Source organism: Panthera leo, chromosome D4 (genome assembly GCF_018350215.1).
Source record: "Panthera leo isolate Ple1 chromosome D4, P.leo_Ple1_pat1.1, whole genome shotgun sequence".
NCBI lineage: Eukaryota > Metazoa > Chordata > Mammalia > Carnivora > Felidae > Panthera > Panthera leo.
This window is the reverse complement of record NC_056691.1, coordinates 11035001-11285667: the sequence shown is the minus strand read 5'-3', so window position 1 is coordinate 11285667 and position 250667 is coordinate 11035001. Positions and strand designations below refer to the sequence as shown.

The window sequence follows — 250667 nt, the reverse complement described above, 5'->3', positions numbered from 1 at the left end:
AACCATGAATCTGCTGTCTGTATGGATTTGCCCGTTCTGAGGGACCCTCAGGTCGTAGCAAGTATCAGGACTTCATTCCTGTCTATTATTCCAGCAACTTTTTACAAACATACATTCCTTGCCGCACTTGGGCCGAGTGAATCAGAAAACTGTGCGTGTGGAGCCCAGCCACATGTGTCTCTTTTTTTTGTTTTTTTGTTTTTTGGTTTTTTTGGACTCATCCCAGAGAGTAAGAGCCGCTGAGCTAGGAGATGTCAGCCTCTGTTGCCTCACTCAGAAGGAAGATGCCGGGTTCCTAAATTCAGGATTGTGTTATTCTGCCAAAAACCCACAGTCAGTATAGACATCTTTAAAGCTAATTTTTTTCCCCTTTTCCTTGAGTTGTAGGAGAGGGCTGTCGGGATCTGTCAAACTCCTTTCTTGCCTTAGAAAACACCGAAAAACTAGAGCACGTTGGTTCAGAATCATCGCAGACTATTTTTAGTATCTCTATATTAACTTCAACCTTCTCCATTCTGTTTCCATCCTATTTATAGCAGGGCTAATTGCTTCTCAGACAAATCCAGATGTGCCTTCCATCACCCAAGCTGTGCATTGTAGGTGACGGCACACAGGACTGTCCCAGAGGACTCCTTGCTTCCCTCCCCCGTCACGCATTACAGATTTGTACGTGCACATGCCTCGACACAAGAGCCTGCTTAGAAGGCTGTCAGTTGCCATGAGCCTAAAGGAACTTCCATAATTTGACACCCAAATTCCAAATTTCTTCTCTGCTATTTCCCCCTCCTAGTGGCTTGGGGCAACCCACCTGGCTCTCCGCTAGTAATCTGAAGATTTAGGAAGAAATTTCTAGGATGGCATGGAAACCTATAGGGGAGGCTATGCAAGCAACCAGGGGCCAGATGACTTGGGTGTTCCAGAGCTGACTTGATTCATGCTTTATTCAACAAATGCGATATTCATTCAACACCATGTAAACTATCTACTAGGTGAGAAGACAGCGGTAAACGAGATAGACACTGTCCCCTCCATCACCGTTTTGGGGGGCTGAAAGTCTAGTGGGAGGTCAAAATGAGAGGTGATTTCAGCATTGTGCGAGGATGTCACATCGGGGAAACTCCTGTAAAATATGCTACATTGTACACTGGAAAGGCACATGCTCTAGAAGGGGGAAGAGACGGGGACGGACTAGCGGCTCTGAGGAGGAAGAGTTGGGGAAGTTTGAGTAGAATTAGCCAAAGTGGGAGGTGGGTGGAGCAGGTGTGGTTTTACCGGAGAGAACATTCCAGAGAGGAAATGGCGTGTGCAGATGTTGGGGGGAGAGAAGAGGCAGGTCTTGCGTGAGGAACTAAAAACATCATGAAGTTGCTGGATTGTAGTGTGAGGGACGGGTCTGGTATGACACAGGGGTAAGAAGAGGCTGCAGAGCTAAGTTAGGGCCAGGGAAGCCGTGTGATCTTGTCGGGAAGCGCAGTGAAAATCCACTGGAGGGTTTGGAGCAGACTCGTGGCTTGATCTGCTGTGGTGTTAGGGGTTGCTTGGACTATGTAGGGGGGACGAGTTGTAAGGATTCAGAGAGGCGACTGGGAACCCAGTCAAGGCTTTCTTGCACTGGGACCTCGCAAACAGTACTAGTGGGATGAATCAGACAAACACTTTGGAGACCAATTTGGGAATGTCTAGTAAAGTGGAAGATGTGTCTGCCCCAGGATCCAGAAATTCTGATCCCAGGAAGGTACGAATAAGATGCTCGTAACTGTATTGTCTGAAATTAAACAAACAAAAAACAAAAAAACAAAAACTAGAAGCAATCTAAAGGCCCATCAACAGGAGAATGGGTAAAATGGACATATAGAACATGCCATACTTACACAAGGGAACTTTATAGAGCAGTTAAGATGAATGAATGGAGGCTACGTTTATCAAACTGAAAAATCTCAGAAGCCTAATGTTGAGCAAACAATCTGGTTAGCAGAAATACAGGTTCAACTGGACACCCTGTAGCTAAAGTTTCTAAGAGATGCCATTGTTTTGTGCACCGTTAAGACAAAAAAAATGCCGAAAATGAAACGGACAAAAAATGCTTTCTTATCTCTTGTGATTTCATTATATCTGAGGGTTTTGGTTTTTTTTTTACCAGATATTTTTTTTTGCATGCGTTAAGAAAGGAAAATGTAAGTGGACTCAATTTAAGGGATTCCTGAAACTTTTCCATATTTAAAGTCTGACCCTTCTGCATCTTCTTAAAAAAACTGTTTTCATTAAGTAGACTCCATGCCCAATGTCGGGTCCAAACTCACGACCCCGAGATCAAGTGTCAGATGCCCCAGCCAGGCGTCCCCTCTTCTGCGTCTTTTTGACTGTTACTGACATCTGTGTTTCTGCCGTGCAATAAATCCTCTGTCCGGCACGAGGATTGGGGATACAACATTTCTGAAAAGAATCCATAGAAGAACGAACAGTCATTGGCACGGAGTTCTTGAACTATCTTTGCAGCTACGTATAGCTAACCTTCAGATTCCTGCTCCTGGAACATGGCTCAACATTTCTGACTCGCCACCTCCCGCACCCTCTCCTCACGACCATTTTGTTCCTAAGGGTAAACTAAGTGCCCTCTTACTGTCTCCAGAATTTTCTGCAAGCACTTTCCTGACACCTTGGATGTTGGAGAATGTGCAGGCAGTATGGCCGTGTTGCAGCGGTCACCTGGCCGACAGAACGTCGTTAATTATAAGAGCATCCTGCTGTCAGAGATATTAAAATGTGAAAAAAAGTGTGCCTCAGAACCACTGAAAAATAGTAGCTACTATTTCTGAATAAAAGATGTATTTATAAAGTGCGCAGGAACGATAAACACCAAATTCAAGATGGACGCCATCCCAGAGAGCGGTTATGTAGAAATGGAGGGGACCGGGCTGGGCTGTGAGGCACAGGGGGCTTCAAAGGACTATCTGCCATCCTGGTCTTCAAGCTAGGTAGTCGTTACACGGGTGGGTGTTTTCATCATTCTCCACACTTTGCGTGTGATAAATATTTCATAATAAGAAAAGTTACCAGTCGGGGCACCTGGGTGGCTCAGTCAGTTGGGTGTCCGACGGTTGATTTCTGCTCAGGCCATGATCTCACAGTGTGTGAGACTGAGCCCCCATCAGGCTCTGCACTGGCAGCGTGGAGCCTCCTTGGGATTCTGTCTGTCCCTTTCTCTCGGCCCCTCCCCTGTGCATGCACACTCTCTATCACAAAATAAATAAATAAAGCATTTTTTTAAAAAAAGGCAAGAGTCATATTAGTGCAGTTCTGTTAATAACCGGCTACGGGAGTTGGGGGAACCTGTACAACTACGTCTTCCCAGTCCATGTCATAAAGACGGTAATACCTCTTTTTCCTGCCTCGCAGGAAGTTTGCATGGCTGTGAACGTCAAAACAGCAAATGCTTGCAAATATCTTTGTTGGGTTGTAAAGCCCAACAAAGAAAGGTTATCGAGGTTGTCATCTCACAAGCTCACCAAACTCTTCCTAGGGACGTGAGGTCGAGGGCCATCGCACTGGCCTCCAACGGATCAGGCTTCTCTGTGTCTACGCCTCTGTGGCAAAATGGCTCTGTCACTCTTCCCGTCAAGTGGTGGAGGCTATTTCTGGGACTTGCTCTGATCGACCGAAGAGGACAAAAGTAAGCCTACAAGTTGCAGAGCCCAGACCTTGAGTCTGAGGTAGCTTTGACTGTAACATTCTTGGATTCCTGGGACCTCCTACTTGCCGTGAGGAAGTCCTGTCTGACCTCCTGGAGGATCCAAAAGCATGTTTAGAAAAACCAAGAAGCTTAGCCAACAGCCGGCACCAACTGGGAGGCATGAGTGAGGCCATCTTGCACCTTCAACCACGGTGCCCCTCCAGCCCAATTCTCTAGGCAAGCAGAACCCTCAGAAATGATGAATCGTTATTTTTAGGCCGCCATATTGTAGGACAGTTGGTTGTGCACCAAAGCCTATCGGAAACAGGTTGCCTTTGAAAGTGAGGCACACTGACCCACGACTTGCAGATGGGTATGATCTATTTTGCAGACCATAAGACCCGGCCGTTGCCGATTCATATCCTGTGTCAAACAGTAAGTAATTACAAACCACCGACTGCGTGTGCATTACTGGCAGGCTTCTAGAAAGACCACAAAAAGGCACAGCAGACAGACAGCTCACCTAATCTCCTCAAGGAGATGTAGACCATAGAAAGTTAAATGAAAAGAGACTAAATGGAAACATACGAGCTATCCGGAGAACGCTGAACCTTTAGGAAGTTCTTCCTGCGTAGCAGGAACGAGGGCCTAATGCATCCGATCCTCGCAAGCACCCGATGAGGTAAGTGTGACAACTGTTTGCATTTCATAGGTTGAGTCCGCAGCTTAGAGTTGTGCAGCCTGCAGGTGGTCAAGGCACGCCCGGGACCCAGGAGCCTGGCTGTAAAGCCCATGTGCCCCGGACGACGTGAATGCTGGTGACACCCAGCACTGTAACCCGGATGCTCTGGGCATGAGGATGGTCGAGAAGGGAGAGGGAGATCTTGGCCGGGGTTGGCATGGAATTAAGGCAGGGGGCTCCAGGCGGGGGTCATGATGCACAAACGGGGGGAAAGAGAGGGCAAGCCTGGGGAGCGCTGGACACGGTGTGAGCGGCTGAGCCCGGCTGGATCAGGAGCTCCAAATCGGGAGTGTTCGTGACCATCCTCACCAGTCGCCTACATCCCAGGGAGACCCCCGCAGCCTGACTGAGGGGAGGCCCAGGGGAAGGTGGGCTGGGAGGAGTGTGGAGAGCGAACGCAATGGCATTGTCACTGGTCAGGTGGTGGGACAGAACCAGAAAACAGGGACAGGAAGTCTCCAGGGGCCACTTGAAATTCTGTCGGCTGGTCTGGGGAGGACTCAGGGGAAGCCGTCTTCCAAGTGCCCTGCGGAGCCCCACGTCCATCAGGCAGGACAGCAGAGAGCCTGGGGCAGGGCACGTGTGCCAGGCCCCAGGGCACCCCATTTCCACCAGGGGCCTGCAGAGTGGACCGGCTCCTCGCGGCCCCGCATGTGCCGTGCCCAGACCACCCTGTCCTGCTCTCCTGCATCAGCAGTGACGTCAGGAGCCAAGAGCCATTTCCGGGCAAGCCTTGCCTGTGCTTCTAGAGGGAAAGGTATGCTCAGATATACTTTTAAAACTCTCATTCCTGGGGCGCCTGGGTGGCTCAGTCGGTTGAGCGTCTGACTCTTGACTTCGGCTCAGGTCACGATCTCAAGGTTCATGAGATCGAGCCCTGTGTTGGGCTCTGTGTTAACAGCATGGAGCCTGCCAGGGATCCTCTCTGTCTCTCTCCCCCTCTCCCTGTGCCCCTCCCCCACTTGTGCTCACTCACTCTCAAAATAAGTTAAAAAAAAAAAAAAAAAGAATACAGTTCTGGAAGGAGAATAAATTGGAAAGGTAAGGTGACCGGGGTGGTGTTTAGGAGCGAGAGCCTTGAGCAGGGACACTTCAGAGACATAGCACTGCTTTCTGAAAGCAAGAGACAGCCAGTATAACATTATGGGAAAACAGTAATTCTGCCTGGCCCACTCTTAATTCAGCCTGGTGATTTAGGAGAAGGACAGAGGGATGAAAATTACACGATTATGAGAATATCTAGGGTAAAAAGATCAGACAATCCCTTGAAACACTATCATGCATTAGGGTAAACTTAAAACTCTTAGATATATAAATACATGGTGAGGTAGAAAAATCCCAAAACACAGCTAAGCAAAAAGGAGAAAAATATAAAGGAAATATCACTTATCAGTCTCCCATACAGAGATAATCAGTACAACATCCAGACTTTTTCAATGTACGTATATAAATATACATTCCATAAACAGGCTCAGAGTGTTTTAGAACTTACAAAGCCTAAGACATCGTGGCTACCTTTCCCTGTCAATAAATCTACTCCTCGGCATCATTTAAAACGGCTGCTTATTATTCCACATTGAAGAACATCTTGAACCTTCTCCAATCTCCCACTGCTATTTGTGTAAAAACCTTAAGTGTCTCCATTCAAGCGATGTGTTCTGAGCCACATGCACCAAGAGGGTAGTCGAAAAATAAACGCCAGAGGAATCATTGTCATTACGTTAATAACTACAGAGCTCTTTTCAAAGCACACCCCAATGGAGCATTCTGCTGTCTTCCAAAAGAGTCTTTAGGTGGTGCTGTTAGACGGTACGGTTCCTTCAGAACACAGGTGACTCACGTGACGCATCTGGGGAGTGTGTGGGCGACTTCTGTCCACACTTGGCCCCTCCTGTTGCCTCTATTCTGGGCTAACCACAACTCCCTCAACAAAGAAATGACAAGAATCAGACATGTTGTAATCAACATGAACTGGGGCTAACGTTAATGGATTGAATATATCCTGCAAAACTCGGGTAGAAGAAAATGCCTTTTCTACCAAGTAGGCTGGACCTGGGGTGGCCCTCGAAGTTACCTGCCGAGATCAGACCGAGCCTGTTGACATGCACATGGTGAACCCCGACGGTGTGCAGAGCACATTTTTCTTTGACGCCAATCACACACGAGAAAGTATGTGTCTTGGATGAAACGGTCTTTAAAATGAGGACGTTATCAACACCCACAAAGACGGCTCCCTCAGAAAAATGAAGCATAAGGGCCTCACTGCTTCCCTCTAGTGGTCATGTCCTGCCTCATCGTGTCTCTGGGCTCTCGTTGGGACCGGTCCCGGGAAACCCAGCGCTCTCTGGTGGAGGGCAGGAGGCAGAGACTGAGGCTGTACGGAAGAATCTAGAAGACTGACAAAGACAGAGTCTCCTCCGCTGGAGTTTGTGGCTTTTACCCCCTTCAGAGATTGCTTCAACGCACAACCGAATCACTTTGCATTCCTTGGGGCTGATTTTTACGTGTTTTTTGATGAAATACCTTCTGTTGTTGTTCTATTTATCCTGTTACCTAGGAACATCCTCTTGAAATTAGCCAGCTTAACGAACACAACGCTGCCCCACTTTTCAGACGTGGTGTGTGGTGAGAGGGAACGCCCCAGAGAGCTCACAAGGTAAGCCTTGGGCCACTAAACCGCTCGTGAGGTTTCCCGGATGGAAAAAAAGAGATTAAAGGTGCGGGCTGTGATCAGACAGAACTGCTTCCGGAATGGTTGTGCCACATGCTATGCAGACACTGGGCTTACCTTCTCAAAACCTCACTTTCCCTCCTGTAACATTTGGATGATCGGCGTTCCGACTTTGCAGAGTCATTTTCACAATTAAAGGAGAATATAATAATTAGCATAATCCTGAGCTCACAGGATTAGCAAACGTTAATGACTACTATTTAACCAGGAAGATAAACAGTTTTTAAAGGTTCAATACACTCTTCACTGCCGCCTTTTTTTTTTTTTTTATTTAATGTTTATTAACTTTTGAGAGAGCACAAGCAGGGGAGGGGCAGAGAGAGAGAGGGAGACGCAGAACCCGAAGCAGGCTCCAGGCTCTGAGCTGTCAGCACAGAGCCCCACGCGGGGCTCGAACCCACAAACCATGAGATCGTGACCTGAGCCGGAGTCAGACGCCCAGCCGACTGAGCCACTCAGGGGCCCCCCTTCACTGCCTTCTTAAACAGGGTACAGCGGCCTACATTAACCATTTTCTCTGGGTCTCAGATTTTTCCCCCTAAAAATCATCTCTGTGCCAGTAAGAGCAACCGAGTGCTGCAGAGTGGCTGAGGTCTGAGTACGGTTCTACTTTTCTCCGCTGCGGAGCAGGTGGTCCGGACGCAATCTGCCTGCAGCCTGCACCCCCTCCAGAGTTCTTTCTACCCCATTTCACCTGTCGGCTGCCTATTATGCCGCCCGTCCCTAATACCATGGCACGCCCACCTTCTTTCTCATCTGCTGTGGAATCAGCAATGAGATACCATAGCTTGTTAGAATTCACCTTTATGCAAGAAATTGAAGAGATTCCAAAGACCTGACCTGTTCCCCTCTCTGCAAAAGACCTAGATAACTTGGACGGAGGCGGTGGGAAGGGGGTATATCTGAAACAGGGAAATTCCACAGACAAAAAGATGCTGTGATTCTTAAGGTGTTATTTTCCAACAGCACTCTCCTATAGTATCTCCCAAATGCATCCCACAAGCCACCAGGAGTTCCATGAGCTGTCATCAGATGGTCCCTAAAAGTGGTTTCCTATATTTAAGTAGTTTTTGACAATTACACACCATGAGCACTGAAAAGCTTATTAACCTATCCTGAGTCCCCACTCTGGACTCCTGATGTGGTCCCGTGGTCTGGTTCTGTCCCTTGACCAAAGGCCACAACTCGGGTCAGGCAGACTTTTCTCGTAGGAGGGAGTAATGCTAGCCTATTGTTATCTGCTCTGGGACGGTGTCCTGTTCCTTGTGATAGCCCTACGTCCTGCCCACACTCAGTCCTTCAACACAACTGTCATTAAATTACCCAAATTGGGTAGGCCATCTCTTTCCTTTCAGACCCCTGACTGGCACGTCATTTATTCTGTTAGAGATCCAGGATGTCCGGTAACATTCAAAAACCTGTTTAGCTTATAATTTCTTCATGGCAGCGCCTTCCACTAGAAATCACAGTGTCTGGAACACACACAAAAATGCTGGTCTTAGATGGGGTTTTCTTAGAAGCGGACCCTGAAGCAAAAATGCAAATGCCCGTAATTTATTAAGGACCAGTTCCCAGCAGAAACTGCTAAGAGAGCGGGGAGGCCCCAGAGAGCAGAGGAAGAAGCCATGTCAAGTGGAAAAGTCCCAGTCTTCGCTGGGTCCCTTGGGGAGCCTGAGAGCCCAAACCGTACCGCAGAGTTTGTTTCTTCTTGAGGCACGGAAGTTGGTGTTTTCAATGTTCCCTCCCACAGCACAGTCAGTCACTGAGTGGCGGAGATCAGGGAGGGGACCGTGGGTCATAAACTCCCAGGCGCTTCAACGCTCTAAATGGGCAAGGTAACGTCAGCAGTCACGGCCAAAGCTCAGGGGAAAGGCAAAGCTGGAACGGGAAGGGAAGCTCACAAAAGCTGGGTATGGCACACAGAGCCAAGGATGTGTGGGGATCAGGGGAGGGCATCCGGGGTGTCCCCTAGAGTTCTCGTTAAGTATGTGACAAGTCCATCGATGAAAGAGTAAAGGCCCCCCAAAGTCCCTGAGTATAGACACAGAGCATCATTTTTCTTATCATAGATATTCACATTTCAATTACCTCATGTTCTGCGGATTAGATTACGGTAAAGAAACAGTGCTCAAAGAGAGAGCTAATTTTCTTGATCCAGGACAAGGGGGGTTAGGGCAACAAACTTTCTCGTGGCTGAGACAGCAGGGCTGAGTCACTGCCAGCATCAGCCGTCCAAAGAGCTGGAGTCGTCAGTGCATGACAAGCGTGGCCTGAGAAAAAGGTGTGACCAATGAGGTCACGAACCTCGCATAAACGTGGACAGTATGGGATCTAACCTGGAACCAAGCATATCGCTAACAAGGAGATGACCAAAGAGGCGAGGGGACCCTTGAAGTCCACACAAAGGGCGGCATGAGAAGGTGATGTCAGTACAGCATGGAGGGGGAGGGGGAGGGGGGAGGGGAGAGAGAGAAATGATCAATATAAACATCCTGTGGGGAGAAGTAGGCATGTCAGCAGCAGTCATAAAAATAATCTTTATGGCAATAATTTTATGAATTTGTATGGCAATCAAACATTTGCGTGACGATGGAGAGAGCACAGGGACGGAGGAAAACCCCCAAACTCAAATAAGATAGTGGACCTGTCCTCGCTGCTCAGGAACAGGGAAAGACGTCATTCCTTGCGATGCCAGAGGAAGGAGTAAAGGTGAAAGCCAGCATGATTCCCCATTCACGATCTTTATTTTAGGTGAAATGTATAAAGTTATTTAGGAGAAATTTCATGTTTGCCTACAGTGAGGCAGTTATGTCCAAATCAAGATATACTTCTTTCTTCTCTGTTAAAGGACCCCCCAGCACGGACGGTGCTGTGGTGGGAATGCGTGCCTCGGAGGGATGGGCACGTATCACCCCCGTGTTGTCCAGTCCAGAACGCTGGGCATAAATTGCTGTAGATATCATCACCCACATGAGATTCTTGGGACTCTGGTCTTATTTGTTTTAGACCCTTTAAAACAAACAAGGAGACGCGAGATAGCGCCTCCTCATTCTCTGCCCAGTCTCCAGTACTTGAGGGCACAGGGTGAGTGGCTCCGGAAGCTTGAGGTACTACAGTGCCTGAAGCTCCAGCAAGAAACCGAGGCCATTCCCTCTCCGCCATATTTGAATTACGAGGTGTTTCATGTGCTCTTTCACTGTGGACAGGGGCACGCTGATTTACAGGATTAGGACAAAAACTGAGGGGTGCCTGGGTGGCTCCGTCGGTTGAGCATCCTCTTGATTTCGGCTCAGCTCGTGATGCCAGGGTCACCGGATCGAGCCCCTCGTCGGGCTCTGGACTGACAGCACAGAGCCTGCTTGGGCTTCTCTCTTCGCGCCTCCCGGCTCATGCACATGCTCTTTCTCCCTCAAAATAAAGAAATAAACTTAAAAAAAAAGACAACTGATCGGATCCTTGTAACAGCATTTTAAAGGAAGCAGAAATAGCAGCGCTGATCGTGCACTTGGGCTGGTTTTCGCAGTTTGCAAATGTACAACCAGGGGCGCCTGGGTGGCTCAGTCGGTTAAGCGTCCGACTTCGGCTCAGGTCATGATCTCACGGTCTGTGAGTTCGAGCCCCGCATCGGGCTTTGTGCTGACAGCCTGGAGCCTGTTTCAGATTCTGTGTCTCCCTCTCTCTGACCACCCTCCCCCGCCACCGTTCATGCTCTGTCTCTCTCTGTCTCAAAAATAAATAAACATTAAAAAAAAAAAGAAAATGTACAACCAGTCCACACTATTCTTCCTCCTGAGCTTTAACCACTAGTACAAATGTGCTAACGCCAAGGGAATTTTGAGATTTCCTGGCCCCGCCCATAAGTGCGAAGAAGAATAGAACTGCAAATGAGCCAGGCCCATCAACCACTCCTTGCCACCCGAGGCATCACTGCTCTGCATCTGGAAGAGCGCTCTTTGGGGGGGTGGGGGGGCAGCGGGCTGCATGATAGAACCTCTCTGTTCCCGGGAAAATCAAAGCAAGCATCTGCGGCAGAAAACTGGGGCTAGAAATGGATTGGTGCCCTGTGTTGAAAGGTTGTGACAAAAGGTGTTAGCCGTTTTCCAGAGAGAGATTTTTGACATAGTCACAAACGCCGCAGCGGGTTGGAAATCCTCAAGCATTTTGAGTCCACCCATGCTTTCTGATTTTCTGCAACAAAGCGAGGTCCCTGCACCTGACCTTGGGGGATAGTTCTCACTGCTAACCAAAGCCGCTCAAGGAAGCCTGTAGCAATGACCTTTTGGAAGGCCTTGCTCAGATCCGACTCGGTGTCGGATCTGGTTCAATTAATGTCCTTAAAATTGATCCATCCCATGAGAACTCCTCCTCCTTGGGGGTAGCCTGTCATGGAGTTGGGGTGTGGCTGGATGGTAGGAACTGGAGGGAAGGGGGAGTCATCATTTGGGGTAGATTGCAGGTTTCTGATTACCCTCTTATCACCCTCCTCCTCTTCCTCTCCTTCACCCCTCCACTCCCCCACCCTGCCACCAGCACCCCCAGGGCCAGTATCAGAGGCAAACAACTGGCCGTATGTATATTGGTCTCAGCAGCCGAGCAGCTGCAGAAGCAAATGCCTGCAAAAGTCACACAAAGAACAACAATTCTAAGAAGCCCGCTGAATGAATGTCAGGCCGCCTGAAAAGGCATCCGAATTCAGGAATTTCATTTGCTCGCGTGCTTTTTGTTTTAACCCTGGGCTGGCCAAACAAAACACATCAGCAGTCCCAGTTCTAACCCCCGGCCACCGGTGTCTACCCCAGGACGTAGACCAGCTTTTCCCGGACAGCTTTTAAATTAGTAATGTGGTGTTAAGGTCCTAGAGGGGTGATTCTCAATCTTGTGCATTTGAATCACCTGGGGGAGTTTCAAAAATATACCCATCAATGAATTCTCGATTTCCTACCCCCTGACCGATGAATCCAGAATCTCTGGGGGGTAGGGACTGGGCATCAGTATTCCTCAAAAGCTTCCCTAAAGGGTCTATTGTGCAGCAGGGTTGAGGACGACCACCTTCAGGCCGCCTCCCTGCTGCTCTCCCGAACCCAAAGAAGCCCTGAGGAACGAGCCTATAGGATGTGCCCCCCAAATACGCTTTGCGGGAGGCCCAGTTTGGAGAAGACACATCCACAGGCATCGCAGTTCCTTCAGACTCCTCCGAACCTTCCTCATTCCCCGGGACCAGGCTGGAGCCAATGTTAGCCACTGCCTTGAGAACTCTATCTAGACCTTTCTTTCTCTGTAACCTTTTGCCTCATCTAACCACCCACCTTCCAACAGTTGTATCTACCACCAAACCCAAATGATAAGAATTAGACCTTGACCTCCAGCAAGGCAGGACTCCAGCCCCCTCGTGACTCCAGGGGACGAGGTGAAAATGAAGGCGGTTAAGTAGAGCAAACAAAGGAACAGAGCCAGAGGGAAGGACATATAAGGAAAGAGTAGACAGATGAGAAGCTTGGCCAAGTGGCAGCGGGGAAGGCCCTAGCCCATCCACAACCTCCACTCAGGCCATAAACATCCCACGTATTTGTGCCCAAACATGGTCACAATGAACTGCCTCTGACTGTCAAATTATTAATGCCACTTTATCAAAATAGAATGTACTATCAGACTAAGGCTTAACGTGACTTGCTTCTTCTTAAAATGGAATATCCAGGGTCCTTTTCTACTGGACTGTACAAGATGTTACTTAGAAATGAATTCGTCCTAGAAAAAGTACTCTCTGCATTGTAAAAATTTTTAAGGCAGGCTGAAAGAAATAACCCAGCCTCCACTTTTTTTTTTAAATTTTTTTTATGTTTGTTTATTTTTGAGAGAGAGAGAGACAGAGTGCGAGTTGGGGGAGGGACAGAGAGAGAGGGAGACGCAGAATCGGAAGCAGGCTCCAGGCTCTGAGCTGGCAGCTCAGAGCCCGACACGGGGCTCGAACTCATGAACTGCGAGATCATGACCTGAGCTGAAGTCGGACGCCCAATCGACGGAGCCACCCAGGCACCCCTCCATTTTTATTTTATTTTTTTAGTTGTGAAGACATTGAGATCCTGGAAAACGAAAGGACTTGTTGAAGATCACATAGCCATCTTGTGGCAAGGCAAGAAGGGGTAACAGGGTCCCCAATGAACGCGCACTGCTTATCAATCAAGGCAGGCATCTGTGTTAAGTCTGGATACAGCCTTAGAAGACTTCTCTGAGGCCCACTAGTCGAGAGGCCAGAGTTAGTGCTTAAAACCTGTTTTCATCTCTCTTCTAGGGGTCTGAAGATAGGCAAGGGTAGGCCTTACAGATATATTTCACTATCCCCCATATTTGCATATGCAGAGTGCATTTCTGTCACTGGTGTCTTACACTCTGGGGGTGACTCAGAGTGGCCCCCTTGGGAGAGGGAGTATAGACACTACATATCTGGAAGCAAATGGCAAATTTCAATCATCCAAACTTTCAAATGTAGCCAAATAATCACTTAATTGACTTTGGCTTAACAACAACAACTACAACAAAAACAAAGGATCCATAAATGAACGCTCTATCCGCTGACTGCTGTGCGTAAAAGATAAAAATCCATTCTTATCACAGCTTACCGTTAACAATCGAGATAAAAAGGTAGAAGACGCTTTGGGGTGCCTGTGTGGCTCAGTCGGTGAAGCGTTCGACTTTGGCTCAGGTCGGGATCTCACGGTTTGTGGGTTCGAGCCCCTTGTCGGGCTCTGAGCTGACAGCTCAGAATCTGGAGCCTGCTTCGGATACTGGGTCTCTTTCTCTCTCTCTGCCCCTCCCCTGCTTGCGTGAGTGCGTTCTCTCTCTCTCTCTTTCAAAAATAAAGTTAAAAAAAATTGTTTTTAAAGTAGAAGACATTTTAATTTCCTCTTCGCATTTCCGGACGCTCAGTTCCCATCCCTAACCTGTTTATTACCCAGCTAGTGGTTTCGCCCTCCACCATAAACTTCTCTTCTCTCCCTCTCCCCCTCTCTCAAGCGTGGACACCACCCTGGCCACTTTTGGCAGGTGTTCTGTAGATTCTCTCTGGTCCATGTGAAGAGAACCCCTAGGGCTTTAGATAGGATCTCAGTCCCCAGGAGAATAGTCTCTGCTCCTTCCTCCTCTGCCCAGTCTTTACTTGACTAACCCACGCAACCCCACTGCCATGATTATTTCCTCACCTTTCTGGTCTCCCTCCCGTGGGTCAATGCCTCATTGTCTCAAAACCATCCCCCCCCCCCCCCGCCAGATAAATTTATCACATACTTTAGTAATTATTTTTCCATCTGTATTACCCAGCCAAATATGTACTTCCTGTGGACAGATACTATGTTTCTGTGCCATCCAGCATCCAGCAAATGGTGTGCTGACTCATTCCACAGATGGATGAAAGAAGGAAATAAAAGCAAAAATGAAAAAAAAAAAAAAAGCAGCGTTACTATCTTGGTTTATGTGGATGGTTCTTTCCCTAAGAGAACTAGACGTTTTGTCCAACTGTGTGCATAAAAGCACAATTAGAAAAGAAACATTTCAAAGCACAATTTTTCAAAGGTTTCACCTTGCCTCTTAAGCCCCAAACAAGAACCCAGTGAACCTAAAGTTAACATTGGTTTTAGACAGCATTTCGCTGCTGGAGGTAGAATTAACGTAGACTTGCCCCTCAGGAGAACAGTGGTAAAAGAAAGTCCAAAAGGCCCCCAAATATCTCCTCTGCTGGTTTGTTACAGAGCCCTAAAGCTGTTGGCATTAGCAGCCATTATTGAAATTTTGGAAAACGGTGATAATTCAACAGTCGCATATTAAATTCCCAGGAGTCATTAGGTTTGGGCATTTTACCCAGGACGGTTCTCACTTACAGACATAGAACACTGACTGGTGAACTCAATAGTGTGGGGTTGTTGACTTGATTAATCAAAACGAACCCCCATCTCTTGGCAAAGATCAGGGGTCTGGGGCAATGGGCAGGTAAGTTTCATTGGCCAGGATACTTCAATTGGAAGCATTTACTCCGACACTGTCTTTTTTTTTTTTTTTTTTTTGGTGACGCCTGTTGTCAGGCACGATTTGCAGAAGATTTTAACTTTCTTTAAATGAATGGTATGTTTTCATAAAGGAACAAGTCAGCCTTGCTTTTTGATGCTTATGCAGTCAACGTCCTGAACCATGGAGCTTACACATGGCTGTTAGGACTCTCAGGAAGGTGAGGTCATCTGCACAGTCCTCGAGGCTCATTTCCAACTTCTTAAATGACTGCAGGTTTTTAAAGGCTTAATACAGAGTGTACATTTTTCTCGTTCTGTCTAAAAGACTGCTTATGGGTAACTTCTACCTTTCCCGCTGTGGAACCTTTGGCTTCTTCTCAAACTCCAGAAGAGCCTTATGAAAAATTTCTTCCCTGGGATGCCTGGGGGGCTCAGCTGGTTAAGCGGCTGACTTGGGCTCAGGTCATGATCCCTCAGTTCAAGGGTTTGAGCCCTGCATCGGGCTATGGGCTGACAACTCAGAGCCTGGAATCTGCTTTTGGATTCTGTGCCTCCCTCACTCTCTGCCCCCTACCCCCTCCACTCCTGCTGTCTCTGTCTCTCAAAATTAAACATTAAAAAAAATTTTTTTTAAAGCTGAAGAAAAATCTCTCCCCTTTCGATTCCACTACGAGACCATTTATCCCTTAAGCAAGTTACGTATCTCTTCCGTGTCAGTTTTCTCACTGTCTAAAATGGTTGTAGAACCTGGCCCTACTTTCTCAACTATCTCTAAGTAATATATGTATAGAAATATATACTCACAAACTCACATATGCTAACCACTCAAAGTCGTCTTCTGTTAATTACAAATATATAGACTCAAACCTCTTTGATCTAAAACCCAAGTACTTTAATTTTTTTTTAATGTTTATTTATTTTTAAGAGAGACAGAGACAGAGACAGAGTGTGAGCAGGGGAGGGGCAGAGAGAGAGGGAGACAGAATCCGAAGCAGGCTCCAGACCCTGAGCTGTCAGCACAGAGCCCGATGCGGGGCTCGAACTCACAGACTGTGAGATCATGACCTGAGCTGAAGTCAGACGCTCAACTGACTGAGCCACCCAGGCGCCCCAAAACCCAAGTACTTTAAATGATAGATTTGTCACTTTAAACCCATGAAATAGTAAGAAATGATTTACCCCCTCTGGAATTCCCTTTTCCTTCTATAAAATGGAAATACAACCAAAACATGTCGCACATTTGTTGTAAAGATTACATTAGATGATCCACAGGAAATAGACTCAGCACACTTTCTGGTACACTGGGTTTTAAAATGTTGATTTCCCTTTCAAGTCCTATTTGTTAGTTTTTAAATTGACATTTGCAGCTCCTGGGACATAATGTGACAAGGCTATCGTAGAAACATACACCTTACCAAGACTGAATCAGGAAGGCGTAGGAAATTTAAATATAGCGATTACTAGTACAGAGGTTGAATCTGTTGCCAAAAATCTCCCAGCAGAGAAGAGGTCTGGGGAAGATGGTTTCACAGGTGAATTTTGCAAAACATCTAAAGAAGAATTAATATCAAATACTTATCAGATTCTTCGCAAAGAAGAGAAGGAAACACGCTCAAACTCGTTTTGTAAGGCCAGCATTATCCTGTTACCAAAGTCAGGAAAGGACACTACAAGACAACTATAGGTCAATATCCCTCATGATGTAGATTAAAAATTCTCAATAAAATACTAGCAAACCAAATACAGCAGCACAATACAAGGATCGTTTACCCTGATCTAGTGGGATTTATCCCTAGGACATGAGGTTGGTTGAACACACCCAAAAATATCTGCTACATCCCATTAATAACGTGAAGGAAAATAATTATATGACAGTCTCCACAGATGCAGAGAATGTATTTGGCAAAATTCAGCAACTGTTCATGATCAAAATTCTTAACAGATTGAGTACAGAAGAAATGTACCTCAATATAATAAAGCCCATCTATGATAAGCCCACAGCTAACATCATTCTCAGTGGTCAAAGGTTGAAAGCTTTTCCCCTAATATCAAAAACAAGACAGAGGTGCTCCCTGACACCACTCCTATTCAATATAGTACTAGAAGTTCTAGAAACAATGAGGCAAGAAATAAAGGCCATCAGGATTTAAAAAGAAGTAAAATTGTCTTTATTAGCAGATGACATCATTATATATGTAGAAAAACCTAAAGACTCTACAAAACGCCTGTTAGATCTAATTAACAATTCAGCAACGTTGCAGAATACAAAATGAACATACAAAAATCAGTACCACTTCTACACATGCACAGTGAACTATCTGACAAATGAAGAAAATGATCCCACTTACAATGCCATTAAAAACAACAATACTCAGGAATAAATCTAACTAAGGAGGTAAAAGATCTCTACACTAAAAACTACAAGACATCGATCAAAGAAATCTAAGACAAAGAAATGGAAAGGGGGGCGCCTGGGTGGCTCAGTTGGTTAAGCACCCAACTTCGGCTGAGATCATGATCTCACAGTATGTGGGTTCAAGCCCTGCATCGGGCTCCGTGCTGACAGCTTGGAGCCTGGAGTCTGCTTTGGATTCTGTGTCTCCCTCTCTCTCTGCCCCTCCCATGCTCACACTGTGTCTCTCTCAGTCTCTCAAAAATAAACGATAAAAAATTTTTTTAAAAAGAAATGGAAAGGTATCCCATGTTAATGTGTTTGAAGAATTCATATTGTTAAAATGTCCATATTACCCAAAGCAATCTATAGCTTCAATGCAATCCCTATCAAAGTTCCAGTTTCATTTATTACAGAAGTAAAAAAAAAAAAAAAATCCTATAATTTATATGGAATTACAAAAAACCCCAAATGGCTAAAGCAATCATGAAAAAGAAGAAGAAAGCTGGAGGCATCATACTTGCTGACTTCAAGCTATATTACACAGCTATCATAATCCAAACAGAAGGGTACAGGAATAAAAATAGACACACAGACCAACAGGACAGAATCAAGAGCCCAGAAGTAACCCGCACATAGACATTCAACTAAGACTTGAAAGGGAGCCAAGAATACTCAACAGGGAAAGCACAGTCTCTTCAATAAATGGTGCTGGGGAAAATGGGATATTCACGTGAAAAAGAATGAAACTAGCCCCATATCTTAACACCACTTGCAAAAATTAACTTGAAATGGATTAAAGGTTTAAATGCAAGACCATAAACCATGAAATTCCCAGAAGAAAACAAAGGAAGAAAGGTCCCTGATATGGTCTTGGGCATGATTTTTTGGATATGACATCTGAAATAGAGCAACAGAATAAAAAATAAATGGGACCAGATCAAATTAAAAAGCTTCTGCAGAGCAAAAGGAATGATCAACAAAGTGGAAACCAACCTATGGAATGGGAAAAAACATTTGCTAACCCTCTATGTCATAAAGGTTAATACACAAAATATAAAGAACTCACATAACTCAATAACAAAAGAAATAAATAATCCAGTTTTAAAAATGGGCAAAGGGACCTAAATAGACATTTCTCCAAAGAAGATATATGAATGGCCAAGAGACACATGAAAAGTTGCTCTAATTAGGGAAGTGCAAATCAAAACCACAAGGAGATACCACCTTATGCCTGTTAGAATGGCCCCCATCAAAAAGACAAAAAGTAACAAATGCTGGTGAGGATGTAGAGATAAGCAAACCCTTGCACACTGTTGGCAGGAATGTAAACTCAGAGAACCACTTGGAAAAGAGTATGGAGGTTCTTCAAAAACATTTAAAATAAAACTGTTAGGTGGTCCAACAATCCCATTTCTGGGAATATATCCAAAGGAAATGAAAACACTGTATCAAAGAGATTTATGCACCCTTATGTTCTAAGAAGCATGATCTTCCCTCACCAAGTCAAAAAAATAACCTGAATGGATAAAGAAGGTATGGCAGACATACACAATGGAATATTATTCAGCCATAAAAAAGAAGAAGTCCCGCCATTTGTGACAACATGAATGAATGCCCTTGAGGGCATTATGGTAAGCGAAAGGTGTCAGGGAAAGACCAATACTGTCTGATCAGGTTTACATGTAGAATCTCAAGAAAAAGAAAAAAGGAAGAAAACAAACTCACAGGAAAGGAGATTAAACTTGTGGTTGCAGCAGGCAGAGGGGACGAGAAAGGGAATTGGAAGAAGGTGGTCAAAAGGTACCAACTTCCAGTTAGAAGATAACTAAGTCCTAGGGATGTAATGTACACCATGACCACTTACAGCTGACTCAGCTGTATCATTTATTTGGAAATTGTTGAAAGAGTAGCTCCTCAAAGTACTTCCACGAGGAAAAAAAAAATTTTTTTTATCTATAGGAGATGATAGAGGTTAACAAAACTTATTGTAGCAATCACTTCACAACACAGGGAAGTCATTATACATCCACCTTAGATTTACACAGTTAGATGTCAATTATAATCTCAATAAACCAGGAGAAGAAAGAGATCATAGAAGTAGTCAAGGATGTTTTCTAGGTCACCTACTCCAATCTCCGCATTTTACAGGTGTGGATAATGAGCTTTAGCACCGACCCAAAGGTTACAAACTAATGAGTAGCCAAACCCAAACTCAAATTCAGATTTCTAGATCCCAAGTTCAAAGCCCTTGTGATTACGTTGCCATAAAAGCTATATTGATAAATTCTCATGGATCACTTATCAGAAATGTGATACGATGAGCTGCAGGACTTCCTATGTTGGATTTGAGGCCTGAAGTTAGGGAGAAAGTCTTTGCCAAATGTTAAAGGGGTGAGAGCTTCAAGCGGTAGTAGGAGGGGAGGTTGCAAGAATTCAACCATGACTGATGGCTAGGACTCTTGAGAGGAGACATAGTATCAAAATTATAAGATTTTTGAGATTCGTCAGTTTCCAAAAAGGTTACCTTGTGGGTCAGGGAGGAGTAAAAATCCCAAAATACATCGTGTCCTTTGCTCATTTGTTGTCTCATCTTTGGTGCCTGAAATGTTGTTGAGACAGAGCTCTTTGAAGTTTTCAGAATAAACATAAACATCGTCAAAATACCATAGCTTTTAAGTCCCAGGAAATGAATATTAAACTCCCTTCCCCCTCCCTACACACAAATTCTAAACACAGGGTCAGATTTCATTTTAAACCCATCTGGGAAACTGCCCCCAATTCTGCCTTCTCCTCCCTCTTCCCCCCATCCTCCCCCCGCTCTGCTTCTTTACTGAAATGGATCCTCATCTGGACTTTGAAATTTAAGCTATTTATTATCATTTCAGTTCATGTCACATTAACAAAGAAGAAACCTTCCTAAAAAGGACTACTTCACAGAGATCTATACAAACTTTAATAGCCCAAAGATATGTTTCCTAGGGTTCCTTCTATGGAAATTTATCCCTTACTCTGTATACATAGTCACCATCAGCCTGTTTTCTGATGACCGGTAACTGACCCTGACGACAGAAATAAATAATTGTTGGTAATCATACTAACCAATTCTAAAACTCAAGCTCTGGCTGAAAATACACACACTTTGAAGCTGGAAATATCCGCTTTGCAGGTTGTAAACCCTCAATCATTTAGAGAGAAATGTGACTTTTCCGTGGTTGATTTCACTGTCAGTTCAAAGTTGGACAGCCTTATTTAACTGCTCTCTAGAAAGAGGATATTCTAAAAATTGTAATAAACCACTTTGGTAAACATATTTGTATTTAAGATTTTTTTTTTGTAGAAGTATGAGCAGCAAAATTAGAACAGTTTCAGAGAGATTAAGTACACAGAAATGAACCCATTCCAGGCAATAATTTGTAAAGTTCTATTTGAATCTTTATTAGAACAGGAAGTCCTAGAACTAACCTCAGCGTATAGAATCCCCTATATGTGAATCAAGACAGTGGGCTGGAGAATAATTCAACCTTTTTTTAAATGTCATCATCAACCCTCAAAACACTAAGCTCTGCCTCCCAACTTTTCCCAACTTCTTTCCTTTTATGAGAAAAAGAGTAAGTACTTGGGAACAATCCCCCACTAAGTGTTCTTCCATAGGACAGTGATTCTTGAACTTGGGTGAACTTCAGAATCCCCTGGAGGGCTATTAAGGTTGCCACCCCCAGGATTTCTGGTGTAGCCTTTCTGGGGTAACATCCAGGAATTTGTATTTCTTTCTCTTCTTTCTCTTGTACGTTTATTTATTTTGAAAGAGAGAGAGCAAATGAGTTCAGGAGGGTGGGGCAGAGAGAGAGAGAGAGAGAGATAATCCCAAGCAGGCTCCTTGGGGTCAATGCGAGCCTAACACGGGACTTGATCTTATGAACGGAGATCATAACCTGAGTGAGTTTATGACCTGAGCCAAAATCAAGAGTTGGACGCTTAACCAACTGAGCCACCCAGGCATCCAGGAATTTTTATTTGTAACCAATACTCAGGTGATTTGGATTCCCAGAGACCACACTCTAAGGACAACTAAAATGTATATGTATATAATTATATATGATATATGTGTGATATTATACACATATACACAGAGGATGCCAGAGAAGCATATGTGACAAAATGTGGATAATTATTGAATCTGAATTAAAGAATTATTTGGGAATTCTTTACTCTTCATGCAACTTCTAAGTTTGAAATTATACCAAAATAAAAATTAAAAAATTTTATCATGAAACTAAAACTATTTGATATTGGGGGTAAAAAAAAAACAACCAGAATGAATAAAATTTCCTTGAGAATTTGTCTTGGGTCACACCCACTATTTAATAGCCAGCTTCCTTCCTTCTTGACTCATAATTATCAACAAATTATCAACAGCAATAATTGTCAATTGCAGGACTCAGGGTCTGAGGACACGTAGGATTTCTGAAGCAGATGCTTGTAGAAGTGGCTAGTAGATGGGCTTAGGATCCTGGCGTGATTCCTGAATCTGCCATTTACCAGCTCTGTGAGGCTGGGAGTCACCATCCATAGAAAACAAAGTGAATCAGTCCCCTGTAGTTGTGCAGCACTGTGGCACTGATTCCACCACGGTGAATCTCAGTTTCCAAACCTGAAGAATGGGGACAATCAGGATATCCAGAGTGATTACAGAGATTAAATGGCAGTGCTGGTCAAGAGCTTAGCACGGTTGCCACAGTAAGTGCTCAGAGAATGGCAGCAGTGGTGAAGTGGAGGACTGAGAGTGGAAACCACAGATTCCCTGAAGGAGAAACGACCTCCATGGTCTCTTCCAATACCAATGCTATCAGCTGGAGCCTGTTGCACTTAACAAAGACATGATAGGCTTTTCTCCTTTATTATCTTTTTCTCCTGGGAGACATGATGAATGTAGCTACTTAACTTTTTTTTTTTTTAACGTTTATTTATTTTTTGGAGAGAGAGAGAGACAGAGCATAGCAGGGGAGGGGCACAGAGAGAGAGAGGGAGATGCTGCATCTGAAGCAGGCTCCAGGCTCCGAGCTGTCAGTCCAGAGCCCGACATGGGGCTCGAACTCACGGACCGCAAGATTATGACCCGACCCGAAGTCGGATGCTCAACTGACTGAGCCACCCAGGCACCCCCCCAGCGATTTAACTTCTGTCAAAGAGAGAAGTTTATGATTTTTCCCACCCCATGAATAAAAACAGTGTCTTCTTTGAAGTGGGTCACATATTTCTTGGAGATATTAAAGCCCAGAACTTTGCGGATATGCCTCGGCAGGCTTTATTTCTCCCAGGGCACAGTGCACCGGCAGTTCTCAGGAAATCAACACCTATTTACTTATCTACCTGAAGAGCCAATAGGATGCTGTTTGAGAAATCTATACTAGGCAGCAAGGACAACTGGCCAGTTGAAAATACATCAGAGAAGCAAAAAGTTAGTAGACCGAGAGAATGAATTCCAGAAAGGGGATTGAGAACAATGGTTCAGAACTCGATCTCTGACTGGCAGGTGTGTGCTGAGGTCATAGTTCCAGCCAGAATGACCAGCAAGAGAGGATCCGATCTGGGACTCCAACCACTGTTCTGGTCTCAGCTATAGCTGAGGATCTCTGAGGTCTTAGCAGATCACTTACCTTTCTGGCTTTCTGTGGCCTCAAGTCTAAAAAGAAGGAGCTGGACGACATCAAGCGTTTCTCAGACTATTTGCTAAAATCCGTTTTATGAGAATCCTCGGGTGGAAACCAAACAAATGCAGAGGTGTTCTGGGAAAGTTGGGCAGGTGAGTCTAGGGATAAATGCGCTCACCTCTTTCCTCTGGCAACTCCAGAGGGAAATCGGAGGGAACTCAGGGTTCCCTCAGAGCACAGAATGAGAACCACCCAACTGAATGAAGTATGAAGCCTAGTCAAACACTTCAGCCTCCGGCTTTGCTCTATTTCCTCAGAGGAACGAGCATATTTGACAATCACGTGAAGTTTCATTCCCGAACAATCCTTCACAGGCTCCTTTATCTTCTGACAGTTCTGCATTATTAGCTAGCTTTGTTCTTGGGCAAATTTCACAGTTCTTGGGCCAAGGCTTTTGAGGGAGAGGAAGTCAGGGCCAAGATTTAAAAGCAGCAAACCTCGCCTCCAATACGCAGACTGAAATAATTTTAACATCCGTGCCAACTCTCAGTGCTGTGATCCATGCTGATTTCCCTGGATTCATAGTTTTTCCTGCTATTCCAAATAACTGGGTTTCTAGAGCCACTAGCCACGTAGGGTGAATCAGCCATGAAAAATTTCATACGATTTATTAGCTGCAGAGAAGTTGCTGGAAAGCCCAGAGGGAAAGCAGATGGTTTAAAAATATATACACTTTTCCTGGTGAATTTGGGGCTCTTTCCTATGAGAAATTACAGATTATTTTCCTTCCTTTACATTTAGTCAAAAGATGGCACACGACAGAGAACACGAGTCCCAGAGAGTTTCCATGGCAATTGGTGAAGAGTCTGGGCCCATTTCTAATGAGGTGTAGGGCAGTATTTAGGGGGAAGGGGACATTGCAAGAATTCAGTCTGCAACATCCACTGAGTGTAAGCTATTTAAATGGCATTTGTTGACCCCCACTGTCTAAAAAGCCATCTCCTAGTTACTGGGGACAGGGGAGAGGGATGTCATAGACAACAAAGTTTTAGCTTTTCCTTCCAGAAGTTGACAGTATTGGGTGAATATGTGTGGATAATCGAAGAGCTCTAATAAAGCCACTGCCTGGGTCTTGAAGATAGGGTTTCCTTTAAACAAATGCTGCCCGCTTAAGCAGCGGCAAGAATACAACCCTGGGCGCTGGGTTAATCATCAGCTTTTTTACTTGTACACGTAGAAGAAGCATGACAGCCCCATGAGAGTACCTTTTCTGAGCCAGCCAGCTGGCGTTCAAGTCCAAGCACAGCCATCTCAGTTCATTTTGCGTGACTTAGTGAAGTGCGCGGGTCCACGGCTTCCTCATCCATAAAAACGCGAGTAACGATGGTCACAACCTCACAGAGGCTGGGAGAAGACACTGTGAGTTAATGTGCAGAAAGTGCTGGAGACAGGTAGGTGTTAAATATTAGCAAGAGGTCCGAGCCCTCCGTGAAACTTTGTCGACTAATTCTCCAAAGATAAGACCCACCTGACCTGAAGGGGGAAAAGAACGGACTGGTTAAGACACTATTATCTGGTTCTATAACCTTTGGTGAGGAATTTCATCTTGGAGGCTCAGTTTCTTCATCTGCACGACAGAGAATGTTGTATCTGCCTGTTGCGGTCACCTGTCAGAGGTGAGAGGGACCCCTCACTCAAAATCTGGTTTCGATGTTCAGACTGATGATGCTCCACAGACACCATGAGGCTCTGAAAAGGTTCCTGAATCACAGGATTTCTAGGGCTTTCTGGGGAGAGTAAGGTGGGTAGTCAAGCAGGTACAGGAATGATTTAGGGGAGCAGGGAAAGGACGCTGGCTTTGGAGTTTGGGGAGGGGGGAGGATGCCCCTTTGCAAGTAGCGTTTGCTGAGGATGAGGGCTGGGGAGGATTTCCCCTTGCAAATTGAGTTTGCATGATTTAACCTTCTGGTCAGCGCCAAAGGAGGGAACACCAGGGCTGTTTTAGAAGCTTGTCAGGATGTGGGGCAGAAGGGTAAGGAACCCGGTGGGGTTTGAAAGCGACCAGCCCCTAAGCATCAAAAATGGGCTTAGATGTTTAGGATACATCTCAAAGGATTATTGTCAAGATTGAGTAAAATGCTACACACAGAGACTTTAATTCGGTGGCCTGTAAACAGTAAACGATGTGATCTTTTGAAATCAACATTGTTTCTTAAAAAAAATGCATGAAGCCACACCTGCCTTTTCCTCGTTCTGTTTATTCTAGATGCAATTTTTAAAAACTTCAATGTAATCTCTACACGTGAACAGTTACCAGCAAGCCTCCAGCAATGAAAAGGCTGTGATCTAAGAATTCTGTTTTAAACGGATTGTCACTTGGAACACTCTTTCTTTCCCCCCCATAGAAACGATGTTATAAATAGAGTTAAATTCCCAGAAGAAGGCTCCACGTCTTCTGCAAGTGCGGTGTAGCTAAAATAGTCCTAGAGAGAACAAGGAATTCTGAATCCTCGAAAAGCAGCTGGGCCTCTTGGACCCCAACCTCTCCTGGCTTAAGGGGACCCCAGATGAGACTGGACCCTAAGGTTTTTGTAAAATTTGGGGAGAAAGATGGCGGAGTAGAAGCTGAAGGGGGGTGGTGTCCCCGGTGGGAACCGGTGTGCAATTAGGACCACGCTTCCCATGACAGTCTCCACATCAGACACATTAACGTCTCGTCAGACCTTACGGATATCCCACATCCCTGTGGTTGGAGTGGGGCTTGTCCTTTTGGGATTTTTTTTTTTTTTTTGAGACCAAGAGAAGAGAGAGAAAATCTCAAGCAGACTCCATGCTCAGTGTGGAGCCTGATGTCGGGCTCAATCCCACAACACTGGGATCATGACCTGAGCCAGAATTGAGAGTCAGACGCTCAACCAACTGACTCGCACAGGCACCCCGGGGGCTTATCTTTTCCAATGGAAGGGATGCTTCAACTCTCATCCACCCCAGGGAGGGGTCAATCCAGAGGCAGGACTTGAACACTCCAGGTGGACCTTAGCCTAGGGGGAGAGAAAAGCGTGGTCTTATTTTCTGGAGCCGGATTCTGAGATGTGGGGACACCTGGAGAGGGTGGTTGGGCACAGCTGTCTCTGGTCACATGGAAAAGGCCAGGACCAAGCCAGGAGCCTACTCAGAAGTCAACCCTAAGATGGGCGCCTACCTACGCCAGAGGGGGAAGGTACCCTCTGCATTCTCTCTCTTGTCTAGGCTTCCAAGTGTAAGGACAGGACTTGGCTCTCCTGGGCTGCGGGGAATCACAGGGGGGCAACCGGGGGGAAGAGGTGCCAGCAGCCACGTGAAGGAAGACGATCGGGGATCGAAGATGCAGGCCTTGAGCAGGGAAGGCAGTCTAGAGCTTGCTGAGGGGGCCAAGGACAGCCTGTGGTTAATGTGCAGGAGAGCGCACCATCGGTCTCCTATGGAACACCTGCTATGCATCAGAGACTATGCTAAGCACCTCATTAATACATTCAAACCTCATCAGCCTATGACGAACTATTATTACTACCCCATTTTACCGACAGGGAAAGTGAGACATGCTCAAGTTAAATAACTTGCTCAATAGTCGACAGCTAGTAAGTGACAGGGCCAGAAATTGAACCCAAGCAGCTTGGCCACAAAGCCTGAGCCCTTCACCCCCATGCTTTATTCTCTCTTGCACAGAAGCGTTCGCCAGGCGTAGCCCTGGAAAGACAGGGAAACGTGAACGTGGCAAGAAGCCAGATCCCCTGTTAGGAAGCAGAATAGGGGCTGGGACAATGGGGAGTCCAAGTGGCTTTCTGTTCTCACGTGAGGACAGACAGGCCAAACACCTTGCTCACATCCCCAACTATTTATCCCTTTAGCACAGATGCATCAGATGCTGTAATGGACGCCAGAGAGAAGGAAACAAGATTGGGTCCCTGCCTTCAAGAGGTTCTGAGTCTCGTAAGGGAAACAAAGAAGCAACCGGAAGAGTCTGCGCATTGAGGACGTCTTTGACTCCCCATGAACTCAAAAATGCCCCCTCAATAGGCTAATTTTCTCCCAGCCACATGCTGACTGCCTGTCTGGTGGACTTGGCACCATCCCGGACAAAAGCCCCCTTCCTCCGAGAGCCACGCCTGACTCTCCTGACTCAAGTCTGTGATAGTATCGTGGGTTTCCTTCCTGTAACGCTGAATGCGTGAGGTATACTTGTCGGGGTTCTGTCTCTCCACTGGACGGTAGTGGCCTTGTCCCGTTTCCTGCTCTGTCCCCAGCACCAAGGACAGTGTAGATACTTCATTATCATTTGCCAGGCGAATGAATAAATTGAGTTTAGCATAGCCAACTCTAGGTGTAGGGGTATGAAAACAGTAAGAACAAGTTGAAAACTGTTGATACAAGTTCAACTGTTGATACAAGTTGAAAATTTCTGAAAAACTTGGTATTTAGGAATACTGTTGTCACATACGCACTTGAGGCTGGCCTATCTATGTGTATACATTTCTTTATGGAAATTTTTACACAAGAAAGTGTACGTATGTTTAACTATAAGGGTTTTTGTTTGTTGCTGGTTTGTGTTTAGTAATCACCATCTGGCTGGAATTTTCAACCAAACCCCTGTCAGTTGGGCAGTATTATTTAAAAAAAAAATTTTTTTTTTTAAACATTTATTTATTATTGAGAGACAGAGTGCAAGCAGGCGCAGGGCAGAGAGGGGGAGACACAGAATCCGAAGCAGGCTCCAGGCTCTGAGCTGTCAGCACAGAGCCCAAAGCGGGACTCGAACTTACAAACCCCAAGATCATGACCTGAGCCGAAGTCAGACGATTAACCTACTGAGCCAGCCCGGCACCCCAAGGCAGTGTTATTTTTCATAAAGTTTTATTGAGAGAATTTATAGCATACTTCACTGTTCATGTTCTCCTGGTGACACATCACGAAATAAAAACATGTGATGTTCATCCTTTTAAAACCATTTTTTTAAACCTATTAGTTATACCAACACAGCACCCAAACCTATTATTCCATTATGTGCAGCCACATTGTTCAGTTTCTGATAAGCAGTGCTCAGTAAGGAAGGGATTCACCAGCGTATCAGCAGCCACGTTGAAATACAGTATCCCAGACCACTTGTTCTGATGGTACGTACTCCTAAGGCTTGTGCCCCCCAAAGTCATGGTCTAACCAATGACCCTGGGAAAAGCGAGAGCTGGCGTAACAATAGAAGCATACCAACTACGTCCTCGCCAGCTGGCAGTGTGTCGAAGTGAGCTAATGGTGACACTACCTGGCAAGTGGTAAGCAATCATTAATGGTATTGAATCATTAATGACTTATTAATTATTAATATTCCCTGTGACGCCAGTTGCTACCTACATGCTTCGTGATTATAGGGATTTTTGTCTGTTTTGATTACTACAAAACCCCAAGTGTCTGTTGGAAGAGTGCCTGGCACATTACTGGGACTTAATACTTGTTGAGTAGGAGTTAACGGAACTTTAAGCCAACCTGATGTACTCGTAACACAATGAGTGGACCCCAGGACTATCCTCACCTCATTTTCTTCCCTTGATCCCATTCAAGTTCAGTTCTGCCCAACTCCTGACCCCTGACTGCCAACTTTTACACTTACTCTGATTTCTTGGATTGACCAATACCTTCTACAGGGAGTATCAGCCTCTGGTTCCTTCCCGCACGGCTAAGGGAAAAAAATCCTGCCCCGCTTTTCACTTTTTTAACAAGTGAAAAGGGCCATCAAGGGCGAAAACCATGGCTCAACGGAGTAGGCGCCCAGCCCTAGTCTCTTTGCAACACCCCTGCCAAAGCAAGGGACCCCTCCACCCAACCCCCTGCTGGTCCCCACCCCTCATCACCACCACCATATACGCTCTGCTTGCCTTCCAGCATGCCCTCTGTTTCACATCCCAGGGCCTCCGCTGTGGGGTGTCTAGGAGAGCATCAGGGACCATCATATTTAGAGGCAATCCTCTTCTGTGTCAGATCCTACATCGTGAGGTACTAAAATAACCATCAGAATATTCTTAGTCTTTGCTGTCTGTGAGTCGAGCCCTGGGCTCCAAAACACTGTGGCTGCCCTAGAGAACTGAGTCACTGTGGCAAAGCTGTCCTCCTTTAATCTAGAAGATGACTGTATTTATTTTCCTCGGGATGCAAAGCCAAGAAATATAAAGGACCTAATGCCCAGTCTGTGTTTACGTACGTCTATGACCGGCCTATGGCGCAACTATTTCAAGACAGGTGTAGTGCGTAAAATACAAACTGCCTTTCCTCTGAACTGGTGTTTCTCCATTGAAGTATGCATCAGAATCACCTGAAGGCTTGTTAAAACACAAATCTCCGGGACCTTTCCCAGCGTTCCTGATTCAGTAGTTCTGGGGTGGGGCCCGACTCTCTTCCCGGGTAAAGCTGCCTATACTGGTCAGGAGACCATGCTGTCCGAAGTAACTCTACTGTCTCCAATCATTACCTAATAGAAATACTATGAGGTCTCTGTACGCTTGTCTTTATGGAATGCCTGTCTGTGAAATATCATGCAAGATGCTCCTTTACTTGCTAGCTGAGGACTTAACTGTTGCTTTGACTACCAAAGGTTCACACCTGAGAGCCCAGATAAGCTTTGTTTCAATCTCCTGTGACCCACGCACCACACCAGCCTTTCATCTCCAAAATGACACGGCGGGCTGTTGAAAGTTAACTCCTAGGGGCGCCTGGGTGGCGCCGTCGGTTAAGCGTCCGACTTCAGCCAGGTCACGATCTCGCGGTCCGTGAGTTCGAGCCCCGCGTCAGGCTCTGGGCTGATGGCTCGGAGCCTGTTTCCGATTCTGTGTCTCCCTCTCTCTCTGCCCCTCCCCCGTTCATGCTCTGTCTCTCTCTGTCCCAAAAATAAATAAAAAAGGTTGAAAAAAAAAATTAAAAAAAAAAAAAAAAAAAAAAAGAAAGTTAACTCCTGTTGAAACTCCTTAGCACTAAAATACGTCCCAGAAGCTCTTTTAAATTTTTTTTTTTTTTCAACGTTTTTTATTTATTTTTAGGACAGAGAGAGACAGAGCATGAACGGGGGAGGGGCAGAGAGAGAGGGAGACACAGAATCGGAAACAGGCTCCAGGCTCCGAGCCATCAGCCCAGAGCCTGACGCGGGGCTCGAACTCACGGACCGCGAGATCGTGACCTGGCTGAAGTCGGACGCTTAACCGACTGCGCCACCCAGGCGCCCCCAGAAGCTCTTTTAAAAGGTTCACCTCTCCCCATAGATTTTACTTTGTATTTCCAGACATTTGGGTGTTCTAGAAGACACTCAGGTCTTCCCTCATCATTATCATGCCCCCTGTGAGTAAAATACGTGCTCTCCAAGTCCCCGGACTTTTCTTAATGAGCTTTGTACTTGGTAAATGATTACTGAAGCCGTCTCCAACATTTGACTACTGTTCTCGATGTCCTGTGGGTGTATGGAGACCGCAGCAGCCCGGGATGGGTGTTAAAAATAAAGTACTTCAAAGGCTGTAGGCTCCTGATAGTAATAAACACAAAATTTGAATATTAGAGAAGAAAAATAGCATGCTAATAACCATAAGTGCCAGGAAAATTTCCCCCCAACTCCGCAAGTTTACAGAACGGTGGGAAACGGGGCACAGCTTTTACCAGTAAATATCTATTTGGAAGTGAGGCGCCCCTGCCGGTCATGCCTTTCCCAGCGTGCTTTGCGCCAGGAGCCACACAAGTAGCAAATGGCCATCTTCTCTACACGTCGGGCACGTGTAGCTCTTCAGTCGTGCCCACTGTGGCTCAGGTACTGCCTTAAGCCCTCGACATGGGTTGTGATTCCTCACAGCTGCCTTGGCAACCGGGTCCCGTTCTCATTCTGGGAGAACAGAGGCCCTGAGACGTTCAGAAAGGTCCAAGGTCATGCCCTCGTGACACTTGCTACAACCAAGTACCACCTCAGTCATCAAGTACTGAATCATTTTTTAAACTGAAGGCAGATTTTTTTTTTTTAACTTAGGTCTATTCGGAAAGGAAACCAGGTCTCTAACCATAAGTGGAAGATCAGCATCACTTACCATAAATAGGAAGTAACTATGAAAATATAGACAATTGGAAGACAACGTCATGAGCTTCCAGCCTAATTCTCTTGCCTGCCAACGTCAAAGCTTTCCTCTTTGGGAAGAGGAAGTGGGGAGAGAAAAGAAGCAGGTGTGACAGGTGTTAAAAAATAGGTCAAAACCAAAACATCACGACAAAACAAAACAAAAAAATCAAACTTCAAACATGGAGTGGGGCCAGAGTGAGACATTCTCCTCAACGTAATCCTCGCGAATGAAAGACCTTGAAATGTAACTTTATTATGTGCTCTCGAGTCCGACTCCAGACTGGAGTCTGGTCCCTTCCTTGACCTGGGTCACCCGACCACCCTGAGCCTCCGTTTTGTATCTGAAAATAGGAACAACCTCAGAGATGTAGACATAACGTACGTGAAATCTGGCACATAGTAGGCGCTCCCATCATGAGGGTCAATGGTCACGTCTTGGGAAGCAGAAAAAGTCAGGTCCTAACAGACCTTAGGCCTGTGCTTGATACAAAGCACGCACAGAGAGGGTCTCTTGTGTTCTTGCTTCAGCTGAACTGAGGCAGGCTGGGGGTGGGGTGACAATTCCCATTCGGCAGTGACAAAGTAAGGACACGTGGAGGGCTGCCAGGAGGAACGTGCTCACCCAGTGGGAGTCCTAAGTAGGTGTGAAGGAGCGAGGAAACTTCACAGGTGAGTATCTGAAAACTGGAGGCAAATAAGGGACCACGGAATCCACTCCCGCTCGGGTCACACAGGTCAGGACTCTGAGCCTCCATGACCCGTGAGCAGCGACAGGCAGCCCGACGCGGGTCCCTCCGGCCCCACTGGGGGAACCAGCCGTTCCAGGCTCTTCAAGTTGCCAGGCGCTGAAAACCTACAACGCTTATTCCCAGGCTCTGGGCTCCAGGACCTTCATTTGGAAAACAAGTATTGGCTTCGGGGCTATGTACTCATTTGCTAGCAAAGTTGTAGCCTTTTTTTTTTTTTTTTTTTTTTGCCAAGCCCTGATTACATCATTTCTCACCAAAATAAATCCACACCAAGGGCAAATAGTTGCAGCGGAAACTTTGGTCCCCAGGGAATCATAATTCCCTCAATTCCAGAGGTAGAAGACGGCCTGGCCTTTATAGCCCCCTCCCCAAAGGAAAAAGACGCTGAGAACGAACCAGGAGCAGGAGTGACAGGTTCAAAGGACTAAGTGATGCAATGGGTTCCAGAAAAACCAGGACCGGGAAGCCCACACCCCTCTCCCATCAAGAGGGGCTGGGTGAGGGTGCCTGGGGGCTGGGCAGGGAGACAGAGGAGAAATCTGGTCCCAGGACCAACAACACCATCAAGGGGTACAGGAGGCGGTTAAAGCTTTCAGCATTCAATCTCACGCTCCTTCTTGGATCCCTCCTCAAAAAAGGCTTTGGATCTTTCAGAGCTGGGGTAACAGTTTTCTCATACAAGGATGGCTAACAGATGCCCACCGGGACCTGCCTGGGAAGGCCAGTGAGCAACACCCTGGCCAGTGGGAATGGAGGTACCCGTCCCTTTTTAAGAAGGGGATGCAGGTGCACCTCCTCGGTTGGTACCGCGCTGGACCGGGGATGCCCAATTGCCAGATGTGGTGGTTAGGAACTTATTACCTATTCTTCTGCACCATGCTGAATGGTGCTGGGGGCCGAGCTCCATTGTCAACCGCCTTCCTGTTAGATGCTGCCAGTAGGGGGCACCAGAGGGAGCCAGGCGGCAGGAGGTGGGCACCAGGCTCTCTCAGCCTCCAGCTGGCTCCTTGGAACACCTGTCTCACCCCAACAGTGGCCTTCACCCCAGCAGCAGTGGGTGTCAGAAGCCAGCTCTCCTTCCCACTGCAGACCCAGCCTGGCTGTCCCCCCCACCCTGCCCCTGCCAGGTACCGACAGCTGCCAGACCTCCTACTTTGAACCCCTGGGTTTATACCCCCTCATTATGCCCCTCATTCCCCCAACTCCAGGAGCGGAGGCTCCTTCTTGCAGCCAATGCATATGGGTCATCTCAGGGTCCCCTTGTCCTCCCTTGATCGTCCTCCTATTAAATCGCTGTTGCAACACACAGTGTGGATTTTCTTTTCCTGACTGGATTCTGACTGGTCCACTCGTTATTCTCATTTTTCAAGAGAAACCGAGGGTCTGGACTCCTCTGTGAAATTTACTTCTTCTCCCAAGTTTTTTGTGGGGGAAAAAAACCAACACACGTGTCAGAAGGCCAGATTGAGCCTTATAGCAGGCAGGCACCAAGGTCACCGATGGGCAGTTCCCCATGGCACCTGTGCCCCAGAAGCCCCGTCTCCAATGAAGGCAACATCCTGGGGCACGAATAGTCCCCTTCCCAACCTGGCTTCTGGCTCCCATGTAGGCACCTCCAAAGGGCTGTTCAGCTCCAGGGCTCCCTAGGAGCTTGGCTAAAGCCTCTGGGTTGCAGTCCTGCGTACCACCCCCCCCTCCACACCCTCCCTACCCTCCTGCTGTGGGTCAGCTTCTCCCCTGCCGAACGCTGCCTTCTGCGTTCCCTTCCAGGGTACTTTCCAGAAACCTGCTGCGTGCAGCTGTCTCAACGTCTGGCCCTAGGGACCTGGACCTAAGTAAGTCAAGACTGCTTTAGTCTGACATATAGAGCACAGCACTCCTACAGGAAGCTTGCGGAAATAATGGAAACCATTCCTCTCACCAAGAAACACACAACTGGAAGGAACGAGAGTCAGGGATCAAGGACAAAGACAGGGGCAGTAAGAGACTATGTGAAATATTAAGTGGAGGTCAATTACGTAGTCCCCTGAAACCAAATGGTCATTAAGAGTCAAAGGACCCTCCTGGAGTTTCGTCACAAACCGTAGGCAGGATCGTTCGTCAAAGCCAAAATGACGCAGCAGCCACCTCAGCCTTTTCTGTCTCCCCAAAGCTGACATGGACGGAGCACGGAACACACTGCTAAGGCCTCGATTTGCAAACAACTTGAACTTCTCCACCAGCCGAGACCTCCCCATGGCTTACGCAGGAATGAGGGCCGGTTTCACATCCCCCTCAGGCTGGCAGCACAGAATGGCAGCCAGATGGCCCCGTGCTCCCTCTTCTCGAGCACGACTGGGGCGTCCAGTGCTGGAGATGCGGCCGCAGTCTGAGCTCGTGGTTGGGGGAGTGAGGGGATGCCAGACTTGACCCCTCCCTGACACCCTAACTCTGCACCTGCACGGGGCAGGGTCTCCACTTCCTCTGACTGCTGCATTGGTTGCTGAAAACAAGATGGGCCCGTGGGAGTTTTGGCCTTTGTAGTTTCCGCAAGACGCGGTACGTGAACCTCCAGGGCCCGTCCCCAGTCTTCTGGGAACATGACATTGCTTTTTTATTAAAGTGTAACAGGTCCCTTTTCCCCCCGCCAGCTCCTTCTTCAGCTCAACCATGTTTTTCTGGTCAGCAGGCCGGTCAGCACAAGTTGGAATCACGTCAAAGGGAGTTGTGGGGAGGCAGGGGTCAACCACACTGTAATATTTAACTATATTACTTAAAAGCAACCGGAGAAAACGCGTTTTAATTTTCAACTTCAAAGCAAGGCCAAGGTGATTACTGGAGTATCCCCTGGGGACATGTGGAGGCAGAATGTATTGAACGGCATGAAAAATAGTTGAGGCTGATCAGAAGTCAGGGGCCTGACTTGTTTGTAGGCCTGGCATTGACAGGAGGGTGCAAGGGACAGAAAAATGACCCGTGGCAGTGTAAGCGAGAGAGAATCACACTCCTTTAGGTGTCACTAAGTCACATCTTTGCATGGGAGTTCTGATTAATACAGACAGGTCAACGTGGGAGCCAGCCATCATAGATATCGGGTTAACCAGGATCTTCCCGTCTGGCAAGCAGCAAAAAATCACACTCGCAGTGACTATATAGGCTTCTGTTACACACCTGACCTTCAGCTGGCATAAATGCCCTTATTTGGAATATTAAATAGAGGCGCCTGGGTGGCTAGGTCGGTTAAGTGTCCGACTCTTGATTTCGGCTCAGGTCATCATCTCATGGTTGGAGCCCTGCATTGGGCTATGTGCTGACAGTACGGAGCCTGCTTAGGATTTTCTCTCTCCCTGTCTCTCTGCCCTTCCCCTGCTCATGTTCTTGCTCTCTCTCAAGATAAACTAAAGACACAAAAAAACCAAGTGTAAACCTCCCAGGATGTTTCAACTGGCCACATCCCACTTTCAGGCCATTGGCTGCTCTGTAAAAATGATTCACAACTGGTCGTCATAATTAATCCAAGAAAGGTCTTAAACACTTTTATCTATTTAAAAAGGAAAGAACCACTACCATGTATCAGCCCCTGGGCTTTGTGCTATGGTTCCAGGGCAGAGACACAGCAGATGCGGTCCTTGCCTGGATCAAGTGTATATAGTCTTATAGGGAAAAAGACTTCACGATGAGTAAATAATTCCAATTATGCTGTGCTTTATGCTGAAATGACCCAATCTTATTCAGGAGCCAAGGAAGGCTTTCCTGAAGAGTTTATAGCCATCTGAGATTTCAACAAGCAAGGAAGGTTTGATGCATTAAGAGGTGATGGCAAAAGAGAGCTCCTGGGAGGAAGAGAACCTCCGGGGGTCCAAACGTGAGGCAATACAGAACATTCGAAAGGCTGCGAGAGCCCCAGATGGCACGTGTGAGGACCAGACAGAGGAGATGGTGAGAAACCAGTTATGGACTTCCTTCCCAGCCAGTTTATTGATTGGTGGCTTCACCCTTCGATTTCATAGGGAGGTGCCACGGTTAGTTGGTCCCTCTGGCCGCAGCATGAGAATGGATTGCCAAGGGGTGAGAGAAGACGTGGAGAGGTTGAGTTAGGAAGCAAGAAGACAGTGCTTGGGATCAGAAGGGTGGCACTCATGGGGAGAGGCAAAAGGTATCTGAAAGAGACCTTGTTGAAAGAGGCACGGGAGTGAAATAAACCAAGTTCGTAAAGGGAGTATGTTGGGTGTGAAGGGCCAAGAAGGACTCCCAGGATTCAGTTGGACGAGGCGGGGGTGATGGCAGTGCCCTTTCCTAACACACGAGCAGCGAGGAGGAGGGGTGGAGTGGGTGGTGAGGGAGCACAGTGCAGGCCTGAAAGGGATAATGCTGAGCTGAGCTCGCGATGTGGATTGCTGAGCTTTCCGAGTGCACATGGTGAACGGGTGGGTAAAGACAGAGGTTTGGAACCGAGAAAGACATGCAGGTAGAAACGGAAGTAGAGATAGAGGCTTGAGAATCCTAGCAATGAACGAGAGTGCAAAAACCTGTATTTCTCAACGTTCGAGGAGGCCCTAGAATAAGAAATACGTTTTCTATCCCGCATACGTCACCAACGACAATGAACCTGACCAAATCTTACCTCTACCACGGGGAACGTTCAGGGATCCTCTGTTCTTTCTCCCGGTGCTGGGCACAACCTGCTGTGGGTGATTTCATGACCTGCCGGTGAGTTGCTACCCACAGTTTGAAAACTCTAACGCGGAGAATGAGAGATGAAAAGAGGGTCCAAAATAGCTCCCCATGGGATTCTATTGTTGAAGACTCAACGAGGGTAGGTGCGGACAAAGACAGGATCTAACGGAGAGGTAGGGGGAAGGGGCCAGGGAGATATCTCCTTAAACTTGTAGACTAAGCACAGAAGCTCCAAGAATCCCATCCTCACCGGGGAAGCTCCAAAACCAGGAAGTGGCAAACCGCCATCCTGGGAAGCTGAGAAGAGAAGAGAAGAGAAGAGAAGAGAAGAGAAGAGAAGAGAAGAGAAGAGAAGAGAAGAGAAGAGAAGAGAAGAGAAGAGAAGAGAAGAGAAGAGAAGAGAAGAGAAGAGAAGAGAAAGAGAAGAGAGAAGAGAAGAGAAGAGAAGAGAAGAGAAGAGAAGAGAAGAGAAAAAAAAAAAGGCCTTTCAAAACATGGCTTTCTCCCCACCCCCGACGGTTTTCCTTTTATCTCCTTGACCAAGATGGGTCACATGGCCCGTCCCAAGCCAATCACTGGCAAAGGGAGTAGAATTACCATGATGGGCTTGGGCTGATTAACATGCTCGCCCTGTGGGACCGAGAGGGAGTTACTCTCGCTGAACCCCGTGCAGGTAAGCACCTGACCTTTAGGGCTCGACCAAGGAAGAGGATAGGTGAAGCAGTTACCCTGACTCCTTGATACTTAAAGTGTGGTTCAGGGGCCAGCAACATTGGCGTCACCTGGGAGCTTGTTAGAGATGAAGAATTGCAAGCCCCGCCCCAGACCTGCCTTATCAGAACGTGCACGTTCTGGAGAATTCAGGTGGCTTGCCCGGACCAGCAGTTTGGGAAGCGCTGAGACACCCGGAGACGCTCATAGTGTCTACCACATTGCATCCCGTGGCCTGGCTCTGTCTCCCTTCCTTCTCCCACTGGCTTGTTCTTCTGCCGCAAATCCCAGACGGCCACGCGTGCTTTGCAAGGTTTTGCTTAAACGACTCAACAGAGCCTCTGTCTTCCGCATAAGGAAGCAGAGCAGCGTTTTGGTATAAACACAGCGAGCTTCCATCTGGGACCAACTCAAGCCATTAATATTATTCCCTCAGATCCCCGCACCTCCCCCCCCCCCATCCCCATTCTGTTCCTACGAGGTGTAAAATCCTAGCCCACCGCTGACAATGCCACTTGGCTGCTGGAACGTTCTGTATTCTTTAACAGCCCTAGGCAGGGTTGGCGGGGGTTGTTTGTTTTTTAAATTTGGTTAATTTCTTAGAGCTCCTTTCGCCCAATCTACAGGGGGCAGCGTCTCGTGTAGCAAGTTGCATCCAGAGTTGGAGGCTCTGAGATTCTGAGATGCCCAGAGAGCCTAGAAAAATTTCAGAGAAAAGACAAATTTGGTTACAGAATTGGAGGATCGAACCTAAAAGGTAACGTTAAGAATTAACATAACCTGCGGCTGAAGAAAGGAAGACAGGGAACGCATTAAACGTGCAGAAATGGAGGACATCTTACGGAGGCTTCACGCAAGTGGCTCTATTCAGGAATTTTTGTTCTTTCTTTCAAAAAAAAACAAAATTAAGTGCGGACACTCAGTAGTTGACCAGCTCTCAAAGGATGCACGCAGAATGTCTTTCTCAGGTTTCTTCCTACTCATTCCTCCGTCCAGTTATTGGGCACCTGTCACGTACCAGGGGCTCTGCTCTGATGATCTTGTGATTTGACTGAAACGGGCACGAGAACGTACCCTTCTAAGAATGGTGACTGTGTCACGATAGTAATGCATGTGAGACAACGTGGATTCGTCCGAAATGTCCTCGACAGAGTTCTGATAAGATACAGCAGCTTCAATGCAAAGGCACTCTTTCCTTACATGGCACGGACACTTCCGAGATCTGCCTCCAAATGGCTTTTCCTTTCTTTGATTTCATCGCTTGTCTTACCCACCGGCCTCGCTTTCCCGCCGGTATACCCATCTTTGCTTGAACACGCCCACCCCTTTCCCGAGGTTCCCTTGGTGGCGGTAGTTTTCTCCCTAAAATCCTGCAATCCTTCAAACTATGAAACTCATCTGTATTCTTCTCTACAAAGGCTTCTGGGCCCTTGCCATTTAAAATTAACGGTGAAATTAAATCGATGAAAAATGAACTCTTTCCTCTGTATTCCTCTAACATGATGCTCCAACTACTCTGGCCCTTATGCTTCTCTGCATTACGGTTCCTTTCCCCCCATCCCCCCACCCCCAATGCGTCAACGGTAAGCTCTCTAAGAACAAAGACCACATCTTATGTTTTGTGTTCCCCCCAGCACCTAGCTGCATGCCCGGTGAGACACAGTTAGTGTTGCTCACCAAATATTTCTGCCGATTAGAATCTTCTGGGCCTGACCGGTTTGCACTTCTTGGACCCCTGTGGTTGATTAGGGACATGTAGCCAATCACCACCAATGAATCGTACATAAAATGGTACGTGACGCTTCTGGGCCAAAATTCTAATCACAATCAGTGTGGTCTTTTCTCTTGGCCATTGTGACTATTAATGTTCTGGACAATAGCTCCTCCCTCGGCTGGGGTAATGTCAACTTAGAGCCCCAGCTGACCCATGATGGATGTGTTGAGTGAACGAAGAAATGCACTTTTGTTATTTAAACTCACTGACATCTAGGGTTGGTTGCTCTGAAGCAAAGCCTAGCCCGTCCCGAGTGAGATATTTGTAAATGGTAGGTGATCAAGAAATACTGCAAGTCTATAATTTTGTTACATCCACTGGAAACAGCAATTAGTAATTTTATCTGTTGTAAGCTAATCAAGTAAAATTGCCAGCCTTAAGGTCAGCTGTCAAGGGAGGCACCGCGAGGTCAGATGAAGACTGGATAGTTAGCCGTCAGTTTGCCAACTGGCTGTAAGTGACCTCGGTCGCTGGTCCTCCTAGAACTACAGCATCCTCCAGTCCCAGTTGGAGCTTATATTTATCTCGCAGTGTTGTGAGAATTAAAGAAAGCAAACCAATGGTACCTGGCACACGGAACTCAATACGTGATAATGACAGTTTTTTTAGATAAGTTTTTCAAGTCAGGCCATGTGAAAAGTGAGAAATGTGAGAAATCATACAGATTTCAATTTCACCTGAATTATTCCCGTCCTGCAGGTCAGTGGCAAAATGTCCCTTCCGGCCTTCTTCCATACATCTTTCAAAATATGAACAAATTTGGGCCCTTATTGAGTGTTTTTAAAAGCCTGTGAGACTACTCTGTTTTGAGATAGTAATTTATGTCTAAATCTCAGCTTCTCATTGGAAAATAGGACTATTTTTAAGGAATTATTCATTTTTCCCCTGTGCTACACACCAGTGACTCATTTTAAAGAAACAGAGGCACTGACAAAAAGAAAGAGGAAAAAAAATAAGACCCTGGATTTGTTTTCCAGGTTGTGTGTGTGTGTGTGTTTGTGTGTGTATGTGCATGTGGATAGGAAATGGGAGTCATCTGCTTTTAAGAATCTCAGTTATATTTATAAAATTTGAAAAATCATCCTGGGTTTGATGATGAACCCAGAGTAATTGTTGCCTTTTGCTTTTTAATCTTGATTTCCAACACTTGGTCAAGCGTACTGAACTATTCATCCCAATACACTGAAATAAAGGTTTCTAACACTGTGCATGTCACAATCCCAGGATAGCTTACAGTCACTCTCATGGCATCTTCACGACTTGGTTATACTGCTCGCTGCAAACAGACATAACTTCAGTCCCTCAGTGTAAACAGAGAATGACTCATCCTTCTGAGGCAGTAAATAGCAACCTGGGTAGATGAACACCATCTTTAGACTTTTTAATACACCTGTAATGTAGAAACACATCCCCTCTGAATACTTTATATGTATTTTGACGTGTGCCGAAAGAAACATGGTGTGCCAAGGGCACCTTCCTATTTCTAGGGCTTTAATAAGAGGAAGGAAAATCTGAACATCCGTATTTCCCAGCCCGACTAAGGATCCACTTCTGCAATAGCACCAAAAAGTAGAAGAGGGGAAATCAAGTCAGAAGACAGGAATGCCTATATTGGTCTTCTCGGCTCCCAAATGAACCTTCTTTCCTGCGTGCTTCTCCATCTCCTATCCCAAGTCTTTGCCTTGATTCTGATTACTCAGCTGAAAAAAAAAAATCAGAGTGAGTCAGGAGAACTTATCAAGCTGCCACATGGCACACATTTTAGTCTTCAGGATAACATATTTCTCTGTCCTCAAGGACCTTATTATTCAGTGCTGAAGAAATAAAAGAAAATTAGTAATTATACTCCAACTGGATGGTCCGTAAAGGCTCATCCTTGAGTGTGCAATCATAAAAATAACGTTTTCAAAAAGCACATGTTGTTCTAGTGAAGACAGTGAAATACAAAATCACATATATGGTTTTATCCTAATTGTGTAAATAATGCCCACTCGTGTCACCGTATACTCCAAAAAACGTTAGGGGCAGATTGGCAGGCTGAGAACATCTGTATGCTTTTTGTCCCTCCCCAAATTCTACTGAAACGTCACACAAGAAAAGTTAGAATGGAAGATCAGAAAATGTGAGGATTTCCTAGAAAATGAAATGAAGAAAATTGGATTGACAGAGCAATAAAAACTTTTTTAAAAGCCAGTCAAAGGATACTGCAAAGGTAAGAGCTATTTGTACACTAACTGGAGGAACTTCAAGATCAAGGTTAACCTGTAGCATGTAGGGCTGGTCTTTGTCAATCATAATCTGGTCAGTAAATTAAAAGATTGCATTATGAACTCAGGAGCCGGTCATGATCTGCCCATGTCCTTCATATGCTGACGTTCTGACAACAGGGATGTTTGCTTCCACGTTAAAGCCTTGTAACTGTTTTAGACAGTGAGCCTGGGGGTGCCTGGGTGGTTCAGTTGGTTGAGTGACTCTCGATTTTAGCTCAGTTCACCATCCCAGGATCATGGGGTCGAGCTCCATGTTAGGTTTCAAGCTGAGTGTGGAGCCTGCTTGGGATTCTCTCTCTCTCTCTTTCTCTCTCTCTCTTTCTCGTTCTCTCCTCTCTCTCCCTCTGCCCTTCTCCCCTGCCTGTGCATTCTCTCTCTAAAAAAGTAAGGAAATGGGGCACCTGGGTGGCTCAGTCGGTTAAGCGTCCGACTTCGGCTCAGGTCATGACCTCACGGTTTGTGAGTTCGAGCCCCATGCCGGGCTCTGTGCTGACAGCTTGGAGCCTGGAGCCTGCTTCAGATTCTGTGTCTCCTTCTCTCCGTGCCCCTCCCCAACTTGTGCTCTGTCTCTCTATGTCTCTCAAAAAATAAATAAATGGAAAAAAAAATTTTTAAAGAAAGGAAAGGAAGAAAAGGAAGGAAAGGAAGGAAGGAAGAGAACCTGGGGGCTAGCCTATCAGAAGGGCTGACTCTGGACATAGAATTAGAGTAGAACTTGATAAATCTACATATACAACAATAGGAACAGGGTGGGAAGAGGTGACAAGAAGAGGAAAGCACCAAATGCTTCTGATATGAGAGGTTTCCAGATCTCATATGCTGTAGAGAAGAACCTCCCACACCAAGATCATCTACCTGCACACCCTAAAAGCTGGTCCCGATCATCAGCACTTTATTCGCTGGGATGATTATTGCAGCCATAAAACAGAAAAGCAGCCATGTGAAAGAGATAATCAGACTTCTGGATTATTAAAAATATAATCACCATTCCTTAAAAATTGAGCTGAGTATCTAAATGGGCACAGATGAATATTAAATTAATGAGCTGGAACATTTGGCTAAGGGACGCTTCCAGAACACAAGGCAGGGATAAAGAAATTTCCAGAAGCTCCCACATCTATCTAAAGAGTTTGTAAGGGAAGGAACAAAGAGAATAGATAGGACGACATAACAAAAATCAGAGATGATTGTTGTTTAGTACTGAAGAGATATTATAAACTTGTGGATTTTTATGTATTGTGTTTCTATTTACTTCCATTTCTGAAATTTTGGTGCTCAGATCGTCCCATCTTGGGCTAGTGCAATCGTTCTCAGCCAGGGGCAGTTTTGATCCCCAGGGGACATTTAGCAGTGTCTGTAGATATTGCTGATTTCCGTGACTGGATATCTAGTGGATAGGGTTACCACTAAACACTGCACGATGCACAGAAGAGTCCCTGTTGCAGAGGATTTTTTGGCTCCAAATGTAAATAGTGCTGAGGATAAGAAACCCTGAGCTAGCGGAGACCTCTTCAGGGGGGCTCCCATACCCATTAGGCATAACTCTTGGAGTGTTCGTTCACTTCCTTGCTTTCCACTTTAATATTACATCTCCTGGAGCTTCTGCCTGAGCCCCAGAATCAGCCACTTCTCCCAAGATAGTTGGGTTATTTGGTGGGATGGTACATAGAGACAATAATCAGAGTACCGTGGATGCTCATGGCTGCTGGGTTGTCACTGTTTGCAAAAGAAGATCACGGGGCATCTGGGTGGCTCAGTCGGTTAAGCGTCCGACTTCGGCTCAGGTCGTGATCTCGCGGTTCGTGAGTTTGAGCCCCGCACAGGGCTCTGTGCTGACAGCTCAGAGCCTGGAGCCTGCTCCGGATTCTGTGTCTCCCTCTCTCTCTGCCCCTCCCCTGCTCACGCTCTGTCTCTTCTCTCTCTCTCTCTCTCAAAATAAATAGACATTAAAAAATTTTCAAGAGAAGATCAACATGAAAGAGAATTTCGTAAGGTGGCACACAGAACCCACGTTATATTTACAAGTAATTGACCATCATGCCAACTGGTGTAAAAGCAGGCCGTCCAATTCTGCCCTGCCTTCGCCTTCTGCTCTGATTCAAAATGGTCACAGAAGTAGGGTCTCTTTTCAGTTTTCCACAGATCCTCAAAGAAAATAAATCTTTTCTGGCTTATTTCAGGATTAAGTTGGAAGCTGAGCTCTTTCTAGAACAGAATTTGTCTTCTTCCTTGGTCCATAGACATGACTCAATTTCCTCACCAAAACTTCATTCAGAGAAACAGGCGGCCAGCTCATGGGTCACAGTTTGTCAATTTGAGTTTTTAAAATACTGTTCAAGAATACGATTTATCTTGATTCCTAAGTGTTTTGGCACCCCAGAAGTTTTGTACCCTAAACGAATAACTCACAGGTCTCACCGGTCCTGGCCTTGCTGGGCACTGTCTGTCCTTTGTGCTCACTAGGTCCATCCCAAGGTGAATGCGAGCCTTGTGCCTTGGTCTAATACCACCTTACCGCACGGTGCCACACATTTCCTGAGAAGCTGTCGTTTCCTGCCAACCTAAAAATGTCTGCATGTAAATCTTCCTGAGTGAGTGAGGGGAAAAAGAGAGGTGGGGCAAAAGTTTCAAAAGCAAAGAAAACAAGGAGAAGGAAGTGGCCAGTGCTCAATGAACCTGCACGTGTGAAAGGCTAATCCAGAAATCACTCAGTAATCACCACCATGAAATCGGACCGGGCTGACATGGCTGGCTACGCATATGCTCACCTTTCCCCCCTCCCACAAAGCTTCACTTCCTAAACCAAAGTGACCTTCTGAAATCTGGCCACTCTCCCCCAGCTCTTGACCCCTCCTGTGCAACAGCTCCTACACACCATTAGCTAGCTTCCTTCCAAAGTCCCCATTAGCCTCTCATCCAAAACAATACAATTTTCCCGTTTTTGAGAGAAGGGCGCTGGCCCATGTGCACGATAAACAGAGGCCGGAGTGCAGAGAGCTGTTAGAAGCTGCACAAAATCTACATATTACACAGGAGAGTCCGAAAGAAGGGTGAGGGTTCAGGGGGCTCTGACACGGGAGGCAAAACAGCGCTTGGACGTCAGCTGCACTCAATGTTCAGAAGTGCTCATGGGTCAGTCATGCTCAAAGGAACAGTGTTGAAAGAGTGATTATGTTTTAAGATGGTTTGGCTGGGGGCCAAATAACATCTTACTGTCTATTGCCAAGTCAGGAGCTTTTGCTGCCGAGTGAATTTTTAAGAATTATAATAATGAATAAATAAACTGGTTTAAAAGCAAGACATTTTCTAGATGGATCTCCTTTTTGAGAGAGAGAGAGATAGAGAGAGAGAGAGGGAGAGAATCTTAAGCAGGCTCTATGCTCAGCGTGGAGCCTGACACAGGGCTCGATCCCACAACCGTGAGATCATGACCTGAGCCGAAATCAAGAGTCAGACGCGTAACTGGCTGAGCCACCCAGGCGCTCCCTGGATGGATCTCTTGAAGGGGACTCGGGACAGGAGGACTATGGCTTGGCTTCTACTGGGTCCTAGAACATCTCCCTAACAGAGATGGGCTTCTACCCATATTCCTCTGGTGTATTCTTCTTCCCATCAGTCCCAAATCGTCTGTATCCACTCGGGTGACTCAGAAATCTGTGTCTCAGTCTCTCTCCCTTTAAATGGAGTCGATATTTTTGGCCCCTCCTTCTCACACTTAGTGCTGGGTGATTGGCGAGGTGGACAAGATCAGGAACATTGGCCTGGGCGGTCAAAGCAGACCTAGGAGACAGGACAGAGCATAAGGAAGCCAGCCAGAGGCTCAGAGAGCTCCTGAAACTGAATCTTTCAGGTGATGTTTTGGTATTGGGCTCTTTATTGGATTTTTAAAAATTCTCTCCAGCCCTGAGGATTCGGCCTGTGTTTTCTCTTCTGTCATCACAACCTCCCTTCTGCTTGAGGTTCTGCATCTTCCAGACTGACGGAGACCAGGGTGCTTTCTCTCAATGTCTGTGCTATTTCACCGTCACCATTTTTGAGGCATTAAAGGAGAATAATGCTCAGAGAGCAGTCATGCATGTGGTTCAGAACTGAAGCAGAATCACAGTTTTTTTATATATATATAAATATATATATTACTGTGATTCTATATATATATATATATATAATTTAGTAATTTATATCTTTAATAATAGTAAACACAAAGAGACAAAAATAACTTCCACCTAAAGCTTACGGGAGGACGTCTCAACCGCCGTGAGGGAGACACATGGTTCCCAGCCATGCTTCATGTTTCCATATTGACTTTTTTCTCTTTCTCTCTACTTTCTTCACAAACTACAGATACTCCTGGTCTTTCTTCTTGATGCCCCACCTCCCCGCAGAGAAACTCCTCAACTCTTCTGAGCCCAAGATCGTGCCCTTTATTTTCGATCAAGTAAGTGACTCCTTTCCTCCTCCTGCTGTCTCCTGAATCTTGCCCCTTCCTACCCAATTTTACCACCAATAATTACATTATTGATGATGTTAACAAAAACGGTGAGCGTGATCATAGCCTACCTTCACGGGGTGGGTTCTGTGTGCAGACACCATGTAAACACTTAACCCCGCTTGTCCCCTTTGAGACAAAGGGCTGTCCCCAAAGAGCTGTCTTAGTTATATATTGCTGCCTAACAAATTGCCACAAAACTCAGCAACTTAAAACAACACACGTTTATCATCTCACAGTTTCTGTGGGGCAGGAAGCTGGGTGTGACAAAGCTGGGTCCTTAGCTTTGCGGTCTCTCAAACTAGGTTTTACTTAGGATATAGTCATCTCAAGGCTCAGCTGGGCAAGGATTTGATTTCAAGTTCCCATGATCGTCGGCAGGATGCAGTTTCTCCCTGACTGTTGGCCACAAGCTGCCCTCAGTTCCTTGTCATACGGGCCTCTCCAATAGAGCCATGCCCTTCTTCAAAGGGTATAAGCCATGAGGACAATAGAAAGTCTGCTAGAAAGACAAAGCTAGTGGGGAGCCTTGGTGGCTCAGTCGGTTGGGTGACTGACTTCAGCTCAGGTCATGATCTCACGGCTCGTGAGTTTGAGCCCCACATCAGGCCCTGTGCTGACAGCTCAGAGCCCTGAGCCTGCTTCGGATTCTGTGTCTCCCTCTCTCTCTGCCCCTCCCCCGCTCCTGCTCTGTCTCCCTCTGCCTCAGAAATAAATAAACATTAAAAAAAAAACCTAATTTTACAACCTAATTTCAGAAGTGACAGCCAGCCATGTTCTATTTTTTAAAACAATTTTAATGCCTTTATTTATTTTTGAGAGAAAGAGACAGAGCGCCATCAGGGGAGAGGCAGAGGGGGGGGGGACACAGAATCTGACGCAGACTGCAGGCTCTGAGCTGGCAGCACAGAGCCCGACGTGGGGTTCGAACCCAGGAACCGCGAGGTCGTGATCTGAGCCGAAGTCGGGTGCTTAACCGACTGAGCCACCCAGGCGCCCCAACCATATTCTACTGGTTAGAATCAAGTCACTGTGTCCAGCCTACCCTCAATATGTCCAGCCCACACTCAAGGGGACACAGATAACAGAAGGCGGGGATCAGCAGGGGCCATCCTGGAAATCTGAAAACCTCAAGACCAATTGGGGAAGAAGGGAGAACAAAAGGGTTGTTTTCAGACTGTAAGGATAACAGCAACACTAGAAGAAGAAAGTAGATCGGGGCAAATATTAAAGCTAATAAGGGTAGAGGTTAGGAGGCAGAATAGGGAAGCGTCTTATATCATTTTTGATCCCGTGTCTTTCTCTCTTTTAGCCCATAACATGAGATGATGGGTATACGGCGAAAGGATGTGCATGGAACTACTGGGGCACAGCACAAAGAATTCCTTTTCCCATTGGGAAAGTAAATGGAAAATCATCGTAACAGAGGAGCAGGGTAGAGGAGCAGCGGGGAGGGACTGAAGACAATCCCTCTGCACAATGTGACCCAGAGTCCCCGTGGGCAGGAGACTCTCGGCAGGGACATGCCAAACCATCAAATAAAATTGGAAGGAATCGGAGCACGCGCCAGATCTAGAACAGGGTGTCCGTGACCAAAGACGGTCAAGACGGAAGAAGCGAGCCCCAGACAGAAAACAGAAGGCTGGTTCCGTCAACCTTTTTTGAGGCGAAGCTACCTAGAGCAAGGTAGAGGGGAGAGGACGGGGAACATTTTTTGCACGGCAGCTACCAAAACAAATTTCATTTCATATGTGTCTTCAGAGGGGAAGAAAGACTGCAGGACTTTTCAGAGGCTTTACTATGCTTTGTGACACCCTAAGGTGTACGTGAGGGAGGGTGTGGATTGAACAGACACCGCTTCTCACACGTGTCTGTCTGTTTGGTGCGGTGGCGGAGACATGCTACACATTTTAGGGCATACTCTTTTATTAAATACCTGTGGCCTCTTGCAAGAGCAGAAAAGTTAAGCCAAGCATGGTTGCCAACAGTTGAGCAAAAGCAAACATTTTTTCTCAAACACCTGTGTGTTAACCAGCAGTGACCCCACGATCTCAACGTTTGGGTCCGACAGTGGGAAAGATACAAAACCAGAATCAGAGAAGTCACCAGATCATCACCTTTTCCAACCATCCCCGGAAATTCCCCCCCAAACTCCCAAAGCTCCGCCGATTACAATCCTTCTGTCCAGAATTCCCTTTCCTCCCCCTGTGGATGCTCATTTTCTTATCCACAGAGAAGGAATCAGGGAGTTCATCCCCACGGGATTTTCTCTTGGAATTTTTCCCAGTAACATAGGGCGAAGGCAATAAAGGGAGTTCCATTGAGAGAGGCAAGACATACTTGTTAAGAGCTTTAAAAATGTCTTTTCAGTACAGAGAGAGAGAGAAGAAATCAGGGAAGGATCCCCTGCCAAACCACAAAGAAGATAGTTCATCAAGGAATGCTAATTTCTCGAGCATTGGTGGAGAATTACCCACCAGGGGGATTAAGAGATCCGTGCCCTTTCAATCAAAGGAGACCTTCCCTCAAACAACTGGGGTTGGCCGAGGGTCCAGCTCAGAAGAGCAACACAGCAGTGAGAAGCCACGCCTTCCTGCATTACACAATGCTGTGTTTTTAGGTTAATCCTCCAAGGATATTACGGTTACTTTCAATGGTTAATGAATAGCTTCTAAGTGCCTACTTCACTTAATTGTCCAAAGGCCACTTGGTCCCAGAGCATATAAAGCTTCGAGCTGGCTAATGAAAGCATTCTCGAGGAGCAAGGGAAGCAGGGGAGAGGAAGGGCTACGGAGGGGCAGGGATGCGGAACAGAACCGGTCTAGTGCTCTGTGCCCTTGTCCTCCTGACGGGCTTCCTGATGATCTGCCTGGGAGCCTTCCTCATTTCCTCAGGATCGATGTTCAACTGTCGAGGGAACCTGATCCTGGCCTATATGCTTCTGCCCCTGGGGTTTGTGATCCTTCTGAGTGGAATTTTCTGGAGTACCTACCGCCAGGCCAGGGAAAGCAAAGGGGTGTTCACGCACGTGCTCAGACGACACCTTGCTCACGGGGCACTGCCCCTGGCCACAGTCGACAGGTACGTGCTGAAAAGCCAGGGGACAGAGGGGAGCTGCAATGGGGCTGAGTTCTGGAAAAGTGGAATGACCCTAATCCCACAGTGGGATAATATCCACGTCCTGCCAGGCCGTATGTCTAGAAATGGAGCTTTCTTGTTGGGAAATTACTTGGGGTTAATCCTTAGGAAGAATGGGGCTGCTTCTGGGGAAATCCTTCAAGCAGAGGGAACTTATATCAGAGAAACCACCTCTCCCCCGTTGAAGAGCTACGTCAGCCAACTTAAGAGGCCCAACTCTTAGGTTCTTTTGTTGTAACATGGGAGCTGTCCTTAGGAGCAGGGGGTGGTTAAGTTACCCCCACAGCCTGGCTACCGGGTTATAATGAAAGCAAGTTCCAGGCCCAATTCTGCCACACAACAAATGAACAGACAGGCATAGAATTAGTCCTGCCACCTCTTCACGAACTCTGTGTGGTCCCAGCTAACGGACCTTTTGGGTGTTCTGATCACACCTTGCATGAAAGATTGATTCAAGGCCAGATAATAACATTCCAGAGGTAGTTGAGTTAATCTTACCACCTCACACCCATTATGATGGCTATTGTTTAAAACACACACACACACACACACACACACACACACACACGGAAAACAAGTGTTAGCAATCCAAAACCTTATACACTGCGGGTGGGAATGTGAAATGGTGCAATCATTTTATGAAGAATAGTACAGAGGTTAAATATAGAATTACCGCTTGATCCAGAAATTCTACTTCTGGGTATACAGACAAAAGAATTAAAAGCAGGAACCTGAAGCGATATTTGTAGACCACTGTTCCCAGCAGCCTTATTCACAAGAGCAAAAAGGTGGAAACAGCCCATATGTCCACCAGTGGATGAAGGAACAAAAAAGTGTGGTCTACACCCACAGCGGAATATTATTCAGCCATAAAGAGAAGGAAATTCTGACATATGCTACAGTGTCGATGAACCTTGAAGACATTATGCTAAGTAAAAAAAGCCAGACGCAAACAGACAAATGCTGTATGATTCCACTTATATGAGATGCAGCGAAATTCACAGACAGAAAGAACAGGGGTGACCAGGGCTGGCGGTGGGGGAGGAGGGACTTACCATTTACTGAGTACAGAGTTTCAACTTGGGACGATGGAAAAGTTCTGGAGATGCCTGCGTAACGGTGTGGCTGTACTGAATGCCGCTCGTCGGTACGCTTAAAATGGATAAGTGGTAAATTTCAGGTTATATATATGTTGCCACAGTATAGCCAAATGCAGTTCACCTGAGGGTTGGTATCAGACAACCAAAACCCTCCTCACTCTTGGCCCACCCAACACAGGACCATTCAGGGATAAAACCTCAAGCATCATCCTTAAGACACAGGCTGCAAGACTCCTTAAAAAAATTCTTTTGCCTTCTTGATCTAAAGTATCTTAGCTACTCAACATGGATGGAACTGGAGAGTGTGATGCTAAGTGAAATAAGCCATACAGAGAAAGACAGATACCATATGGTTTCACTCTTATGTGGATCCTGAGAAACTTAACAGAAACCCATGGTGGAGGGGAAGCAAAAAAAAAAAAAAAAAAAAAAAAAAGGTTAGAGTGGGAGAGAGCCAAAGCATAAGAGACTCTTAAAAACTGAGAACAAACTGAGGGTTGATGGGGGGTGGGAGGGAGGGGAGGGTGGGGGATGGGTATTGAGGAGGGCACCTTTTGGGATGAGCACTGGGTGTTGTATGGAAACCAACTTGACAATAAACTTCATATATTGAAAATAAATAAATAAATAGTATAAACCATTGAAAAAAAATAAAATATCCTAGCTACTGCATGTATCCTTTTTTCCCCCTAAATGTTTGTTTATATTTGAGAGAGAGAGAGACAGAGACAGAGACAGAGCACCAGCAGGGGAGGGGCAGAGAGAGAGGGAGACAAAGAATCCAAAGCAGGTTCCAGTCCCCGAGCTGTCGGCACAGAGCCCAACATGGGGCTCGAACTCACCAACCGTGAGATCGTGACCTGAGCTGAACTCGGACGCTTCACGGACTGAGCCGCCCGGGTGCCCCATATGTATCTTGATTATAAGCAATTTTACCCATGATGGTTGATTTTTGGCATTATGCTAATTAATAAGATACTAATTATAATAACCAACCCCCATTTCCAATGTTTATTATGCTAACTAGCAAGGTCTCTGGGTTTGATAAAAGATTAAGATAACTGAAATGATCATAGATGATGCTTCTCGAGGGATGATTTTTTTTTCTTGTATAAATGTTAGATGATTGCCTCGAGAGTGTGAATCCCTGATAAGAGTAACTGATTGCCTGTAGGAGGCAGCTCGAATTTACTAACACACGCATAACATCCCAGCGTGCTGAATTATTTTAGTGATCTATGATGCGGCTATCATGACACCACATTGACCTGCCTCTTCCCACGGCACCTAATAGGTACCCAGCCTACTCAGAGCGGCCAGTAAGTCAGTTAAGGAAACGTTGCATTACTGAGAAGCATTTGCATTCAAAATGGGAACCCACACCGAAGCATCAGAGCAGAGGAGTCTGCAGTGGTGGAATGTGGGGTTCCGAGAATGAGAACTGGTGTGGGCGGACGGGTTTGGGAGACGTGGATGGGATTTGGGGGCGGGTGGCCGTGATCCGGAAGCTTCTCAAATCACTCCAGGCAAAAGCTCACCTCTCTGTCTTCAGTGTCTTTATGCGTGTGCCCTGTGACACCTCTGAGATTTATGCCATACAGTAGACAGCGTCTTTAGCCATCTGGCTTTGGGCCTGGTGATATTTGGAATGGAGCTGTGGCCACAAATGGCAGTCTCTGTTCTGTTGTGGTTACATACCACAAACACTCCCCGTAGGCACCGAGGGATTCGCGCTATAAATAAACCCATCAAGCTCACCCTCTCTCTTCCTCACCTCGCACCAACCCCCACCCCGTCCCATTCATGATGGAGAAGCCAGAAGGATTCAGCAATTAGCAACGTTGGGCAAGATTACCGATGAATACATCGCCTTTGGCGGGAATGGCTCCTTTCGCCATTGGCCTCTTGGCATAGAAAGGGCTGCAAGTGAAATCTACATGAAGTTGTCAGTGGAGATAGTTTGAGAAACGCGTATGTTTTTTGGAAACGTGCTTGCTGAGACTTGAAAAAGGGAGAAGAAAGAGGGGAGCATCTGTCAGAGCTGAGGAGACTGCACCGAGCTGGGGTTTTTTGTGTTTTGCTGTGTTAATGTTTTACGTGAGTGTAGTTGACACACAACGTTACATTAGTTTCAGGGGTATAACATAGCGATCTGACCAGTTTATACGTGGGTTTTCATCCATTAGTTTATGGGCTCTGAGGATCTGAGACAGTGAGTGCAACCACATAGAGAAGGAGAAGCGTATGCACGAGGACAAGGATACGATGAGTTAAATAACTGGGTGGAAGGCAGCTCCAGCATTGAGGCCCCCTCCTCCTGCCCTCTAGAAGAACCCCCAGCTGAAAGCCCCTGGTTCCCGTGAGCAAGAGAGAGGGAATAACTTGGAATAACCCACTGGGAAAAATATGACTGTAGAGTCACACATCCCATGGCTGATGAGGAGGGTTTTGCTGGAAAAAAAACCCACATTTTTTAGAAAACTGGTGATGCCAGGGAAGAAGTACATCTGTTTCAAAATCAATGTTTCTTAACAGTTTTGCTTCACACAGTGTGATTTGAGAGAGTCAGGCATATGCCTCTTTGGCGTTAACCACTTAAATAACATGTGTACGTGTGTGGCATTTTGATCCCCAGGCCAGATTTCTACCCCCCTGCGTATGAAGAGAGTCCTGATGTGGAGAAGCAACCCTGTCCGGCAGAGGGAGAGGCCTCGGATGTCCCTCCACCTGTGTACACAGAGATGGGCCTTGGATTCGAGGATGCACCTGACGCCCGCCCAGAGGCCCCACCTTCCTATGAGGAGTCCGTGGCAGGCGGGGTGGCGACAGCCACACCATTTGAAGGATGCTCAGGATGCTGAAGCAGGAGATACTCTCTAGTGCTTGGGATGCACCCTCAAGGGATACGGCTGCTGGTAGTAAACGCGGGCACTGGACGACGGGAGGGAAAGGGTCTTCGGGGACCCTCACGAGCGCACGCCGAGGAGATGCGGGAAACGACAGCATTACGGTTTCCTGGACGTGCTTTGGTCTGCAAGGGCAGCGTGGGGTCCCGGAAGGGTGTGGTGGACAGCAAGCCACATTTCAAAGGATCCACACTAATCTCAGCCCAGTTGGGCTTTTGGACAGCCGTTTGGAGCTGTGCCCCAAGAGGCTTTTAGCTCTCACTCAACCCCCTCCAGCACCCCAGCCCCCAATGGGGAGAACAGGTGCTGCTCATGGACAGCCATGGGCTTTCAGGTACATTACCCAACAACTGCAAGAAGAAAGTGTGCTGGAGACGAAGGGTCATCATCCTGTTTAATTTGCAGGTTTTGGTGGCTGGCTTTGCAGCTCCCCCCATTTACCCTATTAACTAGAGTGACAGCATCGTAATTCACCTTACGGGAGGTTTCCTCTTGGAAGACACGAATGTTACTTTGTATGACTTTCTTTTAATTGTGTGTGTGTGTGTGGTTTCTATGTGGACAGCAACTGTAATATTTGCTTTCAAAATGGCTGGAACACAGAATTTTGAAGGAAGATCTTAAAAACGGGATGGTTGTACAAGCAGAGAGGACAAGATTTCTCAGACACTCAAGTGGAACAGACTTAAAAATTCATAAGGCACAGAATTTAGGGGAAGAAACTGTATTAGCCATAGGTTGTATGAATCTAGATTTTGATGTAAATCTTGAAAAGCATTAAAATATACGTGTATATTTCAACAAATCGCCCTGTGAATCTCTAGACTTTGAAAGAAAGGAGACTATGGTGGAATGCTTTGATCCTTAACAGAAAGTTCTTTGTGTCCCAAGATATGGATCCATGCATTTTTGACTCGGGACATTTCTTTTAAAACCCCCTGATTCCTCCTCAGCTTTATTATATTTTATTATATGTTTTAATATAAGAGGACAAGTCGGGTGGCAGGGTGGAGGGGAGAGATGCAGCTTAATGTCTTAGCGCTTGGACAAGAATCTTCTTCTCTCCGGGCCTCAGTTTCTTCCTCCATCAAGTGAGGAATTTATGCTGGGATCAATATCTAACAATTACAGAGTGTCTTTTATAGGATGGGCTCTGCACCATGAACTTTGTGTGCTTTGGATTTAGCCCTCAATAGACCCTTCGGTAACAGGCGCAGTGGCTATTCCCCTTTTACAGACACATAAACTGAGACTTCGAGCCATTAAGCAACTTTCCAGATAACCTACAGTTGTTTCCGGGAGGGTGAAGCAGGGTCCACAGAGGGGCGTGAGAGGATTTTTCGCTTCAAACATTTGTGCTGGGTTAACCCTGTCTTACTTTCCTCCTCCCACGGAGCAGTCTGGACTTCAGTCCTGCTTCGGAAAGTGGGTCCTAATAGGAGCGGAGCCCCCGGGCAGGTGCACTACCTTAAAGCCCTTGGGGAAGCAGCCAAGCTTGCTTTAGCGTTTGCTTTTTTTTTTTTTAATTTAAAAAAGATTTAAATTTTTTTCATTGTCATTGACATATAACAGGGTTCACTTTTAAAATGTAAATAAGCCCCCCACGTTTTCTGCCCAGGAGCTTGGCCCTCACCTCATGGTGCAGTTTCCTTGCCTCTGATCATTCTGTTGATGACGAAAGATGGTTTGGACAGTGGTGGGAAGGGTGAAGATCTTTCAAGGAGGAAGAGAGTTGTAGAGATGGAATGGGGCCTCCATGGCCTCCTCTTCTCCTTTTTTGCTGAGTGCACAGATTATGTGTGTCCTGACAAATACACAGGAAGCCACATGAAAGGAAATCCTGGTCCCTTTACATGAAACATGAATTTGGGCATCCGTGATTTGAATCCTTGACATCAAGGGCATACCTGGATGTGAAGGCCAGTCATGGTTGTCCAACAGGAAGGTGATTGTTTATCTGCAACGCAATTTATCATTTCTCTCTTGTCATGTCTTTCCATTGCTCTACTGAGATTGTTCTCCTGGAATATTCTCTGGGGTCTGAGCGCATCCACTGACCTGAACAAACTCTGTCATTGGGCTTTCTTCCAGAGTTTGCATTTGTAGCGGATGGTTATTCCCACTTCTGATAGTCACATGAAACACACTCACTCGGGTTTACCTAAGAGAATCGTTTTGATCTCTTTACTGCAATAAATTTTGTACTTAAATAAGGACCCCTAATAGAGATTCATTGCTTTCTTAAAAACATATGTCCTCTGAAGCAAGCTTGCCTCAAGGACATGGGGATTACCCCCAACAAATCCCACCTTTGAGAGGCCCAACGATTAAGCCCCACTGCAACTCAGAACAAAAGTGTTCCGTGGTGCTTCGTAAGATTCACCGGCCACCCCTGGGAGATTTACTCAAGGAGGCATACACTGCATCCCCTCTTCCTTAAGTATGTGGTGAAATGAATGGTGATGGGTGGAGAACCACGATTCCCTGGATGGCGAGGGAGACCTGTAGGCTATAAGAGTGTGGGGAAGAGGCAAACTCCCACTACAGTCTTCCCTCCTTCCCTCCTCCCAAATGGGAAGGGTAGACTCACCCGTCGAGGAAGGGGAATCCTCAGAGGTGCTGGCTCTTCAGTATTTTAATCTTGTAACATCCCTCTTGAGTAGCAACTTTAAGTACTCCCCCATCCCCCCCCCACCGAAGATGTGCATCACGAGGTCGGTTATAGTCACTATGCTGCATCTTATGCATATCCAAGATGCAGCAGGTGTATATTTGAACTCTCCACTCCAAAACTCCTTTTACTGGTAAGTCTACCCATACCTTAAGTATTCTACATAAACACACGGTCTTTGGTGAGGTATCTCCCCAGCTTCCCTATATTGCAGGGCACGTCCTAGGCATGAAAAGACATGAAAAGACGATAAGGATGTGGGTATATAATGCATACACCATGTTCTGTAATTTTCCATGACAGGTTAGGCTGATTCACATACCAGATGGGCTGTCAACTGCATGAGCCACGTCCACCGATAAAGACTGTGGCCAGTTGAGGCGGAAAAGGCATCTGCTAAGCTCTGCTGCCTCTGGCAATCTCTTGCTGTTTGTAACTGCTGAAGGGCCAGGAACTGATTTACGGGCAGTTACGTCATTTCGAAAGGTGCACGATTTTCTCAGGCCCTTCTCCACTCGGGAAAGGAAATGTCCTCCAGGCAGGTGTCTGAGATGTCAGTGTCCGTGTGCTCCAAGAGCACCCAGTGCACGATCAAATAATAAAACGGAGTCACCTGTTTTGTCGCTACCAGATCCCCCAGGTGCTTCTCAGATTCCACGCACCTGCCATGGCGGATGGATATGGCTGTCAAAGTAAATCCCATGCCTTACACTGACCCACAGTTGGCCAGTCAGAAGTCAGCACACCATTGGCCCCGTCATTGCCTGTATTATCTGCGGAGACCGCTGGCTCAGAACAGCCAACTGTCAGCCCAATGTGCCACCATGGGGCCAACCATCAATCTGAGACTTCCCGTGTAGAAAGCCTTCAGGTCATGTCCAAGGCCTTCAGTCTGAAACGTCACACAAAACGATCTGTTCCGTGAGTACTTTGGATATAGGCTGTACCTTGGATCAGTAAGATTTCATACATGATCTCATTTTAATAATGGCTGCCTGCCATTCGCAAGGTCAGCTAATAAACCCAAGAATCACGAATGAGGCAAAACAATTTTTTTTGTTCTAAGGGACTGGCTGACACCTGGCAGGATATTTAGAATCGTGGTCTCCTCCCTGTAAATGCCTCCTTGGCGTGTATCCACACACATTTCCAAACACCCCGTGGGTAAGTAGTGGCAATGCCCTGGTTGGGAACCACTGGATCATCCACACTGTTGCTCATCATTGTTCTGGAGGCACATGGTGTAGCGAGTAAGCCCCTCAATATTAGCCGAGTAGAAGAGGGGGCCCTCATAGTTGCCACACTCCATCCACAGCATCTTCTATGACTGCCTCCTGGGGTCCCCACCAAATTCTTGGACCTCTCCAGTCATTCATTCTTCCGAAAGACTGGTGGCTGGAGATTCACCTTTAAGACAGAGAGACCAGGGATTTCCTGTCTTTAACGTCTCCTAAGGGTAAGGCAAGAGCAGATGCATATATAGCTCTGCAAGAGAAGCTTGGATTCTATGCAGAGTGGAAAGAACATCCCGGCAATGTGAAACTGAGCAGGTTTCCAGAGGGAAAGGCTGTGTCCTAGGGTCACTACACGACCTCCTCCTTGGCAACCTAGCTGAGAAAAAGCTCTGTAAAAACAGGTGGCCGTGCAGTTGCTTCTTTCCATAGCTGGGCCCAGACCCACGCCCCGCCTGGTATTTATAACGCGGTGTCTCCCTCGACCTCACTCGTCCATGCCATCCTCCCACCGGACCCAAGGCCAGCCTCCCCTCCAGCCACCCTACCTCTCCACTCTTAGTCTTTGTTCCGCTACACCGACCCCTGGTGAAATTACATACATGGTTATAAGTCCCGGGAAGCCCCACTCTTTGGGAAACCCCTCAAGTGCCGCGGGTCTTGTCATCTCAGAGTCCACCTTGCCCGTTTCCCAAAGCGTGTTGCTTGTACCTCTACCCTAACATTCACATCCTCCTGTTCCCAAGTTACAAAGTCCCGGGAGCGGGAATCATGTTTTGTACATCTCGCTGCACCAAAAACAGGACTCTGTATAAAGTAGTTGTTCAATCAGTGTTTGCTGAATGAATGAATGAATGAATGAATGAATGAATACCTGGGCTGTGCCAGAGAGATATGCTAGAAATAAAAAAAACCCCAGAATTTGTAAATGAGGATTTACATTTGAACCTCGAAGTTAGAGATGGTCAAAAATTCAGCAACTTGAGAAAAATTACCTATTTTCTGACCTAGGAGGTAACCTAATAAGACATCCAAGGTGTGTTGACCCACACAGAGCCGCGCAGTGAATACATGGCCGACACAGGCATCCGCTTAAAGCCAGTGAGAAGCGAAGCTTTAAGGCAAATTGCACTCGTCGCTGACAAATATCATAACTTTAGAATCTCTGCTCCAAGCCACCCTCCATTATTACAGAATGAAGATACTTAACGATGAAATGCCAGTTGCCAATTTATTTTTCTGCTGACTCCCGAGGGCAGTTTTGAGCAATTTGCCCTTTCTGGTTCCATCTATGTAATTTAATGAAAGCCAGCCCTTGGGAGTGTTCTGAAAGACAGACTTAGCAAAGTGTGACCAATATGGTGAAACAAACAAGCAAAAATCCACAATCCGTGCAAAAGGTTGAAATAAGGAATTTCTTTTTTATTGGCTACTAAGTGTCCTAGCGACTTTCTGACAGAAGCAGAGATAGAAAGTGGAAACAAATCCCTTACTGGGAACATCTCCCTGCTTGCACGAGTCTTGACTACAGCAACAACACATTGCTTAACAGTCAAAGCGCATCACGTCATCTGTGCTGACGACGGGGTAAGTGACAGTGCTGTTCCCAAGGAAGCAAAACATATGCAAACAGGTCCCACGCACCACACCGAGTGTCCTAGCTGAGTACAGACGGAGGCTGCTAGGGCCGCAATATCCTGCTCCTGGGCAAAGAAAGCCAGTTGTGACCTTCTGGTTTCCATCAGGGGCCCCCCACCCCTCATCAGGCCCATAACCACCACCCAGTAAGTACTCTATTCCCTACTTTTACACCATCACATTGTCTCCTTCTATAGCCGCTGTAAGATGTGAACTATGTCCAAACGATTGCATTAAAATAGACCCTTATAAGATAACAGAGAGAGAGAGAGAAAGTCAGAGAGACAGCGGACATGGTGGTATTCTGTCTTCCCAGGAGGAATTCATGTGAACCCCCGTGTCACCGTACATGATGGCGTCAAGGGAGCGCTGGTGGGACCGTAGGCACTCATTTGCAGAGTCCTGCCAAGAAACGGCTCTCCACCTGCACGAGGATTGGCTGAGTTGGAAAGAACGCAGCCAGCTTAATAGCGAAAATAATATTTACAAAATAAGAGAGGAAAACACCCTTTTGATATGCTTCGCTGGAAGTGTGCCATTGTGATCTGCAGAATGCTCTGGAAGGCGTGAGAGAACTCGGCTTGGGGACTCCGGGGGGATGGGAGGGTGGGGGAAGGGGCCATACGGTGGCTTGTGGGCATGAGGTGCGCTATGAGGGGCCCAACCTTCCCCTCACGGGAGACCTGACCCAGGATGAAGAGCCAAGCCCTCCACCACGCCGAGGAGAGTCTTCTGAGCTCCGCCCAGGGGCACCTGTGCCTTCGGGTCACTTTAGTTCTGGCACTGCGCTCTGACCATGATTTCAGCACCTTTCCACACCGGACAGCAACGGCGCACAGATGCCAGGATGGACACCTTCCCAGCCCGCTAACTCTTTTCTCAAAAGGTGAGGTTCCTTTGCATGCTAAAATATGGATACCAAATGATAGTGCAGCTTTAACAGACAACGGAAGCCCCTGTTGCATTTGGAGGAACTGAGCCAAACCCAAACAAAACAGATTTTTTTCTCCTCCCCACCGCCCCTCCCCCCATAAACATATTATCTTTTTTTTTTTTTCCCCAAAGTCGTAAAAGGCACAAACAGGTAGCAAGAAGGCGTGGGTGAAGTATGTCCCGCCAAGCGCTCTCTTTTGGCCCTCGTCACTGATCTTTCCTCCACTCAGGTGATGACTGTGGGGCCCCTCCGGCCGGTTCTCTCATGAATCTGGGAGATTTTCAGCGCAATGGCTATGAGAGGGCTCAGCACTGCCTGGAAAAGGAGGAAAAACAGTCTGTGAACAACTCACATCAGTCACAGGAGGGCTGCTGTGATTGGTTTCTGTCGCAAGCGTCTGGATTCAAGTATGATTTGCAGCTTATAGGCAGAGTCAATAGCTGGCACGACACCTGTTTGCCAGACCCTGGTTCCTCTTCCATAAAAGGAGAGTGGAGGGAGTAGGGCGGGGACCCTGGGGAGGAGACGGTCTCCAGAGTCTTGTCCCGGCCCCCCCAAAATGCTGATCTCAGACGCGAACCTACCAGCCCAGCTCCCAGAGCATTGGGGCATTTCATGAACAGAACTCTGTGAATTAAGGAAGTTTAGAAAACGCCACAGTCTTCCTCTGCTACACTCCCCGCCCCTGACACCATGTACACCCCCAAAACACGTACGTGCACCAGAACTTGAGGAAAAACATTCATTCTCCAGCCTGTGACCCCAGGCCTGAAAAGCCTACTATCTTGATGTTCCAAGAGAAGAAGACCGACCCATCGGCCAGTGTCGCAGAAAGAACTGTTCATTTCTTCCCATCAAATAACACGGTGGCTCACAAGGCTCCTCAAGGTCCCCCAGAAGGAGGGTGGTTTAGAGACCTAAGCAATAGGTCCCCAGAAAGGCAAAGGACACGGAGAAGAGAATCATTTCTTGCCCTCTAGCTGCTTATCAGGTCACAGGAGTAAGGCATCGTTTCCCAGAGTGTGGGACACGTACACATACACATAGATGACACGGGAAGTTATTTTAGATGGTTCACGGACATGGCGTTACCTACAGAACGCGAGAAAGTTACCCTGTTTTCCATTCTTCTTCAATCCTCCTAATGCATCAAGGAGAAACTCTTTAATACATTAACCAAAACAGAGCGTGCCTCAGACAAGCATTACCTAGCTAGAAGGCAGTATCATTGCAGGTTTTATTGGATTCATTTTTGTGCTGAGCTTTTATTTATCAAGGGATACTGGTTTTTTTTTTTTTTTTTTTTTTCATGTAGATGAAAGCTTTCTATAATAAATACTGAAGTGAAAGAAAAGTAAGACCATTTCAGGACAAATACCACTGCAGGGATACCAATAAAAGACACATTTGGGAAATACTGGCATAAGGGAAGAAACAAAGATACCATGTTGAGGAGAATAAAGCCTGTCATTTTCAGAGGGGAGAGGAGAATTCTGTTACTTGCAACCCTCACCTCTTCCTGACAGAGACAGGGATGAAGGGAGCATATGTGTTCTAACTGGACAACAAGAGCACAAGCAAATGCCCAGGGCCCGAGAACAAGCACAATAGCCCAGTGTGTCCTCAGTGGAGTGTAGACACAGGGTAGTCCTGAGTGACAAGTGAATAAGACTTGTCTGATTTTTTTTTAAATGTTTTTAATGTTTTATTTTTGAGAGAGACAGAGCACAAGCAGGGGAGGGGCAAAGAGAGAGGGAGACACAGAATCCGAAGCAGGCTCCGGGCTCTGAGCTGTCAGCACAGAGCCCGACGCGGGGCTCGAACTCACAGACTGTGAGATCGTGACCTGAGCTGAAGTCGGACACAGACGCTTAACCGACTGTGCCACCCAGGCGCGCCGTCATAAGCACACTCCTTAATCCCCACTGCCCATTTCACCCACCCCCTACCCACCTCCCCTCTGGATCATCACTTTGTTCTCTAGTTAAGAGTCTGTTTCTTGGTTTGTCTCTCTCTCTCTCTCTCTTTTTTAAATTCTGCTTTCTCCTTTGTTTCTTAAATTCCACATATAAGTGAAACCATACAGTCTTTCTCCGACTTATTTCGCTTAGCGTAATACTCTCCAGTTCCATCCGTGTTGTTGGAAATGGCAAGATTTCATTCTTTTCTATGCTGAGTAATATTCTCTTGTGTATATATGCCATACCTTTTTTTCTCCCTCAGATCTAGGGCTAGGATTAGGGCCAACATCCCGTCTATTTAAGAAAACGCAGTGAAATTGAACTTGACACTTCAAGAACTGAAAAAGTAAGACGTACTTGAGTTCACATCGTTGCGAGGGTCGAGATCAAAAACTTTGAACTCCGCATCTTTAAGTGATGGCATCTACTGGCAAGGTGATAGGGAAGCACAGTTTTAACCAATGCTATAAACACTGCCACATTCTCTTAACTGATTTCCACCGAACTGGGAGACAAACAAACCTAAGCTTTCTGTTTCTGTAAAACATCCTGAATGAGGTCACCAGCACAGGAGCTGTGACTGTACATCACTTTCTAATCTGCTCACCTACTTGAGCCTCTAACGAGTGGATTATGTGCTTATCAGGAATCAGTTAAGTTTGTTCCTAAATAAGTTAATACCTGTTATGCTTGTTGTTCAGAATATGCAATTATTAAACTGTATGTAAGCCAGTGAGATGTGAGTATACACAGGAAGAGTTCTTTCTATGAAAATTAAGTTGAATGTTTTGGAAAGAGTTCGGTAATGGCAATGAGCTAATCCTGCGAAATTAATGTGAGGGAGATACAGCGAAACACTAGGGAAGAATAGAAAGTGTGCAGAATGGTAAGACAGGGTCTTATGCTAAGAGGAAAATGATTTCACTCACGTGTGGAATTTGAGAAACACACAGATAACATAGGGGAAGGGAAGGAAAAATAAAATTAAAAAAAAAAGAGGGAGGCAAACCATAAGAGACGCTTTAATTCAGAGAACAAACAGGGCTGCTGGAGGGGAGGTGAATGGAGGGATGGGTTAAATGGGTGATGGGAATTCAGGAAGGCACTTTTGGGAATGAGGACTGGGTGTCATATGTACAAGGTGAATCATTGGGTTCTACTCTCCTGAAGCCAAGATTACACTGGATGTTAATTAACTTGAATTTAAATTTAAAAAAACGTACAAAACACTTTCTTCAGATTGCTCCCCAAGTGTGTTTAAATTCCCGCTAGCTATAAACAAATTAAAGGCAAACATTACTGATGAATAATGAGTAGGAATCTTCTTAAGAAAGATAATCACACCAGCACACAGTGTGCTCATGTTCAAAGAAAAGGTCTGAGATCACTATTAAAATATTGAACAACATGGGGCGCCTGGGTGGCTCAGTCAGTTAAGCGTCCGGCTTTGGCTCAGGTCATGATCTCGCGGTTCGTGAGTTCGAGCCCCGCGTCGGGCTCTGTGCTGATGCCTCAGAGCCTGGAGCCTGCTTCAGATTCTGTGTCTCCCTCTCTCTCTCTGCCCCTCCCCTGCTCATGCTCTGTCTCTCTCTGTCTCTAAAAAAAATAAATAAATGTCAAAAAAAAATAAAAATTAAAATATTGAACAATAAATATATACTTTGGTGTTTTGGGCTAAAAATACAATGGTCAAGATATGCGCTTAGTTACTTCTTTTAACTCTTTCTAGACTCATGAATCAAGCACTTATCCCTCGCTTTGATCATGTCAGAGAAAAAGGCTTCAGTGGTACTTACGCATAAGGAAAGGAAAGAAATACAATTTTGGAGACTCCATATGAGGAAGACCTTGAACATGGGGGCCCCCAACTGGAGCAGAGAGCTCCAGGCCAACACAGCACAGAAGCTGTGAAGTTATCTACCCTCAAGGGACTATGAGGGTTTGGGAAGAAGGACATTAGTGACGATCACCATGGACTGAACACTACTGAGGTCTTTTCACCCATTTTCCAGCAACCCAGAAAGTCTTCAGATGTTTGTATGACCCTACAGAGTTCTGGGACAGGTCCCTAAAAATGCCCAAGATTAAAATGTGGAATGGTTGCTTCAAGTTATAAATTAAGGATCATAGAGCAATGTCTTTTTTTCTTGCCTGAGTGTATAAAGTAAATATATATGTTCTAGAATAATTGGTCATGCCATGCAGGCAGGAGTTTTGTTTAACTCAGGGCTTTTCAGAAGAGTGCTTGCTACTTAGGAGGTATTCAATGGATATCAGCGGCTATATCAGCTTGGTAAAAAGAAGATGATGAGGCAGACAGAGACCTTCTGTGACCATTGTGCAGGTTGCCCTGGGCAAGTGGAAGGGTCACTGGATGTTTGCTGTCATGGTTTTCTTCAGAAATCACAGCTTTTATACATGTGAACCCCAAACGCTTCTATCATCCCCCATGCATCATGAAAAAGAGGGGAGGGGTGTCTGGGTGGCTCAGTCGGTTGAGCGTCCGACTTCGGCTCAGGTCATGATCTCACAGTCTGTGAGTTTGAGCCCCACATTGGGCTCTGTGCTGACAGCTCGGAGCCTGGAGCCTGCTTCAGATTCTGTGTCTCCCTCTCTCTCTCTGCCCCTCCCCGGCTCATGCTGTCTCTCTGTCAAAGATAAACATTAAAAAATAAATAAAAAGAAAAAGAGTGAAGGGAGATTAATTTTCCTGAGACAATGGGAAAGGCCCTGAGAATGAATAGTGAGCCAAGGAGTTAAAAATTAGAAGCCTATGCATGTGAGATTTCCGAGGTAGCACTAGAGGCAGAGAGGAACATGAGTTTTGAGATCTTCTTGTCACAGATGAGGAAACACAGAGAGTAGCCAGGTTGAGCCCAGGGTCACACGTCTGTTTGGTGGCTGAGCAAAGAACATAGTGATGCCTCCTTGACGGCTCTTTCCATCCCACAATCCTGAACACGAGGAATGACCAGGAAAACAGACTGAATGAAAGGGGCCAAGTGGGAGGGATGACGGAACAGTGGGGTCGTCACCCACTGCGCCGCACAAGTCCCAGCTCAGTCGAGCGGTCAGACGGGACGGACCGGCCATCTGCACTGACCAAGAGCAGGAGGGACAGTAAGAAGAAGAGTGTTTCTGGTTAAGTGAATGCGTTAGAAGGTCCGAGGTGACTCTTCATGAATAAAGGGACTAAGCTAATACAGCCTTTAATCGATGAGAAATATAACATCTTTGTTTTTTCTCAGAGGTGCTTGACATAGTTTTTCTACACTCAAGAGCAAGAAGGAGTACTTCTCTTGCTGCAAATGGATGGCAATGTATCCATCCAACAGCACTCTCAGTGTGGCTCCAATGTCTTCCTCCATCTTGGACGGTTGGGAGAGATATCTGCTACCATGTTTAGTTAATAAGCCTACCGGGCTGAAGAGGGAATTGGAGGCTGTCCCTACTTAAAATTCGGATGCTTTGTTTATCGTGGGTTTTCATTACGTTTTGATTTTTTTGAGTTTATTTATTTTGAGAGAGAGAAAGAACACGTGTGCGTGGGGGGGGGGGGAGAGAGAGAGAAAGAGAGAGAGAGAGAGAGAGAGAGAGAGAGATAGAGGGGGAGGGAGAGGGAGAGAAAGAATCCCAAGTAGGCTCCAGCCTGTCAGCGCAGAGCCTGACTCAGGGCCTGACCTCGCCAACCTGTGAGATCAAAAACCCACAATCAAGAGTTGGCTGCTTAACCAATGGAGCCGCTAAGGCACCCCAGCACTGATGTTGATTTTTAAAAATATTGCATTGCAGTATTTATTTTGATTGCTGAGTTTTGGGTGCCTTTTTAAATTGTGCATCTAGCTAACCTCACCCTAAGCCCTGTCCTGTATTAGGCTGTAACCTGTTCGTGCTCCCTGGAGGGACAGAGTGGGTTTTTCCTTTCACCTTTTCTCCCATCTCCTCCTCCTTTATGTTGCTGTGGTGGTGGTTTTGATCCATATGCGTGTAAATTAGGGCCACAAAAACAAACCCCTAACCAATAGACAAGAGAGGTGTAAATGATCCAGATGTCACAAGACTCCAAGTAAATAGTTAACTGATTTTTTTTTATTTTGGAGAAAAAAAATACCACATCACTTATGAAGTCAGATTGGTCAGAATTTGTGGAGGGAACCTTGCGCTGGACCAGTCTTGAAGGAGGAACATGATTTTCGTGATCAGGGAGGTGTGGGTATGGGGAGGATGGGGGGGGGGGGTGGAGGGAGGGGATAACAGCACTTTTTTGAGTTCCTGGTCGGGAGCAGGTACTACAACCCAGGAGAATGCAGCTCCCTGACCAACAGAAGATACGGACCCTCTAGAGTCAATAAGATAGGAACTGGTAACAAATGCCACCTGCTCCTGATCCTTAGAGGCCGCTGGCATCCCCGCTCCTGCTGATCCGCTTGCCCCCCACCCCTGACTTCATGCCAACATTTCGTTTTAGTCCACATGCTGTGGGCTTGGTTTAAGGCAGTGGTTCTCAAACCTGAGCGTGCATCAGAATCACCGGGGAGGGTCTGTGAACGTGTAGACTGCTGGTCCCCTCCCCGAGCTCCTGAGCCAGGCGGTCTGAGGTAGGGCCCAAGAATGTGCATTTCTAACAAGTTGCAGGTAATGCTGCTGCTCGGGATTCAGGGCCCACACTTTGCCAACCGCTGCTCCAAGGTGCTGATTACTGGGCCTGCCGAATTCTTTGCTCCAGCTCGGTTTTCTTTTCTTTTCTTTTCTTTTTTTTTTAAATGTCTTTAAAATTCTTTTATTTTAGAGAGATAGCAGAAGCGGGGGAGAGGGGCTGAGGAAGAGAGACAGAGAATCTCAAGCAGGCTCCATGCTCAACGTGGAGCCCGACGTGGGGCTCGATCCCACGACCCTTGGATCATGACTTAAGCTGAAATCAAGAGTCAGAATTTCAGCCAACTGAGCCTCCCAGGCGCCCCTCAAAGTTTGGTGTTCTTGTTCACATCACACAATTCCACGTTCTGCCACAGCTGACCAGACCAGGAGCGGGTCCCTGACTCACAGTCGGCCATCAAAGGCTGGTCAGCAACCTTCCAGATAACAGGGGACAAAACCCAGCTGATCAGATTCTTTCCCTCGGGGATATAGGTAATGAAAGAACGAGGCAGTTACCAGTGGGAGCCAAATTAACCCCAAGGTTAGAATTAATTAGCCACGAGGGTATAAGGCGCCACGGTAATCCAGGGGTTATGCCAAGGCAGGGACTCTGGGAAAGATGACAAAGAATTAAAAGAAAGAAACCAGGAAAAATAAAGATTAAAGACAACAGAGGAAAATAATAAAGAGTTGGCAAAAAGAAAAAAAAACAAAAACCGGTGTGAATCCCAGTAATCTCTAAAGGAAAGATCCATTAACTCCCACCAGGGGGCCTGGATCTATTACTTTGTTCAAGGTCTGGCCTCCAGGACCTGGCCCTGTGACAGGACTCACCCTTGGATTTCTTGAGCTAACCCTTGGTCTCTGGGGGCTCTAAAATAAATCAAACTTTTAAAACAAACGAAAACAAAATCACTGATCAAATAAACTCACCCAACTTGTTTCTCTTGGGTCATTTTGAGGGACCAGCATTGCCCAGCTTTCTACCACCAGCGAGAAAAAAAGCTTTTTTTTTATTCCCCTTAGAAAACAACACTTCTGGCCAACCAAAATTAATTTCCTCACCAGATCAGCTCATGGTTGCACCAGCCTCTCCTACCAAATCTCTCCCAAGGCTGGGCCGGAAGTGCTCTTCGGTGGGTCTTTCTCTCTCTCTCTCCCATGTGCAAGCAGCTACCAGTCCCACGGGTCGTATTTGCACAGTGGCTCCCCGACCCCCCACTCCCCACTCACCCCATCGCTCCCTCCTCTGCCACCCCTGGCTTGCAGGAACCTGCTGACTGTTCTCAGCCTCACCACACCGAGCTTTAGGGACTCGGACTCGTTCACCTGACGCCCTGATGTACAAGTCTCAGATGATCCCTCCAAGACCATTCTCAGCCCCTCTTGGCATGGCTGTTAGGCTCTGGGTGGCTGGGTCTCACTCTCTCTGGTGGGCAGACTAACAGCCCCCAAGACGTCAGTCCTAATCCCTGGAGTCTATCAATGTGACCTCAGGTGGGGTGGCGGGGTCGGGGCAAGGTTCTTTCCAGATGTGAGTAAGCTAAAGATCTTGAGATGGGGAGATTGTCCAGCTGGGCCCTAAATGCAATCGCTGCTGTCCTCAGAAGAGGGAGGCAGATGGAGATCACATACAGGCACACAGAGGAGCTGAGACAAGTCGCAGCCCGAGGGTGGGGGGGATACAGCCACAAGGCAGACGTGGTTCCAGCTGCCAAAAGATGGAGGGGGCAAGGAAGGTTCTCTCCCGGAGCCTCCCGAGGGAGTGCGACGCCCTGATCACAGAATGCCAGCCTCCTGAACCAGGAGAGATCCATTTCCGTTGTTTGAAGCCACCCAGTCTCTGGGACTGAGTTACAGCAGCCACAGCAAATGACTGCACCCTTCCTTTTCGTGAGCCCTCCTCAATCGGCTGCTGCCTCTCCTTGTCTCACACCTTTGCACCTCTGAAACTGTGACCCCTCAGCCTGAGGCAGCCCACCCACCCCTCTTTCTTTCTCCACGTCTGCCTGGGGTGAGCTGACCATGGTGCAATCTCACCCATCCCTCGAGGCCGCCCTGCCGAGACCTTCTGACAATCCTACCCTGCCCAGCGAGGCTCCCTCCATTCTTCAGACTGCTCCCTTGCTTCTCGGCTGATTCCTTTTTGCCTTGATTTACGGGAGTTTGTAGAGCTGTTTGCCCTCCTCTCTCTTCCTCTGCACACTTCAAGTAAATTCTAAGCCACTAGAAGGCAAAGCTTTTCTTACATATGTCTGTTTCCCTCATGGTATGTGTCTTGCCCATTAGAGATGCTAAAAAAAAAAAAAAAAAACAAAACCAAAAAACAAACAAAAAAACAAATGGCGGGTTTGGGAAATGATGTGATAAGGTGAGCTTTCCAGCATTTATTGTGTGGATGATCTGAGAAACCTTGTGTCTGGCAGCCTCTTCATCAGGAAGCTTCACTAGGAAGAGACAAAACTGTCCATCCATTCCCCCATAGCCTCCTCCTCAACCCAAAGGAGAGTCCAGCCTTCATGTTTCTTTCTTTCTTTTTTAATTCTTTTAATGTTTATTTATTTCTGAGAGAGAGAGAGAGAGCAGGGAAGGGGCAGAGAGAGAGGGGAGACACAGAGTCCCAAGCAGGCTCCAGGCTCTGAGCTGTCAGCACACAGCCTGACGCGGGGCTCAAACCCACAAACCGTGAGATCGTGACCTGAGCCGAAGTCCAACGCTTAACCGACTGAGCCACCCAGGCGCCCCCAGGCTTCGTATTTCTTAAGCCAGGAACCCCTCTTTGCTTGGGAAGAGTTAATAGGTTCTTGAGGGATTCTAATTAGCACCAAGTACCCAGATGATGCTAGGGCTGGGGTGAAGGCTTCAAAAGAAAGCTGTCCAGTCCGGGAAGACAGTAAAGGGAAAGCACTCTGCATTCTGGAAATGGTGACGGTGTGAGCCCTGTTGGATGCAACAACACTGAGGAGGGCAGTGGGCAGTGGCAAGGGCCACTGGGGAAAAGAGCCTGTGCCCTTGCCCAGAGCAGTGCCTCAGACAGAGAGTGGGGACAACCCACAGAGAGCTGAGAGCTCCGCCAATCACAGAAGCCTGCACTCTCCCCAGGAAAGCGTGCACCCTCTCCGTGCCTCCGTCCCTCCTGCATGGTCTTAGATGCTTCGGAAAAGGGAGGGAGCCTCAAATGGCCATTTGAGTATACGGGACTCATGCTCTACTCTGTGAAGCTACTGAGTTTCCTGCCAACTCAGAGAGGGCTGACCAAGTTGGAGATCGTCTGTTCCGTGCAATACAAGGACAATGTGACATTCCTTGTATCTCAGGAGTTGTGCAGCCAGCCATACCTGTGAGGATTATAAACTTGGAGTCATCCTCTGACTTTGTTTCCAAAACATCCCAGCGTTGGAAAAGTTTCTGATTCTACTGCCCTTTAAATACTGAACACTCACGGGGTGCCTGCGCGGGGCTCAGTCGCTTAAGGGTCCGACGCTTGATTTCAACTCAGGTCATGATCTCACGGTTCCTGCCTTCGGCGCTCACAGCACAGAGCCTGGTTGGGATTCTCTCTCTCCCCCTCTCGCTCTCCGCCCCTCCCCTGCTTATGTACGTACTCTCTCTCTCAAAATAAATATATAAACATCAAAAAAATATGTATCTAGAATACACACAAGGTAACAGAGAGAGAGCCAAGGACAGGGATCTGTAACCCTCAAGGCCGTTTGTAAGGGCTCCTGCCCAAAGGGGTGAGCGGGGAGGGAAATCTGTCCCAAGCCCATCTCAGGAGACGGCAAGCCCACATCTTCCCAGGGAAAGGGGCGCCCCTGTCTTCCCACAAAGATGCTATCCATACCAGGCGGGGAGGAGAAAGCCTCTTCACCCTACCCACTCTCACAAATGGTTTTTCCAGTTTATACGAGGGTGCCCTCTAAGACACCACCTGGGTTACAATAGCCCAGATTTTAGGTAAGAAGGATGACTGGCTACTTTAAACCCATTTGGGAGGGGCATCGAAAAGAGGAATTATTACTGAAGATAAAATCAAATACGCTTTGGCTAATAAAAATTAAGCAAAAATGCCAAACGCTGCCAACATTCTGCTCTTTATTATAATCCGTACGAGGGCCCTGACTTTAATTCCTCTTTCGTCTGAAACATCTACCTGTCTTGATCCACAACAGAACTAAAATTAGCCAAAATGGAGACTGTGGAAAATGACTACATAAATCTGAATTTTGAGCCCCACACTGAGGGAACCATCTATCTTGTCAACATCACGGGCCAGGCCTCCGCAGAATCTCTCTTCTGAGGGAGAGAGAGAGCCACCCCAAGACAGACGCTGACGAAACACTCCCAAAGAAGTTCACTGGAAGCAAGAACTAAACCAGCACTTTGGGACCGCAGTGACAAGCCTGGTTAGAAACCACCGTGGCCAGACAGGCCCAGCCTCCTCCTCCAACCCCTCCACTCTCACCGTTGATTTGGGACTTGAGGAGGTGAAAGGGCGTCCCTAGGCTACAGATCCTAAGTAAAACAGAAGAGTCACAAAGATGGTTTTCTTATTTGTTCAAACGTGAGCTCCATTTGGCTCCATACTTGGAAGAATCCCATGGAGATTGGGGGGTGGGGGTGCGGGGAGGAGAAAGCAACACCACTGACCAGCATTTGTGGACATCGCTGCCAGGCATCAGGCAGAGTCCCGTTGCCCCGTCATTGTCCTGCGGTGCAAACACAAACCAACCTGAAAGATGTGACAGCTCACGTTTTGTAGAACTGCCCCCCACCCGTCACTCCTTCCCTCTCCCCTCCCTTTCTAGCCTCCTTTCTGTTACCGAAAACATCGTGGGAGGATGTGAAAGGAATGACTAGTTGGTTCATTCACATCACCATGATTTCTGCCCACCCTCCTCAAGTGTCCCTACTGTGTCTTCCACAGTTCTCTTCGTTGGGTATATTCACGACAGACTTCCATGGCCTCCTTGATGTGGAACACGCTTGCCCGCATAGAGGGAAACTACAGTTGCCCACCCGGCTATCACCACTCACGGAACAGCTAGCAGAAATCCGACCACACGATGGAAAGCAGGGGTTAAAAAAAAGCAGCACTGTCCCATTGGTGTTGCTCAAAGGACTCTCCTTGTAAGCATTCGCCTCCTATTTTTACTTCAGTTCCAACCACTTCTGAAAGCCAACGTCCAGGTAATCAATCAGTCTTTAAAAACATGGTTCCCAGGGTTGGAACAATAATGGGATTCAGCTTGGCTTTCTGCATATAGATCCCGGGAAGCCTGGATCCTTATGGATCCATTAAAAGTTTCCAAAGAAATCTCCCAAAGGTTGGTCAGAAGACTGTTACCTGAGGATGAGGGAAGAAATCACTGGGGATGCTGTTATGGGCTCCTGTCATGGCGACGCCATTTTGGTGAAGCTGGGGACCGACCAATCAAGGAGTGTGTAGTCCTCACAAGCTCCCTGAGTGATTCTGATACATCCCCAGGTCTGAAAACCACACTTAACAGAGTGTCGTGCTACTTAGTCTATAAGGAGTGGTCCAGAAGAGTAGTTACAAGCAGGGACTCTGAAGCCAAAGTGCCTGGCCCTCCCCCTTGTGAGTTGTGTGAGATTGGGTAACCTCCATGAGCCTTAATGCTCCTTACACAGAATAGGGGGCCCTGGACCTCATAGAGCAGCTGTGAGGAGGAAATGAGCTAATGAACAGGAAACACTCAGAACAAGCATGGCACCCAGTGGGGGCGGGGCTGTGTAAGCACTGCTGTCATCCTACAAACCAGTAACTGAACGGAACTAACACCCGAACACCTTCAAAGCCACCCCCGAGGCTACATGGGGGCACGCAAAGTGGAGGTCCATGGCCACCCAATCTACTCTGTTACCTCTTATTTTTGCTGGCACAAAATTTATATAGACATTTTTAAAATACTGTTTAATACACGTCCAGTGAAACCTTGGTTTGCGAGCATAATTAGTTCCACAAACATGCACGTAATGCAAAGCACTTGTATATCAAGGCGAATTTCAAGAACCACTGGCTCAGTTGCGATCGTGTGATGTTCGGCGTCACGTCCGACTTGTATTGCAAGCCATCGCTCGTTTATCGAGTTAAAATTTATTAGAAATGTTTGCTCCTCTTGCGCAACACTCGCAGAGCAAGGTACTTGCAATCCAAGGTTTTATTGAATATATAAAATATGAATTGAATGCCTTTGGATGGCATGCCAGTTCCAACCAACAACTTCCCTCTGTTTCATGCCTGGCTGTCGTACTCACCTCGGTGGGTTGTCATTTGAATTTCTGACCCCAGGGTTCCCCACGGGGTTCTGGCCCTGCAGTCACCCGTGCCTTGTCACAGGAAGCTGGCTGCTCCAAGTGACGTGCTGGGTGGTAGGTGTGAGAGTGAGACACCCCCACAGGGCTGCTTCTGAGCATGGCTTTTGTCCCTGTGTCTTCACATGGAGAAGAAGAGACCTATGGATATATTACCAGAAAGCTCCCAACTGTACTGCAAGGTGTCCTCAAGCCAGATCTTATACCCTCTCCAGCCTGCAAGAGGGTGTGGGTTTTAGGGCTACACCGGGCAGGGCCCAATATGGAACTTATACCAGGACTATGGGGTATTTCTGAAGACCAGTGGTTCTTCGATATGGGTAGTCATGGGTTTTTCTTCAAGGTGCACTTCAGGATCATGAAACCCCAGCCAGCTGGGAACCCCACCTGGCCTCCCACGTCTCCTCAGATGTGACGTATTCATTGGACTTTTAAAATCGGTTTGTGTAACAGAACTGAACGTATTCACATACTGGTTCACGTTCATCCAAGCTAGCTCACATTTATATGTTTTGAAAAGATTAGTTAACAAATACTTGGTTCCAAAGCCCACATAGGTCTAGGCTCAGAAAGATTATTCAAAATGATAAGTGTAACCTCCCAGTAGTCGGTCACTTTGGTAGCCACTGACGTCACACCTTAATACCAGCATTCCTCTGCTCCCTGATACAGAAGGCTGAGCTTCCAGGTCCTTCTATGGCCAGGTGGGGCCTTTTGACAATTCCCAGCCATTGGGTTAAAAGGGGAGGAGACGTGGGGTGCCTGGATGGCTCAGTTGGTTGAGCGACCACCTTCGGCTCAGGTCATGATCTCACGGTTCGTGAGTTCGAGCCCCACGTCGGGCTCTGTGCTGACCGCTCAGAGCCTGGAACCTGCTTTGGATTCTGTGTCTCCCTCTCTCTCTGCCCCTAATCCACTCGCATTCCATCTCTGTCTCTCTCAAAAATAAATAAACATTAAATTTTTTTTTTTTTAAGTGGGGAGACATGTTCGCTTTTGGCCAAAGCTTCTCTGATTATAGCAACCAGCCATGTTCCAGACGCCTGGACCCTAGAGGACAAACAACGTGGAGGAGAGCCCCCAGTCAAGCTGTGGAAAATATATAACGTGAATAAGAAACTTCGTTTTCTCTGGTGGTTTTCAGCCACTGAGAGTTTTGAGTTGTTGGTCACCATGACATTATCTAGTCCATTTTGACGATAAAAACACTAGTCGCTGATATGAAGTGGGAAATGCATTTCGAAAACAACTTCCAAATCAGGTGGTAGGAAGCAAGAATATGCCTTGGAAATTCTATGCTGCTGAACCACCTTTGGCTTTTAGATGTGGGGCCATCTTTATTACACCTGATACTCTGAAGCCGATTAGAAGGATAAGAATAGGGTAGTTAGTTTTAAAACACAGTTGCATAATCCTTTAAAATTCTTTCCATTAGGAGGTGGGGGTCTAGGGGTGCATGGGTGGCTCAATTAAGTGTCTGACTCTTGACTTTGGCTCGGGTCATGATCTCACGCTTCATGAGATCGAGCCCTGTGGTGGGCTCTGTGTTGACAAGAGTGGAGCCTGCTTGTGATTCTCTGACTCCCTCTCTCTCTGCTCATCCCCCATTCATGTGCGCTCTCTCTCTCTCTCTCTCTCAAAAATAAACACTTACAAAAAAAAAAAAAGAGGTGGAGTCTAGTCCCTCTTCCCTTGAAACTTGGCAAGCTCGCTCGAACAATAGAGTTTACACAAGTGTTGTTACGTGACTTTTAGGGCTGGGTCACAGAAGGCCCTGTCGCTTCGCCACGTTGGCCCAAGACCTGCGTGTACAAGTCTGGCCAAACGGTGAAGAGGCCTCCAGAAGATTCCGGATCCCAGCCGCGTGGGTCCCTCTCAATCCTTCTCGTCTTCCCGTGGAAGATGCCAGACATCCTGGAGCAGGGGGTAAGCCGTCCTACTGGGCCGTGTCCAAATTCTGGACCGTGAGCATGCTGAAATCATTGCTGTCCGTCATTTGTTAAGCAACAGTAGCTGACCAGAGCAAAAGGTAAGAAGTCTAGACAGCGCTTTAGGCTGCTCTATCGCTTGACTCTTCGTTAGGGGAGGAAAGCAGCCCAGGCGTAAGCGAAGTAGGAGAGCACACACTACGTCGGGTGAATCCATGAATCAGTCAGGCTTGGGATTAATTCCAGCCTCAGCACTTACCAGACAGGGTTCTCAGTCTCTCTGTGCCTCATTTCTGAAATTGGGATGCCAAGAAGGGTTCCTGATTCACAGCGTTGTTGTAAACATGAAATGAGAGACCCTGTGGTTGCCAGCAGCATCCCCGGCCCTCCATGCTGGGCTCTGTCACTGAAGGCCGTCAGGAGGCCTCGCCGGCTAAACCTGCAGCTTGCACATACGAACGTCAAATCCACGCCTGCTCGTGCCTCAGTGGGCTCAGAAGCCAGAAAATGTTGTTTCCCGGCTGGGCTTAGGTCACAGGCAACAGGACTGCCTCCGCGGCAAGATGGAGAAATCATTTACCGGCTTTGCCAAAATCTTGGGAGGAGGAAATCCCTCCTTTTGCCCTCATCTATAGATTGTGCCTTGGGTTCTGACGTTTTGATTCTTCTTTAGTGATTTTTGTACAGCTGACACCGAGTACCCACTGTGTGCCAGCTACGACTCTAATTCGTGTATTGAGTTCATCTTCATAAAGGCCTATGAGGTAGGTGGTATTATCCCCATTTTACAGATGAGGAAACTGAGGCTCAGAGGCGTTTACATAGCTTGCTCAAAGTCCCACAGCTCAGCTAGCAAGCGGCAGAGCTGAGCTCTGAACCCAGTCCGCGCCTTGATTCCAACTACAAAGCTGTGCTGTATCTCACGACCCTAGACGGACCTTTCCATCTTCCAAAAATGTTTGAAATCTATTTGTCTTCATGGCTTTAAAGGTTTCTCTGTTCCAGGCACACTATTTGAGAAGTGCCTTGTTAAGAATTGTGAAACAAACAAGCCAACAAAGAAACCAAAAAAAGAATGGTGAAACACAGCCATCACAGGGGAAGCCCACGCAAGTTACACACACGAATTCTAGGTAAAGCTGGTGGTCGTATTTCTGAAGCCCCAGCCTATTTGAGTTCGAAACGAATTCATCAAATGGTCCTCCCTAGTTAGCAAGAAATACAGTCAGCACAGAGAGCCCGCCTCCAAGATGTAGTAATACCTTTTAGGAGCTTAAAGGACTCTCCTTTGATTCCTACCCGGAAAGGTTTTTTTTATCGCAAATAGATGATTTAAAAACGCATGCCACCAAATGCTTCCTGTATCCATTTTGTTAGTATTTTCTCACTTAATTGCCCTTGTGATAGTACTCTGTATCATTTCATTCCCCAGCATATAATTTTTAGATGTGTTCCTGTGACATGCAAGGCCTTTATATGGTGATACCGTTTGGGGGAGTATCTATGCATGCCCATTAAGTCAGGCATGTTAACTATATTGTCCAAATATTCTAGAGTTTTACTAATTTTTGTTTTCTACCTGTTCCAATAATTCCTGAGAGGGGTGTTAAAATATTCCAGGGTGATTGGACATCTCTCTATTTCTTCTTAACAGTTTCGTCCATTTTCTTCTTTATAATTGTAGGACTGTTAGGTCTAACTGGGGGAATTAAACCCTGATCGTTTTGATGACTCCCTCTTTACCTTTAGCAAGACTTTAGACCTTTGTCTGAAATAAACAGAGCTAGATTTTTGGTTATTATTTTGTATAGCTTTTAACTTTTTTTGAACTTTCAGATTTTCTATTTTTTTTGTTTAAGATATGTCTCTTTTAGGGGCGCCTGGGTGGCTCAGTTGGTTAAGCGTCCGACTTCGGCTCAGGTCATGAGTTCACAGTTCCGAGCCCCACGTCAGGCTCTGTGCTGACAGCTCAGAGCCTGGAGCCTGCTTCAGATTCTGTGTCTCGCTCTCTCTCTACCCCTCCCGGCTCGTGCCCTCTCTTTCTCTGTCTCTCAGAAAAGTGAATAAACATCAAAAAAATTTTTTTAAAGATCTGTCTCTTTTAATGAGTTTCTGTCTTTTTTTAAAAAATCCACACTCTGGCTTTTCCCTGGGGCTTTTATTTCAACTACATTTAAAGAAATAATGAATATATTTGTATTTAAAAATCTACCACCCTAAATGCTTTTTGACCCACCTGTTTTTCCTTCTTCTCTTGGATGATTTTTAAGTTGTGTTTTCTGTGTTTTCCTCTCTTAGATTGTAAATGAAACCCTTTCCTTTTATATTTTGTGATGGTTCCCTAGAAATCACAGGATGAATCCTTGACTTATCAAAATCTAATAACGATCTACAACTTTACTTTCCTCCGAGTTATACAAGAACATGATAAATATTTTCAGCACCAAAGGCATTATTATTAATGTTTTATACAGTCAATGTTTATATAAATCAACCTTGTTTTCAGCCTTTCTTTGCTTTTTCTTCCTTTGCAGCAGGCTTGAGGCTTCATGGAGGGTAATTTTCCTCCTAACTGAAGGATGTCCTTGAGACCTTGTTTTGGGTCCGTCTGCTGGCGGCCCATTCTCTCAGCGTTTGTTTGTCTAAGTGTCTTCATTTTGCTCTCATTTTAGAAACATCATTTCTAGACTGTCAGTTATTTCCATCTTCTGATTTTCAATGTCGCTTTTGAAAAATTAGTTGTCAATCAAACAACTGTGTCTTTGATTTTGATTTTTTTTTTCCCCTTGTGGTCCGTCTTTGATATTCTGCAGTCTTAGTCTGAGGTGTCTCAAAGTGAATTTATCTTTATTTATCCTGCTTGGGTTTCTAGAACCAGTGGGTTGATTTCCTTTGTTGGTTCTGGAAAACCTTCAGCTATTATCCCTTCCAGGTTTACCAGTACCCCAGTCTCTCCTCTCCTTTTGAGATTCCAGTTAAATTCTGGTAGACCTCACTGTATCTTTCATGTTGCTTACCCTCTATCTTGTATGTGTATCGATTCCTGTGCACATCGCTTTGTCTCTTCAAGTGCCTTTCATCCTTCATAGTCGGCTGGCCATTTTGTTTGAGAAATTACTCAGAGAAGTAACTTGCGACTTAAGAATAGCTTCCTTCATCTTCTGAGGGAGCTAGCAGTTCAGAGTCATGGATTTATCACCCCCGGGACTGCAATCTGTACTCTGTTATTTTTGGAATGATTCCCTTTGAATTTACAATCTAGAACGGGCATTGTTGTGCCAGGATCTCTGCTTTTGGTGAGTTCTTAACTCTAACCAGTTTTCCTTCAGCCACACATCAATCTGTCACTCGGGGGTGCCTCTTATCTGACCCTCTGGTTAGTCCTCCGGGCAACAGAGGCAGGTGGTAACAGACCAGGTTTTCCACCTAGACCTGAGGCCCGTGACCTTCACGTATGTAATTTTCCACAAGCGGCTGTTCCTAGCATCTCCCCTAAACGGGCAAATGCCTTAGCATAGAAAGTGTTCTGGCTCACTTCCCTGAGCCCCAACTCCTTCCCTATTTCTGTTACTCTTTTATCAGATCATTGGTCACCGATGTTTTTCCAAAAATGCTTTTATGTGTTTCTTTCAGCCTCTTTGGTCCAGAGGGAGGGTTAGATTGAATCACCTAGCCCACAATTACTAGAAGTCCTTCACACGGGGTTTGGTTTTGTTTTGTGATCATTTTCCTGCCAGTATTTAAAAACCACATTTTATACAAAAATCCAGGTTTCTAAAAATCCAGAAAATATGGCAATGCTGGGCTCATCTGTTAATAAGGCAAAACCTGGAGAGAGCTGGGTGTCACTGGCATCCCTGCTGTGCCCTACTGTCTTCAACTCCCTAATCTAGGATTCGCTGGCGTGTGAATTTGCTGCCACGGAACAAGCAGTCACGGAGCAGAAGCAGTGAAATGATTTTGATATTCATGAGTAGACATTTTACCTGGTTACCTTATCCAGGAAATCTAGGACATTCTAACTAAAATCTTCCTCTTTTTTCTGAAACAGACGTTCTCACGAGGCGGAGCTTGAAGACGTTGAGGGAAGGCCGGCGGATTTGCACAAGGAGCAAATCTAGGCTAGACTAGACTTCTCACTACTCAGGAACTGTGAGGCTCAAGGATTGCATCTGAGAACATTCTCAGAGGATGGGTTGGGGGGCACCGACGGTAGGCCAGATGAAGGATGGGCACCCCGGTGACTCGAATTTATTTGGGGTGCACATCCCCAAAGTTTTTGACAGCACAGGGTATAGCACCCTAGTTAAGACCCGGGTCTCTGGGGGGCAGAGTCTAGGTTCAAATACCAGCCACACTGCTTAGATATAGTAGGTCATTTAAACTCTCAGGGCCAAAGTTTTCTCACTTACAAAACATGGATGGCTAAGTACCTACCCTATTGGATTGTGATGAGAATAAGAAACCAAAGAACACAAAACACACAGCTTTCTATCTAGCCCATGTACAGGAATCAACGTTATTATTATTATTATTATTATTATTATTATTCTTTTTTTTTTAATTTTTTTTTCAACATTTTTTATTTATTTTTGGGACAGAGAGAGACAGAGCATGAACGGGGGAGGGGCAGAGAGAGAGGGAGACACAGAATCAGAAACAGGCTCCAGGCTCCGAGCCATCAGCCCAGAGCCTGACGCGGGGCTCGAACTCACGGACCGCGAGATCGTGACCTGGCTGAAGTCGGACGCTTAACCGACTGCGCCACCCAGGCGCCCCAATTATTATTATTCTTTAAGCAGGAAGCCTGGCTTGCTAGAAGAGTAGGGTGGAAGTGTGTGTCCAAGCATCTAACCCCAACAGGTTGACCTTTGGTAGGCAGACAACAACTTCTCTGGCTTCTGCTTCCTTGTCCGTAACATGAAACTCATACTATCTTTTCTCACGGAAGATCTGATTTGTTTAAAAAGATTAAGAATACCAGAAGTGTTCTCAGCTCCTTGACTGAAAGGCACCCAAAGTCATTGCAATCAGAAGTAACATCTCTCTTCCATTAATACTCACTATAATATTTTCCAGACTATGACTATTAGGATTTCTTTTAAAGAATCTGCAAACGATATTTGGCTTCTTTCAAAAACGTTAACTTCGATGGGCACCTGGCTGGCTCAGTTGGTTGAGCATTCAACTCTTTGGGCTCAGGTCATGATCCCCGGGTCATGGGATTGAGCCCTGTAATGGGCTCCGTGATGAGTGTGGAGCCTGCTTACGATTCTCTCTCTCTGCCCCTCTCCCCTCAGCCCCAGGAATGCTCTCCTCCCCTTGTGTCTGTGTGCCCTGCAGCCCCAGCTCTCCAGCCAGAGGGAATGGAATCAGACAGCAGATGGACAGGACAATGCTGAAAGCCGAAAGAACAGACGTCACTGCACTTGGAACACACGCCTGAAGGGCGTATCGGTTTCCAAAGCAGCTAGTTAGCAAGAACTACCAAACTAAGCATGAAGAGTAGAAGCAAAGGGTAAAGAAAATGTCTAGTGGGCTGCCTGAGTCATACGGTGGAGGCAGTACAGTTGAAAAGTCATTAACACCAGGCACTGACAAATAGAAATGACCCTCCACTCGAAGAGATTCTTCTCCGTGATACAAAGACTGTCGGTGGACTTCAGGGACGGTTAATACACGTTTTATGAGTGCGGTGGCTGAACATTTCTTCCACGTTTGACAAAAGAACATGTTCTTTTGAACTTTGCCTTTAAGACACACCTGCCATATACTACAATTAACAACTCAGGCAACAACAGATGTTGGTGAGGATACGGAGAAAGGGGAACCCTTTTGCTCGACTGGCGGGAATGCAAACTGGGGCAGCCGCTCTGGAAAACAGTATGGAGGTTCCTCAAAAGATTAAAAATAGAACTACCCTAGGACCCAGCAATTGCACTACTAGGTGTTTATCCAAAGGATACAAAAATGCTGATTTGAATGCACCCCAATGTTTACAGCAGCACTTTCAACAATAGCCAAATTATGGAAAGAGCCCAAATGCCCATCGACTGATGAATGCATAAAGAAGATGTGGTTATATATACAATGGAATACTGCATGGTGATCCAAAACAATGAAATCTTGACGTTGGCAACAACATGGATGGAAGGAGAGTGTATTATGCTAAGTGAAATAGGTCAGTCAGAGAAAGACAGATATCATAAGATTTCACTCATATGTGGAATATGAGAAGCCCAACAAATGAACATAAGGGAAGGGAAGGAAAAATAAGATAAAAACAGAGAGGGAGGCAAACCATAAGACTCTTCAATTCAGAGAACAAACTGAGGGTTGCTGGTGGGGAGGTGGGTGGGAGATGGGTTTAAATGGGTGATGGGCATTAAGGAGGGCACTTGTTGGATGAGCACTGGGTGTCGTACGTCAGTGATGGATCACTGGGTTCTACCCCTGAAGCCAAGACTACACTGTATGTTAGCTAACTTGAATTAAAAAAAAAAAAAAAGACATAGCTGCCATATAACCCTCAAGTATTTTAAAATACTTAGGGCACCTGGGCGCTAAGTCAGTTGAGCATCCGATTTTTGGCTCAGGTCAAGATCTTGTGGCTCACGAGTTCAAGCCCCGCATCGGGCTCTGCTGACAGCTGGGAGCCTGGAGCCTGCTTTGGATTCTGTGTCTCCCTCTCTCTCTGCCCCTCTCCTGCTCAGGCTCTGTCTCTCTCTCTCTCTCTCTCTCTCTCAAAAATAAATAAAAACACCAAAAAATATATATATATATGATTGACCTTTACCTAGTGATAGTAGTGCTAGACTGTCTACCCACAGTTTTAGGAAGGCTCCCTATCTTGGTAAAATCACCTTAGAACTTTCTTTACCTCCTCCCTGGGTTATTTTGAATCTCTCCGTTCGAATGATATTAACTGTGTGAAGAAAACACAGTCTAACACTGTGGAGTTGAAGAGAGGCAGGGTTTCTATGGAGACGCAAAGTGAAACTGACTTTCTTGCTTCTCTTTTTGTTAATTATCCTGAGAAGCAGAAACAGGTCTTCAAAGGTCTTGCGGCACTTGTCTGAGTTGTGTTCTACGCTTTTTTGTGATTTTCTGGAAGGAGGAGGGAAGAGCAGAGGCCAATCACCTGGCTTCCTAGTAGTTTAGAGGGATTTTTCTGCTCTAGCCAAGGGGCAAATAAGGATCCCGATGGTCGTCGCAGTAGGACGCCTCAAACTTGAGTGTGCACACGGATTACCGGGGCAGCTCGTTAAAATGCAGAGTCAGATTCAGCAGGTCTGGGATGGGGCCTGAGACTTTGCACTTTAGGAAGCAACCAGATGATGCTGATGCTACTTGTCCTTTGGGTAGCAAGAGCTTAGAACGCAGATAGAAACACGCTAAATTGCAGCCGCTTTTAAACTTTTTATAGAATCTTATCCATTAAAAGGATGATGCCTGCAACTTCTGAGCAGTATCGAAATGAGATATACTATGTGGGTGTAAGTCAAGGCCAGAGTCTTGATTCACCACTATAGAAATGCCCACGTAGCTAAACCCAATAGAAAACACGCAGTATAAAAAGTACAGCTGGAAAATCTTAGTAAATCATCACGAAAGTGTCTTAGGTTTTGTTGAACACCACACCGGCCATCCTAACTGTAACTTCTGAGGCTGTCACTAGAAGCAAACAAGGAACAAAAAGCAGTCATAGACTTCTTGCTTCCTATTGAATGTGGGGCTTCTTTGGGGAGTGGGTTTGAGGATGACCGATAAAGCATCTGAAGTGCAAGAGTGCCTGTTGCCAATTCCTGGAAGCCCCATTCTGCCCCAAAATACAATGTCAAGGTTCTCCTGGCTTTGTGCACCTATGGACATGTTTCCCATACATTCCAAGTATTCACCAGGGCTCTCTCTCATGCTTTCCTTTTTTCATCCCATGTATCCACGAATTCTTCCTTAGTTCTCCTTTCTCTTCCTAAATATAGTGCTGCTCATCTGAAAATCATTTGTCAGCAACTGCTTTGGATAGGAAAAAGAAGGAAACTTGCTTCACGAAATCTGAAGCCCAAAAAAGGAACTTGATTTCACGAATACAAACATGCTCTAAGACATTTTCCTTGCAGGCTTCATTGCGACCAAAAGCCAGGGAGTTCGATCTCAGAACGTCAAGTTTGGGGGTTTCCGGAGATATTTGATACTTTGTTTTAAAACTGGAAAATTCATGTATAAACACACACACACACACACACACACACACACACACACATACACACACACAAATACAAATGTCAATTTACCTTTTATAAACTGTATTGTGTAGCCAAACTCATTTTGATGTATGCTTCACTGAATGTAACAAGAAATAGTGTGCTGAGTTTAAAAACCTATAAGGCAGGGTCAGCAAACTGTAGTCCTTGTCTGGCCCACCACCTGGTTTTTATACAGCCTAGGAACAAGAATGGGTTTTACATTTTTAAGCAGTTAAAAACAATCAGAAGACGAATATTTTGACATGCGAAAGGTACACAAAGTCCAAATTCTGTTGTCCATAAGTAAATGTACTAATTGATTTACACATTGTCTGTGGCTGCTTTTGTGCTACAATGGCAGTTGAGAACTGGTAACACAGTTCCATATGACTAATGTGACCTCCTCAAAATTCATGTCAGAGTCCTGACCCTCCCCCAGTCCCTCAGAAAGCGATCTTCTTTGGAAACAGGGTCTTTGCAGAGGCAATCAAGTTAGAGTGAGGTCATTGGGGTGGGCCCTGATCCAATGTGACTGGTATCCTTATAAGAAGGAAAAATCTGGACACAGACATCCACAGAGAGAAGATGATGTGAAGAAGTGGAGGGAGAAGGCGGCCATCCACAAACCAAGAAGGGAGGTCAAGAACAGATCTTTCCTCACAGCCCCTGGATGAAAACCAACCCTGTCAATGCCTTGAATTTGAATTTCCAGCCTCCAAAACTGGGAGATAATAAATTTCTATTGTTTAGGCCACCTGGCCTCCGGTACTTTATGACGTCAGCCCTAGCAAACTAACACAGCTAGCAGAACTTAAAAGTATTTGCTATTTGGCCCTTTGTAGAGAAAAGTTGTTAACACCTCTTCCGTAGGGCTAAGTTTTTGCATTTAATACTCTGAAGCCATCAAGCACTTATCTTACAACCAGCAACAGAGATTTCATAATCTTCTCTCCAATGAGCCCACCCTTTGTCTCACACCTGCTCTTGTCTTCAAATCCTTTCTCTCTGGCAAATGAGTTGGGAACAACCAACCAATTGCACCCTGTCTTGGATAGAATAGGACTATTGGACAACCCCAACAAAACAAATTACTAATTAGTCTGAGACTCTTTGATCTTCGTGTGATCAGAAAACTGGTCTCCACTGCTATTAATAAAAATAATGGCAAGAACAATATTAGTAACAGCTGACATTTATTGAGCACTTTGCGTGTGCCATTGTCCAAAACACTCTGTACGAATGATTTCATTTAATTATCGCAACAATCCTACGAAATGAAAAGTATTTCTATCCCCATATGACTGAAAAGTAACTGAAGCTTACAGATTAAGTTGCCAAGGGCTCAAGGCCAAGGGTGTCTGATTCCAAAGCCCAATGGTGGGACAATGGGACATTGGGCCAAAGTCCTGGTGCCCCTAAACACCTGGAAAAGTGACTGTGTTTCTGTCTTTTCCTCTCCATATGACACATGGCTTTTATTGTGGTGCTTTGACATCTTGTGGCCTTGTTAATAGTGGAAGGGTTTGCTCCTCCCAGGGTTAGCTAATTTCTAGAGGTAGCAAATAGGTGCCCTATCAACACACCTTTCATATGCAGACCAATCAATCCCAAGTCCCATCCCCAAATATCTCCTTTAGGGGACTTTCACATTCTGGGCCACTGTCCACCAGCCCTAATCACCCAAGGGCCAGGTATCAGACAACCAGGAACAGCCCCTCCGCCTCAGAGCCTGCCAAAATTATTCAAACTAGCCAATCCTAAGTCTCCTCAGTCTGCTAAGTCTGGTAATAAAAGCTCTTGCCCACATTTCCCCCTGACTCTTTCTGCCTCATAATTGGTGATTCCCCCTGTGGCCCTGAATGGAGCGGCATGCCCGGTCCTCCTGGGAACAATGAGTAACCGGCCATCTTTTCAGTGGCGATTGTCTCCTAATCTGTCGGCCTCGCCATACCTAAATAATAAAACCTACATATTAAAACACTCTCATGGCCTCATTACCTCCCATCTGCCCATCATTAACTTTGGAATACACAGGCCCCAAGTTACCAAAAACACCTTCCATGATGATTTCTACAAACAGAAATGCTTGGAAATAAAACCCAAAGCAAAATAAAATAAACAAGCATGCACAACCCACAAAGCAAGAATTTCATAAACCTTTCGCTGTTTTCTCTCCTAAGACCTAAGCATTCTGGGACTGAAATGCTGCCCTTCCAGAGTTTATACCTCTCAGCTTTCCTGGGAGGCAAAAACAAAGGACAGAGAACTCCCTCACTTCATCTGGAACAGGGTTTCTCTTTCTGGGATGAGGATGTCAAACTTGAAATCATCCAAGAGCAGACAGGAGAGCTAAAACAGCCACATTCCTCCCCTTAACCACCCAGAACGTATGTTCCCCAAGAAAAATGCACCACCGCGGTGGCGAGCCCAGGCAATGTCTCCTCCTGATACTGCTTGAGGGCATAGTCTAGTCCAGGGCCTTCTCCTGAAGGTCACAGGCAACCTCCACTTTCACCGCCAGTATTCACTGACCAAGAAACACTTTTGTTTATGAGCAAAGGAAATGATTTACTATCCACCAAGAAGAGCACTGCTTCAAAGAAAGCCTGAATCACTGCCAGCTGATGAGATTCGGGCAGGTTTGTGCTGAAGGGAAACTTGCTTGTGCGGTGTATCTGGGCTGGAACAAAGAGGATGCCGGGAAAGACAGATTGTGCTCGCCACAGTTGTCAAACCCATTCATCTGGTGAGAGGAGTTATGGCCAGTGACCCTCTGTACTTGTGTAACCAAGGCAAATTCATTCATGCTCCCTTTTCAGGCTGAGTAAACAAGACCCAGCAAGACTCTGCGATTTGTGGACACAAACTGTGCCAGGTTCACCAATGGCTGGGGAGGCATGCGCTTTGGGCACAGCAAAGCAGAGACACCGAAATAAACAGCCTCAGAAGGAAAAACCAAAAGTTTTGTTGGATTTCCTGACATTTGTTTTTGAAGCTAACTTTGTTTTTATTTTGAATTCCATAGGGGGAAGTAGGGAGGGGAAATACAATTTTTTCCGGGCTTTGGGTCTCTAAACCTTAATTTACAATTGACCCAAAGCCAGGATCAAGGCACGCCTTTTAGTTCTTCTGCTTCTTAAGGCCACCAGGTTCTTGGGGGTAAAATGGCAATGCCAGACAGCCTTAGAGGATTTGGAAGAAGGGTCTCTTTTGTGCTTATTGCCAAAAAGGGGGAATTGAGCTAGGCTTTGTCTGTGGGCTCACCATGAGTGGTTTACAGCCGCAGTCAGCTCTCGTCAGGGCACACGCTTGCCCACAAAGGCTTGAGTGCCCATTCAGTACCTTGAAGAGGGTTCTGATCCCAGCAGAGGCAGGGAAAGGCCCAAGGGAGTTTTTCACACACCCACAGGTGATGATCCCAGTTCTTCGATCCAAGGAAAACAACCCAGAGGAAGAGCAAAGCGCGAGTGCAGACTGCAGTATCTAGGGAGAGAAAGGACTGCTCCGCTCAGTCTCTTTAGGAGGCTATTCACCTGAGTGAGTAGAAATAAAGAAAACTCACACATCTTTGTTCTCTCAAGTTTCATTCGGTTCCAAGTGACTCGGCTTTGTGAAAACACAGCTGTCCTAATTTCATTTCTATGCCACTAGAGGGGAATCTAACCCACCTGACCAGACCCTGTTTGTTTCTTTTTTTTTTTAAATAACAGTCACGGAACTCCAATTTTAAAGTTCTAGAAAACGCTGACACATTACCTTGTCCCATCCTTTCCACGCCTGCCTCTATTTAAAAATTATTTAAATCTGTGTGGTCATAGAGACTCCGAGAAAAGCACAAACCGGCCATCTTACTTGGGCAGACGCCCTCACAGTTGAGAAATTGTTCTAACAGTCAGTCTGAATCCCTTCCAGTTCAGCTTGAGTTTATTTCATCACATTACATATTCATTAGTTATGGAGAACAGCTGGTCATCCTTCTCTGCATCGTATTATTCTTTTAATTCCTGAAGGCCTCCAGGTCATGCCTCCCTGACAGGCAAAATGAGCCCGCTCTTTAACTTGGCCAGAGAGTTGACACCCCAACCCTTTAACCACGTGTTTCTTTTCTAAACTCTCTCTACATCACTCCACCCTCCTCCATATTTTCAAATTATAGCAATCCAGACTAAACTCTGAGGAGAAAAAGAAAATGAACTGCCTTCTCATCTTTTTCTTCATGTAAGGCTATTAATACATCCCTGCGCAGATTTTCTTTCTAAGTAACAACATGATGTTTTTCACATATATTTAACTGCTATGAATCCAAAACTCTGTGTGTATATGTATATATGTATACAAACCACACGCACATACATACACACATAAGCATGTACAAACACAAACATACACGTATATACATTTTCATGTTGTCATGAAAACTGAATACCTAAGTGGGTATCCATTTATGTTTTTCACTTCTGAACGCCATTGTTTCCAATTCTTCCCCATCACACATATCATTTCTAATTTTATTCCCCTAGTTTTTAACCCCTCACTTTAGATGCCCCGTGGCGTATAAAACCCAACGAGGATGTATCTAGAACATTATGTTTTAGATGATTTTTTTAAAACCTGTTCCTTGCTAACTCAAATTAAGGGAGGGAGAACTGGTTGTTTTCAGAGCACTTACGTTTATCCACATTTATAAGTGTGGTATAAAAAACCACATATTTGGTCTTTGTCCCTGGCTCCTGGCACAGAGCTCCCCAAATCCTTTGCACTACCTGAGTGACATGAGTGGATTTGTTAATCATAGTAAGTCCCTTTCAACCACACCTGAGTTTATGCGGACGCCGTGACTCTTACAGACCCCAGATGGCTTCAGAATGAGGGCTGCAGCCTGAGGAAACCATCAGGTGATTAGAGGGTTGGAAATCCCAGCCTCCCAGGAAGGGAGAAGGGCTGGAGGTGAAGTTCAATCACCAATGCCCAGTGATTTAATCAATCATATCTGTGTAACGAAACCTCTGTAAAAACTCCTAAACAGGGTTCAGAGAGCCTCTGCGTTGGTGACCACCTCAAGGTCCTGGGAGGGTGGTGTGCCAGGAGTCGTCATGGGAGCTCTGAGCACCCTTCCCCCCATACCTTGCACTATGAATCTCTTCCGTTCGGCCATTCTTGAGTTGTATCTTTTATAATAAACCACCAGTAGTAAGCAAAGTGCCTTCCTGGGTTCTGTGAGTCATTCTAGCAAATTACCAAAGCTGAGGAGGGGATCATGGGAACCCCTGAATGTGTATTCTAATGAACAGAAACGTGGCGAGCCTGGGCACCCCTTTCTTAAGTGGGGGCAGTCTTGTGGGACTGAGCCCTTAATCTGTGGGGTCTGGGCTAACTCCGGGTAGTTAGTGTCAGAACTGAATTTACCTGCTGGGCACCCACCGATGTCTAAGAAACAGGGGATTGGTTGGTGTGAGGGAAAAAAACAGTATCTCAGTAAGTAAATACTGAACTAAGGCTCCAGATGCAGCCTTGGGTTCAAGCGTAGAGGTAGGAGGAAATCCTCTCTCCTTGGACCTCAGGGTTAGCATGGACAACCTGGGTTTTATGAAGAGCTAGTTTGACTCTCCAATCCAGAAACTGCCTGCTCCCTATTAATGGCTCCCTGACTCAGTTTACCAACTTGAAAAAGAAGGATGATAATTCTACTCTGGGGGGGGGGGTGGGCACTGGAACGATGAACACAATAATGGGCATATCTAACGTATCTAGAATGGTTCCTGGCACTTGGCAGGGACCTTAAAAATGACAACAATTTGCTTCAAACTTTCAAGTGTAAGAGAAAACCTGATGGTAGCACCAAGGTTCATACTGAGTACAGAATACTTCAGTTTCCCAGGTGATATAATGCGTCTGAGATGTTCGGAAGTAATTAACACTGAACATTTCATTTGTTTGGCAAAATTCTATCGGGCATTTACCTTCTGCCAGATAGTATTCTGTGCGCTTGGGGAAACAGCGAAGAACACTGACAAAGTGTTTACACACTTTTTTCCCGGTGTTTACATTCTACTGGTAGAGACAGACAGTAAAGCAAGTGAATATATGTGTGAGATGGGGTGAGTGCCATGGAGGAAAGTAAAGCAGGGTGAGAAAGATAAACGGTATGCAAATGTGAGGGTTATTTTACATAGGGCGGCCAGGGGAGTCCTCAAGTAGGAAACAAGAGGTCAAGCCACAGAGATATTGGAGGGAAAAGCACCCCAGGCAGAGGAAGCAGCCACTTTTAAGCGGCAGGAGGCAGAGAGTGTCTTTGGTATGTGCATAGAACAACGGCTGGAGGGCAGAAAGACACAGGACAAGAGGTAGGAGACTCGGTCAGAGGGAGAAGGGGATCATTTCCAGCAGGGGGCTGGTTCCCCTGGTACGGGTTTTGGCTCTTCCCTCTTCCCGGAGTGAGATAGGGAGCCACTGGAGGATTGTACCAGAACGATTAGGGGATCTAACTTAAAAAAAAAAAAAGTCATTCTGGTTGCTGTGCTAAGACTTTCGGTATGCGGGGGTGGAGTGGGCAAGAGGAGAAAAGGAGAGAGACCGGGTAGGAAGCTAATGCCAGTCATCGAGAGGCCAGGACAGGAGCTTGGTCCTGGGGAGAAATGGTAGAGGTGGTAAGGTGGGGTCAGACTCCGGTTGTGCTTTGAAGGTCATCGATAGGGTTTGCTGTTGGATGTGAAGTATGGGAGGAAGAACAAAAGAGTCAAGGATGATTCCTAGGATTTTGGCTGAACCTCTGGGAAGGACGGAACTGCCATTGACCGAGAGAGATGAAGACTCCCTCAGGTAAAGAAGGAGGGGTCTTCTGGAGCAAGGAGGGATGAGGGAAGCTGGCAGGAGGCCGCTTCTGCAGTAAGTCAAGTTGGAGGTGCCTGGAAGACATTCCAGTTCATTCCAGTGGGCTACTGGAGAGAGAAATCTAGAGCCCCATGCGTGCGAGCACAGTAAAAACAGGAATTGCTCAAGCACCTGGGCGGCTCAGTTGGTTGAGCATCTGGCTCTTGGTTTCAGCTCAGGTCATGATCACGGGGTTCATGGGTTTGAGCCCCATGTTGGGCTCTGCACTGACAGGAGGGAGCCTGCTTGGGATTTTTTCCCTTTCCCTCTCTCTCTCTCTGCCCCTCCCCCTGCTCACACTCTTTCTCTCTCTCAAAATAAATAAATGAACTTAAAAACTTTTAAAACAATAAAGGTATTGCTTTTCCTACAATTGTCAAGAATTCAATGACCTGTCTTTAAGGCTTAGCGGTTCATCCAACTCTGCTATTCAAAGTGTGGCTCCTGGACCGGCAACACAGCATGACCTCAGAGTTTGTTAGAAAGGCAGACTCCCTGGCCTTCCTCAGACTGAGTCAGAATCTGCATTTTTAACAAGATCCCCAGGTGATTGAAATAAACACTGAAGTTTGAGAGCATCATCTAACTAGACTTATCTGGGAGGCTGTTCAAAAACGCAGTCCCTCCCCCAGAACAATTAAAGTTGAATCTCTCAGAGGGAGGACCGGGCACAGATATCTTTATCAACACCAGCAACCCCCCCCGCCCCCACAACCAGCCAGCCAGCCAAGTGGTCCTGCTTTGTTAGAACCACGGATCCAACTGGTTCGTTCCCTTTGTACTACTAGGTTTATGTTGCTAGTGCCCTCGGGAACCCACCTCTAAAGAGATGTGCAGATCTAGGATAGCACGAAGGCACGTCACTAGAGTAACCTTATATCCTGGTTTACCGGGGACATTCTCAACATAATTACTATCAGTGCCCCATTTCATTCTCAAAAATATCCTGGTTTAGATGAGAAGTTCTATGTTCTCCCAATATAAAACACAAAATGGCTCTGGACTTAACATTTCTAGATTATAAAGTCATAAGAACAAGAAGAGTAAAATGGCAACCAGCCCTTGGTTGGACAGATGAATTCCAACTTGACTCCTGGTGCTTAGATATTGGTCCTTATTCTATCTACAGCTTATCAGAAATTCATAAAGTCCGTTGATTATAAGGAGGGTTGGGGAGAACTGGGCCCCTTCCAAAACCTGGGGTGGGATAGGGTGTGGTTTTATTCTGCAATTAAAGTACCAAGTGTTAAAGCCAAGTGTTGATTAGCCAGAGCTGATTATCAGGCTGTGATTATCCAGCCCTTAGCAAAACTTCTCCTTCCTTTTCCTTTTGGATCTTTTATTGTTCGTTAGCCACTCCACCCTCCGGTTCAAAAGGAAAAGGAAAGAAGGTAAATAAACAGTTAATTTAGCAGTTCTGCTAATAAGCTTGGTGGGAACAAAAATGGAAACACTTGGACTGTTTCCGGTCACCTGTGAACTGAGATCCTTTGGCTCATCCCTTTTTCCAAATTATTACCAGCTGGTTTGAGGGCTTGTTGGAGGCCTACTGATGGCCAGTAAAATTAAAGGAATCTTCTATTTTCAAAACGATGTGATCTTCCAGAAACAGGCCTCGGAGGCTTGCCTGATTTACCCAGGACACAGAGTGAGCATCTCCTCTCACCAGGGGTGAGAGGCCTCTCACCTCCCCTCACCTCTCCTCCTCCCCTCACCACCTGTTCCCAGGCACAGATGGATAAAATTAAAAAAAAAAATTGTGTGTGTGATGGGGCACCTGGGTGGCTCAGTCGGTTCAGCGTCCGACTCGGTTTCTGCTCGGGTCATGATCTCACGGGTTCGTCGGTTCGAGCCCCACGTCAGGCTCTGTGCAGGCAGCACGGGGCCTTCTTGGAATTCTCTCTCTTTCTCTCTCTCTCTCTCTCTCTGCCCCTCCCCCACTCAAGCTGTCTCTGTCTCTCTCATTTACAAATAATATTTTTTGATGTAGTTAAGAAATTATTATACAAAGACAAATACCATATGATTTCACTCATATGTGGAACTAAAGAAGCAAAACAAACCAGCAAAGGGGCGCAAAAAGAGAGGCAAACCAAGAAACGGACTCGTAACTGTGGAGAACAAACTGAGGTTACCAGAGGTGGGGGGGGGGGGGGACGGGTGAAGTAGGTGATGGGGATTAAGGAGTGCCCCTGTTGTGATGCACACCGGCTGATGGATGGACACTACATTGTACGACCTGAGACGAATGCAACACTGCACGTTAACTAACTAGAACTTCAATAAAAACTTTTTAGAGATGTCCGGACCAGGAACTCTCCACGTGCCAAGTAAAACAGCCAGATACCGAGAAGTCAGGTGAAGAGAATTCTCTAGTCCTCTGGTGATTAACTGGAAGGTAGGTGGGTTTTGAGTCAGGGCAGGTGAGACATTAACACCTGTTGAATTGGATACGTTTATCAATGGGATCTCTAGACATTCGAGAGATACTGTATTGGGTGTCTAAGTGTGGGGGGTGAGGGGAGAAGGGGTATTTGTTCTGTTTTCTGGGTTGCCAATGTGAACAAGCTAAAAGGGGGTGGGGGGGAAGAGGTCTCTGCAGCTGAGGAAGCAACACAGCTGGTCTTTGCCCATCAGGCCCCGGAGCAGTAATAACTCGAGGAGCATGGCTTATCTTTGGTATCTGTTAACACTTGACCAATGGCTCTTCCTCCCAGAGCTCTTGGAAGGCAGAAGCTGGGCTTCTGGGAAAGCAATGCAATGAGGAGGTATAGTGAAGTCGTCAAGTGCCTAGGTGTGGTTCAGCAGTACCGTGATGGGTGAGCCTGCTGGTGTCTCCTTCCCCTTCCTTAGGGGATCAGATGTCTTTCAAAATCTTATTCTAAATTACATCTCGACTTGAATGTATTATGCGACAGGGCTTAAGTTGGTGAGTCAATGACACAAGATATTTTAATAAGGAGTTCGATTTTAATGTAAAATTTTTAGCTGGATCGTGACCTAAATATGGTGAGGCCCACTGAGCCACATCTGGGAAGACTCTCACTCATGATGGAAAAGAGAGGGCATCTAGATGACTGATCAGAAGAACACGATCAATGAAAGGAATCCCCAACCGATGGTGAACTCTTTAAACCTACAGAATGGAAACTACATGGAAACGAGCATTACTTATGTTTTCTTTACCCACAGACTGAAGCATATACTTAACACACAACCCAGGCCTATGGAGGTTTCCAGCTTCAAAAGAAGCTTTGGGGGAAGAAAAGGCGAGGGGGAGCACCACTTGGCTTGTGTGTAACACCTCAGCGAGAAACTCACTTGTGCACAGGACTGTTTTCACACGTGTCTAAAGGCCTGGATGTCATATTCCTGCGGTCCGTGTGGGAGGTAAATAAAAATCAGCAGATATCATAACCACTTACCCGGTGCAAATAGGGAAAAGAATGCTGAGAAAAAACTAGCCTCGAGTCAGAGTGAGTCAGAGTGGCTGAGGCCAGGAATATCATTCCTCCCCCTGTCTGTAGCTCTGGACTTCTAGGCCCTTGATTTAATCTCATTTCCCAACATGAGAGGAGAAGGGTTTTATATGGAAAGAGAGGGTAAGCCTCCAATTCTTGCACGATTTGGTACTATCTTGGGTGAAATGTACTCACTGACCAATTATGTTGGCAGAGAATGGCCCGTCCTTGAATGGAAAGCCTGTGATTCTGACCGGGAAGGGCCAAGGACCTTATACTGGCTTCCTGCTCTGCTGCTTCATGCGCTGGGTGACCCTCACACTAGCTGTCAGCCTCCAGGGTCTCTACTGCCCCATCTGGGATGATTTGCCTCCAAACAGATCTTCTGGCTACAGGGCTGCGTGTAACGATCTACGGCTCCATATTGATCTGGTTCTTCGAGACTCTCCTGAGAGAGGTACCATTTTAAGGAAAACGCGTTAAACCGCTGACAGTGAAAGAAGACCCTCTCTGAGATCATTCTAGGGCCCAACTACGGCAAATTCTCACTGGAAATTCTGAGTCACTCGAAAATGAGAAGCAGTGGGTTTCTCTTTGCTTCTCTACTTCTCCACAACAGAAGCACGGAACCACTGTCTTCATCTCAAGGAACCACCTTATCAAGGACTCTGCTTCAGAACGCAGGGTGGAGTAAAGACCACGGTGGCAAGGGGCGGCCAGCACTGTAGCTGGAGGTACCCAATGTTCTGGTGGGTCCTTTCTGGTTTTAATGTCGCCTGCAGCATTGATGGATGTGGCGGTGGGGATACGTACTTTCTGAGTTCTTAATCGGCTCTATTGTTGACAACAGGAAAGGACTCTGCCAAACACAGGGTGGCCCAGCCTTGGCTGGCCTAGCTTAGCCTCCCTAACTTTAAATGCAGACCTTCTTCTCAAGAGAATCTGGGCTCTGCAGCAGTCTCAGAGAGGAGGCCCAGAGTAGCACCTGTGCACCTCAAGGTCAGGATCCAGCCCAGAGTTTGCCAAACACCTGGAGATTCCTTATTTACATGTGCAGAGTCAAGGCTCTGAGGACTGTGACCAGCTTGACTCTAACTAAACATTCCTTCATCCATACAAGTGCTGTCTCTTGATATCACCCCCAATTAACAAGCTGCAGTATAGTCAAGAAAGGGAAATCATTTGGGAGGTGCTGGTCTAAACCCATCATAGAGGCTGGAGCCCAATTTTCTGTTTCAAGCATTGCGAGGAAAGAAGGAAGGAAGGAAGGAAGGAAGGAAGGAAGGAAGGAAGGAAGGAAGGAAGGAGGGAGGGAGGGAGGGAGGGAGGGAGGGAGGGAGGGAGGGAAGGAAGGAAGGAAGGAAGGAAGGAAGGAAGGAAGGAAGGAAGGAAGGAAATCTGCTTAGAGTTACTCTAAGCCTGTCCTCTAGCTGGATCCATCGATATGGAATTTACTTTCCAGAAAGACAGATAACCCCCACTAAAGGCCCACGAGAGCTCCCTAAATTTTCCAGGAGTGACGAGACATATTGCTGAGGACACAGCTCTGCTTTCGTACCTGAGGCTCCTGGTCATGACCGCCGGGGTCCCTCTCGTAGCTCTCCGCATACAGTCTGATGGTGGCCCGCATACCACTGGAGGAACTGAGCCGAAAGATGAGCCGTGAGGCGTCTGAGAAAATGATCCTTAGGCCCTGAGACCAAGAACACCCAGAACGGGTCAGTGAGCCAAAGAATACGCGGGTAGTAACAATTAATACCTACTCGTGGTTATTGCTGGGGGAGACTTAGGGGCAAAACTGAACAGACGCTCATGTTCCCTTGGTCGGGAGATGTGGGAACCAGAAAGAGGTGGACGGAAAAGGAGGGGATGATATTTAATAAATGTCCCTGGGGTCAAAGTTTGTCCCTGGATGCAGTGGAAGTAGGCAATTTCTTTATGACAGTCAAGCAAATTACCTGTGTTAAGGTTACCCGCCCCCCCTCCCCCCCACCCTTTGCTTTAAGTTCATCTATTTTGATTCTTTCCTCGCACTCACATTCCCTGGTAGCAAGTAAGGCCTATAATGAAACGTTCGGGCTTGGAGCCTCAGCTGGATTCTGGGGTTCCTGCATACAACCTCATCCTCTTGGCTCTGTCCTTCCTTCTTACTCTACACCCTGGCCACCAGGACGGTGTGGGGGCAGAGCTGTGGCAGCATTAATGTGCTTTTGGCTCAGACTGTCTCCGTTCTCTGTGCATCTGTTTTCATTAGTGGCAGGGATATTTGAAAAATACGACCGTAAGATCATACTGTAATGTTTGTTGAAGGAAATTTGTTTTCTTAAGACAACTGATAAAGCCCTTGTTATAAACAAGCATATTGGGAGGGGGCAGAGGAAAGAAGAAGAGGAAACAAAATAATAAGTCTGGTCAGTTGTTATGTCTGAAAAAGGAGAAGTCTCGGGCGACTTTGACATCAGATATTTGCCCTGAGACATTTGCCCTTGAAACTTGTCTGGCCTTAAATCTTGGTTGCTAAGAATAAGCCATTATTAAAAATATACCTCCCATATAAATCTGACTGCTAATGCCTTACTCCCCTCCCCCCGCCCCCCAAATGCTGCGGTGGGGCGGGAGCACTATGATTCCATCTGAACGGCTTTCTGTTTTTTAAATTTTGCAGGCATTTCTTGTCCAGTCCCAAAAAAGCCTTAGCCTCTTTTGGAGCGATTCATTGTCTGCCATGATTTGCGTAACAAAAAGGAGCCCCCTCCCTTCCTGGCAACCTGTCTCTCTCTCTGATACTAGCTCTGCAAACAGGATGGTGCTAACCAGGATTTGTTCAACGGGCAAACATTTTATCATCCCTGGGGATTGAGTCCTGGGCCAAGCCCTGGGTATATGAAGACAAAGACACAGTACTTGGTCTCCGTAAGCCTGGACCACATTGTGACCACATTACAATGAGCAGGAACCGTTTCCTTACACATCTTGTGCTGCCAGAGGAGTGAATAGTTATGACATTCTAAACAGAGTAAAGGAAGCAATCCCCTACCAATCGGTGTTACATACCAAATTATGCCCAAACTGACAATAAGGCCCCAAAGGTTCCATAACTGCATCCACGGTCATGGTTTTACATACTCTTTTGAAGCTGTTATTTCTTTTTAAGCCTGCACTCCCCTTGCCACCATATATGGGACACATGAGTAGGTGACCGGTTGCTCAGGACTAGGACTTATGCAGACGTCGGTTAAAGTAATATTAAGGCTGAAGCCCTAACCACCTGTTGTAGATTCCAAACCACTCAAGGCCACCTCTTCCGATGACCACTAAACTCAACCCTTTATTGTAGCTCCCATTCATTACACAATTGGTATATGGCCAATGGGAGGTATTTAAGAACTCGGGCCATAGCAGACCATCAAAATGTGTTATCAGCTCACAACTAAGCTTTTTTTTTTTTCTTTCTTTTTTTTACAGTGAAATCATGTTATGATTTTTCTCCTTGTGGGTAACCATAGCTTTGGCCGTATTCATAGAATTTCGGTTAGCATCTACATCGGGTATCCTGGAATTGACTGGGCGCTTGAAAAGATGATAAAGGCTAGCCCAATGTCTCTCCTTCCTACGGAACCAGCCGTGGGATCTTACGAGAACCCATGGTGTTGTGTGAGACCTCCAAGTGAGGAGCACCACAATTCTCTTCCTCTGCATGGGTGGAAAAAAATTTCAGACCCAGCCCAGTTCTGTGCTGCGATAACTCTGGTTTCGTGTCTGTTGAGTGTCACTTTGATGCGTGAAGTTGTATGGGATTGCTTTAGCGCTGCATGCTCCTCCAATGAACCTAATGAACGTGCACCCTGAACGTGAACGTGTTCTCTCCCGCATGCATCACCTACTCTCAATTAAATTATGAGGCCAAAGTCGCCACTGACCAAGACTTGCCAAGTTTCTAAATGTTCTGTAATTCCAAAAAAAGGATACCAGTCATAAATTTTTCTTTTTTTAATTTGTAGGTTACATCAGGGGTTGGCAATATAGTTTGTCAGCCCAATTTGACCTGCCACCTATTTTTATAAATCGGGTTTTATTGGGACACAGCTGTCCCCATTCGGCGTATTATCTACGCTGCTTTTGTGTTAAAACTGCAGAGCTGAATAGTTATGACACAAACTGGCCCACGAGGGCAAAAATATTTACTATCTTTTACGGAAAAATGTTTGCTAACTCCTGGTATAAACCGTTACGTGATCCGCAACACGAAATACTTATCCTTCAACCCTATCCCAGAAGATATTTGATCTATGCACTTACGAAAATCCCAATAGAGACTCTTAAAAATTGAGAATAAACTGAGGGTTGATGGTGGGTAGGAGGGAGGGGGAAGTGGGTGATGGGCATTGAGGAGGGCACCTGTTGGGATGAGCACTGGGTGTTGTATGGAAACCAATTTGACAATAAATTTCCTATTAAAAAAGAATAGAAAAGAAAATCCCAATAGAGAAAAATTATGAAGACTTGTATAAATAAGAGTGTCTAATCCATGCATTTTCCCCAGTTATTCTAGCACCTAGCCACAGATTCATCTGGACATACATGTTACCCAAATCGATGTATTTCCGACAGACTACTCACGACAAAAATTGACTTATTAGATTGCATTTTAGGGGTAGGTGGCTCAGTCAGTTGATCATTTGACTCTCGATTTAGGCTCAGGTCACAATCCCAGGATTTTGGGATCAAGCCCCGCATCAGAGTCTACACGGAGCATGGAGTTGGCTTAAGATTCTCTTTCTCTCCCTCTGTCCTTTTATCCCATTCGCACGCATGTGCACGCGCTCTTTCTCTCTCTCTCTCAAATTAAAAAAAAATGCATTTCAGTTTCATATCCTCACTTTCATTGCTGGGTCTACAAGGTATCCCCCTTATAAAACCCACTTTTATAGTCACTTCCGGGATATTTTTGGAAATTGTATAAAATTCCACATGAGACATTTCCTCAAGAGCCAAGTGTTAGGAAAGCCTTTCCTTCCCTGAGGAACTGGTATTTTTTGTCTTCTGTCAATAATAACTAACCACAGTTCCCTTTTCAATATGGCTGCCAGAACACTTAATGCCAAATTTGAGGTTCAGCCCAAGTGGATCCTTATGACTTGCATAACTATGAATTTCTCTTCTTCTGTTCTTGACTCTCTACTCTTATTTATATTTTCCCTAGTCTTGATTTCTGTTTCTTATTTATGTCCTAACAACTTCATTATGTACGTTTTTGCTGCCACAAATCCTCCTGAAGAAACAGGGCCCGGCACAAATGAATAAAAGGAGTTCCTCTCACTTCTAGCCTTAACCCTACAGTGTTGGAACTGCTGAAACATGTCTTTGGGTCCTTCGTCAGCTGGTGAGCTCTGGAAGGGCAAAGCCTTATGGTCCTTGTTCACACCATTTATCCCCATAGCCCAGGACAATGCCTGGCACGCAGCAGGCTCTCTGCAAACACCCGAACGAATGTCACTGCGTGTTTGACAACTGGAGTGAGCACCCCTGGGATGCCCCCTCCCACATTTAAGGAGGACTCACAGACCCAATGAAAACACACTTCTATTCTCCATCAGAGAACCGGGGTTGACATGTTTACCTTGAAGGGCCGTTGTGAATGATGCTGGATCTACTCATCCTTCATTTTTAAGGCAAAGTTCAGTTTTGGCTAAAAACAATGGAGTTGAATCATGGTGGGTTCCTGTCCCCACTTGTGTGGCACGAGACAAATCCTAAGTCCATTAACTGCAAAATTTGCTGCGCATTGGAATCAGCGAGGCCTAAGACAATCTCAATCACGGAGCGGGGTACCAAACGGGCACGTTTACCTCCAGCTTAGCATTTTCCTTCCCACCGAGTGCCTGTTGGTGTAGCCTCGGTGACAAGAACGAAGCTTTGCCCGTCTCAGCTTTGTCCCAGTGGAAGATGGTTAAAGAGCTACATTCCCTTGCAGGTATTTCCACCCCCACATCCTCCAATTTGCTTCCATTTATCACTAGAGCTTTTCAATTTCTCCCCGCACTTGCCCCTCTTTGGTTTGTCGCTTGTAGAAAGTCAGTTTGGAAATGATAAAGGGATAACAACTGGAGAACAACAGGGCTGGAATTCTGGCTTGGCTTTTCGGCTGGTGGTCTTAAGCAACTCACTTTTTCTTATAGTTTATTTATTTTGAGAGAGAGAGAGAGAAAGAGAGAGAGAGAGAGGGCACATGAATGGGGAAGGGGCAGAGATGGAGAGACAGAGAATCCCAAGCAGGCTCCACACTGTCAGGGCAGAGCCTGACACGGGGCTCCAACCCACAAACCATGAGATCATGACCTGAGCCAAAATCAAGAGTCAGACACTTAAGGGACTGAGCCATCCAGGCGCCCCTTGAGTAAGTCACTTTACGCTCTGTAAGTCTCAGTTTCCTAAAAAGGGTTGAAAAACAATACAGCCAGGCCTACTGGGTTGTTGTGAGCATCAGATCAGAGACTATATGCGAAACGTGCTTTGAAAATTAGAAATCAGTCTATAAATACTATTCTTATGTTAAGCTTTTAATGAAAATGGTACTGTGCTCGAAGCCATCCAACCTTCCAGATTTTGCAGAAGATTGCCAAATAAAGCCTAAATGGGAAGAGTTTATGGTACATTTATTTTTAAATTAGGCAGAATTAAGATTAATTTTATTTTAAGAACTGTGCCATGTTCTCTGCAATCACTGCTAAGCTCACGGATCTGTTACCATTTATTTTCTCCAGAACTCCCACTGGCCTGGCTTCTCCGACAACTAAATGCCCCTCCTAAGTTGGTCAATTGAGACCATTATGGTCCTGAAGGAAGGACCTCAGAGTCATCTAGGCCACTTCCTCCCTTCACTGGAAAAAAAGGGGAAGTTCAAGACTGCTTCAGGTAACAGCGAGCCAATCGAGGAGCCAGAACATGAGGTTTTTTGACCCCAGGCCTGTCACTCTAGGGTGAACCACATTGCTTCCCATGAACTATTTGAACCCTGTCTCATGTGTTTTGTACGGTCCCCCAGATGAGCACAGAGCCTTAAGCAGAGCAGGTATCCGATACATGTTGGCTGCGTACATGTTGGGTTTGTTTTTTGTTTTGAAGCCCTCGTGTAAATCAACGCAGGGAAATCTGCGAGTTGCTAAACACACGCAGAGCCGCCAGATGTGTGCTTGGAGAATCTAAGACATGTTGCAGCCAGGCGGGGAAGGAGGAACTGTCCATTACCACCAGTGATTTGGAAGTCGAGTAGTGCCTTAGGATGAATTCCAGGGGGAAACAGCATATGGCCCTGCAATCTAATACAACGTCACATATACACAGTCAGTTGGCCACACCAGGCCTGTGAACCCCGAGACAAGACAGGCGTGGAAGAGCGAGACTCAGAGCCTCACTCAGATGTTACCTCCCACAGGAAATCCCAGGGACTTCTCTGGAAGGCTTCAAGGTGAAAATACTCCTGTGAAACATCTGAACCACATTTTGTAGAAGAAAGCAGGCAGCTTATAAAGCAGAAGATTTGGATGGGACAGACATAGCTCTCCGTGAAAAAAATTAACTAGAATGACCCATTTTTCTTTGTTTAAGTCATAGAGTTAGCTGCAAGCGTGAGTTCAAAAGTGGTTGAGCAGGGCAGCAGCTGGTCCACACCGCGCCCTTATATAAATTGCAAACAGGAAGACAATTTATAGAAAAGCATCTTTCTTCTTGGCTGGCCTAGACTTTGGCTTCTCCTCCCCATTAGGCTGAGTGCCTTTGTGCAGTGCACTGACTGCACAGCCGTACCCACCTGCCCTACTTTTGGAGGAATTCTCACCTAGCCTTTCCACAACCAACCAGCACGCGTTGAGACCAATCATTGCAAATAACTATTTTGGGGGAAATCAAGGTCAAACGACTTTGTAGGTGCGCTTTTAAAACACACATCCGGAAAAAAACACATTAGGTGATGAGAGGGCTTCTTGGAGAGTGAGGACTTAAAAGTTATCCAGATTCCAACCATCAAATTTGGAACAATGGAACTAGGTCACACATATCCCATTTCCCCGTGTTTTTGGCCAAAACGGCTGCTGATCCCTGTTCACTCAACACCAGCCCCAGTTCTGGGATATTTTGGAATCAGACATACTTTACCCAGACAACAGGGGTCGCTTCCTCCCTGAGTTCCTGTGACAGTCCGCAGTTTTTTCCTTTAATAATTATGTTTCCCGGTGACAGTCACCCTCGTGACTACAAACAGACATTGGTATTTCAGTAGGAAGTAACCGTGATGTTATTCATTCCAGAATGCTTGGATTCTTATCATACATCTTAGTGGGATTCTATCAGCATTTTAGAAGATAGTCCTAAAGCAATCAGCTTCTGTCAGGAGAAGGTACTTCATTATAATAAAACTCCAATGAATCAGAAGCAAAGGAGTAAGAACTTTAGAATGAGCCAGAAAGTGTCTCCCTCTTCCTATTTTCAAACCAGCCAACAAGTCCTTATAAAGTAATGAATATGTGTTTGGTCTTTGGAAGACAAATAGGCAAAATCACAGGAAAAGCAACTGAAAAAATCATTTAAAAAAATGGGGAGGGCACCTGGGTGGCTCAGTCAGTTAAGCACCCAACTCCTGATTTCAGCTTAGGTCATGATTTCATGGTTCGTGAGTTTGAGCCTCCAAATAGGCTCTGTGTGCACAGTGCAGAGCCTGCTTGGGATCCTCTCCCTCCCTTTCCTCTCACTCTGTCCTTCCCTGCTCACCTCTCTCTCTCTCTCAAATAAATAAACACTTAAAAAATATTTTTAACCCATGGTTCTCAAGGTGTCCTACCAGAAGGCCCAAGTGTCTTTATTTAACAAAACTGCAGCGTTGTAGAATGGGCACGGACACTGAGAATAAAAATATTGTGCCACCCCGTTGAGAATGCTATGACCTATAGGAAATCCCAGTTCTTTATCTGGAAAGCCAAACAATGGTATAACGACATTAGTTTAAAGAAAGGCATTTAGTCTGTCAAGATGGTCTTCCGTGGGCCGGCTCCCACTCATTCTTCAGGGCAAAACTTAACTATCACCTCCCCAGAGCCCCTACTTGAGTACCGCCTACGATGCGCTCCCAAGTAAGCACTTCCCCTGTAATACCTTTCAATAAACTCTATAGTGATTACAAAGCGCATGTCAGTTTGTCTCTCCTGCTAGACTGTCCGGTATGCTGGTGGATCTTTAATGTTTATTTATTTTTGAGACAGAGAGAGACAGAGCATGAACGGGGGGAGGGTCAGAGAGAGGGAGACACAGAATCCGAAACAGGCTCCAGGCTCCGAGCTGTCAGCACAGAGCCCGACGCGGGGCTCGAACTCACGGACCGCGAGATCATGACCTGAGCCGAAGTCGGCCGCTCAACCGACTGAGCCACCCAGGCTGGTGGATCTTTAACGCCCCAGCAAGCTGCCCGGCATGTAGCAGGTGTTTGGTAAACATTCAATGAATAGATGAAGACACGAATGAATCACACTTCAACAATCTTCACTGTATCGTACTAAAGCAGGAAAGGGATGGATATTTATTATGCAGATTTTTTTTTTCCAAAATCACAACTGGCAACGAAAAAAGGATTTTTTAACCCAGATGTAATCACAGGATACATGTAATGACAACACCTCACTTCCTAAATATTTCTGTTGCTCAACAGAGAAGGACTATTTGTAAGTACTAACTTTCAGATTCAACTAAATCCTATAGGTGGGGTAACCAGCATGGCTGAAATGATTTCTTAAATTCTACTTCCGGATGCACGAACCTCACTCCAGCAAGTGGCATAGGATAGAGATAAGCTGTTCACGACAGCCTCTCAGTTGGTTCATTGATGAGGATGGGATGAAAGTTGAAGGTTGACCAGTTAACTCTAAATAGAGAACTCAGGGGTGCCTGGGTGGCTCAGTCGGTTGAGCGTCCGACTTCGGCTCAGGTCAGGATCTCACAGTTCGTGAGTTCGAGCCCCACGTCGGGCTCTGTGCCGACAGCTCAGAGCCTGGAGCCTGTTTCGGATTCTGTGTCTCCCTCTCTCTCTGCCCCTTCCCCGCTCATGCTCTGTCTCTCTCTGTCTCTCAAAAATGAATAAACGTTAAACAAAAATTTTTTTTTAAATAGAGAACTCAGTCCTGGCCCCCAGATTCTCCAGATGGCACTTTTCAGTTCCCTTCATAGGATGCCTCCAGAAATATGCGCTTGGTAAACTTCTCTCTACCTGTTGGCCAGGGGTTCTTAGCACCACAGTATATATTAAAGCACTAAATGCCCGACTAAAATGTGATTTCAAGACTGCCTATTTACTTTCTTCATTATTTCTAAATACTGAGAGGATAAAGTGAAGACACCTTCCTGCACATTAAGATAACACCTCTAAAAGCAAGTTGACTCTGCAAGCAAGCTTCAAAGTGTACTTTTTCTCTGAACTAATTTCAAATGGTTCTTTTTTTTTTTTCCAGGTTGAGGACAACATCAAAATGCTTCCACTCAGCCTGCACAACTCGAAGGGGGATTAATAAGCTCGGCGTTAGCCTGACATAATCAGATTGGATTTGGTTTTCCACATCAGCTAACCGGTATGCTTTGATTTACATCAGGTTTTTAAATATCAGCTGAACTGTGACTTCTAAATGACTTCAGCACTGGTGGAATTTCATGAGTTTTGATCTGGTTAAATGGAAATACAGGCGTGGGATGGGTGACGAAGAGAGACTTGGTTCCTCAAATTCCGCTCCTGGTGTCGAGGTTTCTCTCTTCAAAGTTAATTTTCACAATACAGGGCGTGGTTCTGAACTGATGTCCACCCCAGTGGCAATATGCTGTCACTCAGTGCTGGTACCCTCTGTCATGTTGTCCTTTCACGCTACCAGGATCGGGGGTATTCCTTCTATCACAGCTGGGAGAGCGTCGTAATGATGGGGGCACTGAGTGGTGACTCCAGAAGATTTTGGCTAGAAGGCAGATGTGGGGGAGGATAAAGGTAAGAGGTAACCTGGGTACTAACGATGTTGCTTGGGATGGCGATAGGTGAGGAAAAGAGAGAGTGCCTAGCACCATGGAAAATCTTGACGTTTGTCCAATGAACTCATCCTTGAGGAAAGAGTGGGCCACCTGTCAAGCCTTAGGGAGGTACCTGCCCTTCCCTCAACTCTTCCCTTCTCCCAACTATATGCCTCTTAAATACAGTGGGAGCCTCTTCAGTTAGTCGGCCACTGGATTGAACCCCCTACTCTCATAGGAGCTACTGGCTTGTTTTTCCCACTCATATTTGAAGAAGGCATTATTACTCATTCATGTGACTCAATTTTACCTGATAATAAACAGAGACACATCCTCATGGGACAGGAGAGAATGAACTACAGTTGTTGAACCATGCCTCGTTAAATTGCTATTTCTAAATCAGAGTTCCTCTTGGGTCCTGTTTAATGGAAGACACACATCAACTTTCCTCTTGGTGCCCAACATCATGAAAACATCAGCCGCTTGGAGGCAGCCATAGTAAATTCCACGAGACCTGACAGGCGACAGGAAGGCCAGTGAGGTCCCTGGGAATTCATGTCAGGGGTTAAATACTTCGGGGGTGTCCTTCTTGCTCCTTAAATGGCCTCTGCACGGTCTCACAGGCAGGACAGACTTTCCTGAACATTTTCCACAGCAGTGAAGCAGATAGGGGGGCAGGGCTTATCACCAGAACAGGATTTTAATTTCATTTTGGACGGAGGAGCATGTTTTCTTCATCTCTAGAGATATATGTGAAATGGGCTTTTCTTTTCCCCCCACAGTCTGTTTCCTGACTTTGACCCCAAATCAAGGACCAAAAGGAGACAGAGCTGTTTGTAAAACACTTTCTCTTTTCTGAAACTGAGTGGGATGGGAGAGATGGGGGAGGGGGAGACTTGGGGAAGGCAGAGAAACGCGACTGAATCAATTCACAGATGACTCAAACTGAAGAGACCTTCCCATGTCTTCACACGACACCCTGCAAAGTCGTACGCTGTTCGGTGTGCTTTTCCCCGCTTTTCTCATCAAACATGGCTCGTGAGATGTCAATGTCGTTCTTTCCCAAGGACGCTCTTTGAACATAACTTATTTTAGTTAACCGTTTATTAGTAGTTACTGTGTGTCAGGGCCTTACGTGTATGATCTAATTCTCCCCATGGCTGGATGAGGGAGCGACAGTTATGATTCCTATTTTCACAGACAAGGAAAGGCACAGGGAGGTTGAGAAACTTCCCGAAATCACCCAGCAAGGACGTGGCAGAGCTGATTCACGCCCGAGACTTTCTGATCTCGAGCCTGTACCCTTGAACACCACTCACACCCTTTCCTCCAAAGTTGAGGATTCTGGAAAGGGGGAAGCAACGGATATTTCTTGAATATCAAATGGATACCAGCCGCTGTGCCTGGGGCTTTACAGGACTTTCTCCTCCAACCTTCTCTGTGACCCTATATGATATTTATCACCAGCATGCCACCCACCTGCCCCGACAAGTTAAGCGAAGTTAAGCAATATGCCCAAAGTCACAAATGCAGGCAATGACAAAGCCAGCCTTCAAGTCTATGTCTGTTTGCCTCCAACAGGACCCAACACCGGAGAGACCACAGTCCTCTGCCTCCCACAGCAAACATTTGTTTGTCCGTATGGAGATCCGATCTCTTCTCTCTTAATTTTAAAATAGCACATCATTTGATAGATTAATTTGCAGCGTTCTCTAATCAGAAAGATAGTAACAGAAGTTGGCCAAAGTGCGCAGAAGTTGGAAGCCGCATACACGGCTGGCAGGAATGTAAAACAGTGTAATTTGAAGACCATATGGCTGTTTCTTCGAAGGTGAAACTACAGTCACCATTTGACCTAGCGATGCCACTCCTAGCTCTTCGCCCAGGTTAACGGAGAGCCTTTGCACGAAAACTTTACGTGAATGTTCACAGCAGCATTATTCATGACAGTCAAAAAAGCGGAAACGACCCAAATAGCCGCAAGCTGACGAGTGGATAAACAAAATGTGGTCTAGCCCCATAATGGGACGTTATTCGTCAGTAAGAGTGAAATACTGACACATGGTCTGTTCTGCTTAGAGAAAGGAGCTAGTCACAAAAGACTACGTGTTGTATGATTTCATTTGTGTAAAATGTCCAGAATAGGCAAATCCATAGACCCAGGAAGGAGGCTGGGGATTGCCAGGGTTGGAAATGGAGATCACGGCTAAAGAGTACAAGTCTCTTTTGGGGGTGACGACAATGTTCTAAGATGGACCGTCGTAATGATCGCACAACGTTATAAATCTGCTACGAACCACTGAATTGTACTTTAAGTGGGTGAATTGTCTGGGATGTAAATTACATCTCAATAAAGCTGTTCTACATTTATATTCGAAAACTGTTCCGTGAAAAAAGAAAAAAACAATTATTATGCACTTGGTAGGCTCTCAAGAAATATCTGCTGACTGAATGCCCCCACGTGCATTACGGCTATTTGAAAATAATACATGTTCATTTAAATTCAAGTATATCTTTTAGGAGTAGACACTGCCATTCTGCACCAACGTCATATGACTCATGCCCCAGACTTAACCATCCCTGGAATCAAACGCTCAGAGGACTACGGACTTCCAGGAGTGCGGAGATGTGTGCCTCAGTGCTGGAAGTTTCCCAACAGTCCCAGGACACAGGAATTCCTCCTCTGCTCCCATAGGACCAAACTGCAGTGCAAAAGAACCATCTGTGACTCACTGACAATGGTCATGCTGCTGAGTGTTAACTGTCTCCCAAAACCCTCAGGGAGCCAAATGCAGACCGACAGAGAAACTCCAGGGTGACTTAGGGCCACCAATTGATAAACAGTCACTGGGGTCCTGGAAACTGGGAAGATGAACAACGACCTTCCTTTGTTTCTAGAGAAACTCCCCAAAGCAGCTCCTGGTAGCATTTACTATTTACGGCCACATTTGAGCTAATATGAAAGAGCATGGAAAGGAAAAAAAAAAAAAAGTTCCAGAGTAAAAATGGAAACCAGCATTCAGGGTTGCAGGGGAGGGGACAAGGAATAAAGAGAGATCTACACGTGAGATCTAGCTGAGGAATTATCCTGATAGGAACTGTTAAAAGGGTCAAGAAGGAAAGGATACAAATGTGCACGGACGAAGGAGCAAGGTAGAGTGTTAGTGAATTTAACAGCAAAACAAATTAGCTCAACAGACAAGCTTCTCCTGAGCAGATTAAGTCCAGAACCTAGTGTTGCCTAGATAATCCTTTCAGGGAACAGTTTTCAAACCTTCCTCGTCAGGGAACAAAATCCTCCCAAGAATAATTTAGAAAGCACATATTTTACGACTCTGGAATTCTACATGAGCCTTGGATTTGTGAAAAGTTTGTTCTGAGGTTCCTTTGAAAAATGGAAGTAGGAAATATGGTACAAAACTGGAAAAGATTTATCTGAGACCTAGAGGCTCCAAGGTCCCACCCATGTGCTGGGCTCCTGACCTCACATCTCCGGAGATTCATTAATGTTATTTTGGAGATGATGCAATCCCGTCCACCAGAAAGCATCCTCGTGTGAAACACAACACAACTACAAAAAATGTAGCGTATACTTCTTGTAGAAAGGATAGCTAGGAGCTTTTGTGTATTTTATTGCATCGCATTTTTTTTACGTTTATTTATTTATTTTGAGAGAGAGGGCAAGCGTGCACAAGCAGGTGAGAGGCAGAGAGAAGGAGAGACAGAATCCCAAGCAGGCTCTGCACCATCAGCACGGAGCCCGATGTGGGCTCGAACTCACAGAACGTGAGATCATGACCTGAGCCGCGACTGAGAGTCAGATGCTTAACCGACTGAGCCACCCAGGCACTCCACTTCCATCACGTTTCTAAAACAGCTCTGTGAGACAGATATTTTACAGATGAGGGGGAGACTGTGGCTCAAAGAAATCAAGGAACTTTCCAGAAGTCCTATATCCTATAGCGATAGGATTTGATTCTGGGTCTTCCAACTTCTTGACCACTCCTATCTTCACTACCCTAGACCTTTCCAAAGTAAAACTACAAACAATTTGTCCAGCCTCAGAAGGCCTTCTAGAATAGAAAACTGATCACATTTTAATAGAGACAAAAGATCACCATGAAACTCAGCAGACCAGAGGGAGAATACCAAGAAAGTAACAGGGGAGCATCAGGCTTTGGAACATCGGCAAGTCGGGGACCTCAGGACAAGGACGATGTGCGAACTATTCGTCAAAATAAAGATATCAGTAACTACCAGTATATCCAGTCCCCCAAACCCTATAGCTGCTGGTTTATTTTGTTGTCTGTACTTACTGAAGAATAACAATGAAGAAGAATGAAGAAGATAAGAATTTGGGATTTTAGAGCGGAACTTTTCTTAACATCGCTCGGTGTCTTATCTGAGCTGTACATGTTAAAATGTGCACCCAGAGTGGTCAGTTTTTGCCCTAGCCAAGAAATAAACAAAGCCTAGGAGAAAAAATGATTGTAAGAGCGGTCACCTTCTCTTACACAATCCACAAAGATGAGACCGGAATAGAAGCTGTTGATTTTGTCAGTTTATCTTTTGTAGTAGTAATTCTCCACCACAAATCTTCCTTTTGGACTCTGTGGGGCATATTTTCCAACTGTTTCTTCCCCTAGGAACCCATCGGGCTAAGCTCCTACTGCTCTTAATGGCATACGGTAATAAAAGGTGAAACATCCCTGCACTTGGGAGCCCCAGGGAAAAGGGATATTTTGCTCTTGGAAACGTTTCTGAATCTCTGATGGCCACCAGACGGACAGCCGGCGGGCTGCAAGCATTTCCCAAGGAAATATTGGGTCTGTATCTATGTGTGGTACTGGTCTGTCAGTTACAAGTACAACGAGCCCTGGACAGATAGTCAAGGCCCTATGCGCTACTGTGCCCTCTGCCACTGACCAGGTAGGTAACCTTCACCAAGGTTGCAGGGCTCTCGTGTGTATCAAAAAGCACTCAGAGTAGATGATTCCCAAAGACCTCTCCAGCTAGAGGACACTTTGGCTCCTGGCTTTGCCTATTCTGGTAATTTGCTGCCAAGTACCTGTTTCTTGGTCACGGTGCCATCCACGGGGTCCACGTATTCAAAGCAGTCTGTCTTTGCCACGCTGTAGACGTGGTTCCCCACGGCAAACTGCTGGCCGATGAAGGACTTGTCTGTGACCAGGGCCTCCAGGTCCCTCATGATGTAATATGTCGCCTTGGGCTCTAGCCCCTCATAGTCAAACCTGGTGAGGGAAGGCAGGACACAGGGTGAACACAACCCTAATCGGAAGACCAGAAACTCGGTCGACATCTCGAGGTCATCTCATCATTGGTTTTGTTTTCATGGAAGAGCCGCACAGAAAAGCACCCCAGACCTGTCCCCACGCCCTTCTACCTGGCTTTTGCAATCCAAGCCTGGTTCCACCCCCTACCTGCTACCTGGCCCACAGAATCCAGGCCCTATACAGTAGCCAGAGTGATCTTGCAAAAATAAAGTCAAGTCACGTCCTTTCTTTTCAATCCTTCCCCAGTGCCCATCACACTGAGACCAAGACTCTAACCACAGACCACAAGGCACTGGGGGATCCCACCCCCTGGAATCTGTCCCCCTCTCACACTCGTTCACTATGCTACAGCCACATGGGCCTCCCCTCCAGGCCTCTGAGACACTTTGTCCTTTCCTGCCTTTGGGCCTTTGCTCTTGTTCTTTGTTCTTTCGACCTGGTATATTCTTCCCCTTGAACACCTAGCACATTCTCGTCCATCGCTTTTCAAACTTAGCGTCACCTCCAGAAAGTGACCTTCTCCGACCATCCGTCTAAGATGCTGCCTTCCATGTCTCCCTCTCTCTTGTTGCTCTTTATATTTTCTTTTGGTAGCGATCCCAATCTGCATTTACTGTGTTTGAAATGTTTGTTTACTTCTTATCTGCCTTTGCCCACGAGAGCCACAAGCTCCAGGAGAGCAGAGACCTTATCTGTTTTGTTCTCCACTGCTTCTAATAAGTAGTAAGTGTTTTCTTTCTTTTTCTTCCTTCCTTTTTCTTTCTTTCTTTCTTTCTTTCTTTCTTTCTTTCTTTCTTTCTTTCATTTATTTTTTGAGAGAGAGAAAGAGAGAGAGCAGGGAAGGGGCAGAGAGAGAGGGAGAGAGAGAATGCAAGAAGGTTCCACGTTGTCAGCGCAGAGCCTGATGCAGGGCTTGAACCCACCAACCATGAGATCATGACCTGAGCTGAAATCAAGAGTTGGACGCTCGACCGACTGAGCCACCCAGGCGCCCCAGTAGTAAGTGTTTTCTAAGTAGTGGGATGAAAAATTCGAGGAAGGGAAGGGAGGAAGGAAGGAGGGAGAAGAATCCAGGGAGGTGAAGAAAGAAGGAGGAAGGGAGCTCCGCGTACCACAAAACTCTCTTGGAAACTTGGAAGAGATAGCACAATTGTTCCATCAAAAACAAAAAAAAAATCCTCCCAGCCAAGAACATCAAATGTAACAATGGGGCTGGAAAGTGATTAGAAAAAAAAAAAAAAAAAAAAAAAAAAAGACTAAAATAACACCTATCTCATTTGTTTTTGTGGTGTTTAAATACCATAATGCACATCAAGTAGGTGGTCCAGTGCCAGACATCATTTGCTTAAAACTATTAATTGATTTTATTCTTAGTAACTATCACAAAGGGTCTTGCCCAATGGTGGACAGTCTTGACCAAGACCTAAAGGCACATCCAGGGGGATCTGTTTAAGAAAGAAGCCCTCAGAGGTGCAACTTTGCACAATTGGCTATGGTGGGATCTCCGATGGGGTTCTGTGTAACACAGGGACAGGGTGGGAGTTCTCGGTGAGCTGAAAGAAGGAACACGAATCATTGTTACTGTTTTTCCTTCATCCAAGATCTTTCAAGGCTTTAAGGAAACAGCAGGGTATTAGCCAAAATGGAAAACATGGAATGATGCCATTTCTAGCAATGAGTCCTCTGTCCCTATAGCTCTTTCTTTTATTCTCTCCCTCCTATACAGCTGTGTCCTCCCCGCCCTCAGACACAAAACAACCAGGAACTCTCTCAGAACATTCTCAGCAGTGTATGTGTACTGAGCCTAAATTCTCTTTGAAGATAGTCTTTTGGGGGGAAGATGAAGACCGAGCCAAGCAGAGAGAGGCATGCGGATGGGATAAGAGGGTTTATTAGGATACAAGAGAGGCACTGGAAGAGATTCCGAAGTTGAGGAAATCCACTACTGTGACAGATCACGTTCAAGTCTATGGCTGAGGTCATCAGACCAGCCTGCCCGCCTGCCCAAACGTTCATAGGCAAGCAGACTCCAGCACCCACACCTGCCCTACGGCCGACAACCCCCTCTGACCACCAGAGGAACACAGCTTCAAGGGAGGAAATCTTTCAATGGAGAATTCCTTCTGGGGTCCACTCGTATGAGGCAAATCCGTCGGGGTTCTCACAACTTCAGGCTCAGAAATAGTTAAGCCAAAATTGTTTTTATTTTCTCCTCCCCACCAAAAAACACAACACAACAAACAAAAAACAAAACAGCTAGAAGTCATTCTGTTTCACAACCTGCATTTGCTAGACCCTGAAAAAAAAAAAAAAAGGGTTTACTTTTCATCCTACCTATTCTCTCCTCCCTTTTCCTTTATCTCTGTGATCTTTTTGGACAGAAATCTGAAACATAACTCAATGTCCTACAAGAATTTAAATCTCCATCGCACTATATTCTCTAATATGGTATTTGTTATGAAAAAAGTAATTATCATGTAAGCTCTTGGCCACACACGCACACACAAAAATGAACCGTATTATAAATACACTTATCATAACACCATGTCTTCAAAACCCTGGCAGAGAGCTAGATAATCATTGCACGAATTATGAGGCACACATCCCTAACTCAGAGTGATCTCACTAAGCCAGAGGCTGGCAATCATAACATAGTTTATCAGGTTGGGCTTTTTTGGAACGGCTTCATGCAATAGAAAGCCTTGCTGTGCCAATTAGTTCCTTGGTATGCCAAAAAGGCCCACAACAATCAGGATTTTTTGGCACTTGTTAGAAACACTGGTAAGTAAAACAAATTCCCACCTGCCTTGAGAGTCTTTGTTTTACAGTACAAGGAATAATTTGAGGTGGTTTTCAGGCGATTACAACCTCTGCCTTCTTAACTGGACACGAACAAAGACTGTTATAACACTGTCAACTTTTCCCAGAGCACCAAGATCCTTTAGATTGTGAGGAATCCTATCACAGGCTTTCTTATTCTCTGATATTTATCTAGCTAAATGACTTCTTAAGACAAGAAACAATCACCTTATAAGGGAAGTCTAGAGCTTTCTTTCTGTTCCTTAAGCTCCTGAAACGTAACCAAACATCCCAAGTAGTTAACTATTCATAAACAAAGCAAATGAGCCACGATTTCTGTTTTCAGTACATCGTCTCTGAGAATACTCAAGGATTCCCTTGCCCCATTCCCAGGTTCTCCATAGTTAACAGCCGTTTCTACCACTGCTTCCCCAAATCCACAGCTTGGCACTAGGTACACAAACCTAGCACGTCTAGGGACACATATCTAGCAGGCAACCTTGCAGCCAGAAGACTGTGACCCCTCACCTACTTCAAAAACAGGAAAGCGATATAGGCTCCCAACCCTGAGCGCTCAGCCGTTGACCTTCTCCCTTCCTCCCTCCCAGGGCTGCACTTCCGTTTTCTGTATCTCTTTCCACAGGGACAAACTTTCAGCAAAATCTGGGGCTCCTGGACCATGTGGCCTCTTCAGAGGGAACCAGCTCAGGCACCTTAGACGTTGTTGGGACCATTAGTGGGAAAACAAGGCAGAGGGAAGGAGAGGATCACAGAAGCATGCTAACCTTCACAGCTTTGATCTCTGCCTCCCTGCCTTGATAATTATGGGTGGAGAACCAACAAGGAAAGTCCCTGATCGGATTATACAACTCTCTTGGGCACCAAAGGACTTTTAAGGCTCTGCAGTTCAGATTCCCTCTTGGGATGGCTGCCCACTTTATAGACACTGATGAAAAGATTACAGAGGAAGGTCACTAAGGGAGGGGAAATTTGTGCCTTCCAGTTTGGGTGTCCTTGACATGACCCCCAAGCACCTACCAGGGGCTCCAGCCCCCACGTTCCTCAGATTGTCCTGAAAGATGCCTCCTTCTTATGGTTCTAGCCCACCAGTGTTCCTTAACAATAGTTCCCCGAGTGAGAAGTCCCCCCCACCCCCTTCTCACCTGCAATAATAGTGGCGGCCGAATTTGGCCCAGTGATCTCGGACAATTTCCTCCACACTCTGCTTCCGGGCAGCCAGAATGGAAAGCCAGACCAAGACCGCCCAGAGGCCATCTTTTTCCCGGAGGTGATCAGAGCCTAAGGGAGAAAGAAATATGTTGCTGAGGATTTGTTCCTGGGGAAAAAGTAAAATCTCAATGAACTATCAAGACCAGTTAGCAATGGAATGTTGAAATGGCTGGGCAGATTTATCCATCGTGATAAATATACGTCCCACGATACCCTTGCGTTTCCAAAACCAGCCAACAGAAATTCAAATAACATAAAATAACATCAGAAAATAAACTAAATTCCTGGACGTTGTTAAAAGTACCGAAGAGTCAAGCTGAGATTACGTTTGCCCAATGGGATCGCTCACTCAGTAGATATTTGGTGGCCCTTACAATACACCAACCATTGGTCTAGGTGTTAGGGACAGAGCAGTGAGTAAGATAGCTCTTTACTCGCAAAGCTTGAACTCATGTGGGTAGAGACAGGCAACAGAGACATAGACAAGGGAACAGATGCATTAAATAAGGACAAGGGCGATGAGAAAAATAAACTGAGTGATAGCGTCACATCTACGACAGCAGCAAGAATTGCTTGATCTAGAGTAGTAGCTTATCTATAGTAGGGCTAACAGTGGCGTCCCCAAACGATGTGTTCACCCAGAACCTGTGAATGTGACCTTATTTGGGGAAACGGTCTTGCAGATGTAATTAAGGATCTTGAGATGAGATGATCCTGGATTATCCAGGTGGAACTTAAATCCAATGAAAAGTGTTCCTAGAAGAAGAGAAGACACAGACAGGAGAAATTCAAAGGAGCGGGTCACATAAAGACAGAGGCAGAGATTGGAATTATGCTACCCTAAGCCAGGGAACGTACACAGCCATCAGAAAGAAGCAAGGAAGGATTCTCCCCTAGGGCCTTCAAAGGAAGGATGACCCTGCCAACATCTTGATTTTGGACTTCTAGCCTCCAGTGAGAGAGGAAATTTCTGTTGTGCTAAGCCACCCCGTCTATGAGAATTCGCGACGGCAGCCTTAGGAAATGAACACAGATGGTCTTGGTCAGCTCTGCTGAGGTGATGACATCTGGGCGGACACTTGAGAAGGAGTCAGCCATGCTGAGAGGTGGGGACAAAGCGTTTCAAGCCAAGCGACAGCAACCGCAAAGTCCCTGATGCAGGAATAAACTGGGAAGCTTGATCCTACCGGCTACGCTACAGAAAGAGAGGCAGTCTGTACTGCGGCATTCACAAGAAAGAGAAGCACCAAACAGGTAGCTTTCTGCGCAAAAAGAACCAGGTGAATGTGCGAGAGGCCCACTGAAGCACTTGTCTATTGGCCAGCTCGAAGCTCTGATTCCTTAATACGTACCTGGAGGCAGATTGCTCTCAACTATTCATATAATTTCATCCTCTGACACTATCAACAGCAATATCGTAAGAAAGGGGACCGGGACCAGGGGGAGGGCCATCTCTTCTTACAGTAGAGCGATGAGAATGGACAACAGCACTCTTAGGTTTCAGGGCCATGAAAACACATACAGAAAATCAAAAAGGAAGACCCGATGTGCCAGAGCTATTTAAACCTTGGAAAGAGAATGAGATAATATGTCCGTTGAGTTAGACACTCGTGACAACTTCTCAACGGAGCTATGAGCCGTGTACTCGTCTCGTTACGTTTGCAGTGGTAAATGTTAAATGCGTTTCCTTGAGAAGAAAAACATACAACCTTGAGACGGCAGTGAAGATATTTAAAGGGAAAAACGATCATTGTTCGGTTCTTCCTACATGCTGATCAATGATCTGCTGATGACACTTTTAGGTTGCAGCTGCTTCTAGGGTGAGAGGAGCTGAGGCATGAATCATCACGCCGTAGCGAGCGGGGGGCGGAGGGGGGTACTCTAGTCTTATCTAGCAAACTCTTCACGCTGCTACAAAAATGGAAGAAGTCTGGAAGATGCTGGGTTAGCTCCATGGCTCAGTGCCAAAAAAAACAAGTCGAGGAAACCCTGCCCAGTGGGATCATTTCAAAACCTTTTGTCCTTTTATAGCTGAAAAATCACTTTTATTTACTGGCTGGAGAAAAATACTCTTTTGTTTTCAAACATGGGCTCTGCATACCTTGCATTTCCAGCTGGATTACGTTACCTGGAGATGGAACCATTAGATACTATTAACTCACTAAAATAAGATGTCATAATTCATGAGAAGAGACATAAAGTTCTTCTAGCAGGATTGGAAAAGAAAAAAGAAACAAAAAACCTACCTCAACCATTTGTAGCCAACTTCATCCTAGATGGTGAGTTGGCTTGGATAGCCTTGCCTGCAAGTTAAACATTCGCCAAAATTCATCAGGGCCAACGATCTAGCAAAACGAACTGTGCTCTTTGTAGCTCTTTGAGTTGGGGAGAGAGACACTGATGATGTTGCAATTATACGTGTTTCCGCTGGGTGCTCATGGTATGCTTTGGAGAGGGTTTGGGGGATACAACCCTCCTTTTGATAATTCCTTAAAGCAAATGAACTATAATGCCATATCAGTGACAGGTAAATTAAACAAGAAATACAGACAACACACAGGTATCAAACGGTTTTCTGAAACCCCACCATAAACAGGGTAAAAACAGAGGGGAGAAATGTTCCCACTACTTACTTATAAGTACGCTAGTGTATTTCATATTTGAAAATATTTTATGAGTCAATGAGAAAAAGAGAAATCCCAACAGGCAACCATGTGGAAGGGCAGAAATGAGCCATTTTTAAGAGAAAAATACTGACAGTGAACATCTGAACAAACGGTCAGTCTCGCTGGAGTCAAAATCCACAAAATGGGATAATGTTCGGGGACTGTCAAATGAGCAAAGACCAGGGGAAGGGGAATAACAGCAAAGAAACCGTGTAAATGTGTACAGTTGGAAAGAATAAGTTGGCAATAGGGGCGCCTGGGGGGCCCAGTCGGTTAAGCGTCCGACTTCGGCTCAGGTCATGATCTCACGGTCCATGGGTTCGAGCCCCGCGTCGAGCTCTGTGCTGACAGCTCGGAGCCTGGAGCCTGCTTCGGATTCTGTGTCTCCCTCTCTCTCTGCTCCTCCCCTGCTCTCACTCTGTCTCTCTCTCACTCTCTCAAAAATAAATAAAGATTAAGAATAATTTGGCAATAATAATCAAGAGTCTTAAAGTATCACCCAACTTTGGACCCAGCTATTCTTTTTTTTTTTTTTTTTACCCTTCAGTCACAAGGACATTTGCTAAAGCAGCTAAGAGAGGAAAATTGGAAAAAATAAATGCTAATTGTTAAACACCAGGGTAATGGTGGAAAATCCATCCAAAAGTTTATTGTGCAAAGAAGTGAAGAAGAAAGAGAAGGATGCTCATCCAATTCTCATAAATGGAAAAAATCGGTTTACCCAGAAGGAATATTCGGTATATTTTTGTAGAAAAATGTTTGTAGATATGTCTATGGGTATGTGCACAGGTAAAGGAGAGTATGACCACCAAACCACTGACAGTGGTTATCTTCCAAGTGGTAGAATCGCAGGTGTTTTCCTCTTCTGTCCTATTTCCACAATAAACATGTATTTTTTCATTATAAGAAAAAAATAAACTTTTCCAGGTTTTGGTGGTATGTAGAAATACACATTTGAAGCCGTTCACTTCCGTTTATCGAAGAGCTAGTTGGGATATTAAAGGGATCGCTACCCCTTATGAAGAGGTGATGAGCTTTGAACCTATCAATCATCCCATTTCTTCCAGTGAGTACTAGCGTTTTATTTACTTTTTAAATTTTGTAATGCTTATTTATTTTTGAGACACAAAGCGTGAGTGGGGGAGGGGCAGAGAGAGAGGAGGCAGAGACTCTGAAGCAGGCTCCAGGCTCTGAGCTCTCAGCACAAAGCCCAACATGGGGCTCGAACTCACAGACTGTGAGATCACGACCCGAGCCAAAGTCGGACGCTTAACTGACTGAGCCACCCACGCGCCCCGAGTAATAGCTTTTTAGAACACAGAGACTGACTACGACCATCCTCCATGGGGGTCTCACAGGACTCGAATCAGGAGTGTCCTGTAAGGTTTTAGTAACTAACAGAAAGTAGGGACGGGCAAGGGGGTGTGAAGCTGAACTGTCCACCTTGGCCTTGGGGGAAGCTGCAAAAGCTTAGTTTTGAGCCTACCTTCAACCTCACGGCAAAAGGGAATGAAAAGTACAGGGAGTTCCCACACAAACACAACATTCCCCACTGTCACCAATCCCATTCCGGTGGGACATTTGTTATAACTGTTGAACATACACTCATTCGTTACTATCACCTGAAGTCCATAGTTAATGCTACGGTTCGCTCTTGGTGAACATTCAAGGATTCTGAAAAACATGGCAAACTACTAATCTTTCTGCCATCTTCATAGTTTTGCATTTTCCAGATTATCACACAGTTGGGCTCACACAGAATGGGGCCTCTGGAGTCTGGCTTCTTTCACTTAATCATATGCATTTAATGGGGGTGCCGACGTGGCTCAGTCAGTTAAGTGTCTGACTTTGGCTCAGGTCATCATCTCATGGTTAGTAAGTTCAAGCCCCACATCGGGCTCTGTGCTGACAGCTCAGAGCCTGGAGCCTGCTTCGGATTCTGTGTCTCCCTCTCTCTCTCTGCCCTCCCCCCACCCCCCCCCCCACTTGCTTTCTCTCTCTCTCTCAAAAATAAATAAAAATCTTAAAAATATGCATTTAAGGTTCCTCCAAGAATGTTCATAGCTTGACAGCTCATTTCTTTTTAGCACTGAATAATAACAGTACAATTTTTGAAACCTGCTTCCTCTAGAATCCTGGCCACCTGGTTGAGGACCTTACCAGGAGCTTTTAGCCATATTCCCAAAGCCCTAGGTACCACTCGCCTAGCCTTCATCCATCCAGGCCAGCCCAGCCCAAAGCCCAGAGAAGCAGCCATCCCCACCTGGATACCAGAAGGAGGGCGCTCAGCTCTTTCCCACCAGGCCTCCAGCAAAAGCTGGTACAAAAAAAGATGTTTGTTTGTTTTTTTTCTCATCAGAAATCTCCCTATCCCCCCGCCACCCAAATTCAACTTTGCATTTTCTCAGCTTTAAAACTGTAATTACTTTGAGCCAGGCAGTACACGGGTAAGTATAGTGGCCTCACAAGACGAAAGGGGAAAACAGAGAGTACTCAATCATCTCAAAGGAATTTTTTTCAAATGGAAATCCCAGCCCGGGCAAATCAACTCAATAAAACATCACACATGTTGCCAACAGATCAAGTCATTTCAGCTGAGACTCAGATCAGGAAAGTCTGAATTTGTCAATTAGGAAAATATAAATCATTTTGCACCTGTTGCAGGCCCCAAGCTGGAACAGGGGTTAGTGATTCCGCATCCCGGCTGCACATCGGAATCACCTAAAGAACTTCTGGAAAATAGCAGTGCTCAGGCCTCATTCCAGACCATTAAAGTTAGCATTTCTAGCAATGGGATCTAGGCATCAGGATTTTTTTTTTCAAGTTCCTCGGGTGATTCTCACGGGCAGCCAGGGTTGAAAGCCTCTGCTCTAGAAGAAGAGTGGTCAGAATAGTTCTATATGAGGGACATATTGCTTAGGGGTAGTGAATTAAGCCTCTCCCTCTTTTTGTTCAACTATGGTAACGAAGAAAGCGGCCACCGGTCTATAGTTCAGGGGATGCCACTGGCCTTGCTCAAGCGGGTGGCTTTTGCTGGACTCAGCTTCAGTATCATGCCTCCTCTCTGCCCTTTTCGTCTGAAAAACTTATGAGGGTTTTGCCAACTTTGGGGTCACCAACGCATCCCCATTTGCCTGGGACTCTACCGATTACAAGAGTAAATGTCCCACATCCCAAAAAACCTCTGAGTCCCAGGCACACCGGGATGGTTGGTCACCTAATAAGAAAGGCCACTTGCTCAAAGAGGTCCCTGGTGGTTTTGGGGATCGGTGCAGGTTCAGCACCTGCCATAGCACACGCAGTTCGTGGAAGCAGAAACGACGACGGGAGGTATGTGCACTGGCTTTTGAAGGAGGATTGCAAAGCAGATTCCATTCCATTCTTGGAAGAGAACAGCAGAGGACCAAGCACCACACTCAGTACCTTCCTTCACACATCGATGAGCTGATTTCCACGACTGAGTTGCTCTTTTTACAAATAAGAGATGACGGGTAGGCCTTTTGTACGAGGTCACACGGTAACTAAGGGGTGAAAACAAGACTCAGACCTGGGCAGTTTGGCTCTCCCGCTGATGGGTTTCACTACAACCAGAAAGCCCAGGAACGACAGCGGTCCTTGGGGGCTGCAACGCGGCAGGGGAAATGCCCCACACGGCTGAGGCAGAGGCAGACCCTCTGAAGATAAGGGACACAAACACGCACCTCTTCCTTCTCACACTAGAGAGTCAGGGAAAGTTGCCAATTTCCCTTTGCTTTTCTCCTCATATCAATTCAGCCTTTCCATTTACGGATGCAGTTTTCACTCATTTGCAGTGAAATTCTTCCCATCCTCTTTTTATCCACCAAAGACAAGGGTTTGTCTTTTCTAAAGAGGGTGTTATGAGGAAAAACGGGGAGACACCCTTTGCAGGTGAATGGGAGATTTGAAAACATGCCATAGAACTGGGACAGGTTGGTTTTGGGGGGCTGGTGTTGTTTGTCCCCCCCCCCCCATGTTTCAAACCACTTACATTCAGCTTTTTACATCTTGCCAAAAAGCGAGGCTCATGGAAAAAGCATCACTTTTCCATGATTAAAAATGGATGCTTTTTAAAAGCAAATGCTCTAAAATTTCCACCAATTGGAGAACAGCACAACTATTCCGTGTATAAGCGGGTCAGGATATATACCCGCAGTATACAAGAGCCAGCTGTCAGCTCAGAAAGGTGGGATGGCAGTAACTAGCAGATGTAGAATGAGCTGTGGCCAACACGGATCCCAACCAATAATGTTATATAGCAATATATTTGATGATGACAATGATGATGATGACGATGAGACGACAACGACAGTGTTTGATACAAATATACTGCAGGGCATTTGACTAATATCCTGATCATGGCAATACCCAGTAGGCTCCTTGAGGGAAGGGACTGTGTCTGAAATTACGCATCACTCTCTGAGCCCAGAAGGTATGCAGTAAATATTCATTGAACGAATAAATGAATGACCGAGTGAGACCCTAGTATGTAGCTTGATCTAATTCATCGGATTCACTCCCCACTAAAAGGAGCTAGCTAGCTAGAAGCAACCGGAGTGCTACATTGGAAAAAAATGTCACAGATCATCCCATTGAAAAACTGAGGCCCAGAGAAGCTAAGCCATCTGTGTAAGGCAGTTCCACCACACAGAGGGGGAGTCGAGACTGAAGCCAGGTCTGTTAATTTGTGGTGCGGTGCTGTTCCCATGACACCGTTCTCCCAAGTCCCCTGACATTCATGCCATCCCCATCTAAAAGAATAACCACATGGGAGTAAATGACCCCTCTGCATTTCCTTAAACAGGGACAGCGGGGTCCTATGGAGCCAGTGAGTTTGGGTTTGAATGCTGACTCTGTCAGTGTTATCTTGGCCATTGGCTTTTGGCTTGATCTTCTTCCCTAAACCTCAATTACAGTATGGTCTCCACTTCATTGTTGAGAAATCTCAGTGAAATAATGTATAGGAGGTCCTAAGCATGGCATCTGTCACTTAGGAGGTGCTCAAGAAATAATAGGTATTAGCAAGCACTATTTTATTAACATGTGCCCCGAGGCAGTCAAGCCATCCATCCCAGAGGAGGCGAAAGCATTAACAATATGGTGGCTGGTCAGCTGACACAATTCCCTCACGTGAGCACAGAAGCACAGGAAGGTAAGGCACAGTGGGATCCGCTAACTCATACATCCCACCCTCTTTCTTTGTCACCAGTGCTCATGAAAACAACACAACTCCCCGGGAACTACTCTTTGACAGGTCACAAGCTGAACCAGAAATTTCTCCAGAGGGTTTAAAGTCTGCAACCACAGGGCATAACCACCATAGTCACTATACTTTGTTCTCAGTGGAGCCACCTAGCAACTGCTAGAGAGCAGATGGGGAAGCCTCCAAGAACAATTTTAGGAACAGCATCTTAAATACCAAGGGATGGGCCCCCTCATTAGAAGTCTCTTAGTAGTCACTATGAAAAGAAACCCATGGTCTATCTAGACTCCTTCGATCTGTGGCTGCGGACAGTGATTTCTCAGTCCCAGAATGCACTGGGAAGTGTGGACACAGCCTCCGAGGTCCACCCATTTGCTTCTGCTTCACACGTGGGCATCCCACACCCTCTCTTGCTACTTGTCATCAGCTTAGAAGATGAATTGAAAGGTCAATGCAACTGGAACTGGGGAGATCCCAAGAAAAGGATTTTATGTGATAGAGATACTCTTCCCCTTCCAGGTGGAGATCTGTTTCCCAGCACAGGCGTAGATAGTTTGTGGATGGGCAAGAAGGGAGTTTCAGTTTTCAGACTTTATGAGGAGGCCCTTGGGGATGTCAACCAGAGCCCCTCTGCACTGTGGTCTAGCCTAGATTGAGTTGTGCATGCGCACACAGCCTGTCCCAATTAGTCCAGTGGAGAAACTGCTCTCCCAGCACTGATAATGCTGTCACCACAGCCTTCTGACATCACATCTATTACCCAGCCAAGTTGACACAACTGGCCACGAATAGGAGAAAGAAATGTGGCAGAACCTCAATAATCTGAAATTCATATGTCTACAGGGCCCCTTTTTCTGTCCTAGAGATTGAACCGAAGTGGAAACAGCCCATTGTACAGTTTGTGATCATCTAGATAGGGAATGGACTAAAATTTGCCCTGATTTTACCTTTTGGAAAGTGTACAATGTTAAGTAACATCATTGTCTAATAAGAGACAGTTGAACCTATTCAATATTTGTTCAACAGCAATACTGTGAACCCAGTCTCAAGTTGGGATGTACATAGGTCTTGTGTGAAATATAAACAAAAGGAAAGGCATGGCCCCGGAGGTGTTATAAACTATACCACTATTAGGGGAAAGAAAATTTCCTTTCATAAAGCAACTGGAAAAGAAGTCAATACTATAAACCATAAGACAATAGAGCAGAGAATGTCTAGGTTGAAGGCTATAAGAATTTAACACTTACAAAAGCTCACTAAAGCTAGAACGTAGCCCACTGTTGAACATGTGGCTATTTGCAGCTATTTACTGTCAACAACCACACACACACACACACACAGTAAATAAGTAAGTAAAGCAAGCAAATTACAAATACTTAATACTATTTAAAATTTTAAATCCATTCATTAACACAGGTTTGGGGAAGGAGTCTTCCTAGAATTCTGCCCTGTGTTAGCTAATAATTTGTGCTAATCATTACACGATAACTGAAATTACCAAAACTTTATTTTTAAATGTTATGTAACTCTGATTTTACTGTACTTCATAAAACCCCTCCCCCACTCCCTTTCAACTGGTCTACATTTGTTTTTATGAACCCTCCCAAATCTTGGGATAGAAATGCCCAGATCTCCAGAAATATATCCACTCAAAAATGCCAAAAATGTTAAGTACTAACAATGCAAAGAAGAAATATCAAAACGGAAATTCTTTGTTTTCCTCCTTATTTCTTTCTTTCTTTCAATTCACCCACTTTCCATCCATCTTTCCAGGCTTCCTTCTATCCTTTATTTCTTCTTCCTACCTTAACTTCCTTCCATTATTCCATCCCTCTTTCTATCCTTCCATCTAATCTGCAAACACTCAAGGCCTGCCAGATATCAAAGAAATAGAGTTGAACAAAATAGTCATGGCCCCTGTCCTCTCAGCATTTAGAATTTCTGCATGGCATGCAGAGGGATTGAACCCATCTCAAAAATTTGAAATTTCTTGTGATGTGGAATACACACATACTCTGGGTCTCTCCCTTTTTTTGCAAGAGGCTGAGCAGATGTAAAAATAGCCAACTTCAAGAGCACCAGGCTGTACTCCAAAGTTCACAGTGGAAAAAGCTGGTGTGACAATGATGGACAAGTCATATTGGTGCCAGGAGACCTGGATTCAATTCCAAATCTTCAAGAATGGATGCAAACAAAAGGCATAGCAATGCCCTAGTACATACTCAGTGCTCATTCAAAGAGATTATTATTATTGTGAGAAACCCAACAGAGAGTGCTTCCTTGGCAATAATAAACATTGTTGTATTGCTTGATTTGACAAATTTGTATGACTGTTGACATTAGCTTTTTAAAAATATATAATAAAAGTAATAGTAATTTTCAAGATGGTGTTCAAGCTTGGAGCTCACCCAGGCTTTCGTGAACATAGTGATTCTTCTGTGTTGCCCGTAAGGGAAAATGCTTCGGGCTGTAACAATTCATACATTCTCAAAATGGTATCACTTCTTAGAAAGTTGATGTCAATGATGGAAACCAGTAGAACCTCATCAACAAATGCCAAAAAAAAAATCTTCCAAAATTTTGGTTTTATTGACCTTAGTTTTAATTGTTTCATTTGTCCCCTTCTGTGTATGAGAACAAGTCCAGATTCCTTCAAATTCAGAACTTTAAAAAAGTAGCCAGAATGCCATTTAGATGAATAGTTTTCTTCTCTTTAGATCTGAGAATTTATAAAGCACCCCTTCTCTCTATAAAGTAGTTTTCCAAGGCTCTCCCCAGGAAGTAGGTGAGTACCGGTCCTAGCACAAAAGATGGTCTGGCTTCTTAAGTGACTTTGGTTCTCTGACAGAGTCATAAATACGGGTTTCTTATTGTCCAGGATGTGGACCTTTCCATAGGAGAGAAGCTTGAACTCCAATCCTATGACCAGCTTGTCACTTTGGAAAGTTCTAGGAGCTCAAGAAGCTGGCAAGGGAAACTTCCACTCAGAATACATCTTGCTCATCTTGGAAAAAAAAGCTTCACATTCTTGTGCCTGAGTCAGATCCATATTTTCAAGTTCTCTTGGCACTGAAATATGCATTCCTAGTTGGTACACAGATCCATGCCCCGGGGACACAGAAAAAGGCCTCCACTCCAGAAAGCTTGGATACTTTTAGAAGCACCTCTGCAGTCTCAGGTCTAAAACTTTCCATCTGTCACTTTCTCCTCCCTTAGTTAGCTCACTTGTTTCTGAAAATCACGTCTCAAGGAAGGTAGGGAACTCCCGTGATCAGCTGACTTTTACAGACTGGACCTGAGGGTCAGAGAGGCCATGCGGCTTGTTTGTGACTGACAGGTAAGGGTCTTGAACATACTCATCAGCCTCACATTTTGGGGCCTCTAGACTTCCTGGACCACACCCCGTGGCACATCAAGGATACTCTTTCTACCATTCCTGAAGAAACCAAAAATACTGGTTTTCACTAGAGCCATGGTTTCTACTCTTGACTGCACATCAAAATCACAGGGGCGCCTGGGTGGCTAAGTCAGTTGAGTGTTTGACTCTTGATTTCGGCTCAGGTCACGATCTCATGGTTCATGAGTTCAAGCCCTGTATAGGGCTCTGCAGTGACAGTGCACAGCCTGCTTAGGCTTCTCTTTCTCTCTCTCTCTCTCTCTCTCTCTCTCTCTGCCCCTCCCCCACACCTGTGCACACACACACATGCTCATGCAGACACACACATACTCTCTCTGTCAAAAATAACCAAACTGTAAAAAAACCACACAACTATACTCATTTAAAATGCAGATTCTCAGGCTCCGCCCTCCCTGATATTCCAAGTAAGGGTAGGATAGAAAATACGTATTTTTAGCAAGTTTCCCAGGTGATTCTGACACACCAGGTCAGTGCGTCTCAAAAATTGGCATTAATAAAGCCCAGAATAAGAACAGAATGAAGCTATTTTCTCCTTGCAAGACTGAGTGGTCCAGCTACTGAGGCCACCTAATAGTCCTTTACTGCTGAGTGCTTGAAAAATAAAATTCGTCAATGCTTTCATCAGAAAGACTGATCGACACGGTGGAAAATGGCACAGTGTAGGGCAGGAAACCAGTCTTTCGGGTCAACGGTCACGTAATTCAAGCGGGGACATTTTCCAAGCCAGGTGGCCCCGCGTGAGTCACTTCACTACTTCTGGGGCTCAGGAGCTTTATCTGTCAAATCAGGCTAATGAGGCTAAAGTCACCTGAACCTGAAAAATGGTGGAGGAGGCAATGCCTCATGCTCCTTAAAAGGAAAAACTGGTAACTAAGCCCGACTGCGAGAGACTTTTAAAATCCCCTTCTAGGCCAGCCTACAAGTTGCAACCTGCGTAACTGTCCGAGAGCAAAGTTTGCCGAGAGGTGCCTGTAAGTAGGGGCACGTGGGTGGCTCAGTGGGTTAAGCATCTGACTCTTGGTTTTGGCTCAGGTCATGATCTCCCGGTTCGTGGGTTCGAGCCCCGCGTCGGGCTCTGAAAGGTGTCTTCGAGCAGAAGTCCCTCCAGTGCAGAACATGGTTTCCCAGTTCCGGTCGAATCATGCCCCAGCGTCTAAGCTAGGCAGGTGAAGGGCCTCACAAACTGACCCCTCCTCACCTCTCCTCCTGGTACTGCTTCTTGATAATCCCTCCTCTAACCTATCCTACAAATCAGAGGTTTGCCTATTTTTCTACGTAAGTTTTTACCGAAGCACAGCCTTCCTTGTCCATTTATGTATTGTCTATGGCTGCATCTGTGTTACAGAGGCAGTGCTGAGGAACCGCGAAAGAGGCAGTAGTCTGCAAAATCCTCAGTGTTTACTCTCCAACCCCTTTATAGAAACGTTTGCTGACCTCCGCTACAGGCCCGTCTTTTCCAGAAATTTTTGGCCACGACCCACAATAAGCACACGTTACAAGGAGACCAAGCATACACATAGATACTTGTGGGCATGTTTATATATACACACTTCTCAGAATAAACGTTTACCTTTACTAAACATGATGCATTCCAACAGGTTTCTAGCCTACTCAGTTGCTTTTCACAAGCTGCTCATGACATTTCACTAATCTCATGACCCCAAATGAGTCTTGATTCATATTTGGAAAACATGTCTTCGGACAAACCAAACAACTGGCTACTGGTAACACATATCCCCTGCTCTCCAACCTCTTTTTTCTTTCTTGGCATCGATCCCTCCATCTGGCAAGGCCCGGTCCTTTCATCTCTGTGTGTACAAATCCTTCCCATTCTTTAAGAACTAGCCCAGCTTCCAGATCTTTCCTGGAGTCTCCTTTGAACCTCCAGTCCCAAAGCATTTTCGCATCTCCCACAGCATTTTTGCTATTCCTCTATCATGGACACTTAAAGTTTGTGCGTTGTAGAATATCATCTGTGCATCTTTCTAATTATGTAACCAAAGACCTGAGTTTCTTAAGGTGTGATCTTAAGCACTTGTATTCTAAATACCTTCTAGTTCAGGGTCTAACCAGTTTGGGTAAGAGAAGAAAACTGCCCAGGATGAAATTTCTTCAGAACCCCAACATAGCCTGAAGTGCTGTCATTATGACCAGTTAATGTGGTTTTACAGCAATCTGTTTAAGCCTGACCAAACAGGACTTTAGTCTCAGGAATTCAAGGATGGTTTGACATCCGCACCTCGATCATGATATTTCATAACGTGCATAATAAAATAGAAAAGAAAGTATTAGTGTATCACTAGGTCCTGAAAGGGCACCTGATAAATCCAACAGCAGTTTCTAATAAGATTCTAACTAAAATGAGAATGGGAAAAATTATATATAAACCTGATCAAGATTTTACCCCCATCAAAAAGCAATCACCACAACGGATAGTAAAAGAGTCAATCCATTTCCATTAAAGTCATGAGTTATCACCATTATTTTTAAATACAATTTTGAAGATTATACCTAATGCAATAAGAATATGACATAAGAGGTATAAATATTAAAAAACGAAACATAAAAAATCTTTCAGTCATAGATTATATGACTGTATACCTTAAAAAAAGTCACAAGAGGGGCGCCTGGGTGGCGCAGTCGGTTAAGCGTCCGACTTCAGCCAGGTCACGATCTCACGGTCCGTGAGTTCGAGCCCCGCGTCAGGCTCCGGGCTGATGGCTCGGAGCCTGGAGCCTGTTTCCGATTCTGTGTCTCCCTCTCTCTCTGTCCCTCCCCCGTTCATGCTCTGTCTCTCTCTGTCCCACAAATAAATAAAAAAACGTTGAAAAAAAAAAAAAAATTAAAAAAAAAAAAAAAAAAAAAGTCACAAGAGACTGTAGAGTTTTTAGAAAAGAAAATGCTAGAAAAGAAAATATCTATTAATAATAGAATGTCCTAAGGTGGTTTCACCTCAGAGACAAGGCATATTAATCAATAGCTTCTCCTTATATGAATATGCACCAAAGAAATTAGAAAGAAAAACGAGGATATCAACATTAAGATCAAAGCTGTTAAAAGCTCTGTAGGACATATGGCCCAGTTTCTTCAATTAATAAATTAGAGAACACGTGAAAGGACGATATGCAGATTAAAAGATACTTAAGAGAGGGGACACCTGTGTGGCTCAGTGATTGAGCACCCAACTCTTCGTTTTAGCTTAGGTCATGATCTCAGTGTGTGGGTTCGAGCCCCACGTTAGGCTCTGCACCGACAGCATGGAGACTACCTGGGATTCTCTCCCCCTCTCCCTCTCCCTTGCTCACTCAATCTCCCTCTCAAAATAAATAAATAAGCATAAAAAAATAAAAGATAAAAGATACTTAAGAGATATCAATCAGTTATAATATTAAGATCTTTGGATCCCGGGGCACCAGGGTGGCTCAGTCAGTTAAGCAGCCGACTTCAGCTCAGGTCATGATCTCACGGTCCATGAGTTCGAGCCCCGCGTCGGGCTCTGTGCTGACAGCTCAGACCTGGAGCCTGTTTCAGATTCTGTGTCTCCCTCTCTCTGACCCTCCCCTGTTTATGCTCTGTCTCTCCCTGTCTCAAAAATAAATAAAACGTTAAAAAAAATTAAAATTAAAGATCTTTGGATCCCAACTGGAAAAAAACTATTAAGGAAGGGGTGAGAATAGGAGAGAAATTATTTAAAAATTACTTTTGGAGTTCCACTTCTGCATTTCTGTTTAGGATGTAGAAATCTCCAAGAGAATGTTACTCCTATCCCAGTAATAAGAAAAGGCCAGAAACCTACCAAATCATAACTTTTCTTGAACCCATCAGAAACCTGAGATCACAAGGCAAATAAAGTGAATTCCAAAAACTGACAACCCCCTTCAAGGAGAAACAAGACACAAAACTGTCACCCCTTTGGGAGAGCATAAGAAAAAGAGGATGCTTCCATATAAGTAAGAATTAAGAAGTCACATAAGAGGCTCAAAAATTCTTAAAGGCCAAGTATAGTCATGTTAGTCATGTTAGTTTAAAATTGCTTGGAATCCCCAGAAACAAGGGACACACTTCCAACTCACTGGGTGATCACAGAAAAGACTGGAAACAGAGAGAGAGAGAGATATGGTGGTGCAGGCATGCAGGTAAGGAGCAGCTTCTGAGACATAAGCATGAAGCCCTTTGAGTTCCCCAAACCTTTCCTTCACAGGAAACAACAGGCTTAAACTGTTGGAGGCACAAGTTGCAAACTTTCTCATCCTGAAAGCCCATGCAAAAATCCATTGCTACGGGAATAGGGTTTCAAGTAAAAACCTTCTCCCTTTGGTTGAAAGGGTAGGAAATCTTACATCAGTACTAAGCAGAGGTCCTGAGTCCTGTCTCCCTCTCTCTCTCTGTCCCTCCCCCACTTGCTCTCTCTCTCTCTCTCTCTCTCTCTCAAGAATAAAGAAATTTTTTTAAAAAGGAGTCTAGAGGGTTTTCTGGCTTGTATCTTTGTTCCTTCATTCGTTTTGTTTCTCAAATTCTACATTGGAGTGAAATCATACAGTACGTGCTTTTCTCTGATGGACCAATTTCACTCAGTGCCCTCTGGGTCCATCCATGTTGTTGCAAAAGGCAAGGTCACATTCTTCTTATGGCTGAGTAATATTCCACTGTATGTATGTATGTATACACACACACACACACACACACACACACACACACACACACACACACCACACTACACCACATCTTCCTTATCCATTCATCTGTCAATGGACATTTGGGTTGCTTCCATATCTTGGCTATTGTAAATACTGCCACAATGAAAATAGAGGTGCATATATCTTTCCAAATTAGTTTTTTCGTTTCCTTGGGGTAAATATACATCATACACAAAAATAAACTCCAAATGGATTAAAGACCTAAGTGTGAGACATGAAACCATAAAAAATCCTAGAAAACAGACAGTTTCTCTGACATGGGCCATAGCAACATTTTTCCAGATATGTCTCCTAAGGCAAGGGAAACAAAAGCAAAAATAAACTATTGAGACTACATCAGAATAAAAGTTTCTGCACAGCAAAGAGAACTATCAACAAAACAAAAAGGCAACCTACTGAATGGGAGAAGATATTTGCAAATAATATATCTGATAAGGGGTAAGTACCCAAAATATATAAAGAACTTAGGAAGCTCAACACCCCCCCCCCCCCAAAAAAAAAAAACCAAACAATCTGATTAAAATATGGGCAGATGACCTGAAGGGAGATTTTTCCAAAGAAGACACACAGATGGTCAACAGACATATGAAAAGATGTTCAACATCACTAATCATCAGGGAAATGCAAATCAAAACCACAATGAGATGTCACCTTACACTTGTCATAATGGCTAAAATCAACCACACAAGAAACAACAGGCGTTGGTGAGGATGTGGTAAAAGGGGAACCCTCATGCGTTGTTGGTGGGAATAGAAACTGGTACGGCCACCATGGGAAACAAAATGGAGGTCCCTCAAAAAATTAAAAGTAGAATTACATATGACCCAAATAAAAACCAAAAAAAAAAAAAAAATGGACAGAAGAGACTAGGGCATCATAGCACATATCCCCCCAGGTTTCTCTGATTTTTTTCCCTCTAATTATCTCTTCCTCTAGCATTTGATTCACAGTGGGGTCACAGGTCTCCAAACTGGGGTCACAGAGGGCTATAGCCACCCTCTCCAGTAACATTACATCAGCAAAAACCTACCAGTGCCAAAGCTCTCTTCTCCACACAGAGAGCACCGTCCTGAGTCCATCAGATTTGAGAAGAATCTCCATCCAGCTGGGGTCTCATACACAGGAACCTTCATCAATTTGGCCACTCTGAAAAATTAAATTCAAGGCAACAGTCAATTCATATCTCTTTTCCTTTCTTTTCTCAGCACAGAAGGAAGTCTTTAGAATTTATTAACTCCATAACTAGACTTCAGAACATTCTGGTCAGTGTTGACATTTTTCAGGATGTTAAGCCCTAAGGTAGAAAATGACAAATAGCCTATTCCGATGTTTCTCAGTTTTGCTTTCCCCATAACACAGAAAATATTAAGTTAACGTATAGAATATTCTCATTTATGTTTCCCTTCTATAAATGTTCCTTTATCTTTATGGTATGATCCCACTTGGGGAGTTCAGAATCTAAATTAAGAGGGAGGTTGGTTACAAACACTTTGGAATATTGTTGGACAGTATCTACAGACACACACACACACACACACACACACACGCACACACACACTGTAGGACTTTTAGGATCGAAAGACTTACTCTACCAGCTGTTAGAAATGTTGATAGCTAACAGCTCACAGATATGTCTCCTACTCTCTGTTAAAGAGAGATATCTCACTCAAAATCATGCTCCCTTTGGGGCATCAAAGTGGGGCACCACTTTGGGGTGGCTCAGTCGGTTAAGCGTCTGACTCTTGGTTTCAGCTTAGGTCATGCTCTCACGATTTGCAGGTTCAAGCCCGCCTCAGGCTCTGCAGCTGGCAGCATGGAGCCTGCTTGGGATTCTCTCTCTCCCTCTCCCTCTGACCCTCCCCTGCTCGCACCGTCTCTGTCTCCCTCAAAATAAATAAACAAACTTTAAAAATATCATGCTCCCTTTCCTGGGTCAGTTCACATCCAATGTCTGGTCAATGTGGGATATTTAAAGGTCTAGCCTCCTTGCCCCTATTTGGCCTAACTCTGTAGGGCCATTTCAGCTCTAGAGATCCGCGTAGGTTGGCTGAGGTCTTTGTCGTGACTGCACTGCAGTCCAACCTCTCTCTTTCTGTCCAATCCCCTTCCTCACTGCCCCCAGCAGGTGCTGGTTTTGAAGACACATTTGATCTGGATGGGCAGAAAGGAATAAACTTCCCGCAAGCAAATCTCTCTCCGAGCTGCTTCCTGGGGAGCCCAGTGTAGGACAGTGCGCAACAGAATACGAACACAAGATTTTACACAAAATGATCACAGAATCACGATTCAGAAGAACCGAAACCACCCGGATGTCCACTGAGTTGAACGGACAGAGGCTCTGTGATATAGAAGGCGCTACCTTAAATTTCGCTGAGCCTACCACCGCTACATGCAACCCCATGATGAATCTCACACACATCATATCACGTAAAAGGAACGGGGAACAAGAAAATACACACTGTAGCGTCCCATTGACATCCACTTCAAGGACAGCTAAAACTAATCAATGCTGTCACAATTCAGGCTCAGCAGAGTAGAGAGGTCACGTGTTTTGTTTAAGATTCCACAGAGGTAAGAGGCAGAGCTAGAATTTGGACCCACATTCTGCTTAATTTCTGCTCACGTTCCAGTCCACGATACCTTGTTGTCGCCCCAAATGTTTTAAGAGACATACAGATCTCAGAGAGTATGTTGGGGAATGATCCGGTTCTGTGCCAATGACCTAACGAATTTCATCTTTCCCACAAGCAAGCAACAAAAAGCAAAAAAACACCAAATGCCTGCCGCTAACAAGATCTAGTTTTTCAAAGGGTATAAGCACAGAAGGTGGCCAGGAACGGGAACCAGGACGGGTGTCTTGGTGAAGAAGAGGAAGAAAGATGCGTAAAGGACAGAGGACACAATGCAATCATGATTTCATTAGGTTTTTTTGTTTTCTTTAGGTTTTACTTTGTGGCCAGCTGGAGAAAACAGAATATCTAGAAATGCTTGCCACAGGAAAGCAAACACCTTCCTTTCCATAATACCAAATATAGTTGATGTGTTCAAGATCTGGAAAAATTTTGTGCTAAATCTCTTTCAAGTTTGCTTTGAAAAGAAGCACTTTTTAGATGTCCCAGGGTTATATCAAATGTTCTGTTGTGTATTTTTTTTAGTGGCCTAAGAAAGATATACAAATCACACTTATATCCTGGTAGGAACAATGAAAGAAATCCTCCCCAAACTGTAGATCAAAGGTAAATTTTCACAGCCATTAATTTCATAGTCAGAAGCTGAAGGAAGGAGGTAGAATAAGTCACACAGAAGCTTCCCAGTGTCAGCACAGAGTAAAGCCTAGGTCAAAATTCATTTAGCAAATATGACTGTATATGATTGCCAAATAGAATGTGCAGCATGGAACAGACATAAGGGTAAGAAAAGGGGTGGAGAGTGTGGGGACATACATTTCCTGGCTCAGACACTCTTGCAGGTTCAAAGCCAAGTTGGCAGATCTAAAGGGAGGGGAAAGGATTTCCCTAGCTCCCACCCTTCCCAATTAATCACTGTCAGGAGGTCATAAGGCTGAGGGCTGAGGCTGGAGTTTTAGAGGACCGGATACTTCTATAACTAGGAGCCCCAGACACAGCTATGCAAGCTAAGAAAACAATATGGGTAATTCAATCCCGGGATCCTGAGCATGAGCTGATGGTGTCCTAGAGTAAGAAAGGAATTCCCTGCCCCCACCCCCCACCGCCCTCCTCCCTCTACTGAACTTGGGATCCATCCCAAACACAGCATTCAGCAAATACCATGCTCTAGACTGGTGTTTCCACAGGAGACCCCCCCTGGAGATTTCTGACAGCTCAGAATGAAGCCGCTCACACTGAGGGTCTTCACCCCCTCTTAGCCGCTGCTACCACGTGGTGGAGACAAACAGAAGAACTCACTTTCTAGGAAAGACCAGAGTAGGAAGCAAAAGCAAGAGAATCAATCTCAACCCCAACTGTCCTGCAAGTGGGAGTTGACTTCTGGTAGTTAAACAAAACAAAACAAAACAAAACAAAACAAAACAAAACCAAAAGCCCCCTGGTGGGTGTAAGCTTCTGGGGATGAGTTGCAAACCTCTAAAAATGTGGCTTCAGGTTGGAAACAGCCCCCACCTATCGTTCCATCGGTTTCTCTCACGCAGCTCATGCCAAGCTCTTCATAACCGGACCATTTCTCATTTTCCGAGGATGCGCTCTCATTTTTGCTGTTGTCAACTAACTACTCCTGTGTCCTTTTTCATGCTTTGCGTTTTACCCGGATTAATGCTTTTGAATCTCTGTCAGAATACTCCACGTCGCTTCAAGACCGATCTCAAGTGCCCTGCCACCATGAAGCCTGTGGCAGACGCTGCTAGGTGACCAACAAACCCATCTCTTCTCCCGGACACACAGCGGGATTACACTTCCCGACACCCCCCCCCCCCCGCCCTCACAGTGAGCTGTGGGCCACATGGTGAAGTTACAGCCAATGGAACTTGAGTGGAAGTGACGTTCAGATCGGGCTATTCAAACGTCCCATCTTCCATGTTCTTTCTCCTTCTGCCAGCTTCATGGGGACAAGCCTAGCAAACCTGGAAGCTATACATTGAACACGGTGGGCCCACAATACGAAAGGACCTAGGTCTCTAAATTGCCATTTGGAGCGGAATCAACCACCAGTCAGGAACACCTGTCTTTAACTTTTGATGACTGAGAACCTTGTGCTGCGTTTGAGGGATTACACGTTTTGAGACTAGCGTTGTAGTCGCAGGCTCCATTATCCTAATGAATACATCCATTCCTCTTCATTATAATAAATCCAGGGGCGCCTGAGTGGCTCAGTCGGTTAAGCGTCCGACTTCGGCTCAGGTCACCATCTCGCGGTCCGTGAGTTCGAGCCCCGCGTTAGGCTCTGGGCTGATGGCTCAGAGCCTGGAGCCTGCTTCCGATTCTGTGTCTCCCTCTCTCTCTGCCCCTCCCCCGTTCATGCTCTGTCTCTCTCTGTCCCAAAAATAAATAAACGTTGAAAAAAAAATTAAAAAAAAATAAATAAATCCAAAGTAATGCTTCCTGTGACTCTGTTTCCTCTCACTTGGCAGGGGCCTTGTTCGTGTTGTCATTGTCGATGTTGTCACCTTCTTGAACTTTTCTTCCACACACAGACGCACACCACCATCACCACCAATGTGTTAAAAGCTCTTCGAGGTAGGAACTACATCGTATACCCTTTTACGGCTCTCCGATGTTTAGGATAATAGAGCACCTTGTCAGATTTGCCCTTCATAAATTCTGTATGATTTCAGTTGACTAATATCTATTATTTAAACAGTGTGGGTGGATGGCAGGGAACAAAGTATCCCTATTTTCTGGACTTTTTTTCCTTGTAGTTTCCTAAAAATATAGCTAAGTCATTTGTGCATGTTTTATTTAAATTAGTCATTTTGAGAAAGAGAATTTCATCAGTTATTAATGAATCAGGCTATCACAATGAGACCAAGGCATTTCCTGGAAATAAAGATCTTGTAGAATTAGGGCAATGACTAACTGAAAACAAAGGTTTGAGGAGCAGGAGAATATATTTTTCTATTTCACCAGTCTGGTCATCACCCTACCTTCATGCGATCAAACAAGGTAACAGATACAAAAGTATCCCAACAGGGCTCTAAAATCTCACCAGGTGAAGGCATGCTGACATACGATTTTTGTGCCTTCAGCGTAGTGCACGACCACAGTAGTTATTCAAGTATCTATTAACCTAATTATACAGTACTACATTATTATGTGTGATATACTCTGCTGGAATATCAATGGCTAATGACACTCTTGTAGCATGTGAGAGAATAGGCAAATATACAATGATTAATTATATCAAGTACACGAAGCATACCCAGCTGCTCTTGGAATCCTACTTCGAGAAAGTTGCAATAGACTTAAAGAGCGCAAGATCTGGGTTCCTCTTCCTTTATCTTCAAATGTCCACTTTCTTGAGAGCCAAGGAGGGCTCATGATTCTAATTTCTACACAACAAATTCCCAGCCCCCTTTTTAAAAGCCCCCAATAGCAGAGAGTAGAAGATATTTTCATCACATATATCCAACAAAAGACTTATATGTAGTTTACATTTAAAAGACTCATACAATAATAAAAAAAAAGGCACATAACCATTTTTAAAAGCCTTGGGCAAAAGTCTTGAACAGTCACTTTACAAAAGAGGATATTAAATTGACCAATTAACATATGAAAAGACGCTCACCGTCAGTAGAGATCAGATAACTGCAAATTAAAACTACAGTGAAGGGGCGACCTGGGTGGCTCAGCCAGTTGAATGACCCTTGATTTTGGCTCAGGTCATGATCCCAGGGTTGTGAGATCAAGTCCCATATCAGGGTCCAAGCTGAGCATGGACCCTGCTGAAGATTCTCTCTCCCCCTCTGCCCTCTCCCTTGCTTGCCCTCTCTCTCCCGAAAAATAATAATAACAATAACAATAATAAAATAAAACCACAATGAGATAATACGACACACCCACAAGACTAGCTGAGAAGGTGGTATTGCCTAGTCCTGGTGAAGATTGGGAATTCACGTATTGCTAAAGGAATGCAAATCAGTACTGACTGTGGTATATTTGTTTACGTGACATATTCACATAAAGGAATAGCACAGAACAGAGAAAATGAACAAACTACCACTACATCGAAAAACATGAATGCATCACACAATATAACATTGAATTAAAGAAATCAGCATGGAGGAATATAAGCTATATGATTCAATTTACACATAGTTCAAAATAGACAAAACTAATCATTGCCATTGGTCTAGGCAGTTGTCTTTGGGATAAGACATGAAAGGCACAGGCAACAAAAGCGAAAATAAACAAGGAGGACAACATAAACCAAAAAGTTACTGCACAGCAAAGGCAACTACCAGCAAATTGAAAAGACAACCTATGGAACAGGAGAAAATATTTGCAAACCTTATATCCAATAAGGATTTAACATCCAGAATACATAAGGAAGTCTTACAACTCAAAAACAAAACGAACAATCCAATAAAAAAAAAAAAACAGGCAAAGGATCTGAGTAGACATTTTTCTGAAGAAGACATACAAATGACCAACGGATATATAAAAAGATGCTCAACATTACTAATCATCAGGGAAATGCAAAATCAAAACCACAATGAGATATCACCTCACATCTGTTAGAATGGCTATTATTCAAAAGACAATAGATACGAGCTGGCAAGGATGTGGAGAGAAGGGACCCCTTGTGCACTGTTGATGGGAATGCAAATCGGTACAGTCACTATGGAAAATAGTAGGACAGTTCCTCAAAAAATTAAAAATAACTACCACATGATCCAGCAATCTGACTTTTTGAGTATATACCCAAAGGAAATGAAAACAGGATCCCCAAAAGATATCTGCACGTTCATGTTCATTGCATGATTGTTTACAGTAGTCAAGATGTGGAAACAACCTACATGTCTGTCAACAGATGAATGGATAAAGAAGATGTGATATGGATACACAATGAATACTGTCCAGCCGTAAAAGAAGAAGGAAATCCTGCCATATGTGACAACATGGATGAACCTGGAGGGCGTTCTGCTACGTGAAATAAGACGGAGACAGAAAGACAAATAGTACATGGTATCCCACGTACATGGCGTCTGAAAAAAGTCAGACTCCCAGAAACAGAGAATATATTGGTGGTTGCCAGGCCCTAGGGGGTGGGGAAACTGGGAAGACACTGGTCAAAGGGCACAAACATCCAAGTCAAGATGAGTAAGTCCTGAGGGTCTAATGTACAGCATGGGGACTCTAGTTCATAACACATACGGTACACTTGAAATTTTCTGAGAGTAGCATTCTCACCGAAAAAGAAGTAACTATGTGCAGTGATGAATGTGTTAATTAACTTGACCCTAGTTACATTGGTGACAGTCACTGGTGATAGAAGTCGGGATAGCCCTTATCTCTAGGGAGGAGGAAGGAAGTAGTTCATTGAAATGGGGAACAAGGGATCTTCAGGGTCCCTGCTTTGTTGCTTGTTCGAGATGGTAGTTGCATGGGAATATTCCTTTGTGAAAAGTCCTTGAGCGACGCAGGAGTTGTCCTTCTCTTTACATACGTTATACTTCAATAAACATTTACTTAAAAGAAAAAGCCCCCTGCAGTGTTTATGACTAAGGCCATGTTTGAATTGGTCATGTTTACATAATCTCAAGAAATAAACTACTACAAATGGAGTTTAATAGCATTCTGGATATTCTGGTTAATGTCTAGCCGACATTGACATCTAGCAGAACTGCCCCAGAATGAGCCCGTCGGTATTTTCACATCGATGAGTTCACTCCCAGATCCCTTCTTTGATGTCTGGCACTGTCGAAGGTAAAGAAGGGCTAATGTGAGTCTGCACTTTAAAAGCATTTCTAAGGCAGCCTACTCACCTTCCAAATATGAATCAGGCAGAATTCAGTTAGGCCTTACTTTCCAATAGCCATCGTAAAGTGTCCTCTTTTTTTCCCCCATTTAATAAATCTTTATTGATTATTCCTGAGCTACTATACTAAGCACGGGGGACACAATGTTAAATCAAACACACGTGGCTCCTGCCTTATGTGTCTTAGGATCAAAGACTAACCAGCACATATAAAAATTTTATTAGGATGTGCTATCATGGAGAGATGCTCATCAGTTGGGGCGGGAGGAGAACTTTAGTTAGGAATTCCTAAGAAGTGACATTTGACCTGAGATCTAGAGAATGAGTGTTAGCCATCTAGGTGTCTCAGATGGGGTTCCCTAAAGGCAGGCCCTGAGACACAGATTCCTCTACTAGAAATTCATCATGGAGAGGAGTGCCTGGGTGGCTCAGGTGGTTAAGCATCTGACTTTGGCTCAGGTCACGATCTCACAGTTTGTAAGTTCAAGCCCCGCATCGGGCTCTGCGCGAACAGCTCAGAGCCTGGAGCCTGCTTCAGGTTCTGTGTCTCCCTCTCTCTCTGTTCCTCCCCTGCTCACACTCTGTCTGTCTGTATCTCTCTCAAAAATAAATAAAGATTTTAAAAAAAGAATTTTTTTTAAAAAAAGAATTTATCATGGAGAGATGTGTAAGGGCTAGAAGACTAGGACGGAGAAGGGGAGGAAACCAAGCAATACTGTGATCTCAGGCATGGCTGTGCAAAGAGTAGCTTCAGCCAGACGTTTCCCTGGGACTCTGGACTGTAAGCCTTGCCTCCAAATTGTCCTGATCTGTGACAAGCTTGTTGGTCTTTCAAACCCTCACTTTGAGCTATTGGCGAAAGGCCCCTGGGGGAGAAGGGCTTAAACTCACAGGCATTTAAGTCCACTCTTACACTCACCTTTTGGATGGAACGAGTCACACTTCCAGGTAAAATAAAATGGGAGGCTGTCATAATAAGATGACCACAAAAGTTTTTCAACCGCGTATATAAACTTGAGCAGAGAGCTCCTGTTCCTGAGGCCTGTAATAGCTCAGCCTGGTCTAGACCTCAAAACTCACATATTAAATCACACCTTCCCTGCCCATCCCTATCAGAGAGGTTGTAAAGATCAAACGAGATGGTAAATAATGAAATGAAAGGGCTCTAAGAACCACAAAATGCCCTACAGAGTAAACGCCTGATCACTGTTGTTTGCTTTGGATCTTTCACTTAATTCAAAGGGAAATGGACATTTCATTTAAAGAATATTTACAAGAAAAAAAAAAAACAAGAGATAACTGCATATCTTATGTTCCCTTTAAACATCTAGTTTTTGGCCAATTGTAAAACAAAGGTGGACCCCTAACCTCAGGGCCTCTGCTGCTTTATCTAGAAACTTCTGCACTTGCATTTCAGATAAGTGTTATGGGGGAAAAATAGGATCCTTCTCAATTAGATTATACATTTTGTTAGGAAACATAAGGCAGGCATATTTCTGAGGATCTTGACTTTGTTTAAAAGGAAAAAAAATGGCTTTGGGAAATTGACCAAAGAGCCTAGAGAAAAATATGTAAAATGGAAACAATCACAGGTTTGCACTCCCAAGCTAGTAAATAATCTGGAATCCTCTATCTGGGAATTAACAAGTGTCTGTTTACAATCTTGATGCTTGAGCACTTTGATGTAAACTGGTTCTGGTTCTAATTATTTTCAAGGAATAAAAATTGTTGAAAGGCTAGGGCTGGTGAGTTTGAAGCCCCAAGAGTTCCAGCTAAACTGAGGCATAGAGAGACAATCATCAGCAGTCTTCCAGATTCCTATGAGATTGCTTCCCGGGCAGCAAAAAGTGAATTGCCTTCTTGTATTTTTGTTTTGCTTTGAATTCCTGGTTATGTAGACACCTTACTGAAGCTGTTTTAAACTGCCTATGTAATACAGTTGGAAGATTTAGAATCAATGCATTCACTCCTACAGGCCGAAAGTAGTCAGAAATCATGTGACAACTTGAACCCAGGAGATAATGTGTCTCCGTAAACAAAACTTCTCTTTCTTAAAACCTTTTCTTTCTTTTCTCTTCTGGATTCAATTAGCATCGTTTCCTGGAGGATATTATAGAAATCTTACTGATCCTATGTTGTAAAACAGGAGAGAAGGAACATCTGGGCTTTGGACATTAAATAAATATACACTGTAAATGGATACTCATTCCAAAAGAAGAACAAAGCCCAGGGTAAACTAGTATTTGTATAATGCTACATCACCATCCATGGCTAATACCACAAGCAGAGGTAAACACTGAAATAGGATGGCATTATCAGTTTTCCTAAAGCAAACATCTGTTCCTTGCTCTGGTATTTCACATTGGATTCAGTTTCAGCAGTGCCACAGGGACCTCATGGTTTGTCCCCAGTGTTCTATGAGCCTAATTTTGACCCTGAAATGGTTCATGTGAACATTTTCAGTCTAAATTTGACAGAAGAGTTTTGGCAATCTATCCCCAGAGCAATATGAAAGGGGGAAAGAAGAGAAGAATGAGCAGAATATTCCACATGCTGGGTCTAAATACAAGGAAAAGATTGATAAATTTAATTAGTTAAAATGTGTAAAAATTTCTATCTGTCAAAGACACCAAAAATAGGGAGGTAAGCCATAGACTAAGGTGTTTGCAATCCATGAAACTGAAGGATTAGTAGCCAACTTAAATAAAGAAGCCCTGACAACCACTATGATAAGTTCAGTTGACCCATGCCATTCACAGAGAAGGAAGATTAATTGGCCAACAAGAAAATATACAGTAAATCAAAGAAATGAAAATTTAAAAACAGACAGACATTGTCAAAATGTCACACTTGCCATGTAAAAAAAAAAAAAACAAAAAAAGAAGACAAAAATCTAATAATACCAAGTGTCGGTGGGAATGTCAGAGGAAAATGGAAACCCAAACATTGATGGAAGAATTGTAAATTAGTACACTCACTTCATAGGGCAATTAGAGAATTCCTAGGGGAGTTAATAATACTCTATGACCCAGCAAGCCAGCCTCTTGGTATCTATCTTAGAGAAACTGGTATGTGTGTGCACAAGGAGGCATGGATCAAGGATGTCTCTTACGGCACTGCTGGTGAGAGAGAAAAAGAACAAAACCATAAGCAACCCAACTGTCCATCAGTAGGGGAACTGACAAACTGATTTGTTTATACAGCATCAAATAAACAGCTGTGATTCAAGGGCCCCAATACATAGACTGCAAAACACACACACACGCGCGCGTGCACGCGCACACACACACACACACAAAGGAGAAATTAAATGTGTATTTTTGTCTTGCAATATTATCTTAGATCGCTGGTATTCCAATTACTATTTCTCCCTCACTAGAACAAATTGAAAACCTAGTGGGATATCATTCCTACTTCTAATAAAAGATTTCAGGCATTTGCAACTCTGAAGAAGTAATGGGACTAAATGACTAAATGAAGACACCTGATACCTGGTTCAGAGAACTATCCAGAACCTGCCTGTGCCACCAGAGCACAGAGAAACTAGGAAGATCTTCCTTGTCCCAATAGCTATGCCTCTAAAGGCAGGAAGCAAGTCCGTGTCCCTTAGCTTGCCATAATTAATTGGCCTGGGAATTTCCCAAGATTCTTAGTCAGGTCTTTCCACTTGTATGCATAGAGCTCAAAACCAACTTCCCTCCCTTCCTTCCTTCCTTCCTTCCTTCCTTCCTTCCTTCCTTCCTTCCTTCCTTCCTTTCTAATTAAGAGAGGGTGCTTAGATTCTGTGTAGTATAAGCATTTCCCCCTCCCTTTTCTCTCGCTAACCTGTCCATCAACACCACAGAGAAGAATTCACTAGTTGTGCATATGGTTGTTAACAGAGATTGTCATTTTCAGCTCACTTTAGGGAGTTAGTTCTTGGTTCCTTGACAGAAGGAAGACAAAGAACCTTCTGGACACAAAGCACTCAAAATTCCAGGAGGAGATGTCTGCACAGAGATACAAAGGCCTTTAGATTTGGTGGGGTTCCCTCTGGGAATGTGAGCAGCATGCTGGTTTTGGAATAGACCCCACAAGTCATTCTCCTGGTGTTTTATCTCATGGGGAACTCTGACATGTGGCCGAATTGATGACCCAAGTTGCCGTTTCTGGGAAAGTCAGCACAAGCCATCGGGCAGCTCTCTCTAAATGGGCTCTGATAAAATTAACATTCATCAAGGGACACATAGGAAGTCACCCACCTAACAGGAACCCCATATTCAAAAACGCACCTACCCTTCCAGGATTTCCACCAGTCACTCAGGACCGGGTTTAATCTTGCCCCTAAGTGTAAGGAAACTCCACGCCACATTAAATTCTGCTCTAACATCACTGTGTCTTCAACCTTCTTTTGGCTTTAACGACGCACGGTTATGAGGAAAGAAGCTGTTGAAAAAAAAGGTGACGTCCTTTTGTGGGAAATGAGTTTCACGACCCAAGGTAAAGCTGAGTAGACAGGAAAGGCAGGCAAACGTGGCCGCCTGAGGGATCAAGTCCAAGCACCTTCACAGGAGGATGGGCAGTGGATCACGAGTGCCTGAGTCTCTGTCTAGCTCCACCCTTCTTGGCTCTGAGACTGTGGCCAACTTACTGAAACTCAATAAGCCCAGCTCTTTCCCCTGTGAAATGGAATAACAATGGGAGGGCTAAATGGGGTGATGCTTGGGAAGCCCCAAGCACCCAGAGCAGGTCATGGACATCAGCAACAGCCATCAGCGTCGTTGCCTCTACAGCTGCTGCTTCCTGCCCCCCTCAACCTCCCGCCGTACCAAGCCGGTATTCTTCTAGAACCTCCTCAAAGCACCATGCGGCTTCAGACCCTTGTACACATAGTTCACTTGGGTGCGGATACTCTTTGTGTCAGTCAGAGCCCCAACAGGAATAGATGATCCACTCAAACTGAGTAATTCGAGGAGAGTTGAAAACAGGGACTGTTGACACAGGTGTGGGCAGCCGAGAGGGGGAACATAAGGAACACTACACGGCCCCAGGGCGAGTAACATCACCCCACCCTCAGATTCATTCCTGGAATCTGCAGACAGAGCTGGGTGCACGGGGCAGCCTGGCAGGAGCCATGACCTTCAGAAGAGGCGCGTTGCCAGTGCACAGACTCCTCTGACACGTATATAAAATGTAATTTACATTCCAAACCTAAATCCCTCAAATACCAGTGGAAGCAAGTACATGAGACCGTTGAAAGTTCAGGATAAGATTAAGTTGCGGTGGATGAATTTCCAGGGAGGAATTGCATACAAAGGGCTGACTGAAAGGGCGGATTATCTTACTTCTAATTAAGTGTATGTCAGCTTACCAAGTCCAATGCTATGAGTTTATTACGAGCAGGTAGGAGATTATGGTAAAACTGGCCCCTCTTTCCTTTTGTGGGATTTCTTAGAATTGAAACGCTTATTTCACAATAAAACTTCAAAGACAGAGTAAGGTACACACTTCTCATGATTACAAGGAGCACCTTATGGGCTTGATGTTTCTTTTAACATCTATTGGAAAACACCGGGTGAGATGGACCGAGAACTATATTCCTTACAAGACTGTGGCAGGGGTGTCCTCCAAAGATATTTACTCTCATTGAACACTTTTTAAAGAAATTGTTTTTTAAGGTTTATTTATTTTTGAGAGATAGAGTGTGAGCGGGGGAGAAGCAGAGAGAGAAGGAGACACAGAATCTGAAGCAGGCTCCAGGCTCCGAGCTGTCAGCACAGAGCCTGATGTGGGGCTTAAACTCATGAACCATGCGATCACCACCTGAGCCAAAGTCAGACACTTAACTGACTGAACCACCCAGGCGCCCCCCATTGACCACTTTTGAAGAGCAAGAGAGAAGGAACGTGTCGAATAATCTCAAGCCACGTCAAGGATTCACAGCAAGATGCCTTCCCAAAGAGGCCTGAGAGATGACGAGGTGGAAGGGCAGCCGGGGGAGCAGAGACACTCCTCCAGGTCCTGGATCGCAAGAAGCTGGGAGCTCAGCAGGGAGGGCGGGCAGCCCAGGGGCATGGCGAGTGGGTGGGGGTGACAGCAGGGCTCTGTGGTGTCTGAGCAAGTCAAGCCCTCTTCGCCTGAGCGGTCGGGTTCTGGGGTTCGGCCCCCAGGGAGCCAGTGGGGAAAGAGGAGGGAGGAAGGAAAATCAGGGGCTCGCAGGCAGAGCGACCTGAGCAGTGCTGGCTGTAGCTGAGATGAACTCCCCCTCAGAGCGCCTCTTCCTAGTCGTCTCTGGGGGGACGGAGACCAAAATAGGTTGGCAAGAACACACAGTTCCTGAAATTAATTGGAAAAGCAGAGACTCCCCAGGGAAATGAGGCCACTCAGCTGCCTGTCTCCCTTCTCAGAGTTCGAGGCACGGGAATATTTATTGTTTATGTGTGTGGATCCATTCCGTACGACGGCCGCTGCTGGGCCTAAGCGGGGACTTTGGAGAAACTTCAACACAGAGGGAGAGTGGAGTCAAGAGAAGACAGGATGGCTTCTGGACACTGAGAACCAGGGGGTACAGTCTCGTGCGAAAGGAGCAATTCTCTTTAGGTCAAGGTCCCACGTCCTACGGTGAAGGGATGACAGAGATAAACGGAGCAGTAGGAGCACCACTGGCTACGTCAGTCCAGAGCTACAGCCCAAGCGTCACCCTTGTGCTAAAGGCACACCTTCTTCAAGATCCAGTCATTTCCAACTCTCCAAAGTGTTGCCTCACACTGCTTTTCTTAGAAAAGAGCACTTTAATGCCAGCTGCTGAAACGCTGTCGTAATAAATATTCAAACGTAAGTATCCTCAATAGGAACACTGTTCCCTTGGATTGTGGTATCCTTACACAGTGTACATCCTGTGCAACCGTATGCAGCAGCTGTCCATCAGCCTCCCCTGGACTTGGGCAAAGTAGAAGCTACTGCTGTTAAGTCCCCTGATCACATTCCTGGTGTACCTGTTAAGTCTCTTAATCACATTTCTGGTGTACCAAGGGGTAGATCATATGCTCCTCGATGGTCATAGGACTGAGAGTGGACCTGAAAGCCTACGACAGTCTTGCAACAGTTGAAGACAAGGATTTGAATGGAACATTTTATTTTTCTCCATCCATATGGCCTGCCCAATAGCATTTGGTGGGGGAGAACTTGGGAAGTGTGCATGTGTGTGAGACCTCACTCATATCATACCCAACATACTAAAACACATCCACATATCATATAAAAATCTATGTTTCACTCCAAAAGCATCTTGAAGGGATTTTTATAATTCTGTTTTGAAATGACGAGGCAACAAGTTACTCAAGGAACCACTGGCAACCATTTCTCATTGATCATGTGCACTCGGGGGGTCCTTTCAAAATGAAAAGATACACTCCACAAATGATTTTCCAGTGCGAGGATGATTTCTTGGAGACTGAATTTGATGACGAAGGGTCAATATGTTGCATTTCATACACACTAAACTAGGCAGTTAATCGTGTTAGGGTTGCCGTTTTCTTGATTTCTGAAGCTAATAATGTTTTCAGGTCTGTAATTTTAAGCCCATGAGTACTGAAGGCCCTAGGCTAGGGGGTGAGAATGCTAATGCCAATGCCCTGGGGCATGTGGGCATATGTGTGCTTGTATGTCAGTGTGAGCATGTCTGGGTGGGCAGGTGTATATACAATGTACACGTATGTATGCGTGTGGAGTGTGCGTATCAGTGTGTGTACGCGCACGTGGGTGTGTGTGTGCGTTGGGGATAAGGGACGGTGGTGGGACTCATCAGACCCATGGGTAGTTTCCTACTCAAGAAGGTTCCAGGGACAACACTTCATCTTCTCGTGCACTCTATCCCCACAACATTCTGCATATACCATACTTACTTCCAGAAGGTCCTACCGATTTATCTCTGCGCATTCCTCCCCAAATTCTCTCAGCTAGCTCACGTCTTCTCTGCCAATACCCAATGCCATTAATTAGGCCCATCTGGAAAACCAGGTATGGGCACATGCACTCCCCACACACTCTCCTAGCACTAGGCGATCAACTGAGCTTCTCCGAAAATCTCAAGGCAACGTTCCAAGGGTCAGAAGAAAGAAATGATCATTCACTTGTAAGTGATTTTCTAGCCGGATGAAATAGGACAGTTGTGGGATGTTTTTTATCCTCATGAAACCAAACGTGCATTTGCAGTCCAAATATAAGCAGCGAAATGACTCCCATATGATGGAAACGTTTATAAACTTGCAGTAAGATGACATCTACAGGGGGCCCAGATAATGTCCCCAAGGGCCTAAGCCAGTATACAAGCTTGGACAAGTTTCCTTCCACTTTTGCCTAGCTGCTAGGGCTTAACTATTCAGCCTCTCTAAAGAGGCGGGTGCTTCCCACATTTTCTTAATAATAGCGATCACCCAGAGTACTTATGAAAGATACAAATTTTCAGGTCCCTCTGCTAGAATATCTTGAATTAGAGGTCTCGCTTACGGCCCAAGTGTCTTTACTCATAGCAAGTAATGTTTCTTGGTTGCAGGAGCCTCTTATTTCTAAGAGAATGTATATAAAAAAGAAAAAGGACAAACAATATGCACATGAAAGTGATCAATTAACCTACATACGCATCTACACGCTGGATGTTGATGTTAATAACTGAATTTTGATGCACATATTGCTTAAGAAGTCCTCACGGGCTATTACCTGATTGGGGTCCGGACGCACATTGACACTAGACATCAGGGTTAACACAGATGCGAGTCTATCTTGTAGGAACAGGGATGCAGGCACTCGAACCCTGGCAGGCCGAGAGGCAGCTTGTGCGTCACCATGGCAACGTTCCTTGCAAATGTGAGCAGAACAGCTGGCCCCCCAAACCTGTTACATATCCCGCTGGCCTTGAATTCAGACAAGCCTGGGTTCAAAGCACAGCTCTTACCCTTTCGATTCTGTGACCCTCACAGGCCAGCGCTTTTCCTCTCTTATCTTGGGTGTCCACATCTCAGGACGTGGGCGGCTACTGATACGACCCGCTACTGGACCAGTTGGCCTTGCTTTGCTGGCTTCATGGGAAGCGCTCGAGAGGCTGTGCCTGGAACAGGGGTGAGCTTCTTGGGCGGACAAGCTGGGTTCAAAGCCTGCCTCCAGCTTTCACTAACTCTGTGGCTCGGCTAAGTCACCGCACTTCCGCGAGCTTCGGTGTCCTCCCAGGTAGAGATGGGGTGGCCATGGCATCCAGTGAGCACTCCAGGAACACAGCGCAAACTAAACGGTGGCAATCGTCACTCTGGGTAGGGCGAGCGGGGGCTTTTGAGGATTTCCCAGGAAAACAACCACCCTTTGGTGACAGCCTGCAGGGAAACGGGGGCTGACTGAAGGGTCTGCATCTGAGGGACGGCTGTGCGGGACCAAGACCTGCCACCACCACACTCCTCGCCAGCCGCGTGGACTGCCCAGATGGTCTCCTGGGAAGGGGCTGCATGCGAGCCGCAAGTGCTATGATCTTGGGAGCCCCGGCAGGGAGGGCTCATAGCTAAACTTGGCAGTGAGGGACAGTCCGTGCTCCCCGGGAGAAATCCTCTGCTCTCCTACAGTGCCAGGCACCCCTCAGCCACAGCCTTTCCACCTGAGGTCCTTGCCCGCCTCCTCCGCAGAGAGGGCTGTGTCCTTCTCTGAATGACAACGCCCAGCACATGGCCAGGCAGGATTGTCAGAAACTCAATGGCGGGGGGGGGGGGGGGGGGGGGGGGGGGGGGTGTTGAGGTTCTAACATGCAGAACCCCACCTGCTTTGAGAATCACCGTAGGCAGAAACAGGAGCTCCTCCTATGAACAGAAAAACAGCTTGAGAACCCCTGAACTTCCCGAGCAAAGAAGGGAGGTCCCAACAAATGCAGGTTTGTTAAGGAAACCAGCATGGGACTCCTGGGTGCTGGGTAGAAACCTGTGGGTGGGACCAGGGCTCTGCCTGACGGTGCAGGGGCCTCGAGGAAGGTCATGCACAGGCCTCCCTAAGTGTCTCGCCCAAGTCCCCTCGACCTGGATGATTCCGCTAACGTGTGGCTGCTGCTGAACCTGCCAGAACAGAAGGGACACGCACTGTCCTTTTGACCTGTCCTGCAGGACTTCGGTTTTCTTTACTGGGAAATAAAACTCAAGAAGGTGGAATTCAAAGAAGGGAGTGAGTGTAGAGTTAGCTGTCACCAGAGGAGACAACCTCCTCACCTATGGGTAGAAGCCCCTTCACCCTGCAAAGCCCCTCCCTCTTTTCCGTCTCCCCCAACTCAGCCATTTCTTTCCTGTTGGATTTTAACCCGGAATGGACACCAGTGCTCTCTTCTCTCTCTCCCTCTTTGGTGCTACTGCTCTAGGGATGGGGTATTTACTCCTGAGGAAGGGACAAGATTGGAGCATGAGTCACATTTGGTGAGAATCTACCGAGGACCAGACCCTGTGCTGGGTGTGTCCCCACAGTGGCTCACGGATACCATCAGGCAGCTCCCCGAGGTCAGCTTTATTATAACCCCCCGCCCCCAGGAGCTCTAATTCTTGTTGTCCGTCCCGAGAAAGTACCCCGGCCCAGAGGCTCTGCTACAGGGGTGGCCTGGAGGCTAGACTGGGGTGTCCACTGGGGAGACTGAGCCGAGGGTCACTATGTCACTCACGGGTGGCATTGAGGAGCCCTTAGTACCACAGGTCATTTCCGTGGAATCGCTATAGGTTTGCAACAAACCCTTTCCTTGTCTTTGCTCTAACGTGATTCATTTCCACCCCCGGAAACCGAAGGGCCTGGTTTTAAACAACCATTATCACCACAGACTACAAAACCGAGGTGCCGAGAGGCGAGGCAGTTCATCCAATGCGGTCAACTGGGAAGTAGCCTGGCAGGGATTCGGGCCCTGACCTGCCTGATTCCAGGAGCCATTCTCCACCCAATGAATGGTGCCAAGACATTCTTCAGGGCCCCTAAGAGCACTTCTGGATGTGCTTTGCCTATAAAGGAAATCTGTTTATAAAGTCTGCTGGATCTGAGCAGCGAGAATCCAAACTAGAGCTCTCTTCTGGCAGTAATAGTAATAATCTAATAGTAACAACCACAACAGCTAATGATCAGTAAGCATTTACTACGTGCCAAGTACCGTGCTAAACACTTCTGAGTGAATTTCATCCCGCTTATGCTTCCCATTTTCGGACGAAGACACGGGGGCCCAGAGAGGTTGTGTAACTAGTCCAAGATCTCAGAGCTAGGAAGAGGAAGTTCTGTGGTCCAAAGCCAGCTCTCCCTGAACTCGAGACCTCCCACCATACCAAGCCAAACGCTACAGCCAGACGAGACTCCTCTGGGACGTTCCGGAGGCCGTGGTTAGCTCGCTGCCACCATCATAACGCTGCATAACCCGGAGCGGGCTGGGCAAGTGCACACCAGGGCGAGCTACTGGTGAAGTTCTCACCGCAGGCCGGAAGGCCGAGTTGTGAGATGGGCGTTTGGTGAAAACTAAGATGCCAACGGCTCTAGGCAGCAGGCGGGGTCCCCTGAGGCTTCCTCCCTCACGCTCGGCGCCAGCAGCCCCCTGTGATTTATGCTTCCAAGTAACACACAGTTTGCAGGCACCAAGTCCGCAGTAGCGAGGAAAATGGATGGGCTGCCCGGGGATGTTTTCCCCGCACGCACCACGTTCCCTTAAAAGGCCTCAAGTGTATATACGGTTCTGACATGAGGGCAAAGCCACAGAACGGCGGGGCCTCTCTTCCCCTTATATGGTCAAGTATTACAATGGCACCCTCCCTGCTAATTTATGAAGCACACGAACGGAGGAATGTCCACCAGGAGACGTGGGGATGTTTCGCCGGGGAGAAAGTGCAAGGCTCATCTCACTGCCTAAGGACTTACAAGACCAAGTGGAACAGAATGCATACTTACTGAGGTGTGTGTGTGTGTGTGTGTGTGTGTGTGTGTGTGTGTGTGTGTGTGTGTTTGAAACTCTGAAGAATAAACACTTTTGTTCCTCTCTTAAATATCAACACGTCTTGAAGCCAAAAGAATATGCAGAACCCCCGCCAACTGAGTATCAGAGAAAGAGGAAAATAAAGCAAGAATAAAAACCTGTAGAATTGATCCTTCATATGTTTGCCCACTCCTAGCCTAGCCTTTGTTTCCCCACTACACAACACACACACACACACACACACACACACACACACACACACTGCATATATACAACCAATCAAGCACCTAAAAGAAAGGACAATTTCATTTGAAACATAACACAGAAATAGGACAGAGGACCAGTCAGCCCCAACGAGCACCCATCTCCTATCTACAAAAGGCCTTAGCCATGTTGTTAGAAGCCCCGGACCAAGTTTTCCAATCCAATCTCTGTCCTGAGGCTGGAACCAACAAAGACAAGAGAGTGTATCAGATTAGAACTTTAAGGAAAGTGCTCTGTGTGTGCACCATAAATCATATGATGTCCAAGTTCAACACTAAGGTAATGCCCCCTAGAATTGTTTTTCAAGTTACTATTTATTATTTTTATTTAATACACAAGTGTGTTTCTTGGGTGTATCCAAATATACGTTATGCCACTATTTAAGCTATTTTCACCCTTGCTGTAATTCACTACCGTTTGCTCAGGACCCTGAATCTATTTGGAGTGTATGCAGGTCCAAATGACCAAATTCTTCTATCCAGCCAGAAATTCTTCCATTGAGCATCCCCCATAGCTTTTAATGACATGTTGTACAAGTTAGTAGAAAAAGATTCAGGCTTTTATCACATAAGCCCATATACCTTGACCATTTGTAAACTCCATGTGTACATGGACCACCGTGCATGAAACCAAATGATTTTAAAAAGCTCTTGGAGATCCCCAGACAGAAAGTTCAGTACAAACGACAACACTCAAAAAAACAAACACAAACAAAACAAAACAAAAAACACAAAGACTATGCTTCCTTCAACGTAACTCCCCAAATGAGATGCATTTAATGTAAAAGTGTAGCCCGAAGGTTCAACTTCTTAAAACTGGAAACTTAGAAATCAGGCCCTGCTGATACTGAATACCCGTCCTCACCTGAAAAGGTTCTATTTATAGAACAGTTCGCACAGTTCAGACAATACGAAAGCAGTCAGAGTGCGCGTGGCAGTATCTCTACCCCACAGCTCTGTCTCACGGCTGCATGTGAGGCAGAAGGAGTGAGCAGGGGTGAGGAGAAAACACATGGGCCCTGGGTTGTTATGCCTCAATACATGGGGAAGGGAGCTCCTGGCTACCCTACCCGGGGGCCCACCGTCTCCCCAACATCGTCACACTGTCTATGGGGCTGAGGACAGGGGCTTTCGGGAGCACATCCATTGCCCGACTTTACACATTTTTAAATATCTTCAGCATCAACTGAGAAAGTTCCCCTTCAAAGACTGAGAACCAAAGAGCAGGTGAGCAAATCTGTAGGCTTGACCACCTGCGTCAGAATCACCTGGCCATTTTGTTTAAAAGGCAGATTCTTGGGCTCCATTTAGCCTAAGTGAATCCAAATCTCTGGGGATGGGGCCTTAGAATCTGCAATTTAACAAGAATATCTCCACCCACCCAAACCCCTAAGATTCTTATGTACATTCTAACATTGAAGAAACACTACTATAAGCACTCAAAAAAAAAAAATCCTATTGAATTAAACACTTTCTTACATCCAACTAAAAAATACAATCCCAAAGTATACTTCTCCTAAGATTTTAGGGAAAGGGATCTCAGGGAACAGTCAGCCCAACCTCTGAAATAAAGCGGAGCTCCTGGCAGAGTAGCTGAGTTGGCCCGGGGTCTCACTGCCAGTTTATGGCAGAGCCCTCTTGGAGTTCTGATCCAAGGTCTGTCCCTAGACTATTGTTTTTTCTGCCATCACACTGAACACCTTCCCTACCCCTCCCTGCACCACACTCACACCCATCCACACATTCTCCGGGGGTGATCTGGAAACTGTTTTTTCTGCCTGTCCAATATCCAGCCCCTTCTCAAGGAAACAGAACTTTACTTCTGCAGAACTACCCCTTCCCCACTGCATGTCACTCCAGGTGACCCCCTCTTCTGTGGCCAAAGAGCGAGCATGTGACCCAACGCAGACCGAGCACACGCTGAGTCATGAGTAAAGTGAAAATGGGGACAATGTATGGAGTTTCTTCCTTGCTCTTCCTCTTCTCTGAGGAGATTGCCCATAGTCCCTGCCATCCATGTTCCTATTAGTTTTGAGACTAACTTTTCCTTTCATTCTGAGACTTACCCCTGATCCTTCTAGTACATTCTTTCTCAGTAACCTAAAATTGGTCTTGTTACTTATATGTCAGAAACCCTACTTGACCTCTCCTTCCTTAACCCCAAACCGCAAGTATATAAGCATTTGATTCTATTTGCTAGAAAGAGAAGTTGGGGTTAAATATCTCCTTTTTGAAAACAGAGAGTTTCCATGAACTTGCAGTTGGATGGGTGGGGGTGTGGTCCTGGAAACCCAGTCTCCATCAATACCCACCACCCCGCTCATTCCAAAAAGCCAAGTATTTTGCTTTTGATCGTCGAACACCCCATCCCCAGACTAAAAGTCTTAAGATACTATCTGTGCCGTTGAAAACGCAAATAGTCATGAACCCACAACGGCAAAATAATCCAAACATCTCTTTTAAGTGGTACACGCAATCTCAAGATCCAGTGCCAAGAAGTTATTGGGCTCACCACATCTGCACTGGTAGACAGATTCTCTTCCTTGTCAGTCTGGGTTTTATCTTTAATGTCCTCTCCCCAGGGCAGCACTACGGTCCCTGACGTGCGGTACATCTGTGTGCAATTTCCACGTAATGGGAGCGAGGCTCAGTTATTTTAAAGCCACAAGTGCCATTAAGAGGTCTTTCTGCCAAAACACATATGGCTCTTTTGTTACAAAGCTATACAAATGTTTGTGTTTTCTGTTTAACTTGGCAGCAATGCAAAATTTCAGATTCTCTACTGCTCTTGCTCTGAAACGATTGCCTGTCTCCTGCTGCAGGTTATTTGTCATTTGTTGTGATTCTCCAAAATAAGTTCTAATTTCTTGGAGGGAAGTTCTAAAACGCTGCTGCTTCGGAGGCTCGCCGTCGGGTAGCTGCTCTAGAGAAGTGCTATACGACCCAGGGAGCACCTTCACCTTAAGAGTGAAACTTTAAACATGTATTTTGACTTGTTTTTAACCTACAGTAAAACGAGGCTTTTTGGTGTGTTCTGTCCTATTGATTCTCACATATGTATGAGTTTATGTAACTAGTTTTGCAATCAGGAGACAAAGCATTTTCCATCAGTCTCAAGAAATTCTCGCAAACTCACACTGGTCCCGTACTTCCAGCCCCTGGTAACCACGGCTCTCGCTTCACCTCTATGGTTTTGTCTTGTACCAGAGACAGACCCACACAGTATATGACATTTTTGACTCAGGCGCCCTTCACTCGGAACAATCACTTGAGACTCATCCAAGGTGTTGTGCTGATCAGCGGTTCCATTTTATTGTCAAGTAGTATTTCATTGTATGGATATATCTCAGTGTGTTTATCTGTTCACCTGTTGAAGGACTTTGGGGTGTTTCCCGTTTGGGTGATATGAATAGAGCCGCTCTAAATATCTCTGTCCAGGTTTTTGTGTTAACATAAGGTTTTATTCTCTAGTGTAAATATATAGGAGTGGAATTACAGAATCATGTGCCAATAATCTATTTAACAAGCAACTGACAAACTGTTTTCCAGAGTGGCCGTTCGTCCCATTTTGCATTCCCACTCGTAGTATATAGAGCTCCAGATAATATACATCTTCACCAGCACTTGGTATTAGCAGCATTTTTTTTTTATTTTAGCCATTCTAACTGTTAACGTTGTTGTATCTCACCCTGGTTTCAGTTTGCATCTCCTAAAGCCTGATAATGTTGAATATCTTTTCATGTGCTCATTTGACATCCACATATCCTCTTTGGATCAAGTCTTTTGCCCATTTTTAATGGTACTGACCGTTCCAACTCTTTCAATATGTTGAAAATATTATTGTCTCTCCTAGGAATGACTTTAGCACTTTGGTGGCCATATTTATTTAGGTCTATTTCTGAACTCTGTTTTGTGTTTCATTGATCTATATGTTTATCCCTTTGCCAGTGCCTACTGCTTTTGGCTAATCAGAAAATGTGGTTCCTCTAGCTTTATCCTCTTATTCAGAACTGTTTTAATCATTCTAGTTCCTTTGCCTTTCCATATAAATTTTAGAGTCAATCTATCTATATCTCCCAAAGTCTTGTGGGAATGTTTATTGGAATTGTATGAAATCTACAGATCAATCATAATCAGAAGATAACCGATACCTTTGCTACATTGAGTCTTCTAACCTGTAAACATGGTATATTCCTTCATTTAGGTATTTCTTAAACAACGTTTTATAGTTTTCAGTATATATAGATCCTATATGTTTTGTTAAGTTTACAGCCAAGTGTTTCACTTTTTTTTTTTGAGCAACAGTAAATAATATTGTTTTTTTTTCTCATTTCAGTTTTCAACTAAACTTTGGTAGCATATAGAAATACAATTAAGGGCACCTGGGTGGCTCAGTCAGTTAAGCGTCCAACTTTGGCTCAGGTCATGATCTCACAGTTCATGCATTTGAGTCCCGCATTGGGCTCTGTGCTGATGGCTCAGAGTCTGGAACGTGCTTCAAATTCTGTGTCTCCCTCTCTCTCTCTGCCCCTCCCCTACTCATGCTCTGTCTCTCTCTGTCTCTCAAAAAATGAATATACATTTAAAAAAAAAAAGGAAATAAATACAATTGGGTTTTGAGTGTTGACTTTGTATCCTCTGATTTTCCTTTATTAGTTTTAGGACTTTTTGTGGATTCCTTGGGATTTTCTATGTACAATCATATCATCTGTGAATAAAAACTCTTCCTTTCCACTCAATGTCTTTTAATTTCTTTTAATGCCTTATCATATTGGCTACTACTTCCAGTATAATGCTGAATAGTAAGTGGTGAGAGTGGAAAAACTTCTCTTGTTCTTTATCATAACGGGAAAGCATTCAGTTTTTCACCATTAAACATAATTTTAGCTGTAGGTTTTTTGTAGATGTCCTTCATTAGATTGAAGAAATTCTCTCCTATTCCTAATTTAAATGGATGTTGAATTTCTGTCAAATGATTTTCTGTCTCAGTTGATATGAGCGTATGGTTTTTCTTCTTTAAACTGCTAATATAGTAGATTGCCTTGATTGATGCATGAGTATTAAACCCGCCTCACATTCTCAGGAACCCCAGATTTTTCTTTTTATATATTGCTGAATTTATTCTGTTAATAGTTTGTTAAGGATTTTTACGTATATGTTTGTGAATGATATTGATCTACGTTTTTCTCTTCTTACACCATTATTTGTCTGGTTTTAGCATCAGAATAATGCTGGCCTCATAAAATGAGTTTGGATTAAAAATTTTTTTTTAATAAGGGGCGCCTGGGTGGCTCAGTTGGTTGAGCGTCCGACTTTGTCTAAGGTCATGATCTCATAGCTTGTGAGTTCGAGCCCCACGTCAGGCTCTGTGCTGACAGCTCAGAGCCTGGAGCCTGCTTTGGATTCTGTGTCTCCCTCTCTCTCTGCCCCTAACCCACTCGCATTCTGTCTCTGTCTCTCTCAAAAATAAATGAACATTAAAAAAAATTTTTTTAATGAGTTTGGAAGTGTTTCATCCTCTTCTGTTTTCTGGAAGAGATTGTGTAGAGTTCATTTTAATATTTGGAATAATTCATCAGTGTATCTGTCTGTACTTAGAGGTTTATTTGGGGGGGGGGGCGGTTAAACTGCAGGTTCAATTTCTTTAATAGCCACAAAATGTTCAAATTATCTATTTCATTTTGGGTGAGTGTTGAGAATTTGTGTTTTTTGAGGAATCAACCATTTCATCTAAGTTGCTGAATTTATTCCCAAAGAGCAGTCTGTAGTGCACCCTTTTTATTCTTTTAATGTCTAAAAGCTCTGTGGTGATACTTTCCTTCCTAATATTCATAATTTGTGTCTTCTCTTTTTTCCTTTGTCAGTCTTGCTAGATTATCAATTTTATTCATCTTTACAAAGAATTAGCTTTTGGTTTATTGATTTTCTTATTGTTTTGCTGTTGCAATACCATTGATTTCTGCTGTTATCTTTTTTTTTTCACTTTGCTTTGTATTTATTTTGCTGCCCTTTTTCTAGTTTCTTAAGGTGGAAGCATAGGTTATTAATTCAAAATTGTCTTCTTTTTTAATATAAGCATTTGATGTTATAATTCCCCCTCTCAGTACTGTTTTACCTGCATTCCACAAATTTTTATGAGTTGTATTTTCACTCTCAGTTCAAAATGTTTTCTAATTTTCCTTGAAAGTTTCTTTTTTTTTAAAGTTTATTTCTTTATTTTGGGAGAGAGAGAGAGAAAGAGAGAGAGAGAGAGAGGGAACGAGGGGGGAGGGATAGAGAAAGAGGGAGAGAGAACCCCAAAGCAAGCTCTCCACTGTGAGCGCAAAGCCCAACATGGGCTCCATCCCACGAACCGTGAAATCATGACCTAAGCTGAAATCAGAAGTTGGACACTCAAATGACTGAGCCACCCAGATGCTCCCAGAAGTTTCTTTTTGAGCCACAGATTATTTATAAGCATGCTGTTTAATTTCCAAGTGTCTAGAGACTTTCCTGTTATCAATCTTTAGTCTAATTCCTTTACAGTCAGGGAACAGACTTTGCATGGTTTCAATTCTTTTGCATTTTGTTATTTTTGTTTGTTTTAATGACCCAGGATATGATTTACCTTGGTAAATGATCTGTGCACTTGAAAAGAATACATATTCCGCTGATGATTACAGTATTCTATAAATATCAATTAGATCCAGTTGATAGATAATATTCAGTATTTCCACACCCTTGCTGATTTTCTGTCTAATCTGTTTTTGTCTGTTCTATAAGTTTCTGCGAAAACATCACTTATGTCTCCAACTATAATTCTAGATTGCTCTATTTCTCTTTCTTATTCTGCCTGTTGTTGCTTCAAGTACTTTGAAGCTCTGTTATTAGAAGCATATAAAATTATGATTATTATGTCTTTTTAGTAAATTGACCCAACATAATTTTGGCTTTCAAAGACTTTGCAGTGCAGCTGAGTTCTCAATGTCCATTACAGACACTGTTTAGGATCAGATCCATGCATGCTCGGCTGAGGAGTGAGCCCAGTAGTTCATCTACAACTTTAATAGTTCCCCCTTAATTACCCTCTCTTTGATCTTCCTGATACTTTCCAGCTTCCCTGGGGTTCTTTTTGGTACTCTGACAAGAAAGTTGGGGCTTTATTTATCTATTCTGTCATATACTTCCCATGCCTGCCCCTGTTTCTGTGGGAAAGGAGAGCCAAGCAGTGGGAAGGCAGAGGGGAGAAAAAAGCAATGATGTTTTTCCCTACTCTCTCGGAACCACTTCAGGTGAGGGGCCCCTGCCAGCCATCTTACCGCTACTGCCACCGCTATCCCAGGACCGCTTGGGAGCTGTGGCACAACAGATGGAGAAAAGAAAAGGGGAAAAAAAGAGAAATTTCCTCATGCGCACTCTCTCTGAACTAGACAACTTCTCCTGGAGTTCTATCCAGGCGGGTCTCGACTTCGAGGTTTCAGACTGCACTGAGGTCAAGGGGGAAGGGAGCAGGCACACATAAAAGGGAAAGTCACCACTAGTTTGGTGGCACTTCAAGTCCTGGTCTTCTTCCCCAATCTTTCTGCTCCGATTTGCTTTTCAAAGTCCTCAAACGGCTGTTCCGCGCACCCTGCCCAGGCTGTACAGCTTCATGCAGCAGAAGACGGTAGATAAGGTGTGTTTACTCCATCTTACTCAAAATTAGAACCAAGGTGGGGGTGGGGGGTGTTTTCTACATAATCAGATTCCCTGGCTCCATGCCCTACCTCCTGGATCTACTCCCCATGGGGAGCTGGGGAGCGGGGGCCAAAACGTAGCCTTGGGGGCAGCACCACAGGAGACGTTAGGTGCACACCTGCAGTTAGAGGCATTTCTGAAGATCGTCCGCAGCTGCTCAGACTCTACCCTAGATCACTCTGATAATGGCCAACACTTCGGAACCCTGGGTTCTTAATCAGAGATCGCAAGCTCAACTGCCTCCCCTGGCCACAGAAGTAACACGTACGTGAAGCAGCCAGTGCGACCTGCGACACGAGGGAATGAGCAGGAAGGTCCATGTTTGTTGGAGGCGGCCTCCACTAAGCCCCAAACAACTACTCCTATGGGAGAATGCAGGCCCAGTAGTGCCAGATGGCAGGTTTTGAATAAAACAACAACGATCTGGCTTTTTATATAAAATCTCCCACTTTTTAAATGTCAGCAAAATAATTCAAAAGTCAACCTGCAGGGCATCAGTCAATTTCCGGTCTAGAGAAAACCTGGCAACATTTCTACAATTTCGTTGTGCATATACAGTAGACGCACGTACGTGCAGGTGCAGATTCATTTACATATCCCTTGGACAATGGCGGTCTCTATCCTTGAGATACCTAGAGATGGGGCGCCTGGGTGGCGCAGTCGGTTAAGCGTCCGACTTCAGCCAGGTCACGATCTCGCGGTCCGTGAGTTCGAGCCCCGCGTCAGGCTCTGGGCTGATGGCTCGGAGCCTGGAGCCTGTTTCTGATTCTGTGTCTCCCTCTCTCTCTGCCCCTCCCCCGTTCATGCTCTGTCTCTCTCTGTCCCAAAAATAAATAAAAAAACGTTGAAAAAAAAAATAAAATAAAAAGAGATACCTAGAGATCTCCCGCAGGTCACAAAACTATTCCTTGTTTAGAAACCTTGTGTGTAGCAACATGTATTCCCTTTGGAAATAAATATTCGCCGACTTATAGACTGTTGCCCACGAACCGGGCTTCCAGAAGTATTACTAAAATCTCCCTTCTTTTTTAAGGCACGTCATTTCGTGGAACTTGCGAAGCTTCCTTTTCCCCACATACAGTATCCTTTATCAAAGCCTCTTCTTTCAACAAGAACCAGAGGAAATGAAACAAGGGGAGGAAATTAGTAAAAGAGAGAAAAATCTCAAAAGTTATGATTCATTTCTGTTGCAAAGAATCTTTAATGTGCAAGTCACCGAAGAGTATGTGACATGTCTCATTTGGCTTTAATTTCCAAGTGATGTGACCTGACAGTGACGACGAAGTGAAATGTGTCCTACAATCATTTTCATATGCCAACCAGTTCTTAATCATTATCAATAATAGAATATCAGAAGTTAGTAATGCATAAATATGATACCATATTTTAAGTGAAGAAAGTCACTGATACAGAGGAAGCTAAATTTAATTTATACTTAGTTCCAAGCTGGTTCACTTACCTAGTGAGAGCACATTGCTGTCAAAACTGAAGTCAAATACCTGAATGTGTCAGGAAATGCATCATGCACAGCACAGAGTTTAAAAGTTTGGGCCTTGGAGGGGCGCCTGGGTGGCTCAGTCGGTTGAGCGTCTGACTTCGGCTCAGGTCATGATCTCATGGTTCATGAGTTCAAGCCCCACATCAGGCTCTGTGCTGACAGCTCAGAGCCTGGAGCCTGTTTCAGATTCTGTGTCTCCCTCTCTCTCTGCCCCTGCCCTGCTCACACTCCATCTCTGTCTCTCAAAAAGGTGAATAAACATTAAACAAAAATATTTAAAAGTTTGGGCCTTGGAGTCAGATAAACACATACCTGAAGTCCAGCCCCTTAAGTTACTAGACTATGACTTTAAGCCTTGGTTTCTTCACACTTAATAATGAAAGTTTTTAACTTAGCTTTTCCAGTTGCAAGGAACAAGTCTCAACTCAAGCTATCTCAAGTAACAGGGCAGGAGTTTGCAGGATGAAATAGTCTGTAAGAATACACTTGAGAATGAGAACAGAAATTTCAACCATGAGGCCAAGGCCTAAAAGGAATCCAGGGAAACACTGAACAACCAGGCTTCAGAAAGAGATGTTGTTCAGAATCCAAAGAGGGTATATGACTTGTCATGTGGCTCATCACCACCCTGACCCAGCCACTCCTTCTCACTGGCTTCCTCATCTTCCATTGTATAAGCACATTTAAATGTTATCTTGTGGGTTCTATTTTCTCACTATGCTGGCTTACCTGTAACTTCCACTCACTCATGACCATCACGACCCCACCATATTCCTTCTACCTCGGGACCTACAAGCTTCTGCTCCTGATCAAGGCAGACTTTTACCTGGTTCCTACAAACTGAAATGACTAAACTCAAGATTATTCAAAAGGAGCTGATAGTGTCAGTAATTCCCAGTTGGTGAAGGACTTTTTGCTCTATTTGAGAGGATAGTGACCAGTCTGTGGCTTGGCCACAATGAGCTGGTTGTCCATCCTTGGCCTAATCTAGTAGAGCTCAAGTTCATTTATAAAAATCAAACTTATACCACTCTTTGGCATAGAAGTAGTAATAACGTATTTGTGATACATACTCACCTTGTTTAGGATCCAACACAACAGAGGGATCAAAATTTTAACACCAGGTTTTGTACCTTGGCTAGGTAGCACACAGATTATTTATATAATCTTTTGTATAGTAGGCCCAAAAGTGTGCCACCAATGCAAATTCTAAACCATACCTGTCTTGGTTTGAATAGATTTCAGATTTACACTTGGATATTTACTATGTTGAACCAGGACTGTTTCCTTAAGAGACGCTTTAGAGCTGATAAATACTATACTTTACAGAGACGGTTCCAGACATCTATAGACTTGTCCAGCTTACCAAGTAAACAGTAAAACCTCCATTGCTCTGTCCCCCCTTCTTTTGGCTCTGAGCCTTCAGCAAGCAGAAGGTTGAAACAAACCAAACCAACATCTTTCCCGACCTCTTCATTTTATTTATGTATTTGATTTTTCCAAGGTTCAGTGAGGAAAATGTAGACTTTAAATGAAAGATCACTATCACATGAGTGCTATATCTAACTTGGAACTTGATTAAGCCAAATCTATTCACTGGCCAACAGGTCACTGGCCCTAGGCAAGTACTGGGGAGTGTCTAAGGGCACACATCAACACACAGCCATCGAACTGATTTGAACTGGCCAAATAAGCAAAATCTGGCCAAAATGGAAGCTTGTTCAGTACTGTCTCTCAGCTTCCAAAAAGCTCCGAAAGAAAAATTTACAGGTTAAATGTCTCATAAGAATCTTCCATGGGGAGTTAATGGATTTTTTTTTTTTATTAATCACAGGTAAATCAGGAGAACTTAAATTAGTTTGCTGCTGGCAGTGTTTTGAAGAGAAGATTTTTATATTGGTTTGGAACAGCCCTAAATAATTATCTGAAACTGGGCAACAGCAACTTGTGAATGTAAGACTCATGGTCCATTGGAACTCAGAGATCCTCATCTGCTCTGCTTCCCTTATTTCACAGGATATTCACTGCACCATTATTTGTAGAGTGAAAAGTTGGAAGTAACCTACACATCCAACGATAGGGGAATTATTGACTACAAGATTCTATTATCGTGCAATGAAATAAATAGTTGTCAAAAAGAACACAGTATACTTAAATGTTCGGACATGGATATTCATGAACTATAAAGTAAAAAAAAAAAAAAAAAGAAAATTTCAAATCAAAGAATGAGTGTGACCTTATTTTTTGTTTAAAAACACAAATTAGGGGCACCTGGGTGGCTCAGCCAGTTAAGCGTCCAACTTCGGTTGAGGTCATGATCTCATGGTCTGTGGGTTCGAGCCCCGCGTCGGGCTCTGCGCTGACAGCTCGGAGCCTGGAGCCTGTTTCGGCTTCTGTGCCTCCCTCTCTCTCTCCCTCTCCCCACCCCCGTCAAAAATAAAGAAACATGAAAAATTTTTAAATTAAAATTAAAATTAAAAAACACAAACTAAACCTCTCTGTGTGCGTAATGTTTATAAGGCCACAGACTACTATGAATAGTGGTTATGTATAGAGAAAGTGATTTTTAAAAACAAAAGCATCCCAAGAAAAAGATCCCCACAAGAATAATACAATAACCCATGGAATAGGCCAGTAATCTGAGGAAAAATGCACGCAAAAAAGGCTCCTGGCCTACGAACAGCTCACACATGACCAGTGGGAACTCCCGGGGGTGCACTGGATAGGGAGGCTTTGGTATCACACTGCTCTCCAGCAGCCATCATCACCTCTACACTTTTTGATGTAGAAAATGATATTCTCTCCATCTTACATAAAGTTCCAACCCAATTTTCACTCTCCCTAAGCACTTCCTTTCCAACCAGCTCCCACCTTTAGCTATTCCTAGAGGGAAATTCTGGAAAACCACAGCAGAGTCCTGGAAAATCCACACGCCTTATGAGACGGAATATATTCAGGCTCTTCATAGCACATTTCCCCCCTTATATCTGTTATAACTCTAGAAGAATATTATCAATGCACGATCCGGGGTTTCTCCAAGCTCACATTCCAATGCCACGGGCTCGAGAACTGTGGACAGGTTGCCTCTTTTGGAAAGCTTATCCCAAGCTAAGCAAAGCAAGAACTTTACCAGCTGCATCAAATCCTTGTGTTCTTTTTTTAAAAAATGCTTCGGAGACATGGACAAAATTTAGTATTATTTGAGCATTCCTGGTCTCCCTATAAACACTGGAGGCCTCTGCTCCCCAGCAAAGATAATTTTGTCCCTACCTGCTTAGTGTCTCCTCTTTGTTCACCCTCTGAAGGGATTTTTTTTTTTCTCTCGGTAGCTTAATTGCTGGGTTGCTGCGATAAAGAATCAGGAGAAGAAGAAGAAAGCGGTAGGACTACAAGGACCAAACTCAACAGGTATAAAAAGAGTGGAGAGCCCTGGGAAGTAGTGGAAGAGAGAAAGTGGAGAAGTAAAACTCTAGCTGGGCTCTGGCAGTGAGGGCGCAGGAGGGGAATAAGAATCTCAGGCAAGATGGCCGGGACTCTACACCGATCCACTTTGAGGTGCTCTGAGAACTGCAAGCAAAATTTAGAACCACTTTTCATTTGCTTTTGGTTGTTTCTTTCAATATCACCTGGCCCTGACATTGGTCACATAAGGACGGAATTTATTCAGGCTCTAATACATTCCAGGGGAACAGGCAGGTATGATCCTCATAAAACTGTCTTTAAGAGAGTCAAGGTGAGGGGCGCCTGTGTGGCTCAGTTGGTTAAGCATCTGACTTCGGCTCAGGGCATGATCTCACAGCTCATGAGTTTGAGGCCCGCATGAGGCTCTGTGCTGACAGCTCAGAGTCTGGAACCTGCTTTGGATTCTCTGCCTCCCTCTCTCTGCCCCTCCCCTGCTCATGCCCGCTCTCTGTCTCTCTCAAAAATAAATAAACACTAAAAAAAATTTTAAAGAGCCAAGGTGAGGATCAATATGAAAACAGCATATTTGAACAACAGTACAGGTCCAAATGGACCTAACAGATATATACAGAACATTCAATCCAACAGAAGTAGAGAACACATTCTTCTCAAACACACAAAGCACATTTTCCAGGACAGATCATATGTGAGGACACAAAACAAGTCCAAACAAACTTAAGAAGGTAGAAATTCTATCAAGTATATTTTCCACAATGGTATGGAATTATGAGTGAATAAAAGAAGGAAAACTGGAAAATTAACAAATACGTGAAAATTAAACAACACACTTTTGAACAACCACTAGATCAAAGAAGAGATCCAAAGAAAAATTTAAAAATGTCTTGAGACAAACAAATATAGAAACAAAGCATAACAAAACTTACAGGAGGCAAACAGAGCACTTCTAAGCATAAAGTTTTTAGTTATAAATGCACACACTAAGACAGGAGAAAGCTCTCAAATAAACAACTTAACATTATGCCTCAAGGAACTAGAAAAGGAAGAGAAAATGAAACCCAACGTTAGCAGAAGGAGGGAAATAATAAAGATTAAAGCAGCAATAACTGAAAGAGAGAATAGGAAAACAAGAGAACATATGAACAAAACTAAGAGCTGTTTTTTTGAAAAAATAAAGAAAATTGACAAACTTTTAGTGAGACTCACCAAGAAGACAAGAGAGAGGAGTCAATAAATAAAATCAAAACTGCGAGAAGAGACATTAAAAATGATACTGCAGAAATACAAAGGATCATAAGAGACTACTATGACTAACTTTATGCCAGCAAATCGGACAACTTAGAAGAAATGGATAAATGCCCAGAAACATACAACCTACTGAGACTGAATCATGAAGATATTTTAAAAATGCGAACACGCAACACGTAAGGAGATTGACTCAGTGATCAAAAGCCTTCCAACAAAGAAAGCCCAGGGTCAGATGGTTTCACTGGTGAATTCTGCCAAACATTTAAAGAAGAATTAATACCAATCCTTCTCAAACCCTTTCAAACAATTAAAGAGAAGGGAACATGTCCAAACACTCATTTTATGAGGCCAACAGTACCCTGACGCCAAAGCCAGATAAGGACAAGAAAAGAAAACTATAGACCAATATCCCCAATTAATACAGATGCAAAAATCCTCAACAAAATGTTAGGAACCCAAATTCAACAGCACATTAAAAGAATCATACACCTTGATCAAGTAGGATTCATCCTTAGGATCCAAAGACAGTTCAATATATGTCAGTCAATCAATATAATACATCACACTAATATAACGAAAAATAAAAATAATATGGCTTTCTCGATAGATGAAGAAAAAGCATTTGGCCAAATTCAACATCCTTTCATGATAAAACTCTTAACAATTTGGGTATAGAAGAAATATAGTTCAACATAATAAAGGTCATATATGAAAAGCCCACAGCTGCCGTCGTACTCAAGATAAGGAGGCCTGCTCTCACCACTCTGCTTCAACAGAGTATCCGAAGTCCCAGCCAGAGAAATCAGACAAGAAAAAGAAATAAAAGGCACCCAAATAAAGAAGGAAGAATTAAAATTGTCTCTACAGGGAATATGACCTTATATACAGGAAACCCTAAAGACTCAAAAAAAAAAAAAAACAAACAAAAAAACCACCAAAAAAAAAAAAAAAAACCTATCAACCCAAAAAACTATTAGAACTAATCAATGAATTAAGTAAAACTGCAGGCTATAAGATTAACATGCAAAAATCAGTTGTGTTACTATACACTAACAACAAACTATCTGAAAAATAAAGAAAACAATTCCATTTACAATAACATCAAGAAGAATAAAATCTTTAGAACCAAATTTAACCAAGCAAGTAAAAACTCTAAGATAGTACTGAAAACTACAAGATACCGACGCAAAAACTGAAGAAAACACAAATGAACAGAAAGATATTCCATGCTCATAAATCTGAAGAATTAACCTGTAAAAATACCCATACAACTCAAAGCCATCTGTTGCTTCAATGAAACTCCTATCAAAATTCCAATAGAATTTTTCAAAGAAATAGAAAAAAAAAACAATCACAACATTCTTATAGAAACACAAAAAATACCCTGAAAAGCCAAATAATCTTGCAGGGGAGGTGGGAGGGGGGGATGGAGGCATCACACTTCCTGATTTCAAACTATATTACAAAGCTATAGTAATAAAAAAAATAATGGTACAGGCATAAAACAGATGCATGGACCAAAGGAACACAAGCGAGAGCCCAGAAATAAACACACGCGTTATGATCAACTAATACTTGACAAGGGAGCCAAAAATATGGGGAAAAACAGTCTTTCAATAAATGGTGTTGGGGAAACTGGATATTTACACTCAAAAGAACAAAACTAGACCCCTATCTTAAACCACTCGCAAAAATTCACTTGAAATGGAAGACTGAAAACCATAGAACTCCTAGAAGAAAACAGAGGGAAAATGTTCCTTTACATTGGTCTTAGCAATGATTTTTTTTTTTTTTTTGGCGATGACACCAAGAGCATAAGGAACAAGCAAAAATCAACACATGAGAATATAGCAAACTATAACCCTTCTGCATAGCAAAACAAAACAAAACAAAAGCCCCCCCCCCCGCAAAAAAAAAAAAACACCAAAAAACCCTACAAAACCAATTAACAAAATGGAAACGGAATGTATGGAATGAAAGAAAATGCTTGCAAACTACGTATCTGATAATGTGTAACTATCCAAAATATACAGGGAACCGGTACAACTCGATAGCAAAAGAACAAAGAGCCCCATTAAAAAATGGGTAAAGGTCCTGAATCGACATTTTTCTGGAGAAGATATACAAAGGCCAACAGGTACATGAAAAGGTGCTTGGTAAATACCACTAATCGTCAGGAAAATACACACCAAAACCACAGTGAGACATTACCTCACGCTGGCTGGAATTGCTGTTATCGAAAAGACAAGAGATAACAGACGTGGACAAAAGGGAACATTTGTACACTGTTGGTGGGAATGTAAACTGGTACAGCTACTCTGGAAAACAGTATGGGGTACCCTCAAAAAAATTAAAGACAGAAATGTCAGACGATCCAGCAAATCCACTTCTGGGTATTAATTCGAAGGAAATAAAATCACTCTCTTGAAGAGATATCTGTACTCTACGATCACTGCAGTATTATTTACAATAGCCAAGACATGGGAACAATCTAAGTGTCTAATGACAGATGAATGGATCAGAAAATTACCACACACACACACACACACACACACACACACACGCACTGGAATACTACTCAATCATTAAAAAGTAGGAAGCCCTGCCAGTTGCAACAAAATGGATGAACCTTGAGGGTGTCATGCTGAGTGAAGTAGGTCAGAGAAAGAAAAAATTGTATGACCTCACTTATATGTGGAATCTAAAAATACCGAACTCACAGAAACAGAGATAGGTTGGGGATCGCCGGGAAGTGTGTAAAGGTGCTCAAAGGGTACAAGCATCCAGTTATAAGATACGTAAGTTCTGAGGATATAATAGTACAGCATGGTGATTAGAGTTAAAGATACTATACTGTATACTTGAAAGTTACTAAGTGAACAGATCTTAAAAGTTCTCATCACATGCACAAAAAGTTCTCACCACATTCACAAAAAGTAATGTGAGGTGATCGATGTTTTAACCTTATCGTGGTAATCATTTCTCAATATATACGGGTACCAAATGATCACAGTGTATACCTTAAGCTTATACAATATGACATGTCAATTAGATCTCTATAAAACTGGAAGGGGAAGAAAAGAGCCATAGTGTCAAATTGATTGCCAGAAACTATATATTGAGAAAATTTAACTATTTGACGCCTACATGCAAATTATGGTTGATTAATCTCAAAAAACAGAGAACTTAAATTCAGAGAAAAAATTAAGTGAGAAAGTAAACTTCTGATGAGAAAAGAACAATCACCTAAAAGTTTTCACACTTTCTGGCTATCTTTGTTTCTGATCATAAAAGTAACAAGATAGCGGAAAACCAAGTGTCTAGGTAAGGGAAAGGAAATCTGAGATTTCCCTAAAAATGAGAAAGTTGAAGTCATTTTTATATCGGAAACAATGGCTATACGTCTCCGAATTAAAAATAACATCCAGGGAAATTTGATTCTAGAAAAGTTAGTTGATGGATGAATTTCATGTCTTTGGGCTTCAAGGAAATCAGCACTAACTGAGGAAATAAGGATATTTGAAAGTCAAGGAGAAAAGTACAAAGCTTTACATAAATGCTCTCCTAGTTTTGCCCTAAATCATTTACATTTTACATCAGTGATATATTAGAATGGATTACAAACAATGACAACATCTGTAGGTAGAGTTTATTTTAATAGATTAAGCACTCTGGAAAGGAGAAGTACGAAATGCATTCATTTGGTTATTCACGAGAGCTGCACAGGGAGCTGTGCAGGCCCCACAGCAGGTATAAGAATTGGGATATAAAACCCAAAGAATCACGTTATAAAAGAACCATGCTAGACTAAGATGTAAATTCAATCTGTAGAATGAAGATGAATATCTCATGGTTAAAATTCGAAATTGTAGACAGGATCAAAGTGAATTGTATATTTCTAAAAGTATCAATTTTTTTAATGTTTTTATTTATTTTTGAGAGAGAGAGAGCACGCGAGCAGGGGAGGGGCAGAGAGAGAGAGAGAGAAACAGAAACTGAAGAAGGCTCCAGGCTCTGAGCTCTCAGCACAAAGCCCGACGCGGGGCTCGAACCCACGGACCGTGAGATCATGACCTGAACCGAAGTCGGATGCTTAACTGACTGAGCCACCAGGTGCCCCAGAAAAGCATCAATTTTTGCGTTATTTTAATAACGTACGCTTATTTTTCAGGGTGTTTCTGTGTTTCAAATGATGTATCTCAAGAAAACACCAGAAGTTTTTCAACTGGATTTTGCCTTTCAAATAAAGCCCAAAGGTGTTAAGAGAATAAAGCCAACAGTAGCCAACACAGATACTGTTCCCCCTCCCAGAAACACAAACACTGAGTGGTGGGCTAGATCACCCGTGTTCTTCTCTGCATAACAGGATCATGAGGTTCGCGCCCATACTGGGCTCTTGTTCAAAGGATGAGCGTAGAAAAGGGGATAAAAAGAAACTGCCTTAAATTGCAACAACACAGATTATCTCTAAGAAAGATTTCAAACACTGATGGCTATCACACTCTCGGACGAAGGCTTGAGAAACATTGTCGCCTGTTCTCCAGAGGTAGGAACAACGGCATGAGTGCTCTTTAATCCAAGACCCTGTAACTCTTAGGAGCTAAAGAAAAATTGTGCCTGGGGGACATCTTTCACCACATGGTATACTATTCATTCTAAAATACACGTGCTTGTTTTAACTTTCAAAAACACTGACAAAGACCAATGTCAGGCAGTGAGTTTTGTCTTTTGTGGGACATAAGTGCGACAGATATTTCCTGAAGGGAGAGTATTAACTGGAAATTTGGATTAACTCCCTGATACAAGTTTGTGTTTTATGCATTTTGTGTTAGTGAGAAGTACCATTAAGTGTCCCGCTACCACTACAGAATCTGAATTGATATTCTGATTGGTTGATTGGTTGGCTTTAAAAAAAAAAAAATTGTATTTACTGCTCTACAAATGAAGAAAAATTAAACTTCACACAGTGGGTATGCATTTAGTTTATTTAGAACTCTGTCTCGTATCAGAGGTGGAGAATTAATATTTTCTTGAGATCCTTAATGACATAATGGATTGATGCATCTTGAAAGCTTACGACAGGCGAGGAATGTTCTAAATGCTTTAAAGTATTGCTTCACATAAAACATAACAAGGCTGGCATAATCCTCATGACCGTACAATTCCTGGAGCAGACCCTGAAATATTCCCTCCTTTGGATCATTGAAAGGACAGAAACCAAGACGATTTTCATCTTTGTTTTGCAGATGAGGAAGGCAAAAGACAGAAAGGTTAGATTTGACCAAGATCACCCAACAAGTACGGAACAGAGGTGGCACTCAAACCCAGCGCTGCTCCATGGACGCCACCTTCCCAAGAAAGGAGGTAATGACTTTAGGGAGAGCTCCCTCCGAAACACAAATACTCCTAGGAAGTCCCTCAGTTTCACTGGATGTATGTGCATGTGAGGCTCAAGAACGGGAAAGAGACAGACTAGCAACTCTCAGAGGGTCTCCTGCAGTTGATTTGAATTAACATTAAGAGCCAACATCAAAAAACGAGAAGCACAGAACAGAGTCTCCTCTCCTTGGAAATCCCAATTCTGTGCAGAATCACAAACTCCAGAGAAACATTTCCATACTCCTGACAGGTTATTAGTTTGCAGCTGAAACAGAAGACATGCTCTTGGCTCGGGGAAACTGGGAATTAGGATGCCTGCCTGACAGCCGGTCAATAGAGGCAAAGAAAAAAAAAATTATACACAGGCACTTTTTAAAGAGGAGCTGAAATGGAAAAGTTTGAAAGAATGCGCTCATCAGTATAAATGTGGGATAATGAAACCACGTATGGGTGGCCAAAAATAAATCAAACACTTACCAAAATTCTAACTATATGTGCGCACATGAAATTGAAACCAATAACCCGTGTAACACAACTGTGAGATTCATCTCCCGGTTGACATTTAAAGTTTGCAGATCATTGACACTCTCTGCAACACGGGAAAACTCCTTAGACCCAGAGACGGTCACTGGTTAAGTGGCAATCTCGAGCAGACAATATTTAACATTTTTAAAATATTTATTTCTTTTGAGAGTGAGACACGCATGGGAGGGGCAGAGAGAGAGAGCGCGCGCGAGAGAATCCCAAGCAGGCTCGGCACCATCAGCAGAGAGCCCGATGTGGGGCTTGACCTCACGAACCACAAGATCATGACCTGAGCTGAAATCAAAAGCCAGGCACTCAACGACTGAGCCACCCAGGCACCCCTAGCAGATAATATCGTCGTGATCAAATAAGAACAATTAATAAATGTTAACAAATTGAGTTTCACCTGTTTCTAAGTTCAAGAGCATTTATTTTTACTCAACTGTACAGACAATGCACACGTAAGAGTGTACGATTTCTTAGCCAAGTTTGGGGAGCCCTTTAACAAAGCATTATAAAAGGAAAGCCACGGCGTTCTAACTCAGAAAGTGACCTCCAAGTAATTGCTCAATAGCACAATGACCAAGATAAAACAATCCGGAGTCTGAAAACCTTGTCTCCACAGAAAACCACGGTAATTAGAATTTGGGGTCGGAGCTGCCCTCTTTGACAGCGTCTGCCCTCAGACTTCAAGCTAAGCCAACACTACAAGAGATTTCATAGGAGACCCAAGACCGGCCTTCAGTCAGCCTTCAATAAATTACATAGACTCCCAAGGAATCAGCTGGACAACAACCCAGAGTGTGAGGCCAAGGAAAACTTTTCAGAACTATTTGCTCAATTTCTGCTCTCCTTATCAAAGTTGTGCAGCAGGGGGCCAGGGGGATACGTCCAAGGTCTCGACATGGGTTCATTCATACACAAGTCAAAACCTCAGAACCCTGATCTTGCCTGAATTGGCCAGAGGCCCCCAGCATCCATGCCCACAGCAGGTGGCCTCATGATACGCAATATGATCAAACAGGGATTTTCTGCTCCAGAGGGGATTTGGAAACCCTCCCTAGCCCTGCTGTGTCAAGGAACTCTGTTTTCACATCCTGGCTCCTACAGCACAGTCTGGAGTTCTTTGACACAGGAGATGGTTATCCAACAACATAGCAGAGGCCCCTTCCGTCATACCAGCCTCTGTTACGTGATCCCCGTTACAGGATGACAGATATGACAGGGTAGATGGTTAAAATATTTGATCAGAGCGAGGGCCCTCCCTGAAATCACATGACACGGGTCAAGCCAGTTCCACCTTTTAACTCTGGATTGAAGACTAAATTGAAGACCAAAGTCTCCACTCACACTGGGGACTCGGCTCTTAGGGGGATGAGACCACCTATGCTGCCTGTGCCTCTTGATCTCCAGTTTCTAGGACCAGTGCCCGTCATTTTTAATAACTCTTTGACGAATGAAGGTTTTGGCAAGTCAGGTGACTGTAAGGAGCCTATCCTTCCCTAGCCATCCGCTCAGTTTATTTGCACTGAACAACCACTCACTGAGATCTTATGACAGGCCAGGCCACATTAGGATGCAAAGATGATTACTGTGATCCTGCCCCCAGAGGCCTCTGCAGTCTAGGGGGAGGCCTCATAGTTGAGTGGTCTTGATAAGAGCATGAAGCATGAAATATGGCCCCCAAATGCAGATTCTGAATCTTGCTGGATGCCTTCAAGAAGGCATTTAAGCATTCTCTGACGTTCTAGGAAAGATAGCAAAGGGAGGGGTTTGGGGATAAGGGGGAAAGCTCAAAAAAACAGGACAGATAAAAAAATGCTCATTCACTTTGACTGCATAATCTCTCCTTTGGAAGTAGTCCCAGAGAAATTGGTCCAAAAAAAAAAAGCCTACATGTACAAAGACGTTTTTCAATGTATGATTATAATGGAGAACAACTGCAAACCATTTAAATGTCCATCAACAGGGAGAAAGCTAGTGAATTATAGTACAACCATAATGTTATATATATATGTATGTATATGTATATGTACATACATATATATATGAACAGAGATCAGAAAGGAGCTAAAAATAATTGTATGTATGTATAAGGAATCTGCAGGTTACAAGTTTCTTTCACATATTTTTTTACTGGATACTCACAACAACCCTGGGAAATAAGCATGACAATGAAGGCCTGTTTGTTTATTACACATGAAGAATGGAAATTCAGGAGAAGGAAGTGACTTGTCCAAGGACAGAGTACAAAATGCAAACACGAGAAAGACATTTAATTTCAAATTCTTTCTTTCCATTATACTACTCTGCTTCAGAAGAATGAAAAGAGTTTTGGGCTAGTGCAGGTGAAACTTTTCCTAGTTTTTAATCATCAATATACTTCCTTAAATAATTTAAAATGCTTTTGGCAGCAAATCTAATTTTTAAAATATAGCTAAGGCAGGATAGAGGGGTTACACACAGCACAGCAAACTACAATAATCTTTGCTGCAAAACAGGTGTTCTTTTGTTTGCTTTGTTTGGTTGGTTGTTTATCCAAAACAGAAAATCAAGAAAATGGGAGTCCTAGTCTGTTTTCAATACAAATTCATTTTGATCCCTGTTATAGAAAGCCGCTTGAGACATTCCTTGTCACTTTTTGTGTCCTGAGTTTACTGGCAATGGAAGTTAAACCTTTGTTTTCCTTTATTAATCAATAAAAATTGATGGGGCACCTGGGTGGCTCAATGCTTGGGCGTCCAACTTAGGCTCAGGTCATGAGCTCACAGTTCATGAGTTTGAGCCCTGCATCGGGCTCTGTGCTGATGGCTCAGAGCCTGGAGCCTGCTTCGGATTCTGTGCCTCCCATTCTCTCTCTCTCTCTCTCTCTCTCTCGCTCTCGCTCTCTCTCTCTGCCCCTCCCCCACTCACACTCTGTCTCTCTCTCTCAAAAATGAATAAACTTCAACAAAATTTAAAAAATAAATAAATAAAAATTGATAAAGTGTTATCCTATTCTTGGACCTTTGAACACAATTGCTTCAAGATGGTCTTCCTTCCACGTGCCAGACAGATAAACACTTAATCTGAACGGCCAGCACTGAGCTATTCTGGATGAAAGGTTTTGCTAAAATGTAGGTATCTTAACTCCAAAATAGGACCATGCTCAGGAGAGTACTTGATCCAACCCCAACATTCTCTGAGAGTTCTCTCTTGATTTTTTTCTCTCCACTAGGCATATTAAGAAATACAACAGCAAATGTATATTTGCGAAATTCCAAGTCGACTTTCCCCAAGATAAACCACTGAAACCCCCCTCAACTCTCCATTATCAGCAGTAACACTTGGAAATCTCCATTTCTCTCAACTTCACCTCTCTCTCTCCCCCTTTCAGGGTGGACTGGACCAACCAGAGGGGACCCCTTCACCACCAGCCTTGCCGGCCATCTTTTGAAAACAATTCTAAAAAAAAAAAAGAAAGAAAGAAAACAATTCTACTACTTGGCTGTTTCTACCATGTCATTCCTCTTGTTCTCCTTTTTTTCTCACTGCTTGTCACTAAACTTGCCCTTTTGCCTGCCAAAGGACAGAAAACAAGGACGAGGTTACCTAGACTGGAAAAAGCATACAGAAAAATCCTCAGCAAAGATCCATTATAAGTCTCGAATTAATTATTTATTCGGAATAAGAAACTTCCATTTTTTTTTTTTTTTAATGAGCAGCAAAGGAATAGCTAGAGACTGACGGCAAATTTGCCTTGCTAGCAATGTGTTTCATCACATAATTACATTAGTTTCGGGTAAAGATGGAAGAAAGTCAATTTTGAACATCAGAAGACAGGTCTGAGCAGGGATGGTAACTTGAAATAGTATCAGATTTGGAAGGGATCTTTAAAATCAAATAGCTCAACCTCCCTCCTAATATAAAATCCCTTCTGTAAAATCTATGCCAATGAAATCAGCTGGCTTCTCTAGGTTTCTGAGTTTCCTTTTCAAGGATGTCCATTTAATTACTTTGCAGAAAAGCATGAATAGTTAAAGTTTCTCTTACATGGAATTGAATTCTCTCTCTCTCTCTCTCTCTCTCTCTCCCTCCCTCCCTCCCTCCAAAACTTCTACCAACACCCTCCCTTTGATTAAATACAGAATAAACCCGTTGTTTTCTGTTTGGTGGCTCAGATTAAGAGTTGGTTCCCAAGGAACCCTAGTGCTCTAAGAGATGTTAACAGGTACACTGGATCGGGGGTTCTTTGTTCAAACAAGTTTTGGGAAAGACTGAATTCTGTAGCCCTCTCTTGGAGAATCACAGCAGCCAGTTAGAGGCTGTGAAAAGTTTTAAAGGAGAGCTACCTTTATTTCATGCCTCTTCAAACTTATTTTGTCTGTGGAACCCCTCTGCGGTGTTTTGGAACACCATTAACATTTCTCATGAGTGCTGTCCTGAGAAACACCCTGTGAGGCAGGCACAGCCGAGTCTTTTCTATTCTAAATCTCTCAGCTCTTGTCAACAGCTCTGCGGAGGAAAACTTTCCAGGCACTTCACCATTCCTGTTCACCATGAGATCAGGAGTGCCTGACGTGAGAGTAAGGGAGGGCAGCGGCCGGAAGAAGGGTTCTCAAGTGAGGTTAGGAGAGAAACGGCCACAGACTGTGTCTGCTTCTGATTTTCTCCAGGGATATGACAGCTGCATGGGTCTGAAAGGAAAACTCAGCCTCCTGAAATCCAGCCAGGCTTCCCCAGCTAGGCTGACTCTGTGTCCCTACGGCTGTCCTGTTTCCCTGGCCAGACCCTGTCCCACCCATGTACGTACGACAGACGAAAGAGAAGGAGGAGGAGTTATGTATGTGAACTTGCCCTTTCCCCACTCAAAACCGCGAGGTGGTACTGCAGGCTGTCTCTTATTATTCGTGGAACGCTCAGGGCTCTGTAAGGACCTCAGCCCCCCAAAGAGGAGAGCGCGAGAGAAATGCTTGACCTGAAACCGCTGTCACCTCCCCTGGTGCCCCTGCTACAGACTGGTACCATCCAGAGCCCCCCAGTCCTCTTCCTTGCAGCCTCCCCCCTTCAGAGGGGCTCTGCCAGCCTCGAACTTTCACTCTTTATGATTCAGATTACTGTGTGTCTTTTAGATGCTTGCCTTTGCAGAATGTTCTTATTCTATTCCTTATTTTCCTATGTGTGTGCCAATTTATTTTATCTCCTTTAATGATCTCATCTACATGTTTCCGTTTTTGTTTTGTTTTGTTTTGTTTTTTAACTCTCCTAAATGGAGAAGAGGGAGCACCAGGGCACCGAGAGGACCTGTGAATCAGTGAAGCCACCAAGAGGGAGGAGGTGAGGGGCTTTAGCCCTACTCCACAATCTGCTCCACTCCCTCCCCACAACTTAGCCAAACATGAACAGAAACTGAGTCCTTGCTGGTCAAATGGAGTTTCAAGACAACTCCTGTAAACCACCTCCAAAAAGATTACGATGCCGAAAACCTCCCAACGTAGACATTTTGGAGTCAATGAATGGTACGAAATAGCTTGTCAAATCATCAAATCCTTATTTTATTGTTGTGGGAGATTTTTCCTAGTACTTGTTCCGCCAAAAGTCAGGAGAATTGCATTAAGTTCCTTCACTACCATAGAGGTTCTCAACAAAAAATGTACATTTAAGAATTATTCTCTCATATATTTTGGTGCTATTATGTGATACATAAATATTCATGACTTACAAAAATCAATAACAAGTATCTTCACTGCTTTCTTTAACATTTTCTTACCCTGATTGGTACTTTTTTTATTTTTGTTCATCATTTTTTATATATCTTTGCCTGACTTTCTACATTTAACCACTTAAACTCCATTCTGGGGGCGACTGGGTGGCTCAGTCGGTTGGGCGTTCGACTTCAGCTCAGATCATGATCTCACGGTCTGTGGGTTCGAGCCCTGCTTCGGGCTCTGTGCTGATGGCTCAGAGCCTGGAGCCTGCTTTAGATTCTGTGTCTCCCTCTCTCTCTGCCCCTCCCCCGTTCATGCTCTGTCTCTCTCTGTCTCAAAAATAAATAAACACTAAAAAAAATTTAAACTCCGTTCTGAGAACTTTTGATTTTACCAAGGTATCTTAATTCATTTATGTTTATTTATTATACATGGACACAAATCAGGGGTTTCTCCTGTCATCTTTCTCTGTCCCTTCTACTTCATTGCTAATTCTGTCTACTGCTACAGAGTCTCAATTTTATTGCTTTAGTTTTCTTCAGTGATTTGCCACGAATACATCCCATTCTTAATTCTATTTATGGTCCATGCATTCGACACATATTTGTTGAGTAGTGAGCATGTGTAGGTACTGGGCAACCTGCTTTAAACTTCAAAAGGGTTATAATCAGAGTACAGGGCTTCATACAAGGCTAAGAATAATTTTACTTAGACACTAGTATTTTAAGGTTGGTGTTCTGATCATTTAATCAACAGTGTTTTATTCACTTCCATTCTCAATACAGATTGTCGTAAACTAAGTCAAAACTCACCACCTCACTCTCATACTCGTTCTGAACCTGAGTACAGATGTTTTTAAGTCTTTCCACAGATGTAGCTGAAATGTTAAGGTCTGAGGGACAGAAAGGCAAATGTGGAACTTCTGACATCTCCAATCCTTTAACTACCTTCCTCAGATCCAAGGAATCCTTAACAGACATTTACAACCGCCTTTTGGAACTGGAAAGCCCTTTAACTGACTGAACAATGCAGTCATTTAAAATCATCCCGACCTTCCATGAGTGAGAATTTAGGAAATTATACCTTACTCTTAATTTTATCAAGCTATATTCAAGCGATGGTTCAAATAACACATGCAGTAGAACTCAGAATTAATTGTATGGACATGTAATATAAACGAACCCAGATTTAGATTCTATTCTCTCTCAACGTGCTTTCTGTAAAAGCAAGCTTGAGTTTCTTCCATTCATGTTTATTGCATGATGATAATGATCTTATCCCACTTTATATGCCAGAACCTGGCAGACTCAGACACTAGAAAACATCTGGTTGGTTACTGTAAGTTTTAAAAAAGGATTTTAAGGAGAAAAAACTTTTGTTAAGCCAACTTAAAAAAAAATTTCCTCCAGAATATTAGATCCCACACTTTGTTGAACTGCTTATTCTAAGACCTCAAGGAGATTCAGGGTATCCTCAAAATACAGTTTCTCTGTTTTAAAATTAAGTAACCAGGGGCTTCTGGGTGGCCCGGTCAGTTAAGCGTCCAACTTCGGCTCAGGTCATGATCTCGTGGTCCGTGAGTTCGAGTCCCGTGTCAGGCTCTGTGCTGCAGCTCTGAGGCTGGAGCCTGCTTCGGATTCTGTGTCTCCCTCTCTCCCTGCCCCTCCCCTGCGCACTCTGTCTCTCTCTCTCTGTCTCAAATATAAATAAACATTTAAAAATTTTTTCAAAAGTCAAATAAAGTTAAGTAACCAAATTTACAGAATTATAAGTTCGCTCAACATTCATTTAAAACTTTCTACCATCTTTCTTCTCTACAAATTTCTGGTAGGCATGTCTGCACCTAATACCTATCTATGAAGTAAACATCTTGTATCAGTCAGGGTCCAGTGAAGAAAGCAGGATCAACTGTGGGTGTTTCAAACAGAAGAAATTTAATAGAGAGAATCAGTTACCCAGGAGACTGAAGAGTAAGCAGCCAGACAGAAAAGATGAGACCACCCAGAGATACGCAGTACCAGGAAATGGCCAGAACCTCCAGGGCTACAAGAACAAGAGAAGCCCAGATTCTGTTGCCATCTCACAAGAACTAGCTCCTAATCTCTAGGGTAAGAGAGGAAGTAGACAGGGCCATAGGAAGTGATGCTCTCTGAGACATAGGGGAGAGCAAGGGTAGGGCAGAGAAGGTCTAAATGCAAAAGAAAAAGATGGTAACACATCTAACATCATACGTGTGAGACTATGCACCCCAACACGGACGCAGGTGTTCCCACCTGTGTGTGCGCGTGCACACACACACACACACACACACACACACACACACACATATCATATCACATTGTTCATTCGTCTACCCTTCCTTAGCCTTGCCTTCCAGAGAAGAAGCTATGCATGGCCAAAGCATGGATCCCAAGTTCCTCTTACTTCTTGCAGAACTTCTAAGATCCTCGGAAGACCTGACACTTTTATCACACTTAACTGTTTCACGGCCCATTCAAAATCAGCCATGCATTTTTATGGCAGTGTTCCCAACCACCACGTGAGGGAATCCGTGCATTAACGTTCCCATGTAACGAATGAGGAAATTCAGAAAGATTAAGGCACCCACCGGATGCGTCAAAGAGTCAGGTTCAAAGTCTGGGACTCTTCAGGCATCAAGACAACACGCTTTATGTTCTGCCTACTGGCGAAGGCCTGAAGGTCACAGGTGTGCAAAGTAATATCTCTAGGCTTTCGGTCACCACATCTGGCCACAGACTGACAAACGAGGCAATACTAAATTAATCACAGGCAATAGCCAGCCTCTCTCAACCAACTTTATGGCTTCAAGCTACCCATTTAAAAAGAAATTCATCACGGCAATAATGTGTGCAGTGCATGACAGCTTACAGAGTGCCTCCCTATTTCCCCATTTGATCTAATAATATTCCTGAAATACATCATAATAACTCCCATGTATCTAACCTGCCTGCACTGTAAGTTCAAGGTCAGCCGGGCCCCTCGTTTTATTCCTCGTAGATAAAATGGACCCGGCGGCCTGCCACGTGACTTCAAAGGAGTCCATTTCCCTCATTTGTGCTGAAGATCAATCACAATTACATTGGGGTTTTTTTTTTAATGTTTATTTTTGAGACAGACAGAGACAGAGCATGAACAGGGGAGGGGCAGAGAGAGAGGGAGACACAGAATCTGAAGCAGGCTCCAGGCTCCGAGCTGTCAGCACAGAGCCCGACGCGGGGCTCGAACTCACAGACCACGAGATCACCACCTGAGCCAAAGTCGGCCGCTTAACTGACTGAGCCACCCAGGCGCCCCAAGATCAATCACAGTTAGAGGACTCCTCTTCAGACGTGACCTATTTCTATTTGCCCGATCACAAAACCACAGACCACAAAGTGGCTCTGACTCTGTATTTGGAACACACCACAGTTCAGAGGCTGGCCACTGAGAGTAACACAACTCCAGGGTGTCGAGAGTCCCTGTGTCGGGGCTGAGCAATGCCTACCCCCAGGACAGCAGGAACCGCCAATTCCTATTAAATGGCTGGGATTCCTCTGGGGGTATATTTGCATAAAGAGCTTGATGGTGACTCTTCGGGTCTGTTACCAGTGACAGCTCCAAATACGGGGTCAAGGCACTTTCCATGCGTTTGGCAAGTGTCTTTAAGCGGGACTCCAGATCAAAGGCAGCCACACCAGTCAGCATGGAGCATCACAGCCTAACTGGAATTTTACTGGAGCTGTCTTCCAGCAACACTAGCCCTCAGCAGAATGAACACGATTGCTCAACAATGCCAGGCGCTCACAGAATTCTCACATGAGGGGAAAGGGCCATCTCCAAAGAGACATAAAACCCGCCCTTAGAAGTGACCCTAAGACTTCTCTCATTTCTACCATGAAAATGCTCTGTTTTGGCTCTGAGAGTATGCAGAGGGCAAGGTTCCACGTGGGTGACAGACCTTTCTAGACTGGGAGCATTTAAATGGTAATTTAGAAAAGCGATACATACTAGTTCCCATGAAATGCTTCCAGACACAGCCAAGTATCCGAGAGGAGGATGTGCAGAAGAACTCAGGGGACCCGCCCCGGTCAAACGCTGCTTCTTTCAATTCAGCTGCAAAACGCCCAGCTGTGGCTGCAGTGACACCCGCTCGGGCCATGGCCAGGCCCCCCCCAGAAGCATCTCTTCCCCCACCAGCTCCTCCCAACCAGGTCGCCTTTCTTCTAGACACCTGGCTGCTGGTGGAAAGGGAGAAAAAGGAGCAAAACCGGATCTTGGTCATCTTTACGCCTGTCTGTATTTTGCTGTTTAGCCTAGAAAATGTGTGACGACGGGTACTCCATATATTTACTGGAAATCACTGGCAGCCACAGAACTTTAAAACTTAAAACACAGACACACACACACATACACACACACACACACACACACACACACACACACACACACACACACCTCAAAACATATTATCTTCTGTTCACCTTCTTCTCCCTCCGACAACTGAACATACGCGCCATAGTGTCTACATCACCCTCTTAATTCAAATATAATAAAAAGCTACGGAATTGAGATCGATTGCATTGTAGTAAATCAAATTGATTTCATAAGAATGTTTCAGCTGATTTTTATGGCAAAATCAAAGCACAGTTTATTTCTTTTTTTTTTTTAATGTTTATTTATTTATTGGGGGGGAGGGGCAGAGAGAGAGGGAGACACGGAATCCCAAGCAGGCTCCCCGCTCTCAGTGCAGAGCCCAACACAGAACCTGAACTCACGAACCCTCGAAGCCGAAATCAAGATTTGGACGCTTAACTGACTGAGCCACCCAGGCTCCCCCAGGACAAGTTTATTTCTACATATGCACTGGGAAGGGGGCACCCCGTAAGTGTTAAAAGTGAAAGTTACAACCACAGTAAAACAGCCCACCTGCCCCTTACCACATTCTCCTTTTTCAATGGTCCCTAAAGCTCCCATAGCCTGGTTCCTCCCACGGTATCGGTTCCCCCTCTGAACTTTGTCTCCCAACACCTCCTTCCTCCCTTCAACACTGACACCTAAGCCCGGAGGCTGTGTGGCCTTAGGAGGGGTGGGGGGGAGTGACAGAATGGGGGGAGGGTGCTGAGGGAGGAGTGGAGGACCCGCAGAGGGTGCCTGTCCCCTCCCACCACTGCCTGAGGCTCAAACTGACGCCCAGAGCCCAGCCAGGATTAGCGAGGAGGCACCCAGGGCACAGCAGCTCCCAGAGCAGGTGAATTAAGAGCAGGGAGTCATTGGGACAGAGCAGCGGGCAGGTGGGAAAACAGAAGGCTACTTGGTGGGGGTGGGGGGGGGATGGGTAACCCAGGGGCCGAGGTTTTCTTCTTTCCTGAATACAAAGTGAATACAAAGCATCCTTTCTCCTATCAACCTTTCGGTCTAGGACAAGCTATCAGTGACAGGGTCTGATTTCCAAAGAGCTTCTCTCTCACACCCTCAAAGCTGGGCCATGTTAACGAAAAGGTCTGTGAGCTAAAAATAACAGCACTTGTCTGGAAAGCTGAGCACAGGGGCGGAGCCCAGGGTGCCCGAGCCTGAGACGAAGCCAGACTGGGAGGTGACGGAGACCCCATAGGGCAAATTCTCAGGGGACTTCTTCCTCCGAGTTCACAGAGGTAAATAAAAAAGCATCCCCGTTCCTTTCGCCCAGGGAAATGGGGCACTTGGGGTTGGCAGGCTGATATGACTTCTGTAGTTCACGTGAGCTTGAGGTGCCTTTGGTCAAACCCAGCAGACAAAACACGGGATCCTGCAAGCAGGTGAGTGTAAGAAGACTGTAATATAGGGATGTGAGGGACAGAAGGACAAGGTGGACAGAAAGGCACTCAGGGACCCCAAGAACGGCTCTGGCTCTTATCAGGACAGAAACAGAGCAAGAAGAGAGATCGAAGGCAGCACAATTAAATTCCCTGCTCCCTGGTGGTATCAGACAGGCTTTCGCAACTGTGTGCCTCAAGTCAAGTGTAAGCCAGACAGGGAACAGTTACTGCCAGAGGTTTCCATAACAGCGAAAGTGAAATTCAAAGAACCCAAGAAGCCAAGAAGTGACAGGGAAGAGATGTGGTCCAACTGAGGCAGAGCTAAGAGGCTTTTCTTCGCTTCCTCCAAGGTCTGGTACATGCCCCCAGGTCATGGAAGATGTGGGCAGCCACACAGTAAAAAAGCCTTTCCCGATGGCCAGAAAAAGGAATACGGCCTCAAGTAAAGAGGATGAGGTAAACAGGTTTTGAAAAGAGGTGTTGACCCAGAATTTAGCAGAATTTATGGAGCCTGGGTGGCTCAGTGGGTCAAGCATCCGACTCTTGATTTTGACTTAGGCCATGATCTCACGGTTCGTGGGTTCAAGCCCCATGTTGGGTTCGAGCCCTATGTTGGGCCCTGTGCTGACAGCATGGAGCCTGCTTGGGATTCTCTGTCTCCCTCTCTCTCTCTGCCCCTCCCCTGCTCTCTCTCTTTCTCTCTCTTTCTCTCTCTCTCTCTCAAAAATAAATAAATAAACTTAAGAAAAAAAAGAATTTAGCAGCATTTATATGCTTTCTGGCCTCTTCCTGCTTGATTAGGCATTAAATGTACTTTTTTCCCAACATTAATATCTCTTCCTTATACAGCTTCGTGGTCAAAGATATCTAGCATATATTTTGGGTGTGGCCATGAGTGACGGATGAGAGGATGTGTCACTCAGCATTCCACGAAAAGGATCACCCAGATCCAATTTTTTCCCAAGTGGAGACACAGCACAAGCATTTCACTCCTTCCCCGGGGCTCCCTTGTTCTCTGACTCTCCTTACTGCTTTCCCAAGGTCCCTTGGGTTTGGCAGGGATCTAGGCGAGCAAGAGGAGCTTCATGGGGATTTACCACATGTGCTTCTCAGTACGATTAGTCTGAAAGCTAAAAGCACAACCCGCTTTCCATCAAGGGACCTCCAAATAGACTTGTCACTATTTATCCCTTTTTTTATTGTGTTTTTTTTTTTTTTTTAATTCTTGCCAAGGAGACCCTACTGATGGGACCTTCTGCTAAACCTAATATAAGGCTGTACTTTTTTCATCTAGTTTTGCTATGCACAGCCTAAAGATACCCAGAAGACCTGTATCCATTCTTGTCTTATCAAGAAGAAAAACAGCCAAAGAATGGTGTACTCATCGGACCTGAGCTTGCCTGGTCTTTACACCTCTCGCTGGTATTTGATCCCGGCTTTCCAGCCAACCTGCCGAGCCCCATGAGGACAGAAAGAATCTGTCAGCATTCGGAGCTGAGAAGGAAATAGCATTTTTGAGATAAAATTCCCTTTGTGGCAGATGTTTACTTAGCCTTATCAAGTGTCTCGCCTCAACAGGGTTGCACAGGTTGTAGATTTCATAAAATAACAAAATCGCACATCATCATGAAAGCTAGAAACACCTCCTTTCAGATTTCCTGCCTAGAGGGGCCCGAGATAACGCCCTAAAGCTGGACACATTTTTGGACACACACGTAAAGTTTCCCTGCGTGCCTTCGTTTTCTTATTACCTACTTTACATAAGCCAGGCACAAATGATTGGATCTGTGTGTCAAGCGGAAACTGCTGGGGCCTTGAAATACATCCTCGCCAAATGAGAAGAAAGAGAATAAACGTACCTAATGTCTTCGTTTGGGTTCCCCAGAAGCAGACTGAATCCTGAACCAAGGAGTCAAGGGCACACCTGTTGGGTCCGTGCGGAGAGGGAGGAAGTGGAAAGGGGCCAGGTAAGGGAGGAGGGAGGTAAGACGAGGAAGGGAAGAAAGCTAACAAAGGCCGAGCTCTCAAGCCAGTTACCACTGGAGGTGACTGAAGCTTAATCCTGCACAGTCACTGGGAGCCTGTGAAAACATGTGCCTCAGGCTTCCACCGAGGGGCAAGGGAGCTGTTGTATTTATACACCAACTCTCATCACCACCTCTCATCAAACACTCATGTGGGAATCCCAACAGAGCCAACCCTAACTCCTCTGGACTCTAAGCATTTCACCTAATATTTAATTTTCCCTTCCTATTTCAGTTCTTTTGTGTGTGGGACGGCAGGACGCCATTGGCTACCCAGCAATCAGACAGGCAGAGCGGTCGTGGAAGGAATTCCTTCCTTCCTTCCCCCATCTCCCCAAAAGCATGGACAATTCATTTCAGATCTGATAGCAGGTCCAATCACTTCGGATTTAGACAATACTCAGTTCACACCAGCCCACATCTCAACTGGCCAATACTATGGTCTGAGTGCTCGCGTCTGCTCCAAATTCAGATGTTGAAATCTCCATGCCCAAAGTGATGGTATTAGTAAGTGGAGCCTTTGGGTGTTGTGTCTATTCACAAATGGGATTAGTGCTCTTATAAAAGAGACCCCAGTGAGCTCTGGAGCCCCTTTCACTATATGAGGACAAGGTGAGAAGTCTCCACACGGGAGGACGGCTCACACCTGACCTTGCTGGTGCCCTGATCTCAGACTTCTGGCCTCCAGAACTGTGAGAAGTAACTGCCTGTTGTTCATAAACCACCATGTCTGTGGTATTTTATTATAGCAGCCTGAATGGACTAAGGCAGCCAGTTATTTGAAAATCTTAGCAACAATCTGACTTCTTCCGTAATAGTTTCTAGGTCCCAGAAAACACAATTTCTATTCTAAAAGAGGATGGGATTGATTCAATGAAGTTTAATCCAATAGAAACATATCTATGTATTTATGTATTCTCTGCCTAAAATATTATTTAAAGGACAATAAAGAGAAAGTTGAAAAAAGTGTGTTAAGAAATTTCTAATCAAGAGCCGACACAGAAATGTATAGAAATTCTATGAAACAAGGCACGGTAACGTCACTTAAAAGCATAAATAGAATGCCCTATGCCACCAAGGAGGGAGCAATTAATTCCAACTGGATAGAAATGAAGGAAACTTAGTGGGAAAATGAATCCAAATCGTAAGCCAAGTCGGTTCCTGTGCCTAACGGTGACCTCTCTGCCTGTGGTCAAGGCCATGGCTTTAGCTGTCCACATTCCTGTGGCCCAGGGGATTCCTCCAGGTTCTTGACCATGCTCTGAATGCCCCCAACTGTAGTCAAGTGAGCTCAGTTCCAATCCTAAAGCTCTTACCTCAACCACCTGAATTCTTTGCAGGTCTTTGCCCAGTTAGCTACCCACCTGCCAGTCTTTGGGTTCGGGGTCTCACTGAACACTACCTCTTGGAACAAAACACCTTGGCTCCTCTCTCTGAGGGGCCGTCAGCACATCCCACGCTGCTCAGAGCTCAGCCTGGGTCCCTGGGCCTCCGGACTTTGATTTGGCCCGGGGTTTTCCATCCGTGGCCTAGGTTTTTCATGCAAGGAGCCATTGGACACTAGACAGTGCTAGGACTTGAATGAGCAGCACATAAGTGGCCAGGAAGCCAGAAAGACTTCACAGGGAATGTGCAAAGGTCCAGACAACTGTCTCCCCATTACAGGATGAGGTCCTAGCACATAATACGGTAGCCTTTCTTTACCCCGGCATCTGGCTACATTTCTAACATCATTCATTACCGCTGGTTTATTTCCGTGTACCTTCCTGAGTCCCACAACAAATTCTCCAGAAACATCAAGCTTACTAGTTTTCGCATGTGTCTTGACAACTTATGCCTCACACCCTTTACTGATTGCTGTGCCCTGCCCTGTATATCCTTCCAATTCTCCTTCCTGTCCCCCAGACAAGCTCCTTTTCTCCAAACCTTCTATTCAACCTTTAACACACTCTCCAAACGCCTCCTCCTCTCTGAAGTCTTGTCTGCCCAGCATCCTCCAATCTTAAGCGAAGTTGATTCCTCACTCGTGTCACCAATGTGCCTTGTACCAAGTATGTCTGTAATCATTAGTTGACTCATCTGCACCTCCCATTAGGCTTTGAGAATCTTGGAGGCAGAGAATGTATCTCATCGTTTCCTTGTGGACCTCCCCTCCATTCTGTACGCAGTACCTGGAACAGAGCAGGGCAGACACCAGCCGAACTGGGGAAGAAGACGTGGGAAAGAGAAAGGAAATGAGTTTGTCCACATGGGACGGGGCCAACATCTGGAACACAAATACATTCAGGTCATTAGGTGGGAAATAGGAGGAAGAGGGGAGAAAGTAACCAACTGCAGATCTTTTCGATGACTCTCATCTGGGCCCACTGCCATAGTCAACAACAACAACAAAAAAACCTTGGAAGCTCCTGGATTTATCTCAGCTGGTGGTCTGAGTGGATGCCAGTGACAGAATACATGGCTTCTTCAATATCTTTTGGTTGATCAACACCAGAATGGGTATAAAAGGACCTTGATTTTATCTGGATGTGACTGTGGTTTTGTTGTTGTTGTGGTTGTGGTTGTGGTCGAGATTATCAGTACCTGTGTCCCTTTGTTGTTCACAATGCCCAGGATATTATGGGCACTAGAATTTTTTAAATGATTGTGAAGAAAACGTGGACTCAGTACTATGAATCTACAGTTCACATTTTATTAGCAGTGTAATAATTTTTTGAGTGATTAGTATCACAGACGCATTGATATAATAAGTGTACTTTGAATTCCCTCAATTCTCCAGAAGCAAATTTTAAGTGTCAGATACCAACTTTAGTCTTTCAAATAATGAAAAGTGAGGCCGTTTTTCCCACAAACCAATTCTCCCATGCTAATGTAACAGAACCTTTCATTAATTCTAGGTCCTGATTTTGCAGGTGAGGCGAGGAAGAGGGTATACCTTGAGGGGTGGATGACAATTGCTAAGGTTTTGTGAGCGTGAGTGTGCGAGAGGTTACACATTTGTACACTTCCTTCCCGAATATTTTGATACCCACGAGGAGACTCATCCTCCACAGGAAGCCAATCTCACTCGTGAACGAGATCGTGGTGGTAGGATAAAGGCAGAAAAGTGTTCACTCAAAATTGAAGCCCAGAATGGAAATGGGCCAAGAGAGAGAAGACATAAAGGAAGAGAGAGAAAGAGAGATGAAAAGAGAGCCAAACAGGTTTGGAAGGAAAATACTTCCGTCTAACTAGAGAAAGAGCCCCAGGATACGCTCAAATAAAGCTGCCTGTTGTGTCCGTCTTTTGACAAATGGGACCATATCGTGCTGCCTGTCTAAACGGCCCTGATCCCAGGCCCAGCCCTGGCTGGAGAAATGGAACCCGCACGGTAACAACAGGCTTCCTACCACATCGATCGTGTTGATGTTGGAGCAGATTAAAGCAGATGTTTCCTGTCAAACTGTGACTCTCTCCCCAAAGAACAACACATCAGCATCCTCAATCTCTTCAAGCCACACACAAGACCAGGGGCCTCTGCGCAACTAGATTTCTCCCTGACTTCTTTGTTTCGTTTGTTAGGTCAGTTATCCCTAAGTAACTTGACGTGCTCTGGGATATTGTGTTCTTCTCATAAATGGAACGCGGCACATAGTTTTATAAAAGGAAGAAACTCTTAAGAAAATGGTCCCCGAGGCCAGTTAGAGGAGACAGAAGCTCTGACATGTGCCTGCCATGACCAGCTGACACTCCTGGCTTAAGTATACCCGACATCACTTGCGGAGGGGAGACCCCTGAACGTGAGCCCTGAGAAGATCCAGAAATTCCCATGGAAATGGGTCCCGTCAACAAAGGGTGACTCATCAATTAAGGAAAACCCAGCTGGCCACTTGCGAAGAAAGTTTGGCAATGCTTCAACAGTGCACCCTTTCCTATTTTAGGAAGTAGAGAACACAGTAAACAGAATGTAGGAAACACTTAGTATGTGGTATTCAGAGAGTCAGAATCAGACTATAAACGTCTGTTAGCTGTAAGACTCTCAACCAAGACGCCACACAGTTTGTGTGAGGTTCGCTTCCAGTGGCCAGAGACTTTGTGATTCAGAGAAGGCATTTTCTTCACCAAACAACTCCATGAAATTGAAGATTTAGAGGAGAGAGGGAAAAATTAGGTAGACTAGGTCGTTACGTAATAAAATAGCTAATGTTTATTGAAAGCTTACTCTGGGCTGACGGCTTGACGTGTGTTTTCCCATTTCGCTCGCATGACGCCCTGATGAGTTAAAGTAATCCAGTTTTCATTTAACAGATGAGAAAAAAGGCACAGAGAGGTCAGATAACTGTCGTACGTCTGTACAGCTAAGTAGCGGCAGATCTCGCACTTGAACTCAGGTCTCTGTGAATCCTCATGCTCTTTCCCACCGCGCTGTAGCATCTGTCTGCTCTCAGCGGATTGTTTACTCCAGAATGTTTTCTCTTTTCCTGATCTGACTCACGCCTGCTCACTACACTGCACTACTGTGATCAAAGGATTATACTCAGGTTGGAAAACAGAGGTAAAGAATAAAATCTGTCTCTGTTCTCAAGGAACTCATGCAAGGGCTTCCGATGAGCAACACTTAGAACCTAAGACAATAAAAATTCTATTACAGCCCCAAGTACTGATCCCAATCCAGACCAAGGTCAATGCTTTCCTTTCAGTATTCTCAGGGCCCACATTAAGTCATTCCTCACACTGTACTGTAAGTGTTACTTGGGATATTTAGTCTTTCTCACTAAATCATAAAATTTTTTGAGAGTAGGCATGAATTATATTCACTTATAAGTGACCCAGGAAAGGTATTCCATAAATGCTTATTGATGAGTAAGTAGAAAAAACAAACTATAATAAGCAACTGACATCTTTGATGTCAGTGGCATCTTCAGGGAAACACCCATAATTCTAGAATGTTCTTTAATGGTGGGCAAATAATTTAAATGAATTACCAGGCACTGACATTGCCCACCCAGTCATTCACACTGATCTCCTCCTTAACAGAACCACAATCTTATCATTTATTCTCAGTGAAGATGAAGTTACTGTAGAACACAATCAACACTGGACTGGACAGCCTCACGGAAAAGATTTTTTTGACTTTAAAAAGACACATAAACAAAACGTAGTCCCTCTTCTCCCATCAGACTAGGTCATAGGTCAGGCAAATAGCTAGAATTCCTGGAGTCTTTCCATGAGGAAAGCTTATTAGGATAAAGACCACGCGGGGCGCCTGGGTGGCTCAGTCGGTTGAGCGTCCGACTTCGGCTCAGGTCACGATCTCACGGTCCGTGAGTTCGAGCCCTGCGTCGGGCTCTGGGCTGATGGCTCGGAGCCCGGAGCCTGCTTCCGATTCTGTGTCTCCCTCTCTCTCTGCCCCTCCCCCGTTCATGCTCTGTCTCTCTCTGTCTCAAAAATAAATAAACGTAAAAAAAAAAAAAAATTTAAAAAAAAAAAAAAAGGATAAAGACCACGCTCTGAGGAGGACAGGACCTGGTTCCTTGCTGATGCTGTGCAGGCAATGAATCAGACCACCTTGGCATTACCCCTTTCTAGATGTCTAGAGATGTCTGTGAGATACATTTTTCCCTTATGATTTATGTCATCGGGAGGATAGTTTTCTGTTATTTGCAACCAAAGGTCACCTTGCGTCAATCCCAATCTTTGTGGCCAGCTCCTAACTCCATAGGTAAAGACTGGTGTTATGTCAGTGGGTTTCTCTGACTACGAGTAACAATTTGCTTGGTTATAAAATGGGGGAAATAATACTTTTCACACTAGGCTCTGAGTTGCTAGATCTTCTATCTTTTCTCTGGTGGCTCGTCCTCCTCTTCTTCCTCCTCATCATTAAGATCATCGCCAGAGCTTATGTCATCTTCTGCATTCTTTAGCAGGTCGAGGATTAGAGAAAATATTTTATATCTGCATGGACTCAAATATTCCACACAGAATGTATAAAACATCATCTAAACCTATGGCAGAGACCGCCGGTTGTCCCTCTACAACCATTCTCCTCTTTCTTAATAACAAAACTCTTGATTGTGTGCCGCACACCTTGGCCATTCAGAATCAAGACTCCATTTCCCAGCTTCCCTTGCAGCTAGTCATGGGCATAGAATTGAAGTACTGGCCAGTAGGATACAAGCAAAAGTATCAAGCGCCCACTTCTGTGAACCTCTTTGAAAGACAGTGTATCTATCTTTGCTCTTCCCGTCACCTGTCTTCTTTATCCTTCGCTCCAGTAGCTGCCTAACCTGCAAACATGGTGGTCAGAGCCCCTACTACCCTAAAACATGAGAGCAAGGGCTACCCCCAAGGGAGGCAGAGCAATGAGCTGGAAGCTCTATGGGGAAGAGCGTCTATACCAGTCCTGACCACTTCCTTTCTAGATGGGGAGAGCCAGGCTTTGAGGAGTGACGAGAATCAGTGGTAAAGTGAGTAGTACCTGATGCTCACATACTGACATCTTTTCTGTTTTTGTTTTGCTTGGTTTTTTTCTACCACGCCTCCCTGAGCTCTCTCTCTCTCTCTCTCTCTCTAGTCAGCTCCACCCTGACTGAATGTTGTACTCACTCAGAACCACAACCCAGCCTCTGGTCTCTGAAGGTGGCCCTCAGATGGAAGTCTCCTCTACAAATCCGATGGCCTTGTCCAAATCAGCCCTCATTCTCAAATCTCTCCTGGCACCTACTGCTCTGGTAAGATTCATGTAAACAAACCCCATTTGGGGACGAACATCTGCCTTTTCACCTCCCAAGTCTCTCTCCCTGGCACACCAGAGGAATTAGGTTAGTGGCTTTGCAGATAAAAGGACTACAGAATAGCAGTGACTTAAAAAGTCACTCTAAAAGCAGGAAATGACCATTACAAATATAAATTGGGATTGAATGCTGTTTAAAAAGGAAATCACTGGGGGAGAGGGGGCACCTGGGTGGCTCAGTTGGCTGGCCATCTGACTTTAGCTCAGGTCATGATCTCCCAGTTTGTGAGTTTGAGCCCCACATCAGGCTCTGTGCTGACAGCTCAGAGCCTGGAGCCTGCTTCAGATTCTATGTCTCCCTCTTTCTCTGCCCTTCCCCCACTCACATTCGTTCTCTCTCCCAAAAATAAACATTAAAAAAAATTTTTTAATGGAAATCACTGGTGTTCCATTAATAAAAAAAAAAGAAAGCCATTTTTGTGAACCTCTCCTCTACCCTCCCATCCCCATGCATGGGTATATCATAGGGCAATTTGCTTGGTCATGATGTCTCTTTTATTTTACCTTTTTAGCCTTCGACTGAATTACTGAACAGATTATAAAATGGACAAGCACTTACAATATGCACACAAATCACACTGCATGTTTTAATGGGATGTGTATACAATGCAAAGTCAAAATGCTATCATCAGAATTAGACATAAAGAAAAAGTTCGAGCCGTGCAGTGGGGTTTAATGGTTTTGGCCAAGATACAGACAGACACAGGTGCGTTTTAAACGAAGAGAAAGAGGGGCACCTGGATGGCTTAGCGGGTTAAGCTTCAGACTCTTGATTTCAGCTCAGGCCTTAATTTCAGGGTCATGAGTTCAAGCTCTGCATTGGGCTCCACGCTTGGGCACGGAGCCTACTTAAAAATAAATAGGGTGCTGGGTGGCTAAGTCAGTTAAGCATCCAACTTCAGTTCAAGTCATGATCTCACAGTTTAGGATTTTGACCCCATACCAGGTTCTCCAATGTCAGCGTGGAGCCCACTTCAGGTCCTCTCCTCCCCTCTCTCTTCCCTGCCCCCCACCTCCCCTCCCACTGGTTCTCTGTCTTTCTCTCAAAACAAATAACCTTTAAACATAAATAAATAAATAAATAAATAAATAAATAAATAAATAAATATTTATTTATTTAAATATTAATAAATATTATTAAAATATTTATTTATTTATTTGAGAGAGAGAGAGAGAGACAGAGCATGAGCAGGGGAAGGGCAGAGAGAGAAAGGGAGACACAGAATCTGAAGCAGGCTCCAAGCTCTGAGCTGACAGTACACAGCCCAACACGGGGCTCAAATTCACAAACCACAAGATCGTGACCTGAGTTGTGCTCAAACAACTGAGCCACCCAGGTGCCCCTGAATGAATAAATAAATATAAAGAAACAAGCAAAAAAAGAAACAAAGAAAGAAAAGAAAAGAAGACAAAGAAACCTTGTTTTCCAAGAAAGACAATTTTCCCAAAGAAGTAAGATTACTGGGGTCCAATACGTGTTCCAAAGGAGCACTTGATAGAGTGAACAAAGATCTTCCACTTTATAACAACTTTGAAGGATGGTAATAAACCACCTGAAAGAGACCTTCATATGTACCAGACGTGAAGACACACACAATGAAAGCGAAAGGGTGAGAAAAAGATGTTCTGTGCAAAGAGAAGCAGAAAAAAGCCAAGGTTACAATACTTGTATCAGACAAAACAGACTTTAAAACAAAGACCATCAGAAGAGACCAAGAAGGGCAATGAATAATGATAAAGGTGTCAATCCAACAAGAGGATATAACAATTGTAAATACCTATGCACTCAACATTGGAGCACCTAAATACATAAAGCAAACATCAACAGACATATGGGAAGAAACTGAGAGTAATATAATAGTAGGAGAATTTAAAAAATCAATAAGAAAACAGTGTCTTTGACACATTAGACCGGAAGGACTTAGCAGACATATACCGAACATGCCATCCAGAAACAACAGAACATGTATTTTTTTTCAAGTGCACATGGAAAATTCTCCAGGATAGATCACATGATAGGCCACAAAACAAGTCTCGATAAGTTTAATAAAAATGAAATCATATCATGCACCTTTTCTGACCACCACAATATGAAACTAGAAATCAATCACCGTAAAAAAAAAAACTGGAAAAGACACAAACATGTGGAGGCTAGACAACATGCTGCTGAATGGCCAATGGGTCAATGAAGAATCAAAGAGGAAATAAAGGATACTAATGAAAAGGCAGATAATCAAAAAGCAACGGGTCTAATCCTGGATCCCTAATTGAAAGATTCCATATACATGTTAAAAAGACCTATTGAAAATTAACAATCACCAGGGGCACGTGGCTGGCTCAATCAGTGAAGCATGTGACTCTTGATCTTGGGGTTGTGAGTTCAAGCCCCATGCTGGGTGCAGAGATCACTTAAAATAAACTCTTAAAAAAAAAGAAAGAAAATTAACAATCATTACTTACAGAGTAATCTGAAAAACGACCAACTACAGAAACTTGAGATTCATACAGCATTTTTCTAAAAGCTTTGTTGTACTGTGAAATGTGAGGCACCCACAGCAAGGAGCACAACCCAATTACTATCACCTACACGAGAAATGTAGGAGTTAAATGAAGCCACTGATCAAGGTTTAGTCCTACTTCCTTAGTGGAAGAACTGGAGGCTAGTCATTAGACTTCACTGTTCATTCTTTTTTTTTTTTAACATTTATTTATTTTTGATAGACACAGAGCGTGAGCAGAGGAAGGGAGAGAGAGAGACACACACACACAGAATCTGAAGCAGGCTCCAGGCTCCAAGCTGTCTGCACAGAGCCCAATACGGGGCTTGAACCCATGACCTATGAGAACACGACCTAAGCTGAAGTCAGACGTTTAATGGACTGAGCCATCACAGCCAGAGTAGGGGAGTCAAATTCAAACTTGGATAAGTCTGAATGTAGAGGCCAATGAAAGTCAGAAAGTAGGATGTCCCATTTTGTGCATAAGCTCGTTTGAAACAGTGGCAGGCATACATGTTTGCATTTCTTAAGTTATGTTCTTTCTCTCCTTCCTACTCCTAAATATAGGTAGTAGAATCTGTGTAAGACAATCTGTAGGATATGTCGTCGTCAATGATTTGAAAACTCTCCAAATCTATCATTAACATCAGATTAAAGCCATGAATTTCTTTAAAATCAGGAGAACACTTTACACAGAGAATATTTCCAAATTTTGTTGACAATGAAGTTTGACAGAGAAAGAAAGGAGGTAAAAGAGAAGATGAACTCTATCAGTGATATCCAGAACCCAGCAGGGTGCCTGGCATGCGGCAGGTACTAAAAAAAAAAAAAAAAAGTTTGAAAAATGGCAGAGTAAATGGTAGGTAAAGAGAGAGGGAGGGATGGGGCGCCTGGGTGGCTCAGTCAGTTGAGCGGCCGACTTCGGCTCAGGTCATGATCTCGCGGTTCGTGAATTCAAGCCCCGCGTCGGGCTCTGTGCTGACGGCTCAGAGCCTCGAGCCTGCTTTGGATTCTGTGTCTCCCTCTCCCTCTCTGACCCTCCCCGTTCATGCTCTGTCTCTCTCTCTCTCTCAAAGATAAACATGAAAAAAAATTTTTTAAAAAGAGAGAGGGAGGGGATGGAGGGAGAAAAAATAAGGACTGAGAGATGAAGTCAGAAAAGAAGGAAAGAGGGAGAGGTAAAGAGAGATGGAGAGAGGGAGGGAGAGAGGGAGGGAGAGAGGGAGAAAGAAGAGGAGAAGGAAGGAAGGAAGGAGAAAGGTAGGAGGGAGGGAAGTGAAAGGAAGGGAAGGGAGGGGGAGGAAGGGAGGGAAGGGAGAGGAGAGGAGAGGAGAGGAGAGGAGAGGAGAGGAGAGGAGAGGAGAGGATGAGAAAGAATGACAGACGAATCTATGAGCATATTATGCAAGGATCATAGGCAAGCACTGCCATTCCAGTTCCAAAGCCATTGTCAGTTGTTGGTAAGTAGCCAAGGATTGACAGGGTACGAGGGGGTAACGAGAGGGGCACCTTGAGTTCTTGGCCAGGCACTGAGTTCTTCCAAAACCACACTCCAATGCCCTCACTACTCTCCACCTCTCTGCATCTACCGGATCCCAAGTTGCTGCAGTTACTACTCCCTTCTGGAAGAAGAGAAACATTTTGCTTTGGAGAACAACTGCGTCCATTCTTGGTCATTTGGTTTGGGAAGGCACGGTGGTCCTCCCAGCTCCACCTCATCAAGGGGACAGGTCTTAAGACTCTCAGCCTATCCCACCCCTCCTGGCCTTGGTGAGTCAAAGGGTCAGAGGTGGTACAAACCCCAGACAAAGTCAAGATTCAAGAGGAGGTTTTTGGTTGTTTCTTTCCGGAAAAGCTTTGTCTCAGAGACAGGAAGTAAACAACCTTCATCCTCATAGACAAGGTGTGTCAGGCTCATGAGGCCGGCAATCCTGCAAATATTTGCTCCCCCAAAGGGAAAGCCTGGTGAGCCAGAGGCAGGGAGCCCAGGGATGAGAGTGATACCTTCTCAGGCAGAGCTGACAGCAATATCCAGGTCAAGTGGTTGTATCGTTTGAGCTGCTGAAGCGAGGTTCACCTGCGGCCACCTCTAATTTCGCTATGTGGGTCAACACATCCCCTGTCTTATTTAGGCCCTATTTCGGCTAGTTTTCTCTCATTTGCAGCACAAAGATCCTGACTGATAACAATCTCTCTGTGAGTCCTGGATAGAGATCTTGCATTCTTAAATCCAAGCACCAACTCATCAAAGAGTTTTCCTGCATGCTAGAATATAAACCACTGACGCCATCGAGGACTCTAAAAGAATTCAGAATTCCCAATGACGAATCTAAACCTCAGGCAGAAACCTGATCAGAAGCGAGATCAATGGATACGCAGATCTGGATTCCACCCCCACCTGTATAGGGCACATAGACAGGGGCTAACAAGATTTCTTTTCTTGTTTTTTTTCTAAGCACGGACATCTTACACCCAACTCCTGACACATTATTTACTAAAAGAGCCCAGTATCCCTAGTGGGTATATTTTATGTTTCTGGTCATCAGTGTTGTCTGTGTGAGATAAAAACTCAAAGGCAGAAGGAACTGTATCTATTTAACCCACTTTGTAGAGAATGTAACAGAGAAAAGCTGCTGAAACCTGATAAAAGTTTTTTTTTGCGTGGCCACTGCTGATCTGACTACTTCCAGCAGATCCTGAGGCAAGAGTATAAAATTCAAACCTTACCTTGAACTCCAGTCAACATTTTCCTGGAAGTCTTAAGTTAAAGCCAGGGATTGCTTCTTCCAGAACTTTACTGAATGGTAGGGATGTTCAAGGTCAAAATCACAAGACATTTGGGGGTTGAAATTGATTATGCTTGTCAATGTCGCCTACTACTTTTTGGGCAACGTCGGTACCCCCCCCCCCAAACACACCCCCTAACCCGCACAAATGGCTTTCACTCAAGATACAATCAGAATACCTTCTTGCTGTCAACAGTAAGGATCAGTAAAGAAATTATGAGATGTGAAACCAGACAATCTGGTAGCAGTCTTCACTGCTTCTTTCTTGATAGGTGACGTTAGGCAAGTAGCTTAACCTCCCAACATGTTATTTTTCCTATAAGTAAAATGTCAATAATGGTGCCTGAGAAATACTTCTGAGGGTCTGGTGAAAACTGAATAAAATACTATCATAGATTTCCCTGGGAATAAAAATGCATTTATCCCCTTACCCTTTGCTGAGCTGACAAAACTTTTGGGCAGCTTTCTTGGATCCTATTGTTCCTTTGGCCTGACGGGTACAGTAAAACTGATGATATTTCACCATCACTTAAGTAGTATTCTGACAGGCCAGGCTTAATGCTATCCTGTGAGATTGAGGTTTAAAAACCCATTTTAAAACTTGCTGCGTTTTCTGGTTAGCGTTACAAAATCCATTCCAAAATATAAAGCCCGTACAAAAAGTACGTGCGCATGAACTCCACAAGAATCTTCAGGCCTAGGATGATGTATCATTATCCCCGTTCATTTAAAGTCGTTGCCAACTGTCAGGCTTCTTTGGCAGCTTTGGCAAAGCATTTGGCATGGAATGATGCTGGGCTATCCCATCTTCCTTATATATATTTTATGCCAATAAATTTGAACGATGACCTGGAAATCTTAGAGCCTCCAACCCTAAACGTGAGTTAAGTCTTTTCCAAAGAAGACAAGAACTGCAGGTAGCATATTGATATTCTGGCTCGCCACAGAGAGAAAAGCAGTGGACAGAGATTCCCGAGGCCACTGAGTCACGTGAACCCGGCCAGGAGGGCAAATAAGGGCTTCGATGTCGCGAAGTACAGTTGACTTCTGACCCCAATTGTAAAGGAAGATCCAAGGGCAGTGCTTTGTTTCATTTTGAAATAAATAGGGCTTGAGTATTTTTTTAATCAGTTTTATCAAGGTATAATTCACATAAAATAAAACTCATCGATTTTAATTTATAAGTCCCGAAAGCCTTGACGTATTTATATAGCTGTATAATGATGTATATATACTACCGTAATGAAGATATATAGTTGCTTCATGCCTCTTTGTAGAAATACATGGGACTGATTTTAAAATTGTATCGATATTTTAAGCCACGGGGGAAAAAAGGGAATGAGGTTATTTGGCCACACACACCTTCCAAAAACCAAAATCGAGAGTATGGATGAAGGCAGGCCATGAACTCCATAATCCCCTTGCAATGCAACTGCATGGCATTTAGCTGTATGGTCCAGACAAGACGGCAGTGAAATCCCTGCTTAAAGTGATCTTTAACTAAAGCCTCCAATCACCGAGCCAGGGGTTAACGGGGGCTTCTTTCAACACTTGCTGAGTCCACCAGTAGTCAAAGTCACCTGCCAAAGGCCACAGGGAACCGAGACGGTGGAAGGGCTGAAGATGCAACACAGGCTACCCTTGGCAATGACTGTGCCTTTCTAGAGATGAAGCCAAAGAATGGCCAAGAGTCCTTGCAAGGACAGCAAGAGAGAGCTGACTCCTAAAAGTAGCTTGTCTTTGAGTTCACCGGGGAGGGTGATGAGGACTGTGTATTTTGGAACTCGGGTTTAAAATTGTTTTTCTCACCAACTCAAACAGCAGAAACCAGAGATGGCTCTGAACAACTGAACAAAACGTGGTTTATCCGGCATCCCCGAAGCTCTGGCAGCTTCCGGTCTTAACCTATTAACAACGTATTCCTCTCCCTTCAGCCAACCAATTCATAAACGCCCTCTACTAAATGTAGACATCCTTATCATGTGCTTACCAGACATCAACTCATAGAAACGCCAAAAAACAGGTTTCCATCATTGTCAGCCTCCTTTCCGGTAAGTGAACGCAGAAAGCAGAGAGGAAGGTAACAGGAGGCATCCTCTAAACGTCCTAGGAAAAAATCCACTGCTCGTCCTACTCGCTCGGGCAAGAAATAAATAATCCTGAGCTTAATTTCAGGCTGTGGTGAGTTTTTAATTAGTGAGTAGGAAATAACTGCTAGGTGGTGGCTTCCTTCGATCTCACCTTGATGAAGTTGTAATCGATACCCTTATATCATTGCTAAAAATCTGGCTCACTGCAAATTTACCTAAATGTAAATGAAAACCATAAATCAGGCACAGTTCTATTGCACCCAAAGAAGGCTGTGTAATTATACATCGTTTATTTTCTTCTTATCGTTCAGATACACTTCCCTGTGCCACCCGGTGATAGCATCAACGAATTTACCTCGTACGAAAGTCAGAAGTGTGTTGGCAGTTTCCAGTACTTAACTTTGAGAACTGGGTGATTAGATCTGTGGAGTTCTGTTATTTTTTTCTCTCAAATAAAAGGGATCCAAAAGGAAAAGAACCTCATTCATTTAAGAAGCGTTTACTGAGAACTATTCTGTGCCAGGCACTGGATAACATTTTTGCCCTTCAGCAGGCTCACTGGATATCAGAAAACAGACAAGTATGGGTTTTCAATGCCTGTGACAACTGTGACAAAGTCATCTGTGAAGAACAAGTTCTATACCCTGCTTTGGGGTAGAGAGAACACAGTACCAAAGGTGGACTTACTAAGCTGTTACCTGACTCAAGTCTTGAAAAGGAAGGAAGGACCAAGTGGGATGGGATGGAGCGAAGGGAACACATCTCAAGGAAAGACAGCAGCATGTGCAAAGGCACAGCAGTGTGAGAGGTCATCGAATTTGGGGAACTATAAGCAGCATAACACATCTAGGGGGTGGGGTAAAAAAAATATAGGCAGGAGTGAGATGTTCATAATCCGGAAATTACGCACGCTTGAGAATCCAGAGATGAGATCTCATTGTGCAGTCATTTGGGGCTACCAACAGATTTTAAGCCAGGGAAGGAGACGCATGGCTTTGTGATTGGGGTGGTCCAGAATGTGAATGAAGGAAAGGAAGCCTGGAGGCGGGGAAAACAGTTCATTGGATTTTGCAATAGTTCAAGCAGAAGATTATGAGAACCCTGAACTAGCAAGGTAGAAGTAGGGACAGAGAAGAATGGTTCAGCAAACATTTAAGTGGCTTTTCTGACAGAACTCAATGATTAATGGTATTTTGGGAATAAGGAAGAAGTATAAGTCTAGAATTATTTCAAGATTTATAATTTGGGTGATAGGTGATTCACACAGAGAGTAAACAAAAAAAAAAAAAAGAACAATTTTTAGGGAAAATCAGGAAAGCCGCTATTTATGCTCATTAAATTTGAGCTGCCTATAATACAGCTATCTATTGACAGAAACTGGATATGGAACTCAGCGGTAAAATTTTGTGTGAAGAAAAAAGTGAAAATTAGAAGTGTTTCAAACTGACAAGGATCTACTACCTAAAATATGTAATGACCCCCTATAAATCCATAAAAAAGAGGAACTCAAATTCTAAAAATGAGCAAAGGGCAGGAACAGGCAATTAATAAAAAGAAAATCCTCAAATCTCTGAAGCATATGAAGAAACACTCAAACTCCCTTAGTAATATGAGATGTGAAAACTGAAAATAGCAGTGGGAAATTGGACTTTTGGGTGCAAGAGTAACCAGCATAACCAGCCAACTGGCCAATCTTTGTAGTAATCTCTACTTGCTTAACTCCCCAGCTCATCCTCTTCCCTCCTTTTTGGACCCCAGGCATAGGGTGGGGTTCATCATGTTCATCCTTGAACAATCTTTTCATCGTTTGTCCAATGGAGGACCCATTTCATTCTATGGCCATCTCTGCCCTACTTTGGAGGCTAAATGCCACAGATTGTGCTCCTGCTTCCAGTGAGTTTGGTCAAGAGAAGGCATTAGCAGGAGACTGGAGGGTGGAAAAAGAGACAAGGTGGGGTATATCTACCCCTCTGACAAGTTCAGTTCCTGTCTGATAGCCCACCTCACATAACCCCAGACCTCACGAGGCTATAGTTACCCTCATCCCTCCCTTTCATGCTTCAGTCCTGGGAGAACTAACAACTTTCTACTATCCTGAGTCATGGAGAGCCTCTCATCTCTTCTTGCTTTTTTTTTTTTTTTTTTTTTTTTTTTTTTGCTTTCTTAATTTGTCCATACTTCTGCATGAAGTTATTAACTTACTATTAATAAATTCTCGTTAGTAATCCCCCTTTCAAGGACGCCATCTCTTTGCTGCCTTGACCCTGATGAAATCAGTTTTCGAGAGTTTCAGGGGAATAGCTCCTGTGATAAAGGGATTTCCGCCCCCCTTTTTTTTTCTTTTATTTTAATACAAGATAGACTTGAACATATTTATCTGCTGAAGCAAAATAATCCCCGTCATTCCGTATCAGAAACAATGTGTGGAAGACTGAATAATTAGGCATTAGCTCAGATCACTCTCTCTCCCATTACTGAGGTGCATCATGACTGATCTAAGAAACAGAAGAGCACAGATTTAAAGAAGGCAGTAAAGACCAAGACCGTTGTAGATGAGGCGATAATTGCATACTTACAGGATTAACACTGTCTGGATTGCAACAACCCGCTGAATACGTTCAAGAGAAAGCTACAGTACATATTTCAGATCGGGGACTGGCAACAAATATCTGTAGACTACCTTCTGAAAAATAAGCATTTTCACGTGTATCATGGACTATTTCTAATGCCAGCATCATAGCCGGGTCAAGCTGCATGTTTCTAATTTTGGCCCTACCCATAACCTCCTCGGAGAGTTCTCGCCTGGCTCTCCCATCTAAACGGCATTCTCCTTACCCGCCAATTATTACCGAGCCAAGTGCGTTTCCCATGAGCATGTGTTACCATTTGTATTTACATTTTTTCTTTACTTCTTATGGCGTGTCTTCTCCGTCAGGCTAGAAGCTCCCCCACGGCAAGGTACCATGTCTAGGACACCAAAGGCCCTTTATCAATAATTCTCGGGGTGCCTGGGTGGCTCGGTCGGTTAAGCGTCTGACTCTTGATTTTGGCTCAGCTCATGATCTCACAGATGTGAGATCAAGCCCCACGTCGGGCACTGCACTGAGTTGGGAGCCTGCTTAAGATTTTCTCTCCCTCTCTCTGTACCTCCCCCACTTTCTCCCTCTCTCTCTCTCTCTCTCTCTCAAAACAACTAATGTTTAAGTGAGTAAATGGTGAACAGCAAGGGTGGCACAAATAGCCAACAGAAGGTAGAGGAGGATGAATTCCCTGCACCACCACATTTATGGGTGGTGGACCCTACATGGCCTCTCTTGTAGTCAAAACACACTTTCCAGTCCTGGATCCCTCGCAGTGTATTCAAGGATGCTGGCTTTGTGTGAGGCTCTAAATATCTCTAATGAGAAGGGCTCACGTCTGCGTGTGTTTGCCTTGTTTTGCACGGCATTCGGCACCGTCCCAAGCACAGATGGGCTCTGCGTAAATATTAGTGAAGGATGATGACACTGAAGCTTATTTAATACTTCTGCATAGGGTGGAGACAGGTCTCGGGCCACAAATATACTTTGAATGTGCTTTACTTCTCGAATCATTGGAACCAAAACGATTTCAGCAACAGAGAGTCATCTGCGGCTACAAATCAGACACATTCAGAATGACAACGCCCCAAAAGAATGCCATTTTCAAGGCTGAAACCGTATTATTCCGGGGTCAATGGGATCCTTGTTTTAGTGACACTGGAAGAGTAGAAATTAAAGACATTGAAACTCTTCCCTCAGGGAACAACAATTATCTGTGAACAATGAAATCTGGCCTGAATAATTCATCAGTTTCGAGGGTCCAGGCCTTCCCCTTATTCTGGAATGCCAAGAGTTTAGGCAAGTGCATCATTTAATAGGTCTCAGCTACTCAGTTGTCATTCTTCCTGGTCCTGGCACTTATGGGGACATTCCAATGATTTTATTCATTTAAAAAAAAAAAAACAACTATATGGCAAACCTTGCCCAAGACAAAAATTTGAAACTGTATTTATTTCATCTAAGAAGAAAGGAGCTCATTAAGTATCCATCATGAGAATCCACCTGGGAACTGCACAGCAGATCAAATACCCAAAACAAATCACCACGTCAGAGCCCCACAGAATTCTGGATCCCAACCAGCAAGCATGAATAATCCTTTTAAATGGTCACTTACATATCAGAACAGGCCCTTTGTGAAATGTCTAAGCAAGGCCTCTGCTTTCTGACTGAAACAGAGTTTTATGGGGATGGAGGGGAGCAAGTGAAATCAAGAACCACCGGGAAATATCCGGGAGAAAAGAGGACACATGGTTTTTGTTGCCAGAATAAAACCTGCCTCTCCCGGCCAGGGTTTGGGAAGTTGCTGGCTATCCCCCAGGAGAGTTGGGCAATATTCTGAACTAGCTTCTCAGGGGCCATCTTGATCCAGGAGTAGTTACTGGGCAGATGCAATCGCAAACCAGAAGACCTAGTTTCAAATCCTGGGTCGCTTTCTGATTAGCTGTATAACCGTGTACAAGTCACTTCACCTCTCTGATACTTGGTTCACCATCTTTAAGACCGCGAGAGTAATGCCTACCCAATTACCCACTAAATTTGTGCAAAGATCAAGTGAAATCAAATGTACGGAAGTTCTTTCTAAATTATAAGATGATGTACAAGTGCAAGGTGATATTATCAAATACACTCCCATAGTATTAAGTAACCTACATAGCAATCAGGATCCTGTAATTACACGCTGAGCCCTCAGTGTTTAAAGATGGTTCCATTTTGCCTTGTTCTCTACAGTTTTATTGAATCCTTTTGTTTCCCCCCCCCCCCCGCCCCCGCCTTTAAGGAAGGATATAAGCAAAGGTAAATGGGAAAGAATGTGGAATAATACACCCTCTTCTTTGGTACTGCTAGGCACTGAGTTGAGATTATCATCATGGGCTTGATATCAATATCCCCTGAGGGAGAGAAGTAAAATGGGGGGCATCCAAGAGACTCTTCCCGGTGGAAGAATCCAAGCTCAAGTGACAAAAAAATCAGTTGTATTTCTAATTGCTAGCAGCAAACAACTGGAAAATTAAACTTACAAACCTCTTCCACTTATAATAGCATCAAAACATAGAAAATTTTACTCAGAAATGAATTTAACAAAAATAGTGTGAGACCTCTACAGTAAAGGATAAAACATACATAACAGAAGTTAAACTACAAAGTATGTAAGAGAAATTAAAGACTACTAAGTAAAGAGAGAGATAAACCACATTTGTGAACTGGAAATTTCAATATTAGTAAAATGCAATTCTTCTCAGATTATTCTATAGATTCTACCCATTCCTCAAACCCTAAGAGGCTTTGGTAGAAATTGACAAGCTGATTTTAAAATGAGTATAGATGGGGCACCTGGGTGGCTCAGTTAGTTGAGCGTCCGACTTCAGCTCAGGTCATGATCTCACGGTTCGTGAGTTTGAGCCCCACGTCAGGCTCTGTGCTGACGGCTCAGAGCCTGGAGCCTGCTTCGGATTCTGTGCCTCCCTCTCTCTCTGCCCCTCCCCCACTCATATTCTGTCTCCCTCTCTTTCTCAAAAATAAATAAAAACATTAAAAAAATAAATAAAATAAAATAAAATGAGTATAGAAATGCAAAGGACCAAGGCTATATCATTTTTCTAACTTGGCCAAGAAGAAAAAATACTGGGGGGATTCCCCTGATTTCAATACCTACTTTAAAAGTTTAATAATCAAGACAGTGTAATATTGGCATAAGAATAGGCAAAAAGATCAATGAGACAAAATAGAGAATCCTGAAATAGACCCAAACAGATATGGTTAACTTTTTTTTTTTTAACAAGGCACCAAGGGGAAAGAAAATTGTTTTTCAATGAGCAAGGCTGACACAACAGGACATAGGGGAGAAGTTAGCCTTGACCTCTGCCTTCAACCCACACAAAAATTAATTCAAAATCATCGTAGACTGAAATGTGAAGATTAAAACTACAACGATTCTAGAAGAAGACATAGGGAAGACATCTTTCTGACCTTCGGGTAAGCAAATATTTCCTGTAGAGGACAAAAAGTATAAACTAACTATACAAGAAAATATTAATAAACTAAACTTCATCAAAATTTAAGGGGCGCCCGGGTGGCTCAGTTGGTTAAGCATCCCACTTCAGCCCAGGTTATGATTTCACGGTTCGTGAGTTCAAGCCCCGCATCAGGCTCTGTGCTGACAGCTCACAGCTTGAAGCCTGCTTCGGGTTCTGTGTCTCGCTCTCTCTGACCCTCCCCTGCTCGCACTCTGTCTCTCTCTCTTTCTCAAAAGTAAAAAACATTAAAAACAATTTTTTTTTAAATTTAAAACTTCTGAGCTAAATGGCAGATGGACATTAAGAAGGGCCCCTGTTGGGATGAGCCCTGGGTGTTGTATGTAAGCAAAAAATCTCTGGGTCCTACTCCGGAAAAAAATACTACACTGTATGTTAACTGACTTGAATCTAAATAAATAAACTTTAAGAAAATCAAAACTTCAGCTCATCAAAAGGCACCATTAAAAATATGAAAAGCCAAGCAACAGGCAGGGAGGAAATAATTGTAATACATACATCTGACAAAAAACAACATGATCCAGACTCTATAAAGAACTTCTATAAATCAGTAACAAAAGATAACCCAATTTTTTAAATGAACAGATACAATTAGCATATGAAAATGAGCTCAACATCACTAGTTACTACAATGATGCAAATCTAAACCAAAAGAAAAGAGAAAATTTCAAAACGCAGAAGGACCCCTTGGCAGGAGTCTCCCAGGACATGAATGTGTATTGGGGGCTTTTGTTTTAAGGACTACAGTATCTTTCTGACTTGAAGCCTGTGCAAAGGGCTTTCCCCCTCACCCTTCATCAGAATGAAACCACAAATAACCAGCTACTCATAGGAACAGACAGCAAAGACTCAAGGAGACTGGAGACTCAGAGTGACTTCAGTTCAAGAGATGTCTGTCCACCCCACCCCAGCAGATCTTGTTTTTGGTTTCTCTCTGCTAAAAGATCTGCTTCTCAACAAGCTGCTGACTCAACCAGGGTCTTGACACAAGGACTGCTCTTGGAGTCAAAGGGTACAAAGATTCCTAGGATAGAAGCAACAGAGGACTGGTTTCTCTAGAGGATACTGAACCAAATAGGGATTTAAACTGTGTCCTACATACACCTGCTCAGGCAAGAGAAACAAAAGAAAAACTAAACTATTGGGACTACACACAAAGAAAAGCTCTTGCACAGCAAAGGCAACTGGTAACAGAATAAAAAGGCAATGGACTGAATGGGAGAAGATATTTGCAAATGATATATACAATGAGGGGTCAATATTCAAAAGATATAAAAAACTTACACAACTCAACACAAAAAACAACACAAATAATCTAATTAAAAGTGGGCAGGAGGGGCACCCCGGTGGCTCAGTCAGTTAGGTGTCCTGCTTCGGCTCAGGTCACGATCTCACAGTTGGCGAGTTCGAGCCCCACATTGGGCTCTGGGCTGACAGCTCAGAGCCTGGAGCCTGTTTGGGATTCTGTCTGTCTGTTGTCTGTCTATTTCTCTCTCTCTGCCCCTCCCCCACTTCAACTCTGTTTCTCCTTCTCAAAAATGAATAAACATTAAAAAAAACAAAAGTGGGCAGAAGACCTAAACAGACATTTTTCCAAAGAAGACATACAGATGGCCACAGACACATGAAAAGATGCCCAACATCACGGATCATCGTGGAAATGTAAATCAAAACCACAATGAGATGTCACTTCACATCTATGAGAATGGCTAGAATAAAAAAGACATGAAATAAGTGTTGGTGAGGATGTGGAGAAAAAGGAACCCTTGCACACTGTTGGTGGGAAGGTCAATTAATACAGATACCGTGGAAAACGGTACGAAGGGCTCTCAAAAAATTAAAAATACAATTACCATATGATCCAGTAATTCCACTACTGGGTGTTTACTCATAGAAAATGAAAACACTAACTTGAAACGATATCTGTACCCCTTTATTTACTGCAGCATTATTTATAATAGATAGCCAAGATACAGAAACAACCCAAGTGTCCTTCCAGAGATGAAAGGATAAAGAAGAAAGGGCATATATGTAAATGGAATATTCCTCAGCTGTTAAATACAATGTGATATAATGCTAAGTGAAATAAGTCAATTGAAGAAAAACAAATACCATAGGATTTCACTCATAGGTGGAATTTAAGAAACAAAACAAAAAAGAGAGAGAGAGAGAAAGAGAGACAAACAAACAAAAAAAACCAGACTCTTAAAAACAGAGAACGAACTGGTGGTTGCCAGAGGGCAGGTAGGTGGGGGGATGGGTGAAAGGGGTGAAGGGGATTGAGAGTATACTTAATTATGATGAGCACTGAGTAACATATATAATTGTTGAATCACATTGTGGACCTGAAACTAATATACCACTATATGTTAATTACACTTCAATTAAAAAAAAAAAAAGGAAATGATACTTTGCACTCACTGGAATTGCCAAAGTAGAAGAGATTGACAAAAAAGAATGAGACACAGGGATCGGATACATCCGTCAAGTTCCCGCAGCTAAGCAGCGGCAGAACCGGGAATCCAGTTCAGGCCACCTGATGCTTCCCGTCCCTATCAAGCACACTACACGCGTCTCTAAGTTCCCACACTTCCATCAGTTCCCGCCGGAGTAGGGGAGAATGAGGGACAGTTACCCACAAAGGGGACAGTGACGTCAGAAGCGTACCGTAACGTTTTCCACGGTGACATCCTTGCTTACCTGTCCAGGGCCGTGCTGGTGGGCATACTCCTCCCAAACCCTCGCACCCCCATCTGCCGGAAATATGGAATGCAAGAGAGGTTGGCAGCAATGATGGCCAGGGAGTCAGAAGGGCTCACAAAGAAGCCATTCTGGCCGAGGATCATATAACGGTCCTGTCGGAAAGAATGTGTGAAAACGATGAGACAGAGCCATCTGCTGCTAGCAGCCCGTTCCCACCAGCAGCACAAGCTTCTTTACTGCCATCCTATATTTAAACAACCTCAAACAACTTGAATGAGGCTACAGGGGGCATGAGAAACCTTTTAAATTCCTGAGTCCTGGAGGGCCCGTGATCTTGGCCAGCTAGGAATGTGTTCAACCTGGTGAACTGTGGATGACGACCTTGAGCTTCCGTAGCCCCCGTGTACACTTTCCCCAAAACACAATGGAGAACGAGAGTTATTGCTGAAAGAGCTGTTGCCTTCATGCGGCGCTTTCCACAAGACCAACCATACAGAAACATTTATTGCATGAATTTTTTTTTTAAGACATAACCTTTTTTCACAGCATAAGGCTAACCTAGAACTAAGAAAAGCAAAAGCTATTTAATTGCAATATGGAAGAGCGTTAAACAGAAGAATAGATGCAGAGCCCAGTTAAGGTTCAAATGCGCCATATGTCAACAGGCCCCAGGAATTCTCTGGCTTCCAGGGGCGGGCTTATTACATGGTAAAAGGGTCAGCAGGCAGAGAACTTTCCTACTTACCCCATCAGCATCAAATGCCGCTCCAAATCCATATTCTCCTCCTTTCATAGCTTCCAGAAGGGTTGTTGCGTATGTCAGGTTTGGGTCAGGATGCTGCCCCCCGAAATCTTCCAGGGGGACACAGTTTATTGCAGAATTGGCTGGGGCTCCCAGCTCATCACACAGGACTTTTCTCACATAGGGTCCCATAACTGAAAAGAGATACATGCAGCAATATGAAATCTTTAAAGAAACCCCCAAATGTCTTCTATCCTGGGTAAAACAAGAAGGGCAATTTAAGAGCACAGAATAAATAAATTCGCCAAGCTTTTTCAAGACACAACACAGAGTAATACTTCAGCTGACATTCATTGAGCACCTAATATGTGCCAATGACTATGCTGGGCAGTTACATAATATTTTTCTCCAAAACTTTTCTAATATGTTGCCAGAAAGAAATCAACTGCTTAATAATGATCCATTGTGTGCAGCTTTTTATGTACTGAAAACTTGAGCTAAATATATACAAAAGCACTAAAAGGCTCCAACGATGTTCTTTGTCTCTGCAATCACTTTGACTCTGTCAAGTATATAATTAGACACTGTAAACCACTGTAGCATATAAAATGAAGCATATTTTACAAAAAAAGTGCTAAGGGATGGTGTTTTCCAGTTCAACACACATTTATGGAGTGCCTACCATGGAATCCCAATGTTAAGAAAGGAAGGCATCATTGGGAAGCCTGGGTGGCTCAGTCAGTTAAGCATCCGACTTCAGTCCATCTCATGATCTCACGGTTCATGAGTTTGAGCCCCGCGTCGGGCTCTGTGCTGACAGCTCGGAGCCTGGAGCCTGTTTGGATTCTGTGTCTCCCTCTCTCTCTGCCCTTCCCCCACTCATGCTCACACTGTACCTCTGTCAAAAATAAAAATGAAAAAAACTTAAAAAAAAAGTGGGGCACCTGGGTGGCTCAGTCGGTTGAGCGTCTGACTTCGGCTCAGGTCATGATCTCGCAGTTCACAAGTTCGAGCCCCACATCAGGCTCTGGGCTGACAGCTCAGAGCCTGGAGCCTGCTTTGGAGTCTGTGTCTCCCTCTCTCTGCTCCTCCCCCGCTCATTCTCTCTCTCTCTCTCTCTCAGAAATAAAGAAACTTTAAAAAAAATTATAATAGAAAAAAAAAAAGAATGGAAGGCAACATATTCAAGGGATGCAAAGCACACAGTCCCTACATTACTGGGCTCTTAAAGCAGGGGTGGGATGAGTGAAATCGACAGGTGAGTGAATGCAATAGTAAGACTGATGCTATTCAATGTATATTTATGAAATAATTAGATCTAACGGCTTAGGAGAAGAAACAACCACAGGTAAGGTTTCAAGAAGGAGGTAGCATTTCCAAGAAGACTTGAAGAAAGAATATAGAGATGGGGACTGGGGATGTCATCCAAATGGAAGTAATATTATAAACAAGGGAATAGAGCCAGAGCACACACATACAGCACATCTGGGGACCAGCCTGCAATCCTGTTGGCTGAAATATATGTAAAGCATTGCTTTCCATTTATTTTCCACTGATAAGATGCAAACGTCAAATAGTGAACATCTTTTGACTTTGCATTTTAGGTTTCCTTTGGAGAACCAATCCTTTTCCCATCTCAGTTCTTATAATACAGACATGGCTAAATTCCATTTCCCCCAAGGCTGAGAAGGTGACCTAGATGTGCCCAATCAATGCCCTCCATCCACAGTGATTGATTCAGAGATGGACATATAGTACAACCTAGGCAGTGAGGCTCAAAACCAGCTATATTATTCAAACTATTTAGAAAGAGAAGCTGTATTCCCTCTAGGCCAGATAATGAATGCTAGGGCAAGAACCTGAAAGATCTTTTTCTGGGGAATATGATTGGCCCAATAAGAAAGAACTAAACAGCCCACACAAATGACCTGAGAGTAAAGCCCATGGAGGACGAGCTCCACACATGAGCTCCGATCTCCCAATAAAATTTTTAGTGCCTCATTCTTAAACATGCCAGACAGCCAAGGATCACCAAACTTTTGGAAAATGCAATTAACATGAGACCAAAACAAAAAGCATAAAGAACAACCTGGAGGAAACAGAAACTATAAGGAGAAGAAAAATTTTTAAATATATACCAGCAATATTTTAACAGAGATTAATAAGATATGATAAAATGGCTAAAATTAAAAAGACTGAGAATACCAAGTGAGGACATGGAAAAAGTGAAGCCCTCATACACTGATGGTGGTGCAAATGGCACAGCCACTTTGGGTAACAGTTTGGCGGTTTCTTATAAAGAGAAATATGCACTTGTCCTATGACTCAGAAATCTCAGATCTAAGACAAATGAAATCAAGTAACGCATAAAGAAGTGTTCACAAATGTTTATAGGAACTTTGTAGAAGCCAAAACCTAGAAATAACCCTAACTATATCAACTGGTGAATAAATAAACAAACTGTGGTTCATCCATACAATGGAATCCTACTCATTGGTAACAAGGAACCACTCCTGATATACACAACACCACGAACCTGTCTCCAAAACTTTACGTGCGTGAAAGAAGCCTAAAATAAAGGGGTATATATTTTGTGCTTCCGTTTACATGGCTTTCCGTAAAAGGCAAAATTATAGGGGCAAAAGCAGATGAGTGATTTCCAGGAGCTATGGGTTAGGATAAGGGGTATGATTACAAAGTACCACAAGGTAATTTTCTAGAGTGGGGGAAATTCTCTATATCTTGATTGTCATAGTCATCACATGACTATATATTTTTGTCAAACTTCATCAAACTGTATGCCTAAAAGGTCAGTTTTACCACGTATAAATCAGTAAACCTGACATTTAAAAAATATGGCACTCATGAAACATGAATAAGCCCACTATTTTTTAAAAGAGATTATTTGGAAATGAAAAAACAGTTTTTGGAAATTAGAAATATGATAGTGGAACTGAAAAACTTAATGGGAGGGCTTAGAAAAAAAGTTGAGGAAATCTCCCAGAAAGCACAAAACAAAGAAAAGGAAAATAGGGGTGGCGGGGGAGGTGTAGAGGAGAGAATAGGAAAACTAAAGAATCAGTCCCTTAGGTCTAATACCTAAACAATAACCATTCTGGAAGGAAAGGAAAGAGAAAATAATAGAGGAAATCATTCAAGAAGTAATTTAAGAAAATGTTCCAGAATTAAAGGATACAAGTTTCCAGATTAAGAGGATCTCCCAAGTACCCAGCACAATAGAAGAAAATTGTCCCACATAAAGACTCATCAGTACAAAAGGTAGGAACAGTAATGATGAGCCAAAGACCCTAAAAGCCTCCAGAGAAGAAAAAGCAAAGATTTCATACCTGGATTAAAAATCAGAATAGCATCAGATTTCTCAAATTCAATACAATTGGCTATAAGGCAATGGAGCAATGCCCTCAAACTTCTGAAGGAAAGTAATATCCATCTTAAATTTCTTTTTCTAGACAAATAAATATCCCGTGAGAACAAGAAGAAAAAAAAGGTATTTTCAGATATGCAATGACTCAACACATTCAGCTCCCATCAGGTTTCTCTCCGAGCTCCTGAAGAATCTGTTCCTCCAAAACAAGGAGGTAAATCACAAAAATGGAAGACAAAGGATGTGGAAATAAGGAGAGTCAACACGAGAAAGGGGTAAAGAGAATTACTAGAATGATGATAAGGACAACAACAACTCAGAGAGCAACCAGTGCAGAGGGGAGCACATCAGAGATCTCCAGGAACATGAAGTAAGAAGATATAGATCCTGGGAGAGTATGGGGATTAAGAGTTATGATAGTGTAGACACCGGATGCCAATCTTACCAAAATGATGATATAATTAGTGTATCTGAACACACACACATTGTGTGAATATCCCTGAACCCAATCTTCCTCATAATCTCAGAAAGCCAACATGGGTAGAGGCCTCTTCAACATCTCTTGGCCACCAATTGGGAGAAGACCACGAACTTACCTCCGTGCATCGCATCAACTCGGATCTTCAGTTGGCCGGGCCCTGTCAGCAAACTCTTGATGGCATTAAAGTCAAAGATGGTCCGAAGGAGGTTGAGATAGATATCTACTGGGTCCACTATCTCCACTAAGGATAGAAAAGCAAAAGGAAACGTCAATGACCGTACCCATGAAGTATACCTGGGAACGAAAAGAAGAATCTCTACCCTAAAAGCATGAAGTTCCGATCACAGTTCCATCAGAACCCTACACATCATGTGGGAAGCCAAGCGCCCATTTGTAGGCTAAGTCACAAATTAAGGCACAATCAAGATCCTACACACTTTTCAGGCCATTATTGGGTATAAATAGTACAAGTTATACGGACTTCTTTGCACATGAAAAATCAACCACAAAATAAAGTCGTTCGGATAAAAACTACGCCCTCTTATCCCACCATCCTTCTAATACCTCCTCCCCCAAAAATGCACACACCTCAAAGCTAAGAGGCACCTGGGCACACCCTGTTCCTCTCCTGTGGGGGTTAGCCAAACAATGACTCAGCAGGCTTGGAACAAATCACGAGTGACTTCAGTGATCCCTATTTTCTAAATGCCTTTGTGACCACCAAATCCAGGGTTGGAATTGGTGATGAAGGATAGATTCTTGAGTTTGTGTGAAGTCTCTCGTGTGCCCAGTCCAGTCCCAATTTCAGGGTGAATGCCAGATACTTAGAAATCCTTGTTAAACACGAATGTTCCTCAATGTCTGTTACCACCCGATGACCAGGAATCCAAAACTAGTCTTTTCCAGTTATTTGACAGATACACAAAACCCAAAATACATTACATTTTTCAAACTTGGCCATCAGCATGTAATTAATACTGAGAAAGTACTTTCCCTAGAATAGTAAATATTTGACTCTTTAGGCACTAAAATTTGTCCATAAGCCCTGCTTTTAAACTCATACTTATGTTGAAATGTATGGATGTTGCCTTTCAAATTTTTCAAATTCTGAAATATTAAACCTGGTAAGATATTATCAATCCGTCTTTAATAATTTTCAGTAAATCCAGGCATAACATTTAATGGATAGAATTTAAAAATATTTTTTAGTGTTTTATTTATTTTCGAGAGAGATAGAGAGTGCGTGCAGGGCAGGGACAGAGAGAGAGAGGAACAGAAGATCTGAAGTGGGCTCTGTGCTGAGAGCAGCAAGCCCAACGTGGGGCTCGAACTCACAAACTGTGACATCGTGGCCTGAGCCGAAGTCAGATGCTCAACTGAATGAGCCACCCAGGCACCCCTAATGGATGGAATTTTAATATTCTATATGAAACTGTCTCATCATCTTTTCAAATACAAATCTAAAAATATTTTTCCTTGCACTTAAATCAATGTAGTATGCGTGCCCTTTCGTATATACTGTAATTAGTTTTTAATGAACACAAAATGGTTTGTGTTCACTAAAAAGTAATCCTTTGGGGCGCCCGGGTGGCTCAGTCGGTTAAGTGTCCAACTTCGGCTCAGGTCATGATCTCACGCTCCGTGAGTTCGAGTCCCGCGTCAGACTCTGTGCTGACAGCTCGGAGCCTGGAGCCTGCTTCGGATTCTGTGTCTCTCTCTCTCTCTCTGCCCCTCCCTGCTCATGTTCTGTCTCTGTCTCAAAAATAAATAAAAACATTAAAAAAAATTTTTTAAGTAATCCTTTGACATGAGGGGGATATTAATTTGTACAATAATGACTAAGTAATTACTAATTAATCTGTACAATAATGACTAAGTAACGACTAATCTTTTGACGTGAGGGGGATATTAATTTGTACAATAAATCAAGGATTTATATGAAATGTAGACCTAAAAATGGTTAAGACGGTAAAGTTTACGTTATGTATATTCTACCACAATAAAAAAAAATAATTTATAAAACAAAAGGTTATGTCCTAAATACGTGAGAAGTCTTACTCACTCTATAAGATACGAGAATATTTTTGGCAGTTTCATTCCGGTTCTTTAATTCTTGAACCGCTTGCCCAGATATACTTGGTATTCATAGCAGATAACACATGGTAAACAGAAATGTAAAAAACAAGGAAGTAGAATCCAGTGAAAACTGAAAGTTCGCGTCAAGTAGTTCACGCTCTTGACCCTTTAAGGGTAAATGCCAAGGAATGAACGTGTTTCCAATTAACTCAAGCCTTGCTCAACATTTAAAGCAGCAAGAACACAGCACATAGATCATCCCAAACACTCATCCCCAAATTCTTCTTGGAAGCCAAGGAATTCTTCTGCCCACCTCCTGGTATCCGGAGCATTGGAGAAAACTCAGCAAACTAGCAATGGGGCTGCAGCAACTGCCTGACTCTGAGCTCACCAAAGACACGGGGGTCTCTGGAACAACCATAAAAATCGTGAAAGAACCAAAAATCAATAAATCAATAACAACTTCTTCCTGACGGTAATGCCTGGTTTTTCCCAGTCACTTCCTCGTCCAGTTTTCCCAAATGTATGTACGCAAGCATGTTTAAATCATTTTGTTTCACGTAATCCATCTCTTGTCGATAGTTGTCAAGACATCGCGTGCGCGTGTGTGTGCGTGTGCATGCTCCCAGCTAGATTTACAAAAGGAGGCACATGGCTTCCAGTATCAGGTGGCTTTCAGTCAATGTCTGCCGATTGGCTAAGCAAGCAGTGGACTCAAAATCCTTCAAGAAAAAGGCAGTCCTGGGGCGCCTGGGTGGCTCAGTCGGTTAAGCGTCCGACTTCGGCTCAGGTCACGATCTCGCGGTATGAGTTCGAGCCCCACGTCGGGCTCTGTGCTGACTGCTCAGAGCCTGGAGCCTGTTTCAGATTCTGTGTCTCCCTCTCTCTCTGACCCTCCCCCGTTCATGCTCTGTCTCTCTCTCTCTCAAAAATAAATAAACGTTAAAAAAATAAAAAAAATAAAAAAATAAAAAAAAATTTTTTAAAAAGGCAGTCGTGTTAGCTTAACAGTGTGATCCCGCAACAGTCCATTTCAAGGTTTTCTCTGTCCCACAAATGTCATGTGCCTGTCAGCCAGGCATTTCATGCTTTTAGCTAAGTCAACTAAAGACAACACCTTAACACAAACTGTATTCAAGCTTATAGGGCACTAAAGGAGTAAATAGTTGGCTTTATCGCTAACTGTATGCCTTCTAGGCAAAAGCAGTAAGATAAAAGAGAGGGGAATAATAATATGCGTATATATGATATTGATGGTATTATACGGTTCAATATTAACCCACAAATTTAAAGGTTATAATCTGAGTACTCCAGAAGTTTTAGTCACTCTACGGTATAGGATATTTGGGGCAATTTCATTCTGTTCTTTGCCTAACTCCATTCAGTACTTACTGAGTTCCTTTGTAAAATCTCCTCACACAGTACTTGCTATAGGATAGGTGATTACTTGTGCATTGAATCAAGTTGAATGGCATGGTTCTGGCTTGGAAAAGAAATGCCTACCTTCCATGGGCCATTTTAAGAACCCCACTACCTTGTTGAGTCTCTCCTCAACTGTTTAAGGCATTCCAGCATCTTCGCCTTAATTGATTAGAAAAGCAAAGACATGTTTTGGCAATTGACAGACTATCCTTGGAACGCTATAACGGAGTCAGCCATGACATTTTTCCTCTACTGAAAGTGATCTTGGGTTTAGAAAGTCATTTTCGAAAGTTGCCAGTTCTGAAGATCTTGGCTGCTCTGACTTCTCGGTGCACCACAGTCGTGGTACATCTATTTCTCAAACATCAACCCCCAAATGGACAATCCAAACGCTTTAATGTGTGCCCTCCCCTGCAGAAGATAGAGTCACCCCCATTCACGGAGCTATTCTTTTTCAAAATATAACCTATTACCTCTGAATGGCTTGAATTTGTTCTCCAGGTCAAATTCTTGTCTTCCAAGCCGAGATAGGTCGATTCGAAGATCAGGACATATGGCGTACTCCTCAATTGTCTTGCTGATCTGATAGATTTTGTCGGAGACCACATCTGGGGCAGGACCTAACACGTGAAAATAGCGCGTCACCCAAAAGAAATTTTTTAAAAGGTGTCTGCAGTTTCGATCAGAGATATGTCATCTCCTTCACCGCCAAGCAAAAGAAAGGTGCGTTTGTTCTCCAAACAGTGGACAAACAGTTCACAGTTCAGTTAGCCTCTGTATTCCTTACGCTGTATTCATCCATGATGGACGAAATTGGGTCAGCCTCACCTGTTCTACGTAGGCTAATAACCCACGTTTGTTTGTCTGAATCCGCTTCTGAGTAATGATACATCTTCCCTAAAAATAGTTTCACACCTGCTAGGGAGACCCGGTTATGTAATCTGCTTTATTCAGGATATGAGACATCAATGGGATATGCACTTGACACAAGTGAGGGATCCCAGATTTAAACTGCAGCCTCCTAAGTGCATCTAGAGAAAGAAAGTATGGCTTCTACTCCCAGGTCTGCTGCCTTGTTGAGGCAGCTCTTACCAGGGTCAACTATTTCCCCCAACTCGTGCTCTCTAGTGACTTCCAAGTTTTTAAAAGGAGGTTAAAGCGGGTGCCTGGGTGGCTCAGTCGGTTAAGCTTCTGACTCCTGGTTTCGGCTCAGGTCACGATCTCATGGTTTTGTGGGTTTGAGCCCCGAATCGGGCTCTGCACTGGCAGCACAGCCTGTGCTTGGGATTCTCCGTCTCCCTCTTTCTCTGCCCCTCCCCCACTCACTCTGCCTCTCTCAAAATAAATAAATAAAGTTAAAAACTTTTTTAAATAGGGGCGCCTGGGTGGCTCAGTCGGTTAAGCGTCCGACTGCGGCTCAGGTCATGATCTCACAGTTCGTGGGTTCGAGCCCCGCATCGGGGCTCTGTGCTGACAGCTCGGAGCCTGGAGCCTGCTTCGGATTCTGTGTCTCCCTCTCTCTCTGCCCCTCCCCTGCTCATGCTCTCTCTCTCTCCTTCAAAAATAAATAAATAAATAAATAAATAAATAAATAAATAAATAAATAAAACATTAAAAAAAATTTTTTTTAACATTTAAAAAATTTAAAAAAAAACTTTTTTAAATAAATGGAATGAGGTTTAAACAAAAAATATTTGATCCGTTTCCTTACAAGATCAAAAGGACAATTAGGTTGTGATACACTTTAAATGAATAGAAAATCAACAATTCGTCCTCTTTCTGTTTTTCTTTTCTTTTTAATTTTTACATCTTAATGCAAGTCACTTTAGATTTTTTTGCAACAAGTTTGGGAAATCAAATGAGTACACTCAATCAAATGAGTACACTGAGATCTAAAATATAAACGATAGACAATAGATGGGTTGTGTATGAATTACCCAACTATATTGTAACTTTCAACTGACGAGAAATCTAGAAATAATTTCTTTTCTATCCTAATCCTTAGAGCTACACTGTCTAATACAATAGCCAGCTCTGTCCCTCACTTTTAAACAATCCGAATTTCAATGACAAAGCACACCTGTTTCCAAAAGGAAAACAGCTTCTAGAATGTTGGTTTTCTATGATGCCTATCAGCCACTCACATTGTTACCCTCACAGTTCATCAGCAACCTCTGTAGCCGCTGACAACTTCCAAGTTCCTTGACGTCATCTACTCCGATGACTTTTCCTCTTTTTAGCCAATGGCTGGCAGGGTCATACCTGAAGTATTGTTGTCGCTTGAAATCCTTTCAAAAATATCAAATTGGGTTGTCCTCAGCCCATAAATTCCTTATCTGCCAACCACCCTACTCTGTACCTCTGCTGAACCTGCTCATTCCTATACTAATGCTCGTCATCACCTGATTAATCACAGGCCAGTGGTCCATTCTAGTTTCCGTGGTCTCTTATCCCAGGCAAGACCCTCTGGTCCACCATTTGAGCCATACCTTTGTTAGCATAATAACATGAGCCAACCTGTACTGAAACTTACATACACTGCATTTCACACTTTATATGGAATTGGGCACTCACAAAAAGCAGATGAAGGAAGAATTCTTATTATCCTCATTTTCCAAATGGGGAAACTGAAATTTGAAGAAGGGGGGAGACCCTTAACCAAGGTCCCATCGCTGGTAATTAACAGAGGCTGGATTTTGAACCCTAATAGTCCGATGGCAGCTCAGATATCCGTAATGAGTACAAGCCCCCCCCCCCCGAGGCCGTGCCAAGCCCACGCTGCCATTCCCCAACCCTGGGACATTGCCATCACCTTCCCCCACTGCTGCCATTCCCAGACTCCCACACATTGCTGGGGGCAGTTACAAAATAACACCGACTGCTTGCCCCTAAGAATGAGGCTGCTTCACTGCACAACTTCCTATGAATTCTCAACAAATTTTCCAGAGTACCTTTTACAAAATATGTTCCAAGTCCCTTCTTTATCCTTGTCCCATGATCTGAGCAGGCAACCTTTCTTCTTACTTTCTTTTTGCACAGATCTAGGAACTATTTCCCCAGACTTCCATTCTGCACCCCTCAGAGTTGCTTCCTTCCTCATTTCCTTGCCTTCTTATTCAAATGTTCTGCCCTCTTCTCCGAATCTAGGCTCTGATTGAGTGCCACAGCTTACTGATTCTGTGACATGGCGTTAAGTTTTTGAAACCATTTTATTCCTCAGTCACTTCATCGGGCTGTTAGGAGGATTAAGGGAGACAATGCATGTAAAGGTCGGACTATGGTGCCCGGCACATGGTAAGATTCAAAAAACATCCAGTATTTTTATTACTAATTCCATTTCCCCTCTAGCATCTTCCCCTATACTTAAAAACATGCTCACAATGGTCCTGTGCTCTAAATCCATTTTAAAAGCAACATAGTTCCAGGGACGCCTGGGGGGTTCAGTTAGTTAAGCATCAGACTCTTGATTTCGGCTCAGGTCATGATCTCCCTCCCCATCATGAGTTCAAGCCCCGCGTTGGGCTCTGCACTGAGCATGGAGCCTCCTTGGGGTTCTCTCTCTCCGCCCTTCCTGCTGCTTATGCTCTGTCTCTCAAAATAAATAAATAAACACAAAATAAGATAAGATAAAATAAGAAGATAAAATAAGATAAAATAAAGTAAGATAAAATAAGATAAAATAAAATAAAGTAAAATAAAATAAAATAAAATAAAATAAAATAAAATAAAATAAAATAAAATAAAAACAACATAGTTCCAGATGCGTCCCATTTCCCTGAATGTGCCTACTAATTCCATAAAATGTATCCGTATGGCACACAATGAAAAGAGGTGAATGCTTCTCCCGAAAAAGAACTTATGGTAAAACTCATTCTACTTTGAGTGGGAAGAACCAACCGAATCTCTCTATGCCATCAGGAATGTGAGCTTCGTTAATGATGCCAAGGCATGGAAACATGAAGAATTAAGCGTAAGAGAGGGACTTTCAATACAGTCAAAGGCTAAATGATAAACTCAATCCCCTCCCTCTATGGCTGAGTAGGTCTCACTTCCTCCTGTAATTCAGTCTACAAAATGGGTATTTAAATAATATCTTCTCCCTTTATGCCGCACAGGATGTCATCGAGATGACTGAGCTGTTCTTACAAGATATGAAACCAAACATAAATTCCAAATGCTTACTTGAAATCCATTGTTTAGTTTGTCAACTTACATATCATATTTCTCTGCAAACTGCCATTTTCTGAGCCCATTCGATTTCTTGCGTTAACAGCATATAAAATACCTGAATACTGCCTGTTTTTTCCTGAAATTCTCAGTACCTGTTGCAAGACTAGATGTGGTCCTAGGTGTGATTTTTAATGAAGGAGAGCTTCTCCCATCACGGGACACTTTGTAAGGTGTTTTGCGGGTCTTTTTTTTTTTTTTTTTAACACTTGATGGGAGTGAAATTCCTTTGTTTGGATAATGTCCCAAATGGCTGTAAGGAGGGGGAAATAATAAATATTGCCTTCAGATTCATAAAAGTAACTGCTGTTGGTTAAAAATCAGCTCCTACCCACCTATAAAAGCAGACTCAGGGTTCAATATTAAAATTTAGAGACTTGACGAGCAGATGAAAGGCATGGTTCTGGGATGAATCCTGTTCTGGGATGAAACAGCTATAAATAACATTTTGGAGGCAACTGGAAAATTTTCAATATAGATTAGGTTTTAGAGGATGTTAGGGAATTAGTGTTATTTTTGTTAGGCCTGATAATGTAGTTATGTAGGAATAGGTCTTTCTTTTGAAGAGATGTATTCAGAAATATCTAGGTGTAAAATGTCTTCATGCTCTAATTTACCTTAAAATCTTTTAGGGGAAAAAAAAGCGCAAAATAGAAAAACAAATAATGGACACAAGCTACCCATTTATTATTCTCCTTAACTTAATATGTGTTTAAAATTGTGTTTCGGGGCACCTGGGTGCCTCAGTTGGTTAGGCGACCGACTTTGGCTCAGGTCCTGATCTCACAGTTCGCGGGTTTGAGCCCCACGTCGGGCTCTGTGCTGACAGCTCGGAGCGTGGAGCCTGCTTCGGATTCTGTGTCTCCCTCTCTCTCTCTGCCCCTCCCCTGATCATGCTCTGTGTCTCTGTCTCTCAATAATAAATAAACATTACAAAAAAATTAAAATTGTTCTTCTAATTCACCCCTATATATATAAACCACCCCACAAAGACCTCCAAACTATAAATTTCTGTTAATATAAGAAAAAAGTGGAATGATCATAAGCATTTCAGTGAGACAAAGTCAACGCTATAGGAAAGAGGAAGTCTATGAGTTATGTTAAAAACTCATTTGTCTGGCTTTGAGCAGCCATGTGAACTTGAACAAGAGCCTCTTGGGGATTTGATTTGTTCATCTGCCAAATAACAGGAATGGTCTAAATGACTTAGAGCAAGTTCCTATTTTAAACTCCAGAGCCCTTCTAGGGGTACGTGGGTGGCTCAGTCGGTTGAGCGTCCGACTTTGGCTCAGGTCATGATCTCGTGACTTCTGGGTTCGAGCCCCACGTTGGGCTCTGTGCTGACAGCTCAGAGCCTGGAGCCTGCTCCGGATTCTGTCTCCCTTTCTCTCTTCCCCTCCCCCACTCACACTCTGTCTCTCTCAAAAATAAATAAACATTAAAAAAATTCTTTTTTTAATCCAGACCCCTTCCACATCAGATAAGCATCAATTATTCAACCATTTGACTGTGCTAAGAAGGGCAGAGGTGCAAAACACCAAATAGGTTCGAGATCTCATTAGGCCACCTCAAGCGTTGTGAGGTTAGTTTTATATGTCAACCTGACTGAGCCCCACAGTGCCCAGATATTTGGTGAAACCTTATCCCGGGTGTGTCTGTAAGGGGGTTTCTGGAAGAGATTAGCATCCAGGAGACTGTGTAAAGTGCCCACTACCGGTGGCCTCATCCAGCCCACTGAGAGCCTGGACAGAACAAGAGGCTGAGTAAGGGAGAAGTCACTCTCCCTGTCTGGCTTCAAGCTGAGACAGTGGTTCTCTCCTGCCTTTGAACCTGAACCTGGTCTCGGACTGGAACTTCCACCATCAGTTGTGCTGTTTTTCAGGCCTTGGGACTCAGACTAGAACTCTGCCATCGCTCTCCTGGGTCTACAGTCTCTGGACTTGTCAGCCTCCATAATCATGTGAGCTAACTCCCTCACTGGGTCCGGGGCAGGTGTGGCTGTGGGTAGGCCCTTTAAGAGCCATCCCTCAGTTTGTCATAGACTTCAGGTTGAGGGCACGAGCCAGTTGGTCTTCAAAGCCAGATGTTTTGGAGGGGCGCATCTCTCAGGTACCAGTCTTAAAAGGTGGGGTGCCCAATGTAGAGTACGAACCCTCCCTTTCTTGGGGAGACTCTCTAGGTTTTCTGTTCTCTCCAGAGGGTGGATCATTTCACCGGTGGTGGGTTTGTGTCCCAGCCTCTTCAACCCACTTTGAAGTGGTTTCCCTCTCACTTGCCCTATGGAAAGGGGTTGCTGTGCTAGTTTTTAGGTTTTTGTTTTTGTTTTTCAGAGGAAATCGTTCCATGTATCTGTAGATTCGGTGTGTCCATGGGAGAAGGTGAGTACCAGATATTCCTACGTTGCCATGTTAAACGGAAACCCAGCCAATTCCTTATAATAAATCTCTTTATAGCCTACTGGTTCTGTTCCTCTGGAGAACCCTAAGACAGATCCCTCACTGGAACTTTCTGAGCCACTTCCTCTCCACCTTGCTCGTCTACCATCAGAGTCATTGTAAGACTACAGTAACCTAAGAGGACAGAAACCATGAAGATTAAGGTATCCTCTAAACTACATACCTCCATTGGCAACATTGAACTTCACTCCAAACTCTCCAGCTGGTCCCCCAGGGCAGTGGCTGGCTGTTAAAATGATTCCACCGGCGGCCTTGATCTTTCTGATAATGCAGGAAACAGCAGGTGTCGACAAGATGCCATTCTGTCCAATAATCAGTCGTCCAATCTAGATCAGCCAAGGAAAAAAATCAATCCAGTTACACGGGATCAAAGACATTTCAATGGGAAGTGCCCCAGGCTCTGTTAACACACAGTAAATCATTTGCAAAAGGCATAGAGTGGGCTTCGGGTTAAGGGGTAAAGGAGAGCTCTGGCATTGCCTCCTGCCCAGTATCTCCAACACCAGTTGGGGCACCCACATGTAGCAGCCAACTATTAAGCTGTAAATTGGACCTGCCCCATTGATTTTTAGTAGTTTGAAACATCCACTTTATATCTATATACAATTTATTGTCAAGTCAGCTAACATACAGTGTATACAATGTGCTCTTGGTTTGGGGGGGTAGATTCCCATGGTTCATCGTTTACATACAACACCCAGTGCTCATCCCAACAAATGCCCTCCTCAGTGCCCATCATCCATTTTCCCCTCTCCCGCCCTCACCATCAGTGCTTAGTTTGTTCTCTGCATTCAAGAGTCTCTTATGGTTTGCTTCCCTCTCTGTTTGAAACTGTTTTTTTCCCCTTCTCTTCCCCCATGGTCCTCCATTAAGCTTCTCAAGTTCCACATATGAGTGAAAACATGACATCTGCCTTTCTCTGAATTATTTCACTTAGCATAATACCTTCCAGTTTCTTCACATTGTTGCAAATGGCAGAATTTCATTCTTTCTCATTGCCAAGTAGTATTCCATTCTATATATATATATATGCACACATATATACACATCTCTTTATCCATTCATCACTTGATGGACATTTGGGCTCTTTCCATAATTTGGCTATTGTTGAAAGTGCTGCTATAAACATTGGGGTACATGTGCCCCTCCAGTTCTGATGACCAAAGGGTTAGCATGAAGGTTCTTAGAACCTTAGAACTTTCATGAAGCTTCCTCTACACAAGAGGTTTTTAGTTTGTTACTGGCTTAGAAACTCTGCACATGAACATGCTAGAAATTACAAGAAAAAAGAAATGGAGGTTTTCTCTGCTTCATCCCCTTCTTCTCTCTGCCTCAGCACAAATTCATACAGAAGAGTCCTGGCTTCCTATAGCCTTGTCGTCAGCAGATGTATTTGAATGCCCTCAGAACAACCACTCTTATGAAGGCAAGAATTTTATTTCTGCCACTGACAGTGTGTGTTGGGACACTGGAGAAACTATCTGGCCATGCTAGGCAGAGATCTGGAAGTCATCCATGGGTGTGGCCAGAGTCTTTCTGTAGCTACTAAGCTGAATTTTAAAAAAGAAAGCCACATAACCCTACAGAGTATTACTCGGTATGCTTTGTCTTAAAATAGAGACCAATGTCATCTAATCCCGTGGTTCTCAAATGTTACTACAATTCAGAATCCCTAAGGAAGCCTTCAAGTTACCAATATTCAGACGGCATCTCAGACTAATTATACTGGCCTATCTAGGAGTAGGTCAAGGCTTCATAGTCTTTAAAGCTCTACAGGTGATTTCAGTGTTCAGTTGAGCCTGATGATCAAACCCCCTTGTTACTCGAGGGACCAGCAGCATGGGCACCACCTGTGAGCTTGATAGAACTGCGAACAAACTCTAGCATTGCTAGAAGTAGGTCACCGACCAAATATGACAATGAGGGAAGATACAGAAAAAAAATGTGCAAAGAACAAACACAAGAGCTCCAAGAACAACAGAGTCCTGGGACGATTTAGTATCGAAAGACCCACAACATCCCCAGAGTACATATTTTCAAGCGGAGGAGACAGACCATAAACAAAACAGCCTAATAATAATATTTGCTAGTCAGATATGTATTAGGAAGGAAATCAGCAGGGTTCTGTGATAGAGAATAGTGGGGTGTCAATTTCAATAATAGCAATAAACATGACGATCATAATAGCTGCGCAATGGGAATTCGTAGAAGGCTTTAAGCAGTGGAAGTGACCTGATATCATTTACATTTTAAAAGGTCACAGGATGAGGGGCGCCTGGGTGGCTCAGTGGGTTAAGCGTCTGACTCTTGATTTTGCTCAGGTCATGATCTCACAGTCACGAGATGGAGCCCCACGATGGACGCCACGCCTGAATGCAGAGCCTGCTTGGGATAAAACAAATAAATAAACATTTTTTAAAAAGTAAATAAGAGATCACGGAATGAGCATTCCAAGCGACCTTTTTAAAAAGCAAGTCGTATCATGTCAGCAAAACGTTTCAATGACTTTTGCACCAACCCAAAGTAAAGCCAAAGTTGTCAACGTCCTCTGTAAGCCCTGCAACACCTGATGCCCTCCACTGTCCTCCTTGCTCTGCTCTAGCCGTACTGGGTGGTTTACCATCCCTCAGACACATCGAGCATGATCAGGGCCTTTGTCTTTGCTCTTCCCTCTGCTTAGAACTCTCTTACCCAGATATTTGCATGCCTGCCTCCTTCTATCTTTTGGGGTTTCTGTCCCAATGTCAACTAATCAGAGACAGCACCCTTGACAGACCTGTATAATACAGCACCCACACATTCCTAATTTTCCTATTGCCCTCTCTTTCGTTTAGCCTGTTTTAATCTTCGGTAGTATGTATATTACCACCTAATATTTCCCATTATTATTCATTTATTTCCCTGCTTTATAGAAGCTTTAAGGTCTTTGTTTTCTTCACTGCTATATTCTGACAATCTAGAACAAACCTATTATGTAGTAAGAACACAACTAATATGTTGAATTAATTCACTGGAAAAACGAACGGCTGCTATGTGAAGAATGCATTAGAATGATGAGCCGAAAGATCAGGTGGAAGGCTATCACAGCAGAGCTGAGTATGGATAGTCTTGGACTAGGCAAGAGGCAGGAGAAATGAAATGAAGAGATTCTATTTGAGATTTTGGAAGAGGGAGAATGAAAAGAACATGTAGTTGGAATGAAATACAGAAGACTGGAACTCTGGTAGCCAGCCTTCAAGATGGCGCCCAATGACCCTTGCCTTCTGGTAGTGGGGTCTTTGCGCAGACCCTCCCACACCAACAGGGCAGAACCGCATGGTGAGTAGAACACTGAAGAACTGAGAGTGTGTGGCTTCCAAGGTGAGGCCATACATGACACTGTCGCTTCCGTCTTGCTCTCTTGGATTGTTGACTCACTCTACAGGGGACCAGTCATTCTGTCATGAAGACACGCAAGGTCCCTGCATAAGCACCCATAGGGAGAGGAACTGACAGCCAGCGGCAACTAGCCAGCTGTGCGAGTGGTTCATCTTGCAAAGGATCCTCCGGTCCCTGTCAAACCTTCATATGACAAAGACCCCAGGAGTATGTGACTGTGACCTCATGAGAGTCCCCAGGTGAGAACAACCTATCTAGCTGTGAGCCAAATAAAGATTCATGATCATTTTAGGCCATCAGTTGCATCATAATTTCTTGCACAGCAATGAACAACGAATACAAGAGCCAGTGAGGGAAAGAATCCACTCCCAGATTTCTACCTTCAATAACTTAATGGGTGATGGTGTCATTTATCAAGATGGGAAAGGCACAGGGACAATAATCACACCCATACTGTTATCCAGAGTCATAATAAATTATGGTCCACATGCTCTCGTTAAAATTTATTTAGTCATTCAGCTCATTTTATTGTGTGTTACCATGAAACAGGGGACGTCAAAGATCCTGCAGATACAAGCAATGAATTCGGTTTAGTCACCGCCCTCAAGGAATAAGTCTATAGATTCACGACTCTGAAAAACATTTGTAACCTTTGTTCACAAATTTCTGTCTCTCCCAGTAAAGAAACAATCTTTAAGGGGGGGGGGGGGCGGGGAGAGGAATGTGTGTGTAGATAATTCTTACAGTGGTATTCGTTAGAAATGAAAAATTAAAAACGATCTTTATAAATAAGAGAGAATAAATAATGAAGGACCTATCAAGTAAAGCGTGATGCACCAACATATAGAATATTCCTCAGCCATTTTAAAGGATAATTACCAAGGTTGTGCAGCTGTGGTAGACTTGGTTCACAGCCCACAAAACGTTATGATCCGCTTCCACAGGACAGACGTGTCACTGAATAGCACCCCCCTCCAGCCCCCAGCCAGGGGCTACATTTCCCAGACCACCCTTGCATCTAGTGTGGCCACACGACTAATCTCACAGCAGACGATACATGAACAAGAGAACGGAACAGAAGTAACGCCTGTGCCTTCTGGGCTAAGGATGGTGAGAAACAGATGTACCTCGTGGGCCTAGTTCCTCTTCCACAGACTCCGTGCAGGTGAACACGCGGCCCTAGGAGATACAGAGCCACAAGATGGAAGCCAAGAGTCTTTGCTCAACAGCCAAAACCCTCTGACAGGGGTGAGAAATAACTCTCCACTGTGTTTAAAGGCAATAAAAGTTGTTTACTGTTAAAAAGGCTTACTTGCTATAACAAATGACATTTTCTTAAATGGTATAGAAGGAACACAGACAACGCTTTAATGCTAAATCAAAAACGCCGAATACAAAGTAAGTGTTACGCTATTACAACAATGTAAAGTTCTATATGCCTTGTGACCAGGACTTGGAAGAAATACAAAAATAAATAGGTACAACTCATTTGTTAAGTAGTCAAGATTATAGACCAACTTTAGGGGCACCTGGGTGGCTCAGTCGATTAAGCATCCGACTTCGGTTCAGGTCATGATCTCACGGTCCGTGAGTTCGAGCCCCGCGTCGGGCTCTGTGCTGACAGCTCAGAGCCTGGAGCCTATTTCAGATTCTGTGTCTCCTTCTCTCTGTGACCCTCCCCCGTCCATGCTCTGTCTCTCTCTGTCTCAAAAATAAATAAACGTTAAAAAAAAATTTTTTTTTAAAAGATTATAGACCAACTTTATATCTGAAATGAATCTCAATGATTTCTTTTTTGAAAAGGTACTATATATTCTGTTTAAGAAGGTTAATGTGAGAAAAAAAATACTTGAATAAAAGTTCACCCTTTAACATTCTGGTTATCACTGATTAGCAGAAGATTAAGTTCGAATTATCTGGAAATTTTACCCAGGTAGCCCTGCTCATTAAACCACCGATACCATAAAAATGGGGTAGGGCTGTACGCTGAATATAAATCTAGTTGGGGGGCATCTGAGGCATGATAAGGGCTGGAGAAGATACATGAGAGTAAGTGACAGTTCTTCTAAGGTAAGACACGGGAAATCACGAAGATATTTGCATCCCCTGCGAATGCTCACTAAAAAGTGACTTGAGCAGAGAGTGACTTTACAAATCAAGTGGGTAGGATGACCTATTCTGTGAATACCGGTCAGCTTCTTACCCCAGCCACTCACGTCGTTGACCGACGGGCTCAGGAACAAAGCGGCCACAGAGGCAAGAAGGGAGGTTATACATGGGCTCAGCAACATGGATTTCCTCTCGCCAATGCCAACCTGGCTACGGCCACCACTGGGCGTGCGATCTGCCAGGAGCAGAGACCAACAGTGAGTTCCCAATATGGCATCATTCCCGAGGTGATCAGCTAACCAGCCGGTGGCGGGTTGATTACATTTGGAACACTTCCATAATGGTGGGGAAGGAACTTTGTTCTCACTGAAGGAGAGACACAGGAGAGAAGAAACATCCAGAGGAAGAGGCAGAGATCAGAGGAAAGTGGCCACAAGCCAAGGAATGCCAAAGAATGTGGGAGCCACCGGAAGCCATAAGAGGCATGGAATGATTCTCCCTTAGAGCCCCCAGTGGCAGCACGGCCCTGCTGGATTTCGGACTTCTGGCCTCTAGAACTGTGACAGACGAAATTTCTGTTGTTTTAAGCCACCGTGTTAATGGCAATTAGTTACAGCAGCCGTGAGAAACTAAAACAAAAATCTCTAAACAAACGCAAAATCTATATTCATTTCCTGAGGCTCTGATGTAGCAAATTGCCATAAACGTGGTGGCTTAAAAACCAGACAGAGTGAGTCTCTCGTAGTTCTGAGGCCAGAAGTCTGAACTCCAGCAGGGCCTCCTTCCTCCGAAGGCTTCAGGGGAGAATCTGATCCAGGCCTTTACCAGCTTCTGGTGGCCGCCCTGCATTCCCGGGTTGGTGGCCGCATCACGCCATCTCTGTCCTTCCTCTTCACCTCACCCTCTGCTCTGCGTGGCTGTTTCCTCGTCTTCCGTCAGCTCTGCCTCTACCAGTCATCCCAAGACAAACGTCATTGGGGAAAATGTGGTTTCAAGAGCTGGTAATTGATCAAAGAAATAGAGCCTTCGGAAGCCCTGTTGTTGAAGCAAAGAGCACTCACTTTCAAAGTTAAAAGATGGAGATGTGAGTCCTGCCTCTCTACCCCCGACTAGGGAAAATCACCTCACTTTTCTGATGCTCCATGTTTTTGTCTGCAAAGCCGAGAGGGGGCAGGGTTGTGAAAATTCACTGGAGATGAGATTCCATAAAGACAAAAACCCTTCGTGAAACGAACCGTGACACAAATTACGCTGCTGCCTCCCCCGAATTGCATCCCCCTCCTCCAACACTTCAAATTCACTTCCAGACAACAGGTTATCCCTTAAACTACCATTTCACTTTCCAACAGAAGCCCTAGGAACGCTCCCCATCCCCCCGGGGCCAATGTAGCAGACCGTTGCGGTGCAAGGAGTCAGTCTACTTACACAAGTAGCGTTGGCTTTGTTTACGGCATTGAGGCAGCATCTGACTTGTATTCCCGAGTGAAACCCAGACCGCAGCCCAGGGGGGGGGTCCACGTCAAGGCATTCTGCTGCTCCCTCCTCACCCCCCCCTCGTGGGGCTTTCTCCAGTTTCCACGTGATCTGGTTTTGGCTGGAGGAGGGGGGGACCAGGGTGGGCTTTCCTGCCACCGAGGAACACGTCCTTCTGTTCCCGCTTGGAAAGAGGGGCAAAGTGGACCCGAGTGCACGGTCACGTACACACGCAACAGGTGGCACACACGTACGGATCCCAGGTAGCCACGTGAACACTGTCACCCGGACAAACGAGAGACACATGCTTTTCCAGACACACAGAGACACAGACAGACACGGCCTGAGCTTGTTCCTACTGAGCCGGGACTCCTAAAATCTTAGGACAGAGCGGGCGGAGCAGGGGGCAGCATGCAATTAGCCACATTTCCCGGCTGCGGGTACTTAACCCATCTCGCTGTGTCCGTTCTCCTAACTTGCTGTCAGTACCTCCCATCAGCTCTGAAACCTCACCTGGACCGCGGCAGGACTGCTGCACCCCTGCATGGGCGTAGCATCGTCGCTGACGACGATTCTCCTAAATTAGATTTAGCCACGAGTTCACAGTTTCTAATTAAGTCAAAGTCCTAGAGAGCAGCGCTGTGCAGCTGAAAGCCGCAGGCGAGGATCTCAGAGCAGGGGCAGAATTTTGACGCCACGTGAGTTTTCCCCGGTCACGGAACACTAATGAGTACGGGATTGTTTTCATGTGTGAACGAACTCCCTTAACTATGCCTCCCCCCGGATGATTTCCTTTTAGCCTTAAATAAGTCATTTGTTAAAAAGAGTCCCAAAGCGAGAAAAGAAAAAGTAAGCATGACATTCCTCAATATTCTCCACTCGCAGTGTCACAGCCCTGCAATTCCCGAAGTGAATCCGAGCACAAAAAGAACAATAAACAGAAGCTTCCTTGATGGTTCACAGAGAGAGTGCTGTGCGGGACCACACAGCCACCGCCACGGCCATCTCCAGAGTGCATGGAAAGCCAGATACACAAAGACATATTTCCTGTCTTCTCGGCTAAACAAAAACCAAAACCCATGAAGAAAGGCCAAAGCCAGGCTGCCATGATGGCAGGGCGTCCTTCCGCCTTTCAGCCCCAGCTGCCAGGGAGGGCCGCCAGGCTTTGTGCAGTGTGGTACATGAGGAAGCAGGAGACGACTAAGTGGAATTTTGAGAAATAACAAACTCAAGACATGGATGTGGTTATCCAAACATCAAGGGACTTCTCCATTTGCACATGGATAATTATGCAGTTACAGGCTTTGTTACATGGAGACCAGATGGGAGTAACAGCCCATCCTCAGCTTCCCGTCCCCCTGGAAGTCTGTATGCACACACTTAGGGGCTGGAAGGGGAGACGAGAGCCCACTAGAATCGAACCAAGATGGATTTCGCATTCAGTCCCTAACTTCCGGACAGGTGCGGAGAGGTTGCAGGCATCCAGAAGTTTGGCCCAAGTCCTATTTCTCAAGAGGTCATTGAGAATCAGGCCATCTAGTCTTCCTCAGGTGCAATATGGGGGCGGTGATATTAGAACTTCTGTCCCTTCTGGTATTTACGTAATTCAGTGCTTGGAAAATACTGAAATCTTCACCTTAAGGTACAGAACTTGGCTCACTAAAATAAGAAAGGGTCGGGGCGCCTGGGTGGCTCAGTCGGTTAAGCGGCCGACTTCGGCTCAGGTCATGATCTGGCGGTCCGTGAGTTCGAGCCCCGCGTCGGGCTCTGTGCTGACAGCTCGGAGCTTGGAGCCTGTTTCGGATTCTGTGTCTCCCTCTCTCTGACCCTGCCCCGTTCATGCTGTCTCTCTCTGTCTTAAAAATAAATAAATGTTTAAAAAATAAAATAAGAAAGGGTCTATTTGCTGCTGTTTTATGAAGTGATCAATCCAAATGAAGACCAGGATAGGAACCACTGGATCTACCTGGGTCAAGAAGGCAGAGTTGAGTGCCCAGAGATGATCTGAGATTTAGGGATCCAACAAGAAAGGAGATACAAACTGCCTCGCCACCTGCTAGCTATGTGGCTTCGGGCAAGGTGATTCTGTCTCTTGGTTTTATTATCTAACAGATGGAGGGTGAGAGGAGGTAATGTAAGCAAGCTCCAGCTCAGTGTCTGGCACCAAATAAATACTCAGGGCCCTACCCTTGCTTTCCTTCCTCTTCCTCGTACCATTTCTTAATTCTTAGGTGTGAATTCCGTAATTCATAGCAATTGAACGAATTTGTTGTTTTGCTAACCTACAATGGTTTTCTAATTACAAATATATATAACACATATGCTATATATATACATATATACATTATATAATGTATATTATATATACATATTATACATACACATATGCACATAACATATATGTTATATATTACATAGGTGTGTATATGTATAAATATGTAACATGTATATATGTAATATATAACATATGTGTGTACATGTTATGTGTGTTATGTGTGCATGTGCATGTATATATTATATGTATATAATATACATTGTATATAACATATATGTGTAGATATGTTATATGTGTTATATATGTGTATATAAGTGTATAATATATATACATATATATTATATACACTTATATATAATTACATATATTTATGTAAATATATATAATTAAGTAAGTATATATAATATATATTGTATATAATATAATATAATACAACATAATATATAATTATATACTATATATAATATATTGTATATAACATAATTATATGCAATATATATAATTCAGTAAATATATATAATTACTTATATATTATATACATTCCTTTTTTGAACATTTAGGAAGAACACATCAGCAAGAAGAAAATAAGAGTGATCTGTAAATCTAAAAATGAACACTGTTAACTTTCTGTGTGTACTGTTTGTATCTTGGTATCTCCGTTTCCCTTTCTCTCTCTGTCTCTTTCATTTACATAGTTCCATATTTTTGCAGAAGGGATTTTCTGTCACCTACATCTTTCACTTAATATACCCAGCCCTTCCCTGCTGTCTGTGTCTCTAGGTCACTGACTATTCTTCCACAACACGATTTTAGCGTCTATATAGTCTTCCATTATTTAAATGTACCATCCTTCATAGACTAATATAAAAGCGTTCTTCCACCCAAGGTTTTTAGATGTGAAACTAAAAAGCATTTGAGGACTAAAACCACACTACAAAATCAGGTAAACTGAATGCAGCCTGCCAATAATGAAATAGCAAATTAGTTGTAACCTGCCTACGTAAGTACAAGGTCTTTTTTCTTCGACCACCAGGCCTCCTGACTGAGAAGCTGCTGACGCCCGTGGTAAGGAGTGACAGGACCATGTCTGTACCCCTGTCGTGACCTGCATCTTTTTCTTTCCTTGCCCCTGTCTGTGCCTCTGACGTGTACTGTCTCCTGCTATGTGCTATGCCGATCTCCGAACTTACCCGTGGTGTTGAGCTCACTGCAGAAAGCTGTCCCTGCAAGACAGATTCCTGCCTAGAACAGTATGATTTATATTACTTATATTTCTTACTTTCAGCCCATCCGACTCCAGCACAAGTTCTATTCATTATCATAGAAACATAGATCATTTGGGAACATTAAGTCACCTCCTTCGGGTCTATGCAGGCTTCATTTCATTTCTGAAATCTGGTCTACTCTCCTCTTGAATACATCCAGGGAAGAAGACATATATTTGGAGGAGGGGGAGTTCTGTGCACATGTGCACACACATAAGCTATTTGATAAACTTTCTAAATGCTTAAGAATACTTTCCATCTGGCACATTTATAGGTAGACAGAAAAAAATTATATATATGTATATATACACACACACACTTATATATACATGAAGATACACACACACACACACACACACACGTATATGTGCCTATATGTTCCCCTCAAAACTCAGTCTCTATAGCCATGTGGTTTTTTTTTTCAGAGGAGTTGTCACAATCCATTAAAATGCATTTATGTGGCTTGTTAAATAAATTCCATCAGACCCATTTCTGTCTGGTTGGGAAATAATCACAGGCCATTTGCTAAGAGCCCCCACTCCTTATACTCTGTTCCAGTGAACTAAAGACCCCTGGCAATAAAAGATTTACAACTCAGCAAGATTCAACAATTTACTGTTATTTATGACAGCAGGGCTGGGTCTTCTGTATTATATTCTGCGTTAGCATCTGTCACTTTACGTTTGGGAGATGCTGTCCAAAAAAAGATTATGCCTCCTAACCAAACATTCAGCAAGGCTGCAGGACCAGGCACCCCTGACAAACATCCTGCCCGAACACTTGAACGCATCTCTAGTGCCCACAGCTGTGCATTTTCAGACGCCTCGGCAGATTAGCGTGGAGTCTCTTAGCCCCTGCCTGGTCTGTTCCTCTCAGTAATCTCTCACGTGGCCCAGTCCATTAGGCTGGAAAATCCTCATGAAACGAGCAGATTAAGAGCTGGCTTCGGTAGAGGGGTGTTCTGCTTTAACACAGCGCGAGCCTCAGAAAGGTTTAAGGTGTGGAAAAGCTTGGCCCGGACTCGGCTAATTCGTAACAGGAAATAATGCACAGACCCTGCGAAGAAAAACAATCCTTTGAGTTCAAGTCCATGCCAGAGCAGCTGTTGCCACCTCGATGTCCGAGGCAGGGTGTGTGTGCACGTGTGTTTGTGTGTGTGTGTGTGTGTGTGTGTGTGTGTGTGTGGCATGAGTGGTGTGTGCACGCACGAGGAGCGGGGACGGGATGGTGACTTCAGGAGTCACCGCCCAAGCCTTAGCCCGCAGCATGGAGGAGTACCAAAAGTCCAGTAGAAGCCTTACCAAAGAACTGTGATCTCCACAGCAACGGGCATTTTCTGATCCGTAAAGCTACCGAGACTAAAAGAAAATGCACACGTGCACATGTCCTTTTATTCTATTCGGAGGGAAAGAGTTTGGTGATAATTGTGTTACGTGAATAAATTACTCCTAATAATCCGTTACTGTCTTCAATCGTCCCATCCACCCTGGAAGATGTGTAGAAAGTGGTTTTACCTTCCCTATTTTGATAAAGGAGGAAGCAAATCCCAGAAGGCCAGGTGACTTCTCCACGGTCATATAAGTTACAAATGGTAGTGTCATCATTCGAACCCAGAGCTTCTCCTTTTTGCTTTGTTATTCTTTACTGATGTGTTGAATGACCAAAGCAATGCACATCCATGGATGATCATTTAGTAAAGAGAAGTATATGATGTAGTAAGGGAGAAGATTCTCCTTCCCCCGCCTTATGCACCCACATACCCCAGACGTATTCACTGTTACCTGTTAGCTGGAGTATGTCCTTCCAACCCTATTTTCTATGCCTACCCAACAGTGGCATCATGCTACCCATGATCCCCTACTAATTGCTTTGTTTCACTGAATATAAACGATCATTCACAGCCTTTTCATGTCCATATAGGTCCACCTCCTTTGTTCATGCGTTTTAATGCATCCATGGTGTGACCGTGCCATAAATTATGTACCTGTTCTCTCCTGTTAAACATATAAATGTTTACACGTTTCTCTTTTGCAAAAGCGGCAGTGAGTATTCTTGTACGTAGACGCTTCCACATTCGTATCAGGAAATTTACAGGATAGATTCTTAGATTAAGGGATTCTTGGATTATTGGATAAATAGTCCATTACTTTTGACACACACTGCCAAACTGCCCAGCCAAAAGGTTTATCGATTTAACTCCCATTTAACATGACAATTTAACATGTCGATTTAACATGACAATTTTCCAACATTCACGCCAACCCTGAGTGCTTTCAATTTTTTTCATCTTGATGGATTTTTTTTTTGTTTCTATTTCTTCGGTTATTAATGAGGATGTCCTTTTCAGGTGTTTGTCGTTGTAGTTGACAATAGTTCTTCTGAATTTTCTGAATATTTTTTACTAACTTGGGAAAGCTTTTCATACACTACGTATACTAACCATTTGTTATAAAACTCTCCTCCCAGTATTCTGTGGCATCTTTTGCCAAATAGAATAAACTCTGGTCTTCTGATTTCAACTTTTCTCTTTCCATTAGAAAGCCCTAAAAACAAAACCAGATACCCCTAGCCACAAAAGAGGACTCTTCTTAGAGGAAAATAATAGAAGGGCAACAATTAAATATTATATTTATGCAAAACACCTATAGGTAGAGACTTGGAAAGGGAAAGAAAATTTCTGTGACTTTATGCCAAGGGAAAGGATTTCTTTGGAGATTGAGCGTTCCTGAAAATTTTCTCTTCCTACGAATACAAGCATCACTCCAAAATTTGACATCACTAAAAATATAGGAGATGAAAGGTATTTAAAGCTTAAGAAAATGTGGATGTTAACAAGCCTTGTATATATTCCAGATATCCTCTTATTCGTAATCAGTGAGAGTCAAGTCAGATAAAAGGACCCAAAGCTTTTCCTTTGGCTACGCAAGTGTAAACATTAAAGGCATATTGGCCAAATCATGAGTGCTGGCAATTAACTGTCAAAGCTGTAGGCTAACAAAGGACACTGAGCTTTCTACCTTCGATTTAAAAATCCCTGGGAAATCCAGACCTTTTTATCCCCCTGCCTATTATTCTCAAATAATCCTGTTCAAATCCTATTACAGGATTCGCTTACCTTACTGTTGTCTAACACAAGAGTGGCTAGGGCCCAAAAGATAGAGGTTAAGGTTAGTGAAGCCAATACCTATGCTTAGATTCCTCAAAACTAGGTTCCAACTTCTTCAACGTTTTTTTTTTTTTTTTTTTTTTTATTTTTGGGACAGAGAGAGACAGAGCATGAACGGGGGAGGGGCAGAGAGAGAGGGAGACACAGAATCGGAAACAGGCTCCAGGCTCCGAGCCATCAGCCCAGAGCCTGACGCAGGGCTCGAACTCACAGACCGCGAGATCGTGACCTGGCTGAAGTCGGACGCTTAACCGACTGCGCCACCCAGGCGCCCCTAGGTTCCAACTTCTATCCCTCAAGTCTTAACAGAAACTACCAAACTTGCATAGTTCACGAAGGGCTCAGAGAGAACAGATGTTTTATAGAAAATTCGTAGGGCAAGTTTCACACATAATGTTGCTGGTGTGTGTGTGTGTGTGTGTGTGTGTGTGTGTGTGTGTGTGTGTGTTCAATAAACATCATTATGCTTTATCCCAAGATTTAATAAAGTAGCTTAGTTAAAAATGTCATCTGGGTCTCTGGACACATTCAACAAAGCTTAAAATAACCCACCCCAGCAACTGGGAGGGCCCAGCTGTTCACAAAACCTCTCCCATTCCTTTTCCTTCCCCATTAAAAAAAAGAGTGAATGAAGGCTTGAGGCTAAAAGATTCAAGGATGAACTGACTGAACAGGAAGATGGATGGAGCCAAGGACACCCTAAAATTTGCTATTTCTCATATAATAGACTTGCCACTTCCAAAACCCAGGGATGGGGATTTGGGAGGGGAAGCAAGATAAAGTTCTAGCAGTCTCTTGAGGGCTTTCTTGTGTATCCCAAACCTGCTCTTCCTAATGTCTGGGCCACAGCAGCTCATTCCATTCACCTATTCTGTAGTGAACACCGGAAAATGCAGAGCAGTCACCATCCGGTTCTGTTTCCCTTCTGGAGACAAGACCTGAAGCCAGCCCAGCCCAGGTTTCCAGATCCATTCCAGGAAAGAAGGTTTCGGTGTTGAGACACCGGCTTGCTTCCCTCTGGACATCCCACACACCACCACATCCCACCCTGCCTCCCTTGCAGATCTATTTTCCTTTTTCTCTGGGGCCACATCAAAATTCGTAACCCAGATAGTTCTAAGAAATGTCAAGGCAGGTGCATTCCCATTCTTTGAAACAACCACCTTTTCGTGGCCCATTAGAATCAAACACAATCAGTGTAAGCAACCTTCTCGAAGCCACACCCAAGTCCCTTGCTGACCCAGCCTTCTTCATACCACTGCCCTTCAACTTCTACCCCTAAAAGACTTCACAAGCATCGAGGAGTTCTTGAATTCTGTAAGCTGAACGGTAGTGCTAACATTACTATTACCATTGGTGATTATCCCATAGCCAGTATGGTGTGTGGCCGATCAACAAAAGGATTTTCTCTCGGCTAAAACGTGCAACAGAGCTCTATGCCGTTCTGTTCAATACATGCAGTCAAATCATTATTGTATGAGATGTATTCACGGGCCGCAATAATATTCCCTGACACTTCTTAAAGCTACGGATGTTACAAAATGCTTTTGGTGGCAGCTCTCCATTTGATTCCCAGGATAATTCAGCCATGCTGTCATACCCAATTTATAGATGAGGAAACAAGTGGTTTCTAGGTATTTCAAGAGGCTGAAGCATTTGGTCTGCAACTTGTACGACAGAGCTAGGAAAAGAAAGTGAGCCTTCCAGCTGCCGGCACAGTGATTTTTCCACCATACCTCATTGTCTCCCAGGCTAAAGTCAAAAGAGAGTGTGGTTATCATAGGACGAACTCTCGTTTGGGTTTGCCAAATATGCCTTGGTAGCATTGGGTGCCCTGCTTTAGTTAACTTCAAGTTGCTTTTGGTTGTAACGGTCTGGCTCCGCTGAAAAAAATACTAGATTTTAAATGTTAAGTTATATGGCAGTGAGAAAGAATGAAGTCCTGCCATTTGCAGCAACATGGATGGAACTGGAAGGTATTACGCTGAGTGAAATAAGTCAGGCAGAGAAGGATAGTATCATATATTTTCACTCATATGTGGATCTTGAGAAACTGAACAGAAGACCATGGGGGAAGGGAAGGGGAAAAAATAGTTACAAATAGGGAGGGAGGCAAACCATAAGAGACTCTTAAATACAGAGAACAAACAGGGTAGATGGTGGGGCTGGGGATGGGGGGCGGGGAGGGAAACTGGGTGATGGGCACTGAGGAGGGCACATGTAAGATTCAGTTCTTCAGTCACAGCAGGTGCATTTCAAGTGTTTGATAATCGCATGTGACTAGTGGCTAGGACAGATTACAGAACCTTTCCGCCACCATAGAAAGTTCTATCGGACAGCAATGATACACAGTGTCATCTCCAGAGACAGAAGACTTTAGAAAAAGTCAGAAATGTCTTGAGGCAGACACAGCGCTGCCATCTGTCCAGTATTAAAGGTATTTTAGGACTTTAAAAAAAAAAAAAAAAGATTAGAACAAAGAGGAGAGAGAGAGAGACGCCCTTAGTCACACATGGATCCACCCAGAGGAAGGCAAAGGCATTTATTCATAATGTAGCCATTATTTGCATTTAGCTCTTGAAATCTTCATGAGATTAGAATAAATTGACACCTAGAGAATTTAAACCCCTGCAGAGTACCTGAAGCAGATGGAAAAAGAAATAGGATAAAAGATCAGTTACAAACTAAGTTTAAATTAGCAATAAAGTTTCCCAGTTCTTTTAAATGATGCTCTTTACTCTTCATACTTAGTATTTTTCTTTTGCTCTATATAGTATGACACAGTTTGTATCTTTAAAAGAGAATTAAAATACTTCTGGGGACTTTTTAGATAAGTTCACACAGCCACATAAAAATTACAAAAACAGGTTAAAAAAATCTCTTCTCCTTTATTTACTAATCCATTCAAATTCATTGTATACAAATTCAAGAGTCCATAGTGATATTCAAAAGAGGAAGAGCAAAACAAAATTCACGTGTCACCAGCAGAAGTAGCTATTTCACCAAATCCTTATTCTGAAAGGTGGTAATTTAAAAAGGGAAAGAGGGGCACCGAGGTGGCTCAGTTGGTTGAGCATCTGACTTCAGCTCAGATGATCCCACAGTTGCCAAGTTTGAGCCCCTCATAGGGTTCCCTGCTGTCAGTGCGAGCCCACTTTGGATCTTCTGTCCCCCGCTCTCTCTCTCTGCCCTCCCCCATTCTCTCTCTCTCTCTCTCTCTCTCTCAAAAATAAACATTTTTGAAAGAGAGAAAGATGAACATGTATTCTGCTGTTCCAGAAGGAACTATATTACAGAATAACCAAATAGCCCAATAGTGAGGAAAATGCCCAGTTCATAAGAAAGTGCAGCTAAACACATGTGGATGGAATTAGAGAATTCAAAAATCATTTTGCAAACCCTAATGAAATAAACCACTCAAGCCAGGATCATTAACAGACGCTCAAACCATCAGATAAAAGTTGATAGGAAAGGGATATTCACATGGTACAAAGTTCACTCTGCAGGCTACTGGTTAGTTTCAAGGGGGAAAATACTGGAAGATAGAGGCAATCACCACAATAGCCCTATAATCATCTCAGCATCATGAATAATGGGTCAACCAGAGAATGTTTCCTAACAAGATATAACATGAATATACATCAGTGCCTATAAAATTGTCTTGCAAAAGAAAAAAAGAAAAAGAAAAGAAATATTGAGCTTGAATCTAATGAAACCTTTAGAACTAATTTCTAGTGTGTGCGCGCACACACACACACACACACACACAGGAAATATAGTGAAAAGTTAAAAGACACCATAAAAAAAAAGATCAGAAAATTCAAGTAAGGGTCGGGGGCGGAGAGGAGCATTCTACAGGACAACCAATCAAGCTAGTCTCTTCAACAAGTCAGTTTCATTAATACGAAATAAAAATAAAGAGGGAGGTATTTTCTAGATTAAAAGAGACTTAAGACAAATAACCAAATCCACTGTGTGTTCCTTGAGTAGAAGAAACTAGTCTGAAAAAATAGCTATGAAAGACATTTCAGAATAACTGAGGAGATCTGAATGTGTACTGGGTAATAAACGATATAAAGAAATCATGTTTTATTTTATTTGGGATGATAATGATATTGTAACTATCAAGAAAATGGTTCTCAGTTTTTACAGATCCACACTGAATTTAGGGATAAAATGTCATTTTCTTTAATATACTTTAAAATACATTAGCCCTCAAAAAAAGATGGAACATATATAGAAAAAAAATGTGAACAATCTAGGGTATGGGCATATGGATGTCATTTATCTATTCTCCCCACTTTTCCAGAAGTTTGAAATTTTCATAATTTTATAATAAAAACATTTTATCCCAAATTGAATAGGTATATGTCTGAGAAGCTATTTCAAACTCGATGGTATATTAAAACATAAGTAGTGCCATCCACCATTTTGGAAATTCCAAACTTCTGTTCCCCTTCAGCAATTATATAATCAAAGAGCAACTGCCGGGTTTTTTTAACATTAAACTGTATAGTAAAATTAACTTTTTCTATCAAAACCAAGATTTTTCAGATACAGAGAATGCAACCCACACAGTCACATCCAAGTCAGTTCCAAGAGAATACATTGTATGTTTCTACAATCTTTCTAGCCTATTATGAATATCTAACGCGAACTCTTTTTAAAAAGGCAAGAATCAAAAGCTTTCAGAATCAAAACTCCTCATTCCTGAGTGTAACTCCGCAGGCCAAGTCAGGGGGCAAGCACCTTCTCATCAATTACCCATCATTCAAGACCAGTCTGGCTTTTGGTAAACCCCCATTCTCCTGAAGCCAGCCTTCAGGTCATTCATTCGCTTCAGCAAAAGCCCTCAAGAAGGTGAACAAAATGAGGAAAAAAATAGGCTAAAACTGGCTGCCTGAAACACTGATAAATGTGGACCATTCCCTTCGCCCATACCCGCCGATTTTAGAAATAATGCTTTCGGATACTTTAAGAGATGGTGCTTATATGTGTATTTTAACTTGTCATTCTGTCCCACGGAACAACCACCAGGGTAAGTGTGACTCTATCTTAACCATTTATTAACATACACTATCTCCTACAATCAACTCTACCCTTAACGTAAATGAAATGTATTTATCAGAGGAGACCCACTGAAGAGGTCGTGGAGTCCTGATCATCAAGCGTGCCAAGAAATAAGAAAGCTTCATAATAATTTGCCCGTGCAAATCAACAACTGTAGCTTCTCAAATCTCACCCGCGATAAATGAGCGGATATTTCTCTCATGTCCCGGAAAAAGTGGCCCGGGAAAGAATATGAAAGCTGCCACAGCTCCCCAAAGGCCCATTATTCTCCGTCACTCCACGGGAACAGCTGTGTCCGACAGAGTAAAAGACCGTTCGTCAACCTGTCTCCAACTCCCCGATTCAAGCCAACTTCCGTCAATCCCAAGTACGGAACCAGAGAGAAATACAAGTCTTGAATCTCCAGCAGCATCGTCTCCACCACCCATCACACCCCTCGGCTCTTTTCTCCTAATTGCTTTTGGGTTATTTTACTTAAAAAAAAAATCCACTTCCGTCATCCCTAAAACACTGAGCGAGGGGAATTACAGTAGACAAAATGAAGCATGGACAGCCCTAAAGATTAAAAAAAGAAAGAAGGTGAGAAAGCTAAACAGAGGGGATCAGGAAGGCAAAAGGGAGTCCAAATGCCAGATAATTATTTAGTGTCTTTTTTTAAAAAAATTTTAATGTTTATTTTTGAGAGAGAGAGAGAGAGAGAGAGAGAGAGCGCACAAGTGGGGAGGGGCGGAGAGAGAGGGAGACACAGAATCCGAAGCGGGCTCCAGGCTCTGAGCTGTCAGCACAGAGCATGACGTGGGGCTCGAACTCACAGACCGCGAGATCATCACCCGAGCTGAAGTCAGACACTTAACTACTGAGCCACCCAGGCACCCCATTCAGTTTCTTTCTTTTTTTTAATGTTTACACTCCCATACACATCTGCAGAGATTTCACTTAAATGTGCTATGTACGTGCGCCCGACCGTATTACCAAGACTGAAATTACTCTTTTAGACAATGTTTCCCACAGAGACCCCTGCAGTGAGGGGTGCCTCTTGCAGACATGGTGGGAAAGCTGCCCTGCCTGGTTGCAGAAGGAGGAAATTGGGGTATGGGATGATGCCAGAAGGTGTTTCTAGTTGTAGGACAGAAAGGGAGGAGGGAGAAGAAGGGAAAACCTAAGGTCTGAGAACTCAGATGGCAAAAGAAGCCTGCAGAGGTCGTGGGAGAACAGAGAGGAAATCAGGAGGGAAACAGAATGGGGGGAAGAGACACAAAACGCAGTCAAACGCCAAAGAGCATCTTGCAGAGGAGTTAGGAATTGCTTCAAGGAAGGCATCGTAAGCCTCATCTCCGATCATTCAGAGCTACCCCGACAGACACAACTGTGAGCCCAGGCTGTAGAGCATCAAACTGATCTCCACCCCATCCCTACCCTCATCAGATCAACAGTGAAGTAATTCCCCTGGGTTCACAAACCACTTATATTAAAAAAAACCTTTAGGGTGCACTCTTGCCAAATGCGTCAGGGATCAACGCTGGTGTGTGTGTGTGTGTGTGTGTGTGTGTGTGTGTGTGTGTACCCGCGGGTGTGTTTGAGACAACACTCCTGTTCAATTTCTGGCGGAGCCAAAATTTAGGGTGGAAGGAGGGGACAGCAGATAGAACACGGGAGGGGGAAAAAAAAAAGAAGGAAAAAGGGGGGAAACACTGCGTTCCTGGCCTAGGGAAGAAGCGCGGGTTGGAAGGGCAGTGGACGCGGGTCAGAACAAATAGTTGTGAAGGGCTGGGGAGGAGAAGGCCCAACCGGACCGCGGGCAGGTGCGGGACGCGGGCCGAGTCCTGGCGAGGTCAGGGCGACGCGGCGGGGTCCCCGGAGGCGGAACCCTGAAAGCCTTGGGGGCGGTGGGCGCTGACACCGTGGGGCGTCCCGGACGTGGGGAGGCTGCGGCCTCGGCGGCGGGCCGCTGGAGGAGAGCACCCGGGATGGGGGGCGGGTGTGGGGGGGGGGGGTGACGGCGGGAGGGAAGCGAGGCTCGGCCGGGGCGGGTCACTCACCCCGTTGGCCGCGGCCATCTGCACCACGATCTCGGTGGCCGTCCTGCTGAAGTACCTGCCGTCGCTGCCCACCACCATGGTGCAGCCCTGGCGGTCGCGCAGGTCGATGGACGACAGCACGCTCTGGATGAAGTTGGGCAGGTAGTTGCGCTGGCCCTCGAAGAGGCCGGTGGGCCGCCGCAGCCCCCCGCCGCCGGCCGGCCGCTGGTCCTCGTAGGGCACCGTGGGCACCGTCAGCACCGGGATGGGGCTCCCCTCCATGGCGCCTCCTGGCCGGTCCTGCCGCGGCTCCCGGGAGCCGGAGGGAATCTGCCGCCCGCCGGACCCCCCCTCCCCCTCCCCACCAGCCTGGCGGCGCGCCCGGGCTCCGCCTCGCGCCCCGGCCCCCCTCCGCCGCCGGCCCTGCGCCCTCCGGCGGCACCGACAGCCGTCCCTCCCCGCGCCGCCCCGGCAGTGTCCGGCTCACACCCCCCCCAAGAAAGTTTGCTCCTGCCCCACTCCCTCTTGGGCCGGAGCTCCGGAGGCGCTGGCAGTGTCGTGCCCCAGCTGGAGTCGCTTTCGGGGCGTCCCCAAGTCCGCTCCCGGGGCCGGCTAGCCCGGCCCCCGGCGACCCTCCTCGCGCGCCCGGCCCAAGCCTGCCCCCAGGGCGATCGCTTCTCCCCGGATCACACCCTCCGCCAGAAAACAGCCTGGGGTCGGTGAGAGCTTGAGCAGGACTTGGGGACCTCTCCGAGACCCCCCAGCCTCTCTCCCCTCCCACCGCAGCCCAGTCTCCCGGTCTCCCTGCAAGTGGGCAGTTTAGGAGCACAAGTTTCTCTTTTGAACAAGGACGAGGGAGGGAGCTGGGAGGGGGCTGAACCTTTTGCCACCAGCGAACAGCCCCAGCCAAAAATAACCCTGGAAAGGCGAACTGAGAATTGTTATCTTCTGCCAGCGCTGAAATTGGAGGCTGAGCCTTGCGTGCGAGCGTGCGTGTGTGTGTGTGTGTGTGTGTGTGTGTGCACACCCCACCACTACCATTTGTTGCAGGGAATCACAAACTGTCAGGCCCTTCAATCCGGCAGGACCCACCCAGCCACCCACAGTTTGCCCTGGGCTCTCTCAAGGCAGCACAATCTGCAGTGTGGAAAGTGTTGGGTTTTTTCTTGTTTGTTGTGGTGGTTGCAACGACAGCAACACAGACATGTGTTTCTTTTTTCTTCTTACTCTTCTTACCCTCCCGAGCCTCGCTCCTGCTTAGAAACAGGCTTGTCCCACACTATTTGTCCACACAGCTGAGCTCCTACCCTGATTCATCACTTTCAACAGGAGGAGGGGAAAGCCCTTAATATCCCACAGGAATGAATGCATAGACTCAAATGGACCAGAAGGCGGCACCAGGAACTGTTCCGGGTCCTTTCCATGCTTCTCATACTGTGGGGGCTAGGGATGGTCTGCTTTGCCTCCGTAAAGCCCACCCGAAATCCAAAACCAAGAAACACCCCATAGAAAATAGAAGTGAAGGGAGAATGGACAAAAAGGATAAAACCCAAAGAGGGAAGAACAATTGTTATTTTTGCTTCTATCACCTTTCACCCTCCAAGCACTTTTGCACCCACTAAACCTACTGTCTTGAAATCGCTTGCGTCTTGTCCTCCCCCAAATACTGTCCACTTGCCAGGGCTAAGCTTGACTTGCTGCAGGGTTAGAAAGTGTTTGATCCTAGTGAGAAAACTATGAACAGTAGCCCACACTTAATGCTGTTTTGCAGTTGGTAAAAGGCTTTGCATCTTTGGAGGCTCAGAACAAAAGGAGGAATGAATGGCATTCATATGATTCCCAATTTACAGATGAGAAAAGGGAGGCTTTCTGTGAGATCCAGGGAGTGGCTGAGATGGCATCTGCAATAGTCCTTGTATGGCTCCTCCCATTTTTATGAATATCATTAAAGTCTGACGGGGAAACCACTGAAGCCATCAACTGAATCCGTTGGGACTTTACCGCTGTCCCCTTACATACCAAAGTTGGGTTGCTGTTTGGGGTTTTTTGTTTTGAGGGTTTTTTTTTTCCACCTCTACTTTTTCTTTGGGTCCCCAAGAGTCCATTCTGCTGTAGCACCAGACAGAACGTCAACCCTTTAAGGATCTATGTATATGTCTATGGTGTGGGTTTTTTTTAAATCACTGTCTAATAACAGCTTATTTTGCAAGCAGGGTTGTATCATTCCCAGAAGAAGAGTGAGGAGTAAGTCCTTCGCCCCAGTACAGAAGAGAAGGACTCAGCCTCCAAGCCTCAGAGTCGACCAGAAGATCTACAAGGCTCCCTGTCTCCACCGTCAGCATTGTTTCTCCTACCAAAGTCCAGCTCCTTCCAAGGGCTGAGGACAAGGCACGGGCATCTCCGACAAGCTTCAGTTTTACCAGCCAAGAGGAAACCCTCTTCCCTTGGTTCTAAGCTCCAGGTTCCCAAAGACGTGACCGGTCCAGCTCAAGGCAACGTGTACAACCACATAACCAGACCCGAGTGAAAATGAAAACAGTGCCTCCCAAAGTAAGGGGGTGTTTTTCCCCAGAGGGACAAGAGACGGGTGACCAACCATAACTGTCCACGACAGAACAGACACTTTCACTGATTAAGTCATTGAAAACTTGTTTTTCTTTTCACTGAATGCATACGACTCTTGGCATCACTTATAAGGAATGTTTGTTTCATGTGCTGCTACACCTTTCTCATGGATGCCTTCTCTCCTCCAGCCGTACGCGACCTTAGAATAATTCCTTAACCTCTCCTGGCCTCCCTGGCCTCACTGTGAAACAAGAACTATTATAATCCTCACCTCACTAACTGTTGGGAAGATTAAAGTACTTAGTACAGCGCCTGACAAACAGAAAGGCATTCGATCATGTCAGATGTTCCCAGTATCGCCATCAGCATCCCATTGCCTATTATTATTCACATCCCGTAGAGCAAGAGCTAGTGTATTTCTTCGTAGACCACCACTGAACATAAAGGGTCTTTGGACATAGGCGATACTCTATACGTGTTGGTTGAATTGTCCTGTGGTTTTTGACAGTGGAAATACAAGATACAGAGAGTAATTTGCCCTTGAAACCTACACAAAGGGTCTAGGAACTAAAGAAATCTCTTCAAAGGTGTCCTCAGAGTCGGGCAAGTTGGTTCCAATAAATGTGTTACAGTGTGGATAAGATCAGCGCTTCCCAAAGGGCTTTCCTCCAAACACCAGGGCCTCCGGCATGCCCCGCAGAGCTGCATGGTCAGGCTACCTAAAACTCCTGCACACTCGGCCTCATTCTTGCAGCGTCACAAGGCACATTTTCACATTAAAACCTCTGAGAGCTTTTCGGCGGGTGCTTCTTGACCTAAGCTCCCAGGCCCAGTTTGTCTGGGGAGAGACTCAGACTAGCTTTGTGACCATTGCCTAGTGACAGCCCCCACATCCCCTTCCTCTGTCCCCAGTGGGCTAGGTCAGGGATAAAGACACTTCCCTGATTTTAAGGGGCTTGTCACCACGCTGGGCTGAGTTCAGAGCTTCTCTGCTTTGTAGGAAGGGGAGCCCTATTTGCCTAGAGGCGCCTTTCAGACTTCTCTGAGCCTCTGGGGAAAGGCATCTCCCTGAGAATCCCAGGCATGTAACAGGAACAACTGATCTCTCCTTCCTTCCCCTTGGGACTACCTTGCTCTCAAAAAGGTGTCAGCTGCCATCTTCATATAGCAACTACCCAAGCTGCCTCAGCTAGACCCGCCTTTGCCCCCCCCCCGCCCCCCTCCGCCCCCCCCCCACCAAAAAAGAATTTGCAAGTCCAGCAAGTGTTGAAACACTTTACACTTTATCTTGTAGATTCACAAAGCACATTAGCATATTAAAGACTGTGAAGTTCCAGGGGGCACCTCTGTGGCTCAGTGGGTTAAGCGTCTGACTTCAGCTCAGGTCATGATCTCATGCAGTATCACGAGTTCGAGCCCCTCGTCAGGCTCTGTACTGACAGCTCAAAGCCTGGAGCCTGCTTCGGATTCTGTGTCTCTCTCTCTCTCTGCCCCTCCTCCCCCTCTCTCTCTTTCAAAAATAAAATAAACATGAAAAAAAAAAAGTTTTTAAATAAAAAAGACTGTGAAGTTCCACAAGAAAGAAACCTATTTAACTTTAACCTAGCATTTCCAAATTTCACTTGACCCTGGGGCCCTTTTGAAAAACACCTATTAACGGATCAAGGACATGAATATTCCATGAAACACTTTAGATCTCTGGGGTCCCTTCCAGCTACATCATTCTATAATTTCCTTTTACTTGTGAGGCCTTAAAAGATTAATTTCTATCAGGCTCTTCCATTTGAACTTATCAGAACGTGCAAAAGGGAACAGGTAAAATTGCCCAATTAAAAAAAAATACCCTTGAGTGATCTTGAGACTTAAAATGAATTATATATATTTATATATAATTTTATTTTATACGTTCTACTCTTCCATACACCCCAGCCCCCACCCCGACCCCCTGCTAACAGGAAAGATTGGCACCCATATTTGGCCCGTGATGGTTACACATTCCTGTTTAGCCGGGGTTCACTTCTGTGTACACAGGGAGTATGAAAAACATGCTCTGGACTCACTGACTCTAAGAGCAGAAAAAAGTACAAAAACTAGAGGAGAAGAGGCTGAAAAGCAGGTAGAAAACATGGGTGGACGTCCAAGGAAGCACCAGTTCCCTCGTGAATCTGCCCAAACAGCTTCTGGCCACGGGGAAAGTCAATTATAGATTTCTCCTGAGATGCACGACCTTCCACTAAGCTTTCTGTTCCCCAACAAATGAAATAACACAGAATAATTCCCACAGAACCTTCTTCTCTACTGCCTTCACTAGAAGGCCATCAAGTGGGATGTCAAAGTGACAGAAAGGGACGTGTCTTTTTTACTCAGGTGTATCTTATCTCTCTCTTCTTACATCTCAAGCTTCAAAACTCAGTTTCCCACCTTCAACAAGGTGACAGCCTGTGTGGCCTTGCACAAGTTGCTTACCCTCTCTAAAGCTCAGTTTCTGCATCTGTAAAATGGACATAAGGCTACCTACCTCCCGCGGATGATGATCATATTCAAAGAGCTAATGTGTGCAAATTGGTTAGCACGGTGCCTGGAATTTAAGAGCTTATTGGCATTATTAGGTGATTATTATTTCTATCACTAAAACAGTTATTGCTATCATAATAATTAGTAAAATAATATTATCATAACTACTATAATACTGATTCTTAATCTTGTTTCAGACAGTGCTGTCTCTGAAGGCAGGAACAGATGTCTAATTAACCTTTTCAGCACAACATCCAACACGACATCACATGCAAATTAGCGAACTAGTATTAAGGATGAAAGAATTTATTGGGGTGCCTGGGTGGCTCAGTCGGGTAAGTGTCCGACTTTGGTTCAGGTCCTAATCTCACCGTTCGTGAGTTCGAGCCCCGCCTCGGGCTCTGTGCTGACAGCTCTGAGCCTGGAGCCTGCTTCGGATTCTGTGTCTCCCTCTCTCTCTCTGCCCCTTCCCTCCCCTGCTCTCTCTCTCTCTCTGTCTCTCTCTCTCTTTCTATCTCCTTCAAAAATAACTAAACATTAAAACTTTTTAAAAACTAAAAAGAACTTATTTTTACTGACCCTTAAATGATTTGTAACTACCTGTGCAAGCAGGGCGATCAGCCTAATGCATGCAAACTCCAGTTCCTCTGGAGTTTGTTTTTAAAGGTAGTCACAGGCCACCTAGGAATACTTAAGTGAGGTTATAAATCTGAGGCCAGCACAAGAAGTTGACGGAAAACTCACGCAGGTGTGGTTTCCTGATTCGAGAGAGGTCTGGCCCCAACTCTGAAAAGCATTTAATGTTAATTGACCAACTTGTAAAAATTGTGGGTTTGGGAAGCAAAAGGTTTCATTTTAATTCAGTTTTATCTAAAACTAATAGGCCACTGATCTGCCAAAAATGAATATTCCATTTCCAGGGATCCCTCCCACAGTATCTAGAAGTATTAATCATATACGGTAACAGATGATCAACAAGTTTGTAAATAATCTTATTAATGTCCTGGGGCACCTGGGTGGCTCAGTCAGTTAAGTGGCCGACTCCTGATTTCAGCTCAGGTCATGATCTCACAGTTCATGAGTTCCAACCCCACCTTGGGCTCTGCACTGACAGCATCGAGCCTGCTTGGGATTTTCTCTCTCAACCCCTCCCCCACTCATACTCTCTCTGTCTCTCAAAATAAATAAATAAATAAACTTAAAAAAAAATCTTATCAAAGTCCTTTACTTTATAAAAAGCAAAAAGTTTTCTAAAGCTATCTCTGTCCTTTTTCAATGGCTGGATTTTGTTGTTAAGGCTTCAAAAAGAAACACAATTTAGGTCTTTATTATAAAGGAAATGTATGTTCCATATTTCACTAAAATTACATTCTAACGGTTATTTGCAGTCATAGCCTACATGGAATTTTTCTTGGGTGCTTTTTATGTTTTGGGTTATAGGAGACCCCACCCCCCACCACCAATGTATGGCCAATCTCTGAATAAATATTTAACATTCTTATGTAAAGTGTTTTTTTTTAAGCTATTTTATCCATATACATCATAGGGCTAAATATCAAGTAAGTCATGTAAGCCAGTAGTCCTGTCTTATGAAGGGATTTTTTAGCCAGGTAGTCTGGGTGAATTTGCACAACTAATAGTGAAATACTGTATTACAATAGCCAAACTATGGAAACAACCCAAGTGTCCATCAATGGATGAATGGATAAAGAAGATGTGGCATATCTATCTATCTATCTATATCTATAGATATAGATATATCTATATATCTATATAGATATATATAGATATAGATATAGATAGATAGATATAGATATAGATATAGATATAGATACAGATATAGATATCTATATCAGAGAAAGACAAATACCATATTAATTCTCCCATCTGTGTAAGAAAAAAAAAAAAAAAAAAAAAGACAAAAAACAAACCAAAATCAGACTCTTAAACACGGAGAACAAACTGATGGTCCCCAAAGGGGAGTTGAGTGAGGGATGGATGAAATAGATAAAGGGAATGAAAACAATGCTGAGGAATGTGCAGAATTGTTGAATCACGATATTGGTCAATTACACGTCAATTAAAAGAAACAGGGTGTCATGAGGACCAGTCCGTTTTGGGGTTGTGAGCAGATGCCATTCTCAGGCCCTTGTAGGCCAGCCCAGGCCCAGCTCAGGTTTCACTCCCTCATGGGTCAGCAACCACTGACCCAACAATTCTATGTGCCGTGGCCACGGAGATCTGTTTTCTCCATGAGATTCTTCCAATCTTTTGTTCATTCCCTCACAGCACACCTACTGAGGGCACACTAATCTGAAAAGTAACTCAAGCAGAGAAATAGTGCGCACAACAATTGCATTCTAACCTGGGGTTTTCTGGACGCGATGTTTTAACCCCCCAGAGAGGCCGAGGATCGGGGTCTCATGGATTAAAACAGGACTGTCAGCTTCAAAGGGAAGTCCACGGGCACCGTCATTGTTTGGGCATTTTTTTCCTCCCTTGTTTCTGATGTTTCTTTGGAAGCCAGAAAATGGCCACTTCTCATTTCTCATGGAATTGATGTGTCCAGTTTTTAGCAGGAGCTGAAACGAACCAGAAGGTATTTACTCACCAGCAGTTGTCTGCGTGTATCTGAGACGCTGCTCCATGAGATGCTGACTTACATGGGGACATCATTAGAGAGAGTCGCTCAGAGCTAAACAATAACCTCTTACCATTCACCCCACCAGGCATCCAACACAGGATGCTACACACCTCCACTGCATCCAAACTTTTGACAGATGTTAATTATTGGGATTCAAGAATGAGGAAACGGAAGTTCTAGGAATTCTTGGGGATTCCAGAATTCTTGTTATTCCGTAAGTTTCGTAACATGTTTCTTAGATGCTTTTGAAAAATAAGTAGCCATGATAATAAGCAGAGAATCTGTTATTTCCATAGCAGGATGTTTCTAGAACAGGATTATATGAAAGGCTTCTATGGTCTTCCTTTTTAAAAAACATATAATGACAAGTACATGCTTATTATTACTATGAGCCAATACATTGTGGCAAGATTATAAAACCCAGTAACATAAAAATGATCTCTACCTAATACAAGTGCAGGGTAATAGAAAACATTCAAAAGAAATGAACATTAATACAAAATAAATGTTGGGGCACCTGGGTGGCTCAGTCAGTTAAGCATCCGACTTCAGCTCAGGTCATGATCTCACAGATCGTGAGTTCGAGCTCTGCGTCAGGTTCTGCGCTGACAGCTCAGAGCCTGGAGCCTGCTTTGGATTCTGTGTCTCCCTCTCTCTCTGCCTCTCCCCCACTCGCACTGTGTGTGTCTCTCTCTCTCTGTCTCAAAAGTAAACATTTTTTAAAAAGCACACAAAATAAATGGTAAATAAAAATCATTTAAAAAAATAGAAGGTCATACCAAAATAGTGCAATGTTATGTTTCTTTAAATGAAAATTTTAGCCCCACAAAGCATCATCTGTTCTCTCCTATAGAATTCCAATAATATAATACTCAGATCTCCTGGCAAGGTTAAGAGTATGACAGAGAGGCAAATGTTAGAATGGGTGATTTGAGGACATATTTTGCTTCCAAAAGCTGACATTTCTTAGAATACCATACATGTAAAAAGTATTGTGACTAGGAGGGCCGGGGTGGCTCAGTCGGTTAAGCATCTGACTCTTGGTTTCTGCTCAGGTCATCATCTCACAGTTCATGAGATTGAGCCCCACGCTGGGTTCCGCGCTAACGGCATAGAGCCTGCTTGGGATT

The 250667-nt window shown here is 44.5% G+C and overlaps 2 protein-coding genes across 2 annotated transcripts; one reads left to right on the top strand and one right to left on the bottom strand.

The window, feature by feature from the left end:
- The first annotated feature begins 48717 nt into the window (after nucleotides 1-48717).
- Nucleotides 48718-53432, top strand: TMEM252 (transmembrane protein 252). The gene is made up of 2 exons (XM_042913737.1): nucleotides 48718-49029; nucleotides 52822-53432. The coding sequence occupies exons 1-2, from the start codon at nucleotides 48752-48754 to the stop codon at nucleotides 53045-53047; spliced, it is 504 nt and encodes a 167-aa protein (XP_042769671.1). The 5' UTR covers nucleotides 48718-48751; the 3' UTR covers nucleotides 53048-53432.
- Nucleotides 53433-58396: 4964 nt separating this feature from the next.
- On the bottom strand, nucleotides 58397-242163 carry PGM5 (phosphoglucomutase 5). Its single transcript, XM_042912875.1, has 11 exons — nucleotides 241836-242163; nucleotides 221224-221386; nucleotides 214851-214997; nucleotides 210995-211120; nucleotides 207017-207207; nucleotides 206269-206423; nucleotides 130397-130512; nucleotides 113298-113433; nucleotides 109110-109293; nucleotides 94566-94700; nucleotides 58397-59882 (listed from the first exon to the last, which is right to left on the bottom strand). The coding sequence occupies exons 1-11, from the start codon at nucleotides 242094-242096 to the stop codon at nucleotides 59793-59795; spliced, it is 1704 nt and encodes a 567-aa protein (XP_042768809.1). The 5' UTR covers nucleotides 242097-242163; the 3' UTR covers nucleotides 58397-59792.
- Between the last annotated feature and the right edge of the window lie 8504 nt (nucleotides 242164-250667).

Coding starts and splice junctions, on each gene's coding strand:
- TMEM252 (XM_042913737.1), top strand. CDS start 48,752: ATGCGGAACAGAACCGGTCTAGTGCTCTGTGCCCTTGTCCTCCTGACG. Junction 49,030..52,821: donor CCCCTGGCCACAGTCGACAG/GTACGTGCTGAA, acceptor TTTGATCCCCAG/GCCAGATTTCTACCCCCCTG.
- PGM5 (XM_042912875.1), bottom strand. CDS start 242,096: ATGGAGGGGAGCCCCATCCCGGTGCTGACGGTGCCCACGGTGCCCTAC. Junction 211,121..214,850: donor CAAATTCAAGCCATTCAGAG/GTAATAGGTTAT, acceptor TTCTATCCTTAG/TGGAGATAGTGGACCCAGTA. Junction 207,208..210,994: donor AGTTGATGCGATGCACGGAG/GTAAGTTCGTGG, acceptor ATCTCTTTTCAG/TTATGGGACCCTATGTGAGA.